This window comes from Corvus hawaiiensis, chromosome 6 (genome assembly GCF_020740725.1).
Source record: "Corvus hawaiiensis isolate bCorHaw1 chromosome 6, bCorHaw1.pri.cur, whole genome shotgun sequence".
In the NCBI taxonomy this organism is placed as follows: domain Eukaryota; kingdom Metazoa; phylum Chordata; class Aves; order Passeriformes; family Corvidae; genus Corvus; species Corvus hawaiiensis.
The window spans coordinates 12,500,019-12,780,710 of NC_063218.1; the positions used below are offsets into that span (position 1 = coordinate 12,500,019).

The window sequence follows — 280,692 nt, forward strand, 5'->3', positions numbered from 1 at the left end:
TGCCATATGGATATTTCCTGTATCTGATATGGCAGAGATAATGGACGGATTTGGGGAAAGTATTAGTGCTTTTTTCTATTCCTTATGCAACATGTGTCTGGTGGTTTGGTCTCTGCTGAATCTAAACCCAGGTTTTCACCTCAGAGTCTTTGTTTCAGATCTAGTTCAGTAACACTTACAAATACATACAAATAGATGCCATGTGACCTGTATCCAATGGCATCTTTATTAGCCTCTATGAGCTTGCTGCAGGTGGGAAACTGGCTTGTTCACAGCACTGTCCTCACAAGGGAACACCCACAGTTAGCCTTCTTCCCCCCATGCCTTTTCATCCAAGCATTCAGCATTCCCAGCTTTCCTATCTGTAAGCTCCAAGAGAAGATTTCCTGAATATCTCAACTAAAGATCCTCTCTGAGGCACAGCTTTGCCTGCACTGATGCTTCATGTGGCACGACTCCATCTCCTGGTAACCAGGGGGAAATAAAGCCATCTGCTGTTTGGGAGTTCCAGGATCATTCTTGGCTCTTTGCTGTTACATGGAGTGTGTGTGTCCCCTGGCTGTGCCAGAGACATCCTGGAGGTGTAAACGGAAGCTCACCACAGGGTCTGGATTCCTCCAGTGTGAGACCCTCCATGGTCAGGTGAACCTGATGTGGCCATTCTCTTTGTTGCAACTGCTGTACATGAATCAGGAGTATTTAGCCTGTAACCGTGCAGATCTCACGTTTGATGCTTTAGGGAGGGTTGACCCCACCCAGCAGTAAGCAGGTCGCCTGGATGCTGTAGATTGGGATTCAATTCCCTTATGATGAGGCCACGATGACCTAAAGGTGTTCATGATACCCGAAGCAGGAGGTTAGAGTACATAGCCTAATTCCACTGCTTAGTCTCTTCTTGCCCCTGTTTCCATCAATAAAAAGGGGAGACAGTTCTTTTCTGCTTCACAGTACTCTAATATTGTACCAGTGCAAGACATAAAAACACACAGAAGTTCTCTTTCCATCTTCTCAAATAAAGATTTTATTCATTTTGGACAAGAGCATCTTATAAGACTTTTAAAAAATATGTAATAGAAACAAATATTGATAATCATAAAAATAGAAGAACTGTAGAGAAGTGGTAACTTATGCGGCAGTTCACTACAACGATGTGAAAGGTTCCTAGAAATGGAAAAATTCCTCCTTCGCAGTGATGACTCTTGCCCTTTAAAAAACAGCCAGATGAGACTCTTTCTACCCACAGGGCTCTCCTGCAGTGACAGCTACATTAACCTTTGCTGACAAGCACTTCTCTTTGCTTGTAAAATCAGCTTAGTGAGTGCAAAATTCTTCCAGACTTTAAAACGGTTACTATCAAATGGAGATACGCTCCATGCAAAACAAAACGTGCTCGTGCCTTACAATTACTCCTATGTTTTTGTTGCTTTGAGATCACTGCGTGGGCTGACACAGGATGATGTCTGGGCATCTGTCTGCTTTGGCTAATAATGCAGAAGAGATGTGAATGTAGGAAAGAGCACTGAGGTTTTTGCTGCATTTCTCTCCCTGGGCATTTTTCCATGCTTATCACCACATTGTCTGGGCAATGAGCACCAAAGCAGAGGAGCAGTAATATATGCTTGGGCTGTTTGTCTGTTGCTATTAGAGAAATGCTTCAAAATTGCAGAAGAAGCCAGCACGCTCCCTCCTGCGCGCGGGCACTCGCACATGAACGCATGCTCCATCCCTGACATCCTATTTCCCCCTGTTGATTTCACATCCTTCTGGATTATACATCTGAGCTGTCCTTTATATGCGAGAAACTCCTCCCATGCAACGGGAATTCTTCTTGGCTTGGGCAAAAGGAGGGTCTGCCAGTCTCCTCCCACCCTGTGGCAGCACCAAGCCTTTGAAACTGGGTCACACGAGCTCTGCCACCTCACCAGGGTTAAGCTTTCATATCACCTGGGGCCATTTCAAAGACTTCATAGCCCCATGAATTGAATCTAAACCATGCAACATATACAGTTTTGATGCACTCAGCAGTTCTGGGATATTTCTATGCCATTTTTAATTGCTGACCAGAAATCTCCAGAACCAGGACTTTGGCATAAAACACAAGTCAGGCTCCAAATCTAGTGCCACCTTGTCACAAATATGTCATGTCCTGGACATCAGCAAGGCATGGGAACCCAGTACATCATTGAAAAGTTTAAAAAAGCTTGGAATGGAATAGAATAGAATAGAATAGAATAGAATGAAAATTAAATATATTAGAATAGAAATAGAAATAAAATATAAAGATACTAGAATGGATTAAAAATTTATAAAAATGCTTGAAATAATGATTTTTATATCTAGCTAATATTGCAGTGTAAACACAATATATTCTTACACTATCTTTCCTTTAAGTACCAACTTAAAGGAACACTGCCAACCCATGACATTTATTGCAAAACTCCTACTGAGCTCTAAGATGCAAACCTGGATTTCAAGCCCGCCTTTTTGCTGTATTTGGTGGGACTGGAATTGCCCAGGCCAAGTAACTGACTGTTAAAACCTTAAAGAAAAATATTACATTAAGTGTCAGAAGGATCAACCTTCTACTGCAAAAGCAGTTGGAAAGTACTTTGCTGCAAACCCAGATGAATATCAATTGAAGCTACTTTTATAAAACTCCCAAATTAAACCATTCTTATTATTTGCATTATTCTAGGATGTTGGACTCGAGATATCTTTGTAAAGATGCAAAATTAACTGGCAGATCAGACCAAGAATGCTGAATTTCTAAGAAGCTCATTGCATGTACTTGGTATTATCAAGTTAAATTTTGGAACTGACCTCATCTGCTACGTGATAAGATTTAATTGCATCATATGGCTCATTACGGAAGAGGTCCACGAACTCTTGCTGAAACTAAACTGAGTGCCTTTGTGGAGTATGTTTATGAAAATTTGTTTCCTGGCTTTTAGAGGGAAAATTATTTTCTGTCTCCCGTATACTCACTTGAAGGACTGCCAACATCTTGTTTAACACAGGTATAATTCCATTATTTTGACACTGAACAAGGAACAAAAGTCCAAAATAAATACAGCTGTGAGAAATCAGACCTGTTTTCTGCAGATCACAATCTTCAGCCATGTAAGTCAATAGCAGCACAGGCTCTGAGTTCACTTTCTTCAGGGTTTTAGCCAGGATGCTTTGTCATCCAAGCTTGCATGTGAGAAGTTTTAAAATAACCCACTAAGAAAAGAAAAGATCATGGATAATGCAGCCAGGGTGCATCACTCAAATGGAGTTTACAGACAGCTCATAAGCTGGAGCTCTAAAGCACAGCACAGTTGTTTGGACGGTGTGCTCCTTGGGACCGAAAGCAATTTTTGGCTTCCTTTTTCGGGGCACTGAGATGCTTCTATCATTGATGGACTACTTACAGATGGGAACCCAAATTACTCCAGTGAATGGAATTAGTGAGACATTAAACTTGTGCAAGTTTTTTTCCCACCATCTCTGCCCATTTAGCCACTAGCATTATGGCTGGTGGAGGTCAGCTACAGGCTCTAAGACTTATTCCGAGGCAGTGTATCCCTTTGCTAAGGAAAAGAGATAGTTTAAAAGGCATGTACCACCTGTGTGCCTCCTGGGTACCTGTCCACTTCCCTCAGTCTCAAGTGTTCTGCTGCCACAGGGTCCCAAACCTCCTGGCTGCTCTGTATCCATCTTTTTCAGACTTCTACACCTTCTTTATTTGCACCTAAATTATATAGTTATATATATATTATAATATATATTATATATATATTATTGTATTATATATTATTATAATTATTTAAATAATAAAAGAGCAGTTAAATTTCTCAGCTTTAACAGATACATCTGACTTCTGCTTTTGCTTCAGAGTTTTAGCTATGAATAAAACTAATCAAGGCACGTGAAGAAGCCACGGGGTCAGAACAGCTCAGAGCAGGGTCACTAATAATCTAAAACTGTGGTCAGAGTGTCTGGATTTTAAAGTCTGAAAGAGCCATGGGAGGGGAAGGCAACTTTTTTCTGCTCTTAAATTCACATGTAGAAATGTTTCCAGTTTAATTTCTACATCTCTTTTCACTTAAACTATCCACAGTTTCTGGAAATAGACTAACAAATCCTGAAATTGGTATTGGGGAAGTGGTGTGATTATTATTCCAGTCTGATCCAAGACCTAAAAGAATTTCTAATTTATCATACCAAGGTTTCCTGATGAGTTGCCATGAGGGAGATTTCAAAGGTCAGGAGAAATGAAATGCAGATTTAAATTCGAATTAATCAGAGGCAGATTCCAGACTGGCTTACACTTACATGGGTAAACATTCACCATGGTCTATATATCATTCCAAAACATGGAAATGTAATCTAGAATTGAATTTCAGAGCACTGAACAAAATGTAAGCCATAGGAAAAAAAGCTGTGGCTGAAGGTGAAAATCACACAGCAGAGACTGGGGAGCAACAGAGCAGGGAACTGGGGGCACATGACCCCTGAGTCTGCCTATCACACACTGGGGCAGAGGGAAAGCTGCTCTGATTGATAGTATTGCTAGCCTCAGGATGGTTTCCCATGGTCGGATCCCTGACTTGCTACTTTTTTGGGATTTGTCATTTTTTCAGAGTGGGAAGACGTCTTTAAGGACCTATTGCCACAGCTTTAGGAATGGCTGTGCTGTGGCACAGAGACCATAACGCTGACCAGGTCTGAGGTTTAGAGATTTTATATGACAGATGTAGAAAGTCCGAAAGATTTGGTCAAAAGTTTGTCAGGCATATAGAAGCTGTGGTAGATGTGTTTGCTTTATTTAATCCATATATTTGCCCTTTAAATAATTCAGAAGATGTTATATTAAACAGACTTCAGAGAAAAGTGATGGAAGTGCATTTGCTGAAGCAAGAGCTTGTATAATGAGATATTCCATAAAAGAAGCTGGACTTTTAAAGTCAGAATGGATTAAGGGCATGAATTCATGTGTCCCATGAGAACTTATTATAAACTCGAAGGACATTCAGAGACCTTCATCAAGAAGCAGATCTCACACTTGAGTTTAATTTTAGTACGATTGCAGTTGTAAATAAATTGTTTCTGTAATTGTTTCAGTGTGAGTAAGAATTTTATCTGATCACCCAATTAGCAGTATGGGGGTTTTGTAAAGAATGAGAAATGTATTAGGGATTATTTTGTGCACTTCTAAACACAAAAATACTGTATCTATAAAAATCATCCCCTTCTTTTAAGGCTACAAAAAAAAGAGAATTTAAATTATACCAAATGAACCACTTTGAAAAAAGCCAAGTAAGTTTTCCCTATCTGTGCCATTGTTGTAACACAATCAGCTTGGACACTGATAACGACCTCATCATATTCATGGCTGATTTCATATTCTCATACAGCAATAGTAGTATTATGACCACTGCGTTGCCAAGGCTGCAGGGAAACGATAACCTGCCTGAAAGTAGTACCTTCAGAAGAAGTAAAATAAAGAAACCCAAACTGGAAACTTTCCCATTAGTCCCCAGTTGCAGGTGAGGGTCTTTTTCCCCAAACCTGGCTGCAGACACAGCCAGAGCAGTGAGGATGAGGGAGATGGGATCTCCTTCTGCCAGCACCTCAGGCTCACCTATCTTTTAAAATTTCTTTTTCAGGTCCTATTTTGCAAAGCAAGCTTCAGTGTAACTCTCACCCTGACACCTCAGGTAACACAGACTCTCTTCTCATCCTGCTCTATTTCCCTTTTCTCCCTCATTCTCACAGATACTTCAGCTTTCTTTTGCCCATCCCAGTTACAGGGAAACCACCCTTCTTATTGGTGATTAAGCATAGTCAGTGACTTAAAAACAAGAGAACAAGAGTCCTGCATTTAACTTTCACTAAGAATTAAAAAAAGAAAAAGGGCTGTATAAATGGTCACTGTTTTCATTCCTCTTTCATTTTTCTGTACCAGATAAATAAGTTGTCTCCTCTATTTATTTTAAAAGTCCTTTTGAGCTGCTCAACGTTATTCCTGCTTTGGACATGAACTACCACTGTTGCAGGTGTGTGCATATTGCGATAGAATAGAATACTTCAGTTTGAAGGGACCTACAGTGATCACTTAGTCCACCTAGGCTGCTGCTATATGATGGACTGCTTTTGCTCAGCTCAGGGGCAGGAGATCTTAAGTCTCACTCATCAGCTGTGCCAGCTGCCAGGGAGACACTTTCCTGTGATTCTTCAGCAAGGTTTGACCTCTGGTATGTGACATGTGAAAGACAATGACTGATCTGAGGCCCGGATCTCATTTAGTGATTCTGCTAATGAAGTCGCATGTGGACAGGCAACAGCTTTCATTAGCTGTCCATTTTTTTCCTGCAGCAACTGCTGTGTTTTAGGGTCACAGCCATAGTTATGCAGGATTGTAGGACAGAGTCTGAGAAGAGGAAATATTAAGCTCTCTCAGGCACCAGGTCGCCCTCTCATCACAAGTTTAGTATTAAATAATGATGTAATTAGTTAACATAATGATTTTTATTTTAAAAATATCTGATATAATTTATCAACTGCAAACTAATTTCACCTTTTCTGTCCTATGAATTTAAGATTCATGTAAGACTGATCATGATGTAAATGAAAGCAAGTCCTATTTTTACTTAGCCAGAGGAGTATTTGCAGTGTGCTGAAGCTATAGTTGCCTTTCTTATGTTCCAAGCCTTTTGCATTTCAGTTGTCAAATGCAAATACAAATGTTGCACTTCTGAGATTTTTAAACTTCTGGTGTTGCATTGTGTTTCTTTTTTTTTTTTTTTAATGAAACTATTAGCCTAACATTTAAAGCACTTTAATGATACGATCAAAAAATTTCTCCTTAGTTTGTATTCTCTTTGTTTGTCTGCTGTAGATACAGATCTGCCACCTCTTGCCTTGTACAGGTCTCTGGAAGGGCAGGGACAATTTCCCTAAGATTTAGGAGACTTGAGTATTTTAGCACAATCACAGTAAAGAGCAGGAGTGTGTGAAGTTGTTGAAACGACAAGGCCCGGTATCCCCAAAAGCTTAACCCTTCTGTTTATCCCAGGGGCAGTGAAGGGGCAGTATAGCACGAGACATTTTTCCTCCATCAGCACCCCCCACTCCTGGCTGGGACCATATTTCCAGGCTCATACTGGTGACTTGGTAATTCGTGTCTCCCTGTATCTAGGGAGGGATGAGGCCCTGTCAGGGATGAGGCCAATAATTGGTCTCTCTTTGGGGTGCTGAGATGGGGACACCTGTTAATGAGAAAGTTGACCGAGGACACCAGCCCCGTTGACACCAACTATTTAGCAGTTGTCAGGCAGTAATGACTCCCAGTCTCTCCTACCTCGCCTGGGTTTGAACCAGTAAGTCAGAGACAAAGGCCTCGTATCTCATTACTGCCCTCCCTTGGGCCAGCCCACTCCCTCGCAGCAGATGTCTATTGCATTAGTGTCAAAATCATGTGTTTAAGGGAAGAAGTTTGCAAAGGTACATCTGTCCAGCACCTAAAAGCACCCTTCTGCACCCAGAAAGTTCTGTCTCAGGCTGCCAGCTGACAGGGAGGCACTGCAGGGTCTATCCCGTCGTGGGCTCCTGCACTGCCATATCCCTTTGCCTCCCAGTGCCCAGTGTACTTCCAAACTAAAAGTCTCTACTACATTATCATTAAAAGCACTATGTGTGGCCTTTTAAAATAGCTGGGGGACAAAGGAAGGGGCACCAAATTACAGACAGGTATAAAATCCATTCAAGTTAGCTGAGCTGCTCCCACTTACCCTAAGAGAGGATTCAGCTCATCCAGTGAAACTAAAATGAGTAGGCTTACCTGTCTAACATACCTGATAAGTACAAGGGCTGCAAAATAATCTTCCTTTAAGGACATACATGAAAATATCAGCAGCCAAACACATTTTGGCTTTACTTTATCAGGAGTCTGATCCAGATAGTATTCAGTAGTGAGCACTAGCCAAGCTGTGTTTACAAGCTCCAAAACAATAATGTTTCTGGGATAGAAATGGCAATAAAATGTTACCTGAAGACACTACATGCAAAAATAGTTCTTACATCTTCCTCTTTCTCTTCCCCCTGCCTTCAACCTGGCAATGCTGAGCTCTGCCTACGGAAATGAACAGCTCCTGCTCTGGTAGGGATGCTGCTTCCAGCAGGGCTGGTGCTCGATAGTGGGCAGGGTCCCCTCCCAAGCCCCACGGCAGCTTTTCCAGTCTGTCAGGTCAGGTAAGTGAAGTGAAGAACAAAAGCGTGGCTGGGTGCAGGAAGGGGAAGGGATGGCAGAAGTGACTTGTGGCTCCCACAGCCCACCCTGCCCCTGCCCCAGCCCCCAGCAGTGAGAAGAGACCTTTGCTCAAGAGTTAAAGCATAGGAAGCACCGCTGATGTTGGTGGTGAGGTGTAAGTAAGAAGAGAGTTGACATGTCTCTCAAATCCTCTGCATACTCTTACTACAATAATAATTATTATTATTGTTATTGTTATTACTATTATTATTATACAGTTCATACAACAGTCACTTCTGTGGTCCCCAGTTGCAGACTCCAGGCCATGCAGGGTAATAGTGACTGCAGAAAGGCTTCCTCTCTGATCAGAAAATCTCTCAAGGACACCAGACTTGCATCTAGGAACTATTTGCTTTGGATAATCTGTGCAAGAGCAGCAATAGCAATCCTTCTGTACAGTAAACCGTGCAAGATGGTGACATGTTCAGTGATCAAGGGGGTAGGAAAGGGAGATGCAGTTCTTTTGCCATCACAGATCTCACACAGATGTGGTTCTGGGAGCAGTGACGGCAGCAGACAGGCTTGAGGGGCTGAACAGATACGAGGTGGCCAAAGGGCCTGTCCTACGTGCAAGAGGATCAGGAGAGACTCTGACCCCGGCTCCCCAGGGAGCAGGCACTGTGATGGCTCCTGGGGGATATTTTTATTGCTCCCTGAGGAGTTAGGTCTAACCTAGACACATGTCCTGGTTAACCTGCCAAAGAAGTTTCCAGCTCTTTTTTTTTTTCTTTCTTTTCTTTTTCCCCAGTCCTCTCTCTCTTTTCATTACTTGCACAGGGTTTGCATGGAAATATGCCTCACAGTTCAGGTAGCATGAAAACTTCCTTTCTCCAGCCTCTCTCTTTCACTATTCTCTGCAGATGCCTCAGCTGCAAATGAAACAGAAGTACCATGTATAGCAGTAGCTACTCTTTTTCTTGGCACAGAGAAAGTCACTGCATGGGACCATTTCTAGTCCAAAGACAGACTTATTGAAACAAGCAGAGTTAAGGTAAAGCTTTGGAAGCTTTATTGGCAGACTGGACACAGCCTTCTGCTGGCGGCAATGTGTGATGCTCCCTTTTTGCACTACACCATTTGCCACCACCCTGCCATATTTTCTACTCTTGAGCCTCCAGCTGAAGGCCAGCCCAGGATCAGAGAGACAGTCCACAGGGCCCAGCTGGAAGCTCCAGGAGGGTTGTTCAGTCCACTGCACATTCTAACAGGCAGGCAACCAGACAAGAGTATCCTCATCAATAGGACTGGTCCTCGTGGGTGATGCTGTCGGTGATCCCAGCAATATGCCTGACCTAAAGGACAGGGGTTAAGCTGCAGGGAGCACATGGGCACAATAAATGTGCTTTGATTTGCTCTGTTCAGCAGGAACTTTGGTTTCCAGAGCTGTCAATGCTGGAAACTTTCCTGAGCATTACATTCACTTCTAAAGAAGGCAAAGCAGGGAGTACAACAAATAAACTCAAATGTGCAAGCAGAACTGATCAATTAAGCCTGGTACATCCTGCATGCTAGCAAAATCAATGTACATCATGGCTGAAAAGTATTATCTGCAAAACAAAGCTCGAGTGGTACCCAAAATGTAAACCCTCGAGTTTGTCTGCTCTGGAAATGAATGGACGAATACAAGATTATAAATATGGGGAACCTTGCTGCTCTGGCTGCTCGGTGCTAGAATGGCTCCTGCGTCTGACAGATTATCTCCGCGCCAGTAAAAATGTTCAGCGCCCTAAGGCAATTAATTCCTCACTTTCAGAGTTTTACTTCTGTGGCAACAATGTTTGCCATGGACAATAACGTGGGCCGCAGAAAGGGGCAGGTTTGGAGTGCAGGTAAACAACCCCCGGCAGATAATGAGCGGTGAGTACAAAGGTACGGCAACCTGATTGCTGGAGGGAAAAGCCCGAGCCAGACCAGCGTTTCTGTGACCCACTGAGCCGAGGGAAAGGCTTCATCACGCTGGTGAGGGGGTGCAGGAAATATAACAACAGCCAGTGCCATGCTGGGGAAAGTACCTCACCTCACATTGGCAATCTGATCACCCCACACCACCTGGACATCCCCCGGGCTCCTGTGGGTGGACAGTGGTGTCCTGCCTCCTCTTGATGTTCAGACGGCATCCCCGCTGGTAATGGTGACTCTGTCTGGCAGTGGCGGCAGATGTGGGCAGAATGCAGAGAGGCAACAGAGTCACCTGCCAGCAGGACCTGCTGCAGTCACCCAGGCCAGAAAGAGGATTTCAGCCACCCCAAAAGGTGTGTTGACTGAGATCACCTGTTAGGAGGTCTAAAATGACTCCACCTTCCTGCTTAGTTCACATTTGCAAAGCCCATCACATGGTCCCCAGTCCCCCACCACGGAGCTGGCAAGGTGTCAGTGTTCTCAGGGCATCCCCTGCCCAGCACCCAGCCTGAAATATCAGACCCAGCAAGGGTCACCAGTCCAAACTAAGGGCTGAGAAAAACAGAGTAGAAAACAGATCTGCAAACTCCAGAGGATTTTTTACTTTCACACACACAAGAAGAGACAAGCTGGAAGTGCTACTGTTACAGCAGAAGCGCAAGTGTGATTTCCTGGAGGGCTTTCCCTCACTCAACTCAGTGTGATGGTAAGGGCCCTTTGTAAAACATGAGTCTGGCTTCAATCCAAAACATCCTCAGTATTCCCAGATCCCTGATGAACCAGCAGCATAAACACCTAATCTCCAGCCTTTGCTTTGGACTTAATTGTTTTGAAAGGCAGTCACTATCACAAATAGAAAGTGACCCATAGCCCGGAGACCTGCGACAGCAACCTGGGTTCTGCAACATCTCTGCACTAGAATGAGCACAAGAGGGAAGGGTACTTTTTGTTGCCCCTTTTTCCAATCTGAGCCAAATTCAATTTCATTCCATTTCAAATACACACAAGGCAAAGGTAACGAGTAAAGTGTTGAAGCACAAGGAAATACCCATGTTTTTTGTACCATGATGGATTTTGTGGAAGAAAGAAATATGTGGAGTATTAATTTTTGTGCAGAATGTACTAAAACTGGGTGTTGTCACTTAAGCCACTGCTCCTTTAAGTTGTGCTGCTTGACACTATGAATTATTCAGATATCTCTATGATATATGGAAGTGGTATCAGCATTTTAGGGCATGACTCTCCTATCTTCTATAAAATCCCAGTGGCTTCATTGAGCTATAAAAGGCAAAATAAGGTCCTCAGGAGCACTGTTGTCTTGCAAGCAGAAAATACACTTTACCACTGAGTGAAGGGCACCAACAGGCCTTGCTTTTAGTATAAAACCAGATATTTTCTAAGTCCCTGGTGCATCAATACATCTAAAAGGTCATTTATTCATCTGGGAATGAGAAATCAGAGTGCAATGAAGATGGGGGATAGTGTAACATTGCCTACTTTCTCTATTGCAGAATTACTCAGGTTGCACCGACCTCATGCTGCTAATACCAATGGGCTCATCTGCTTGAATAGCGAGGTGTCTGTCCTGCAGCCAGCAGTGCTGAGCCTGAGCACAGAGCTGTGCCAGGGAAAAGGAGGGTGTATGTGGAGTGAAGGAGCCCAGAATAGCCCAGGGGCTGCTGCATCCCCCAGGACACAGACTGTTCAGGGGCAATCTGTCAAGCTCAGAGGCTGACTGGGCTACAACCACGTGCCATGAAACTGAACAGTCCCTGGGAATAGTGCTGATAATTTTTCTATCCTTGCATTGATTTTTTTCTCCTGTTTTTAAACCAATGATGTTAAAGATAATTCAGTTGAAACTGTTATAAATTCATTGTGGAGCATGGAAGAGCACTCAGTCTGCCTCCCCAAAACTGAGGGTTTGTTAGAGCTGTAAGAGAAACAAGGATAGAGGTGTCAAAAGAAAAAAAAAGCACGTGATGTGAATATACTCTTGGCAAAGCCACATTTTAAATCACCAGTGGCTTAAATGATAGAGGTCTTAATCCCTGGAGTTTCCTGTGCTTTGTGGGTGGGTGGGTGCTGCACATTCAAGAAAGATGCAACTATAAACCAGGGAGTGTTTTGTCTGGCAAAATAACCTCCTGCAAGTCCTTCAGCCTTCAGGAACCAAGTTCTGCCCCCACATATGCAGAGCCCCATCCCGCCATGAGCTCTGTGTGTAACTCAGGGCAGAATTTGTCCTCAGTGATGCACTCTGAAGTCAGGATAACTGAGGGCTGCAGTTTACTGATCCTAAGGCAGATGTAAACTCTTACCTTCCATTTTTCCCATCTATGTGTTGCAACACTTGTGTAGGTATTTACAAAAGGGGTATTTACAAAAGGCAAAGACATATCAAGCTATCTCTGGCCTTCTTCCCATGTTAGATAGGATAGTAAATATTTTTGGAAGGGATGTAAACCTTAATGCTTCTGGGAAGAAGCCAAGCAGTACCAGATGGCAGAGGAGGAAACTCACCCTATGAGCAGGTTTTTCACAGTATTCTCATCAGCATCTGGTATTTGCCTTTGGCAGAGACAATACAGGGGCCAGCACTCTGATCCTGTCTGTGTGTCTCTCTATTCCTGCTATTGACTTCTTACCTATTCAGAATAACTTTTGTAAAATTTTTTCTTGGCACACACTTGATTCCAAAGTCTCAGTATCTCTCCTCTTTTGGTGGATGATGGTGGAGCATGTGACAGCTCCCCAGGACATGGCCTCAGCTCACAGGCATGTGGCAATCCTGATGATTCAAATCTTGTAAGTGGAGTTCGGACATTTTTCTTAATACTTAAAAAAAAATTGCTCTGATATTGTGTATAGCCTTCTGAGTGCACAATGAAGTTGGATCCCCACTACACACTAAATTAGCAGTGAAATTTTTGCTCCAGTTATTATGTATGTGTTTGAGACATGCCAGTCATCTGCAGCTCCCAGGTAGGAGCAGCATTGCCTACTCCTTCTTAGGGTTTAGCTTCCAGTCCTTTACCAACATACAGATTAGGGATGAGGGAAAAAACCTCCACATCTGGAGTTGCACAAAATGGTTATAAACTTCCATGAAAATGAAGAGGTAGTTAACACTGTGGGTGAGGGGATTTTTATGGGCTTTTTCTTTTTGGCTCAAACATACTGTGTATGCCTACTCTGTAGCTGCCACTGCGACAAGAGATCTGACTTGGTATTGCTCCATCAGCCCTGTAAGGGTGCCTGCACCGAGCAGATCTACACCCAACACGTCAATGTGCACCTCTTGGGTGAATGCAGGACACTTCAAAACAGGACTGGAAAACAGCATTTGAGGCACATCTTGAGAACACACACCTCCCACGCCTTCCTTCAAGGAACAGCTCTTCATCTCCACTGGCCTCCAGTTTGGATGCTGCTCTTTGTAGCAATGTTTAGAGGCTACTACTTATGCCTTTTGGAGGACCTGTTTTTCTGGCAAGGCAAAGAGTTTGCTGGTTACAATCATAATAATTTTCTGAATATCCTGAAATTCTTAAAGCAAGTTGGTGCATTGTAGAATTTTACTAGCAGTTTCAGGGCACAAAATAAAAAGGCTTTGTGGACACAAGATGAAATCCTCCACTAAAACATACCATTTTCATAAGGAGAGAGAATGAACTGGATGGCCCAGTTATATTGCCAGAAGCCAGCATTAAGGAGTGCTGCATAATCTTCCAAGAGACTGCGTTTTCCTCATTGCTCAGCCAGATGGGCAAATGGAGGTATGAAATCTTTTCACAGGATGGTTCAGCTGATCTGGGAAAAGAAGGAAGAATGACACAAGATGGTTCTTCAGGTCGTTGCTACCTGGAAAAGTGTTCTGGCTGAAAATACTGCTTAATCAGGCTGGAAGTGAGGTGCCTATCTTGATAGCAGAGTTTGGAGCACTGCACATTTTTTGTTATCGCACAGCTTTGTCTCACAAAAGAGAGCTCCCATTGTTGCAATCTGGATGCTCCATTTCAAAACATTAATCAAGTATTAGGCCTTGGTGCTGATTTATGGGAAAACACCAGTGCCACAGATGATTTATACCCCATGTAAATGATTCACAGAGTATGTGTTCTATGAAATGGGTCCCTAGCACACATAAACTGGATCACAGTCTTGATGCACAGGCAGTGGCGTGTATTTCTTAGGCTGCCTCAGAACACCAGGGTCCGGGAGAGTCTCACTGGGATTAATCCTGCTCCTCTGCCCACTCCCACACCTCTGAGTGGGCTTTGGAAGAGCCACCCCTCTCCGGGGTAGGGAGGAAAGCGGCAGCACAGCTCTGAGCTGCGGTGTCTTCTGTAATACTGACGTATCCCTGTAGAGGGAATGCTTTGGTAAGACTTCGATGAAGCTGTGTATCGCTGTGTTCTATCAGGGACCAAATTCATTTTTTGCATCACCTGCTGAGTTCAGGAGTTAACATCAAGAGCATTTTTACCCAGTATGCTGCTGGTAGTTGTTTTGTTGGTTTTTTTTTCTAAAATTCTTATTTTGCTGCAATTCGCTTTAAAATTTCATCCTTGACTGAAGAGGGTGGAAGTGCCCATCTGATTCGATGCAAGGGATAGGCTTTGATGCTGTCTTACATGAGCATCAAAAGCTTAAGATAACATGCATATTAAAAGTTTTTCACTGGCAGCTTGCAGAAGGCCCCATGGCCAGATGTAACAAGAGGGAATCCATAGCGTGTTGTTTACCAACTGCTCCTACACTTCATCTAAATTGGCAGGAGGAAATCACAATGCCTTCTGAACAACACTGGGAAACAGGGTTTTTTCACTAAAACTGAAACTACAAACCCATCAAAAATACCCTAACATTATGTATTATTTGTGTTGATTAAAAATGTGCTTTGCAGCATTGGATTTGTTATTGATCATAAAACTGTGCACTGACCTATTCCTTTCCCTCCAAGCTATCAAAGCATTTAAAATCTTATCCCAACCCAGCCCTTGGTTCCACTGTGCCCATAGATCACCTGGGCCACAGACAGTTTTTGATACCCCTGCTCTAGCACTGCTGCCTTGTCTTTCAAAAATGAAGGGATTTTCCTCTACACTGCACTGCAAGGTCCACCTTGAAGAGAAGATTAAGGAGCAGTACAGGTCATGATGCATAGTGTCCACTTGATTCAGGTCACAGTCACTCACACCAGCTGCCATCTGCACACCTGGCAGCTTCAATGCCACCTCCTGGGCATACAGGCCTCTGGAAGCCCAAGCACAGCAGGTCACCATGCCTCAACAGCCCCCTGGGCACCAGAATGGCAGCATTGACAGCAAACCCCTTGTGGACAGCATCAGGGTGGATCTGTGGTGTTAACATTTCCAAAAGCACAGACATACTCACTGAGTACTGAAAGCAAGTCTTAATCATCACAGGGACATCCTCTGTGGATATTAATAATCTCCTCACTTCCTCTGAGGAGCCCCTGACTGCTGAGCTCAGTTTCTGCATCAATAATGCTCAAACTTTGACAGGTCTCACCTAGGAAAGACAGCTTTTCTTGGGAGAGTGGGGAAGCAAACATCATGCAAGCCCAGCAATAAACTGCCCAGGCCAGGCACTGCCACAGGGTAGCTTCACCTGTGTTTGTGACGCAGCCGCCAGAGGTTTCTCTCTCTTTTCGACTTTGGCCAGTGGCGAACGATTGCTCTGCAATATCCCCCTGCTCTGCTCCTCCTTCCCCCGGCCACTGGCCAGGGACCTGCTAGTCAGATCAGCGCTTGGGAGGGTCTGGGAGAAGCACTTTCCTCTTCCTGTGGGGAAGGATATGATTAAAACCTTGTAAATAAAAGGCTTGGCTCAAAAAACGCCTGGGTGCCTTCTAGGTACAATGCAGCCATGAGCTGTGGCTCAGGGTGGTGAGAAGCAGCAGATGGGACACAGCCTGATGCCATGCTATGCTGGGGTCCCAGACCCCAGGATCAGTGACCTCTTGGCATGGACACCTACCTGCTGGTTTCCATGTCCTAAGGGCTGACTCTGCTGCTGAGGTGGCAACCTCAGGAAAGCCTGACCTGCCACAGCCAGGACTGCACCTTCTGGAGAGCTGTCACCAAGGTGGAACCCAGGTCAGAGCACAGCTCTTGTCCTGCATGGCCCCTGGCTCCTTGAAAGGAGCAAACAGGCCTCACCACTGGGTGTACAACGGGATTCCCTCCTCTCTAGGGAACTACCCTGGTGTGGGTTTGTCCTAGGGGAGAGCTGTCCTCTTCACATCTTCACGTCTGTGCGGTGTGCTACCAAGAATCCACCTGCAAATCCCACATGAAGTGAACCAGTGCCTGTGCTCTGTCCTAAGCTCCTCTTACTCTTTTGATAATAACGGGATAAACAGCTTCCTCAGGAGAAAAGGGACAACAGCGCCCACGGAGGGGATGAACTCCTCCAGGAGCAGGGAGGGTCTGCTGTTTTGCTGTGGTAGGGAATAGGCAGTTGTCTAGTTTGCTGAGGGCATATCTGGGCTCAGAAACCCAGGATGATAGACTTGTGCAGAAAACCATGAAGAAACAGCAGCTTTACCGAGACTGAGAAAGATAACATCAAAAGGCAGAAGTTGCAATCCTCCATCCCTCTCTGTTCCGATGTTCCCTCCATGCACAGGCCATATGCTCTGCATCCCATGCTCTGGCATCAGATTTGATGTCTCTTTATAGCTAGAGGGTGTCTTGACCAGCTTTCCAGTGTGGTCAGAAACCTGACGTTGCACTGGATTAACCCTGGAGTCAAACCATTTACTCAGGTTCCTAAGGAACACAAAGCTGGGAATTCCCCACGGCTTTTTAAGGATGTTAGGTGTCCTGGTACACCTTTCATTTTTACAGTGTGATACTGGCCAAAAAGCATCCCACAGACAAATATCATAACCCAAGGAAAAGTGCATTAGACTGAAACACAGGGAATGCGATGCAAAGATACAAGAAATCTGCCCACATGTTGCCTAGGAAATTCACTTTATGAACTTTCCATATCCTTTGCTAGGTTCTGTCCGATGTACGCAGAAGTTGAGGCTGGCACGCCAGCCTCCGGGCAGTAAGGATGACCAGAACCTGGGAAGATTCTACCGAGGAATAAGCGTTATCTGAGACTTCGGGGCCGTTTCCTCCCGCGCCACTGAGGTCTAAAGGAATATGCCGTTCCCAGGAGCGGAGAGGTGGCAGGGATGCTGGAGGCAGCTCTTTCAACCTGCCGAGGCAGGAGGGACCGGGGACAAAGGCGGCCACCCCAGGGGCAGGGTGGGCAGCGGGGCAGGGAGGCGCGGGGCCGGGGCCAGGGCCGGTGACAAAGCCCTTGGCGACGGCGGCAACAGCGGAGATGCTCCGGGAGATCCCGCTCCGCTCCCGGCCCACGGCGGCCACCCGTGACTCCGGGTCCCTCCCCGCGTCTGGACAGAGCGGGACCGGGGCCGTTTCGGCGCCGCTTCCCCGGGCCGCCCGGCAGGCGCGTTTTCCTGCCTGTCCAACCCCACCCTTTCCCGGGATGGTGCTCTCTCCGGTAGCTTTTCTTTAGAAAAAGACGGGAAAACCTATTAAAAAAATAAAAAAAACAAAAAGAAAAGAAAAGAAAAAAAAAAATAGGCAAAAAGCGGGGTGGAAGCCCCGGGGGGGCAGCGGCGAGCCGGCACGGCCGCGGCAGGCAGGGCACGGCAGGGCACGGCGGGGCGGGCGGAGGGCGGGGGGAGGGAGGGAGCGGCCCCGTCCCTTTGTACCTGCCGTTCGAAGGCGCCAGGCGGCCCCGCATTGGCTGCGGCGGCCGCGGCTCCCGTAACCCGAGCCGGCGGCGGGCGCGGCGCACCGGGCCCGGCCAGCGCCCAGCCCGGCAGGCCAAGGGGCGGCGCAGCGCGGCTCGGCTCGGCTCGGCTCGGCGCGGCTCTCTCCACTCCGCCGCCAGCAGCCGGCTCTCCTTCCCCGCCGCTCGGCTCGGCTGGGGCAGGGCCGCGCCGCCCTGCCCGGCAGGAGGTGGGACCAAGCCGCGGCGCTGCCGCCCCCCTCCTCCCTCGCTCTCTCGCTCCCTCCCTCCCGAGGGCTGAGCCATTCCGGGAAGGCGCCGGCTCCCCCACCGCTCCTCGGCAGCGCCGCACCGGCATCGGCCGCCACCGCGCCGGGCTCGGCCCCACGTCGCCCCGGGGCTGCGGGCGAGCAGCGGCGGAGCGGGGCAGCGGCGGCGGTGCGCGGTCCCCGCGGCGGGCAGCGGCGGGCGGCGGGCGGGCGGGAGGACAAGTGGCCGGAGCGACCGGGAACGGTGGGGCGGCCGCCGCGTAGTTGTTTTGCCCGGGGTAAGTTGGCCGATCCCCGCAGAGGCTTCGCTTGGAGAGTGCAGCGCTTGGCTCCCGGCTCCCTGTCGCCCCCAGCCCCCGGGGCAGGGGGGGCGCCTTTTTTTAATTTCGTTTCCCCCTCCTCCTTTGGTTTGTGTTTTCTTTTTATTATTATGGGGTCTATGGGGGAGCAGAATTTCCAATCCGGCGTTGCTCTTCTTCCTTGTCCAACGCTTAACGGAGAACTATAATATTTCTTCCCCGAGATGCTGCAGTGAATTTTAGTTCTAGGAAATCAGGCGAACAATCATCCGAGCAACCCGAACCATTTGTTACCCTGTGAGAGCAAACGCAGCCTAGGCACAGATGATGGCAAAAAATTCCTTGGAAGGGTCTAAAGAAGACCTGAGCAAAATTTCGGAAGAGGAGATGCTGAGATGGAGCAAGGAAGAGCTAGTGAAAAGACTGAGGAAAGTGGAGAATGAAAAGATGAACTTAATGGTGGAACACGGCAACTTGATGAAAGACGTGAACCGGCGGCTGCAGCTCCACCTGCACGAGATCCGCGGGCTGAAGGAGGTGAACCAGAAGTTGCAGGACGACAACCAGGAGCTGCGGGAGCTCTGCTGCTTCTTGGACGACGACCGGCAAAAAGGCAAGAAGCTGTCAAGGGAATGGCAGCGCTTCGGGAGGCACACGGCCAGCGTGATGTGGAAGGAGGTGGGCATGTACCAGCAGAAGCTGAAGGACCTGGAGGCGAGGCAGGAGACCCTCCTGCGGGAGAATGTGGAGCTGAAGGAGATGGTGCTGATGCTGGACGAGGAGCGGAGCGGGCCCGGCTCGCGGAGCTCCATCGACAGTCAGGCCAGCCTGACCAACCTCAACGGCGGCTCGGCCACCAGGGACGTGGGGGACGGGAGCAGCACCTCCAGCACGGGCAGCGCGGGCAGCCCCGACCACCATCACCACCACCTCCACCACCACAAGGCCGGCGACAGCAAGGCCGGGGCCATGCGGAGGTCTATGGATGATCTGTCCGCGCCCCTCCACCACCGGAGCATCCCCAACGGCCTCAATGGTGAGCCCCTGCCCCCTCCCCTGCCCCCCGTCGCTGGCCCCCGCCACCTCCCCCGGCATGTCCGGTCCCTCTTGGCGCTGGGGTGAGGGACTCCGGGGGAGGGGGCTCCTGACCATTCCCAACCCTGTCCATCCTTGGTGACCTCTTTGGCAGTGCAGCCCCGGGGAGCCGGGGAGGGGCACCTGTGTGCGGGCTGTGTGTTATCTGTGTGTTGACTGTGTTATCAACGTCCTGGGCTGCGGGTTGGAGCCTCTTTTATTTCCAGCAGCGTTGGTGTTAGGCTTTGTTTGTTTGTTTGGGTTTCTTTTTTGACAAAAACCAGCCTGAGTTTTCAGGGTTAAATAAACACTGGTTGTGTTCCCACTCTTCCTCTTCTTTCTCTCCCCCTTTAAATATTTTGGTTTATGTTTGGCTTGTTTGTGTGCTAGTTTGATAAGATTGATAAGGATGGGATGAAATCTTGGAAGCATCTGATGAAAGTGCAGGTTTGTCCCACAGAGCATCACCTGTTAGCTCCACAGGACAGGCTGGCTGTGAAGTGCTCAGCAGTTTTTGAGAGGTGCAACTCGGCTTTTCCCTGTCTCTGCTTCAGAAAGAGGAGTTTTGTTTGTAGAGAAGAGATTGCTCTCGAAGGGACGCTGTACTCACAATTTTGTTCAGGCTAGTCATTGAAGTTAGAAACAAGCTCCACAATGAAATTGTGCCAAGCCTCCTCTGGCAGTTCATATTCAAGCAAAGTTTCTCCTGTTGTCTAATAGTGATCAGGCATTAAAATAATATTGGAATGTCTTTAAAATGGAGATTTTTCTTAATCTTTCAAAACCAACAAGACCAAATACGTTACTTCTAGAAGGAGTAGTGTGGTCAAGAGGGTTCAGTAGGAATCAAACCAGGCAGCAATCTAAAAAATTCTTGTATGTAAGACTACTTCTAGTGTTCTTAGTCCTCTTTTCCAACCAGAGAGGACTATTTTCTGATTGGAGTGCCCTTTTCCCTCTTCTAAGCACACAGAGGGGGATGGAGCCCCAGAGATTGGCTCTGATTGATGTCAGCAGTGAATGTCTGTACCTGATAACCATGCTTTCAGCTCCCAGAGCTTTTGGCAGTCCTTTTCTTTTTGGTGATTTGTGGCTAGTCTTTATGTCCCAAGAGACCTGAGGGCATGGAGGGTTGATCAACTCATTTCACAGGTGGTCATCCATGAATGTGCTGTTTGCAGTCCTGTTGCCTCAGCTGTGTGTCTCAACTCACAGCTGGAGAAGTTCTGGCCACCTTGCCCAGTAGTCAGGGATTGCTGGTTTCAAGGGTGATCCAGTCACCAGACAGTGCAGGGTACAGCAAACATCTTTACATATTTGGTGTGGAATTTTTTAGTCTCTCTCGTAGAGCTGTGTAAATCAGAAGTATCTGGTTTGTAAATCTGCAGATAGCTTCTTGATGTGACTTGACCTTATTTTCATAAAGCATTGCTCTCCACAGAGGCTTGGAGAGCACATGACAGATACTGAGCGTGCTGTTGTTGTTTTGGGACAGAAGGGCTTCACCGTTCTGGTTTGTGAACCTTAGACCATGTCCCTTTTAGGTATTGGTAACTGAATAGGACAAAGGCAGTTGAATTAATCTGTTAACTCAGGGCTCTTGAGTATACAAAACATCACCAATACCTTAGAGCTGTCCTTTAAATCCGGGGTGAAGGCACACTGGGATACTTCACCTGGGATTCAAAATCGTCCCTGTCAGCAGGAAGAGGAAAGTCTCTGCTTGCAGAGCTCGGTCCTCATTGCCCTCCTCAAGCGCTGTGTGTGGGACTGTGCCCAGCAGCGTCTTTTGGAGGGGACTGAGATCCAAGTCTCATGTCCTACCCTATGTAGGGTAAGAGTAGGGAAGGGTGGCAGAGCCGCTGCACACACGTGTTTCCATGTGTGCCTTTGCACCCCTTCTCATTTGCCGTATCGGAAGGAGGAGTATGGGCTCGAGCATTTCAGACGTGACCTTTAGGTTTTAGTGACTTCTGGTTCTGGGGTGCCTGTGGAAGGTGCTCTCTGTGGGAAGTATTGAAGCTCTTTCCTGTGAACCTGAGCGACTTCAATTCTGAGGGTGCAACGGATATAATTAGCACTTTTAAAGCTAATAATCCTGTAAAGATGTAGACAAGCCTGATCTCTCCACTTAGGTAGTGAAGCTGTAAAATGACTTGAATAGTTGTCATTCTCAGATAGCATCGGTATTCAGCAAGGCCATTTCCCTGACTGTGCCTTTGGAAATGCCGCTCAATACATATGCAAATGCAGGGCTTATCAGGCCCCTTCTTTGACTGACAGCAAGAAGTCTGGGAGGGGTGTTTGCCTGGGACCAAGCAACAATTCTGTTAAGCCTGTGACGGTGTAGAGGAGCAGGGCAGGAGCAGGTGAACATGAAAAACCACTTCAGTGAGTCAGGTGGATGGTGGAGCTGTCACGGAGCAGCCCCGCAGTGATCATCCTGCCGTGTCTCCTGCCCCTGTCCCTGCCTTCCGTGCGTGCAGCCGAGATCTCAGCCGCTTTGTACTCTTTTCTTGGTGAGTTGTTTTCCTCAGGGATAAAACAGAAGGAAGGCAGAGGAAAGAGAGTGCATGGCCCTTCATTGTTTGGTTGTAAGCTTGGGTCTGGTTTGCTGTTTGTCTCGTCTTTAAAGCACTGGAGAACTAACCAGTGGGTGAAACAGATACTGCCTGGCCAGCTGAGCTAATACTGAAATGAACAGCCCAGTGTGCTTTCATAGGGAGAGGAGGTGGCTGAAAGGGATGCAGTGCAGAATTTAGCATCTGTAGTAAGAACACAGCAGAAACCTTGGGCAGCTGGTGGGAGCAAGGTTGCTACTTGTGAGCTGCTTGCTAGAGCATTTTTTGCTTACGGAAAAGCTGGAAAGTCCTGAAATTGGGAGCTGGAAAATGCAAAACTATACCGCCCCTGCTAGTGGTATCTATTGAGCTTCACTTGTTAAGTGCTTTTCTAAAGGAGTCAGGAGTATGGTGGCTGTTAAAACACTCATCGGAAGGTAGATTCTTAATAGAATCTTAGCAGGCAAAAGTGGGTGAAATGTTTCTCATTTTCTCTTCAGCAATCCATGGAAGTGAGTTGTTGAACCAGGGCTTGATTTATTTGACCAGTGACCCACCCCAGTGTGAGGTGATGAACTCTAGATTTGTAAGGTGAATTCAGAATAAGTGGTGTAAGTATAAAAAACAACCTCAACCCAACTGGTGGTCCACCTTTGCTTCACTTTTCTGAAGTCTATTTACTTATGCAGGTTGTCTTTTGGAAGCTGATGATTATTCACTCATGGAAGATAAGATAATAAGTATAACATAGCGTGAAAATGGCTAATATTAGCTGACATGTAATCCTGCTTGTTCTGAAAGTAAGAGGTATGGCCATTCTCTGTGTGCACTGGGACTTGGGCTGTGGGACAGGGGCACCTCCAAGCTGTGTGATGGGAACTGGCCAGTTGCCTCTGTATTGATATGCCACAGTTCTAAGCCTACCCAGATCTAGGACAGAAATTGAGACTCAGCCACTGTGTGTGCTTGGGAGTGCTCTGGCTTTCCTTTTTGTGCATGGTGTGGATCTCTGTGTGCACACAGTCTTTCTGCCCATCCAGATTTAGACAGCCCTGTCGAAGTGGCTGCTTGGCTCCTGACAGAATTAGGTTTTAAAAAAGAGAATAACAAAAAAAAAAAAAAATAAAGGCAGGTGCATTTGGTGATGTTGATATTAACATGGCCTGGGGGAAGAAAAAACCCTCAGGTACCACAGGATATGTCCCTGGACTGTGAAGTATGTGGGAACATTGGGAGGAGTGACTCAAAGCTCCCTGAGGCCAGGGCAAGGGCTTCCACTGGTTTTAGCCTTATCTAGATCTGACTGGGACAACTGTTCATCCATCTGCAAGCCTGGAGGCATACAGACTCAGCTAGTGATGTGCCTGGGACAAAATCCTGTGCATACAGGCAAAGCTTTCAGGCTTTAGTTTTATTTCATGCCCATCAACTGAAGTTGTCATTAGAACTTCACCTTCCAGGTGAACCTTCTAGGTTCCCAAAATGGACTGAGTGGTTTCCAGTGTCTCTGACTTTGTTCCAGTTGGGTGAAGTGTTAATTATCTTTTTTTACCTTTTTTAAAAAATGTTTTGTTTTAATAAATTATTGAGAACATCAACAATTAAAAAGTGGTCAGAGAGGCCCAGAAAAAAGCTGTGGGTACAACAGAGAGCCTGTAGTAGCAGAGATGTTAATCTATGGCGTCTTGTTGCTGTCTTCTCCAGTGAAAGAAGAATGGTCTCTCTGGGTGAGGGGGTGGGAAGATCTCTAGTTCTATTGATTCCCGCTTGTAGATGTCCACATATTTACCTAGAGGGTACAATATATTGCAGTTAAAATGGTGGCAGAGAGAAATGGCTGTTCCCTGTGGGTTGGTATTGATTGGTAATGCAGCTACTCTCTACTTACTTCTCTTCTTTGCACGCCCTTTATGCCAAAATACTTTCTTTTATTAGTGTATTAATAATCAATATACTTAATATTTACTATGGCATATTAATGAGGCCTTTGAGATGAGAATATGCAGGGGCAGAAGCAAAAGATGAGGGTGATCCCATTTAATTTATCTCCGATATAGGCTGTAACAGCTGCATTCTCTTGGGCTTCCTTTATCCGTGTGGAGAAAGGCACTTTGGTGTCATGATTTACGTGAACTATGTCTGCTTCAAAGAGAGCAGAATTGTATGCTGGTTGTGCTCCTTCTCTCTGCTGGTGAGGAAGAAGCCTGGTCAGCTCGTTCATATGCAGCCATCTAAAGCCAGATGAGATCAGCCCTGTTCCAGGTGTTGTGATGACCACTGTCCACTTTTCCTGTGCACCTGTCCTAGATCTGGTGAAAGAGAGGAAACCAACTTTCTCAGCAGCACTCAGATGTCACCTCTTTATAGTCCCCATATGGCATGGGCAGCCCAGGTCAGAAAAAGTCCTGTTCTCTGTGCTGGAGGCCTCTCAGAGCTCAGTGGCTCTTGACAAGCTTAAGCACAGGTTTGGTTACTTGACCAATTATTTTCTTTCTTCTATCAAGAGCACTTTTCATCCTCTGAAAATGGCTTTAATGTTCTTTTTTTAATACTGCTGTTTTTAATGTGTTGGTATTTTTGGTGCTGTAGGCTGTTACATACAGACTCCTTGTGATTAAGACAGGAAATCAGCTCTGGGGTGGTACACTAGATAGATGTAAGACCTCTGGAGAAACACCGGTTTCCACCTCTGCTCTAAGTTCAATGAGTTCTGCTAATTGGCTTGTCAATGCTGAGGTAAGGTACAGCTTGAGTTTCTTGTAGCCAGTAGTCATTGGCCACTCATTTGAAGGACTGCCATGGAGTGTTTCATTTGAGGCATCTTTGTCATTGCCTACTCCTGCCTTCTTGCTGGGTCACTGTCTGTGTGCCAGCCTGCTTGGCTGCCAAACTTCAGGGTAGCTGGTGTCCCTGAAAACAAGCTTCAGGATGCTTAAATTAAAATTGGGCCATATCAGGAAATATATTCTCCATGGCAATGTGTTCTAATTTTGTTTTCCTCTCTCAATATTCTATAGACATATCTTATTCTCAGCTGTCCTGTTGAAGGAAAAAAAACTTGTATTGATTAAAAGACAATTTTCTATGGGCCGTTGATGGAATTATCCACTTAGTCTTGTTGAAAGCAATCAGAATAAGGGAAGTAAACTGTGTTGGTTACATGTAAATGATTTGGTCCTCTGGAGACATTTCGTCAAATAAAGCTGAGGATCGAATCAAATGGTGATCTAATGAAGTGGCAGGCATGAAAACCCAAAATGCAGCCCTGGTAGGTGTTACACTCTGTGTGTGTGGAGATGAGGGGTGTGAATACCAACACTGACAGAAGCATTGCATCTGAAAGATGAAGGGTTAATACTTTGTGGGGACAAGGGTGACTGCATCCATGTGACCTTGGGGATATTAGAGGCGTACCCTGGGAGGCATTGGGCTTTTTATCTGTCCCACGGCATGGCTGTGGCCTTGCTTGCATCTCACACAGACATATCCATGGCAGGGTCTGCTGATATTGTCCCAGCAGGCTGCCCTTGCTGCATCCTTCTGTACTGGGGCTGCCCTTCAGAGATGCTCTGGGAACAGAACGATGGACAATGGCTGATGGTAGGTGAGCTGGAGGTGAGGTGCTTAAACTGGCAAAAATGTCTAGTATACATCAGTGAGGCAAATGGAAAACATCTAAGCTCATTTAAAATACAGCTAAAACGCTTGAACCCGGAAGGCTGATGTTCTTTCCACACTCACACGCTGGCTTTAATGCATCCCACTGCAAAACACACAACATGGCTCGCCTGGAACAGGGAAGGTCTGGGGGCTGCACATCCAGTTTTTCTGCGAATTAGCTGCAGCTGGCTGGGTTTGCTTCTGCATTCTGTATTTTTAACCTGACTTTTTGTCTGCCAGCCAGAATTCATCCTGCCCTGTCGCCAAATGTCATCATCCCCTTGTGGTTAACTTGCTGCAATTCATGAAACACTTGGCTGCCATAAATAGTTATGTGCAGAGGTTCCTCTGCACGCGGAGCGGGCAGAAATGCGCAGGCAGCGCTGCTAGGCACTCGCACACGAACATGTCCACCAAGAGAAAGTTGACCCACTTCTGCAAATAGATAACTCCTGGCAGAAAAAGTAACACTGTCTCAGAGAATCTATCTTCCCCTTGCTTGCTGAATTGTGAAGCAAAAAGCAAGCCAGCTTCATCTTCTGAATTAGCAGTGATGTGAGCACAGTACTCCTCATTGAAACCAGGGTGTGTAAATCAGCCCTTGATCTGAGGAGGGCTTAAAATGGCCACAATTTGGTCATGATTTTTTTTTTCCAGCATAATGAAAGCTTTTGTTAGTGAATGAGGTGCATGGAGTTCAGGACTCAGCTGCTCTTCGGCATTAGGAAACATTTATCACCATGGCAATTGAAGGCTGCTGTGCAGGTTATTTCGAACACTTTTCTAGTGACTCATGTCTGGGTCAGGACCGTTTATGCCAGGTTACTTCAGCCCCTGAACATACAGGTATATATATTCTTCCTTCCCTTAAATTGTTTCTTGCCTTGCTATTTTGCCCCTCTCAGGGAACTCATTGCTTGTTCTGACTTATGTCTCCAAGGTGGTGGGTGGTGCCACGTGTTCACCTTGCTCGGAGACTCTTCTGTAAAGGGTCTTTGTGACCTCAAGTCCTTGTGAAGTAGGTTACAGGTTAGTTTTGACTGGGTTTGAGACTTCATGGATCTTGCAGTGAGATTGAAGCAGTCCTAAATCTGATGTGAGTTATCTCATTGTCTGCCTGGGCTCTCCTATGGGCTTGTAGGATGGGATGTCTCCTGTTTGCCTGGGGTGGCTGTGGTGGGAGGGCTGTCTGCAGTAGAGGGAGCACCGTCAGTGAGTGTCGGGCTTATGGCATCAGGGCTTTGGCCAGCTGCACACTGCAGTCACAGGGTGACACGCTAGCTGTCTTCTGTGGTTGTGTCAACGCTGGCTTGCTGGCAGAATTAGTTCAATCAAAGCTGGAGTGCTCTGAAAAGCCCTTCAGACTTTGCTGCATCCCCCGGCTCTGTGCAGTGACACTCAGGACTGCATGCTGCTGCCTTTTCCCCCATTTGATCCCAAATTCCTCTGCTGCTGGGGCTTCATTCATGTATGAGAAGGTCAGTGGCATCTGAATGTCTGTGGGAGATGAATGATGAAGTGTGAGGAACAAATGGGTGGAGTAGGGCTCAGAGTAGGAAGCAAGAGGAGATACTTAGCTGCTCTTTCAAACCATTTCCAGGACAGTAAGATCAAACCATCAAACCGTCTGTGTCTGGGAGTTTGACACCTGTCCCTGCATTCCCAGGACAATGAGAGCCCCCAGGTGTGATGGGGAAGGCTGCAGAGCAGCTGCTTCTCTGTCCTTATGCTGTAGAAGAGCCATGAAGAGGAAAGGAGTGGGCAAAAGGAATACTCAAAGCAGAGCAGCAAAACCAAACCATTGTTTTAAAAAGAAGAAAAAAGATTTACAGCATTTCCAGTCCCCAAAGCGTAATATTTCTATGGAAATAGCAGGAGGAGGCTTGCTGTCAGTCTCTGATCTGGTGGGACTTACTAGATTTTGTTTGTTCTTCTCCACATCTTCCATCCTGGATCATCTGAAGACAGGTTGCTGTGCATCACAAATGCAAGTTTCCTGGTTTCTGACTTTTGATTAAGTGCTAAGCAGTCTCTGGAGGGCTGGCATCTATCTTTCATCTGCAGTTTTTTACTTGCTAAGGTACATTTCTCTCACTCTGTGACACTTACTGATATTGCCTTGTCCTTTCAATGCCACTTCTGTGACACTGTGCTCCCATCATCAGGCTGTGCACTGTTCAGTGGTGTGGTCCATCTCAGTGACCAGTGAAGTTACTGTGGAACACTGTTGGACTTGAATGAAATTGAGACTTGGACTCTTTACACTTGCTTTGGTATTTTTTTCAAAGGAAATCCAGAGTGTCTTTAATCTCCAAGGGAAGTAATCTGTCCTGTTTAGGCAATGTTCTGCTTGATTTTTGTGTTGTCAGAGGACTACTGCTGGTTATATACATGCAGGAATTTACCATTTTCATGTTGATGTTTTCACTGTTCCACCCCCCCAGAATTCTTCTTTTTAGTAGGATCTAATAGAATAGGCTCCAGGACAATCTACTTAAAAGTCTACTGTTTTCTGCCAGAGTAACATCGTCAGATGCTAACAGAGTATCAGTAATTAAAAATAACTAATTTTGGTTGATGCTGAATCTTTTCCAGCTCCTAACAAAGGTGTTAAGAAAATCTTATTTTTATGTACAGCCATAAAGGGCTATTGTGATGCACAGTATTCTTTTGTCTTCTTGGTTTCCTTGTCTTATCTCCCTTACTGGGATTTGCAGTCTCATATTTATCTATTTCCCAGCAGCTGAATATAACTTTGATCTATGCTTTGGATCTATGGAGCTTTTAATCCCTTTCCACTGAGTTAAAAGCTTGTTTGCTGTTGAATGTGATACATAGTTATAGGTTATATGATCTTCACCAGCGGCTCATGCATTGCACAGTGATGGCACATTGTGAAAAACTCTGATAAAATGTTCCCTTGTTCATTTTCCTAATTGTAGCTGAAACCCAGCATGGGAGTGAGTCAGTCATTCACTCCTGGTCAAACTGCTGATACACCTGTCCTTTGCTGTTACAAATACCTCTGCATTTGCTTGCTTTATTTCAATTATTCATTCATTTCTCCGTGATGTTTATTTTTGAGGCTACAAACCAGTTGAGTATTTCAGTCAGTGCAGCAGCCTTTCCATATTTTGATTCTGATAACATTTAGAGTGTTTTCCTTTTTTGTCATTTAGCACCTTTTAAAAATAGGTATCCATTTTTTAAGCCTATGTGTTTATTCCTCTTTGATGTCCTGAAGCATGATATTTTATGCCTTGTTTGTGGAGATCTTCTCTTCTGGAGTGGCTGCAGTTTCCACCTCAGGAGCAATCATGATTTTTGCAGCTCTGTTTTCCAGGCCATGTGGATGCAGCTGCATGTGTGTGACTGTATTCAACCATCTTCTGAAAGTTGTTCTTCTCGAGGTTTTGGTGCAGCTGTTTGCTTCCTGGATTCTGAGCAGTTTATTTGGAAGTCTCCCATGCTTGTCTCCTGACCTCTTGTAACAAAATGCAGTCCTCTTTTTATGATGTCAGTTAAGGCTATATTGTTTTAGATGTAAGCTTTAAAATAACAAAAGGATGGATGGTTCTGCAAGTTAGAGCACTGAACTGGGACTCAGATTTGGAGTGCTGTCACATTGTTACATAGCTTTCTGATGTAGTCTTAGCTAAATTATGTGATTTGTGATTGTCCTTTTATGCAACCAGGATAATATATTTCCTTTGTCTTCTCCAAGTTTTTTGTGGTTTGTTGGGTCATTGATAACATGCTCATACAGTGCTCAACAGAATTAGACCCTTACCTCAAATGGGGCCTCTGACCATTGCTATGATACCAGTGATAACAAACAGGTTTTGAGTTATACTGAACTAGCAAGGAAGGAGAAGTCTTTATAGTAACTCCACACATTGCTAATTCCCAGTTTTGGAGTTGCTTCAAATCCTGTTTCAGCTTTACTGGGATAAAAGCACTTTACATGTTGGGTCGCTTCCCTCTGTATTGTATATACTTCTTGGAACCACAGGATGATGAAGTGTGGTCAGTCTCCAGCCAACTGTAATAAACCAGAAACTTGTCAAATAATAATTCTCCAAAATGAGAAGATGAGCAAAATTAGATAAAAAGCAGTGTTTGCCTCTCTACAGACACAGACAAGTGCAGAAAGAAGATGCTACTGCTGTGACAGCAACATGTTACCTTGATATCTTTCAGAGAGTGGGCACAGCATTTGTTATTTCAGCTCATCCCATCTATGTTGCCCAGTTGAGTATCATGTTATATATGTGTATTTAAAATGAAGTTTATTGTCAGCCTAGTGCAGTTTTGGCTGAGGTGAAGAATCACGGCTGTGAGGCAGAATGGTCCTTCTTGTCACGTTGCTCCCCGTGTCACTGCAAAGCAGTGGTGTCTTTGCTGTAATTGCTGAAGGCACCCTTCCTCTTTTCAGTTAAATTCTTACCTGATCCCTTGGTTGCTTTATTTCTGGTGCTGGTAATTCGGTAACTCCTAAGGAGTCCTGACTGAAAAGTCATCAAAGTCACTCTTGGGTGTGAACTCAGAGTTTCTTAACCACATGGGCTTTTATTTCCATTTGCGTGGTGGAATTGGGAGGGAGGATCTATTTGTCGGCGTATCACTGACACGTTAGGAGGGTGACAAGACCGCAGTAACTCTTCCTAGGCAATTATGTATGAAAGGTTGTCAGTGTCAGTAGTATGGGAAGTTAAAAGCCTTAATTTTCATTTGGAATTGAAGCCCTAATGACTTTCCACTCCCACAGCTCATAAAGACCATGTTTCAGCCTCAAGTTGACCAAGAAAAGAAGGGGAGGGGACCTCTTTTATTTCGGACTTTTTTGTGCGAATTTTTTATGAAAAAACAGATTTATGAGTCACTGTTCTTTGTATAAAGATAATTACTGGAGTATGAATCTCAAAAAAGTGACATTTTATGACTTTGCCACTAGCCATGCATCGTGAGCTTCTGCTTTCTCTCTTTTCAATTACTTAAGTTAAACAACGTCTCAGTTTGAAAGGACTAATTTTATTCCTGTTTGTTGTTTGCCTTATACACTAAATATTTTCTCAATGTAAAGCTAAACAGCAGAGAGGGGAAGAGAAAGGATCATCCCGAATGAATGCTCTCTAATCATTCAAAATGGTGGGTGCAGATCCTATGGGGTTAAGTGAAGTGTTGTATTCAGTCACACTCCTCACTTGCAGCGCAGTAAGGGAGAGAAACTGGATCACACAAATCCTTCTGTTAACCCTAGGAACATAATTAAGTTCCTCTGGAAATTTGTTCTTTTAAAATACCGCCCTCTGAACACCTATGTTGTTTAATCTGTGCTTAAAAGTAAAGCTATGTTTTTGTTCACTTTGGTGTGTTTTGTTGTTGTGAGTTTTTTTTTTCCCAAGAAATAAGGGAGCATTTTGTAACTCAGTAGCATCTGCTGCTTAACACAAGTGAGAGCTGAGGGCAGGAGTGTTGGTAGAGGTGGCATGTGCAGGTCAGAGTCCTGCTTTGGCTCTGTAGCAGCAGGTCAAGAGCTTGCACAGTGGCAAGTGATCCAGAGCATCTGTGTCTTTGTGGGTCCACCAGGGATACTGAAGGGCATCTTCTGTTCAAAGCACAGGTGCTCAGCATTTTCAGAGTATTAAATGTTCTGAGAGTGATGCAGGCTTCACTCTTGGAAATGGCTGAGGTGACTAGCTAATTTTCTTGGCCATGGGGCTGTGTTCTTGAGAAAGCATTGCTCCAGACTGTAAATGCCCTCTATCCATAACAGCATAGGTCCAACAAGTTTTCTGATCCCACATCTGTGGAGACAAGTCTGCTCAGAGACCTGCAAAAAGAGGAATGGATCATGTAAACAGCAGCTGATGCAGTTGTTGGAAAGGCTTCTATTTTTTCTTTCTTCTTGTTACAGCATTTTGGCAAGGTTGGACAGAGAAGGTTTCCAACGGAAGATCTGCTGTCCTGTGCTCCAATCTGTGTTATTTGGATAAAAATTACAGGACTGTCCTTTAAAATTTTTTTTTATTTGGCAGTTCAAAGTGAAGGAAACACAATATTTTTGGGAAAGCCTTGGAATTGCCCCTGTAAAAGGAATGTTGTCTAAAAAGTAAAACTCTCTGACTCTGTTATGTTCAAGGTTGGCGATATTTGAATTTGATCTTCTTTTTTTTTAAAGGAGAGGTTCCATATCTGGATTTAAACCAAAACTGTGTTATGCACAAAGGGACAGGTTTCTTCTGTTGAAAACAACATCTGTAGAGCTGGAGGGAAGGGCTGGGCAGCATGGAGTATGTGTCCTAGCGTGGGGAGCCATGGAGGTGCTGACTTCCTGGAGCTGCTTCAGGAAGGTAGGGAGCAAGGGGGCAGCTGGGGGGAGAACTTCTGTCGAGCTCAGATGAACCTCTAATGCAGCCCTTGGGCTGAGCTGGGGGGAGATGGTCTCAGTGTGTGAGGAGTGGGCAGCAAGAGCTGCCTGCCTAGCTCAAGATGGGGTTGAAGACCACTACAAAGGGATGTGGCAGCAGCCGAAGGAGGGAATGGAGTCAATCACTGCAAAGAGGTGGTTTGGGAGCTAGCTGTTATTTTTAACAGCTGATTTTGTTGAACTGGATTGAACTCCCTCCAGCTCAGCATTGATGATGGTGCCTGGAGCTATAAAGATTGTATTTTGATCAGCAAGTCAAAAGCAAGTGTACCACTAGTTATGAATACATTTTCAGAATTACAAGCAAAGGAGATCTCAGAATAATAATGGGCACAAAAAGTTGCCTGAAGGAACTGGTTTCCTTGATAAATGCTGGAAGAGGTGTAGACCCTAACTGTTGCACTCCTTCCCATATCAGCTTTTTAAAAATGTGCCAACAGATCTAGAATCTGAGTTTTGAACCTGTTAAAATCCTGACTAGACATGATGCAATATGGCAGGAAAACCAATAATGCTGAGGTTTTGAAAATGCAAATGGTTCAGTTGTAGATGTGTGATATGAGGAAAAAAGGGCATGTGTGTCCTGTGCTGTATGTTGTTGACCCAGTTGGTTATTCAATGATGAATTCTGATCTGTATGTTTTGAATGACAGATCTGGGTTCTGAAATGCTGATGATTAGATTAAGGCAGTGTAGTAAACCCTAATGGTGCATGAAGAGCTACTGCTGGATTTGCAGTAATACGTACTTTTCTGCCTTAGAACAGCATGAATAATACTTTATGGTTGTATAACTCCTTCCAGACAAGGAGTCTAGGAGTGCTTTGTAAACGCTAATGAGTTTGGCCTCATAGCATATTTATAAGCCTGAGAAGTAGCATTATTCCCCTTTTTTTATAGTTTGGATGTTGACTAGCCTAAGCATGCAAAGAGCAGGCAGCAGAGCTTTCATCTTCTGACCCTCAGTCCTGGGCCTTCTCTGCAGGACTCTGTAGGCTTCCTAAGTGTGTCTGAGGCATGCTCAGAAATTTACTGCAGATTCATTCCAGAAAAGGGGTTGGGTTATTTTGCAAACCTCTGGGTGTCCTTTGTAAAGCATAAAGCATTGTAATTATTTGGTGATAATTTCTTGCTTGCCTTTTTGTTCTACAGCAGCAGAGATTGAAACTAATCCTGTACTGGAATGAAATCAGATTGGGCATTATGATTCCTTGCCCAGAACAAAGAGACTTAGTTAATGTGAATTCAAAATTCTGTTATCTTTACATGGAAGTTGCAGGTGGGTAAGGAATGTGAGGTCAGAAGGATTGGGAGCAGATAATTGCCTGTGTCAAAGGGCAGTGAGAGTGATGCCTGTGAAAAATGCCTTGCAAAGTAGGTGGGATCAAACACTGCAATGGGCACACACAGATTTTTCCTTAGCAGCTTCTTCCGATGTTCATCCCAGAATGTCTGCATTATTTCTACATATTTATGTAGTAGGATGTTCTGCAACATGAGCACTGTGTGGATTGTAGATAAATGTTATAAATTTTTTGTGTGTGAGTTCAGTGTTCGGTGACACATGCTTTAAAGACAGCTCTAGAGGGATAAGTCCCTCTTTAGCTGTGGGATAAGTATATGCAAGCACACATTTCACATAATGCTTTCACACCCCTAACCTGAAAAAACTGCTCCCAAATCTCGCTGCTTTTTCATGGACTGGAGACCAGTGAGGATCCCAGCAAAGAGTCTGTAAAGTTCTAGATGTGGAGGTGGTGATCTTCATGATGTGTTTGCTAGAATTAGCAGCATTTCTGGTCTCATAGAATCATAGAATAGTCTGGGTTGGAAGGGACCTTTAGAGGTCATCTAATCCATCCCCTGCAATAAGCAGGGACAACTTCAATCACATCAGGTTGCTCAAAGCTCCATCCAAGCTGACATTTCTAGGGATGGGGCATCCACCACCTCTCTGGGCAACCCGTGGCAGTGTTTTACCACCCTCATTGTAAAAAATGTCTTCCTTAGATCTAACCTAAATCTACCCTCTTTTAATTTAAAACCATTACCATTATCCCTTGTTGTATCCAAAAAGGCCCTAATAAAAATTTTGTCCCGTCTGTCTTATAATCCCCCTTTAAATACTAAAGGCCACAATGAGGTCTCCCAGGAGCCTTTTCTTCTCCAGGCTAAACAACCTCAAGTCTCAGCTTTTCCTCTTGGAGAGATGTTTCAGCCCTCTGATCATTTCTGTGTCTCTCGTCTGCACCTGCTCCAACAGGTCCATGTCTTTCTTTTGTGAAATTGTGTTCAGTGTGTTGCTGCACTTCAGAGCTGAAATCAGTGTCACTGAATCAAGTGCCATTAAAGCAGTTGCCTGTTCCTTATGACCGGACTGTTTTCATCTGATTCTGGTGTATTAAATGCTTTATTGGCATGTGACTTCTTCCTTATCTGGCTACTTCTGGAGCGCAGCTTAGCCTTAGCTCTTCAGCACAGAACAAAGGCTTTCCTGAAACACTGTTTGCACATGGCTACAGATAGAAACCGCAGGTGATTAGCAAGAGGTTTTGGCAAGTCATGCAGATACATGGGGTATTTCAGCATGTGACGTGGCATCCTTGCAGAGCTGGGGGCAGGAGCATCCTGTAGAGAGGCTCTTAGTTGACTGTACAGTGCTTAATCTTTCTAATACACCCCGTAATGTGTAGTGGAAGATCTAGATAATGCAAGAAAACAGTTATTTATCTGGGATTAACCTACATAAAACATTTCCATTGAGGAGTAACTAGGCCAGAATACCATTCAGTCTGATGAGGAGTAGCTGAGGGACCTGGGGAAGAGGAGGCTCAGGGGAGACCTTATTGCTCTCTACAGCTACCTGAAAGGAGGTTGGAACAAGGTGGAGGCTGGTCACTTCTCCTAGACAACAAGGAATAGGACACGAGGAAATGGACTCAAGTTATACCAGAAGAGGTTGAGTTTGGATATTAGGAAAGATTTCTTCGGCAAAAGGGTTGTCAGGCGCTGGAACAGGCTGCCCAAGGAAGTGGTAAAGGTGGCATCCCTGGAGATACTTAAAAGACGTGTAGATGTGGCAGCTGGGAATAAGGTTTAGTGGTGGACTTGGCAGTGCTGGGTTAATGGTTGAGCTCAATGATATTTGAGGATCTTTTCCAACTTAAATTATTTAATAATTCTATGATCCTATGAATTGCAGTGTGGTACATCATGTAAAATCAAAGGAGCCTTTGTAGTTCCTTCAGTGAGTGGACATTGGCTCTGAATTTTGTCTTAGTACCGTTTTTTTTTTGGTTTGTACCCCTTGACTTCAGCTTAGTACTACGGTCTATGTGTATTGATGTTCTTGCATTTAAAAAAAAAATGAAGAAAAAAAATCAACTTTATCCTCCCAAGCACCCAAACAAACACACCAAATAAGGAGAGCACAATTAATATCTTTTTGACAAACTCTCAGGTTGGCTGGTTACCAGTACTCCTTATGAAGAATAGCCTGCCTGCTTTTCCAAATTCTTGCTCTGTTAGTGGTGCATAAGGCATTTTCCTGAAGATTTATTATGGTAGGAGCTACAGAGTAATCCTTGGTAAATAGATTTATACATGTGACACTCTACTGCATGGGAGATTTATACTTGGCTATTCCATTGCTGCTCATTACCATATGATGTTTCATTGAATGCAATTATATGTCTGCCTCTACTCTTTGTAGTCCAGAAAGGTTTCACAATATTACTATCTTCCTCTGCTCAGCAGAGCCTCACAAAGAGGCGCTTTGCCATCTGATGGATGGGGTTTGCGGGTGGCTTTGTCCCTGGCAGGCCTGGATGTGTGAGGGAAGGTGGATTTTGGCTGCTAGCAAGACTCATGGAGCTGTTGTGCTGAAGGTGTTTCAGAAGTTTTGCTTAACTTTGCCTGAACTCTGAGAGATTTGCATTGCACAACTGACCTGGTCTTGTATGTTGTTAGTTGTGAAGACCCTTGTAACTCCTACACCTCTTAAAGAGGTGTAGGTCTTTCCTCTTGATGAATTTAGTGTAGCATATTCATTACACCAGCTCAAGATCAGAATAGAGTATTTCCTCTGACACTAGAAGGATGATTTAGATTTTTATTAGCTGATATTTTCCACCTAGTTTCTTTGGCCCATATTTTACTGTTTACTGCCATTACCTGCTACATTTTTAATCAGAAAGCATTAAATCAAAATAATTTTTTTCCTGCTTTGGAAATCAACACAATGTAAAATCTTTTCAAAACTGTGCCCTAAAGCAATGGAATCTGCTAGGTATTTTATTAGTATAGATATTTTGGGAGACACCTTGACTACACTGAGGTCTGTGGCAAAACTTTCCTTGGCTTTGAAAGGACTGGGATTTTACTTCTTATTTTCTGTTTGCCCGTAACTTTTTGTCCCTGGCTATTGCATATTACATCTTTAATGATTTCTCTTCAATGTGGCTTTTATAAACCATGACCTTTTTTGTCCACGGTCAAGCCCTGTGTTGCTGCACCCCTGTGCTCGGAGACCTCATTCATAAACATCCCTCCAAACGCGGCTCTTTATCCCATGTCCAGGGATGCGAGAGAATCCCAAACAATAGCGAGGCTGAGACAAAAGCCAGCATTGTGGAGAGGGCGCCGGGGCGGGAGGGCTGAGGGGCCCGGGAGCCTTGCTGGGCTGGGACCATTGTGCCCGTAATTGGATTTCTGCTGGTGGTGGCCGGTCGGAGGGAGCGGGACCCACCGGGACCCACCGGGACCTGCTGCAGTAACCCCGGCAGGGATTGGAGGAGGCAGATGACCTTTAAAGTCCGTGTTGTTGAGCGAGACCTAATACAGTACAAATGCACCAGGTTGCAACTTTATTAGTGATTAGACACAGAGATAAGCCTCAGCACATTGCCTAATCTGCAGAGTCTAATTCCAGGCATTGAAGCCAGGGATGCTGATGCAGACCGAGCGCCTGTTCGGGCCGAGTGAGCTGGAGTGACTGCAGAGACAATGAGAGGGAGTTTCTGAGTGACCTGGGTCTGGGGCAGGTTCTGATCAGCCCCTGCTGTGGGGGATGCTGGGGCAGGGAGGCAGGCACTGAAAGTATGGAACTGGGGACAGAGTCATGCAACTGGTGACTTCAAACCCAGCTGAACATTTGGAATGGCTGGTCAAGAGTATTCATATTGAGTAAGGACTGCTCCTTTCTGACAAAAATAAAGGTGCAAGCTACAGCTCAAAGTGACTTGTGGAGTATTTAAGAGGGAAACAAGCTCTTCCACGTTTCATTTTTTCCATCTGAGGCTGTTCTGGCGCTATTCTGAATTTTTGTAGTCTTCTTTTAGATGTGGCCTCCCTTTCCTTTGATCCAGGATAGTGTCTTAGGTGGGTTTGGCCTGTGGTGATTGATCCATGGTGGGTGTATTAGTCTGTGAATCCTAGTAATGTGTCTGCATGAATGGTGGTGGAAAATGTCAGAGGTTGAAGACAAAGACGAATCACCATAGGCCAAGGGCTAAGACAGCACAGCAAGTATGATGCTGTGGTATGCTCTGTTTTTGGATTTCTTCCAAGGACTGCTCTTTGAGGAGCTTTGGCCTCATGGCATGCTGCAGAGACCTGCTGCTTGGTGCCATCCTGTAAGCACAATGTGGGAACCTCCAGTTGGATTGTACGCAGATCTTGGGCTGTGCTACAAATATATGCATTGAAGTGTTTGGCAGATTGACTCTGCAAATCCAGACAAGCCCATGCAACCTTAACTTTTAAATCCATGGCTTGGAAGTCTGCCTCTCAGAGCCACTGCAAACTCCCTTGTCCTGGACTCTCTTGGTTGGCATCTGTCTTGTCTTCAGACCCACCTAGACAAGTACACAAATAGGATCTGAGAAACCAGTTTGCTAATAGCCAAACCCTCAAAACTTTGTTGTTCAGAGGAGCTGGTTTTGACCTTTATTTGGGCAAACTGGTATTAAACTAATCCCACCCAATCTCTGTAGTGACAGGGTGACCTATTTCTTTTTAATCTTGTAAAATTATGTTGTTAAAGTTACTGCATCTCACTGCTTTTGCCCCTTGCCTCCAGGCAAAACCCATTTGGGATTCCTGCTTCTCTAGTTTTTCCCTTAGCCTTTCCTAACTGTGTTTTGACTTGTATTTTGGAACACCTGGCTCTGCATTTGGGACTGAAAAGGGGTGAGAATCTTCATTTGCTGTAAGGGAAGTATTACTGGGCTAACATTTACCCCCAGGCAGTGGCAGGCCACAGAAATTACCTAGGAGAAACCAAAACCTCATCTTTGCGATGTTAAATTTTTCAGTTTGTTATGGGGGAAGTCAGAGATGTTAAATTCTCTGATTCTCAGAATTGGGAAGTGACCTGGCCAAGGCCTAGCTGTAGGCGAGACCTTGGCAGGTCCCAGGTCAGTGCCCCTGTCCCTGGGAGAGCACTTTGTTGGGCTTCTGTGTCAACTTCCCTGCGGCTTTGCATTGTTTTCCCTTTTATCACCCAGCCAGGGCTTGTTGTCGGACTTTTGCCTCCGGAGTTTTAGAGAGGAGCCACTGACTTCCCCTTCTGTCCAAGGCAGCTCTGCATTAACTAGTCCTCTCCTCTGGCTAAAAAGGTGTAAATCAGGAGAAGTTTCTGTTGCTTTAAGTAAATGTTGGACTCAACCTCATTTTGTGAAGTCAAAATCTGTGAAGAGCAAACAATACAAACTGCATGTCTGGTGGCAGGTGGCCTGTCCAGGCCATTTGGGCATCTTCCCCTCAGGTGTAAAGTGGATATTGTTCCACCAACCTTGTGTTTCATGCATCACCTTCCCTCAGGACAGGATTACACTTTGTTCGGGAGGTGCTTGGAGAAGGTGAAGCAGGAGCTGAAGTGGAGAGAAGTTGTACAGCCCACAATTCATGGCTTGTCTGTGGTGGTTGATACGTGTGAAGGTTTCCTGGACTGATGCAAATTTTGGCTTTGTATATCTGTTTTTGTTTTCTGCTTGCACGCTTTGCTCCAGAGCAGTGTTACTGCTGCTGTAGACACCTCTATGCCATAGCTTCTGCTGGAGCTGATTAGAGCGGGATTGCACCTAAAGCCTTAAGAGAAGCCTAAAGCCTGCTGCCTCAGAAAAGGGGAACTTCTTGTTTGCTCTGTTGTCTTAGAAGGTGGTGGTGTGACTTCTTCCCACCCACTTCCTTGGTGGTAAGGACAGCAGAAGCGAAAGACACTTGAGATAACAACTTGTATTTTCCCTATGAGCAAGCATTCATGTCCTGGGAGGAGGTTCAGTGAGCAGCAGGCTCCTCACTGCCTGCTGGCAGCTCCTTTCTGGGATCCAGGGGTGCTGCATCCTCTGCTGTCAGCCCTCTGCCACCCGCGGCAGTGGGGGTTCCCCGGCACCGTGGGGTTGGGGGAATACTTTGTTCACTAATCTCCAGACAGTGTGGCCTTAGTTAGATAAATCCATGCTTATAGGCAGCTTTCTGGGGCTCATTATAATACTAATTCAGTTGAATTCCTAATCAGAGACCAGTGATTTCGTGTGGGTATTGGAAGTCGGTGTAACTTTCTTAGGGTGGAGGAATCATCCAGTGAAAGCTGCTTTGGGGGCAGAGGCTGAAATGAGATTGGAATCTAGAAAAGGATGTCTATAAAATAAAGCGTCCATTTTAAGTGTGTTGTATAGCTGGTGTATTACTTCAGATCAGCCAAGGTTTGGCATGATTATTTTAGTAGACTTTTTTGTGTGGAAAAATGTCCATAGGTGAGGAGATTTGTCTACTTTGAAATACTAGGAAGGACAGTTTTCAAGCCCAAATCCAGCCTTTCTCCTTTGGTGTAGGTGAGAGGGCTGCTTCAGATAATTGAATTATGATTAAATAAAAGCAGGTTTCAAGAGACAGAGAGAATCCAAAGCAAGCCTTGCCTGACCTCTCGATAACTGTGGGGAAATCCAAGCAATATCCCTCTTTGACCATTCACAGTTAGATATGTCCAGAACAAGCAGAACAATAATTAATTATAGCCCATGTATTTTAATTTTGTAAATGGGAAGAAGTGATCTGTCCACACTGTACCATGTCCTGGTTAGGTTTATAATCTCTTCTATTTATATTGCCTCTTATGTTTGAAAGGGCTGCGTTGGAAGGGCTTAGTTCAGGGAGTGTTTGTGCATGTGTTTTTATGTTGGTGTTGCACTCTATCATTGCTCTAATGGATCTCTGGGGAATGTGATACAATAGTTAATGCCAGGTATGCTGTTAAATAATAGCTCTTTCAGGAAGGAAGTGAAGAATAATTTATGTACAGGAAAACAGTGCAGGTATACAGAGAACAATAAAAACAGATAAGCTGTGATTTCATTACAACAGTTGAGCCAAAAGTTGCTTGGGCTCTATGATGCCTGCTGGTACCCTCCTGCATGCTTCCAGCAGTGACAGCTTCATGAGGATGCTCCATGGATGGCCATTGGCCAGGGCTCCAGGGGCTTGAACACTCAGGATGATGCAGTGGGGAGTGGGCCAAAGCCTGGAGTTGTTCAGCCAGTGCTGAACACCAGCAAAGACATGCATTCAGCAGCCCAAATGCAGTGTCCTTGCCCATGCACTTCCAAAATCCTGCGCCAGTAAGGGTTTCAGGAGGGAGAGGGTTTTACCCCTAAGTGCAATCCTGGTGTGGGGGGCACTGGTGGAGCTTGTTTATACAGAGAATGGATTATGGACTGTGACCTGCCTTTTGATTGTACCAGTATGCTCGCTCTTATCTAAATAGATTTGTGCATTAGCCTACTTAATTATCTGCTGGACACTCTCAACTTTTGTTTGGATAGCCTTCCTTTTGTATTTAAAGGTAAATAAATACTGATAGAGTAGATTGAGCTCCATGTGGGCTATGGGGCTGAACAGGAGTCTGTGCTGTGGCTGTGCTCCTGTGAGCTCCTCAAATAAACAGAGACCTTCTCAAGGGCTACTGGGAGAACTCCCCCACCACTAATTTAAAAAGTAACCTATAAATCAAAGCATATCACTCTCCTCTAGAATTTCATTTTTGAGGGAGGTTTACTTTTGCAGTGCACAGCTGAAATGGCAGCTTTTGATTAGTCCTTGCCTTTAGTCGCAGAGATGTATTATTTAAGTGTAAATACATTCACATGAGAAGTGGTATCCTGTGTCTGAGCTGTTAGGAAGTGATCACTGTTTATCTCGTCATAGACACTTCTTACCCTTTCTGCAGGCTTCACCTGACCACCCCCACCTCCCCTTCCCTGAGCCCCAGCCCCTCTCTCCCCATTTCATGTGTGTGGTGGCCTCTCAAGCAGAGAAGACATGAAAGCAAAGAAATCCCATTTGCATTCTTGTAAGGGAACAGACCACCTATGTGATGGGGCACCTGGGCACATAGGTGAGCAGTATATTTTGAGAATGTGGATTACCTGTGGTGGGGCTGCAGTTCACATTCCCATATGACAGGGGATGGGATAGTGCTATCTGGTACCTCTGGCTATAGCACCACTATCGCTTTTCTACTAAAGTTAAGATGGTAATTTTAAACCATGGGAAAATATTTTTTCTCTTTGAAGAGTATTGTTAGTCGCTTGAAGTCTCCTCCCTTGTTCCTTTGCTGAGTGCATCAGCCCTCGATCAGATTGTGTGGAGCCCAGGATTCCCCGGGTGGTGTGGGAGGGGACTGCCCACTGCTGGGGTGAATGCAGGGGGCACAGGGGACTGGCATCGCTTTTCTTCTGGGCTTGACTCATGTGAGTGTGCTGGTCTGTTTGTGAGGGCAGGAATGCGACAGACACTTTTGGAGTTATTCTTGGATCAAATTAACCAACATTTCAGAAAAGGACTTTTACAAATTCACAAATTACAGTTCGGTCAAGAAAATACTAATTGCCTGCAATTTTCCTTCTACCCTTTCTCACCTCCAAGCATATCTGTGTTCCCTCACTGAATAAAATTCCACCTCTCTGGAAACGTAGTCAAATGCCTGCATGAATTTCAATGGAAGTGTCATTACAGTAAAAATGCTTAGTGTGTTGTGTACTGCCAGGTGTTATTGGCACAGGGGGGAAATCTGCACTTTAACAGATCCTTGGCTTAATAAAGAAGTGAAAATGATGCCTGGTATCTTAGGGTTAGTTGGTTTTTTTTAAATGGAAAAGCTATCCCTGATCTCTTATGAACAATGCACAGTCACTATAAAGTACTTGCATTTCAATAGTACTGTTTTTTTTCTCTCAGTGCTGGGTTGAGGGAGATCTGATAGTGCAATCCAGGGTGGAAAACCTTGAAAACCTGAGCTGTGAAAATAAAACACAACGTACTGTGTTGTATTAAAAGATAAGGCTACAAAGGTGTGGTGCTTATTTTTGTGGGTTTTTCTTTTCTAGAGGCAAGAGGTGGGTTTGACAAAGTCAGAGCAGGGAGTGGGGTGGAGGCAAATTTGTTGCTGGTGGAATTGTGCTCATGATGAATGCGTGCTACCAGGCCGTAGATCCATTTTTAGATGTTAGAAATATTAGGTCTCTCCTAGAAGATAATGAATGACGGTAGGAAGCAACTTGTGAGATTAATACCTTTTTGAAGCTTTCTGCCTTTATTTCCTGAGCTGTTTCCACCGAATGCCTCTGCAGTCCCAGGGAGAGTGAGGAAATACCCGCCTGCAGCTGGGTGTGTGCCGGGCGTGATGTTGCCCTTACAGTAAAAACAAACCTCCAAAACCCCAACAAAACTAGAGCTTGTGCAGCTTCAAAGGAAAGGCAGGGCTGCAGGCAAGGGTATGCTGAGAATCTGACCCTGGGAGCGCAAAGCCAAAAGGGCAGCGGCGGGAGCGGGTTACGGCCATCCCGGCACAGCGGCTTTCAAGCTGTTTGTTCAGTTGCAGTTTAATTAAAAGCTGGGGTGGTTGCAGCCACATTGTTGTTTATTTATTTGTGCTGGTAGAAGCTCTTCCCTTTAGGAGAGTTTATGTTTCTGGAAGGCAAGTGGCTTGAGTGTTGAAGAAGTCTTTCTAAAGAATTACTTGTGGCATTGCCTGCTCTCCAAGGACCTCAGTCCCGTCTTCTTTGGTGGGCTTGGTCCAGTGATAATCTTGCAGCTACAAAACTGACACTAATGTTGTTTAGCTAGAATTAATTAGCATAGTATCATAGAATCATTTAGGTTGGAAAAGACCCTTAAGATGATTGAGACCAATCCTTAACCTAGCGCTGCCAAGTCCACCACTAACCCATGTCCCTAAGTGCCTCATCTACACCTCTGTTAAATACCTCCAGGGATGGTGACTCAATCACTTCCCTGGGCAGCCTGTTCCAATGCTTGACAGCCCTTTTGGTGAAGAAAGTTTTCCTAATAGCCAGACTAAACCTCCCTTGGAGCAACATGAGGCCATTTCTTCTTGTTCTTATTAGGACCATCTCCTTCTACTGGAAAATAGAGACCCAGAAAATGCCCTTTCTTGGTGAGGGATTATTGGTTGATTCAGTTTTCTTTCCCTGGTGCAGATGGCAGGTCAAAGCTCACCCTCTGCCATTTATGCCCCAGCCTTATTACTGCTGTTTCTGCTCCAGAAAGGTGATAGCACCAATCCAGATATCTGTGTGACCCAGTTAGATCTGGGCATGCACAAACATTTCCAAAGATGTGATAAACTGATAGAATTTTTTCAAAGGTATAGAGTGCTGTCAATCCATTCATACCAGAGGATTTTTAGATATATTTTGTTTCCATGAGCCAAGGCCTGTGATCTTGATGACATTCACGACTTTTTTGTGAGGTTTTCAATTAGAATATTGCATTAAAATTCAATGGCATTCTGCTGTCTTTAATGATACTCATGTGGAAAGTACAGGTAGGTAATTAAACATAATTTTCATGAGGTTTTTTCTGAAATAGACAACAATCTTCACATATACTAAGATGAATGACACAGAACAATCTTTTATCGAGTGTGCCTTAATTAATACAAATGTTAACTACTCTTACAAATAAGTCTCATTTAAATGTCAAACATTTGTTATTCATTGCCTGTGAGTAATTTTTCTTGCTTGCATATGTGTGAATGAAGCATATGTTTTGAAATCATTAAGTATCCGAGGTCACAACTAAAAATAGTGAGTGTACATTGTTTGCCATCAAGGGTAAAAGAAATTCTTGATTGCAGACACTTTCTTGCTGCGTGGTATTCAAGAGAGAGAGAGAAGAAGTGCTCTGAAGCATTTGTGTGGTGCTATGGGACCTTCCTGAATGCCGGAATTCGTAGGTTAGGGAAGAATTTTTTACTTTCCATTACAAATTTCCTTGTTTGTACAGTCTGCACCAGAACCATCACTGTATGGGTGTCATTCCCAGTGGCAGAGCTGTGAATCCAGATATACCACTTTAAAAAGGATGAGTGACAAGGCAGAGTCCTTCTGTTTGCTTTCCCTCTGTATTCACCAGTGTATTCATCCTATTGCAAAATGGTCAGCAAAGAGGTAGTTACAAGCCTTTGGTTTAAATAGTCTTTATGTGGAAATGAGTGGCAGCAGCTTGAACCCTGCAAGCCTCTGACGGCTTGAACTCTTTGTTTCCTGGTGGTGGTGCTCCTGTAGGCAGCACCAGTGTCACAGTGACCAGAGGAGCCTGCTCTGCTGCAGGCTGATACAGGGGGGCCCTTCTGCTGCTGGGGTGTTCAGTCTTAGGTAGGGCAGGCTCCTTGGTGGCCTGCTTCAGCCTGTCACTGCTGGTGGGAGCATTTGGAAGGGTCTCTGTTGGGGATACTTGGAAAAGTCCTTGTTGGGGATTGTCAGAGAAGTCCCCAGTAAGGACACTTGGAAAAGTCCTGTCGTAACCAATCCTTGAAGCTATTTATCTGGAATGGATGTTGGTTTTATTTCCTTCAGGAATCTCTCACGTGTAGCTTTTGCTGTTCTATGAGGTAGAAAGTGAGGTTTTAGTGTGGTGAAGGAGGTGAAAAGGGAAGCCTTTGTAGGAAGCCAAAAGGCAAGTGCCAAGATGCTGCTTTCCAGTAGTGCTTTAAGGCTTTGTGCAGCTGCTGCTGAGATGACTGGTTCATGAAAATGCTGCTGGAGCTGTAATTCTTTCAGAGCAGCCATCTCATAAGCTTGGACTTGGGACTGTAAAAGCACCTGAAGGAAAACCAAGCTTGTTTTGCTAGAAAGTCCATCCAACACAGAAAGTTGATTTGCGGAGCAAGCCAGGGAGTCGGATCTGCAGCATTTGGACCTACAAACCCCCTCATTGCTTCAAGCTCAGCAGAGCTGGCTCTTTCCTGAGCTGGCTTTCCAGGTCCTTTGTGGCCTGGCCATTGAAACTGCTGGATGAGACGGAGGTGCAGGAACCGAGTAAGTGTCACAGTTGGAAACTGGAAGTGATGCTCTGCATCTAGGAATGCTACAGGAAAAAAGTATCCAAATGTTGGCCTCTTCTGCAAAACTTCTCATATCCATTTATACTTCTTACCCATAGCATTTTCTAATTTTGTTCTCTTTGTGGAAGAAACTGAGACAGAATGAGGGAGAGGCTGCAAGGAACAGCAGTCTGTGGAGGAGTGCAGGGGTTTAAAGTATGAAGCAAGGCTGCCAGGAGCAAGAGGACTGGGGTAGTTGTTTTGGACCAGAACTGCTCCCCAGACAGCCTGGTCTGGGGGGAGACTGACCTGGCTAACCTCCTCCCCAGTGCCTGACCCTCTGCTTCCTCTGATGCTTGGTGTTGGGACCTGGGAAGAGGCCTCTGATTATTTTATTGCTGAGTTTAGGGCTACTTCTGTAGCTGTCTTGAGCACGATGCCTTTGAGGAGGGTTAGCATGTGCTTTGATTAGGCAATCTCTATATAATCTGAGCAATAAAGAGCCTTAATTCTTCACTGAGAGTCTTGAAAAGGAGACATGAGGGCTGGAAAAACAGATATTTTAGTCAAGGGGTCCGCCTTGGACTGCTCAGCTCCTTGGCACTGGGTAGGAAAGAAGAATTTCAGTGGTTCTAATCCCTTGCAATATCATGGCCTTAGGTGACAACAGAAATAAAAAAGATTTTTCTCCCCTGTAATGAAGGAAATGAGGAGTGACCCCTCAGACTGTCCATAACCTCCCAGCTTGTCAGTGATGCTCTTGCAGATTCCCCTGCCAGCCTGGGTTCCTGCCTTGAAACACATCTGATTTATCTAATCTCTGCTAAAGCATCCGAAGAGATAAGGGATGTTTTTATTTCTCCATTCCTCCTTGTGTTCTCTGGGAGGCTGCAGTATTTCATAAAAGCACAAAGCTGCCGTTTTAGGCAGCAGCAGGCTTGTAAGTTACTTGAGTCAGGTGCCCTGTCTTTCTCCATGTTTTGTGCAGGACTGATCCCACTGGCAGCAATATATAGCAGCAGTTCCCTGTTGTGCAGATGGAGATATTAAATGGTCCTTGCTTGGGGGTAGTGAGACAGCCCTGGGGGTTACCCACGGTTGGGTTTCCAATGGCTGCATTGAAATTTTTGGTGACATGGCCCTGTTTGTATCCCTCAGAGCTTGGTGTATATCAAGGGTGGCTGTCAAACTCTGAATTGCCATCCCTTGAGCTGGGATTGCAAACTGATCACTCTGTGGAGCTGCCAGAATGTGCCCGTGGCCTGCTCTGGGATGGACTTTAGTACCTGCCGGGCTCTGAAGTTGTACTTGTGGGGCCAAACTGGAGCTGCTCCCTCAGCCTGAGCCTTCCCTGGAGCCAAGCCAGCAAAACGGGTTCAAACAGGCTGCAGCTGCTAATCTGCTTAATGTCTCGACACGAAATAGCACACGAAGTAGCACATCGTCTGCTGCTGCTGGTGGGAAGCAGGGCTCTTATCAGTGCTGGTTTCAAGTGCCCGGTCATGCTGCTGAAACACATACAATTCAAGTCACAGAGCTGATCCAATCAAATTAAAATTAAAAATTGGGTGCATTTATTTATTTATTTATTTATTTATTTATTTATTTATTTTCTACTTAAAACAAGTCATAATTCCCTCAAAAGAGTTGAAATCCCCCCAAAAAGTCTCCAGCCAATCCTCACCCTTTAGCTGTGTCTCGTTTGATGCTTTTCGGTCTCTTCTTGTGGTGTGTCCCTCTGGTTCCTCTCTGAAAGGAGAGCTGGGAGTGAGTGAAATGCTGGGAAGGAGGAAGAGCACATGGTGCTAGTCCTGCTCTGTTCTCACATGCTTCCAGGACTGGGAGGTGGAGGAGTGGGAGCCTCCCAAGGTGTGTCATCGCTGCAGTACATACCCTGGTCTGTGGGTTTGGTGCCTGGTTCTGGTGTTTGTTTGCTCTCTCCTGTGTAGTTCCTTCTGTCTGAGGCGTAACTTCGCTGCAGGAACGTGCTGTGCATCACTGTTCTTGGTGGAAGGAGTGTGGTGGAGGTGGTGAACATGAGTATGTGCCGGCGTGATGGCATCAGAGCAAAGATGGAAGGGGCTGTTTCTTCCTTGACTGCACTGGCATTGTTGTGGTGATGTGACTTATGTGTGTTCAGAAAAGGCTTTGGGCAGAGAAGTGGCGTTTTTGGAGATGGTTCGCCTGGTGGAAGAAGTTGCTCTTCCCCATGGAGTGGGACCAGCTCATTAGTGTCTCCACTGATCTGCCAGTGGAGCACAGGTTGCCTGGATAAACTCTTCACCTTCCTTGGCCAGAGCCAGCAATCAACCTGCTGGGGCAGGAGTCTGTACTTTGTTATAAAGGGAGGAATAGGCATTTGTGATTTTGTTTAAGTATGTATTCTTGAAGTGAAAGTAAAGCATAAAACAGGAGCAAAAGAAGGCAGAGAAGCACCAAGAAATGAAGATGTGAAGGAGGAAGGACATCAGGAAATTATTCTAGAAGAGAGGAAAATGTAGACAGGATCTAAGAAATAGATGCAAGGCAAAGACATGGTCAGACATGGCTTTTTTTGAGCGCAGGGTGTGCAGACCCTCTCTCACAGGTAGCTGTCGCAGCCGTGCCTGCAGGTGCACTGCAGGATCCGTCTGCCTTGCGGGTAGCGGGTGATCTCCCAGGTCAGGGTCCAGCCTCCTAACTCCCCTTGCGTCAGCAGGGATGTAGTCTGAGAAAGGACCACTTGCTGAGTACTAGAAAAGAGACCAGCAATACAACTGTGATCTCTTCAGTGAAAGAGTAAAGACTTCAGTAGATCTTTTTTTATGCTTGCATTTGAAAAAAAATGGTGATGAGAAGCCTTTTCTGAAGCATCTTGGTCTTTTCAAAGCCTACGTAAGATTTATTTTTGCATGTTCCACCTATTTGAAAAGATGTGGGAAGATAGGTAGTGCTCTGCAGCACTCATCAATGTGTACTTGAGCTCCTGGTACAATAGCTAATGAGATTGCTATCAAAACCTAGTCAGTGATTTTTACGAGGGTGGCTGCTAGCATCAGGCCTATGGGAGTGCTCTGGGATTTGAATAAAAGTTTAAATTTTTATAGGAAATGACTCTCCAAGCCTTAATAAACAGCATTTCATTGTCAGAACTTAAGAATATCCAATTCCTTCATCTGAGGGCAGCATTTGAGCATATCACATCCTTATTTCTCTCTGATGTTCGCATTCACTGCCACTGTCCCACCGCGGGGTGAAAAACTTCAGTACAAAAGCCCAAGGGCCTTAAAAAAGAAATCTCTTGTCATAAAACTATATTGCTTTCACACAAATGTGGAACACAAAGCAAACTCTTCCTTAACAGCCACTTAGAACGAGTTTTTAATTGATCAGGGAATCACTTTATTTTCTTTTTATTTTTCTTTTCTTTGAGCAGAAACCATCCTCTCTTATTCAGCTGTGTGGGACGAGTTGTCATCTGCTGCTCTCAGGCTGAGTTAAAGGTTTTCTGGGAGCCACCTGAGGCTTTGGAGACCACTGTGGTTAATGTGTTTAATCTCACCTGTCTCTGTGTTTGGGAGCTGACCTTGGACTCCCTGCTTTTATGGTGCCTGGGGTAATGGGGCTGTAAGCGCTTTAGGAGTCTTTAAGCACTTCCACAGGAGAAATAACAATTAAGTGTTATGCAGGAGAACATAGGCAGATCCCTGGTATGTACATGGAGAAGGTGGGATGGATTATCACAGCCCCAGGTGGGGCTGCTCAACCACAGTGGGCACTGCTGCAGGATCTCATGTGCTTGGTGCAATTATTCTCTGGGCAGAAACAGGGAGGCAGCCCTTGCATGGCTCCCACAGTCCACTTGTGTGTCCCTGCTTTAGCTGTGATATCTCCAGTCACTTCGAGATGAAAAACTTGACTTTTTTTTTTTTTTTTGTCTGAACAGCAGCTCAGACAAGACTTGTTGTCTGTCTGTGACTAGGCTTATAATGCAAATAACAACTACATAATAATAATAATATTTAAGAAAAAGATTGCTAGCAGGATTAGGATTGCAATCTGGGTTTTTTTCCCAGTTTTTCCTGGGGTTTTGTTGTTAAGTTAAATGCTCATCGGCTCTGTCTGGCTGCTTGTCACGCAGCATTTACAGAGATGGAGTCTTATGCATTAGTAACATCTTTTTATAGAGGTTCGTGAGATGAAACTGTGTAGCTGTTTCACTTTAGAAATGCTCTTTTCAGTACTTCTGGGGTTTTGTTTCCTGCCATTTTTCCCTCCCTGTAGGATTGCCATTTAATATGAATTGGAGCTTCAAAACAAGCCCAAAGATGTCCCTTTCTTACAACCATGCAAGTGATTTTCAGTACTTTGGGATGGAAAGAGGGAGTTTGAACCTTTTAAACTCAACAGATCTATTAATTTATTTTGCTGAAGTCAGACTACCTGCCTCCTTCCAGAAGCAAGGTGCCAGATCTGGAACTGGATTTGAGGAGGGGGATAGGAGGGAGCCTAAGGACCATGGCATTCCCAGTCCCTAGCCATGTCCTTCAGCTGTGGAACAAGGCTTTCTTCTCTCACACACTTCTTTTGCTGAAGAGGTGGCCAAGGGGAGTTGGTGCTAAAGCTGCTCCAGGCCAGGCAAAGGTGAGGTTCTCCCGCTTGGGGAGCACAGTGGAGAGGCTGGTGGCTTATGTTGATGTGGTTTTAGTCCCTTTTGAGAGAATGGGAAAAGCAGAAGTTGCTGGATTCTGGTTGTGCTTCTGCCTTAGCTGAAATGGCCCTTTGTCCTGCTGCTTTCTGATGTTTTCTTACCCCTCTTGTGCAAGTGTGGAAGTACCACGATTCTCTTGACCCTTTCAAAAATGGAACAAACATTGTCTGACGCTTTAAACCTTTCCCCCTGCTGGGCAGTGTAGATGGGAAGCTGAACGTGTTTAGTTCTTGCAGAGCTAAGCTTTTAAATTGATAGTGCCTGTAGTTGCTTGCTACTCTTGCGAAGGAAGAGAAACATCTTAAATCTTTAAACCTCTCAAGCCCATCCTTTGGTGCCATGCTGTGAGAATGTGTAACTGTATCAGAAGAAATCCTACCGGAATGTAGCCATGCCAAGATGTGCTTGCAGATGGCAGCCTTCTCCTACAGGGCATGAACCAGTGCCTGCCACGGTCACTCGTGGGGGTCTTTTGAGGCTACTGAGGGCTGTTGTTAGTGCACCTGGCTTTTACAAGCATTGCACGTTTCAGAAAGCTATGGAGTGATGTTGTAGTTGCTCCATTCACACCATGGAGATCTCAAGGATTATTAGTTTCTGTGCTGAAATATTTTTTTCTAAAGTAACAGTGGATGGCATATATGTCTGACCAGATCTGTTTTGAGCTCTGGGATGAGTGTGCTTTGTGCTTTTATTTTATTCGGATTTGGTTTAACTAATGAGAAGCACAAGTAAATGTTCTTTGTCGCCTAGAGGGAGATCTTGAATGTGGATCATTAAGAAATGGGGTCAGATAAAGAAGAGAAAATACCGCTGTCCCCCAACTGGAACTTGCAAATCCATGCATTGTGCAACACCCCACGGAGCTGGAAATCTTCTGTCAATGCTCATATGACTGTGATGGTCTGCAGTGATGATAGCAGTGCCTGGCTCCAGGGTCTGTGCTATCCCTACTTGTCACAATCACTGTGTTTCAGAAGCCTGGATTGCATTTCCTCCCGGAGAGTTTGTCTGATTGATTGCCCACAGCACATAACAATTTGAAAATGAGTTTGTTTTTAGTAATGAACCTTTATGGCTCTTGCAAAGTGGGTCTTTGCAGACTGTTTGGGGAAGAACAGCTCCACCTGACCTCTGGTTTGGGAAGACTGCCAGCCTACAGGGAGGTAAGACAAGGTTATCAGGAAAAGGGGAAGTGCAAGGTTTTTCTTATACTTAACACTTACTGTGAGCTGAAAACTCACAGCTTGGCAAAGTATATGTTTCTCCAAAATTCTGAAAAAAATATTGAATTAATGTAGCTGTAAGTTATGTGAAATGAAATCCAAAGGAATTAATTAGAATTCTGAACCATATGGTCATGTGAATCTAGAGACCCACACAACTGCGTTTTCATATCCGATGTTGACACATTAAAATTCATCAGTTTGCAGGCAGAGTTGTCTTAGTTAATTTAACTAATACCATAACATTCCTGAGATGCATCTTTACACCTCATAATGTAAACATAAACCAGGATGATTAGTGGAGAACCACTCGCTTCAAAGAATTAATATAGCTGAAAAACTGCTTACGATTTAGAAGGATTAAAATAAGATGCTAAATATGTCTCCTTATGCCCCTTGTTAAAGCCAGACCTTTATCAGTTGACACAGTACCTGATTTCTGGTGGTGCGTGTAAACCAATGGCTTGTTTGGACTTGTTTCTGTGCCATCAAGGTGCTCGTGTGTTTGGGGCTGCTGTGCACATTCTGAAATGAGCTTTAAGGAAGAAGTTGTTCAGTTTGTTGAACTGGATTGGCCTTTTGGCTCCAAAAATGTATATTCCCCAATGCAAGCTGCCCCTTGCCATGCCTTGGAAGGAAGAAATGATGCTCTCAAGGAGGGGTACCTGGAAGGGAAGCCAGCATTTCAGCTGAAATGCTGACCAGTGGCTTGGCTGCACTGTGGTGGGGAGCAATGCCTGGCCCACCTCTGTTGTCTTTAACCAGGATCCAGGTCAGACCTTCTTGTTAGTATCTGGTTTTTGGCATAGGGAGGTGGAAGAGACTTGAGTCTCTTCTCATGCACAGGTTTAACTGGAGACTTTCTGCTCAGAGTTGAAACTAAGGCAGATGTGTGTCACAGGAGAGCTGGGTTCAGAAGGTTAATACATTCCTGATGTCTGCTTAGACACTGGGTTTTTTTCCCCCTGATGGTTACTTGTCATGTTGTGTGTCTTATGTATCTGTGGTGTATGCATGTACCAAGAGACAGAACACACTCCTTGTGATAACCAAAGTCAGCTTGCAGACTTCGGTTGCCGGCAGCAAAAATGTTCATGGGGATTTGAAAATTGTTTTCAAAACCTCTTCATTTGTGTGCACTGGTTGGGGCTGCATTGGTCACAGGCTGACCAAGGGCCACCAGTTCAGGAGAGCAGTGGCTGTGCTTCAGAGTTTTGTGTGATCCTCTGTCAGCTCCACCATCATTTGGAAATCTTGTCTTGTGAGCAAGACCAGCTACTCTGGACCTCCTCCACTGTGTGGAAAACACTGTGCAAAGCAGATATGCTCTTGTGGTTGCCTGCTTTGTTGGTAGGAGTCTGGGACCAGCCTTGTACAGAGCAGTGGTCCTGGGAGGACTGGGCTTAGCACAAAATAGGCAGACATCAATAACAGGCCTCAAATGAACCAATTGATTTGAAAATTGTGATATTGACTTGTGAAGCACTGTTACTAATTGATTAAGCAGCAACAGGATGTGAGTCTTCCAGGGGTCATTTAGCCCATCTCTCTGCCCTAAGGCAAGGCCACCTCATATCTAAATAGGTGTTTTTACAGCCTGGTCTTTAAAACCTCCACAAATGGCAATTCCATAACCTAAGTGGGCAATGGCTTCCAGTGTGGCACTGTCATTCCCAACTGGAAGGCTTTTTCTAACCTCTAACCTAAATCTTTATCACTGCAGTTTAGGTCTGGTTTTGCCATGTCCAGTCTGCTGTGGGAAAGAAGAACAGGTTATTCTTTCCACCTATTTGTCATGTATTTTAGATACAGTTATCATGTCTATCCTCAGTCTTCGCTAGACTAAACAACCTAGTTCCTTCAGTCATCCTTTGTAGGTCATGTTTTCTAGGCTGCAGAGAAGTCTTGTTCCCCAGTGGACTGTCAAATCAATGTGCTTCCTTTTTTGAAGCGTTATGCCCCAAACCAGCTGGCTGTGTGAGGGTGATGCTAAGCAGAAAGGGAGGAGCTGCTACAGGCCGTCTGCTGGTCACCAGGAGCTCAGTGTGTCCATCTCTGTGGGGAATAATAAACTCCTTGAGAAAGGTATCATACCAGCCTGCCTTCAGAGAGGGAGAAACCGCCTTGGCACAGGGGCTGCTGCCTTTGAGGTTCCACATGCCCAAGAGGGTTGTTGGAGCTCCAGCAGAGTTTGCAGCCTGGGCTGAGTTTCTTGGCAGGGCTACTGGGTCCCTGAAGTATCCATCAGCAGGTCCTTGCTTTTGTAGTCCTGACTTCTATTTAGATAGTTGCTATCTTCTGTATCAAGCAGAAATAAATGAAAAAGAGGAGGCTGAGGGAAGGGAGTGGAGTATTTTGTTTCGCCCCTTGGCTCATGCAGCGAGTTACCCAAATTTCCAGAGAGCCACTCAAGATTTGCCTCTTTAAAAACTTGGCAGATTGCCATTGCTTTAGGAATTATTTTTTTCTTTGCTCCTAGTGCTTCAGCTGATTTCATAAGAAACTGTTGGAGTGGGGGCAGGGGGAATACCTTGTGCAATGAAACCAAACCAAGGGACCATCCTTATTTTCTTAGTGTGACACCAGTTGAGGGACCTCCTCTGCCTTGGAATTGCAGTTTATGCTTGGGCTCAAAATAGACCTCACAGGGTGCCATGGAAGGGTCCAGCTACCCAGCACGTTTCCTTTGGTGGCAAAACTGGTTGCTTGCCAGCCTCTCCTTCCTTGCCATCATTCTGCTTGTCCTCGTCCAGGAATTCCAGCATCAAAGTCAAGCCAACTCTTACATTCACACTTAGAATAAAGGATAAAACAAAGCAAGCTTCCAAAACATGGCCAACAGGTACCTTGCAGCCAAGCTGCTTGCCCAAAGCCGGCATCAAGCCCGTGTCCCAACTGGCATTACCTGTGGCAAAGGAATGACTACAGGAGCCCTCCAGCCTTTTTCCCAGAGCTTAGGATCACACCCCTGTGCATTTTTCTCTCTGCTTGTTGATGGATGCCGCTTCCGTGCTTTCCCCTCCCTGAACCAGTGGGCCGGGTGCCAGCCCTGGAGTTGTGCAAGCGCTCAGCCTCGCGAGGCTGCCAGGCACGGCAATGGTGCAAGAGGACACAGGGCTCTTCTTGCAGCATTTGGAGGCGATAATCCTGATTTCCCATTTTTTTCCCCAGTTCTGGCAACAGTTGTAAAAGATGGAAGATAATTACTCTGTGAAACAGATTTGATTTCCTACCAGGTCTTTTGTCTCTGCCAGACACTCTTAAAATTTGAGGGTTTTGAAGGGAGAATTTCATAACACATGACTGATCATTCAGCAGTCCACGTGTGGATTCGACCTTGGAGTGTTTATACAGACTTGGTGGAGCTGCTGAATACAAATATTTTTCTTTTTCCTCTGTATTTGCAAAACATTTGGGTCTCGATCATCTGCTGTGCTGCCATTTGGAGCTGCACACGCTGACATGCAGAAGGCCGTTTGTGGCACTGCCACTCTGCAGGTTAAACAGTAACTCGGTTGGGACACTCATTACTTGCTGAAGCATCTCTTGGAGCTCGAAACCAAGGCTCTGCTGCTATACACAGCAAGATTTATGGCTTGGTAGATAAATTGGATTTAGCAGAGCTACAGCAGTAATAAAATGATTGTATCAGATTGCAGTGTGTGAATGTGGGGATGAGGGTCATATGTGACTCAAATACTTCCTGAAAATACTCACTTTTCTTGTATGTCCTCCCTCTCCTGTAAAACCTTGCTAAAGCACTGAGAAAAAACAAAGCAGATGGGTTTGGAAAGAATCACTTCTGACTGGCTGACTTCAGAAGAATGGGTAATTTTAAAACAACAGCATTTTTTCTTTGAGGTTGAACTGGCTCACAGCATTTCTTCTCCCCCTTCTCCCACCCTGAGGGAGAGATTTTATTTTTTTGCAAGTACAGGTCCAATCTGAGAAAAAAAAAAAAGGGTTTTTTTTCTTATTAAAGGTTTTGAGGGGAATTTTCATGGAGAATTCAACCTGTGTGCTAAAATCTTTGAGAAATGGTCTGTACTTTAGTGCATGTTTCTTTCTCTGCTCCTTCACTGTCCCTGCTTGAAACACCTGTTACCTGGAAGAGGGAGAAAGCAGTAAGAAAATTCTGGCAGTAGAAGGAAAGGAGGATGGAAGATCAACACAGTCTTCCTACTCTCTCCAGCATCCCACTGAGATCAATGTTTTGGCCTGTGATTGTTTGTTGGTTTTGGACAGAAGATGAGATGTTACGGATGAAGTGCTGGGTGAAGGCAGACCAAAGCTGTGGGGCAAGCTGGGCCAACAGTGTAGGCACAACTGTTGATGCATTTGGAAAGGACAGGCCTGTACCCAGCTTCAGAACTCGCTCTCAGGTTGTTGCTGTGCCTACCTGAGTATGCCTCTCACTGTCTAAGATGGCTTTTGATCTGTATTTTGGGTTTAACCACCCATTATTAGTGTGCTCTCCCTGGCTGAGCAGAGAAGACCAACACCATATCCATATGGGAAGCTGGTCCTATTTATTTCTGGATCTTCTCAACTCACAATTGATACAGAAAGCTTCTTAGACATGGTTGTGTTTTCCAGAGCTCCCTGGGAAGAGGATGAGAAACAGCCAACCACGCACTATAAAATCATTGGGATTAAGTGATCTCTTCCCCAGAAAAGAGGAAGGAGGAAGAGTAATGTGTTGAGGACATCATGATGAGGAGAGTTGTCTCTTCCCTTTTGGAGCAAAGCAGCTGCCCTTCCATGTACTTCAGAGCCCCACATGGCTTCCATGAGCCTCCAGCCACGCAGGCTAATATGGATTACATTTATATAGTCAATCCAAAGATTAATTTTGTAAAGGCTGCAAAGTGAACTAGATTGGGGGGGGCGGGTTAGCTTTCTGCCTTCAACTAGTTTTCATTAAAATGATTTGGAGGGTGTGCCTGTACCTTGTCATGGAGAGCAACCCAGGGATGGATGGATGCCTGTGGGAATGAAGGCTATAGCAGAGGATCCGGGTGTAATGTAACCTCCTCCAGGGATAGTGGTGTGTCAGGACTTGTTCACTTGGCTGCAGCACTATCCTGCTCTACTCGCTTGAGATCTGCCCAGCACTGCTCTTGGTTCTCCCTGCCACACCTTCTGCAGGCAGCAGATAAGCACTTTTTGGGGATGATGTAAGATTTTCCATGTATGAATGCTACAAAGTTGATTTTGGGGCAACACAGCTAAATTACATGCTACGTAATAATAAGGGGTGCTGCTAGCATAGATTTGACTGAGTTTCAGATTTTGTATAATCTAGAGAAACAGTTGCTGTTCCTGGGAAACAGGCGTTCCCAATACAAATGCAATGCTGAATGTGTTGACAGCTAGGGTGCACAGGAGTTTTTTTACATTATATACATATACATGTATATATAAATATTTACAGAGATAGTAATAGCAAATCAAGTAATAGCAATAGTGGTTGCAGCCTGAGAGAAGTGTGTCCGGACATTTTGTGGACAGACATTTTCTGGCATTGACGACTGTAGTTGGTAGAAGCCCTGCTCATTCCATTAAAAATAATGTTCGTAATTGGTCGGTTCAAAATTCACCAGTACAGATCATTGCTTTCCAGAAGCAGCATTTTATGATTTTCATTGGACATTGCTTACAGCATCAGTGGACAGTGCAAGGAGAAAATGGGCTCATTAGATATGAACCTAATTGAGAGTGACATGACTGGGTATTAATATTAGTCTTGCCGCAGGCTTTTCCTTTTTTTTTTTTTTTTTATGTTTATAGTCATGCTAGTAGATACTGAGCGTGTTATCCATTTACCAAATAACACAACAGTACCTTCAATAAAAGGCATATTTTCCTTTTTTGTTTCTAAATGGAGATGCAGCATCTGATGTCCATCTCCTCCAGATGCAGGAGCAGCAAAGCAGAAGGGCAGGGCTCTGCCTGGCTCCAAGCACAGGTCACACTTGCTACCGATGTGACCTTTTTGATGGTATTTCTGTTTGCAGGAATCCGCATTTGTGGTGGTTACAGTGGCTTATGGAATTTAACTTGGCATTTATTTTTCTCAGGAATGGTCTAGTGACAAGAAGCTTACACAGATTTCTTTGGGGTCCTGTCCTGGCGCACTCCTACCTGTTTCCTCTCCCCCCTTAAATATGCTTGGGAGAAGAAACAAATTATTAGATGAAATGGAGGGGTCCATTTTCATTGGCAACAGGAGAAAGCATGCAGGGAAGGCGGGTGAACGCGGGGCTCCGATTGGCGCGGAGGGAGGCGCTGGTTTTTATAAATAGCAGGATGCGCTCCTTTGTGCTGGAGAGGTTTCCCGTGTAAGGCAGAGCACAGATGCCGGGTGTGTTGCTGTCACGGCCAATCAACTCTTTTTGGTGCCTAAGCTGTTCTTTTAGGGCCCGGCTCTTTCCCCCAGCTTTCCGTGGCCCTGCGCAGACCGGCGCGGAAGGCAAGGCGCGGGTGCCCCTCGCAGGGTGCTTTGCGGCCGCTCGGTGCCTGGCTCCGTGCGCTCTCCTCCCGGCCAGGATGAACAATTACCGGTCTCACAAGTCAGTGCCACCTGTGCAGGGCGCCTTGTTTGCCGAACAAAAGGATTTGGAGGGGCTGAGGGGCTACGGCTTTAAAAAACCCCAGTTGAATGGAAGAAAGGATGCTGTCACCTGCTTCTAACTGCACGCGGGAGCATTGTTCCCTCCTGAAACGTTCAGCATCTCTTTTATTACCTGCAGCCATGCCAGTGCCTGGCAGTGCGGTTCTTTATTGGGGGATAGGGTAATCGATTCAGTCATTCTTCCTGCTACTGATATGTTTTGTTTTGTTTTGTTTATAGATATTTTACAGGGTTTGGTCTGACGGTTTTGTCTCCTGGGTAATTAAGCTGAATTATTGAAGGCCCTGAAATTAACACTATTGTTTTTAATAATTAAAATAAAATAAATCTCAGCCTGTTTCTCAAGCTGGGTTATTTCCTCTTTCAGATTTTGAAGGGGTTTGTGAACTTGTTTGGAGAATGTAACCACTCAGGTAGCTTGGTTTTAAAATTTTGTTTAACAAAAATATAGGGTAAAACCCTGGGTCTAGGTAAGGTCTCTTAAAACAGCCAAGCCTTAAAAGAAGAGAGCACTAGGTGGGGAAAGTTTGGAGTATGGTAAGCACTGCTGGTCAGAGTTTTTCCTGCCCAAATATTAGAGAATAAGATTTGAGAATAAGGTCTCTTGTAGATTATTCTGGAGTAGGGAAGGAGCTTTAGAAACATATTTTCATTTTTTTCATTTAGATTGTAACACTGGCAACAAATTTTTTTCTGGCCTGATTATATGTGTGTATGGTTTAAAATTTTTTTCTTCAAACATTCAAATTTCTTTTGTCATTACATCATTTTTTAGTATTTCTTTATTCAATATTGGAATTTCCTATTTGCTGTGGGTTTAGGAATCCTCCTCCTTTGCTGTCTGGGAAATCCTCAGTACTGGATTTCCAGGAGCCTGATTTGGTTAACTCCAGTGTTAACACCAAGGTTCTGGCTTTTGTTCCCTAGGTCTGGGTCAGCTGTATCCAGCTTCATGTCTATAAATCACTCAGGCTTCTTTCTCTTGGCAAGGATTTACAAAGTCTGGCTCTTATATTTCTGTACCAAGTTCTATCATTTCTTGAGGGACCAAGAGCTGTAAGCATGGATAGTGACATCCACATGTTTGTGGAGCTGCAGCAAAGAAAGGGGCTGCTCCCCATGGGGGTGGTCAAATGGGGACTGAGACACTCAGATCCCATGAGTGCAGCTGCCTGTTGGGAGTGAGCATTTTGTGCCAGTGAAGGAGCAATTGGAGTCAGAACAATGACCATCAACAGTCAGAGGGTAGTTCAGGCTGGAAAGGGCCTCAGGAAATCTTTTCTCCAAAATGCTGCTCGTAGCAGGGTTGTCCATGAGATCAGAGGAGGTTCTCTTGAGTCTGGAGACCATGCAGCCTCTCAGGTCAGCCTGCTGCAGTCCTGGACTGAAGGAATGAGGAAGCTCCTCAGGCCAGTCTTTCTGTGTCTCTGCTTGTGCGTGTGCTAATGTCTAAAGCCACAGAGGAGGTCACAGGTGGGTTAGGACAGCTGGAGAACAGGAGGAGTGGCTCCAGGCCCAGTGAATTGAACTGGTTTGTCTGTGCACACCCAGCACCTTTTACTGATAAGCAAACTGTTGTATTTCTTTGGCAACAGTGTTATGGCAACAGCTGACTTCCAGTTTGCAGACTGAAGGTAAAGGAGAGGAGGCGGTGGAGAGCCTGGCATTGGCCAGGGCAAGGGCTGGGGCCTAGGGGCTGTTTTTCCTAAGGGGAGAAATATGAGCCACAATCTCCAGTTGCTGCATGGGGCTTCAGTGCTGCTCTCAAAGCTGCTGGCTGCTGCAGGACGTGTGCCAAGGAAGGGCTCGAGGATGTGGCTTTGCCTTGCGAAACGTCAGCAGCTCTTCAGCTTCTGCCTGGTCACCACATAAAAGAGAGGAGCTGGTGTGTGCTTAAGGCAGTGTATTGGGCCTCATGGGACTGGGATTGGCCACAGACTTCTGGTATGACCTTAGGCAAGTCACTTAGCTTTGCTGTGCCTGGGTTGCCATTGGCAAAATGGAGCTAGCAAGGTTTCTTCCATCCAGCATGTCCAGCTGAATTATACACCCTTCAGACAGCGTCGGCTTTCCTGGGCACTGCAGAATAGGGCTTCAGGCTCTGCCCTGGGTTGTCTGGGTGCTGCTGTCACAGCCAGCTCCAAGGCTCAGGTAGACCATTGCTTTACAAACAAGGAATATTGCCTTAGGAGCCAGGAGGACACGGTTCCTGAAGATTGCCCCCCACGGGTGGGTTTGGGTGGGCTGAAGTGCAGGATGCCTGGTCCCTAGCACTCAACATGGTATGGGGAATGTTTCTCCTCTAGTCCTGCAGAAGGAGGCCCTGTTCCCTTACCTCTCTGCAGCTCTGCTGTTTGTGTTCTGAGTTCTCAGAGCCTCTGTCCCCCCTGCAGAAGCAGAAACACCAGCTTATCCCATTTGGGTTCCTGCACAGCAATGAGTGGCTCAGACCTGCCTGGAGGGGGTTTCAGCATCTCGCTTGGAGTTCTTTGTCTGACTTTGCCAAGCTCAGGGGAAAAAGGGGCTGGTAGAAGGCACTGGAGGTGCCCATCTCTGAGGCATTTGCAGGCTTCTGTGTCCTTGCTCCATCTTGCTTTTGTTTATTGCCCCTGAGCATTTACAGGAAAATAAGCGGTATTCTCAAATAATGCTGTTTTTAAAGCACATATTTTAAAGGTTTTAATCTTTGTCTTCCTTCTGGTCTACATTTCCTTTCATTCCCTCATAGAGGAATGGGTGAAATAGGGGATCACTTGGCCTGTGTGTGTTTCTGGGGAATATTCACTAGAGCATCTCCCAAATCACTTGCAAAGAAGCACTTTAGCATTCAGATGCCAAGCCGGTACTTCAGAAAGCTCCTTCAAATGAAGTATTTGGCAAATCCGTTTTCACATCTCTTAGAAGTGTGGGAAGATTTTTTTAATTGGAAATTCTGGTTTGGGCCCTTCCTAATTTTCAGGAAAGACTGATGGAGGGATTATGACCAACCCTAATTTTGCAAATGAGGTAAGGGAACAAAGCTAGTATAATAAAACAGGATAATGTGTCATCTTGTGCCCTTTTTTCACGCACTCGCTGAATACAGTTTACTTGTAATGATGTGTGAACTTTTCTTCAAGTGAATTCTGGAATATATTTTGCCAAAGGAAAGAAATCTCAGAAGTACCAGATCTCATGATATCTCCCTGCTGTTTGGGGCATGCAAATTATGGGCGAGTTTCTAATGTGTTAAGTTCCCACAAGCCTAAACCAAATCCTTAAGGAGAAGGCAATGGGAAAGACATTTCCCGAGACTGCAGAACCTTTTTTTCTTTTAGCGTTGCAAAGAGTCTTGGATTTGGTTTGTTGGGTTTTTTGTTGTTTTTTATTTTTAATGAGTGGCAATATTAGCTAAGATTCCTGCTCTTAAGAACACAAGGCATGAACTTTGCCATTGCTGTGTGGGCATGTTGTGTGAGCAAGGAGTGGTGGATTCAACTCACTGGGGCTCAGTGCTCCCGCTGTTTTCACATTGATGTCTTTGAACTGAATTTTGGATGCTGAACAGATGAAAGCCTGGGTGACCATGCAGGAGGGGGTGAGGAACTGCCCTGGAGTGAGTGGAGGGCAGTGAGGCTGGGCACAGGACTGATGTGCAGACAGGTGCTGCAAGAGCAGGTTTGGTGTCTCTCAGGGGCTGTGATGGCAGGGAAAAAGCCCTGCTCTGGCATCACACCTACCAGTGCTGGAGAAGCCTGACTATCTTGTCCTGCCTATCTCCCCAGTGCTTACTTTGAATTGGCCCTCCAATGTCTGTTGTCCTCCCAGAAGGCTGTTTTTCCAAACCGGTGATCCCCGGATCTGGCAGATATCCAGCGCTGTTGTTGTTTTCTTGGATTCCGAGGGCTGCATCCCTTTGCAGTCTGGAAACCAGGCACGAATTGTTTGCCCAATATCTTTTCCTCAGGTAAACATTGCTTTAGATGCTGCAGCTGCGTTATGCAACACAGATAGGTGGGATCTTTTCTTTCTGCCAGCTGTAGAAAGGGAAAGTTGTTTTGCTAAGATAAGCATGGGATGTTCTCCAATAGCTGGGTGCACAATATAACATCCCTTTCTCAACTTTGTTATCCTTGGCAACTAGAGGTGCCTGGAGCTCTGCTCCTGGGGGGCAGAGGTGGGTGAATCAGACAAGATTTTCAGACTGCAGCATTTTTGACCAGAGTTTTGTACAGATCCCTGTTGTCCAGGGGCAAGGCAGGGCACGAAGTGGGCTCTGCACATACCTGGGGCAGCATGCAGGGCTGCTCTGGGTGCTGGCTGTGCCTGTCCCCTCCAGCTGCAATCCTGCCCGTGCTTCTGGGCCAGCATTATGCTCCTTCTGCCAGTGCTCTCCCCGCGCCCATCAGCTCAAATGCCGCTCCCAGCTGTGTCCTCGTGCTGTTACCATCGGCGGATCTCACCAGGGGTTTGCTGTTGTTGGGGCTCTGCCACTGGCTGCCGGCTGCCTGCGTCTGCACGGCAGACCCCTTCCCCAGATGCCAGTAAGGCTGTTAGTGCTAAAATTAGAGCAGCGGGTTGTGTGTCCCCAAAGGCCGATGGTGGCGCGTCCATCGCCGTGGGGCTGCACGCTCCCCACTGCAGCAGTGCCACGGGCAGGGCTGCCTGCAGCCTGGAAGGGCCTGGCAGCTGCCTCTCCCCACAGCCTGGACTCTGCTGCCTCAGTGACACCCCGCACACCGGCGGTCTGAATGAAATAAAACCATCTGTGCCCTTGTGCAACAGACTCACTGGCAATCTGGGGGCCGAGAGGGAAGAGGACGAAGAGTTAAATTTTCTATCTGTTCTTTCTTGTCCTTGGTGATGTCCTTTATGGGCAAAACCATAGACAAGTACGATATGCGTGCATCATTTTAGCATCATTGTTTCTAATTCACAAAAGGTTTTAAAAAGTCAAGGATGACCCAGTAGCTGTGGTAAACTCCCTATGATAAACTTTCCAAGGGCCTTGTATAGTGAAGGCCTCATGGCTTTTCTGGTGATTGCAAATCCATTGAGTAAGTGTATAGTGCTTTAACAAGCTGCCAGTCATTTCATGGAAACATGAGAATATTTGTAAAATATTTGGTTTTTGTGTTTTTTAAGTTGTTGTCACTGATCCTGTGGTTCTGTTGTCCGTCTATTCAAATATTTAAAATAATACCAGTAAAAGCAAAAAAACCCAAAAAGTGGATTTCTACCCTTTGTCCACTGTCTAAATTAAAAGTAATTACTGAAAGCAAAAGTATTTGCACTTCATTGTATGAGGACTGACTTTTCCAATTGAGGAATCATGAGATTGTGAAGAAAATTCAGTTCAAGGATGAGCCCATCTTGGAGTCTGTTAAGTAGTGTCTGTCATCTTCCCTTCTTCAGTCAAGCTGTATTAATCTGTCTGAAACCTCATATTCCCAAGGGCCACCCAGCGCTTGCTATACTGTGGCAATGACCTGAAGGAAAGTGTGTTACTTGTGTTATTTTGAAGAAAAGCTGAAACTAAATTTTTTGCCTAAGCAAAAACATCACTGAAACCAGCAGTTGAGTGCTAGAGAATCCTAAGCCAAGAGGCACTTTTATCCATTTTCTCCATCCTGGACATGCCCATCTCTGTGTGTGATCACGCTTGTCCAAAAGAGCCGTTAGCCCTTTGTAGGTGCACAGCTCATCTGGTAATAATGAGACATGGGTATTCAAATTGGCCGGATTCATCCCTGAGGTCATTTCAGATGACTCCAGGAGAATTAAACCAGGACTGAATTTGCTCCTGAATCTTTGTGTTTGCAAATTAATTTCTGTGAAATCTATTTTTAATTATGCTGTACCTAATTATACCAGATTTACTATCACAAGGGAGAAATGTTCTAATGTCCAAACCACACAATATTTTCTAATATTCAAAGCACAGTGAGGATGGCCATCCCCTTAGATTAATCTTACACTGATGCTGTGTGTGACATGTGGTGATGGATATATGCAAAATGCACCAGTATTAGGACACAGGAGATCAGAAGGGACATTGGGGTTGGTGAATGTGGTCTTGTGCCATAGTGAGCACTCCCACTTGACACTGCCTGCCTTCTGAAATTTTTGCCCCTGTTGCTTATATTGCAAGGCGCATTATATTCCTGAATCTCACACCTTACTTTCTGTTGTAAATGTCTTCAAATTTAGTCTGTGTTCATATTTTCATCTCTTTCAGTTGCTGAACATTTTGCTTTTCCTGCCATATTATTGCCCAAGGCAAACGCTGCTGAGTCCTGGAGGAACACAAGTCTGTCGGTGTGAATCCTGGGTTCTGCTATCATGATGTCCCTTTCATCCTAATAGCAACATCTCACTTCATGATATATGCTGTGAATGTCATAGGCAGCCTTGCAAAGTGAGCCCTTCAGCTCCCACCTGGGAACCTGTGCTAATGCATTACTTTGGAAGAAGACCTATAGGAGCACAGTCAAGGGCACCTTAAAATTCCCAGTTGGTTGGTACATTTATAGAGAAATATATTTGGGGCAGCCTTGGCTCACAAAAAAGGTAATGTAGCTCCTGTGGCATGCAGCATGCTGCTGTGCCTGGCAGCTCTGTGCTCAGCACTTCTACCTGTGCTGGTGAGCAGGACATGGCCCTACCCTGTGGGCTGCACCAGGCAAGGGAGGAGTGGCAGGGAGAAGAAAACCTGCTGCCTAAGGTGTGGGGCTTGGGGGCAGGCGGGGAAGATGCTGCTCGTGGCTATGCTAGAGGCTTGTGATGCACAGGTCTGATCCAGAAAAGCATATGGAAGAATGACTGACTCAAGGCAATGGCTTTTTATCGTTCCTCAGGTTACTGAGCTGTACAGCCAGGGTTTAACACTTGCTTAGCTCTGCAGGAAGTTTTGCTTAGCTGGCATTAAATTTATTCCCATTTTTTGTCTTGATGGGGAGGTCCAGGTTAGAACTTGGGGTGGGGAAGTCGTACAGCACCACTGGAGCCTGGCAGTGCCAGGCTGGTACTCGTAACTTTATCAAGCTGTGTGGGAGGTGCTGTAAGTACTCTGAAGCATATTGTCAGTCCCAGATTTGTTAATGCTGCAGAGACAGCAGGTCTGCTACCCAGTGTGGCTGGGATGCTATCCTGACTGAATTGTGCTGTAGAACATCACAGTGCACTTTCCATTCTGCTCAGCCGAATCTCCTGCGCTGTGGAGGGGAAAGAGCAGTGGGGAGCCATTAGCTCCAGTTCGACGATGAAGCACCAGGCATGTGGTTTCACAGGCAGCTTCGGCTGACCTCGTGTTGGGCAGCTGCCAAAGGCTGGTGCTGGCTCCCCATGCCCAGCTGCATGTCCCCTCCTGCCTCGTGCCAGCCCCAGACAGGGATGCTCTGCATCACCAGGTCATCCCGGGATGTCACTGGGAAGCATCTCTCCTTTAGGCAGCTGCCTGTGGTTGGATGGGCACAAAAGCTGAAGTCTTGCCCATTGTTAGTGGAAAGCTTTTAAGCAGAATGTAGACTTTCCAGGTCCTAGGCTTTGGCTCCCTGCCTCCCCCACACTCCAGTTCTTGCCCTTTTTGCAATCACTGTTACAGGATTTCCCAGATCTGAGATCTCTAGCCAGCTCTGGTATCTTCTGTGGCCAAAACCAGCCCTTTCATGCATTGTGGAAGTGATTGCTTTTATTTTTGTGATACCTCTTAATGCATTTTGCTTGAGGAAGTGTTTGTTAAAAGGGTTGAGTAGGTTAGAGACGATAAATTTGAGTCTCTGGGCATACTGTGGCTTGATGGGCATGAACCTCTCTCTGTTTCTGCCTCTGTCAGAGACTTGCAGTGCCATCATGTCAAAGGCTGGCACCGGCTACTGCAGCACCATCAGGACTCGCGTTTCTCCTCCTTCTGGCAAGAAATTTGCTGGGAAACCATTTGTATTATTTAACTAATGATGAGTAATACTCAAGAGTGGGTATCTGAGCAATGTAGGAGTGTGCCTGTCTGAGGTCTCAGCACTTACCCTCTGGGTTTTGTACCTAAGAACACAGCCTTACCTAAAAAGATAAAAAAGCCAAAAAATATTTTGCAGGAATCCTTTCATTCCTCCTTTTTGAAAGTGAATCATCCTGAAAATGAGTTCTCTAAAAATTTTCATCTCAGTTTTTGTTGAGGCAAAACTGGGTGATAAGTAGTTTTGGGGGAGAAACAGACAAGTACTGGAGTGCCTTGGCTCTTCTGGGACATGGACTCTTTTGTGTGTGTGTGTGTTTTTTGTCCCAGCTCTGGGTGACAGCCAGCTCTCCAGCATGTTCCTCTTCAGTCCCTTGTGTGTAGATGCAAGTATAGGGTCTAAGGACATGTATCTCCCTGATTCTGAGGCTGTCAGAGGCAGGTCTTGGCTCTTGGCAGCAGCCAAGGATGCCTGGAGAACCCCTGGACTCTGAGGTTGAAGGGCAGACGGGCCTTTGCAAACACAACCCCATGCAGTCCTGTTCTGGTTGCTGCAAGGGGAGCAGTAGCCCACGGCCTGGATACCGTGCACTGGGCAAAGTCCAAACAGCTCCTTGGAGCCTCTCGTGCAGCTCAGGGTGATGGAGTAGCCTGACAAAGAAACCCAAAACGAATTCACTCTGGGACATGTGCAGCTGGTTGGGCTGAGCTCACCAGGAATGAAGCTTTTGCCTCATGCATGATATTTTTGAGTATCATGTTATGTCTTGTGTGCTGCTCTGCTTTGGCCTGAGTGTCCTGCTGTTGGGTACTCATGAAGCCTCCAAGATCTGAGAAGTCTCAGAGGTCTCTGCTTAATTTATTTATTTATTTTTAAAAAATTATTTACCCAGTTTACCTCTTTTCTCCACGTCACCTTTCAGGACAGCACCTGCTTCCCTCCTGAAGAAGCCATTAGCTTGCATGCTCCAAACCAAAATGTTAGCTCAGCTGTAACAGATGGATGGATATGGGCATCATGTAGCAACTTAATGAATAATATCGATCACCTAATTTCCCAAAAGTTGGCATGTAATGAGGCTGGTGTCATGATTATTACCTCTGTAAATCATGACTTTAAGATGATGACAATCTCTCTTGCCCCAAGGATACAGGACAGCCAGACAGTGATGTGCATTTAATTGATGTGTGAGAGAGGCGATGTGTTCAGAGCATGCCACTGCCTCTACATTATCTTCTGCAGCACAGACGTTGGAGGAGATTAGTGCAGATTGGAGGGGAGGGAGCTGCTGGGTGCATGTGTGTGTTTATTCCCTGCAGCCAGCTGGTGGAGGTGGTGTGAGCTGGCCAGTGTGGGGTGGAGGTGTGACTCCCAGGCTGGCCTTTTTGGTCTCTCCTCAGGACCAAAGAAGAAGGGGATGGAGAAGAGGTTGCTCACAACTGTGTAGAGATGCTTACTTTGTTTTTCTGATGAGTGTTTGTGGTGAATACATCTATGGACAGAGGACTTTGACCTCCCAAGCACAACCTTGGCTTCAAGGGTGAAAGCTGCCAAACCTCTGCCCAAACCTCCTCCCACTACAGGAAATCTCTGTCCCTGATTTCTTCCTACCACAAACCACATCTGGCCATAAAGCAGAGCCAGTGCCCATGTTGTGGGCTCTCAGCTTGCTCATGCAGCGGATTCCTAGCCAAGGGAGGCATCACTGCCTGCAGAGCCCTCTCAGACCTTCTCGTTCTTCATCAATTGATTGTAAAATTATTACTCTGGTGGGCTTTTAAGGTGTCTTTCATTAAATCCACTGCTACAACAGTTGATAGAGATGTGGATGAATGAGATATTGCAACTGACCCTTGGAAAGCAGCTACTGCCAGTCTGCCTGTACTGCTGATTAAAGCTGCTCTGTTTTGCTGTGTTACCCTCCCTGCTTGGGTACTTCTATGTGTTTGTTTAATTTCTCTTTTCCTTTTAATTCTGCCCCCATCTCATGGTGTGTGGGTCAGCGTGGTTATAGCTGGCTGAGTGTGGGGCAGAGCAATGGACATCCTGATGCTGTGGTCCTCTCCTCCACTGCAGTGCCTCTGAGCCATGTGATGAGCAGAGGTGAAAATGGCCTGAAAACTGACAATGGCTGCTTTGGGTCAGACTGAAGATTCCCATGGCCTGATGTCCTGTCTCTAGAAGGGCTGAGGGAATTAGAACTAGGGCAATGCAGTGACCACATACGATGATGTGTTTCCCTGCAGTACTCTCCCAGCCACCAGAGATTTGAGGCTCAAGGACTTCCCAAGCCAGGAATGGTACCTTTGGGTTTGGTGGTCCCTGTGCAGCCACCATTGGCAGTATCACAGCTGCTCCCAATTCCTGCAGCTCAAAGCTGAAACCCAGATGCTTGCCTGGCTTGTGGGGGGATGGCTGTAAAATCGGCAGTACTGTGAATGTCTGGATGATGTGAGCCATAGGTCGTTTCCAAAGCTACTGAGTGCTCTGAGCTGCATGGGATGGGACTGGTCAGCCATGTGCCAGTGTCTGTGTGTTTCAGGGGGAGCCAGTGAGGTGCTGGAAGAGGAGACCCACAGTGCTGATGGACCGTGTCTTGTGCAGAGGATGGTGTGCCTGAATTAGCCTCTGTTGGCTTGCACAGCGGTGACCAGTGTCACCCCAAATGGGTCAACTCCCACAGTGTTGGCCAGTGTGACCCTCATCTGACCCTGTCTTGCAGGGCTCTCAGCTAGAAGGTCGGGCAGGCTCTGCAGAAGGAAGGTGAGGGGCCCCCCCAGAGGGGGCACATGCAAATACCACAGCTCTGAGAGCAGATACTCTCAGGCCTTTACAGCCAAAAGATGCCCTGGAGCATTTCCTTGCTTTTCTTTCTTTCCCCAAGTAAGCAAACACCATCCTGCCAATGCTTTGTGGTGTCAGATGTTCCCATACCTGCTGGAAAGTTACTGTCTGTTAAAGCAATGCTGGCCATGCTGATTGATTTCCCAACATAGCACCAGTTTCTTCTCTTTAACTCTCAGCAGTGAATTGGCTGCAGTTGGCCTGAGTCTGTGTTGAGCCTTTTTGTCACTAAAGACATTGTAGTGCTTATGGCATTAGTGGTTACATAAGCTGGCTGTCTCCAAGGGGCTTTGCTCTGGCACGATGCTCCTTTAGGGTAAGGGAAGAGCCAGCCTCAGAACAGGGGGACGTGAAAAAAATACTCATACGTAGTCGACTTATTTGAACTTAACACACCCCGCAGGAAAACCCGGATTTTGGAGTTTTCATGTATTCTCTCTGGCTCCACAGATTAGAAGGGGACCGTGGGAAAGCTGCCAGGGCTTGGAGATCAATCCAGCCTTTGTAAATCCTTTCATCTGACTGGCGGCTTCATACAATTGAGTATTACCCACTTTATTATTGTTGGTTGATTAAATTCCTGTTGGTCAACACAAATAGTGTCGTGCAGGTTGTGCGTTCATGGGATGGAGATTGGCATTGCAAAGCTCTTCCTAGAGAAAGGCAGGGGCAACCTGTCATTTAAAACCACATTCAGAGAGTGTTTGGCAGTGATGGGGAGCAGGGGGAAGAACAAATCCTTCCATGCAAGCAGCTTCTCAGGAATTTCTCACATGCCTGTTGAGGTTCAGTTGGCAGTGAGGGAGTGTGAGGGTTGAGCCTCCACTTTTCTGGCAGTGGGAGCAAGCAGCCTTAGCAGGAATGCACTCACCAAGCCCCCATGTCTGCAAGGTGGGGGAGGCATGGTGTGGGGTGACTCCAGCCTGTATAACCAGGATTAATGGGATGAAATTAGGTGAAGGAGAAAGTTGTCAGGAAGTGTTTCCTCAAGGTGAAAGCTATTAGGCTGCAGCACAGTTTCTCAAGGGAAGCAATAGGCACTTACCTAGTTGGGCTGTGTTTAAATTACAGCATGAGAAAAATCTGGCTTTGGGGAGGAGATGGATGTTATTAGTGACTTCAGGGGCTTCAGGGAGATATGACTTCTCCCCAGGGACAGTGTGTTTCTGGGAGGGATGGAGGGGACTGCAGGGTCTTCAGCTGAGGTTCAAGCTCTGGGGAGCTGTGGGCGGCTGTCTTCCAAAGCATGATGTTACCAGTAAGCCAGCAGCTGGGACTTGTCCTAGTGTGAGTCAGGGCTCTGGTAGGTCCTGAAGCAGCACCCCCTAAATTTCTTGGCCTTTCAAAATGCTATTTCTATGTAATGTCTGACTTGTAAGAAGGAGGGAATAGAACATATTTCTCAAGAGTTGGAATAACTGGCAAACAAAACCATTTGGGAGCCTCCGTGCTAGATAACCTGAAACATCTTTATGCTTTTATGAATGGCATTACTTTGACCATCCGTGTATTTTACTTCACTATCCTTGTGCCTGAACAATGAAACACCCTTTATCTTTGGCTGAATGATTCGTTTCCCATATCTGTTCAGTGTGCACCCCTAGAAAATGAACCCACCTGATTATCTGGGGGGCTGATAGGGGATATCAGCAGCTTTAGGGCGCCTGTGCTTAGTAGTCTTTTTCTTCTTCTAAGGGTGCAACAAATAACTATTCTGTGGAAATAAGGCCATCTTCTCTCCCTCTATTAGTTCTCAGATAGTCCTGAGATGTGGACACAGGTGATCCCCAGGTGACCCTCTGCAGTGAGCAGACAGGAAATGCCTAGAGCACCAAGTGGTTGAGAAGGAAGATGTTCATCACAGGGTCCGTTTCCATGTTCCTTCCCTTTGCCCCAACTCTGCCGTGATGTGTAGCCAGAACCTGCTCACAAATGTGACAGGAGGGAGCGAGCAGGGGTTCACATTGCTGAGAGCCTGCCCTTCAAGCCTGAAACACAGAATATGCATTTGAAAGCCAGCATGCAGAGGTGGATCCTCTGGGCTCCTGTGTGCTGCTGGAGCCGTGAGGCTGAGAGTGAGCCATGAAGGCTGCTTTGTAGCCTGGAGAAGCACATGTCAACCTGCCTGGCAGGGAGCCGTCAGCAGCCAGTCCAAAGGGCTTGAGTGAGAGGTAATAAGCCAGTTAATAAATAACAGGGAAAGCTGGCTGTGTTGCATAGTTTTAGTTTCTGCATGTAACCTCAGAGAAACACGGCAAAGGTTTGCACAGCCCTTTGCAAAGCTGTGTGAGCACTTGTTTGGCTTGGGGGGATCAGAGTGTCTCCTCCAACTGCCTGCACTCTGAATCATTTTGGGATTGAATTTATCATCCCTGGGGGCTCTCCTTGGCTACCCCAAGCAAGGTGATGGTGCAGCTTCCTGCTTTGCTGTGATCGCCAGGGACTTTTCCTGTGGGGTGCTGCCAAGCCACCTTCCCTCACAGCGAGGGCTGCTCAGCGTCCCCTGTAAGGCGTCAGTTCTGCCACAGACCAGCTTTGTAGAGCGCTTCTCTAAAACTCCTGGCTCAGGGTGGTAGCATGGACAAGAGTGAATTACAGTTATTAGGGAAACTTATCTGAGGATGGACTTGCTATTTCTAAATGATATCTCCTATTGTAGTAGCACTGTACTATTAACTTGTTTTAAAACAGGTTTTGTTCCCTTGTGTCATTGTTTCAATCCAGCCCAGTGATTCACTGTAATCTGTGCCTCCACCTTGTTGCTACTCTCTTCAGACACTGTGCATTAGGAAATTCTTAGGTTTGTATTGTCTGGCCTTTCTTTCCAGGCATTAATTATACATTTGCTGTATTCAGATTCTTAAGCCATACCCTGTGTCACTTGTGTAGGTATCTGGAGTCCCTGTTCTGCTCAGTTCTGGGTTATAGCATATTTTTGGTTGGCCTACTACTGTTCCCAGCTGGTCCTGACAAAGCCCATGCTGGTTTGGCATAGCCAACACATTACACTTGACAGCCCTTCTCCTGTTTAATTTCCTCTCTCTGACTCCCACGGCAGGGCAGCGGGTGCGGGCAGGAAAGGGCTGCAGGTAGGAGCAGGGGCATTGCTGTTTTCCAAAACGAGGATTTCCCCCCACCCTCAGGTAGGAACATAGGCAACTGTCTCTGCTCTGTTTGTGTAATTTGATGGCATAAAGGGTCTCCTCTGTGACACAGTTGTTAATGGCTTTGTTGGTTGAATTTTTTCTCAGGTAAAAGCTGGCAGGGATTGGATCCATGCCATCTTCCAGCTTGACACTGAAGTACAGGGAGTTAAGTGCACATACTTTATCAATTTTTATGTGTGGCTGTTTATCCTGTTTCTACTGAGTCCCTAAAGATGTTTAGGAAGAAGCACACCTTCATCTCATGATCTCACACTGCCACTGGATTGTGTTTATCAAAAGCCAGTTAAATTAGTAGGCAACTGCAGCATGTAGTGTTTAACTACGGTCTGCAATAAGAGAGTGTGAGGCTGAGGAGTTTCTGCTGCTGGATGGAAAGGAGGAACTGGGCAGGGGAAGACAAAATAAATACCTCAGGAAGCCCTGAAATTACAAGGGAGCGGGTGGAGGGGAACAGGGTCTTCTGCTCTGGACTGCAGCAGAGCATTGCTTCCCAAAGCACTGGGTCTCTGGGAGAGTCCAGCACATTGAGCCAGCTAACTGCAAAACACACAGGATCCAAAACTGGACTGTAGGTGAACACTGGAGCCTTCACAGGTGCCCATCCTTGCTGGTAGGAATCACTCACTCTACAACTGCAGTTATTTTTGGCAAATAGGACCGGATGTGGGGTTTCTGCCTGCAGTTTAGCAAAGCTCCATATCCCTGGCCATAGAAATTTGACACATGCACATACAATCCCCAACTCCAGAAGAGCTTAGTGTGTAGGGATTTAGACATTTCCTGGTGATTGCCTTAAGCCATGGGCTCACAGCTATTTTAGGCTTTCTCCCCTTCTCTCTCTGAGGGTCTGACCAGAAATTTCATCCAAAGCTAAAAATTCCATGAAACTGAGTGTGTGGAATAAAAAAATGCTTTTTTGATAAAGCAGTGTTTTCCTACCAAAACCTGCTTTACCTAAAACTTCCCAACCAGCCCTCATCCCAAGCAGTGTGGCACTGTGAAATCAGGCATCTTCCTCGCCACTTGGCCAAGAGCCCTCCCCTGCCAGCCTCAGTGTGGGAATGAGGTTTGTTGCCATCCTGTGCATAAATGCTAGTTATAGCTGAGTAAATGCTTCTCTGGAAAAAGCATTAGCACCTTTGCTACCTTGCACTTTTTTAGGCCCAGGGAGAGATGGGGACAGACAGTGCAGAGGTTAAAGATGAGATGTAGGGCAGCCTGTGCAGTGTGTGGGGGGATAATGAATTCATGGGCACATGGAGACCATTCAGCAAGCTTTGGGCTCCTGTGGGCCTCTGGGTGGAAGGACTTTGATCTGACTCCAGCCTTTTCCCAACGAGGAATTGCCTTTGAATGCGTTCCTGCTCTTAGCCTTGCTGTGCGCAGCAGACAAAGACGAGGGGAGCAGGGAAGAAGAAGGGGGGCTGTTTACCCTCATCAGGAATGGTCGAGTGGGCCGAGTCAATACAGCCTATTTTTCATTAACTTAATCATTAGTTTTTTCTCACTGCCAATTAAATTTTTCCTGACAGTACTCAGAAGGGCATCATTTGCCTCTATGAGATATGTATTTTTTTTTTTAATAGGGAGCTTCCTAGACATTGTGGGGTTATTTGAGGAGTGGAAATGAAAGTTTAATTTCTCTCTGGATGGAAGAGGATTTTTGAGTTTTAATTATCACGCAGCTTGGATTCCTGACGGTTGAGGACCGCATTGGAAAGGCTCGTTTCCATTGTGTGGAGTGGATAATTATTCAGCCCTCTCCCAGGCTCACAGCATTTATTGTCCAGAAGAATCTTCCCAAGCAAAAAGGGGGAGCAGATTTAAAACCCAAAATGCATTTTTAGAGCCTGCAAAAGTTTCAACTTGATGTTTGCAGAGGAAGACTTCTGCAGCTATTTAGGATTCTGTCTACCCTTTTAACAAAAAAAAAAGCCCCATCAATTAATCTGGTAATCTGCCTTTCCCCTCACAGGTTGCTTAGGAAATAGTTTTGTAAACTCAAGAGAGCCCTTCTGCAGCTGGACTGCTTTGTGCTATCAGTTTCTAAGCAGAATTCCTTCAAAGGCAGTGGGAATTTCTGCATAAAATCTACTGGCCCATTTGTATGTGTACAGTGTCGAATAGAAGATTTACAGCCATCTGAAACTTGGCAGTGCTTCTTACCTAGGAGGTAATGTTAATCTATCCAGGAGAACGTGTTAAAGGATTCAAACAAACCTAAAATGTCAAAGCAAAGCTCAGTTACAACTGTTCTCTTTCACAAGCCTTTGGATTAACCTTGTGTCTTTCTCACTGGGTTTTGAACCATCGATGGTTAGAAACTGGCCATGAAAATGAAGACATTTCAGCAAAGTTCTTGTCAAATCTGATGAAGCTTTTGCAACTGCAACAATCCCACCAAATCCTTCAAGGATGGGATCAAATCTGCGTGTGTTTGGGTGGGTTCAGATTTGGGGACAAACAGCCTGTGCAACTTTGATTAGTGTGATGAGATGAAAGAGAAAAATGCTTATTGTGGATGCTCACTTTTTGTCTCCTTGCTGAGAAGTGGAGCAGCAACAGTGCAAACTGGGGACCAGGGAGGAGATTCTGGAAGCACTTGTGCTCATTTCAGTGGATTTGTAAGAGAGAATTTAGCAGGGCAGCTGTGCATGCAAACAGTTTGGATCAGCCTTATTTCCAGAGCTTTCTGACTGTGACAGGGTGGCAGAGGACTCTGAACCCAGCTTGACTTTCATTTGCAATTCTTTTTGGTTTAACTGGCATGAGTCCAAGAGCTTTTGGGCTTCTGATCGCTACCTTCCAGTCTCAGAAGACCATGTGGTTGTTTTGGGGAAATTAGTAACTTATGGGGGTTTCTGGACTATTAAAATAGGTTAAAACAGCCCAGTCTCTGTTCCCCCATCCTCAGTTTTCAAATCAACACTTTCACTTGTGCTGCCCAAAGACTCATAGACATGGACTCAGATGTCTCCGTGGCCTTCTCCAGCCCTTTCATCTGACACGGTGCCTACAAGCCTTGACCACAGTTGGACTGTCAGTGCTTCTGAGGCTGTTTCCTAACCCACGTGGTTTCCTGGCATTCTCCAGCTTGCCTACATACTCTGAGCATCCTCTTTTTTAAGCTCTTTCAGCTAGAGACCATATGTTGTTACTATAGTCATACCAAGCCTCGTGCGTGTTGGCCTTCTGTGATTTAGGACTGTGAATTTATGTGGAAAAGCTGGATAACTCTTAAAGATAAAAACTCTCTTTTTTTTTGTGAGGAAGTACTAACTTTTGAAATCTCTGTCTGTATTTTACAAAGCCATCTGTTTCTAATATAACCTTTTTATTGCAAACATCCCAGTAGTGTCAGAGAGCTCCACCTCAGCACTTGTTTTTCTCCCCACAGTCTTTCCAGCTCTGTATTCTTCTTTGCCAGCCACTCTGCAATTAGGTGAGACTTTCTGCAGGTGATGGGAAACCAAAAGGCATGGATGGTTTCAGGTTGCTGAATCTGACATGACAACAGAACTTGCTTAGTGATTTTATTTTTGCTTTCAAATAACTTGTGTTTGCTTTCTGGAATTAAAGGGAAACATCCACAGATTTTCTTCATGTGATACTGTACAGGGTAGACATGGAAAACAGGACTGAAGGACTCTCAGTGTCACCTAACCAATCCCTTTGCCCCAAGTCAGACTCAGCTCTACCCAAACTGCTCCTGACAGATACTTGTGTAACCTGCTTGTGAAAGTCATCATCAATGGCAATTCCACTGCCTCCCAAGGCAACCTCTTCTAGTCCTTAAATATTTCTGTTATGAGAGACCTTGTTCTTCCTGGATGGAGATGGAGAACAATTTATTCACTTTTTCTTTTTCTGACAATCATTTACATATTTGAATCCATTATTGCATCTATGTTTGGTCTTTTCTTCCCCAGGCTAAGCAAGCTGGATTCCTTCAGGCGCTCCTGCTAGAGTATACTTTCCACATTCTGATCCTCCTTATTTCTCTCCTGAAGTTTTTCCAACTAGCCCCCATGAGTCCTGAAGCGTGATGCCTAAAACTGGACGCAGATCCCTATTCAAGATCTTTAATAGCACTGGTGAAGGAGGATTATTTCCCCTGTTTACGTACAGATCTCTTGTTTCTGCATTATGATATGATCTTAGATATTGTTTTCAGTCTAACAGCTGGTTCATGCACAGTTTACAAATTGCAATAGTCTCCAAGATCCTTTTTCACAGGACTGCTGTATGCTGAATGAGGAATCAAAGGATGCTGCCACAAAAGTTTGGGTTGACCTTGGCAGAGGCTGTGAGCATCGCATGCGGGCAGTGGGACGGACTGAGCCTTTGGTTGATGCTGTAGAGACAGGAACAGCAGCTACCACAGCAGTATCCAAAGCCAGACAGGAAGGGTTGGGTTTTGTCAAAGGGAGAGAGGAATTAAGTAACCAGATTGATACAAATAGAAATGAGTACAGCCTGTCCCATCGGTTTCAGAGAATTTCCCCTGGGACCATACTCTCTTGCTGACCTCTAGATGCTGCAGTGTTCATCAGTGCCTCCAAAAGGAGGTTGTGGAGAAAAATGGGCCGCTTTTGCTGAAACATCCCCACTACCCCAAATGTTGAGTCCTTTGTAGCCGGTGGAAAGACACTAATCGGCTTTGGGGCTTTTTTTGACCTGGTCACGTGATCATGTTATCAAGATTAAAGCAGCACGAGGAAGGAAAAGAGGCTTAAACAGCTGAGGGTGCCTGGCAGGTCATTTTAACCTTTTCATAATCATTAAAGCTGCAGAATCCCATTAGCAGTGAGTGACTTGCTGCTTTGCTCCCCAAATGAGCGCTGGTGACACAACTTTCTGTTCACCTCTGTTTTCCCCAGCAGGAGAGTCCAACCCAGCTGGTTGCCAGGACCCAAACTTTGAGCAGAGCCTGGCCATTCCTTCGTGTGGATCAAGGAGCTTGAGTTCGTTGTACCAAGGAGAAACAATCCATGGGTCTATCAAAAGCAGAGGATTTATCTCTCCGTTTCTAAAATTAGACTCTCATGGAAGGTCCTGCTCAGGCCATACTGTGGTAGATCAGCCCTTGTCCATCTGTGGCAACAGTAGAGAAGTACAGGATAAGGAAGATTATGATGATCTCCTAAGTCACTGCTTTGGCAGTGGTCAGTGGGCTACGGCTTTACTCTGCTGGGATTGGCAACAGCAGAAGATTCTGCAGTGGTACAGTGCAGCTCTGACATGGGAAGCAAAGCTTTTTGAATGAAGCTGTGTTAACTAAGGCAGGAGGCCCTCAAAGAGCCTCCAGTTTGTTGGTGTTACTCATCTTTTCCTCTCTTACAAGTTTTCATGAGAGCAATATCACATCCAGTAGTCACTCTGATCTTCCCCGGTCTTTCCTCCAACTTCTATATCTTCTGTTGTCTCTCTTCATATCATCTAGTAGGCTCTGGTATAGAAATGCTTGTCCCACAGTGTCTGGAAGACACGATCACTCTGATCCACCTGAAATCTGAACATTGTCCTACTTTCTTTAGAATTGTCCTTTCTGCATTCATGCAGAAATCATTGAGTACATCTAGTGGTTGCACAGCAAATGGCTTCTTAAAGAGGCCAAGGAAACCCTGAATTTTGCCTGGTGTCACTGAGCTATGATGGGTGTTTCAGGTGTTGCAGCACCTGGGATTGATCTGGAGAGCACCTACTTCCTCAGACAGGGCAGTCTTCCATGTGCAGGGAGCAAGAGCACTGCAGGGGATGTAAATCAGCTTTTCTCTGTTACATGTACACCAGTCAAGACTGTCTGGCTATGTGTGTCTTGGACATTAATATTTCTATTGCTGTGTTTGCTTATTTAATCTAATTACAGTCTGTTCACTCTTGACTGAAAGCTTAGCCTGAGGCTGAACCATCAGAAACTCACACTGATTTTTCTCGGGGTGATGCCCAGAGCCAGGCATTAAACACAACTTGTAAAGCAAACGCATTTTTTTCCTTGGTTGTTTACCTTCGTAATTTCTGGGGGAATAGCAGGAAAGATCTCCTCAGTAAACCTGGACAGCCAGCAGTGACCAGTAACCAGTGCTGAGGCAGTCTGTCACACAGGCAGCACATCTGAGCAGCCTGGTGAAGGTGCTGTCCTCTCATGCAGGCTTAGAGGAGGGCTCTGGAGAGCCCTGGAGAGCCACAGCAGCACTGTGGTCCTTGCCCACTCCCATTCAGCAGAAGAGCAGCTACCGGTTGTCCCCCTAGGAGGGCAAAGTGTGGTTTCAGATGACAAGATTGGGAGATGTTTTACCACCTTCCTGCTGGGCAGGTTGCATGGGTTATGTGGGTTAGACATCCTCAGATGGAAATGTTCTCCAGTGGTGCCTGCTGTTCTGTGCTGTGATAGAGGGACAGCCACCACAAAGATTGTCATGTACACATCACCCAGGCAAGGAAGGGGAAACTGGTGGCCACTACGCTGCAGTACCTGGGTACACACACACTCCTCCTTCCCTATTAGCCACCTCCTAGTGAAATCCTCATATCAGGAGCTCCTGAACTGTTGACAGGCGTTGCGGGCAGATGTTTTGCTGTGCGTGGAGATGATGTCATGGATGGAAGTCACAGTAGTGAGCTGTAACCACCAGTGTCAGGAGAGACCTTACCAGACTCTTACAGACAGCTTGAGGCTGCTAAGCACCCAGACAGGTCTAATGAACTGAAACCGAGTCGGGAACAAACAGTCTTGCAAACCTTCAGAGCTCATAGTTAGAGGCTTGCTATGAAATGTTAATTAAATAGTTGCAGTGACATGTGTTCCATCCTGTCAGAGCAGCACGTTGCAGCAGCACAGCCGTGTTGCCAGTGCATAGCCACTGTCTTGTTAGAGTTAAAAATGTGTGTATTACTCTGAGCATATTTCTTTGTTATTTGTGATTGGACTGGCTACACACTTCTCTGTGTTTTGACTGGTATTTGAATACCTAAGCTATGCCTTAGCTTGTGACTTGAAAATGAGGCCTGATCCTCTACCAGTGTTATTCAGACAGATGTTATCATGGGTGGCTTTGGATGCTACAGATGGGCCTTTTATTTATTTAGTGTAGTCTAAGGCAGTGTCTGTTCAGTAGATGTGCTGCACTTCAGCACCTCAGCTATGGAAATATTTAAGATTTGGCCTTAGTTCTCTTTCTGTAAGTGCATTCCTGCTACCTCTTTAACACTGGCTGGCAGAGTGCAGAGGAAACTTCTCCCTATACAACCCACAGTGAATGAGGTGGTGGGACAAGAGATAGAGCAGGTTGGTATGGTCTGCTTGCTGGGTATCTTGCAGAGGTACAAAACACTGGGAGCTTCTATTTACCATAGACCTTATTGTTGCGTATTCTGTTATCACATCTCAAGGGAGACCCCAAATTTTGCCTAAGCTGCTACTGGAAAGGCCCGGGATTTGGGATTAGCAGAGTATGGTATTTTGGATCTCATGATCGTGAAGATGATCAGAGGGCTGGAACACCTCTTGTCTGAGGAAAAGCTGAGAGAGTTGTGGTTGTTCAGTGTGGACAAGAGAAGTCTCCAAGGAAACCTTAGAGCAGCTTTTCAGTACATAAAGGGGGCTACAAGAGAGCTGGGGAGAGTCTTTTTACAAGGGTATGTAGTGATAGGAGAGGGTTTAATGGCTTTGAACTGACAGAGGTTAGGCTTAGATTAGATATAAGGAAGGAAGTTTTTACGATGAGAGTGGTGAAACGCTGGCACAGGTTGCCCAGAGAGGTGGTAGATACCCCATCCCTGGAAACATTCAAGGACAGGTGGATGGGGCTCTGAGCCACCTGATCTAGTTGAAGATGTCCCTGCTTGCTGCAGGAGTTTGACTAGATGACTGTTGCAGATCCCTTCCACGTAGGTTATTCTGAGATTCTATGCCAGGGAAACCAAGGAGCGTTCATTATCTGAAAGCCCTGGTGGTGCCATAGCAGAGGGCAGCACCTGTGAAACTAAAGTAACTCAGCACTGGCTTTGTGGTGGCCCTGCTCATGTTTGAGCCATCCACTGACTTAAGCCTGTTGTGAAAACTTGCCTTGCATACCAGTCTGAAACAGGACATTGGGAATGGGGTTTGCTGGTAAGAGCAGAAAGATGGGGGCTGATTAGGAAAAAACAAGGATGGTGCATTTGTCCATCTCTTCCAGTAGTTTCCTTTAATGACAATATTTAATATATGTGAGTTTCATCTGCTTCCCAACTGCTCTGAAAGAGTGCTGTTGCTTTAATAAATCAACTTCTTTACAAGATATAACCACTGGCCATGTTTCAGCCTGCTGTCTGTGTCAAGATGCAAGACCAGTAGAGCAATACAAATCTGAAATATGGTGGTGAAGAGCAGAGATGTGATAATGAAACTGCCAACAAACAGCAAAGTGTTTTATTGAGCACAGGTGAAGGCCTTCTTTTGAGATGATCTTTGATGGAAGGAGAGGAAGAGAAAATGTCAGCATTCTATCATACAAACAAGGCAGCTGGCTGCCAGGTGCAAATCTGGCAGAGCATCATTCCTTCATGTGCCTTTCCTCCTTGGTTTGGGAGAATCCCTTTAGGGACGCTGCTTTTTATGAGGACAGGAAGAGCCTTGTTTGCAGGACATTGACAAAATATAGCTATGCTTTACTGTCTTAAATCATGCTTAGTTAAAGTAGCTTCCTAAGTAAAGGGCAGGTTTTTTCTCATATTCATTTAGGTGCTAACACCTCATTATGAAAAGGTCTTAAATAAAAATGTCTTGATCCCAACCTCGTAGCTGCCACACAAACCTCTGCTCTGCATGCTTGTGGTTGTAGAAGTGGCATACGAGGAAATAAACCCCTTTATTTTGCTACTGTCAAAACAAATGTGTAATTTATCATATTTACCCCTCTGACAGATTCCCCTGAAATCTCAGATGAGAATCAGAAAGGCTCCAAGTGTCTTTCCAAATTACACTGTTCTGTGCTCTGCAGGCTGCAAGATTGTTTTGTTTGTTAAAACAATTTCTAATTTATGTTTTTACAAAGCTTGAGGAGCCAGGCAGTTCCCTGCTCTCTGAGAGACCATTGAGTTAAAACAAGGTAGAGTGATTTGTCTTGCCTCCATTTAGCTGTAATGAGTATTAAGTGGTTTATCTACATGGAGAAAAGTTACTCAGCTAGATTAAATCCAAGCTGAATTACATCCCATTCCAGATGGAGTATGTTTTTTAGAACAGTAAATCTTGAGGAAGGTGGATGATAACAGCAATGCTCCTTTCTGAGCTGGAATGCAGCTCTTCTATCTCTCATGGAGATAATGTGGGGAGCTACATCCAATTAGTTTTTCCAAGGCTTTGTAAAGAAACAGGACTTCAGGTTTTACATCTCTGTGAACAATTTAGTTTGCAGCATTTACATTGTGCAAGTGAGCGATGGCTGATGGTGATTACAGTTTTCACCCATTTTGCTGTCGTGGGTAGCAGCCTGGCAGGGCACAGCGCTGCCTCTCTCCCTGACTTCCTCTTCTGTGTGATGGCTGCCACGAGGAGGGTGCCGAGTGGGATGTGAAATGTTTTGATGGGAAATTCCTTCCCTCTGGTGCCATCTGGTCCACTAAGGCATCCACTGCTTGTGCAGCTGGTGCTCGTGGCCCCAAGGGGTAACTAGAGGAGGACGTTGGCCCCAGTGGCATTCCAGGCATCACTGAGTGCCAGAGAAAGAAAGAATGCCAGAAAGCTTATCCTTGACCATGTGTCCTTGACCACCATACTTGTCTGGTCATCAGCAGGGCACTAGCATATCAGTGCACTCAAAATCAGTGCCATGAGGTGTGGCTGGGTGGGTGTGCCTGGGGTATGCCCCAATACCTGGGTCTGGGAGCTGCTCATGCCGCTGAGAGGAGTGCTTCTGAGCTGGTGAAGGTGGAGCATTGCTCACAGCTGGCAGCAGGCTTTGACACAGCAGTGAGGACCATTTGTTTGATTTCTAATGAAAAGGGATGAGGGGGTCTGATCAGTTAGTGATCCAGCTCTGGTGCCTCTCCTGGGTGGGTCAGTGGAGCTGTCCTTGTCTCCTGGCTCTGGGGGAGGCAGGAGAGGAGGGAAACTTGCTGATAAGAGGAAGGTCAGAGGCAGAAAAATGTTGGGAATGTGCTTCTTGATCTAACATGGGTGAGACCAAGCCTGGGGTTTCACTGCTTAGCCTGGCAGTGTTACTTCCCGCTGTTGTGAGATTTATGAGATTTTTCAAAACTGAGATCAAGATGCAAATGGCTCATCTGGCACCTGCCTCAACACAGGCAGGTCCAGATGATGGAGGTGATTCATCTCTGAGGGCACAGCAAGGACTGGGATGGCTCTGAGCACTGTTTCGCAGCCTTTGCCCAAGATGGAGCATCTTCTGCTGACAAACCAGCTCATTTGTTTTTTGTTTTTCTTTCTTTTCTTTCCTACATGTATTTTATGTTGCCATAGGGCATTTTCTGGCTGAGGTCAGACATCAAACATGGTTTGGGGTTGAACAGTGGTGTCCAAAGAATTCTAGCAGATCTCAGATCAGGCTTTCAGGACTGGTAGTAGTTGTGGTGGGCATTGGCTCCCGAGGATGCAGGGCTTGCCTTCCCATGGAGTACCCTTTTTTTGGTAAGGAGTATGAACCTGCAGAGAGGAAATAATTCTCTATTTCCTTTCCTTTGGCAGTCGTGCTCCATTCTTTTCATCAACCAGTCAGTCAGTCCTTGTAGCATTCAGGGTCTGAACAACAGCTTCTGTGTCACCATATATCCTCTTAACCTAAATTTCTTGTAGCTGCTGGCACAGTGAGGGTACTGGTGAAGCTGGAATGCAGGTGGGAAGGACACCTTATCTGACCAGGTCTACCAGTGGAAGCTGTTGTATTCAGCACACAGGTGGAAGTGGTGTAGTCTCTGTTCGTCTTCAGATAGAGATGGAGACTGGTTTTGGAACTGTTTAGCCAAATGGGTATTACTGTACTGAATTTAGGGGCAAGTTAACCAAGTGTGATGGCCTGGGGGGGGGTCAGACCAAAGGATCCATGGTCCGCCTGGCTTTATATTTAACAATCTCAAACTCCCCTTGCACCCTTACACCTCCCCTTAACACCCCAGACTCCCCTGCTGGAGGACAGGTTTGTTACTAATTCAGCAAGTTCTTCAAGCTGATCCTGAAATCTTGCTGACTTCAGCACCCATCTACTGCAGCATTCTACTCTCCCCCTTTAGGTATGCATGGCTAAAGTTGTGGTGCTGGTGGCATAAGGCCTTCACAGGGAAGGTGCTTTAGATTGATTCTATAACCTGCTTGGTTTGCTCTCTTCTCCTCTGACCTGGAGACTCCCCCCATGTTAGGGTGGTTGTTGGGCCGAGTTTGCTCAAGCCGATGTTGCTGTGAACCTTGTCACCACTTAAGCTGTTCACTGAACTTACACAGCTCCCTACAGTGTCTTCTTAACCTTTCTCATGAGGACTTGTTTGGATTTCCTGGGTTTTGACAAAGCATAATCCAGTCAAGAAACTGAGCATTTTTCCTCTGAGAGTGTGCTTTAGATGGGTACTTGACTCAGATCCATCCTGCTGTTCCTTTATGTGTGGTTTGGCACTGGTCTATGGTAGCACTTTTTTTAGCATATTCCAGTTTTTCCCTTGAGTGGCCAAAGCAGTCTCAGTGATTAGCTGTAGCTTCCCTGCTAGCTTTTCTGCTGAGCTGCCCCCAGAGTGGCCAGGAAGAGCATTCAGGCTTAGTGCTGAGTGCGTCTGGCAGCCACTGGCAAAAGCAGAGAGAAGCTGTTTAGCACAGAGCCAGCCTAAACCTCACACGGGTGAGTGGCTGAGTGTTCGTGTGCCAGAGCTGCAGCCAGAGGTGCCTGCTCACCTTGGGGGGCTGATCCCAAATGGGAAACCCCAAGAGGGGGCTGGCCACTGGCAGCACACACCCACCAGCACCAGGGCCCTTGTGCTGACACCCTGCTCCTCGCCAGTTCTTGCTTGGCAAGGAGTCCTGGGATTGAACAGTGACTTCTGCAGTCATGCCATAATAAATGAGAAGAGGGAAATTATAATTTTGCACTTTGCAGAGCCCTTTCAGAAGTGTGGAAAATGTTTGGGGTTTTTCATATACTTATGTCGCAAAACTTTTTCTCCTGCTGTAAAAGCTCATGGCCTCTGCTACTCAAATTACAAGTGGAGGAGAAATTTTGCAAAGATCCAAGTGTACAGGAGGAACTCACCAAGCTATAATGCAAATGGAGAAAAGGTTTTCCCAGGTTCTTTTATTTTCTTCCCTGTGAAATTTTTGAATGTGTTTCTTCAAAGCACAGTTCAAAACAAAAGCCAGATGCTTTGGACAGCAGTAAGCCACCCACAGAGCTCTCCAGCAACTTATCTTCTGTGCCAGGCCACCCTATCTGGTGCTGTTGTCTTACTGCAATGGTAAACCAGCCATTGCATTCCTTCAGGTTGAATATTACCATTTTATGTGAGGGTATTCTGTGTTTTATTGTCCTGGTATTTTTCTGGTTAGTGTCACGTGCTTCCACTAGAAAAAACAGATGTCCTGGGTAGGCACTTTGTGTACTTCAGGCTGTCTGCATGCTGCAGCTCTGTGGCCTTTCTGAATACACTTCTCCCCCTTTTACAGCACTGGGAGCTGTGGCACTGACCTCCTCTTAGAGCTGTGCCAACAGCTTAGTTTTGTGAACTTCTCAGTTGTTTTTGAAAGAAAAAGGCACGTGTGTAGAGGGGTTGTTCATTCAAACCTAAAAGAAAACATCTTGTTCTCTCATGGAGTATTTTGGTGCATTCTAGATGAATGAGAATAGCTTTCAAAACTAGGAAATTACTTTTATAAAAATACAAAACACAGTGTTTCAACCTCACTTTCCTTCTGTATCACCCACCCCTCAAACTGGCATTGATGCAGATTCACAAAAGATATTGCTGTTGCTGAGTCTCAGCTTTTTAGTGAAAAAACCTTTGACAGAGTCCCTCCTCACCCTATACACTTAGGGTTTTATTCATTAAGTCGTTCCCAAACTGGCCTTCCACAGAGTGGGGAAACTTATTGCTGTCTGACAATACTTGCCTGTAACACAAGAGGCTTAAATATGTTGGTTTTTTTTTTTCTCTTTTCTTAAAGATTCGTCTTCCAACTATATCAGGCAACTTGAAACAAAAGTGAAACTGCTGGAGGATGACAACAAGCTTCTTTCCCAGGTAGGTTTTTTTCTCTTAATAGATACTAGCATGGCTCAGTTCTCCTGTTTCCATACGGTTGTGTCTGACTGCCCCATTTGACGGCACAAGGGCTTTTGGTAAACCTCCCAGGAAGAACATAATTCATATTAATCCCACACAGGTAGAATTTGGTCTCCTTTTGTTAAAATAAAAAAAAAAAAAGGAAAAAAGTGAATCCTCTGTTAGTGTCTGTGTGTGTTCTGGAGATGCATTAATGCCTCCCTGCATAGCTCCTTGATCCACCTCTGCTCCGGGGATGCTGTGAGAGTCCAGCTCTGCCTGTGTCCTTGCTGTAGGAATTTGTCTTGCTTGCCCATTTAGATTGACTTTTATCTTGTTGAAAGAGGAGACTGTTGTCAAAGGACAGCCTTGGGAATAGTTTTGTGTGGTGCAGGCTCCCAGCTTTTATTTGAGATCTTACTTAAATCTGAACAGACTCTCTAAAGTGCCACTTTTTGCTTGCATCTCCCTTTCAAAGTCTACTCCACGTGCCACTGTGCTTTTGATCACTCATGATGCTTACCTGTCTTTATATAGCAATGTCAAGCAGTGGGAAGAAAACAGCCATTCTGTCTGGTATGTCCTCTGGATCCCCTGTAAAACACACCAGTTGGTGTAAACAGGGGCAGCTCTGCTGCGTTCAATAAGGCACTGTCTATTTAGACCATCAGAAAAGTTACCCTTTGTTTCCTGTTCTTTGCATCCTTTCTCTGTTTTATGTTCTACCTTCATAGCATTTTAAAAGCTTTTTTTCCATACTTTGCTTCTTACTTCAAGCACTACGTTTCACAGTCATTTTATTCCAGATTCTTCCCAGTTATAAGGACTGGAAATAAAAAAGCCCTTGTAACGTTTTTTTAAAATGCCTTTTTTGCCAGTTTATGTTGTGCTGTTCTTTGCATTTCACCAGATTGGAGAATAGACTGTTCCAAGATCACATTTCTAAAATTCTCATTTAAAATTAACAAAAATAATAAAGAGCTCTATGCTTACTGAAATTTCAATAAAATAATTTTGACAAATGTTATTTTTTTCTGAAATACACATTTTGACCTGTCTGTGAGCTTTTTAAAAGATTACTCCTTTTTCCCAGCATGCTCATTGGCATTACTAGCCATGAAACAAAACTCATAGGGCACCAAAGGGTTAAAGCCCAAAAGGGTGCTCAATTCAACAGCTTTGGAGTTGCTTCATGTATTAATTGATTGCTAATTTAATTTTACCTCCCTCTGTCTTTCTCCCAAACTGAGACTGAGCTGGTGGCGGTCGAAGCCCCGAGACTGTTTAATTGGAGTTATTGATAGGCAGATGGTCTGCATGGGGACAGTTGGGATGTGCATGGATTCGGGGATGGGCTCAATGTGCCCTTGGCCTAGCTTTGTCCTGCCACAGCCAAGCACATCACTCTGTCAGATCTGCCTTAGGAGGTCAAAAAAAAGTTGGTAATTATTGGTGATAATGAGTAGGGGCTGAATAGCTGCATGGGCTTATTGCATTGGGAGGATAAAACCCAGTTAGTTTTGGGGTGTGCAGGGCTGCGTCAGGCTCATGCATCAACCCTTCACCTATGTGCTGCCCTGGGTGTGCAGGCTGGGCCTTTTCCTCCACTGTCCTCAGGTGTCATCACCTTTTGGGCTGTGTTAGTATAAATATTTGAATCCAGGAGGGAGGGAAATTACCTTAAAATAGCTCTGTGTTCTAGAGAAGGCCAGCCACCTCCCCAGCAGCAGCAGGCACTGATGCCAGCCTGGCTGTGATGTGCTGTGCAGCCCCTGTGTGATGTCTCAATGGTCCTCCAAAAAGACCAGGATCCAACCTCTTTTAGATCACATTCAGGAAATAACTTTATTTATTATAAGCAGGGAGTCAGCTTTCCTTATGGCAACAGGAGTGTTGAAGCTACCATGGGCTGGGTGAACTCCCTGGGAATACTGAGCTGCATCACCTCCAGTCTGTCATGCTAACACACCTAGATTTGAATTTTTTTCTCTTTTAATGAGAAAGGTTAGGAAAATCTGTATAGATACAAACTCACATGCATATGTACATATAGCTCCCAGCACCTTCCCAAAAAGTATAATCCACTTACTGTATTTTTACTTGCTTTGTCTGATTGGAAAGTGTTTAGCTGTTACCATGCAGATCTTGGGATAAGACTCTAGTCAAAATGATCCTGGCAAACTTTCTCCTGTTTTGAAAGTTGCCAGGTGATCCTGGCTGTTTGAACTCTGCAGTGCCAAACTGGCTTGTCAACACCAAGGTCACATTTTAACTCTGCTTGGCTTTCTCCCTGTGAGTATTGACTTTGCAATAATATTTGCAGCCTGGTGTCAAGAAGTTCTATCAGCAGTGTGCTGAGGAGCGATGAAACCTGACGGCCTAAGTAACAAACAGTGCCTGTGCATTAAGGGATTAACAAATCAGGGGTGGTTATGGAAGTCTTCCTGGCTTCCTTCCAAATGCTAAACACAGAGCTGAAATAGTGCTTCATCCAGAGAAACCCGAGAAGGCTGGTGCTGCAAAGGATATTTGCAAGCTTTGTGGCAGGATTTATATTCCAGTGGCCAGTGACACAATACCCCTTTGCTGGCTGGTGCATCCTGAGTGAGATTTGTTGCTTTATCTTCTTCAGCATCTCTGGAGTGAAGGTATGCTGAGAGGTGGTGTCTTTGTAGCCCCTTCTGGAATCAAGTTGTTGCAGGGGATCCCAAGCCTGCAGTTTTTCTCCTGCTTCCTGACATATCCTTTCTCTATAAGCACTTTAGAAGAAAGCCTCAGTGGGACAGGCAAAAGCTCCCCAGCCCATGCCTGGCAGCTGCTCTGTACTGTGCATGTCACCTGCAGCACAAGTGTGCTGGGATTCACACTTTGAACAGGTTAATGGAGAGAGACCTTTTCTTACTCTTGCAGATCAAGAAATACCATCTCACAAGGCATACTTTGCTGTAGGAGGAAAGTAAATGGAAATAAGGGTGTTATTATGATAACCATGTATTTGGGTTTTTTTGTTGGTGTTTTGACTTCTTTTGCTTTCTAGGGAAGGAGATGTGTATTTCCAGTTGGGAAATTACATGCTTCTGACTTTGCTAACTCATCAATAATCATCACTCTCCCCATTTTCTTTCTCTGAGGGGGAACTACTCCATCTTTTACTTTTTTGACTCAGTTTATGCTGTGATGGTTTGTTGGAATGGCCATGTCAGCTAGATGGTCATGCTCTTGCGATGGCATTGCTGTGCTGGCAAAATCTCTGGCAGCAGTTCTGGCAACCCACAACTTTTGTTAACCTGGTTTCTATTGTTTGGGGAGAGGTTGTAGCAAATGCCACTACCAGAAAAGACCCCTCAATCCTGCTCTCCAGTGCTGGTAGGTGTCTGTGGTGTAGCCACAGTGGCAAAGATCCCACAGAGCTGGGTGGAGATGGTGTGAGCGTTTCTCACAAGTGTAGCTGGCTTCTGGAAGTTTCAGTTGTAGTGTAAAGAAGATGAATGTAAGCTGTGAGGAATGTTGGGTGTTGGTTTCAGGGAGCTTCATGGGCATCACTTTGTTGTCTCACATTCTCCAGGGAAGAAGTGCACTGAGTTCTGCTGTGTGCATGCGTTTGGTCTGTGCAACATCACATGGGTGAAGTCTTGATTTTCCTCTGTGACACTGTGGGAAATGCCCAGGAGAGCTGGTGTTAACCTTTCCTTAGTGGAGTCTGGCTGACTAGGCGAGGGTACCCTCCATATTGCTGAGATATAGTCCCTGAAGTGGGAGACCATATTTGCTTTCCGTTCCTCTGAACTGGAAGTGTCCAAGCACAGATAGACCCCTTAAGCCTTCTTATGCTGCCTCTTGAACAAAAAGGAATTTTTAATTACACACTTTCCCATTAAGGTTCGAGAGACTGGTATTTACAACATTTAGGAGCTCCAAAGGTCAGTTCTGGATATTTTCATAACTAAAGCATACATTTAGAGATAATACCAGTAACAAACTTCTGGCCATCCTTTCACATTATTTTGCATTTGCAGCTCATTCTGTACACTCATAAGGATTGAGCACTTTTAACTAAAACTGAAGTTTATAGGCTGTGTGGACTCATCACTCTTCTCTCTCCTTGTAACTAAGTACTGTGCACCATGGGCTGGCTGTCAGGACTCCTTTTGGTTTATAGTCCCTGCTGAGCTATGTCTACCTTTTCCCTTGAGAGTAGGAATGCCAGAGGCATTTTTCTGTTCGAGATGCCCAGGGCATGTTACACACCTTTGTTTCAAAAAGCCCAGCTTTTAACAAAGCAGATGCATTGGGCAGGTGAGGCTCTAAGTAACTGGATATTTGACAATGAAGCCCTGGTGTCTCTTTCACAGAAAATTTCAAGTCCTCTGGTGCAGAGCAGAAACAAAAAAAATTCTTCTCTAGGGAGTGACAGCCCTTGAGATTTATGAGGAACTTAAGAGTATTTAATTAAAATTGCCAAATAGATTTCAGTAGCACCAGCACTTCACGGCGGTTCAGCCTGCTAGTTGCCTGGGGTTTAGAATATCCTTGGAAGATCTTTAGAGCATCCCTAGAAGTTCTTGAAAACTGTTATTAGTCTTACTTTTAAGAAACTCCATGCTTTTCCTGAATTAAAAGAAGGCTGCAAGCTCTAGGGTTAATAAAATGATAGTAGGGAATGCCTGTAGACACTGCTGTTAAGACAGCTGAGGTGTTTGAGCAAGGAACTTCCATGGTCACAGCATCTGCAGGCTGCCACATTTCTTAGGCAAATGGGATCTTGGCACAACCATGCACTCAGCAGGCAGTTTCTAGCATATTGTTCTCAAAACAAGGGGGAAAATCTGGACCCCAGAGTCAAAAAGAGCCTGACGATCGTTAGTACTGCAAAGAACAAAGATGTAAATGCCATTCAGTGGAGAGCCTGATCTCTTCCCAAGGAGGAGAAAAAGAAATTGCCCACAATGTGCTGGCTGGCTCCAGGAGAGTCAGAGTGCAATTTCCTCTGTTGTTTTATTATCAGTCACTTCTGTGCCAAGTCTGCCATTAACAGTTCCTGCTTGTAGAGTTTCCTCTCGGCTCTCAGAGTTGCTGTAAGGTCTTAGCATTTGGGCCTCTCCGTGAATTGGCTCTGGAGGTTTGTCTGAGGCCATGGCTTGTGCCAGGAGCACTGCACACGCTCACCATGACAGGAACAAAATTACAAACCTGTCTAATTTCCCCAAAGTGTACCTATTGTTTGTGCGTGAGGAGGATAAGTATAATTGCTTTAATTTAAGGTCTCACAAGGGAAATTGGATTTTTTTTTTGTAATACAGAGCAACTCAGACATGAAAGCTTTCCAGGCAGTTGGTCTCCATTTAAATTCAGAATACTGAAGGGGATGTGCCCTCAGTTACTCTATTACCAATTTAAGACAGTGTTTAAATGTTTAGCTGCATATTAATTTTAAGTAATAAAAAAGGAGATTCGTATTTGGGGTCACATCCAAATATTCCTTTCAAGTCAATGGTGAGAATTCCTACAGGACTCCATGCATTTTGGAGTATAGCTCTTGAAGAACCGGATTTTCATGAGACCTGCTCTCTTGAGACCAAAACTTTGATATAGCTTTGAGAGAGTGCACTGCATTGCTTACATGTGTAAATGCAAAAGATGGTAACAGAATCCCTCAAATGTTTCTTCCTTAGCTGTGGCAGCAGAATCTTCAAAAAAACCATAGCATGCAAAACCAATCAATGTCCAAGTGTGTTCCGTTTCACCTCCTTCTTTTATGAATTACAGTGACAAGACTGATCTGACCAATTTGCTATCCAATAAGTTGACTTGAGATGTAAGTAAACAGTATGTACTGATTGAATAAAGTGTTTTTCCTCCCCAAATAAAAAATGTACAGTTTCATAGGAGCAGTTCAAAATACCTTCCAGCCCTTTAAGACAGTGGTGTTCCTTCTGTTTACTTTGGACATCAGGGGCTTGGGCTGCCTCCTACCAAAATAAATATTCTCTCGCATTCATGCACATCTAAAATGCATGATCAGTGACAGAACTGAGCTTTTGCAACTTGTAATGAAATCTGGGTGGTGTACTGTGTGTTCTGGGGGTTGTCACCTGTGGTATCCAGGGATTTTACAAGAATGTAAATAGAGTTCCCTAAAAACCTAGGAAATATAATTCAAAATATCTGGATCCAGAAGTCGACTAACAGATAGAGAGAGACATACTGGGGTAATTGAGTCTTAGAAATTTGAGACCATCATATAATTTCTTGCAACTTAAAATTTTGGAAGGGCTGGAGCTGAATTTCAGTGTTCAAGTGTGTGTGAGAGAGATGCACACACGCAAAGCTCTGCCATGCCCCATTTGTTTCTGTTGTGGGTAAGCAAGAACATTGGGTTTAATGAGGCTCAGTTTAACCTCCAGCTGTGAAATACAGGATTAGTCATATCCTGTACTTAACCAGCTTTGTAATAATTTCACTAGATTCTACTATTTTTCTCTGTATGAGGACAGGGCCAGGGAAAAAGCTCTTAATTGCAGTTAGATCAGGCTACGAAGAAGCAGCTTTTTGTGTCTTTGAAACATGTGGAGTGGTTCAAAGTACACAGAGTCTCAGTGATCGGTCCATCTGAGAAGTACTGAAAAATGCCTTGAGGGGAAACTAAGCAATAACTGCAGAGGCTTAAAAACAGATTTCTGCAATGAGTAAAATGCCAAATTCAAGCCCAGATCAAGAAAAATTCAAAGTCTGATATCTAAAAACAACTTGGGCAAGAACGGGAAGGATGCTGATCATTCATTGCTTTGAAAAAAAAAAAGCCTCTGTAAGTTTATGACAAGATTTTCAGTTTTGTTTTGTTTTTCATGAAGCCAAAGATGCAAATCTAAATCTTTCAAGAGAGTTCTAAAGAATATTCAGATTATCTCACTAAATTTGAGACTGGCTATAATTGATTCTCCCTGACTGTTTGAGTCCTGGCTCAGCAGAGAGCTTGGAACATCCGAGCGGTCCTCCAGAGGAGAGGGACTTGACTGCTCAGTAGTGCCTCAGTCAGCTGGTACCCAGCACAAGCTAAATTCTGCAAGGGATCTTTTCTGACTTATCAGGAGAGGTTTCAGGTCTTTATTTTTCTCATTCCCAGCAACTCTGTTGTTCTATTGGATGTGGGGAATGCCTTGAAGGTAGCCCAGCAATGTTGCTGTGGCTGAGATTTTGGGAGGAGGTGCGGTGGTTCCCTTTGGCCTCCTTGCCTGGCGTGCAGTTGACAGGAGAAAATGAAACGTGACTCCAGGGGATGGTCCAGACCTGTGCTTGACACTACATCCATATCTACAACTACTTGCCTGAGGAAACTGGGTCAGCATTCCTTAACTTCTCCACTGGCACCCCCAGTAAAGACACTGATTTTGGTTCTAATGAGCCACGATGGGCTCTATTAGTCTGTGACTCTGAAACTCATGGCATGCAAGCCACAGACCAGACTTGGGCTACACCAAAGGCCAGTGGCTAAAGCTCCATTTGGCTTTGTTAACTATTGAGCTGCATTTCTATTTGGGTTATAGGCTGTGATACTTCAATCTCTCAGCCGTGCCAGCTCATATTTCCTCTTGAGCAAAGCCTGCCAGTTGTGTGATTATAATTATATACTGCAATTTGGTTTGAGCTGATTATCTGAGTCTCCTGTGAGTTATGGGCTTGATCTTTCTCTGCAGATCTAAAACAAGAGGACAAAAATACAGACATTCTTGAATATTAACAGTGTACTAAAGTTCCCTACCTCAGTTGCTACAGAGAATGGAGAGGTTTGAAATTTACCCTGCTTTTATTCCCTGTACCTCACTAAGATACTAATAAAAGTCTTTTTCCAAGACTGATTTTACATGGTCAAATCTGCTAAGCCTCCTACTGACTGTCTCCTGCCTTTCCCAAAGTTGTTAGCTCCCCCAACAACAGAGAATTCCGGCTGTCACCAATGCAACCAGGTGAAATCTGGTTGCCCCTCCAGCTTCTATGAAAACAGATCATGATGTGAGGGGGAAGTCAGAGCAAAGGCAGAAGTGGGGATCCTCATCCCTGTGTTACGTTTGTGAATGGCTGAGATCCAGCCATGGCACCATGCCCAAATGCATTTCCAATTCCACATGAACCACTAAAAATGGATTTACTGATGGAACTGGCTGAGGCTGTGCTTGTGACCTCCTGGCTGAATACTGAAGAGGGAATCAGTATCTTGAACAGACCATTATCCTCTCAAGTCTTTGTCACCAATTCAGGAGCGATCTCCAGATGTGCTGCATGTACAACAGGGATATGAACCAGTGTAAAGGAATTTAATCTCTCCTGTTCCAAAAAGCTCATGTTATTGCTTGACATGGAAGATGCTAAATAGTTTTAATCTCATCCCTTAATTTTTTTTCCTTATTTGCAGAGTTCTTTCAAAATCAAATACGTTGATTTTTTTTGTTGCACTCTTATATGTGTAATTTCCAACTTGCCTGATAAATGCTGTTGAAGCTAATGGGACTCTTCACATATACTTAAAGTCAGATATGTGCTTTGCTGAGCTTATTTTTGCTTTGATATGTCTTGTAGTGATAACTGCAATTACTGAACCTTAATTCAATTATTTGCTAGCTTCACACAGTGAAATTGCCCATCCCTCAAATTCCTGGTGCATGAGACAGTAAAACATGGATTAATGAGATAAGGGGGAAATGTTTGTGCAAGGTCATGTCGTAGGGGATGTTCTCTGGGGCACAAGGCTGCCTAACAGGGCCACTCACTTGTGGTGCTGAGGTCATGAGAAACAGGGGCCATTGCCCTGATGCCCATGTGAGAGCTGTGCAGGGCAGGTGCTTTGCACCACCTCCTGCACGTTATTTGAGATGTGTTTCTGCTTTGCTTTAGCTCAGCAAAATATCACTGCTCTGCTGTGATACCTAAGGCTAACTTGGGCCAGGTTGTTCTTACAGAGCTGTGTGCTCTGATAGTGCCATTGACCTCTGCAGGTGTGGTAAAATGCCTGTGGCTCTGAAGGTGATCAGGCTTTATCAGCTGTTTGGGGGGGGATACCATGCTCTGAATCTGGATAGTAAGATGTTAATGTTTGTGCAGATAATAATGGGTTCTGCAAGATTTCATTCATGAATATAGGAAAAGGGGTTGAAGTTCAAATAATAATATTTTCTTATCAAATGCTGCATATAAGACCATTTGGTCATCTGTGGTAAAGATACAAGTTTTTTTCAAGATGATAAAATAACTTTTTTTCTGCTAAGTTTCCACATGTATAAGGTTCTTCTGTTCCCTTTTAGCTGGTTGACTGCAATGGCTTGCCATGAAATTTCAGTAAGGTAGAGAGAGCTAATGCATCCACGGCAGCTTCTTGGATCTGGGGCTGCCCCTTAATACTGCTGCTGGTTGTTTAGGGCTCTGATTGCTTATTCTTTCACTTGCTAATGTTGGTGATTTCCATTTTTTAATCATCTGAATGTATTAAATATGCCACTAATTTATTTTCATTTCCCTCCTGTACTTGTGCAAAAGACGTTGGTTAGTAATATCTGTGTTTTGGCCAAGTTCAAATCAATGCCGTTTGCCTACATGAAGAGAAGTGGGCACTTTCAGCTAAATTGCTGCAGAATAACAGGAAAAGATTTTGATCTAAACCTTTCATTTAATTACTCAGTTGCGAACAATGGATTGTTGAGTGTCAAAATTGAGGCAGTTTCAATTACTGGAACAATTATGGTTTAGAGGATTGTTGCTGGTAGGTTTAAGAATTTATATTACAGCGACAGGCAAGTAATCCAGGTAATGGGCAGTGCAAGAGTCCATAAAGATGAAGGCAGCCAGACAGAGTGGGCTGAAATAAAACCTTCTGTGTTTTTATTTTTCCTCTTCACAAATGTGTATAATCAAAAAGCCAAGGTCTCAACAGAGTTTTCCATCTAATGTCCAAGATTTATGGGATGAAACTATAATCTGAAGTAAGAATGATTTTTTTTTTTTTTAAATGTACACTTTTTTTTTCTCCATATAGAGAATTACCCAAATCATAAACCCAAATCCTTATGATCTTATATGGTCAGGCTGTGATGCCCTTGCCCTATTGCTAAGGACCAGGTTTATTCTGATGTTTAAATGATGGCTGAAGGAAGTCCTGTGCTTTGTAAAAGGAGAGGTAGCCACTAAAAAATGGAAATTTCTTGTCTGTCAGCAGGCTGGGTGATGGTGTGGCATAATAATTTGTCCAAAGAAAACCTTTTGAACTGGTATCAATAAGGGTATGTTCTCTTGTCAGCCTCGAGTTCCTTGCAGTATTCCTTTCCATCTAGTTGCATTTCATGCTGTTACATAATTTCTTCTAAAGTTATGTTGAAAGCAGATACAATATTAATACATTTAAGTGGTGCCCTGGGTAATCTGCTGTCTCTCGAGCTTAGTGCAAGTGGGTCTGCGTTGTAGGAAAAAGGAGGTGATTATTATAAATCCTCGGAAATGACAGCCCTTTGGGAAGTCTGCTGTCAGTGACTCATGTACGCTTGATTCTCTGTGTTCTGGTCACATTCTGCCATCCCTTTATAAAGGTACTCCCCAGAAGTAAACAAAAAGGGGCTTTGTAGGACTCCTCACCTTCAAACTGGTGCTTTGTTGTGTGTTTTTTAAAACGACTTGTGGACCAGGAGAGAAAGCTTTCACCATGCAGGAGGTTAGAAGTGAGTTACAAAGGGGTGAAGAGAGCAGCGCCTCAGGTGCTGAGCCGTAGTCCTCGGGTGTCTCCAGGTCCGTCCCTCCTTGCTCCTGCTGTGCAGCAGAAGGATGCAGGTCTCGAGCAGCTCTTTATCCCATCTACCAAGGCTCCACGGGTGCCTTGGATACGCTCAGGCACAGGATGCCCATGTTTAGACACCCAAATTGCTCCCAAATGACCCCATAGCCCATGACGAGAAGGGAAGCTGTGACCCTTTGGGAAGGCTTTAATATTTCCACAGGGCACAGGGTCAAACTGATCATTTATGATAAAATACTTTTTTTAACCTCTTTTCAGCCTTCATCTGTTACAACTTATGCGAAAGGAGAAAAAAGTGTTTTCAATTAAAGGCTACTTATGTAACAACCCTGTTTTGAATGCTAATTCATGAATTACTGGGAGCTGACAGCGCTGCTTTTTAATTTTCCTCGGTCACTTCAGCACATAATTCTAATTGAAATCGTTTTTTGCTAATCTCTTTCATAAATGCTGAGAACTTTCTGTCAAGTAAATTTCTGCCTTTCTGTATTTAATTTATGTTAAGAACAGTCCATTTTGTTGCATCAAAGTATTTCAAAATTAAATATTTGTCTCCTTTTTTCTCCCTTCTAGCAGAAGTACCACTGAAGGGTAACAGAAAAGATAATTTGTCTAACTTGTCTCTAAGTTTTCAACACTTTATCTTCACAGTTGGTACAACATGGCCACAGCACTGATCTGACTTTACTGGATAGAAACGGAGAGGAAAATAAATGTTTCTTTGTAGTACTTTGACCTTAAAATACCACAAACACCATCCATCTTCTTGTGTTATTTGTGTTATTTTTCAATTGAATCACTCAGCACAGAGGGTCAAAAAGTCAGAGGCCACCATTTCTTCTCTTTGCTAGCAGGATAGAAAGCTTTGATAGGAGCAAGTGTTTGCTGTTTTTTCATTGTTTTGTTTTGGGGTTTGTTTTTTTTTTTTTTAATGTAATTTTAGTCTTTGGTAAGCACCAAGACTTTAGTTTCTATCTCAAGCGTTTAAAATTATACATTATTTGTTACAGAAAATACCACTTTCCACCCATCAAATTGCTTCTGTAATCAAATTGCTTCTGTTTTCTACACAGAAAAAAAGTCGGGTTTGCAGTCTATTTTTACTAAAAAACTTGATTTGCTGGCCCTATTTTTTTCTCATTGGTAGGAGTAGGCCAAACTCCCCTCCCTGGTGGGAGGGGCATGCCTGTGCCCATTTGCTTCATAGCAGGCTGACAAAGGTCTTGGGCTCTGGTCCAAGAACGGTACCTTCTGGGGTCACTCTTGAGCTCTGCCTAGCTGAAAAATGTATCAGCAGATGTTATGTTGTTATTTCCGAGTATTGAAGAGCGGTTGTGTCGGAATGACCACTGTGGGGTGGCAGTGCTGGCAGTGTGTGGCACAGGTTTGTGCTGTGGGCAAAGGTGTTGGCTCTGCAGGCTTGTCCCCGTGCTCATGAGCTGGGAAGGTGAGAAGTGCTGAGTTAGACCGAGGGCAGGTCTTGTGCTTCTGTAATGCTGTGAAGGTCAGGACAGGCTTTTTTTTGTTTTGTTTTTAGCTATGGATGAAACTAGGGTTTGAAAAACATTTATAGTAAGAGAGCAAGAGCCACTGTGGAGTAGTCAATGGCCAGTTGTTGGTGTTTGCTGGGGACAAGTGTGTGAGTCTCCTGAGGTCTCACTTGGTCTCCTTTGATGTGTCCCTCCTTCTGTCTCTGCTCCTCAGCTTAGGAAACATCTCCAATAAAAGTTCAATTGAGACTGCATGCTCCCACGGAGTTTTAGTTCAGATGAAAGTGATTGTGCTGATAAATTCCTTGAAACTCCAGAAATGTAAAGTGATTTTACCTGAAGGATAATTTATTATAGCTATGTTGCCCATTAGTTGAGATAATCTCCAGCAATGATGATGAACAGAGATGATCAGGGATTCTACTTTTAAAATGTCTTTCTGACTAGAAAAGCAATTTGGGATCCACTTACATCTCAGTAATGAAAATTGGGTAAGGTAATAAGAGATTTCATTTTGTGAGTGAATTGACAATGCAAATATCAGGATTTTTAATTTAGGTTTAAGTGGAGTAATGGCTACTCATTCTGATGCATCATTAGTTATATTGCTTTTTAATGAGGGATTCACTTTTTTTTCCCTGGTTAGCTCTAACACTGATAGCAAAGCCCAAGGAATGTGCAAATGTTTAGGGAGGTCTGTTGAATATGTGTCACTGCACCATTTCAATTTTAAAAGAGAAGGAAAAGCAGTTTTCTTTCTATGGTGAAAAAATACACATTTGCTATTAGTGCAAGGAAGATAAATAATGCAGAGATGTGATTGGTAGCCTGTTGTAAAAAAAACCCCAGGCTATTAGAGTAAGATACATTTCCAAATAACTTCTAGAAAATATAGAAGGAAAATTGCATTGAGTGGAGTGCTCATGAAAGGGGCTGGCTTTATGACAGGCAGTGGGAGGAAAAAGTTTACTCTGCCCATTCCTGACAGGGATGAATATAAATAATGGCAGGTGAAGACTCTTTTTGCCCTAGCAAACCCACTCTCTGCTCCAAACACCTCATTTCTCCTCTGGATAGATCTCTGCTCAGCATTTTTATTTCTTAGATGTCTTTTCTTTTTCTTGTCCTATTTTTTCCTCTCTTTTTCCTTTCTGTTCTTTAATTAAGAGCTTGTTTTGATGTTGATTGAACTCAGTGGGAATCTTTCCATCAAATTGAATGCATTAGGTCAGATTCATAATCAGCAGTCACTGAAACAATCTAACAATAGTTTTGTCACACACTAGTGCAGTCTTAAATGGGATTTGCTTTAAAAAAGCAAGAGAACTAATCCATTATAAACACTTGTTAGAGCAGAGTTTTGACTGTATCTGTGTATTTACCAACACAATTTCAACCAATTTAAGCCAAATTGAAATTAATGCAGACTTTTGCTCCAGGCAGGAGCACAGGGCAGTTAATTAAATCAATTTAAACTAGCGTATTTTTAGCGACAGCAGTGTGATACTGGGTGTCGTCTGGACTTGGGTTTGGTTGTCTCCCTTCCTTAGGTGGGAAAGCATTTTGGCTTTCTGTGAGGACAAGCTGTAATGTAATGAAACACATGGGGAATCCTATGTAGACCAACCCATTCAGATTTGGGGGCAAGAGAGCAAGTTTCTGGGATGCAAACGTTCACCAAATCTCTCTTTCTCAGGCATGTTTCTAGACTTCTGGTGTCCCACAATCATGTGGCATCTTGCAGGTCTCAGTGTGGTTTGCAAAAGTCTGAGTAATCCATGGCCTCTAAACTGCTGAGGCAACAAACACGCTTCTGGAGCAGAGACTTCAAGGAGATCTGCAACCTCTGGGGTCTCCAGCACAAAGATATAACCTCACATTTTGGCTCTGCTGTTTTATTCTACTTTTCCCTTGGCCATGCAAGTGCCCCTCATCACGGATGCCAGGGAAGAGTGCCTGAGCTCCTGAGCTGACAGCCTAAAGGAGTGAGTGGCAGAGTGTCAGGACCCCTCCAGGAGGTTGCCGTGTCCCCACGCACGCACAAGAGTGAAGAAGAGGTTGCACACAGCAGGGCGGTGGAAGCATAACCAGCCAAGGTGAAATCCTTTCAGGATAACCACCAAGAGACATCACATGCCTGGGACACTGCCAGTAAGCTAAGAATCCTCTCATCATCTTCCTTTGTGACCTGCTAGCCTTTCTTTGAAATTATATACCTCCCAGGAATAGTGGTGGAAACTCAGTTTTGCAGCAGTCACTTTTCAGCTTCAGAAGGAGTTATCTCCTTCAGATCTCTCTCTCTCTCTGACTCTGTGTTGTGAAATGAAAAAGAAATATAGGCCACATCTTCTCTCTTCGAAAATTCAGGGGAATCCCAGACATCTGATATGCTGAACTCATTCTGTGTCACTTGGATCCATGTGAGACACAACAGTTCCCAGCAGATTGGGTCATATAGGACGAGCATCCATTTCTCATGATGGCTTTCTTCTGAACTGCCCTTCTCTTCATAGCTTGTAAAATGAAAGCTGATAGGGTGAGGGCTCCAGAATGGTTGTTAAAGCACTGGGTCACTATAGAAATTTTAACCTAAGAAAACAACATTTTGAAATAAAACCAAAGCTGAATGTCAACTAAAACAGGCCATGTAGCTACAAGAAAATGTTTTTTGACTGATAGAAAATGATGTATCCACTCAGAGTGCACCAATTCTTCTCTTTGAGCAGGAGATCGAAATGAACTTTCAATATTTCCAGAGATCTGTGCGCGGCAACAGTACCCAAAGTCTCTGTTATGTTCAGGCCTTTGGGTTACTGTGGGGTTTTATATACAATTGAGCCAATTTATGAGATTTCCTGTTAAATTTTATCGCTCCAATGACTTTTCTTTGGTTCTTTTGAAGTAGAAAACATCATTTCTGTAGCAAATGCAAGTTGAAAGTCATAATGGAGCATAAAAATATGAAAGGTCGTGATTTTTTAGCTTTAAAATAGAGGACGGTGCACTGCTTGATACTCTCAAAAATATGAAAAGTTAATGAGGACATTTATTGGTGATAAAGATAGAATCTTTTCCCAGACCTTTGATTTTGGCTGCTTGTGTATTGGCTTTCTGTGGGTGTACTTTTATAAATGAGAAACACTTCTCATTCTTTGCATTTCAAGATCACAGAGAGCTAATAACACAAGGCAGAAACTTTGTCCCAGGGAGATTATTCGGTACTCCTAACACGCCGTGCTGCTTCTCCCTTTGAGTGCAGACTATTGGTTGCATTTATCTGGTTTTTAGGGTCATATAGACTACCTTCATTTATTTGACTATGTTTAAGACCTGTGGGTGCAAGCAAATTTGTAACCAAATAAGAAACTGTTCCTGTCAACACACGTTTTGCAAGCTTAGGTGAATCATAGTAGCACTGTTCACAGACCCTTAATCTAGAAAATGTCTCCTGGTGTGGGTTTTTTTGGTGGTTTTTTGTTTGTTTGTTTTGTTTGTTTGCTTTGGATTTGTGGGGTTTTTGCTAATTTTGATTTAATCTGAAGTCTTAAAAATATTTTTTATGTGCATCTTATAAAATGATTTACTGAGCATGTAGGAACTTAAGTAAGACAAAAATGCCTTCCTGCTGTATCACTTTATGTAGCAGACGTTGAACAGTTCACCTCCAACTGCTTGCAGGTGTTTTCTCTAGGACTGGACATGTAAAAAATATTTTATTACAATGTTCGCCGTCACTGTTGGTGCAGGGAAAAGTAATGAGAACAGGTCAGGGGACAGATATGGTCATGGGAAAAGCCAGGACAGCAGAAGGGGCACAGCTTTCTTTCTCTTCATTAATATGGACTGTCCTGTTTTCTGTTGTCTTTGCAGCAGTCCAGCACAGGGGACCTGAGGACTCTGAGGAAAGGATTGTCCCCGTACCACTCTGAGTCACAGCTCTCATCACTGCCACAGTACCAAGATGCCCTGCAAAATGTAAGAGACGTTTCCTTACCCGTACAGACAGAGCCATGGGTTCCCCTAAAAGTGAGCATGGCTGGAGGAGGCAGGTGAAGATTACAGGGGAGCTCTCCCAAGTGAGTGTTCCCCCTGAAACTGGTGTTGGAAACATGCAGCTAAAACCTTTAGCTGTTGAGAGGATGGGGAGCCCCTGGAACATTGATCTTTACCTGAATTTAGTTCATCAACTTCCCAGCATGGGTTTTCAGTCAACTGACAGTCACTGTTGTGCATCTTTTAAAGCTAGGGTGAGTCTTGTTACACCTGCAGCTCCTTCTTGGTAAATGCCCTGTGCCTGCAGTAAAAAAGCTGGTTGTGGATGAAGCTTGCCAGGTGTCTGGCAGCACATGGATAGGGTTGTTTAGTGGGTAAGGTCTTAGGTTTTTCTGTATCACAAATGAGGTTTGTGTTTCCTAAGATTTGCCTGCATTGCTTCTCAAACAACAGAACAATCTTGACTAAAGCCTCTTCCAAAGGATGGATACTGTGCTGCTGTGCCAGGACTCCTCTTGCACCCATGTGCCAGGCATGGCTGAGGATCCTGAGCCCTGCCAGGTGATTGCCTTCCAGATGTTTCCCTCACTGCTTGGGCCTCTACGTTTGCTTGGTGATACTGTTTTCCAGATTACAGGAAGAGTCTAGAAGTAGTCAGAAAGTCCTGCTAGGAGTGGGCTGCGAGTGCTATGAATGTGAGCAAAATCCTGATGGCATCACAGCTGGAGAACCTCCCTGCTCCATGTCTGGGACACTGGTCAGCAGAGCTGTAGGTCCTGTAGGACCAGTCATACACTGGCTGCTTGATTGGGAAAAAGTCATTCTGTAGATTTAGTGTACCTCTTACAGTTGTAAAGAAGAGCACAATAATACTTTAATAATAATTTAATAAAGTTTGTATAAATAAACTCCACCTATGGAAGCAGATCCCCTTTTTGTCCCTGCTGAATGGCAGGATGGACGGAGATGCTTCAGGCAAAAAAAAAGGGGGATAAAAGTGTCCAAGTGAATATTCACTTTTCTAGTTTTGTGCCCCCATGTATAAAGACAGGAGACTTTATAGGGAGTGCAGAGAGACTTGAACGTGGAGATGTTTGTCTGGCTGTGCTAGCCTTACAGTTTTGGAGATTTTGCTTTGCTTCCTTGGTGCTTAGGCTTTTGATCCCCAGCTTTGTTCCAGGTGGGCGATGCTCACTCAGTCTGTGCTGGTTGCCCCAAGGAGTGCTGCTATTCATGATTTTACATTTATCTTGTCAGTCAGGCTGGGATACATCCAGCAGCTCTCTGCAGAGGAGCTGTGGTGGGATAGGAGCTGGCAGGAGAGTTTTGTGCTTGAGCATTGACCCTCACAGCTCACTGGGGCTGTGTGAGGGCTGGCGGCAGATGGTCCTGCCTGCTGGAGCCCTTCCTGCCCACTTGTCCCTATTTTCTCTCCTTCCTAAAGGAAGAGATGGCACCTGGCATTTATGGAGAGGCCTGGGTGCTGTGTGACATTCACTTTCATCTGTCACCCTAGCTGTGTTCTGCCTTCTTTGCAGGAAGTTGATAGAGAAAAAACAAAACCAGCTTTGGATCCAAATCCACGTCATCTCAGATACTTACGTAGCCATTTATTTACTTACTCCTGCCAAATCCCTTTGGTTTGTGGCTTGACATGATATACTGTTTTTGTGACAAAGGATAATGATCACAAATTCATGCAAATGTCTTTGAATGTCTTGAGCATGCCCAGAAGTGGACATTTAGATGTACCTGAGTTTCTCTGCGGCTTTTTTTTATAGACAGCAGGCATGTGTTTGTGAGAAATCATTTCTCTTTGTGCTGGCACATGCTTCATGTGAGTGAGTGATGGACAATTGGTGTCAGCTTCAAAGCTGTCACATCTGTTCAGGGTTTCATCATCGGCACTGCCTGTGCAACTCTTTGAGGAAGTCCCTCAGCACATCCCTCACTGTCACACAGGTTACAAGCAGGCATCACTCCAGCTCTCCAGGGCCCTGAGGTACCCCAGTTAATGACACAGCTGGGTGTTTCTAATGGGCTCTGGATCAGGGACACAAGTGCACACTCAAGATGCAGAAGCAAAAGACACTCACAGTTGCAGTCTGTGCATTGTGCATCATGCACATGGGGAATTACAGATTGGCTCTGTAGTCTGCGTTGGTTACCAAATATCCAGCGGTCCTGCGGGTCGGTCTGGCCTACAAGACCCTGGCCTTTGCAAGGGAAGGTGTGATATGTATGTTAGCTTGAACTGAGAGCAGGTCAATCTCCTCAGCTCTGGGAACTGCCCAGAGTCATTTCATGGTGTACCAGAGGCTCCCTGTGTTCTTTGGGAGGTGAGAGTGATTTCCTCTGCATCCTCTGCATGAGAGGAGGCAGCAACAAGCTCCTGATGGGACCTGCCATTTCCCTGGGATGAGACTAAGCTAGATAGGCTGGCTCCATTTTTCTCGTTGCCAACAGCCTCATGTAAGCTCCCATTGCTCAGTCTCATGTAAGTTGATGTCCCAGGCACAAGAGCTGTTTTTGGGGTACCTGTAAGCTGAGGTAACTCTGTGGCCTGCCTGGTATCTGGGTGTCATGGTTTAACTGCAGTTGGCAACTAAACCCCACACAGCTGCTTGCTCACTCCACCCACATCCAGGTGGACATCCAAGAGCCCTGCAGCACAGCTGAGGATGAATGTGGGGGCTGAGGCACGGCCCAGAGCTTTCACCTCTCTCTTTTCTTTGGCCTCTTCATGGGTGCTCTGGCTGCCATGTGGACACATGTTCCTGCAGACCTGTACCTGCCCGCTGCCCTGTGGCTGTGCCACAGGCCCATCTCAGTGCCCAGGCATGAGTAGGTGACCTGAGGGCTGCTTATGTTCCTATGGCTGAAGGTACCATCACCTTGAGAACCTCATAAACCAGCTGCCTGCAGGAACCATTTATCCACAGTGTTGGGGTCCCTCCCCTGCCGTGTAGCCCTGGGAGAGGGGCCCTGAGGGCACAGACACGGGGCTACCCTGTCCCTGCTCAGCCTCGTTCCCATTGGTTGGTTTGTGTTCCCTGCGCGGGGAGAAGGACCCTTGGTCCCGTGACTGGAACAGTTCCTGAGCAGAGCTCCGGCCATGCGGCTGGAGAAATAAACATCTCTCTGAAACAGCTATCAAGAATCTGTCTGTCCGTATATATTTCCTTTCCACGGGACTCCTGGTTTGATATATGCGTGTTGCAGGATCCCCACTGCAACAAATGGTGGAGATTTGTGAGCAGAACGATCCCCGATCCCTAAGCGACTGATTTGTGTGAGTAAACCCTGGAAACTTTGGATTCCTCTTCTTGGTTTTGCTTTGCTATTCCATATCTAAACTATGGAGGAACCGTGGGAAGACTCTTGGCTCTCAGAGCCGCATATGGACATTTATCTTAAACTTAAAATGATTCTTGAACAACGATTTGTAAATTTTAGCTTGATTCAAGCTCAAAAAGAACTGAAACACTTCCTGGCATGGTTGTTTAAGAACTTTTTCTATGTTTCTTGGGATTTAATTCTTACCAAGGGCTTTTGGAAAACCGTTTGGACACAGTTAATATTGGAGTCAAAATATATGCCGATGGAAGAATATTTTCGTGAATATTATTTAGTTACCGAGACTGTTGAGCAATGTCAGCTGTGTCCTGGTGAAGGGAAGCGTGGCGCAGGGACCGTGCGGCCCAGGCCACGTGCACCGAGCGCTCTGCGAGCAGCAGCGAGGCAGTTCCCGCGCGCGGGCGGAGCCACGCGAGCCGCAGTGTCGGTGGCGGAGCGAGGCGCGGCGGGAGCGGCGGGACCCGGCGGTGCCTGCCCGGTCCTGTGCAGTGCGTGGTGGAGCGAGCCCCGTGAACGCCCGACTGAGAGGGGCGGCACGCGGGCGGCGGCTGGCGGCAGTGGCGGTGGAACGGAGCCGCGCCCAGCCGAGACGCGCGCTGGAGCAGGGCACGGGGGGGTCGTCGCTCAGGGGCCCGGCCGAGACGTGGGTACAGCGCCCGGCAGCGGCAGCGAAGCTGCGACCAGAGGAGGCGACGCACGGAGAACTGAGCGGCGTGGCCCGGCCCGGCCCGCGCAGCCCCGAACGCGACCCCGGGAAGAGCGCGCAGGCACCAGCAGCCCCGACAATTCCAACACGGGAGCGACCGAAGGAGAGAGCAAAGACGCAGCGAGACAGAAAACAGCAGCCACTCGAAAAAAGGAAAAGATCATAGCAACTAAGACCTTAGGGATAGTAAAATGGTATAATGTTAAGCAAAATTATGGTTTTATAACAAGGTGTGACAACCAGCAAGACATATTCGTGCATAGAACTGCTATTAAAAAGAATAACCCTGAAAAATGGATCCCAAGCTTGGGAGATGGAGAGGTGGTGGAATTTAATATTGTACTAGGGAGAAAAGGGTTACAAGCATCGCAGGTCACTGGGCCTGATGGTGTTCCTGTAAAAGGCAGTATATATGCAAAAAATCGTAGTCATGTTAGACAGTATCTCTATTGTAAGCCCCCCCTACAGTTTCCCTTTCCTAATCCCACCTTTCCCTTTTACCCTATGTCCTATTACCCCCAGTGTATTCCCAATCCGTTTTTTCATCCATGGTTTCCCTCACAAAACCATGCTTTTGCCAATTGTTTCCCCAAAAATCCCTTTCCAATGCCGAGTGGGGGATGAAAAGGGGGAGGGAAGAAGTTAAACCCTCTCCTGCCTCAGTTTCCCCACAAAGCATGCTCAGAGAATTCTGTCTCCCTTCTGTCAGCCCTAAGATGTTCCAGAGAATCTGTTTGGACATTTAAAGACTCAGGAGGGTGGCTTGTTTTGTTTTGAAACTGTTCTTGTTATGTTTATCCAGTTGTTTTCATTCTCCTTTTATTAAAATAAAACGGGTGAGGTGTTGGGGTCCCTCCCCTGCCGTGTAGCCCTGGGAGAGGGGCCCTGAGGGCACAGACACGGGGCTACCCTGTCCCTGCTCAGCCTCGTTCCCATTGGTTGGTTTGTGTTCCCTGCGCGGGGAGAAGGACCCTTGGTCCCGTGACTGGAACAGTTCCTGAGCAGAGCTCCGGCCATGCGGCTGGAGAAATAAACATCTCTCTGAAACAGCTATCAAGAATCTGTCTGTCCGTATATATTTCCTTTCCACGGGACTCCTGGTTTGATATATGCGTGTTGCAGGATCCCCACTGCAACACCACAGTGTTTAAGAACACAAACCAGCTTGTTACTAGCTGTCACAGCTAGCCTGGATGGACTAGACTTAAAATCTGTGAGCAGTGTTCATGTGATTTATAATGGGAATCCTGCCTTTGGTGGGAGTAACTTCAGAGATTTGTAATGGAAATACTAAGGCTAGTGTGGATGGAGTGGGGGTGGAAAAGTGTGTGTGAAAACACCAGCAGGAATTCTAGAGGAAGGGGTGCTCTGGCCTGTGCTGGTGGCCAAAGACATGACTGGCAGCAAACAAATGGGTAAACACCACAGGATGTGTGGTTTGCGTCAGGACTGGGAGGTCTGTGCTGTGATAAGGCCACAGCACAGATGGCTCATCAGCAGAGGACTTGTTCCCTGATAACGGGAGCAATGTCGCACCATGATTTTTCTTCCTGTGGTTCCAAGAGGAAGGATTAGATAAGGTGACCAAAATGATGTAAAGGAGGCAACAGGCAGCAGCTTTCCTAGGGGTTTTTGGAGGGTAAGCAAGATGCTGAGATAAAGATCAGCCTGTAATAACTACTGACTCCTAAGGCATGTGAAAAATGTGTCCCAGAGCCCAGTTCTTTGCTGTCAATGAGGAGGGATGCCAGGGCTGTCATTAGGACTTGCTAGTGGGTGTCCCTTGTCCTCTGTGCCACACACGGTAACCCTGACCACCTTTTGGTGAACATGTCAGTGTGTGTTTGTAGGTGCATGGGTGTGAGTGACATGTTAGGTTAAAATAATCATCACCTTCCCCTTCCTTAAGGTTCTGTACCGAGTTTGTAGCATTCCCTTGCTGAGGAGCAGGAGCTCCTAGAGGTTCCCCATCTGGGTGCAGGAGGATGTGTCTGCTGGTGCCGTGGGTGGTGACTGGAGAAAGGGACTTGTGCTCATCCAGGGTCTGGAACTGGGAATCCCTAGGGAAAGTACCTGCAGATAAACTCTGTGAGAGCTAAGACAAGCTCTCTCTTTTTGAGAAGACAATGCTGATGATGCCAATACTCAGCTTTTATATATTCTCCTGAGGACTACAGTAAGTATCTCCAGAAAAAAGTGATACTTCTGTTAGAGTGTTCAAAACTACTTCTCTCAGGAGTCTGTATAGACTACAGACTAGGCTGGGGAGACACAATTTCTTTTTCACCTCTAAATCTATTCCAAAAGCAACAAGGTCCATAGGAAAATGCAAAGAAGTAGTAGTGTGGTTACGCAGTGGAGAGCACTCAGCTTAGAGAGCTGCTGAGTCTCTGGCTTCCTGACACTGTCTCTGACTGTATTTTCTCCAGTGTCCACTTCTTGCAGGATGCAAAGCCTGGGAGATACCTCTGGCTGCAGCACCAGCCCCTTCCCTCGAATCCCACCATGCTGTCACAATGAGTCACATTTTGTACCTCTGCCTTGCAGAGGCACTCGGGGGAAGTGTATTTCATTTTGCCATATGGCACACGTGCTATTACAAAAACAAGCCCAAATGTTTGTGGTCTGTAGGTGTAAAGAGAAGCCATTAGATGGAGTGGGAAGGGATGATGAGTCCTTGGCTGAAGCGCTGGCTATCTGCTGAGCCTGTGAGTGTGGTGGTGAGGAGAGGTGATGTGAGGGCCCATAGTAGCTAAACCCCAGCCCCAGTGACAGTCCTGTCTCTGCCTTTTGGCCAGAAAGACTGTGGTCTCCATCCTGATCTGTACAAGGGCTAAGGCAGAAGAAAAGCGAGAAGGTAACTCTATATCTCTCCCTCAGCTCCCTGCAGGGGAAGGACCAAGCTGGCCCCTGAACCAACCTGGTGTAGGCAAGGACATGTAGCTGTAGCCCAAGCCTGGTCTTGGGTCTCAGTGGGGAACCCAGAGCAAGTCTTGCAGTTCCTCTTGTGGTCCCTTCTCAGCCTGCATTGGAGGAAATCTGTTCCTCTCAGGGAGAAGAACTGGATCAGCATCTTAAAGCCAACCTGATTTTTAAAATCAAGCTTGAAATAGCAAAAGATCACCACACTGTTCTCATTGTGGTGTCCTGAAGATGTTCCCCTGTCTCCTCTGCACCCAAAGGAGTCAGGGACACTGATGTCCCTGCAGACTCACCTGGTGCACTGGGGACCTTAGCAGGGCCCCAAGGTGTCCCAGCACAGCAACCCCTCCACTGCCAGCAAGGAGCTCCCAGCCCCTCATAGTGCTGCATGAAGTCCCTGGGCAGCGGGATCCCTGGCTGCCTGGTGCCAGTGCCCAGATGCATTTTCAGCATCTCATGGCCTCTCAAAATGCCTTCAGCCCCTTGTGTTGCTCCAGAAGGCCATCCTGTGCAGTGCCCTGATGGTCCCCTGCCTTCTCCTATCCCTGCACCCCATCCCCAGTAGCTGTCAGGTGAGCTGAGCGCAGCTGGTGTTTGTCAGAGGATGACTCTAGGCTGGTTTCTCACCTTCCCACATCAGTGATGGCCATGGTGCCTTTTTAGGCAGGGGGAAGCAATGATTGAGAGAAGCGTGAGAAGCGTGGCAGAAGGCAGCTTCTTCCCACTGGCTTCACCGATACCACCAGGACGTTATTGAGCAGACAAAAAGAGAAGTTCAAGGCAGCTGATATGCTGCTGCAGCTACAGTAGCTGTAGAAGAGAAAGTAAAATGAAAGGTTTGTTGGGATTTATGGCCCTGAGAGTGCTATGATGAAGCTTCAGGGTGTGTTACCAGCAGCTGAGAACAAACCAATCCATTTTTGAAGGCAGCTGCCCTTCATCTGCTGCTATTGCAGAGGCTCTGAGCAGTGGGTGGCTTTTTTCCCCATGGCAGCCAACCAGCACAAAGTTTGGCAATGACTAAGTTTGGGGATTTGATGAGCAAAAGAGGCACTGACAGGCCGTGCCCATAATCTGTCCTTACAGGTAACCACAGGAGGCAAGAAAAATTCATCTGCTTTGAGGATCTGCTGTAGGTTCTCATGCTCATTTTTCATGTACCTTTGTGTCGGGCTGGCAATGGGTTGGGGGAGAGGCAGAGGCACAACAGAGCCTTGCTGTGTCTCAGGACTGGGGGGGCAGCCAGGCTGAAATGGAGACCTGAGGGGCAATACAGATGTGCACAGGTATCCTCCATGCCTGCATGCATCATCTACCCACACAGAGGCTTTCACCTGCATCATCCCCAAATCAGATTTGCTTCAAAATCATGAAAGTCTTAAAAATGCCCACCGTTTCCTTCTGAAAACAAATGTGCTTGATGTTCCTTTATCAAAAGTAGTAGCACCTCTCAAAATCCTTACGCTGACAGTGCCCCTGTGAGTCAGTCAGAGTTAGTGCACTTGTCTGCTGGTACAACGTGGACTTGCTCTGTCCAGACAGACTTGTTCTGTTTGCTTGTGTCAGGTGGCTGTGGGCTGAAACTCTGCATATGTCATGTTGGTATGGGTTTCACAGTCCGAGGGGGCAGCTGAAGCTGTCGCTGGTGCTTTTTACCAGGGTGCAGCCGTCCCAGCTGCCCAGCGCTGTTACCAACCCATAGAGTGATCACTCCCCTCTCCCCCACCGCTGCTGGAGGAGGCTGACTCGCCGGCTGTGCATGCTTCAAGGAGTCTCCCGAGTCTGGAGCTGCGATCAGCTCAGTGCTGAGAAAAGACACCCTTCCTGTTTGTAATGACATCCAGTTGCAAACAATGTCCTGACTTTGTTTTTCTGTTTGGGGCAGTCCCTGAAATCTTCCCTTCCCTTCAGTGCCCCAACACAACCCGTACAGCCAGTGCTGTGTCATGCCGGCCGGGGAGAGAAGCTGTTCTTTTGTTGGGTGTCTGTGATGTTTGCTGAGAAAGCAATGAAACAGTTAAATTGTTTCTTTATTAATCATAAAGTGCCATGTAAGTCCTTTTTATTACTTAAGTAGACATCCATGCATGCTGGGAACATCATGAAGATGCAGGAGGAGGTGGCTGAGACACACAGACAAGCTCCTGTGTGGACCCAGAAGTTAATTCATGGATTTGAATGTTTACATGACCAGCTGCTCTCTATGATTAAAGGCAGCAAATTAAGTAATGCCAAAGGAGATTATCATCTGCAATAAAGTCCCTTGATTTGATAAGGAAGATGCTAATACAGAGTCCTGATGGCTCTGCCCTCACTCCCTGTCAGTGGCCAGGACCTGTGCTGTGCTGGAGAGCCGTGTCTATCTGAGGAATCTTCTGCAGGTTCCTTCTCCTGTGCCTGGTGGCAGGGTGTCAAGCGCTTGCAGCTGTGGGGCAGTTCACATGTGTCTTTGGGAACGTAGGACTGTGCAGCCATTTAAGTGCCCAAGAAGGGAGCTGGTGGTTCAATTTGAGCTGGATGCTGGCAGGCTTTGTGCACGGTAGGCATGGAATAACAACAGCCAAGCACCATCACTGCTCTGGATCGGATGATGATGGAAGCCAGGCAGACAGGACACATAAGGGTGCTCCCTGGCCCTAGTGAGGGTGTCCCATGCTCAGATGTCAGAGGTCTGGCATCATCTGTATCAGGGTGGCAAAAAGGCTGTGCGTTACATGGTGTGGTTCGCAGAGGAGCCGGCACTGGTCGCTTCTTTGTGCCTCCAGGAAATCTTATTGTAGCCAGCAGGGAACCCCTGGGGCTGCTACCAGAGTGCCACCAGGTAGCCTTGTCCCTGCGGGGCCATGAGAGGAGCTGGGCTCCCTTAGGAGCATGAGAAGATGCAGCAGGGAGGGAAGGGACTTGGAAGGAAGGGAGGGTGAAATGTCAGCCTGGAGTCATGTCACGATTCAGCACTGCGTGGCACCGGCGCTTTGTTTCAGCCATTAACCCCTCTGCAGCTGCGGGGCAGTGGAGCGCGGGAAATGTGGCCTGGGATGCAAAACAATGAGGGGAGCCAGGGAATTTCTCAGGCTGGTGATAACAGGGGTTTTTTTTTGTGTGTGTGATCACCCAGGAATGCCACTCATCTTTGTGTGAAGGGAGGTTTCTCATTCTGAATGGACCATGAGTCCATGTGAGCCCAGTGCTTGCCCTTGGTGTTGCCTGTGCTACTCTTCTGATGGGGACACCATGCTTCAGGGTTTTGGTGCTTTCCCTGCCTTCCCTTCTCCCATGCCAGAGTGTCCTTGTGCTCTCAGTCCTTGGTTTTCCTGCTGGTTTTCCCCATCTGCCCCCAGCATTGCCTCTCTGGAGCTGCTCCAGGCACTTCCTTAAACTTCTAGCCACCAGTGCCATTCACAAAACCAGTATGTGCTGGGCCCCCTGTTCTGTCAATGTGCCAGGACTGGGGTGCCAGGCACAGCACCTTTCCATGGTACTACCTGGCTCTGCCACCCACTTTCCATGAACTGTGGGCACATTACTGCCTCCTGCTTGTCTCTTAACAGTTCCTAATTTGCAGAGTGGCATTGACACCTTTATTTATTTAAAACACCTGGATGGTGACAGGTACTAAGGAAGGGTCCAAGCATAATTCAAACCTGGGTAAGGAGGCTGCAAACAAAACCACTGTGAGATAAATAGATGTGCCTGGGAATTTTATTGTGAGCTGTCTGACAGTGCCTGATGTAATGTAATTTTCTGTGTTCTGTCTCGACAATAAAAACTTCACAGTGTCTGATATGACTCCATTTAGCTTTAATGTTGTCTGAGGTATGCCATTAGAAAAGTGTGTCTTATTTAATCAGGTTTGAATTCTAAATGCTTGTTTTTTGAAATGGTAGACAAAAATTACTAAAAGGTAAGGGAAGAAGTGAGGTTCAGAAGCATTAATATTTGCTCATATGTTCCGTGTTGATCTGAAGCATCCTCAGTGCCTAGGCTGTGCCTGCTGGCTGAGGTAAAAACAGCATAATGTTCTCCTCTGGGTTTTGAAACTTAGTCTTTTGCAGTCTTTCTGCAGATCAGGAATAACTCTCTTGGAGGTGAGGTAGGAAAGGGTGTCATTAAAAGACAGAGTATAATTGAGCAAAAAGAGATTGAAAACTTGGAAGGACCAAGGTCTTATGTCTTTTCAGATCCCTGGAGGAATCAAGGAGAAATTGTTTATCACAATTTCTTTGTCATTTTTTTGAAATTTCTGATCCAAAACCTCTAAAAGAGCAGACACCTGTTGTGCCCAGTTAGGCTCTTTTCTTCTTGGGTTCCAAAGCATTCCCACTGTTATTAAGAGATGTTCGTATTTTAAGCCTTACTTTACCTCTGTGGAGGTGTGTCATTATCAGGATTTCACAGTGTGCTCTATTGCAGAGAGTCTTCTTAATTTTGGTCCTCCAAACACACAGGAATGGAGTATCCGTGGCAGTGGTTGTCAGCATCTGTGTGGGACCACATGCCATGCAGCCAGATAGAGCCAGCAAAGACTCATTAGGCAACTTGGTCTTAGGCACTGGTAATGACATCGTGGCATGACACAGAGCAGCAGATGTTTGCCAGCAGCTGCAAGTTGAGGCCTCTGCTCTTCATTTTTCTGGTGTGAGATTGGAAAGGATCACTGGCAGTATTGTGAGTATTCTCACATTAGCACTATTGCTTTACTGATGGTTTTTGGGTTCTTGGCTGGGGCAGTGAATGAGGCTACTTTGATTTGCTTTGTTTTCTGCTTTGGATTGGAGGGTGTCAGTGTGTCAAGTATCATTTTAGCAACAGACAACTGGGGAACTTATCCCCTGTGTGTAGCATATTGCTTCAAGGATGCTCTGGCACTAGAGACTGCAGAGTTTCTCTCTCTTCTCTTAGTCAATTATACAGCTGGACTGTGAATCTCCATACAGACTTGGAGACAAGCCCTGCAGGCTCCAGAGAGAGGTTTCTGGGAGGGTCTCAGGTAGAATTGAGCTTCTCTGGGGGATTTGTGGTTTGGGCGTGCATGACGTGGGGTGGGTGAGATGGGGAGGGGACTGATGCCATGTGGGAACAGTAAGCTCTGAGAAGTGCATTGGTCCCATCACTGATACCAGCAAATATTCAGCACTGATCTGCTTGAAATGGAGGAGCAGGTGAGGGCTGAAAGGGAAATGTGTCCCTTGGTGCTTCAGTACTGCTGTCTGCACAGAGGAAGCAGAGAAATAGCTCTTGTTGTGGTTTTCCCAGTGGAAAAGCGCCTGGGTAGGGGGGTACTTGGCACTGTCCTCCCTTGAGGGATGCAAAGAGCTTCACCAGGACCCTCTCAGGATACTGCAGTCCCAGAACCATCCTGGCAGCAGAGATATGGCTGTTCTTTCCAGGGCTGAACTCGTTAGATATCCATGCCACAGAGATCTCGAATATTCTGAGCAGCCGCAGTGGTTTGGAGAGAAGCAAAAGCACCAACTTGCTGAGCAAGCATAGGATGGGTCACACACATCTCCACTGCCTCTGGTTTCCTGGGACTTCTGCTTCTTAAGGATGTATCTTGGAGAGCTGTCTTTGGGTCTCAGAGGTGCAGTGGTCAATAGACCCTGTGCACAGGGAGGAAAGGTGCTTCTTGCAAGCACCTGGGAACTCAGAGACATAACCTAGACCCCCTCTCCTTAATTAGACTGGTAATCTCACTGCTGGGCAGCTCTTCCTTTTGGTGGGGTGACTGCGGCTGTGGATGAAGCCTAAAGTGGTATGCTATTTCTCAACATCTTTACTATAAATTTTAAAGGCATTTTTGGTGACTTCTGAGCTGTCTTGTAACACCATTCATTCATATAATTATGTGATGCCTCAGCTACATATCTGAGGATGAAGAGTGAACCACCTCTGAGCTACCAAACACTTTGAAAACCTAGCAAGTGGAAAAGCCATATGTCCATTTAATACAAAGACTGCATGCTCAACAAAACCAGACAGGGAGAGGAAACTGAGAGTGATGCATGCCTCAAAACACACCATACTGCTTTTTGCCTATATGGACAATTTCTGCTTCTTAGGATGTATCCAGATTAACCTTGCTATTATTGTCTGCCAGGGTGCTGAGTCAGTTGTGTTCCTATGTCTGTGAAAATGTCAGCTATAGAGAACAGGAAGGGCATGGGTTTCTGCAGTGGTGGAGGTCCTCAGATTAGCTGAGTTAGAGTGCTGGGGTGCAGTTCTGGGAATTCTTGCTTACAGTTTCCGAATGCATCTGTTCTAGGCATGAGGAGTCTCCTCCATCTGTGCAATTTTACTTACTACTTTGACACTGACTACGTGAGATTTTCCCTGCCCTCCTGCCCTCCTTCCAATCTCCTATCTCCAGTCTCTGTTTCCCTCTCCCCTGCATTTCACCTCGATGGGTTTCCTGCTTGGTAAAATACACATCCTCCTCTTCCTTCCCATTCCCTCCCTTCTCCCACTGTTGGCAGTTTTCCAATATAGCAACCTTGACCTTATCTCCAATTCCTTCCATTTCCTCCCCTTCAGCTAACAGTATCTGTGAACTCTGCCCATTTTCCTCTCCTCCATCCTCCAAAGGCTGGCCATGCATCCTGCTGGATATGTTGTCACTTCTTTCCTTGCTGACTGCAGTCATCTCCATTCTGGCCTCCTTTATGTGTGCCTCTGTGCAGGAAGCTGATAGGAGTTTGGCTGAAGCTTTTCTCTTTTGTTGTGAACTGCACTGAAATCAGTGGGTTCACAACAAAAGCGCTGAAATGAAGCACCAACCCCTCTATAGAACGCCGGCTCGGTGTGTGACTGGAAAGAGCCTTCCCTGAGGGTGCAGCTGCCCAAGAAGCACTGAGTGCAGTAATGAATACTGAGCCACCCTTAGCCGTGTGTGTAGTTTACTGGTTGCATCCCATAGCTGCAAAGAGCGGGGGTGTTGGTGAGATCCTTGCTTGCTTCCCTACTTTCTTCACATCTGTGTTTGACCTTTTGTAGCACCAGCCTGGCATGGTGGGGAGGTCTCTGTGGCTTGGGGCAGTGGGCCAGTGGCGTGGCCGTGTGGTGCACTCACCATTGCTGATGATGGCACTCAGCAATTTGGACATCTCTTTCTGTTGGCTGGGGCTTTTGGCTTCCAAGCTAAGGATCAAGGATCATGCCTATTTTAGAAATGAAGTAATCTGTCACTTAGACTCTGACTGGAAGTTTTGGGTTTACCTCTTTTGCTGCATTTCTCATTCTTTAAAATTATTTTTCCCTTCTTCAGTCAAATTCTCTACCCGTGTTCAGGGGCCACTCAGTTGATTGCCCTTGTTTGAGAAGGAAGGTGATCCTTTCAATGTTTTTTGTGTGATGTGATATGATATATCCAGTATATCACTGTGTTTGCAAGAATGCTTTTATCTTGTCAGTATGGTGATTGGTTAAGTATGATCAAGCTCTTTAGAAAACATTTCTCTCTAATCATTTTTGTTTCATTTGTATTCTGTAATAATTTTGAGAGTGATTGTGATCGTGGAAGTGCTTTGTAGCTCATTAGTGACTTCAGTTATGTGAGGAGAAGCTGCTGCTGTCTTTCATACAGGAGACCTCGTGATCTACTCTAGTTTGGCCAGGAAACTGTATTTAAAATGTTGTCTGCAGCACCATCCAGCAGAATTCTTTTTAACTTTGTCATATTACTCTCAACTCTAAAAAAATATTGGATGTTAGACCTTTGCTTGGCATTTCCCGTGTTAGTTCTGAAGACGGCCATGGGAGAAGATCCATATCAAGTATGACCAAAAACTCCTAAATATTCTTCTTTCGGTTGTCATGGTCCTGGTCATTTATAGAAAGAAAGCATCTTTCATTATGAAGCCTCAGTAATTATGCATGCATTGGTGTCTCTGACCTCTGTGGGAAGCTGATCCTGGAAGGACTCTGTTGCATTTACCAGCCCTGTGAGAAATTTGTAACCCCTTTTGCAGTCGTAAGTTGCAGCTGCATACTGGCTGGATCCAGTCCCTAGTGCTCCCTCCCCAGCCTCTGTCTTTTCTGTCTGACATTATGGACGGGGTGGCTGAGGACATGTCCCCAGGTGGCCACAGCTCCAACAAGCTGTAACCCTCTGCCACTAGGTCCAGAACCATGCCCAGCCTGTGAGTGCCTCTGCTTTCTCAGTCTGTTAAATAACCTTGGAGAATTATTGCAGGGTTAGCAAGTCTAACTTTCCTTTTTCTGAGATGCCACCCCCTCTCCAAAGGAAATTTGTGTATCACCTGCAACTCAGTTCATGAAGGTTGCTATTATGGGTAAATGGCTGTTGGTCATGACGTGGGTTTGGCACAGATCAGTGGCCAGGGCTTGAAAGGCTCCATGCCTTTTTGTCTGTAGCCTAATAGATGAGCCCATCTTTTCCTTTAATACAAGCACATGAACACTTTTATTAATAAAAAGGCCCCTACAACTTAAAACATTTGCAAGAATGAGAGCTGAGAAAGTGCCCCTCCATTGGTTCTCCTTTACTGTAAAAGTTGTGAGGCACTGGCACAGGTTGCCCAGAGAAGCTGTGGATGCTCCATCCCTGGAAGCGTTCAAGGCCAGGTTGCATGGAGCTTTAAGCAACCTATCTAGTGGAAGGTTCCCTGCCCATGGCAGGGGGTTGGAACTAGAGGATCTTTAGGGTCCCTTCCAACCCAAACCATTCTGTGTTTCTATTATTCTATGATTATTCTGGCACAACTAGCTTGCTGGCCTTGGCAAGGAAGGCAAAGTGATGAGACAAAGCATAAAACATGCTGTGTTTTTAAACGCAGAAAAGACGTGGATGGAGTGCCTCGTGTGTTGTGTGTGAAAGCATTCCTGTGATGGTGCTACATGCAGCTCTGCCATCCTAATTTGCTTTCAGAGGCCCCCAAGTATAATAATTCTTTGTGTTTCCTAAAGGATGTGAAGACTAAATACAAAGTTTGGTCAATGATTTCATTGTTGATTTCTCCTGGAGTTAAAAAGCAATGCAAAAATATTAGGGACAGGCAGGGTGCAACTTGCTGAATAAAGATATTGTGTCTCTCATAATTCAGGCTGGATGCCTGTAGAAAAAGGAAAGCCCTATGCTATGAAAAATGCTTACAAGGCTGGGTGGACAGTAGAAATCTTTTGCAAAATGTCATTTTGGCATCTTTCCCAATGGAATCCTTCGTGCAGGAGGACTGGCCAGCATTTTGGAAACGAACCCAGCCAACATTAGGTTTGGACATCTGCTTGTTTTAAGGTTGCTTTCACAATTTTCTCTGTAGCTGAAGATCGGTACTTGATGTCTATGTGAAAATGCTGCCAGAGAAGCAATGAAGTTATGCCAACTATTTCTTTCATGAACACAGCTTCTTAGAAATGACCGTTTTATGCTGGAAAATCATCTTGTTTGCATTGCTCCCATGTCTAGAAGGATGAGTACTGTTTGATCTTGTCCTTGTACAAAGTTATCCTAAATGAACAAAAAATATTTCTTGAATCAATTTAGCTTTAAACCAGGGTGCTCTTCTGCCTGAATGCATCTAGACTGAGTGATGGTACATTTAAATGGTGTCAAATGAAGTGACTTGTGAGGAAGAGGTAGTGGTGGCTTTTGTCTTTGTAGGTGGCTAAGGGGATTGAATTTGAGACAAGCTAGTGGTCAAATTTTCTGGATATTTTCTTCCTCCTTGCTTAAATCACCCAAAGGGCAATTAACACATATCTTCTCTTATTTCCCCAGGGACCAGCTCGCATGACATCTGATCTTGCATCTTCTCCTGCAGCGGGGTATGTCCCTGTGGGTCAGAAGCCAGAGGCTGTGGTGCATGCTATGAAGGTAAGGCTGTGTGGGGCACTCAGGTGTCCTGTGTTGCACCTGAGTGGCAGAGCTGGGCATTGGCTCTTCTTGTGGAAACAACTGAACACAGAAAGTTAATACTCAGGCAGGATGTTGGTAACCAACACCTGTATCATGATGAATAAGCATTGCTTAAAATAGTTGCAGAGCTAAGCAAGATTATGCACAGCTATTTTTTGGGGGTGGGAAACATCCAGTAAAAGCTGCTGATGCTGAAGGTGTTGGCTACCCTTTGTGTTCACCAGTCCTGCGTAAGCTGGGTCTCAGGGGTGACAGTGGTGACTGAAATGCTGTTTTAAAAAGGGACACAAAACCTGCAGTTCCTACATGTATTTTGTTGTTGAAAATCCTGCAGCAGCCTTCAAAGGACAAAGATTTTATTTTATGAGGATATACAGCACACAGTGACATCCTACCCACACAGGATGTGCATCATCAGTAGGGATTAAAGTCAGGACTGTTGACAATGGGACCATGGGAGACTGGTAGCTGAGTTAAAGGAGAAAACTTGCACCATGATTTCACAGCACCTCTCAGGTTCTAGTGACGACCCATTAGCAGAAAAAGTGTAATTCCCCAGTGCTACATGTTTAAGTAGTTAAGCAAGAGACTTCTGAGTATCTAAGAGACACAGAAGCACAAATCCTTTACAAGGTGCCATAGGGATGGCTGGAAAGTCTCTTAACTAAATTAGTCTTTGGTTGAAATATAATGATTTATAGATTCGGATTTGCTGAAGCTGAAAAATTTTGTACAGGGTTAAAAAGCTTTCATCACCTCAAAGGAGGATTCCTGGGTGGCTGCTCTGGAGCTCAGATCCCTATGGTCATAGCTGGAAAAAAGGTCCAGCAGTGGCTTCACTAGCTTGGATGATCTTAGACCTGGAGAGAGATGCTTACAAAGCTCTTTGCTTTGTACCTTTCCACATCTGACAGGTAGATAAATGGCACAGATGTTGCTCATAGTTTTGATCTACAAATTCCCTAAATTTTCTAATTTTTAGTGTTTCTAGCTTAGTATATCGTGCCTGTCAAGGGTCTCTTGGCTCCAGGACAGATTTTGTGATGGTGGTGGTGATGGTGGTAAAACCAACAAATGTCAGAAGAAGCAGTAGTGTGGCTGGCAAGGATGTTGGTTCAACTGAGCAGTTCCAAGATCCTAGGAGGATATTGAGTGCCACTATTTCTGAAGTAGTTATTAAAGGCAGAGAAGTTTGGTTTGATTTAGGTCTAATTTGAATTTAAATTATAAATGATCCTTCAAATTGAAAATCTTGATTTTTCAGCTTTCTTGAGACTTTATACATCCGGATTGTATAACTCCTATTGATTGATTGTATAACTACCTAAGACAAGGATGTCCAGCATGGTCAAGGATTAAGAAATACCTTTAGTACAGCTTTTGCTTGTTCCCAAAGGAGCTGACCACACAAGTGGCAGTTCACTTGCTGACATGTATTTGTCCTGTGTTTTTCAACAAGTTTCTTCTTTGCATATTGTGAATGGCTCTGTGCTATCAGAAAGCTCCATCCTGTACTATGCTGCAATGTGCTTGTGGGTGACATTTCTCCTGTATGTATATATATATGTATATATACAGATGGATCTGCTAAATGTTGCCTTGCAGAATGTTGCAAACTCATGTGAACCTTTGTTTTTCTGTCACTTTGTACTGACTTGGCTTTGATTGCAATTAATCATCCAAGCCCTGATGCAGTCCAGACTACTGCTGCTGGCTTTTTCTTCCCAAACAGTGGGGTTCATACCTTTCTGCTCCTGCTCTTCATTGCATTTGGCGAGGTGGTGGTGAGGGATAGTATTAAGCAGAGCTGGTAGCATTTTTAAATTACAAGATCAAATACTTATGAATTGATTATGATCATATTCTGGGGAGTAATTAGTTTCCTATTTGCTTTAGGAATTACAGGACTGAATTTTTTACTAAAGGCAAGAAACATAAATGGTTTTAAGATGTGGTTTGATAAGCTTATGAAAAGGATTGAAAATTAATGAGGAAGATTCTTGGAAACTGGAATTAAGTTTGGAAGGTCTGGCGCAATGATTCATTTAAAGGAATTGAAAGGAAGTTGGATGACTGGTTGTTTGCACATATTAGTAATCCTTCTGCTTCAGAGCTTTGTGGATTCCTAGAAAGGGCTAGAAGAAATTCAGAAGAAATTCTCCTCTGTGATTTCATAGTTTGGCTGGTGAGGTGCACTTCTCTGTCTCCAAAACCGTGGAAAGTGTCACGGCTTGAGTGAGGAAGCAGGTGACATAGCAGTCACATCTCATGGGGCGTAAATGATCTCACGTGATGCGTCCTGCTCACTTGCTTGAGGTTAAAAATATTCTCACATTTGAAGTGAGGAGGAAATTCTCCTGTAGGTCAGTGTGGCAGGGAGAGATGAGAAGGTGTTTATTTTTCCATGCTGTGGCCCATTTCCAAGGATCATCGGGAAATTGAAAGATTGAAGAAACTGGTCATGATCTCAATCTCTCCTCCTCTCTTGTGGCACAGTGAAATAGTGGCTATTGGTCTCCAGCCGCAGATGTTTTTTTGGCCACATCATGCTGTAGCATATGGAGTGGGTCTTATTTGCACCCTGCAGAGCTGGGTAGCTTTTCCAGTGCCAGCCCCTGCATGTGGGAAGCTGGATGCAGCTGCTGCCTTAGACCCTCACCTCCTGTGATACACATCATGACTCTCTTGAGAAGAGAGCAGCCTACAAATGGGACTTTGACTATACCACAGCAGATATTGGAAAAAGCCCTTCTTGGTTGAGAAAGGAAGTTCTTATGGCTCTAGCAGGCCAGCTCCTTACTGCAAGGAAAGGCAAGGAGAGATGGAAGGGCCATGAAGATGATCAAGGGGGTGGAGCACCTCTCCTATGAAGAAAGGCTGAGGGTGCTGGGGCTGTTCAGCCTGGAGAAGAGAACGCTCCAGAGGCACCTTATAGCACCTTCCAGTCCTATAAAGGGGGCTTACAAATAAGAGGAAGAGGGACTTTTATGTCACGTAGTGACAGGGCAAGAGGCAATGGTTTCAACTGAAAGAGGGCAGGTTTAGATTAGGTGTTGGGAAGGAATTCCTTACTGTGAGAGTGCTGAGGCGCTGAAACAAGTTGCCCAGAGAAGCTGTGGATGCTCTTTCCCTGGAAGTGTTCAAGGCCAGGCTGGATGGGGCCCTGAGCAACCTGATCCAATGGATGGCATCCATGCCAAACCATTCTATTATTCTATGATTCTGTGCAGTTGGCTCCACTTGTGGAATGCTTGCATGCAAATCTGTGCATCACAAGTGATAAGGCTGCAAGGATGCATCTCTGTGCCCAAGCAAAAGTCACTGAGGGGCTGTCCACTTCATGTGGATCTGCAGGACTTCTGGACTGCCTCTATCTGCACCCACATACGTAATATCCCCCAGGCTTTTTCCTTGGGATTTTTCTGCCAGCTAAATTCTATCTATGTGGCTGAAGTGCTGCCTGCAATTTAGAGTAAGTTCTTCCTTGAGTGCATTTAGGATTTTCTTTATTTTTCCTTCTCAAATAGTTTTGTTTGCTTGCACCTACTAAATAAGGAGCAAGATGACAGGTTGGCACTCCTAACAGCTGTTTTTGCTAACAAGAATAAAAGGTACATATGCTACAGCTCAGTATCTCACTGAACATCAAAGCACTTTTCTTAGGAACTGAACAAACCTGCTAAAGACCTGGGAAGGTGATGGGGAGACAAATGTAAGAGAATGACATTTAGCCTATAACCCAGCTGCCCCCACAGCAGGAGCCTGGACCTCTTCCATGCACATAGAGCTATCAAGCAGGTGATCATCACTCCCACTAATTGTGGATAAGACAGGATTTGGCTTTCCAAAACTAGGGAAAAATTCTAGCAGGGCATATGGACTGTTTCCTTGCTGAAGCAGGATGCTGTGTTTCCCAGTGCTGTGTCCAGTTGACTTATGAAGCAACAAAATTAGTGAGGTTTCCACAACTTGGAAAGCATCCCTCAAGCCCACAGTGCTTTGTGTTACAGGAAGGAATACCTCAACTTTCAGCTTCCCTTCCAAAGCTTTACTATTGTCATTCAGACTCTTTAGTGATGTTTTTTTGATTGAATACTTGTTGTTTCTAAAATATATTTATATCTTGGCCATATGGGGTCAGTACAGCAAGTCAGAAGGGAGGTGGATGTGGTGGACTGGATGGCTTTGTGGTGACACTGCCTTGCTTACAGACATCAGTGCGGTCTCAAAGAACCCTGGAGGTGTTCCCCAGTTTACTTATCAGTAGGGAGAAAGCCAGACAAGCCAGCAAGCCCACTGAGAGCAAGGTGAAAATTGTTTTCAGGAAGTGGCATCCCTATGCAGAAGAGCAGCATTTCCCAGTCTAGCCCCATCCTCCTGCATGTGGAACAGCCCCATGCCCGAGTGGAGCAGGCTGCTCTCACTGGCTGGCATTTTACCCAGGGAGATAACAAAGGGCTGCTGTGTCAATGGAGGACCAAGTACTGTCAGTGCAGCTTGATGAAAAGCAAAAAGGAGGGGATGGCATGAGCCACTTTGAGCCTGGGGTACATTTGTCTGTTTTCTTTAGGCTCCTGGGTTGGGAGGTGGCAGAAATCACAGAAGGACATACCCCAGTTTCTTAGACCTACACTGAATGCAGTCCTTGAACTTTAGCTGATCCATAGATAGCTGATGTGAAGGCATGTCCCAGTGGTGTAACTGGAGGAACATTAACCTGGTTCTTCTAAATGGCTGAGGAGGTGTCTGGCAGTATCTGAGAATAGCTGGGCCTGGGTCAGCACTAAGAAAAGGCCTTCCTGTCTTGCTTCAAGAGGTTATTTAACTCTTCAGAGTGTATTTTCTTCCAACATGCCTTTCCTGGATAGGCTGTTGCATTTTATCACTATGAATCCCATTTTCCCATGCCCAAGATGCTAACGCATCTTTACAAAGTGCTTAGCCAGACACGGGTTGAGCCTGGGAAGCAGGATGGTTTCCAGAGTAAATGAGATTCAGAAATTAAATACAAACATAACTTCCATCTGATCATCTTTCTGCTCCAGCTCTGCCTGGTTAACTCTATTAAAAGACATTTCCACTGAAAGAAATATGCTGTGACACCTTTTCACACCTCCTGGACTAAGGAATGTGGGTTTAATTTAAGCACAAGTTGCAGAAAAACAGTTTATTTTAGTCCACTGAGAGTCTTGTGCCTGCAAGATGGATGGCTGTTGAAAGCAGAGGCTGGGGCTGATGTGATCTTTAACTAATCTCCCCCATGGTTGTCCTTGACACTTGCCCTGTGGACACAGCCATTGTTTAGCTGCCAGCCAGGCAGCCCTGGTGTTCCACGCCAGGATGTGATCCTGCAGGCTGCTGGCTTTGCAGCCAGCATCGGAAGCACACGGGCTCCAGACAAGCAAGTTCAATGTATGAGTCCAGCTGGATCAATAATTAATTCCCTCCTCTTTAGCAGAAAATAGAAGCTCTCTTTGTCAGCATGTACATGCTTTTTGCATCCCTCTTGCCCTTCCTGTCGTCTTAGAATGGATGTGGATAATTCCTATTGGTGCAAAGACTGGTCCCAAGTAGGCTGTGGGCCCTAGGAGAATGACCTATTTTTGTTTGTAACACAGTTTGAATACAGCAGGATTGCTGTGCTGAAGCAGACCTGGGGATAATCTTCTCTGGTATCCCATTTCGTGGAGCAGCCAGTGCTGTATATACCTCAGCAAAGGCTGGAAGCCATCCTAGCACTGCATCTGGCTCTGTATCTCCCTAGGATGTATGGGAATATTTATTCCTACAACTATGCTTGTACTCCTTCATATGTGTGTGGATGCATCGTGGTGAATGAGACCATGTGCTGTTTGACGGTGTTGGGTGGTTGCAGGAGCTCTGACCCTGCACACTGAGCTGACCACCTGACTTATCAGTGGTGAAGCCCTGGGTGAGGTGTGTGAATCAGCACAGAGGCAAGAGTAAAACCTGGAGGCTCCTGTGCTGTGATATGCCCACCTTGTGTGAGATGCCTGTCTGGAGGAACTGTTGGAATGCATGTGGACGTGACAGAGGGGTATCCTTCAAGTCAGTGTTTCCAGCTGGAAGTGAAGGCTGCCTTTACCCCAGGCAGTCTGCTTTCTGTGGGCAAGGGACCACCTGGCCACAGCTGGGCACTGCCTCCCTGAAGGAGCTCTGTGGGGGTGGCCAGGGCAGTGGGATGTGGCAGGCTAGGGCTGGCTCCCACTTGAGCTGCTCTAGAGGTTTGGGGTGTGGGCAGCACATTGGTGAGGCACAACATCATGCTTGTTGGGGTGCTGCCTGGAAGGTAGGGCTATCAGCAGCCTTCCTGGAAGAGATGCACTTGTGGGCACAAGCAACTTGCTGCCAATGGTCCCCAGGACTGTGGCAGCAGCCACACCATGCAGGTGGTGGGACAGAGGCAGGACATGGCTGGGGAAACAGGGAGGACAGAGGTACCCAGCTTGATGTCATGCTTGTCTGCTTGTCTTGAGGCTTTGTGAATCCTGCCAGTTTAAATACTTGTTAATGAATTTTTTAGAGACACAAATAATTATTTGAGGATCATAATGGTTTTGTAATATTGGTTTTTTTTTGTAGGTCCTTGAGGTCCATGAAAATTTGGACAGGCAAATGCAAGACAACTATGAAGAAGACTTAAGTGAAAAGGAGAAGGCAATTGTTCGTGAAATGTGCAATGTAAGAACTCCTCCCAGCAACTCTCGGGGTTCCTTTTGTGGTCTTTTTTTAGAAGTATGAGGGAGCAGGGATCTGCTGTGTGTAAGCCTTGTGAGGTGCACAGGCACAAGGGAAGAGTGCTGACCACTGTTCTGGGTAATCTAAGTGCCTTGTTCACTGCACAGAGCAGCCTTTGCTCAGTTGACAATTCCCACTTCACTGCCTTTCAGGCTGTGGAGTAGCTAGTCTAGCTGAACAGACTAGCTGGACTAGCTGGACTGAGCAAGAGGCTCTCCCTGTCTAGGAGAGTCCTGTTAGCAATTGTCTCCACCTGTACCCTTAAGGACTTGGTTTGGGCTAAGCAGCAATTGGTTGCCATCTTTAAAGCTGTACAGCTTGAATGGGTTTGAGCCTAAGCCACATGGTAATGTCAGAGGGAGAATCTTGTCTGGAGTCATTGAACAGCATCATGATCTGTGAGGTGCTATTAACACTGCTGTCATTTTGGGCAACCACAGTGTTAACTGAGCTGGCCACATCCTGTACAGCGAGTGCTCGTAGCCAGCCTCTGCTCTGCCGTGTCTGCTGTCATTGCACTGCCTCCAGCCTCCAAGCACCTTGGCCATGCTCTGGCTTTGAACAAGCTTTGGGATTTCTGCTGGAACACAGCCCGAGCTGCCCGTCACCTGCAGTTGGAGATGTGCTGTTCAATTGCCCAAAGCAGGGAGGAGGATGCTTGTGAGCCTTCTTTTTTCGAAGCCCACATAAGAGGACAGCCCAGGTGGCATCATTTAGTGCCTTCCAGCAGTTGAGAGAGGCCTAATGCTCTGTTTAAATTCCGAAACCCACCTCAACCCTAAAAACAAGGCGTAAAGAACACAAGTGCACCTTGCTGAGCTAAATCACTGTGAGCATCCTTGGCAAGGGCTGAAGCACTTCACTTTGATTGCTGGATCCCTATAAGCAAAGGCAAGACCAGAGTAAACGAGGGCCTGCTTTTTAGGATATTTTGTCTGCTCAAAGTCCCAGTCCCTTGTAGCTATGCTGGGGGAAAGGTAAAATACTGTAACTTTACCCTCCCAAACTGACTCATCTCTATTTGTCTATCATCAGCTGTTTTCTCTTTAAATATTAATTTCATGTAGATTCAAGGCAGCTATAAAGTTTTTTTCAGTTTATTTTTTATTTAAATAGTGGCCCTAGAGTGATAAAATGTATGTTTTTAGAAAGTAATGTATATATAATTTTAATCATTATCTTTTTCATTATCTTTTCTGTTCATGGTAGCATCTTTCCTGTAAGCATGGCAGGGTTGACCTACCATTGAACTTAAGTTCTGAATCTAGTGTATTTGTTTTATACTATTACCCCAGGCAAAAACGGTTCTAATTTCAAGAGAGACTAATTAGAAAAATGCATCAATGGTTTTTTTCCCTTGGAAACTGGTGCACAGATGCCATCCAGTGTCCTTGCTGAGAACTGCAGCCCAGCTCTAGGAAAGGGCTGGTTTTGTCTTTCAGACTGCAATTAAAAAAATATTACCATTCCTCAGTGGCTTTGTTGTTTGGATTTTTTTAAATTCCTGTCTTTCTCTCCCCCAACCCTTTATTTTTTCTTACAGGTTGTCTGGCGAAAGCTGGGTGATGCTGCGAGCTCCAAACCCTCCATCAGGCAACATCTGTCAGGAAACCAGTTCAAGGGGCCCTTGTAGGAACACTGTCCTGGTGACTGGAAGTGATGGATTCTGTGAACACTAAAGAGGCAGAACTCAGTGTTTCTGGCTGCCTGTTCTTTGGGAGTTGGGGTTGAGTTTTTTCAGGGTTTCCTTTTTTCTTTTTTTTTTCAACTTTTTTTTTTTTTGGTAACAATAGTGTAAATATGGCAGCTAAAGGCCTGATTTCCAGGCTGTGGTGCTCTGGAACTACTGTTCACTGGGTAACCATCCAATAATGCCAGACTTGCATAATTTGTATTGTAGTTCAAACCTGCTTTGTTGTAATGGTCTGTTTGTAGAATTAACTAACTCAAGAGAATTTCTAAGAGGAACAAGAAGAACCCTTAACCTGCGGAGAAGTCACCATTTGTATTGCTCCTGTCCACCCGCTTGTCAGTGATTCATAGCTGGGTTAGTGGCTCCAGGCAGCCAAGGAAAACACAATTCCAATTCATTGGCTTACTGCCTGCCAAATTCATGAGCTGCTAACTCTCTTTTTGGAGGTCCTTATTTTGAAGAATGACATGAAACTGTTTTCACAAGGCTCTGTGTAAAATACTGAGTGGCAAGCTAAAAACACTTTACTGCCCTACATTGTATGGTGGTACTCATCACACAAGTGTACATAAAGGTTCAAGACTCTGTATCAGGTGTTAATGAACAATTTTTCATGATCAAATGACACAAGATTTCTGCAGTCATGATGTGAATGAAGTCACTTAGCCACACACCAGTATTCCCTACAAATGCGGCAACACTTTTCCTGTAAAGCTTTCACTATGAAATAATTCAGCAGAAACTGCTATCCTGACAATGCTTATGGCTTTCACAGGATCTTCAAGAGCAGCTCATCGTTCACATAAGGAAGATTTGGGTGGGTTTTTAAAATGTTCTTGCTGGATCCCTCACCTATACTGGTTCCTGTGTAAGGTAACCAAACAACAACCTTGCAGAGCTGAATAAAATACTCCATGAACACGGGCTGTCGGGTGAGACTACTTCCTGCTATTCAAGCTTTATTTTTGTCAATGAACCAAAACAAGTGGGTTTTTCCTTCTTCAAATGGTTGTATATAAAACAATGGGACTTATATTTTGCTATTGTGGAGTAGCTGCCTGTGTAGTTGTAAGAATTTGACTCCCTCCTTTTCCAAGTTGTCACAGCAGCTGTCCCTGTATTTCATTAGATGTTCTTTCCCAATAGTCCAAGGAAGCGGGGCTTCATTATTAGAACTCATTGGTGTAAAATAATTTTAAAGACAGACATGTGAAAAGCTCAAAGCCTCCTCTTCAAAAGTTGCATCGATTTTAGTGATTAGTTGGAGGATGTAATGACCTCAAACACCATTACTTTCTTTTTGTTCTCTGCAAGAATCAGTCACAGATACAGACAACTGTATTAGCTCGACAGGTTCTTCCTCTAAATTAGTTTGTTCTACCAGTTGAGTTCTTGACTTGTGGTATTGTATTAACACAGAGCACTGATACAATACCAAGGAGCCCATGTGGCAACTTATGAAAGGTAATTGGTCCCGTGGTGTACAATAAACTATAGCTGCCTGGCTGAAGAATTTGCAGTGTCAGAGCCGAAACCTGTAACCAGTAAAAAAATAGAGAAGGAATACAACCAAAATACACCGTAACCACTAGGAGTAAGTAAGTATTCATTCAGTATTCATTGCAGAAATGTAAATTTAACAGTTGAGTTGGTTATTTAAAAATAACCAACCAAGAACCACCCCCAAAACACAAGTGCATACTCTCACTCACACACCCACCAATAGATTGTTTCTTACTACTGCTCAGTCAGTGAACACTGGGCTAGATAGCTCTCAGTCTAATAGTATTTCCATTCCTTGGAGTCTGGAAAAATCCATTCTAGAGTCTGACTGTCTCCTTTAAGATACAGCATCTTTAGAGGACTCTGGATTTCCTCCTCTTTGCTCTTTAACCTCCAGTTTCTAGTCACCATTGGTGATTACTTGTCTTTCTTCTGTACAATTTATACCTTGAGATTCTGTACCAGAAAAGGTGATGTAAAGCAGAGCATCATTATTCCTTAACATTTAATGTCACACAGAGGGTTACTTTAATCTATCTGCTTAGCCCGTTTTAACTTTGGTGGCATCTGATTGCTGGATTAAGCAGAGTTCAAGTATATTTGGAACAAAGTTGATTTATGCCAGTGAATTTTAACTAAAGCAACACAAATGTTCCCAGCACTTGGAGAGAGTTAACTGTGTTCATGACATGCTTACTATTTAAGGGGTATATGAGGCTATTAGCAGGTCTTCTAGATAAGATAAGATAAGATAACTTAGATATCAAGATAAGAGCTATACTAATCAGATTACTAGTCTCACCACTATGTGATTCCCATTCAAATATTCCCTGCTATCAAATCTCTCTCAAAATCTATTCAATGACTTCAAGCAAAGCTTGTTTTGTTCCACCTGCACATCTCACCTACAAGGGAAGCAACTGCAGTTGAAATTAGCCCTGCAAACCCTGAAGAGCCAGTTTACAGGGTAGGCAGCAGTTCAGCTGAACAACCTTCATACTCGTAGGGTACTGCCCTTTTTAAAATTTTATTTGGCAGCATCATTTTCAATGTAAGACATGCATCACTGATTTTGCAGAAGAACATGACAGTGCTGTACCTTGGGGTGTTACTGTTCAGGGGTTTTTAGGCTTGCTGTTCTTCATACTTAGCTCCATTTGAGCTATAAAATGTCTTCCTGGGGTAAAATGATGCTCAGTGACTTTACAGGATGACTTGGGTGCTGAATTTTCAGCTGTCTAAAAAGATGTTTTATACACATATTTAAATTCACTTACCTATGCGCTCAGTATTCAGTGAAAACTACCTGAGGAGCTTTGTACATTAAGTTGGAGGGGAGCATCCCTTGAAATAGTGGCCATTAAGTTAATATATTTGGGGCAATAGCCCAAGATAATTTCCTCAAGATTGAAGCCCTGGGTTCTGCAATCCTCTGGCAAAGAAAGCATCTACTGTTTACAAATGGACTTTGCTTGCTTAAGGAAAGTAAAATCACATCCTTGGCTTTTGTTGGAGTGACTGGAGTAAGCAGCATTTCCCTAACAGCTCCTGAAATGCTGCTGTGTAAGCAGCTTCAGTTGGCTCTTTGCACCTTGATAAAGACTGCTGAGCACAACCTTGTTTGAGAATGGCACATTTTTATCCAAATATTAGATATTAAATGAAATCAGTGTTAAAGTGACCTTTTATCTTTCTAGAAACTGGGGGGGAAGAGTACTACTGATCTTTTTCAAAGTGCATGACTGTAAAGTGATAAAATTGTATATTTTTCATAATGTGGGGAAAGTCTATTTGTGCTGCTTTAGAAATCAGTTTAAAGTTTGATTTCTGTTAAACCTGTGATCTTACAGCCCTGCTATATTTTCTGTATATGATTTACAAAGAACTGGAAAAGTTAGCACCTGCTGTTGTGTATATAGCAAAATTCTTTAGACCTTAGCACGCGTTTTTACCTATTATTGAACCACTCTGGCTTTTTTGGGGAAGGAAAGTAATAGTACAGTTTTTTTTGATAATGTGTGTAAAACATTAATTTGAAATATTTTAGTAAAAATGAAGTAAGAGATTGATTGTGATAGTGTATACTTCTAGCTGATAAAATAAAATACATTCTTTTTAAATAAACTGATGAATAAGATTTGGGAGACCACTGCTGAACTATCTTGGAGTAAGTATCTTGGAGTAACTATAGTTATGAACTCTGAACTAATATGAAAAACCTGGAAATCCACTAAATTCAGAATCAATTTTATTTGGGTAGAGTGAACAAAGTAGTCCCATTTATAACTATGATGTACACCACAGTAGGCTGTTACATTCAGACTTTCACACTTAGAAAATATATATATTATGTACAGGAATTTGCAAATAGGTGTAAACATACAATATTTTAAGATACCAGTACATTCCAAACCAAAACTATCAGCAAGGCAAACACCTCAAAATTATTCCAGTCAGCTAGCATTCAGAATCTCTCTTAAATAAAGCAGCTTTTATGCTTGACATCGTGTTGTTTTACTTACTATTAAAAATGAAGTTTCTTATTATAGATCAAATATCATAGTATCTGGCTATTTTGATACTCAAAAATAGGCACTGATTTCTAGAAGGAAATTTTCTTCTTACTGATATAATTGAGCCAATATGGCTGGTTTTGCTAGTACAAAGTAATCCAGTGCTGGAATAAGTCAAGACAATTTAAACTTAAGTCAAATGTATAAAGTTAGAATAGATACTGCAAAGCTGATTAAAATCTAGAAGCCTATATAACTCACCATAAACCATACTGCAAACAGATCAGCTAAATTTTCATTTAATCTCATTTCTTCATCTAAATTATACAGATTGCCCTCCTCTTCATCTTTACAATGTAGGTTTTGGCTGTCTACTCCTGCCTAGTCAACAGAAAGGTATATCGTGCAAATTACCTCATGCTATCTCATCCATGTAGCACGTCCAAGTCCTGCTACAGGTGGCATACCAGGTGGTGGAATTGGAGGTGGTACAGGTGGCTGTCCACCTGGGGGAACAGTAGGAGGGGGATAACTAGCTGGTGGCATTCCCAGCCCTGGAGGTGGATGAGGTGGTACTGCATGAGTTGGAGGCAGTCTTGGAGGTGGGAAATTAGGGTTGTATGTAGGTGGAGGAGGATATCCAGGAGTAGGAGGTGGAATATTGGGTGGGGGGAAAGAAGCAGGGGGTGGAGGTGGAACTGGTGGTGGAGGGTTGGGAGGGTAGACATGAGGATGATATGGTAGATGAGCTGGTGGTCCATAGGCCGGTGGTAAAGCTCCGTATGTTGGTCCTTCTGTTTTCATCATCGACTGGAGACTTTGATAACCCTCCCCTGACATGTAAGAATTTGTAGTAGACATCCCTGTAATATAACTGGTGGGGGGTGGGGGCGGGGGACGGTGTGGCAGAGGTGGAGGTTGATGTACTGGGGCAGGATGAGCAGGGGGAGGAATCTGGACCTTTGGCATATCTACTGAGTCCACAGTAGTAGATTGCTCTGGCTCTCCCATTGAAACTGCCGTTGTCAAAGGAGGCTTGCGCTCTGGAAAAGAAAATTTTGTTTATTTTTTTGAAGGATAGTGGCAAGAACAGCTTCTGAATACTTCGTATTTTTCTTCCAGTTAAATTAGCAAAAGACAACTCAATTCTCTTAAGTCTCTGAATGCCATATGGGATCCAGTCAGACCTCCTCAGGTCACTAAAAACTGACTAAGCTGCCTACCAAAGCTTCAAGGTCAGCTTTTCCCATTCTTAAAGTCATCTTTCCTATTACTATTTCTTTATAATTTAAATATTGTTGTACAATCAGCAGAATTAATAGACTGAATGGATGGAGTCAGAACTAGTGGATTTAAAGTCATGAGATTCATGATACCAAAAATCTTTAGATCAGTGCTTCCATCTTCTTTAGTCCAGGCCTCATTTCTACCTCTTTGGTAATCCAGAAGGTGTCCTGGGATTACCCTCTGCACTTTACCTGCCTCCCAGATTGGGAAATATTATTTGAGAACACAGGCCAAAGTCTCAAGTCTTTAACACTCAGTTCTAAACCTGTTTACCAAAGAAAGAAAAGAAGAAAACCGGAAGGTAAGGAAGAAGGGCATGAAATATGATCAGCTTTGTCCCACTGATTAATTTCAGTGAACTCAGTACCTGACACTCTGGAGAAGTTCATAAAAAGGTCAGCATTTTACAGAATTATACCTAGCCACTTCTGGAAAGAACATGCTTTAAGCTGTCTTCTCTTTAAATAAGAATAGGTTTTTTTTCCCTCTTAATGCAGACATTATGAAGTAAGTAATACCACTATGATGACTAATCTTAATAGCAACCTCTCTGTATGGTCAGAGAGATTATTAAAACAACCAACAAAAAAGACATCTTGACATTCATCTTGCTTGTATATATAAGCATCTAAAACATTGTTAAGAAAGAAAAGCTCCTAAGTTAAGTAAGAGAAAGCTCATACAGGGCAGTCTTTTCTAGTGGCATACTACACTGCCACTGTTAAACAGACTTTGAGATAAATCCTCCTCCTGGGTCACTTGGTCAATATGCATGCTGTTTTCACCTGGTTTTTCCACAGAGCTGCTATTTATTTTGATAAGGTTGCAGTGCTTATACAATTACATCCTTATATAAACAAACTCCAAAGGAAAATTTCAGGTAACAGGGGAAATAAATCCATTACCTGCCTAAGCAGGATTTTAACAGTGAAACTGTGCCCTAGGAAAGCCACATAATTAAATCACACAAGGTGTGCATGCTGGCTGTGGTACCCATGATTTCAGTGACTTCTAGCTCCAAAATTGTAGCAGGCAGTAACTTCCTCATTTGTTCATTTTCAGAACCATTCTGGATGCAAGATGTGCATTCAAGATCTAACAACTGAAGGAATAATGAGCATGGTATTTAGAAAAACTTCGTTCTTAATTAGATTTTAACAAATGAGAAAAACTGTCCTACTATATTTCAGGGCATTGCTTTTCTCTCTCCTAGTTCCCTGTTAGAAGCTGTCATCTTACAGTTACATTATGGACCATGGTCTGTGAAATATTTATGTCATATTTAAGGGTCACTGGAAGGACAGCTAATGCACCAAGGCGCTGGGAAGCACATTTTTACAACAGTACAGTGTATTTTGCAAACGTAAGGCATGTGTGCAGTATTAATGTTCTCTGGCAGAAAAAAAAGTCCTCTTTTGAGGTACAGCAATGAAAGCATCCCCCTTACTGTTTGGAAGTTGCACACCTGCAGAATTCCTGTACTAGAGATACAACTTCTACAGGACAGCTGAAAGCTGCTCTAGTAATCTAATATGGCATTTACCACCCTTTTGAGATCATGAAGTCCCTTTTAGCCTGCTATTAACAATTAGTTTTAGTCTTTTAGACCTTTAACAGTTGCAACTTTGTTTTGCCTTTATCCACCTAGTATAGTCTTGTTTCCATCCTAAGTTTTTACTTCTGTCTGGAAAGCCTGTGCTACTATGATGAAATTCCCTCTAGAGCTTATCAACCTTTTATTTTTACCTGCCAAGCTGATTAATCAAGGCAACAAACCCCTGCCCCCACACCATTACTACCGCCTGAATGAAAAGCAAGTAAGTTAACAAAAATAAATGTGTTTAAGAAAATAAAAGCTTACCTGGAGGTGGATGTGCAGGAGGTATTGGTGGATGTGAAGTTTCAATTTTAGGAATTTTAGATGGTGGCGGTGGTTCTAAAAAACATTTGTCAGTTTGTGATTGGTTATTGCTCTGCAATATTTTCCAAATTCCAACTCTGGTCTCATGCAAATGATTATCACCTCACATTACACTATGCCAAAGTACCATGGAAATCCTATTTACTAGGTATGTTTAATAAAGAAAACTAAAATCAACACCTTTGTATAAATAAAGTGGCATCAAGTATCACATCCAAGTCTTCCAAAAGGACGTATGCCTACAAGTTCAAGTGATTTTGTAACTAGAGACAAACTGTCCCAGTAACAGTATGTAAGTGAAGATGAGCAAGTATATGTTTTCTAGCCCAAAACTTGTAATTAGTTGAAACAGCTCTCAAAAGAAGCTGACCTATGCTCTGCTAGGGAAATGTGTGTCAGAAACCAAACAAAATAGCAGCTGGACAGGAGAGAGGAGGGAGAAGAGACAGCTCACTGGAATACATCTGCAGAGCTACAGGGGAAGAAGTGCCAGACTTCCTTAGGAAGTACATCCTAGCTATCCTGAACTACTTTGTTCCAAAACAGCAAAATGAAGAAAAACCCCCATACAAACAAAAGAACCAGATACGGTCACTGCAGTGAGCCTGCATTTCTTAAGATACACTATGTATTGACACAAAATGGCTTTTAGTGGAAGCCATGCCAACAACCAATTACAAACACTGCTGATTACAAATTACAAACACCAACATGCTTACTGTTAGTGCAGCTATTTAATGACATGGTACCTTCAGTCACTTCAAGGCCTCACAGCTGGCTGAGGAACTACTCCCAAATGATGCATGGAGTTATACACTGAGAGATGACTAGTTTAGCAAGACTTCTACTGAACAGACTCTATTAAGGGACTCTTTGGGCACAGTTATACTCAATTTTTTTCAAGTTTTGCAGTTAGGAACATTGTAAAAACAGTTATAGTGTATCTTTAAGGTGCATTATCACAATCAAAATAGTTTTAGAGCTGCCAAGCCTGTAAGCAAACAAAGTGCACGTCAGCAACTTACTTATTCTGGTTTAAGCAGTAAAATAGAAGCATCGTGAATAGAATATTAATATTTACCTGCTGCCTTTGTTTCTTCTTTTGGAGATACAGCCTGTTTGAAAAAAAGAAAAAGAAGATAAAAGTAAGACCACTGCAGTCAGTCTCTTCTCCCAGGTAGCGACAGGACAAGAAGAAATGGCCTCAACTTGTGCCAAGGGAGGTTTAGATTGGGTATCAGGTAAAATTTCTTCACGGAAAGAGTGGTCAGGCATTGGAACAGGCTGCCCGTGGAAGTGGTTCAATCACCATCCCTGCAGGTATTCAAAAGATGTGTAGATGTGGCAGTTGGGGACATGGTTTAGTGGTGGACTTGACTGTGCTGCATTAACGGTTGGAGATGATGATCTTAAAGCTCTTTTCCAACCTAAATACTTCTACAGTCTCTTAACAACAAATGCAAGACAAACACTGAACAAAGTCAAATCACACTGGGAAAGCCCAGCTTAACTGGCAGAATGAAAAGACTGGAAAAATAGCAGGTATTTTATATGCAGCATTTCCTGCTGTTCCCACTGTTGAGTATTACATCTCATTTAATGTATTTATCATCCACTGCTCATATGTCATGGTCCAGTACACTGCTCACTGAGCTGAAACAAGAGGCTTGGCCTCTGTTCCTGATTCTTCTTTGACCTGTCACTCAACCTTTGCCAAAATCCCTTCAGGCTCTTATGCTTTATTTACCAGGACAGGAGGGCAGTGAAAGTGTTGCACAGCATAAAACATTTCAGAAGCCTTCAGATGGAAAGCATTGTATAAAATCTAAATGTTACGCCAGAAAAAAAATGTATGCACACTGAACAAAGCCCACAAACCCTCACATCATCCTTCCAGTCACAAGTTTTTGGCTGGGTTTTTTCTTGTTTTGTTGGTTGTTGTTTTGTTGTAGTCCTTTTAAATAATCACAGATAAGGGAATAAGAAAAATCTTCCCAGATTACACAGTCCCACTGAGATGACTATTCGATGGTTTCTGAGAAAAGCAGAGAATTTAACTGAAATTTAAGTACAACTATATTTAAAATGAATGATGAAGGTTAGAGGGGTACAGTACATAGCTCCTCTGTCTTTTCAGTGAAAAGGTTTTAAGGGACTGTTTTATCTCCAGCGGCTTTACCTTCACAAAATGTTCCTCTGTTTCCTTCACTTTCCACAGCAAGAATGGACACACAGTTCAATCCAACTTGAACAATAACTTTTCCTTAATTCTGATGGATAGTCTCAAAAATTTTGCTGTGTAATTTCTGCCTGCTTGAGGCAACCTCATTCTTATATTCCTTTGACAGTCATTTCAATTTTCCAGACACCTTCCAACTGCTTTCCTGATTTTTAAGGACAATCTTTATCTTCCCATTTCAAACACACACACTCTTTCTTTGTGCCTCACGGACTCATCTGCTGCCTTCATTTTACTTGGGTGGTCTTTTCTTGACTTTCTAGCACTACATTCCATGCCTGTAAAACTGCATCAATTCTCCCTGCACTTTCAAACAGAAGCAAATAACTACATGTTGGATCTTTTCCAAAAATCACTCATTTTGTGAAGTCAGTTGATTACTTCAGGTGACAAGCAATTCAGTTATTATGCACTTGTTAATATGGAACAATGTCCAAAAAACAACAACAAGGTACATCATTACAACAGAACAAGAAACTGGAGCAAAATAACTCATGACAGAAAAAACAAACATCAATTAAAACTGCATTTATGCTAAAGAAAAAAAAGAATCAAGCAGTAACAATTCTCTAAGAATGGCAGCTGCTAAAATAGAGACGAACATTTATTTGGTCATTCTACTGCACTGTAGTTTGCCCTAGCCAGAACACCCACGGGTCATAATAAATAATAATAAATAATCAACATTATTTATTGGCACACTGATGGGTATTTAATACTTTCAGCTGAATCAACACAATGGAACTGTTCCTTTACTGCTGTTCCTGTGAGCAATGAAATTGTTCCCCCTAACAATTTCTAGTTTAATCCAACTGAAAATACTACTTACATCTAATGATTCACCAGTATATTTTTAGTGAAATCAACTGAAAATTCAAGTGCTCTTCACAACTAGAGATGCAGAGGATGTGCAGATGCTTTAGACATCTGGTATGGGTCTGTAAGTCATGGGCCAATGCCTCAGCTGCTTGAAAGCATCTTGGCTCAGTAGAAGGTAATGGAGTTATAAGAGTTCATGTAAATTGAAAATCTGGCCTCCAGGAACAAAGTGTATTTCTGTTCTGCACAAACCAAAGGAGAAGTCATGCAAAGCCCTATTTATAGAAGCAGGAAAGATCTTAAGTAAGGTTTATGGTACATCTAACTCCAGAACATTTTAGAAGCACCAAGTAAATCTTTCAAACACCACACATCTTGTTCTCCCAGACTGCTTTTTAGAAAAGGAACAATTTCAGATCACCACATTTACTTTTCTCAATTTCATGCTGCTTGTGCTGTATTCCTACAAAACTCCTTTGAGTCACCCTTTGCTTTTTATTTGTTGTGGCTGCCTACAGTGTATCTGTACTATTTATTTTCTTGATTATTAGGTGATGGACCTCAAACTAATTTCAAGAAAAGGTAAGTTTCACTGATGGCTTGGCCAGAGGTGACCATTCACGATCAACAGATACCAGTCAAGCAAAAGCATCATTTTTTTCCACAAGGTACTTCATTAATATATGGGATGGGGCAAAATCAGTAGTAAAGTAGATCCTTCACGTGAATGAGCAAGCATTCATAACATATTTATTGACAGCACAGAACCACGAATACTGAGAGCATGAACAGCTCATGTTGACTTAAAAGCCTCTCCATGGCTTTTGGCTCAAGTGGAGTAAGAATGTCATATGCCAGAACTGTAAAGGCTCTTCTGCATCAACAAAGTTGCCACATAACCAAATCTACTACATAAAATTAATTACAAGGCTCATTCTTAAAGCAAACACAAGTCTGCTGCACATTGTGGCCTTTAAATCAGATCAGCCTGAAAATAAATTGCAAGTTAAAGTTCAACTTACTGCTGGTCTTTTAATCTGTCTAGGAGGACTTGACTGGGGAGAGGGCTTTTTAGATTGCTGTGCTTGTGTTTGCTGCTGCTGCTGCTGTTGTTGTGCTGACGATTGCGACTCTTTTTGCTGCTGTGTCTGGGATTGCTCTGAACTCTGGGATTGCTGTGACTGCTGTACCGTAGGTGCCTGGGGTGTAGACTGAAGAGATGGTGGCTGCTGCAACTGATGAGGAGTATGATGAGGCATTTGCTGTTTTCCCTGTGAGTATAGATCCAGGATCTGATGACAGATATCTTAATGACAAAGAAAGGAAAATCTGAAGTATTATAACCATACAATGTACAAGTGTATATTTAACACACTTATCTGATTTTTACTGAACATCAACTTTGGAAAAATTCATTGCAAATATCACTCACCATTATAGTGACCTAAATAACTTTTTAAAAACAGACTAATTTTCAACTTATGCTTGCACTTCTGAGTTTCTTCTGCCTATGCTGAGCAATATGTACATGCATATGCACACCTTTCAGAAGAAGAGCACAGTGTCTTGGTAATAACACACTGTATGTCATTACTGTGTGCCTGGAGAGCCAGGTAACCACGATCACAGGACAGTAAAACAGCAAGAAAGCAAGTAGAAGACGATTATATGTTAAAACATACATGTTGAGTTAAGCCAGTCAAAGAAGTTTTAGGAACTAAGTAAAAGACTAGTACTAAATTCTTCTTCCAACACATTAGGAGCTAAAGGTCCCCTGTAATCTGTCCATCATTCATGGTACATCACAAAAACCCCTCTATCCTAGCATAATTTGGTCAAAAAGATCAATTATTAATGGGAAAACTACTAGAAATTGGGCTCCATTAGTTCCTGCGTTTGTAGAACCACTTATTTAAAATGAGGAGTAGGGTAATCATTAAAAAAATAGAAAACACACCATGACAATTCAGGCTAATTAGATGTGTTATAAACTAAACAAGTTGTAAAGCAAACATTGAACAAAAGACTAATCATGATGATTAAATATGCCTCTAAGATAAGCCAGTTCAATTTAACACCTGATTAAGGGATAGCACATACGACCTGAGTTACGTATTTGACACAAGATTATTTTGACTAAAACCTAGATAGAAAGCTATATGCATTTACTTATAACCTAGGCCACACAATTAAAAGAAATTTTGTGGTAAACCGTTTTCATACCTTCCAAAACATCAACAGGAACATCTTGAACAAACTGCTCCCACCATCGTCTGTACATTGGTTTTGATGTCCATTCCTGTATTTCAAACTTACACAAACGGCCTGCTAAGTACATAACTGCAACAGCTATGATCTCAGGCTCCCACTGCAGGGACAGTGTAGTGCAGAGGCTGCAATAGGAAATAAACCAAAACAAAACACAACCCTGGGGATTACCTGATTGTCCAAGAGCACTTTAATGTACAGCAGCTGTAATTAACAGGGCATAAAATCCCACCACACTTCTAACTTCTCCGGCAATTTTAATTAAGAGCCTTGTTAAACAAAAGAATTTACAAAACTAAACTATTTCTGGACTACCACTGTCATGAAATAAGGTCCCAAATCAGATTTTAGAGCTTCCCAATGTTTGTCAGTAAAATGTAAACAAATACTAAAAAAAACCCTGAAAGCCCCACAGAGCAGCCAACATGAACTTGTAAAGCAACTTGTCAAGCACAAGACAAGTTTTAGATCAAGATATAAAAGGTTATCTCTTGAACAGCCTTTGTTAAAGCTGATGCTAAAATAATTGATATTATAGGTATTATTGACATTAACTTTCTGTCATACTTAAAGTTACTATTTCCTGATATCAATTTTAAATTATGAAATATTTTTCTCTGTTTTCTCCACAGATTCTGTAACAATAATCTGCTTACAGAATGTTAGATCCAGCCAGCCAGCTGAATTTCCGTGAATTCACTGTGGCTGTATAAGAACAGAATGCCCTATTCTAAAGGCCTGCAGTGCAAAGTACAGAATTATTTTGCCAGGATCCTAAAAAAAAAAAGTAAATTTCTAATATGGTGCTTATTAAGGAAGCACAATACAGCCTCTTCAGAACAGAGATAACTATTACGCATGATTTAAAACAAACTCTCCAACTTCATACAAGTGTTTTCCTGAAGTGCATTTTAAGCGTTAGGTTTTTTAAAATACTAAATGCTATCTAATTTCAAGTACAATAGTGTCCAAACTTTGATGGATAAATTACAGTAGTTTAACAAACTTAACAGCGACGGTCATGCCATAATTTTGTTCTACCTGCAAGACTGACAGCAGCTGAAGTAAACATCTCTTGAGATCCACATTAATTTTGCTCAAATTAATTTGGAGAGTTTAGGTGGTATCTACAGAATCTGAACCCACACAGGACTAATTCAAATCAGGCATGTGATTAAAAATGCACCTCCTTTTTTATGATGTTCTACTGCTGTAGGCATGACTGAAAGCAATGTATTCACAACTTCTGGACAGTCAGGCCACTTACACATTTTCTTAAGGGTTTGCTATGGAAATAGAAAGTAATATTTAAGTCCTCAGTGAATTAAGGTGCCCAGCTCTGTAGAATCCTCCTGAAGAAGGCTAAAGTGTGTCAAGTTGATTTGATTGAGATTTTCAATACCACATGAGAAATCCTTCTACACACACTCCTGTTAATTGATGTGATTCTTACAAGTTCGTTACTCAAGAAGTTGTAAATCTAGTGCTAAAAACTATATTCCTCAGTGAATTTAATGGCTACTTCACTATTACCAAAATATCACATTAAAAATACATTGATGAACGCGATGAAATTAAGAAATGACTTTTTTTTTTCAGAATGAGCCACATATCACAGATTTGGCAAGAAGCCAGCTTGTATCCTGGAGATCTAGAATTTGGTTTGGTCCTTTCAAACAGTAACTTTCTTTTTAGTGCAGCACTATCAGTACCACAACATTGGAGAGGTCTTACTGATCTACTTCCATACCCAATCCAGATTCCATGCTCAATGGAACTATCATGGTAATGATGGACAGAAAAACTGAGGAACACAACCAAGAAAACATGTAACAAGCAGGGGAAAAAAAAAAATCAAAAATTTGCCAAAGAAATATCCAACCCCAGAACAAAGTAAGCAACAGTAACTATTTCACTTTCAAAATGTTTCCTAGGTGTATCTTACCTGTCATTGACAAATGTCCATGCCATTTGAACCAGTTTTTGAATTTTATTTTTGTCTCCTGAAAAACAATCAGAAAAAAAACCAAAAAGACATAAAATTAGGAGGGACAAACAGTTGGAAATAGAATATTCCTGCACTGATAATATATATTAACTTCTGGAAATCAATAACAGGCATTACTTGCTCACTCTGCAATATTTTACCTTTGAGTTGTTTGGCATACTTGAGAAGAAATTGGTATGGATGTTCTACTTGCAAATCAAACTTTATTGTTTGTAGTAAGATTCTTTCAAGCACCATCACTTCTTCCTATAGAGAGTTATAAAGCAACCACAGTATTATTCCTTCTTTCACTCAAAAATATTTTATGCTAGTATAGAGCATGACTACATAGCACTTCCAGGCAGCCATGTTTGTCTCCAAGGGGAACAGAAATCTCTCCAACTTGTAACACTATTTTAAACTCAGTTACCTTTTCTTCATATTTATTTTGCTGAGGACAGGGGATGTGGCATTTAAAATCCCTTTTTGTCCACAGAGGAATGAACTGAACCAGACACTGCATGAAAATGCCAGATATACAAAATCACAACAAAAATACAAGTTCTACCATGTTTCTCTCAGAAGTTTCAGGTCCTTCTGCTATTTAAAATAAGGAAATTTTAAGAGAAGCTACTTTTACTAAGCCAATACTGTAAACAAGAAACTTCTCAATACTTTTGATACTTAGTTCTCTTATTTAAGATTTACTATTAATTACTTCCTAAAATCCCATTCAGATGATTTATGTCTTGGTAACATTTCTTGCTCTGGCTGAAATTACTAAAATTTACTTTAATTTGCAAAATAATATCAGAATTTACACAAGATAAAATGCAAACTTTTTATAAAAACTATTGCTCCGGTAAGCTCCCAAAGCTACTTTTATTAGGAAGAATTACTTTCATAGCTACCTATCACATTACCTGAAAGAGCCATAGATGCATGCTGAACATCTAATTTAATTTAGAGCAACTGAAAATCAGTCAATGCTCTATTGAATGTATGTCACTTTACTACAGTACAACAGGATGAAATCAATTTCAGCATGAATATTTTTACCTTTGGGTCATCTCCAAATTGCCCAAACTGTACATCATTTAGCAAGCTACGAGCTGTTTTAATTATATCTTTACATTTCTTAGGTGTTTCTTCAACCTTTCCTGCTAGGAAGAGACAGCAGGCTCCTGTCACCTAAAAAAAACAAAGTACTTTCAAAAAATGGTCTGCATGTAGATATGCAATACAGTGTAGCATTATAAAAACACTGTCAGTTTCCATTAACAGTTTGGTAGAAGTCTCCCAGGAATTACTTAATGAACATATTAATTTCTAATTTTAATACAGTGTTAAACTTTTATTTTCTCAGAGGAAAAATCCAGATTTTGGAGGACTGTCCATTTTATACAACTTTGTGTCAAGGCCAGAAACCCAAAGCACAATTTGTCCTGGTTCAATGTTGTCTGTCAAGCAGTTTTAAGACTGTATTACACTTCTTTTTTCCTTTTAGCTAATACAGAAGTGCCAGCACTACAGCTGCTACTCTTTCTAAAAAACAGTATCAGCAAGATAGAACTGCAATGTCAATATATTTCCAAGCATAAACATAAATGTGTAAACACGCAAGAATAATGAATTTTAAGCTGTAATAATTAAAAGACAAAAGGCTAATTTTCCATCTTTCCGTAGTGAACAACAGTAGTACCCAAGTGACTAATCACCATTCTAAATAGTCCATGCCCAGTGCAATCATTAAATTAAGTCATCAATATTCTAAATACTTACATATCTTGGGAACTGTTTGAAGGAATGAAACATATAAAACCGATGGAAATAAATTATTCCGGTTGCTAGAGTGTCATAATGTCTGTGGTGCAGATTAAGGACTTTCAAGCAGCATATAAAACACATTTAAAACCAAACATGCACTACGGATTCTGCTTTATCAAGTTCCTCAAGTCATTGGCTGTTCAGTGACCAGTTAAAAAACACTGCAAGTAAAGCAGGAGCTTCAGAAAAAAAAAGCCACAAAAGCCCTTAAAGCTGTGTAAATACTATGATCAGGCCCAGATGCAGATGATACCTAAAGCATTTGTTGTAAGTGTGCAAAGTCCTGATCGTATTTACAGAAAGATGCACGTAAGGTCATCCCTGTGTTGCACCATACCTGCTTCAGAGAAGGTCAAAATCAGCAGTAGGGACACGAAGGAACAGAACAATTATCACTTCACATTCAAGTGCTGGTGTGGAGGAAAGGTACTATTCACACCTACAAATGCAAATAAAATCTGAACATGCTCCCTACTCTTCACTTTAAGAAAAGTAAAAATTTTGGCTTCACCATGCTTTATTAAAAAAAGACCTAAGGAGATTAAAGGAAGCACAGGAATATAGGAAACAGAAAATTTAAGTGGCTGTCTATGGAAGAATGGGACAGTTGTAAATCCCAAACCAATGAAACAAAAAAACAGCCACCAAAGACCAAGACTGGGGAGGGCAGAGGTTGAAAGCCTCAAAGGCACAATCTAGAAAACTGAGGGAAAAATTCAAAATTTGAGAAGTCATATAGCGAAACACTGAGTTTCATAACTCACAGGAGTTACTCTTAATTGGAAAGTTTGTATCATCTTAGCTCCCTATCACCGAATTGGAACCTTGTTAATCCAATGAATGGATAGAACTGTGTAAAAACACATTACATCCAAAGGCATGTAAACACAAAGTAGTTTTGATTAATGACTAAGAAACATTTGAACAGCTGAGCACGTGACATTTCTTGTACATTTTATTTTGAAAACTCACTATTCATAAAGACATTTCAAACCAACAGGAGTTTAAAGGATACAGCCCTAAACGTGTTCCCACATCGAATATGAATCTGGCCCCTTCCCTGCGGTATCGTGCCTCTGTAGCTGGATCAAGCCCTTCAAGCTGTGACGGTGTATGTGCCAAATCTTTCTTATCCCAGTACCAGCATGGCTTTGTATGGTCCAGGTTTGCCAAGTTTACAGAAGGGCTGGAATTTTCTTTATTCTCCTTCATTTATTAAAACAGAATTGTCCTTGCTTTTTAAATTTTCAAATACGAAGTCTTCAGAGAGTCACTTCAGGACCTTGAAGAAAAGGCAAAAGGAATTTAAAAATAGAGAACTGCCCCCCTCTAGTTCCTGCTCAAAGAGGAGTAAAGAGGAATAGTGTTTAGCCTGGCCTGTTGGAAAGAACTTTTTCCTATGCTCAAAGACAAGTAATAAAGAATTTTCCTTTATCCTCCCCATATATTGCAAATACAATCAAAGAAAAAGCCACCTGTTATCCTTGCTATTACCTGTTTAGTAATAAAACTTCAAGAATACAACTCCAACAATATCTGCTCTTTCTTAGTAGAACAACTTCCATCTACTTTGTCCATAAAAGTAGGAAAAAACAATTCAGAGATGGCTGCAGAAAGATTTGAAAAATTAGGGGGATTAGCTGACTATTGGTAACTAGGAAAGCCATTGGTGAGATGAGCCTAAATGGCCACTTAAATACCTGCCTGCTCTTCGGATACCCGAGCAGCAACCACTTGGCAGAAGCTTTGTAAAGTGATCCGTACTTGTACTACTTAAAGAAAAAATGTAACAAAAGCAGTGTTCTTTCACATACCAAGATTAAGTCAACCGATGTGAGCTTGTAAAGTAAGGTAGCATCTAAAATCATACCCAAAACAAGGCAATTGAATACACTCCAAGAATCTCCTACTTGCCTGTGTTTACCAGCACTTTCTGTACATCGATGCAAATCACAAAGCTCTGCAGGCACCTTTCTGGTGTTTGAATCACGACAGATGCTCAGCCATGCCTCAACTTAAAGAATGAAGACTCACTGCCTTTATTTTTCAGGCACAAAACTACCCTTACTGTAATTCAACTAACTACAGATACCATGCACAGATTACTGCAGTCACCTGCAGAGGTTTGCATAACAAACAGTGATTGATATGCTGCAATATATTCGCTCTAAGCAAGCCAGTCACAGCAAGACCCAAAACTTAAAACACTTAAATTTGGCTATTACTTTTCGAGACGTTTCCCTTCCGAAAACGGAAGGAAGATCACGTGAACGGCCAGGAAAACAGCCAGAAAAACAGTCAGCACCTCGCTCACCTTCAAAAAGCTTCTCTTTTTCAGAATAAAGGAAACTGTCTTTGCCTCACGGTGGTTTTGGAATCACCTTCAGAACTCGTGGTATCGGTCAGACAGATCTAAACTCTGTCACAAAAAAAAGTAAACGGCTACTAAAAACTATTTCCAGAATCAAAAAAAGCGCGCCAAGCCACGACCACACATTCCCTTCGTATTTACTAGAAACGTGCTATTTTTTATAACTGTTATGATTCTTCTTCCTTACAAGCTATTTTGCTTCCTAACTTCTAAGTAGCTTAAAAACTAATTAACACTAAAAGCGCCTGAAGCGACGAGATCTGCTTCTATAAAGGAGCGAAAGCATTTCCGAATACGGAACCAGGAACGAAAATCATCACCCGCAAATATCCTAAATGAACCATCTCAAACGTCCCAATCCAGACCGCAACGCCCGGAAATAACAACGAAAGTTTTCCCTGCCTTTTTACGCACCCAGTAATCCGGCGGAGAGTTCCAGAGCTCGATCCCGGCTTTTTTACACCTTACCTGAGACGAACCCGTCGACCGCGACCGCAGCTCCGCCCCTGCAGCCCCAACCCGGCCGGGGATGCTCAACTCCTCTCAGACCCGCCCGCCTGCCCGCCGTAGACGGGGCTGCCGGTGCCCGGGGAGGCGCTCGCTCCCGGCCTCCCCGCTCCCTTCCCCCCTTCCCCAGACGGCGGCTGTCGCCGGCGGGGGGCCCGGGCGGGCTCCGCGCACTCACAGGGCTCGCGGGGAGCGGGAGCCGCACCGGAGCGCGGGGCGTCTCAGCGACAGCGCGGCCTCCGTGCCCTGTGCGCCGCCATCTTGGGAGCCAGGCCAGGCCGCGCGCTGCGTCATCACGTCGGAAAGGCGCAGCGCGCGAGGACCGAGGCTCCCGCCAATGAGAAGCGGCGCTCCCCCGCCCCCAGCCCAGTCCCCGCTCCGTCAGAGGCTGCCGAGCCCAGGCAGGCGGGCGACGCGCAGCCGTGCCCTGCGAGCGGACCAATCGAAACGCCGAGAGAGAAGATTGCAAGCCTCGGACGCCAATAGAAGCCTGAAGGGGCCAGCAGGGGCTGAATGACAGCCAACGGGAGCGCTGCCGTGCCCTGCTCCGAGGCCGGCCGCGAAGGCGAGCGGGTGGTCATTGGGGATTGGCCGCCACGCGCGCGGGAGGGGCGGGGCCTTCCGGCGGGCGGCAGCTCGGCCAATGGCGGCGGGGGGCGCAGAGAGGGCGGGGCCGGGCGGAGCCGCCGCCTCCCCACCGCGGGCAGTGGCGTCCGGCACGGGCTCGGGTGCGCCGCTCCCTCGGGCGAGGCAGGAGCGGCCGCTGGCGGGAGGTAAGGCGGGGCCTGCCCGGGCCCCCTCCCCTGCCTCAGCCCCCTCGCCCCGGCGCGGCACGGGCCCTTCCCCTCAACCCTCCGGGCGGCGTCGCCTTGCCGCGCTCCGCTGCCTTCTGCCCCGCGGGAGGCGCCGCTCTTTCCGGACACCCCCTCCCGCCACCCCGGGGTGCGCTCCGCGGGCCTGGCCTTCTTCTGCGTGGCCGGTCCGGGCCTCCTTCCCCCGGGAGCTTCAGCCTGCGTTCCGGCTCGCCCTGGCCTTTCCCGCTGCCCGGCCGGAGGGGCCGGCGCGTCCCCCGGGTCCGCCGTGGGCGGGCCGGGTTCGTTCCAGCCCGGCCTGCGCGGGTTTCAAGTGAGCCAGGCGGCGGCATTGGCGTTTTCTCTTGCCTCATTCCTCCTCGAGAGGTTGATAGAAACGATAGTAAAGAAGATGGCTTAAAACTATTTTCCCCATGATGTAATTTTTTTTTTTTTTTTAAATATGTGACACGGTTTGAATACGCCCTACTGCTACTTCAGCTTCCCGGAGAGCCTCCCATGCCTCCAGCTCTCGGGGTCTGGCTCAGGGGCGTCTTTGCGGGTGTGTGGCTACTCAGAGTCCTCCTCTGGCTGTCGAGAAGAGTGCTCTGGTTTCTTTCCTTTCTTATCCCGTCTGCAGCCTGCTTTAGTAAAGGGGTGAAACCTTTGGAGAAAGAAAGGGGGAGGGGTTAAAATTAGAATAAATCGTAAGCTGGTTATCGACAGGGGTGTTACTCCTGAAACAGCCTCGGTGTTTCAGCCTTCCCCTATTGCTACAGCAGCTGCCTGTCCCATGATCCTTTCCTCTTCTTCCTTACCCAGCAACACTTGATTAGAGTTGCTTAAGCTGAGGCTGTGCTTTGCCTTTAGTTCTTAGCAAATTCCTAAATTTTGAATTTGGCATAGAGTTTCTTACCCTACATTTATCTATCAGGACAAGCTCGGTTCTTCCTTTTGGAAGTTGTCCCTCACGGCTCAAAGATGTTCTTGCCCTAAGCTTGGCATCTGCTCTTCTGGATGGACTTGTCCTTGGAACCTAAGCTTGCTCCTGAGATCAGGCTGAAAGTAGATTGTCTTTGTTCCTTCTAAGAGTATGTAATGTAAGCACCTGTCTATTCAAGTGACAGCTTTGTTCTCTGAAAATTGCTACAACGTTAGTTTAATGTCTCTCAGGTGTTTTCTGCTTTCAGTTGTTGTAAGCTCATAACTGTCATGTGAAACAAGTATTTTGTAGGTGAGTAAACAACTGTGGCATTCTGTATGTCCACTATCAGGTTCCTGGTATAAAATAGTAAGCCAGTGTACAAGTTGTTGGAGGGAAAGGCATGATGGGCTCAAAGGTGGGGGTGGCTTCCTGATATTTTTGCTCAATTAAGTAACTTAATATGGTAGAGACTCAAGTATTCTGACTTGTGCCTTAATAAAGTTTTCAAGTTATGTTTAGCAGGGATTGAAGTATATATTGCAGTATGGTTGAAAACACATTCTTGGCATTGTGTGCCGAGAAATAGATTTAGGGTGTTGGGAGAAGAAATGCCACAAACCCCAAAATTGTTTGTAATCTGCATATCACTGTTTCCAGAGATGGCCTGATCTGTTGCTGAAATCAGATGTGCCTTGAAATAGAATTCTGGTTTCAGTATGGTACAGAAATTAAAAATAAACCATGTTATGGCTCTCTGCATGGAAAAGTGTATATCTTGATGATGTTTTCATTTTAATAAATCTATCTAGACATGTCTACTGTATCTATGTAATACTTCATCATAGTGGTGCTGATTCTATAGTTAATCTGATAAATTGGGTTGTTCTCAGCAAGTGAGTATTTCAGTGGTTTCTCTTTGAAAATAAAATAGATGCTTTAAGGGTATTGGAAGTCTTGAGGGATCTGTATCTTTTCTACTAGGCTGTCATAGTGCTTGGTGCATGAGACCTCATGATGCCTGTGGCGTAAGCTTTTGGAAGCCTGGGTGGTTCTGTTAAATCTGCCCATGCTGATGGCTGAAGGCAGGGTGGCTTGCTTTTATTCTCAATTAGGAGCTGTATTTTATAAAGTGAGGTTAATATTTTCTAAGTTAAAAACATTATTTAGGAACATGCAGGTAAAGAGAGTACCTAAAGGTTTTTAATTAATTATGCTCTAAAGGAATTAGGAAAAAAGAGTTTGTGGGAGTCTTCAGGAGGAGCAAAATTCAAGCAAAGAAATAAATTTACAAAAGTGGGTTGGCAAATTGGTAGAGTTTATCAGCTTATTTTCTTCAAAGTGTAAGTATTTTTTCTGATCAAATAGCTGTCTGAGGATCTGATTCAAGAGAGAGGCAAGGGAGTTAAGAGCTTGTTTCCTGTGGATAGTTAGTAAATTATCTTCCCTAGAAAGATCAGTAAGGTGTTGATAGTAAGAAGCACTCCATCTGCTTAAGAAAGCTTTAATGGGAGGTGAAGGGGTATAAGGACAAACCCATAGTAAATAATGTAATAGTTCTGAATTAGCAAGCTGATAAAAGTGAATTAAGAAACACATAGGGGTTTTTTGAGCTGTTCTCTTGGATATGGACCTTTTTTTTTGCCCTTCAGCATTTTGTGCTACCTTCAAATTAATTAATAATTTCTTACCAGAAGTTTATATTTAATTCATGAGGCAGTCTTGTGCCTAATATCTAGCTAGGTTCAACTGGGTGTGGGGGGAGATAATGTCAAAATGACAGTACTTACTTTTTTTAGTAGATTAGTACTATGTGAAGCATCTGAAATCAGAATACTGGCAGACAGTTTTCTTTGATTCTAATTCTAAGAATAAATGTCTTTTGGAATTTGATTCCTAACAATTAGCTAAATTTGTTGTTGTTTATTGTAGGTGTATCAAACAAATATTTAGCTAATTTTAGTAGCTTCTTTTGATATTATTTTGTAGATTGGCTTCTTCCCAGTATCACAGTAGTATTTATATACTGTCATTCTTTCCTTAACCTTACACTAAAATGGGATTAGCAAAGTTTTTTCTTTGCAGGGTAGATGTATGCAGTGCATACAGCAGTGGTTCAGTCTTTCTCTTTTCCAGATGCTTTAGGCTTGTGCTCAAGTTGGCAAACCTGTGGTGGTACAGCTTTTTTAGTAAAGCGGATTATTTGATTCTGACCATCCTTTGTCAGATAATTTTATAGAGACACTTCAGCTTCCTAGGTTTGGTTTTAGATGTCTAATAATGTTTTTAACCTAGACTATTACGTAAAATATGAGAAAGGGCCTCTCAAAGTGAAAAGTACAGCAGGAGTTCTTCATTGCTCCATAAAAATGCCCCATTAGCGTTGTCTGGCCTTAGTCTTGTGTATTTGGAGCTAGACTTTGTAGAGGCTTGTGTTTGTACAAATTAAGAGGTGAGTTCATGCCCAAGTGTGTTTTAACATTGCATTTTTGGTCTTGCCCTTCCTCTGCTTTAACCTTCTTTGCTCCCTTTTTCTGTTTTTAGCTGCTCTGCCCTACATTGCCTCTTGCTTGCATCTCTTCTAACAAATTACTATTCCAATTGCTCCATCTATCCATGTCCTTCCTTTACTACTTCCCATATTGTTCAGGTAGTCAGCTAATCCTTCTTTCTTTGAAATAAGGAAGAATTAGAGCTGTATTCTTTCATTTCAGTTCTGGGTTCTGTGGCCAGGCCAGAGCAGCAGACCTGTCACTGCAGGGAGGATTCCGCCTGTATGTCTAGCCTGGGCTGAATCATGTACAGATGTGAATGACTCTGCTTGAGATCAGTTTTGTCTCCAGTACTGGTGTTTACAGGCTCTTGTTGGCCAGATGTAGGTAATACATAAAGCAGAAATGCAGGGAAAGACATGTTTCTGAGAATGTAGCTGCTAATATCCTATTAGGAATTAAAATACAATATAACTTGTAACTTGAGAGATCTTTTTAGTCTTCAGAAGGATTTTCTGAGCCCAGTGTTAGTCTGTTATAAACTGGGGAATGACAGATTAGTATCCACTTCCTGGCTTATTTTATTCTTGGGTATATTCCCAATATCTCTGAAGGAGTTGGCTGCCCTGTCCTGGAAGTGCCTACAGCAGTGTTTGAACATGCTGTTTTCAACTAGTGTTTTAATGTAGGCCAAAATTGTTTTTGTAATTAAAGATGGACTGTAAACTCTGTCAGTTCTATTTAGTTGCTTTTTGATTGTTTCTGTTAAGAGTGTGATAACCTGCACTGAAGGGAGGGGAGTCCATCTCTGGGGCTCTTATGTTAGCTGTCTGATTGTAGCCTTTTGCATGCAGATCAGTTTGCAGGTTGTGCTTTTTATATGTTTGTATATATTTTAGAATATGATAAATAGTGATGAAATTCTCTCAATAAAACTGTCTCTTACGTTGCAAATGCTGCCTGTGTTTCTCAGTTAATATTGCTTTGTCTTTAATGCTTTATAGCACTAGTGCCTAAAGTTTTCAAGTAGTGTTTCAGCAGAGTAGGAAGAGAATGTGATGTGTGGATTTCTCCTTCCATGGAACCTATGTTACCGGTCCAGAGCTTCACGTGTGCTGGGTCTTGCCTAGTATGCCCATTCTCATGCTAAGTTAAGGGAATATGAGTTACTTTGTGAGAAGGGGTTGGTGCCAACCAAGCACGAGGTGCAGGCTGTTTCCTGCCCTTGACAGGTCCTGTGGGGGTTGTCTTTGTGGCCTCTCTTAGAGGTGCTTGGTTATCTTCATTTGATGACTGTTTGTTTGTAGATGTAGCCACATAATAACTTCAAGAACTGAGAGAAGGAGATTTTGCATTTAAGAACTTTTTTATTGAAATATTTCTGACAAATACTTCTGAAAGACCTCTTTTTACAGGTTTGCCTCTAGGTAATTCAAATGAACAATGCCTTAGTGTCTGCAATTATATAGTTTGTGGAACTGTATGTCTACTTTGTCCCACTGCTCAAGTCATCAGTGAGGATGATAATCAGTGTTAGTCCCAGTACTAATCCTTGGGGTATGCTGGTGTGACCAGCCTCCAGCTGAACTTTGTGCACCACATCCTCTTGAATCCAGCAGTGCAGCCAGTTTTCAGTCCACCTCACTGTCCACTAATTTAGTTGGTAGTTCATTAGCTTGTCTGAGTATGTGATGGTAGATGTTGTTAAAAGCCTTACTGATGTAGAGATGAACAGCATCCCCTGCTCTCCCATCAAGGTTACTTGCTTCCACGGCTTCCCTCCACTCAGCGCTGGTGAGGCCACATCTGGAGTGTAGTGTCCAGTTCCGAGCTGCCCAGTGTGAGAGGTGGAGTTACTGAAGAGAGGCCAGTGGAGAGCCGCTAAGCTGATTAAGGGACTTTCCTCATATGAAGAAAGGCTGGGAGAGCCGAGACTGTTTGGCCTAGAGAAAAGAAGGCTCAACAGGATCTTCTCAGTGTGTACAAATACCTGAAGGGGAGGGTGCAAAGAAGGCAGAGCCAGGTTTTTTCGGGGGTACACAGTGACAAGAAGTAACAGGCACAAACTGCAGCAGCAGATGTTCTCTCTGAGCATCAGGAAATACTTTTTTACTGTGAAAGTGACTGAGCACTGTTTGGAGACTGAGTCTCCATTCTTTGAAATATTTAAAAGCTGTCTGGACATGGTTCTGGGCGGCTGGCTCTAGGTGACACTGCCTGAGCAGGGGGGTTGAACAAGTCAGTCTCCAATGGTCCCTTTCAGTGTGAGATTTTTTTTTAAAGTTTGTTTAAATGTTTGTATTCCTGATCCTATTTCACTAAAGGTAAGCCTTCCTTACATCAGATCTCAGGGCCTGGGATTCCTGAAGTCAAGTCTTGTCATTGAAGAAGACATGCAGTAGCAGTCTTCTTTTCTGTGTCCTTTGTCACCCGGTTCCCTGTCTCCATTCAGCATCAGGCTCACACCTTGCCTTGTCTTCTCTTCCTTTAGCTCCCAATGCACGCGTAGAAGCCATTCTTACTGTCCTTCTTTTACTTTGTCCCTCGCCGGATTCAACTCAAGTGGGCTTTAGCTTTCCTGTCCCCACCCTTGCATGCTCAAACAGTGCTTTGATTTCTCCTGAGTAACCTGGCCGTGCTTCCACCTCTTCTGTTTGTTTGAGTTTTGTCAGGAGTGTCTTTTCCATTCATGCAGACTTCTGGCCACCTTCGCTCAGGAGCATCTTGTCTGCTGATGCAGACCTGCCACCTTCACTTAACATTCTGCAAAAAGGGATGGAGCATTCCTGAGCTTGGAAGAAGTTATCATTGGAAGTCTTACCTCTTAAGATCTTAAAAATGATGGAGTAGTAGCGGAATGGCTTTATTTCCATCCTTCAGTTTTCAATTGTGTAGTCTTAGAAGAAGTGAAAGTAGTAAGCCACTAGAGTGTATTTTGTGAAACTATGCCTGAGACCAGATGCCTGCATTAACAAACACCAAGTTACCCTTGTGCATCAAATCTCTAGTTCCAGACAGTTATATGAGATTTGTTTTAGCATTTGATGTTACTTTTTTTCCCCCTAAATACAACAGAATATGATTTATCATTTTCAAAATTTATCATCCAAAAGTAGAAGGTGTTAGGCATATAGGTGATTTTGTTACGTTTTTGATACCTGTACAGACAGCATTTTAGAGTTTGTCAAAATGGTTCCATTTTACTACTTTGATAGTCACTACACCTTATTCTGGTTTTAACACTGGTTTTTCCAGACTTTTACTGGGATATGATAAATTGTCACCAATATGTGCTTCCATTCTTTTGATATGTATTAGTTTTCTCAGTTCTTCGAAACCAGTGATAAAATGTTCAGATCTTCCAGTCTTAGCTGGTTCCCTGCACCTATTTACAGGTTTATTTATTCAGTTTTGTCAATTGAACCCTTGGTACAAAAGCATTTCTTTAATGCATCTGCATAGTTTCTTTCTTGTTGAATATGTTACTCAGAAATAGCTACTGGCCTGTATCTAAAAGCCTGTGACCCATTTGTCCAGGGCTTAGTTTTTTACATAAACAAAACTGACTTTTCAAAATAGACTCAGAACCTTCTGGATCTGTCTCCACTGCCTTGCACAGGCTGTGGTGTCTGGGTGGTCTGTGAGCTTCCAGGTGGCATGGTTAGAGCTGCTGGTTTAGGGAAACTGGTGATGGACACATTTCAACAGTCTTGTTGTCGTACTCCATCTCTAACCTCTGTAAACCAGCAGCCATTCTATAATTCTATAACTACTGTTTCTCACTTTGGAGGGTAACTGCCTGTGTCTGGATATTCCTGGAATGTCTTGATGTTTGGATACTGTCATGGAGATACATATATATATATAGATAGATAGATATATTTAGATGTATCTTGCAACTGGACAATCTTTTCTTTGGAAACTGCCTTTTTCAAATGAAGTGGATCTTAACAGGAAGCTGAGCTGTGTGTGGATGAATTTCTTTGCTTCAGGAACTTTGTGTGCTGGGATAGTATTTTTAGACTTGTAGAAGGTAGTAAGGGTTGGCTGGTGAAGAAAGAAATGGCTGGTTACTTTGGATGACCACTTAGCGTTTCATTTTCCCCTTTGCTAACCAGAGTTGCATCAATAGCATATTAATGTATTAACTCTCCTTAAAATAGAGAAGCATCCAGTCCCTCTGGAGTATGCTGCACCTGATTCTGTCAGTCAGGAGCAAGTAGAATGGATGTTGTCAGACCAATTTGAGAAGCTCTGTGTGCTGATGCGGTGAGTACGCTGATAGAACTGTAAAACTTAGAGTTGCAGAAAATGACTGTTGGGTTTTTGTGTGGTTGTCAGATTCAGATTGTATCTGTTCTCTGCCCTTATTTCCAAAAGTCAGCATTCAAGCAGTTTTTTGTTCCCAGCTGATGCTTGGGAACAGTGAGCTCTGTAAGGGCTCATGAAATAACAATTTTTGCATTTGTCAATGCCCTATTAGAAAATAGAATTCCTGTTTTCAAGACAATGACAGATAATTATGATTTTCTTCTGTCACTGTAGGATACCTGGCTTCTACAACCTGCTTCTCTGACTTACCAAGTCTTTGAGTCCATGCCTGAATATAAAAAACTGGCCTGTTGCACTTTGAGTTTGGGCACTTAGAAAAAAAAAATGAATAGACTAATACGAAAATTGCTTGCTCTGTTCTGTGATGTCTGAGAGTTGGTCTCTAAGTGTTTTGAAGGTATAGTGTAGAGTTTCATATAATGAGATGAACAGCCAAAAACTTTGCAAACTCTAGTAAACAGTGATCTTAGTCTTAAAGGCATGGTTTATGCCTAGTTTGATAGTGGGAAGTTAGTGTAATGATGCTGGTTTTATTTGTTGTGCTGTGGTTTTACTGTAGCACTCCAAGACAGCGAAATTCTGTGCAACTTTGAGGAATATTTTACTGTTTTTGAGGAATATTTTACTGTCTCTAAAGATAAAGTTTTATCTTTCCCAGAAAACTCTTTAACAGCAGATCAGGTTAATAACAAAAAGCTGGTTTGAGCACATTTTTTCAGAATTCTGTCCTGACAGTGTATGGCATGTTGGCCTAAGGCCTAGGACACGAGCGGTCTAGTTTTGGAGAGTACTGCTGCTCCCAGAATGCATTTTTCTCTGGTGGATAGAGATTTAGCAGTATGACCTGCAGCAAGATACCAGGAGGAGCTACAATAGCCACGTGTTTGTATTCTGTTCTCTCAGGAAGAATTACTTGGTCTGAGTGGAAGTCATCTCTATCTATCTACAAATTTGTCAGACTAGTAGATAATGGTTCTATTTGTGGTAGCAGGAAACTTAGCTACAAGAACTGGGAATCATAGTAACACTAACAGCCAGTCTTGTCTGGAGTCATGCTGCTGCTTTTTCCCTCATTTGACATTATATTCAGTAGGAGCAAATTTTCTTTTTGGGCTGATGTATATAAGCTTCATCTTGCAAGTGTTGCAGGTGTGACTTGTTGGTTAATGCAAAGTTCAGTTTCGTGGTCCTTTATGGCCGAAGGAGACCTGGCGGTGTTGCTGGTGAGGGACATGGGGCTCTCACTGTGGCAGCAGCACCTGAGGCTGCTGCTTGAACTGGATCCTTGCTGCAGTACAGGAAACCATGCAGGTCTTGGATGAGATGGAAGGTGTTGGGTCTCCAGGGGCCTGGGACTGTTGAAAGTCCAAGCTGCTGGAATCTGTGCAAGTGGATTATTTTTGCTGGCTGTGCAGGAATGAGATAAGCCCAGGAAACTAGGAATGAAGGTACTTAGAAATAAGAACATTGAAATCTCAGTTTGGAGGGATCCGAGGCAAGACAAGCTCAGGCTTCCTAGAGTTTCATAGGGAGACTATAGAAATCTTTGCAGCTCTTTATCTGAACATTTTGAAATACTGCTTCTAGGGTCTGGTCAGCTCTACTCTGTGATTCAGTGCATGGCTGGGGGTCAGAGGGATAGGTTGGTGACACGACTAGGGGTGTGCACCAAATTAGGGCAGGAAAACAGATTCTCAGCAGGCATGTTAACAGTTTATTAGTATACTAGAGACGGTTACCTTGTGAAAACATGCTGGTCAATCTTTCTGCCTTAATACAGAGAGGAGAGCTTTGTTCAGAAAGTTATATGGCCTTCCTAGGTGTTTTGGAACTGGAGTGGGCAATGTGCTTACTCTGTAATGTGTGTGCTAAAATAAACGTTTAAAATATTTCTGCTTTGGTCTGTGTTGTCACCTGCAAGCATACCAAAAAAAAAGTGCTGCCTAACAGTTCTCCCATCATTCTTCTGAATTGTGATGATTAAAATTGTGAGAAGCTGATGACAGTTTCAGTACTTTATGGTCTGCATACATTTTGTTTATTACTTTATCAAACATCTGAAAGCTCAGGGATGAAGCCAAGTTACACTTAATACTGCTGTGTCTTTCTTGTTCCTTAGAGCCCAGTAAATGTGTATGTTAAAAGCTTCTTTATTTCAAACCACTGCAGTGTTTGAGTAAACATGGAGGAGACTGTAAGGTCTCAAGTTGCCAACTATGAATGCCTGATATAAAGGGGCTTGAAAGAATATGCTACTTCATTTTCAAGGTCTAGAATAAAAACATCAGAAAACTGCCAGTTTTTCACCTGAAACTTCTAGACACCTTCTAAAATAATCACCATTTTAACCACTAGGTAGGGAGTGGGCTTAAGGGAAGTGGGTTTGGAAGACTTTCTGACAGTTGTTAAGCCCTCAATTACATCACTTATCAGGCATTGACTGCAGAAATTTTTTTTTTCAATGTTCATAGCTCTTAAATTTTGTCAGAGGTTCCTTGCCCAACTGTCAAAATAGTACTCTTTTGGGATTTAGAAATGTGGAGTGCTTGGTCTGCCCCGGGTGGTTTCTGAGGACACTAAAATTGCAGTGAATTGAAGTGTAATCTTAACTGGGCTTGAGGGCTGTGATCCCTTCTGTAAGGGTTTGCAAGCAAAAGAAACAGTTCTGTAATAAATGTATTGGTAAAATGTTTCTTTTAAGCTATTAAGGAGCATCCCCAGAGTATTTCTTATCAATTGCATTGCTATAAATCTGTGCACTGCTACGATTTATACATTGGCAGCCATTGTACAACCTTGCTATATAACAAAGCACTCAACTCTCCTGAAATTTCACATGGGTATATATGGAATGAATGACAGTAATGCTCATTCATTATTTCCATGAATGGCCAGCGATAGACTTTTATATATATGTTTACAATGAGTTGATGTCACTCTGCACCCAGAGCAGGAAGGCAGGCAGGTGTACCCTCTGTGTGGGTAAAGAACAGCATGTTCTCATGGAGGTGCAGTGCCACTCCAAACTTTTTGCCTCCATACAACTATGATTCTATTTCAATATGTGCTGTCAGGTGTCCTTCAGAAGTGTACAAGGTGCACTGTATAATTTAACAGCAAGCCCATTAACTATTCCCACATCTTGGAAAGGTTAAGAAAAGGTACACAAATACCCCCTGGAATTCTCCAAACTTGTCTTTCCCTTGTTCACACTAGTTTGTTCTGTGGTTCTTGGCTGCAGCCTGGAAGCCCTGGGCATTCAATAAATACTTCTGGACCATGTTTTGTTTGTTGTGGTTAGATAGTGATCCTAAGCTCTCCTGGTCAGGGTGAAGTGCCACCAGTACCACCTCTGACTACATCTTTAAGGAATTCATCGGCTGCAGAAGCTTAATGGAACAGCTGTGCTTCATACTCTTAGCTAGAAAAAAATGCAGCAATTACTTAGAAACTGCTTAGATTCCCTTCTTTAAGGACAGGGTATTCCAGGAAGCAACATGAAACTGTAGCTGCATTCAGATATTTATAATTTCAAGCACAATTTAATTGTGCACACTGGGTAGTGTCAATTCAGTGTCCAAATATAGACACTTAAGTGGTTTTTTGTTTCCAGCAGTGGTATTGAAACACTCAGCCAATTTAGGTTGGTACAAGACATGAATGTATAATAAAACTTTTTGAGGGCAAGAATTGTGCATGTTGCCACATAGCCTAGAACAAGTCTTAAAGCTTGTAGAAACTTGTTTTCTGCACCGGATATCATCTTTCCTCCCTCCTTTTCATTAGCGTGATTTGCAAGAGGTTTTTTGTAATTTTGTGTACATATTGCAAGGACTCTGTGGGTAGTAAGCTCTTTCAGTGAAAGGTATGTGATGTATCTGATGTATGGTTACATCTGCATCACCTGGCTGCTTGGAGGAGTAACTTCAGCATGTGAATTAGTTACATTGGAAGGGCCCAAGGACTGTGGCTGTCCCTTTATAGGACGTGCTGCCTATGCTGAGACTGGAGATGTGGTTTGTCAGTATGATGGCCCTACATAATTATCTAATTGGAAGGCAGCAGTGTAGGAGGCAATAGTAAATCATATTGGAGTTGCTGTATGTGTGGAAAGCAGAGGGTAGGCAAAGGTGTTAAGGCAAAAACTAAGCTGAACTCAGAGGAGAATTTTTCAGTGCATAGCAATAATTGTGGGCCCAATTGCTACTAGGTTGCTTGAGCATTCCACTTAGGTGGAATTATTGTTGCAATTAAACAGTAGTCCTTGGCATTAAATGTCCTCATCTTTAAATCTCTTCCTTTGAGACAATTCAGTTAATTGGAATATATGTTATTGCCTAGTTATGTGTTACTTACACTATTGACTATAATGCAATTAAAAAAGAACTTTAAGAAGTCTACATAATGATACCCAAGAATTTTTTTTTGCTATTCAGCCAGGCTTTGTTCCTTCTGCTCTAGCTGTTATGTGAAGCAGCTCACAGTAAATATATAGTGATATATATCAATATGCATCCATCTTTTCTGTGCATTCTAGAGAATTTGAAAAAAAAAATGGGTGGTACACATGCACTTTTTTTTTTCAGTAACACAAATGGAGGAATGGGTTAAATTTTTATTATCTTTCCCCTATTTAAAGAGGTGCTGCCTCTTTTTTGGTGGTTAAAATTACTGTGATTCTTGCTGACCAAGACACAGCCATGTGAAATGTACATTTTGGGTTAAAAAACAACTCCCATGGAAATAAATGCTTGGATAGCATAATCCTAAAGTCCTAATTGCATGCAAGGCCTTGCCAAAATCTCAAAGCGTGTTAGCTGTCTTGAACATGGACAGAACTTCTGCTCTTAGCTGTTCACTCTGGAGCAATGTATTGAGTGTTGCAGTGTTCTGTTGCACCTCTGTTAATGTAGTGTTGTTTAATTTTAACTCATGCCTTCATAGTCATCAGCGGTGACTAATTTTTTTTTACTTCTGTTACTTAGTCTGACTAAGCAAAATACAGGTGATGGAAGGTCCTAGTTTTTGATCTTGTTAGTCATCACTGATGTTGAGATTTCCATGAAGACACTTGGTAAATGTGCCAGCATGGGCAAGGAGTTGCAGTCTGAAATGATATGCTGAAGTGATTTTGAGCCTTGTTGGCACATTGCAATGGCAAGTAGAACAGGTTGTGTTAAGCCATCACAGGACCTATTTTTGAAATTTGTGGAATATTTAGATCCTTACAAAGCTGCTTAAATACAGCAAAGGTAACACATAATTACTAGTTCTTGTCTTAGCATACGAACGCTTTTACTTAAGCATTGTGTAGTATGTATGTGCACAGGATTACAGGTAAAATCAAAGTAGCTTTTTAACTGTAAGTCTTGTGTAACTATGACATACTGGCTAATAAATATTTTGGGCCATATTAACATTTCTGTATTTGTGGTTTTACCATTTGGGAAGTTTTCTTATGTGAGCATAAGATCTTGACAACAACTAATCTTATTTGTTTTGTAGACTAAACTTTTTCAAAGTTTCTTCTATATGTTGAGGGTGTTTCTTCTGGGATTACACTGTCATAGCAAACAGCTATTCCAGGATGAAACATGTAAGTAGTGTTCTCACAGGCAATCAAAATGTATTTTACATCTGGATTTGTTGAAGCACTTGTCAATCATGTGACTGTCTTGTGCCTTAGTAAACAGCCCAGATGTAGAATTAAGTAAAAAGATGGTCTAGCTGAAAAACAGATGCGTTGCAAGAACTGGATTTTTCTGAATAAGTAAAAAAGCAAAAATGTTATCTGACAATATATATTTTTAATTCACTTAGTTGATGTTAACTGTTTTTAAAGCAATGCCATGCATATACTGTAATTGTACTCAAACCCATCCTGTAGGAAGAGAAAGCATTCATTTGGAGGCATTAAGAATATAGACATACATTTCTAAGGATTTTTTTGCCACTAAGTTCTTTTCATTAGTGAAGACATTTTCTGTATCAGTCTTTATTTTTTTTCCCCGTTGGGGGAAAAGTTTATTCCTAATCAGTTATATTTATTTAGATGATTGTACTTTTCATATGGTACTGTGTCTGCTTTAAAGAACAGCAAAGCTTACAACCTCTGGTGTGGTAGATTCCTTGAAGAAAATAGATGCATGTTGGAAGCAAGTATCCCAGAGAGGGGAGACAGAGGTAAATGGTACCTACCTCCTGAAGGGAATAAAATCCATTGGCTAAGTGATTGTGAAAGATGGGAAAAGGTGTGGGAATGAATTAACTGAATCAAAAGACAGGAGGCTTTCAAAGACTTTTTCTCAGGAAGACTGTTCTTGTTAAGAAGTGATGGTGACAACTTATTTAATTTGCTTTACTTGAGAGAGGAAATGTTCAGAGTCCTATTGCAAATAGATCATGTGGTTAAATCAGGGCTTTGAAAAGAAAATAAAACTGAGTTTGTGTTTGAAGTAGGCGAAGCTGCCCTGGGTGATTTCACAGGCCTCCTGAAGAAGGGAAGCATACTACCCTGCAGCTTGGGCCGCAAGAAGCAGCATGGACATATTGGAGAAAATCCCTCTGTCCTGCTTTTCCTGTAGGTCTCTAAGTAGCGTTCTCTTGGTTGCTGTCACTGTTACTTTTCCTCTGGTAAATGACAGGCTGAGGAGAGAAGAGAAATAAAGCCTGTGGTAAGGATGAAAACTGTAGGCTTTACAAAGAAACAGAGCAGAGCAACTTCTTACTATTAATCCAGGAGATGGTGGGTGCTGTTCAGTGCAGTTCTTTATAGATGGGAAGATACAAGGGAATGGAGTAAGTGTTTTTTAATCAAGATGATTGTGGAGGAAGACCTGTGACTTTGGGGGGTCTTGAATCCAGGAAGCAGACACTAGAAAAGGAGAGGGCAATGGTAAGCAGAACCTCATAAGAGGGAACTGGAAAAACCCTGCAGTGTGTAACCAATATATGTGTGTTCTAGGATCTCCCTCTTCCTGCAGAACATGCGTATCTGCAGCTGTGGGTTGCTACTGGAGATGGCTTTCTTGACTTGATGTTCAAGTGAAAAGAGAGTATACAGATTAACTAGCAAGAAGGGACTGCATTTGAGGGGTGCAAATTGTTTTGGGAGAGCAGAAGATCCTAGGGCACTCCGTGTTAGTTGTGCTGTGCATTGGACTCTTTCTGAGTACAGCGTCTTGCCACAAGGAGCATGTGTATCAAAGCTAGCTCTTCAGGGAAATTGTGTGGGTTATGGCTAAGGGAAACATAAATTCATATTGTATTTTAAGTGGAATGCAATCATAAGTGGAAAAAATATGGGCTTTTATATTATTAGTCTTATTAATGCTTTCTTTAGGTCATTTTTGTCAACATTGTCATCAGTGTTACAGAAATACTTCAGATCCTGTTTAAAAAAATAGGCTGGCTTGTTATTATTACTCTATATAATCACAGAAGGTCCAACTTCCAAAAGAGCTTGCAACTTAAACAGAAGAACAGAGACATGCTGGAGAAAGAAAATACACAAAGACAGTGAACTGCAATGACATTTGTGTTTAGAATAGCTTTTGGGACAAGTTTGTAGAAGAAGTGGAAGAAAAAGGAAAAGGCAGTCATAGGAGAAGAGAATGAATAGTAAGAAGAGGAGGGGTGGAGTACATCAAAGGTGAGAGAGCTGGGGGGAAAGGGATTGAATCAGTAACTAATTAGTCATTTATTTAGTGGGTACATTTAGATTAATACCTTAGGAGTGATGAGAATGTTAATGTGGTTTCCAAGTGACATGATGTAGGTGGTTTACACAAGAAAACATAGCATTCATTGTAAATGTATAAGCTGAATTTTTCTTAAAGATCACAGATCTCTTCCTCCACCCACACTGTTCTTACACTTCTTGATTTCATCTATTTGCTATAAAATGTATTTATCTTTTTAGCCACAGTCATAAGATTCAAGTTTAGGAGAAAAAGCGGAACTTGATCAGTGGAAGCAAAAGATCACATTCTGCATAAAAGTGGTCATAGCAAATGTAAAATTGTGTTCTCTTACATACAGATTGGAGAACTCCTGTCAGTTTCTTAGAAGCATTAGGCTTGCTTGGCCTTTAAGACCCTGGCTTCTTAACATATGTTGATATAAAAGATGATACACTTCCCTCTCTGAAGCGGAGGGGAAAAGGACTTAGGCTAGGCAATCAAACTAGAAAAAGAAATTACAAGCCTCATTTGTGTGCATCCCACTCATCTGTCCCCCCTTTTGATGCAGCCAAGGAACATATCCCACGGCCACCTACTATACTCACCTCTCCTTGCTCTTTGCATGGCTTGAGAATTCCCTTGTGTTCTTGTCTGCTCTTGTTTACCCGTATGTGTCCTCCTAATACAGATTCTAGATCTGCACCCCTCTGCCATCTGTGCCCATATGTGCCAAGTAGATGCATGGAGTGGTAACTATTATGTAATAATGAGAACATAATATAATTAGCATCTACAAGGATCTGAATTAAAGAAGATACAATGTTAAGATATTGCACTGAAATGTACTGAGTCCTTGAAGCAAAGTTAAACTTGAAGAGGTAACTCTTACTGTGGGAATTCCTAACTTGGTTGGTATTATGAAGGCCTGGCAAATTTTTGGGTAGCTGGTTTAGTACTCTGTAAACTAAAAGGTAATAGCTGAAGCAAATAAGGCTTGTCAGTTCTCACTGCAGCTCAGTTCATCCTGCTTCACCCATCACCTTATTGGGTGTTTTCATCAGCTTTGATGGAGGGGGAGTATTCTAACAGAACCTGACCTGCTCACTAGAGGAAAAGCTATGTTGAGAATAGTTCACCTTCTTGGCCTGTTGGTTAGTTAGTGACCACGTGTGCTAGTGGTTTTGCCCAACATGCACAGTTATATTGAAATCTGCAAAAGAAGATGCTGCCTGGCTCGTGTGGTCGTGTCGGGAGGGAACAGAAAGCAATGTGGAGTCCTGAAAGAGATGAGGAGGGTGACAGAGCTCTGCAGGGGTTTTGAGGCTATTGGGAAAGAAAGCGAGATACTCATCCAGAAGAAATCAGACTCCGTGTAGTCTGCATCATGTTGGATAATTTTTTTAAAACCAGCACAGTTAAAAATTAACATAGTGTTTGCTTAGCGCAGTGATCATTTTCACGGTTTTGTGACAAAGGCTGCAAACTTGTATTTTCACCCAGTCAGAGAGAAGGAGAGGTAGGTGTCTCTACAGTACTTAAGGATAGATTTTACAATTTTTTTTCCTATCAAACCTGACTGCAGCTCTGTGTAGCACTGCAGTGAACTTCTTGGTTGTCATGTGAATGTGAAAAGCTGGGGGGGTTTGTTAATGATTAAATGGATTTTTTTTTTCTGACCTATTATTTGGCAAGATCTATATTTTATCATGCTAGCTTGGCATTGCATCCATAAGGAAATGTGGTCCTGTGATGAAGTCAAATTCTCTAATACCATAAGTACTTGGTTTCTTAAATAAAATGCTAAAGCAATCATGGGGTTTTTTCTAATAAAACAACAAAAATGCTTTCGCTTGTTGGCAGTTCTTTAGTACTTCTGGGGTTTTGTGCAGACTTCTCATGGTTACCTTCTAAAGCTGTGAACATGCTCACTTCTTAAAGATGTAAGTAAAGAGGAGGCATATTTTACAGCTCATTAAAATATTATTTTTGTGTGTGATGTGGAAACCAGTTCAAAGTCTGACCCCACACAACTGCTCTTTGATAGCAGTATTGGAGAGGGGAGATGGATCATTTACACCCCTCACTGCCAGTTTTGGCATGATTCTTTTTGTCAGCCAGCTGATACACTATATTTGGAAATGTGGCTGTGTTCTGTATTACTAAGGTTATTCATCATTGCTGTCAGTGTACTCGCTCTTTGGAGAATGCTTTCAGGAATTTTCAACAGCGTTCATATGAAAGAAAACATGGCATAGTACTTAAAAGCTATTCACCACAATACAGCCAGAAAACCAAACACAAAAAAAACCACCTGAATCACTTTTCCACTGAAATGTGTGCTGCTTCTTCAGATGTTCATAAAGTTTGTGGTTCATCTGAAGGATTTTTTGTTTCTCTCCACTTAGTGCAGCTATATTTTTTATACATATATATATATATACACACACATATATATATTTTTATATGTATTTATTGCTGGTTCTGTTGTCATGCAGGTACTGGAAAACACCTATTTTTTTCATTGCTATGTCAAAAAGAGGGTTCATACTTTATTTCTTTCTGAACAATAGTTTTAGTCACTTGCAAAAAAAAGATACTTTTTATCTGAAATTTTATTTCAAATGGAAAATATACTGGGTTTTTTTCCTGATGTTACAAATATTTCTTGGAATTCTGGGATTTTTTTTTGAATTGAAATTTAACTCTAAAATCTATTTCATGAACTGAATTACAAAAGGTAGTTTCACAAAGGAAACACTTCCTCCATATTGGGTCTCCTGCTATCGTTACAATTCATCATTTGCTGGTTAAATACAGCAGAGCACTGCTCAACTAAACTGTCTCTTTTTCCAAATGTGAAATTGGATTAAGTTTTCTGTTAGATTTCAAAAGTTTTGAAAAACTTTTCATAAGCTATTTTTATATTATATATTTTATGAAATATAGTGTGTGATTTTTTTAATGGTACAAAGACTTCACTGTGCTGGTATTTGGAATACATTTTCTAGACAGCTATGTATAGCAGCAAATCCTTTCAAATTATGACTTACTAAACAATACAGCTGTCAGATGCATTAGGTTTTAAATAGTTATATATGTTTCATGTAACTGAGCAGTGAATGAAGCTAAGTATGTAGGAAGTAGAAACATGGTTTTTTGATTAGGAATTGGATCAAAAAAGTACAATTTTGTTCAAGGTAGATGATTCCTTAAAAGGAAATACTTCCTTAACCAGATATCTCAAGATATCAGTCTGACGGTTTTGCTTTTTTTGTGAGTGAGAGAGACTTGCTGATTTAATCATGCATGCAGAATATTTTCTCTGTAGAAATTGTGATGACTAAGAAGCAATAGTTAGACAGGATGCATGTATCAAAGGAGAGAGCAGAGATACTTAGCTTATTTCATATTCATATGCTGGTAGCAGTGTACTGAAAAAATGCATTTCTGATTATGGTGCCATCAATCTTAGAGTTGTGTTCAATGAACTTGGTTTTTTTCTATGGTATGTTTGCTGTGCGTTATTTGAACATTAGTAGTAGCTGAGACAGATCTTGTATTAGCCTTGAATTTCTTACTTGTGTAGGCCAGATTTCAGCTAGATTTTTGGGTTTGGCCTCTGAAACAATATTCACCCGGGATAGTAATACAAATACAAAGCATTGTTCAAATTTTCCTTTTCATTGTATTTGGGAAGCTGAAGTTCACATCCTCTGAAATCAGCTTTATCTTTAGACATAATTCTTGGCAATACTTTCATTGGAATAATGGATTCTTGCTACTAACATGTTTCATAGAAGGAAAAATTCAAAAATTAGTGCTGACTGTGTACCATATTTGAGCACCTTCATGTATTGCTGTATTGTTCTGAATCCATGGTGGCACTTTTCATGTCTCCATGTATAATATGTGCACAGGTTTTTTTTTTTGGTTTTTTTCTCATAAATTTACTGATGGATGTTTATATTTCAAGCAGATTCTTCCTCTCAATACAACTTACGAAAAAAGTAATGGAAAGAAAAAAGCCTGCAGTATATTAGCAGTTGTTTATACAGAGCATCTGCTAAGATTGTTTTTCCCCAATTTATTGATTGATTAGCTTGCTTCATTCTTGGAAATGAGAAACCAAAATCCTTCAAAATATTTTCATTTGTTCAACCTACATATCTTAATACTTATGAGCATCTTGCTATAAACTATAGGTTATAATTTATAACTTTTATCATGAAATACATACTGTGTGAGTGCTTTTTCTGATGATTCTAAAGATGCAAGGAATTGTGCTTAGAGGGAATGTAGAAAACATTTGTATGAATCAACACAGAACTGTGTTGTTCTTGCTCTTAAGATTTTGGACTCCATCTCCAAACCTGCTGTTAGATCCGTTACTGACCCATCTGACTTGATTTTTCTTAAGAGCGGAAGAGTCTAAAATAAATGTACCAGGATGGCTGTGGGGGAGGGAAACACTCAAGTGAATAGGTGATGTGCAGATAAAGTCTTTGTGAAGGATATGTACCATGAGAAAACTACTGAGGGGTAAAGAAAAGCACAAACCAGAAGGAAAGACTGTATAATGGGAAGACCATGAAAATAAACTCTTAAGTTCCTTTTTTGTTGGTATTGTTATTTTTTATCTTTGTCTCACACTGCATTATGGCAGGTTGACCTTTTATATTGATCCTGTTTCCAATTTGTATTATTATAAATTCAGCATGGATTTCATAATGAGCATTACTGCCTCCTTCATCTGAGCTGAAAAATATTAAGAAATCTCATATCGAATGTAACTGTTTGTGGTAGAACAACACCTTTCAAGAGGATGTCCAGTGTTCATTCACAAACATCAAGAGATGTGATCAGACAGTGATTCTCACATTGAATCTGTGGGATTTCTCCTTACCAGCTGCATGTGTGGGCTTTTCATGGTAGAAATTGTATTGGGAAAGTAAATTTTGCAACTCGAGGGGAACTCATAAAATTAAGCAGCACAGGTGGGTTGTTTGAGCCTCTGACATCTATCTGTCAGAGACTGCTAAAATCAGGGGCTGTGGATATGCCCCAGGACTTCCCAGTTTCTGGATACTCAGAGCTAGTCTTGTGCTGTGTTTAATGTCAGAAGATGAAAGACTCAGTTTCTTTGCCTTCCCTTTGGAAAAAACCTTATAGTTTTGCCTTACCTTTTTTCCCTTGTTTTATAAGGTATTGTTTTTCAGTCAGTTTTGAGCTCCTTTAATTTTGAGTTAATAAGTTAGCTATGTTAACTTAGCTTGCTTCCTGATCATTCAAAGTTACTACTTAAAATAAACCTTGGGTTTGGTAGTTTCTTGTTCTCTCTAATCTTAACGGAAAAGGAAAGCAGCCAGATTATGTACCTTTCCCACTAGAATTTTCAGCAGCAATACAGCATTGCAGTATTAATACCAGTTGCCAAAAACTTTTTGGTAGCATTTGAGAGGAAACATTTAATTTTGGGCCAGCTAGCTACACTGGCCAAGGATAAAATGGTTCCTTTTATATATACAGAATCCTCAGAACATTTTTTGTTTGAACATTTTATGGATTTTATTGTGCAATGTGCTGTAACTTAAAGCTGCTATGGCTGTGGTGATCTTGATGACTTAGGCAGATGTTTGAAATCTTTCAGATGTCCAAAGCTGTGGACATGACTGTCCCACTCCCATCTCACTGCAAAGTAACTGGACATAGAATCTTCTATGCTGTACAGGAAGATATTATTTACTGTATAGACTACGTATAGATATGGAAACTTCAGTTGCAATAACATGTGAAATTGTAGGAAAAAAAGTAGATCTGGAGATTGAGAGGCTCCATTTTCTGCTTTAGCTTCAAAGTTAAATCAGGTTGCTTAGGGCCTTGCCAAGTCAAATTTTTTAATTCTCCAAGGTTGCTTGGAGATGCTGTTAAATCTTCATCCTATTCAGTGCTCAACCATCCTCATGGTGAGGAGTTCCTTATGTCTATGGGGAATTTCCTTTGAGGCATTGTGTGTCTGTTGTCTGTTGAGTTTTTGCTGTGTTTTCCAAGAAGAATCTGCCTCCACTTGTTGTGTAATTCCCTGTCACATAGGTGAGGGCAGTAGTGGACTCCTTTTCATCTCCAGACTGAACAAATGATGTCTTTCATCTCACATGTTAGCCTTTTTAGTGGTCTTCCTCTGGATGTGCTCCAGTTAGCCAGTACCTCCTGTGCTGTGTGGCCCAAAGCTGCAGTACTGGAAATGTGGCCTCACCAGTGCAAGCAGAGGGGAATAATTGCTTCCCTTGACCTGCTGTTTATGCTCTTGCTTATGTAGCTCAAACTGCAGTTAGTTTTGACTGGTTTAGGGGTGCACTGCTGGCTTTTGTTGAACTTGCTGTCTCCTAGAGTCTCCAAATCCTGTTCTGCAGAGCTGCTGCTGGTCCAGTCTACATGATGCTGTATATGATCTTTTCCTTCCTAAATGCAAGATACTTTACCTTTGTCTTTGTATAACTTAACAAGGTCACTTCTGGCTTCTTCTTCCAGTTGGTTGAGATCCTTCTGAATGCTGGTCCTGCCCTCCAGCATGTTGACTGCTTTTCCCATTTTATATCATCTGTAAATGTGCTGAGGATCCTTTCTGTCCTAGCATCCAAATCTGGTGGTGTTGGCCAGTATCGACTACTGAGAAATACTGTACCTAATCAGTTAGCATTAAGGATTGTGGACCAGAACTCTTTGAACTTCATGATTCAAGGATTTTTTTTGCCTGCCTGTTCAGTCCATGTCTCCTCAGTTTGACAGCTGGGGTGCTATGGAAGATAGTGTTAAAAACCTTGCATAAGTCAAAGCACTGGCCCATGAAGCCACTTACCCTTCTGCTTAAGGCAGTGCATGGTTTGCCTTTAGAAGTCTGTTTTCTGATCCCAATCACATTTATGTCTGTCATGCATGGAAATAACTTCCTTTTAGAACTCTACGTTTTGTACAGGAAATGAGGTGAGACTCACTACTTCCTAGTTCCCTGCATCCGTTATTCTCTCCTGCCTCCACCTTGCCTTTCAGTTGGATTTTGTTTGATTTTAAGTTACTGGTTTCTTGTCATCAGCAATTGCCATGGCTCTTCAAAGATGGTAGCCAGCAGCCTTCCAGAGACATCAACTAGCTTTTTCAGTACTTTGGATGTTTTCCATCTGGTCCTATGTACTTGTGTAGGTCCAACTTACCTAGATAGTCTTTTGACTTGATAGCTCCTCTCCCTCAAACTTTGCTGCTAGATGCAGAAACAAGGTAAACCTGGTAGTAGCCCTTGCCAGTAAAGCCCGTGCCCAAAGTGTTGGGTACCTCAACTTTTTCTGTACCTTTCATCACTAGGCTGCTTCCTGATTTAGCTGCTGAATTCCACTTTCCCCAGTATGTCTTCCACTCATGTTAAAAGCTTTTCTTCTTGCCCTTCACATCCATCTTCAATATCAGCTCCAAACAAGCTTTGGCCTCCCTCCTTCAGTCTCTGCTTGCCCAGACAGTGCATCTATATTCTCCTGCAGATGCCTGTCCCCACTTCCACTTTACATATGTTTCTGTTTCATTTGAGCTCTGTCAGTGAGAAGTCCTGTGTACAGTCAGCTGGCCTCCTGCTGTGCCTTCTGTTTTTCTTTCATGTTGGGAAGGCTTGTTTTGTGCTCAGAGAAGAGAGTTCAGGAAGATGACTGGCTGTCATGGACCCCTTTGTAGCTTCCAGGTCATTCTGCTTACCATTCCCTGATCAAGCCCCAGCTCTGTCTATTGTAGTGAGTCCAGAGTCTTTAGTCTGCTTTTTCCCTTCCTTTCTTTTTTCAAGACTTAGACTACGATTTCACAATTACTGCATCCAAGGCAGTTGGCTGTCTCATGCATGAGCAGTTCTTCCTTATTCATGAGTACCGTATCCTGCACAGCCGCTCCCCTAGAAGCCTGTTCAGTGCCAGCATCAGAAATTGCTCCCAGTGCATGTGAGAAATTCCCTGGATATTTCACACCTTACTACACTGCTCTTCCAGGGGGCGTTGTGTGATTTAAGTCCTCCATGAGAACAAAGGGCACTGAATATTGGAATACCAGCCTAAGATGATGTTCCATTTACTTTGGGAACTGAAAATAAATTTTCTTTAACTAGTTGTCTTGAATCACAAGAAGCTGCAGCAAAGATATACAGATGGTATTTTGATTTTATTTTGAAATGGAATACTTAATTTTCGATTCATTTTGAATTACTATGTAACATGCAGTCAATACTAATTCAGCTGCTGTTGGCCATGCAGCTGATGAGATAAAATAACCTGGTTTTCTATAGCATGAATACTTTGGAATCCATAATATTTGTTCACAACTAATGAATTTGCACGTGATTCGAATCATTTTTCTTTTTGTCTCTAAGATTTCTAGTTTCTAATTACCCTGAAGTAATTAATGTGCAACTATGTGAAATACTGCTTCTATGCTACTATGTGAAATGCTGTATGGCTCTTATGTTCAGGCTATGTAAATAATACTTGCATGTATATATGTCCAATAAATAATTTCTCATACTTTTCTTTTTGACGTGACTACTAAAAGAAGATCTTGCTCATTCATGCCTATCATATTTTGTTTCATAGTAATTGGTGACAGTGTGCTTCTTACTCTGTTTTAGGTGGAAGATGGGGAAGAAGAGCCGAGTAAAAACTCAGAAGTCAGGTACAGGAGCCACAGCGACAGTATCTCCAAAGGAAATGTTTAATCTAATTAGTGAATTATTGCAAAGTAAGTTTCGTTTTTTGACTGACTGGGAAAAGGGGTGGTGTGCAAACCACTCAAACATTTTTTTGCTGAAGCCAGTGAGTTATATTTTTTCTGTTAAGTGGCCAAGCTTGCTATTTCAGAGTGCTCAAGATAGATACTCTGAGATACATACTAAACTACCTCTGTTAATATATGCCATCACTGGCTTATTTAAATGTGTATTTATTGGCCAGACCACATTTGTGGCAGCATTTGGCTTTTCATCTGAATACAAGCATAAATGCTGGGTGAGATTAGACTTTTAAACAACTAGATAACTTGACACTGAAGCTTTGTCAAAAATGTTTTTCTTGTAAACTTGAAGAATTACACTGTTTCCATTTATCACTTGAACAGTACTTTGAACTGATACCAGAGTAGAGGAATTAAACAACTCAGTTCAACTTCACAGATATTTTTGTTGCTTAGATAAGTTTTTTATTGTTTTTGCTGTTTGAAAACTTTTCATAGTGCTTAGATCTTGTGTATAGACCAGAGATTGCTTCACTTGTTGAGGAACTTGGAACTCATCCATTATTTCTAGTAAATATGAAAAGCAGAGCATAATTTCATACAATGATGCTAAAATACTATTGACGCTTTCTACTGTCGTTAGTAACTCTGCTGTGATATAGTTATTTTTAAAACACAAGTCCAGATTTTCATATTCTGGACACATCTAAATGTTGGCTTCGAAAAATCAAAATTTTTCTTAGCATTGCTCATGAAGAGGAGACAAGGAGTTGGCTAAGCAGTTTGATGCTTATGCTACAATTGGCCTCTGCTTTGCTACCAGAAATAAAATGTAGATATAATTTGCTAAGCAAAGACAAGTATCAGCTGTTCTTTTTGTCAAGCTTCCATATTTTATTCAATGCTAAGATTTTTCAAATCAGTTGAGCAAGGTAATCTTCAGCTGTCCACTTGGATTTACATGGCTTAGATCAAGAAATCCACACACTGACATTTAGAATATTGGCAGAGACACTGTGGATGTAATCTAAAGCTAAAGCATGTCTTTGTGTTCCTTTGCTTGTCCCTCCACTACTCGTGCATTTATGAAAACAGTATTGACTAGGCAGGTCAAATGTATGTACCAGCAAATTTCTCAATTAATTAAGGTATGCTCTGTACTATTATTATCTGCTTTCATTACAGCAAGAATAGCAAGCAGACTAATGTAAACAGAGTACTTTGCTTGAGTTATCGAAAACAGACACTTTTTTTGTTGTTTGTCTTATCTGAGATACTGTTTACTTAATGGCCTTGCTGTTTACCTTTTTTTCTTCCAAGCTTTTTAGACATCTGCTATTTCTTATATCTGAAAGAATATTAAAAATAAAATAAGTTATATGATGAAGATTTCAAAAGTCTAAATTAATTACCTGTCATATCATGGGATGTTTATAATAGTGGAGATTGTTTCGTTTGCCATGTAAACATATTTGAAGGACAAGTAGTATTGGGGTTCAGTTAAGTTACTGTGAAGCCATAATTCTGGGGTTAAAATATATATATATATGTGTGTGTGTGCATATGTATATTATATACTTTATTAAAGAAAACATTTTTATTTCCAGAATGCAGCAGTCCTCCCCCAGGTCCTGGTAAGGAATGGGAAGAATATGTACAGATCCGTTCGCTTGTGGAGAAAATTCGCAAAAAGCAAAAAGGTAAATGTGAAATGCTTGCAAGTGTTTCTGAAATGTTCAGGTGGGCTTCACCACTGGCATTAACCATTTTAATACTCAGAATTCTGAATGATTATCACAGACAGATCCTGTGAGAATTCTGTCTGATAAGTAGAAAAAGGAGCTTGAAATTGTCTTCTCATCACAATCTGAAGGACTAGAAGTAAAAATCCTTAGAGAATAATAGGCTGCCTTGGTTCCTGATTGCATGGTCTACTGCTCTGCCTCTATAAATCTGGACATTCTGAGTTTAAATTTGTAACTGTTTCACATCAAGACTTTACTGGATGTTGAAACGGTTTCAGCAATACAACATCAGGACATCAAGTGATGACGAAAATATATAAATGCACAAAATAAATCCATCAGCTAATGAGTCTATATGCTCTAAATGAAGCACATAATCAAGATAAAGAAATGCTTATTATATAACAGTTAATGAGGAATTTTATTGCCAATTTTCCAAAGTTCAAGGTATGTTTATTTTTCATACTAGACCAGTTTTCTTCTATTATGGTCTGTAACATCTTGCTGTTGATGACACTTTTTTAATATTAATTTTGTTTATATTTGGAGGCATGCTCTAAAAAATGCTTTTCATATAATTTTAATAAAATTAACCTCTTTTATGACTGATGTGTTTTAATGACTGAGAAATAACTTTTTAACTTTGCAATGAGTAGATTTGGGCTGGACATACCTGAAAAAGTCTTAAACAATTTTTTCTTCTCTGGTATTTTTATACCAAGAAAGCCAGACTACATAAAAATGGAGCTTGACTAGTTCATGGCATTACTTGATAAAGCAAATACTTAAGAGGCTTGAAATTTCCCTTTCACACCTGTTTTTAATATCTTTTGACTGATTCATAAAAATCTTACTTCATGAAAGGACTTAACAAACCTCTGAACATCAGTTTTTTGGCTGAGGGTATAGGGAAGAATAAATGCTGCTGTTTGAGTGACTTCATTCTGTAGTGATGTAGACATGAACTTGGTTCATTTTTTAACTGTGCCATGACTTCTGTAAACTTATTGTACATGTCCAGGTTTTTATGATGCAATATATGTGTTAAGGTAAGTCATAATTCAGGTTGATAAGAGCAGAGTTAGCACTGGGGTTGGCCTCTTCGCTGTATCTTTCTTCTGCACCAGAAAGGTCAAACTGTCCACGGGGAAGATGCCGCTGGCAGAGATGGTAGAATTAGTGTGACAGTATTATGTTAATAGAGCATATTGTTTTTCTTTGGAAGATACAAAACCTACTAACCACACTCCTATTGATATACAATTGTCTTTTAATGTAACATTTTTGTGTACATAGTGAGTGGGAATAGTATGGCATATTTCAAGATTATTTTTAATGGAACATAGTAGTTAATACTACACAGTTTGCTAACTTAATAAAGGCTTTAGACAGTTAGCAGAGGAAGTTCCTGTTGGGAGCTCTGAGATGTATAAATTAATATATATTGCCAAAAGTGTTACAGTTTGTGCTTTTCTTGACTAGAACACTGGGTTGCAGAATGTGAACTAGAATGGTCTTCAGTATAGAAAACTCTTAATTTGATAACTGAATATTTTTAATTTCTAAAATTGTCCTCATTTGACTCATTAGCAAAATCTTAAAGCTAATTTTAAATATAGATTTCATCAGTACAGCTATATTTTGTTCCATATAGAAACAATTTATTCACCAATGGTGCTTATCATTTAAAGGAGCTGGTCTTCTCTTTAATTTGGAAAAGTTTGGGAAGTATTGGACCACAATGTATATGAGGAACAGAAGTAGAATTTCAGAGATGCTTACTTGTCCCAAGTACAAGCTGGATGTTAAAAGCTTCCAGTAGCCTTATAGAGTAGAAAAAGTTGGAAATCAAAAGGGCAAAGTCTTGGACAGTATAAACACCTACCAAGTTCTGTAGAAACTATGCAACTAGTCTTAATAGGTTTGTGAGGTCATTATATTCCAAAAAATACTTTGTAAATACTTAATAAATTTTTATACTGCATCATCAAAAATGATAGTTCTAAATGATACTTGCACTTTTAAGTTAATTATGGATTTGATTGGTTCTGGGTCTTGAAATGCAAAATTTGGAGGCAGGAGTGGGATATTTCAAATAAACTAATGCTACTTCCCTAAAATCATTTTAATCTCAAAAGATATTTTATTCCCTCTGCTTAACCAAATGAGGCTTGTGATTTCACTGGTGGACAACATGCTGTTGGAGAAGCAAAGTGTAAACATTTGGATGAGCTCTGTGATGTCAGGAGGATGATCCTTAGATATTTCAGATCTATCCTTAGATATTTTATTAGATCCGTATGCTACAGGAAAAGGCTAACTGCCTTGTATGTGAAAGAAGGAGCTTGAGATCTGCTTGTCATCAGTTGCAGTGCTGAATTAATGAAATTACAGCTTGCCTCTCAAATTCTTCCTTGTCTGTATCAACATGTTGTAGTGACTGCATTTATCACTGATACTAAGATTGGAAATATTTTGGCTTTTATTAAAAGGGGAAGGAGAGGAGAGTTTCATATTTCATTACTGCTCAGTTTGGGCAGTTGCATTTTTAAGATGACTGGTGAGCCACTTTGGCACAATATTGAATTTGATGAAAATTGGGTTATGACATTTGTATAGTATTGAGTAACACTTAACAGAGACCAGTTCTGACTCAGCTACTTCAAAGTAGCACTGCTGTGAGGTAGTCGATAGCTTTTTACATGGGCTTTTATATTGAACTCCTTTGTCTTTCTGGATCCTCTTATTTCTGCATTTGTTTTTCAATAAATTGTATATATAGGTTTGTCTGTTGTCTTTGATGGAAAAAGAGATGACTATTTCCCTGAATTGATAAAGTGGGCAACTGAAAATGGAGCATCCACAGAGGGTTTTGAAATAGCTAACTTTGAAGAGGAGGGATTTGGTTTGAAAGCAACAAGAGAGATAAAGGTGAGCATATGAACATGTGACTTAGATTAGAAAATCGTGTTTGGAATGTATCTACAGAGCTCTGACATGCTCACCCTTTTCCCCTTTTTAACTGCTTATGCTGTTCTGAAACATTATCAACTTTGTGTACTTGAGAATAACATTATTGATAAAATTGAGTGTTATTTCTGATGACTACTGATAGTACTGTGAATTTTTAATCAGTCTTTTTTCCTCTGTGTTGCCTATACTCTTTACCTAATTACTAGAGTACTCTACCCCACTGATATATCCCTTTCTTCCATGTATTCTAACTATTTAGTTTCTTCTCTTCTTTCATGTCCCTTTTAAAGAACTGGGTTTTCTGCCTCAAAAAGAGGTATTTGCAATACCTATTTAGTCTCTTCTCCTCTTCATTCATGTCCCTTCTTTTAAAGAATTGGTCTTTTTGTCTCAGAAAGAGGTATTTGCAATACCTATTTTTCAGTGAAAATGAAAAACTCCCCAAACTATGATAATTGTAAAGGATTTTTTTTTTAATCATCAGATAAGGAGTATAGACACACACAGTTAGCTAACTGTTAAAAGGTAAGCATTTGTGTCTTCCCATTCCCATTTTGTAGGTGGGAAAAGCATTGAAGACCAATCAGCTGTTGTAGAAAAACTCTTGGAAAATGAGTGTAGTTTAATCATTTTAGAGCTTCATTAGCACACAGTTAATGCATTGATAGAAATCCTGAACAGTTCTTCTAGAATAAAACCAGCCAATATTAAAAAACTCTACTGTGAGAAAATACACGATCATGTAATTATTAGCAATATAATGTATCTGGTAGCTTTAAAGTTGTGTTGTACATATTAGCAGCTCCAAAATGGAAGGGCTTTAATTTGTGTCTGTCTGTGTTTAAAGCCTTGTGTAATGGAAATTGGAACATTTGGTTACCACAATATGAAACACAGGTTGTTTGTTGAACTTACAGTGGAAGAGAAGGAAGAATTTTGATTCAGAATGATTTTGATTTTAAAAAAAAAAGTAAACCGCTTGTAATTTAAAGTTGGTGTGTATTTGAGACACTTGGCAGATCATATAATTGATCTGTGCATTTCTTTCTTTTCTATAGGCTGAAGAATTGTTTCTGTGGGTTCCTAGAAAACTGTTGATGACGGTTGAGTCAGCTAAAAATTCAGTCTTAGGTAAGAGCTTAAGGAAGTTCTTAAGCAAGAAATGAATATTTATGGAATCATTCAGTAGGAGACTTTCTTTTTTTAGTTGATCTTCTTTATTACAGGGCTTGCTTATCGTGCCAGCCGTCAGGTTTGGAATACTTAGAAACTTGAAGTGTCAGTGGAAAGAATTTAATTTCCCTGTTAGTTTCTGGCTGAGTGTACTGGATATCTTCCACAAGTGTGTGTTATTTTGAACACATATCATGTAGCTTGTATAATGCTTGGAGATAAAATGTTCTGAGGTATTGAGAATATTGTTCTAGTTTCATCATGCAGTTGTACACAAGGCATTTGCTGTGTCAAAAAACTTGCAGTATTGCAGTGTAGGCAGCTAAATATTTTAGAAACCCAAAAAGCTTTTTTTTTTGGTTAAATGCTTACATATTATTTAATCATGTTAATTTAAAGTAAATCTAGGATGAGATTTTCCATGGACAATTAATGCAGTTCCTCACTTTTCTTGGTTAATTTAGGATCTCTGTATTCTCAAGATCGAATTCTGCAAGCCATGGGCAATATAACACTGGCATTCCATCTCCTTTGTGAGAGAGCCAACCCCAACTCTTTCTGGCTGCCCTACATCCAGACTCTCCCCAGTGAATATGATACTCCTCTCTATTTTGAAGAAGATGAAGTACAGTATCTTCAATCAACTCAGGCCATACATGATGTCTTTAGCCAATATAAAAATACAGCTCGACAGTATGCCTATTTCTACAAAGTTATTCAGGTAAGAATCTCAAATATAGTATGTACATGTTGTTCTCGTGATCTTTATTGTGGAAGATGTGAACACAGTGATGCTGAATAATAGCACAAGTATATTGCCCTTAAAAGTGTGAATCATTAAAGCAATTTCCTGCTGTTTTTTTGAACCACTGTTGAAATTTTGCGGTTCAGTAGGCTTATGGATATATAAAAATTTATTGGTTATATTTATATTTAGTTGGTTGAGAGAAGTGATTGCTGCCCTTTGTTTAAAAATGGGTGAGGCTTTATCTGCAATACTGTACAATTTTGGGCCCACCAGTGCAAAAGACGTGTTGACAAACTGGAAACTTGTTGACAAACTGGAATGAGATCAGAGGAGAGCTATTAAGATGTAATTGGCTTCAGCCCTTTATCCATATGGGAGACTAAGGGAGCTGAATTGCTTTGTTCTGGGGAAAAGGAGATAAGGGATGATCCAGTCATTGCTTTCATCTTGCTACTGTTAGCCAGTCTCTAGAATTTTGCTGGGTGGAAGTTTTGCTACATAACCTGCAGACATCTACAACCTATGCCTCTATGATTCTTTGAAAAATGTGTAGTTTGCACTTAACAAAATAAAATGAATAATTGTTAATTGACAGAATAAAACCATTGCATATGTTGTATTTCCAATGAACATGGATTAACTGTTGTTTTCTGTTCTTTTTAGCGTAATTATTTTGATTGCTTTCAAATACAAAGATAAACCCATCTGGTAACAGGGTATGGAGAGGCTTGAGATGGGTGAACTTTTCATTGTCTTCTGAAGTAATGATTTAAACCGAGTTTCTAACAGAACTCTGTTATTCTGACTGATACCTTGATATCATGTTGTAAGTGAATGTTGATGTGCTGTTCTCAAGGTAGTGCTCAATATCCAAACATCCAAAGCTTTTTTTGTGGCACAATCTGTGTAAAAAACGTATGGCTCTATGTACTGAATCTCCCCAAATGTGTGATCTAGAGACATTTTGTTTGGCCGTGGGAGAGGTCAGAATACACAAGGCAGTTCTATTCTGCTTTAGTATTATCCAAACTCTTCTATTAACTGTTTTAATTCAACAAAAGTTACATAATTTTGTGTAGCTGTTTGGTGTTTCAAGAACTGAATGTGTTTCAAACACAATGTCAGTTTATGGAGTATAAGGAGCCAGAGGGATACATTTTGAAAACTGAAGTAATTGAAAATGATGGGTGAAAACCAAATCAGATGCGCAAGGAATAGGCTGGAAACAATGGCTTTGATATCAGAAGGGAACTGAATTCTTCCTTCTAGGTGTCACAATTCAGGAAACTATAGTTCATCCAACTCTTTTTTTCTTGCCATGTGCTATCCTAGGCTGCCAGTCCACACTTGGCCTTCCAGCCTTCACTTTGTTTCTCAAAGTATACTGCCTGCGCAAGCAGAACTTCTAAATTTTTGTCTTTAGAACATCTTTTTCACCCTAAAAAAGTCTACTGTTTTTAATGAGTTATTAGCAGAATATTGTGGAACATTATCCAATTCTTCTAGCTGCTGTTCCTGCTCCTGCAGTAGTTAATCAGAACTGAGTCATCTGAATCAGCTGAACTATCACTATGACCAGTTCCATCATTTTCCCTGACTAATCCTGCACTAGTAGTATTACGTGAGAGGTTATGTGACCACAACATCGATTAAGAAAACCTCTGAAATGCAGAATGGTCAGAAAACTAGATCAGTTTTTTTTTTTTAATTATCTTTTTTATTTATTGCTTGTCTTGTGTTCTTGTTATATATCTTGTTCTATAGCTGTTGTTTCACATTGTTGAACATGAGCATGAAGGTAGATCAGGTAGGGTTCATTTGCTTTATTTACTTTCCTTTGTAGAATGAGAGGTAATAAATATTAGTTAAATTTTAGGTGGGTTCTGGTTGTTTGGTGCCTTACTTCAGCACTGCCATTTAACCACAATTTCAGCTGAATGTTTCTTTACTCCTATTTGGCAAATACTACTATTCACATTAGAAAGTTAAATAAATTCAGTTGGCTCCAGGAATGCCAACTGTATGTATTGGGTACCTATTATTAATGTTTTTGATGAAAACTTATGGAAAAGTTTACATTTTTGCCTTCTGCTTCTGCTCTCAAAAAATAAGAGCTTGTAATTTATGAAATGGTGGAGGAAAAAAGTTCATAGAGAAAAAATAAAAGTCTCTTTCTTCCCTAAAACAAAGTACCATTTTTCCTTATTCATAGAAGCTGAAATTAATTTTAGTATCAGCTTGCATGTGCTCATATCATTTTGTGAACAAAATTGACCCACAAAATACTAATGCTAAGGGTAATTCATGAGCAGATGGAAAAGGGAAGAAACGGCCAAAGAGAAATTTGTCATATAAATGAAAAAAGCAAAGCAAACCCACTTATCTGTGAAAGGCAGTGTACTCTGCAAGCTCAATGAAATAAGTGTTAGATTTTTGTATACCATAATTTCATTCAGTACTACTACTACTTTAGTAAAAGTGTTTTAATGAAAGCTGTCCTGTGTGACCAGGATTTTGATAATGCTTTCAGTATGCAGACTAATTTTTTTTTAAGTACAAGTACCTTTTGAAGTATATTTTAAGTACAAATACATTCTTTGTAATACAAAAATCTTAAAACTATGTTTACTTTATTGATAGTTGTTCTACTGAAGGAAGTAATGCTAGCAGCATCTCGAAATAAAAGTCGTTTTTTTGCTATTTGAAGCTACTAAAAAAGGGACTACTTTGTGCAGGCAAAATATTTTAATTGCAACATTTTTAGTCTACAAAATATTTCTAATGGCAGGGGGAATAAAAGAGTTAACAAGTCGTTTCTTCAAATGCTTCTTTTTCTTTTCCAAATAGGATTGCTAGACTGCTTTTAAAGTAATTTGGCTTCTGATAGGTGTGCAGTTTCAAACATGGTTTGAGAGGTGCTGCTCTGTTTCTCTAGCTTATCCATAGTGGTGACTGCTGGAGTTCTGACTCTTTCTCCAAGTGCTTAGTCTGGCTACATATGAAGAATGGACAGATTTATGAATTTCACAGCTGTTGCAAGCTAAACTGTAGTCTGGTTTGATAAGCAGAAACAGGTGGGATGTTGAGCAGGCAAAAATAAACCCTTGAGCATGTTAGCCAGGCTGTATAAACCGCACTGACACCTCTCTAAACATATGTAATTTGATAACTAAAAAATAGTTAAAAGTTCTTACAGATGTACTTTAACGATGCATTTGGCCTCTGCATTGGTATCAAAATACAGGAATGGTCAAAAGACTACTTTCATTGCAGCAGACTTGTAGTTTGCAAGATTTTTTTTTTATAGTTTGTACCAAACAGAAATTCTGTAATATGCAGGGTTTTCTCTTCTCGGGAAGAGAAAGGAAGGTATGTCTGTAACTTCCTTATGAGCATTTATGAGCATTGCATGCCTGCTGAAGGATGAACAAAGCCCAAATATTTATGGCTTAATGTTAAAATTTTTTTGTCCACTGAAATGTGGTATAATAGACACAAGAGGGAGCCATATAGTTTACAGTCAAGTCAAAGTGAGATTATGTTCCTAAAGAAAATATAGCCAAGTTTGAAGCTTTTTAAAAAGAATATGCAGTGGTCTTTGTGTTTGATTTTCAGGTGCATCTGTATGCCTGTTTGTAGTCAGCTACAGAGAAGTTTTTGTGAATCAAAACAAGATGTGAAGACAAGGAGTGCACTTAGAGAAGGTGGAAGTGCCCAAACTATTTACATTTTGAACACGATGGGTTTGAAGCAGTGTTGTATCTTTTCCCCAGTTGTAGTAAAGGCTGTTACTCCCTACCTAAATAAAAGACAACTTTATGATAACTTTAGTTGACTTCTAAAATCTTTGAAGTGGTAAGTCCGAAACCAGCAGAGCCCATTATCTAGCCATAGCTTTTGCTGTGGCTGTATGCATTCAGTGGCACTCTGTAAGTAGTATCTGTATGTAGCTGCCTCTCGTGTCCTGGATAAAACACCAGTTTTGCAGGACTGTCCAGGATGGCAGTTTGGCATTGATTTACATAGTGTTTTCAGCTTGTAGTCTTTGGACCACTGAAGGACCACATTTTTTTTCTGAAGAGCACCAGCAAGCTGTCTGGAAAAAAAAAAAACCAACCAACCAAAAAAACCTGAACCTATACCAATATGGTCGACATTGTAGTGGACCTCTGCTATTAGGCTGCGTGATCAGGAGACAAGAAGAAGTGGGTGAGGCCTTCTACAGATAGCTAAAAATAGCTTCACATTTGCAGGGCCTGGTCCTCATGGGGGACTTCACCCCAGTATCTGTTAAAGGAACAACACAGCAGGGCATAAGCAGTCCAGAAGGTTTGTGGAGAGCTTCCTTACCCAAACAATAGAGGGGCCAATGAGGAGAGGTGCTATTTGCATTCACAGACCTCATACATACAAGCAAGGAAGGGTTTGTTGGGATGTAAAGGTTGAAGACAGCCTTGGCTGTAGTGACCATGAGGTGGTAGATTTCAGGATCCTGAGAGGAGGAAGCAGAGCAAACAGCAAAGTCACAGTGCTGGACTTCAGGAGAGCAGTAGTGGCTGCTTCATGGATCTGCTTGGAAGAGTGCTATGGCATATGGCTTTGGAGAGAAGAAGAATCCAAAAAAGAAAACATGGTTAGTATTGATAGATCACTTCCTCTAACTTCAGGAACAGTTAATCCCAAAAGCAGGAAGTCAGGCAAAAGTGCCAGAAGGCATTCATGAATCAACAAGGAGCTCCTGGCAAAAACTCAGACACTAAAAGGAAGCCTAGAAAAGATGAAAGCAGGGACACGTGACCTGGAAGGAATATGGAGATATTGTCCAATCATCCAGGGATGTGGTTAGGAAAGGTAAAGCCCAGCAGTAATTGCATCTTGCAAGGGATATCAAAGGTGACCAAAAGGGTTTCTATATGTACATACACGACAAAAGGAAGACTAGGGGAAATGTGGGCCTGCTGCTGGATAGACAGGGGACATGGTGACACAGAACATGTAAAAGTCTGGGGTACCAAATACCTTTCTTGTCTTAGTCTTTACTAGTAAGACTGGCCTTCAGGAGTCCCAGGTACCAGGATGCCATCCAGAGGTGCCTGGGCATGCTTGAGAAGTGGGCCTTTGCAAACCTCGTGAAGTTCAACAGGGCAAAGTGCAAGGTGCTGCACCTGCATTGGGGCAACCCATCCTATCAATATGGCTGTGGGTTGAAGGAATTGAGAAGAGCTCTGCAGAGATGGACTTTGGGGGTGCTGGTGGATGAGAAGCTCAGCATGAGCTAGCAACGTGTGCTTGCAGTTCAGAAAGCTAGTTGTACCCTGGGTTGCATCAAAAGCAGCATGGCCAGCAGGTTGAGAGAGCGGATTCAATCCTTCTGCTCTAGTGAGACCCCACCTGGAATACAGCACCCACCTCTGGGGTCCCCAGCACAGGAAGGACATGGACCTATTGGACTGATTCCAGAGGATGGCCACAGAAATAATCAGAGGGCTGAAGCTCCTCTCCTGTGAGAAAATGCTGAGAGAGCTGGCCTTGTTCATCCTGGAGAAGGCTCCAGGGAGGCCTTATGTCAGCCTTTTCATAGTTAAAAGGGGGTGAGAAAGATGGGGACCAACTTTTTATCAGGGCTTGTTGCAAGAGGGCAAGAGATAGTGGTTTTAAACTAAGAGAGGGTTGATTTAGACTAAGGAAGGCATTTTTTACAGTAAGAGTGGTGAAACACTGGCATGGGTTGCCCAGAGAGGTTGTAGATGCCCTGTTCCTGGAAACATTCAAGGACAGGTTGGAAGGGGCTCTGAGCAACCTGATCTAGTTGAAGATGTTCCTGTTCATCACAGTTGGACTAGGTGACCCTTAAAGGTCTTTTCCAATGCAGACTCTGACTCTCAGTGATCTTTGAGTGATCGTGATGATTGGGAGGCATTCCTGAGGACTGGAGGAAAGCAAATGCCACTCCTATCCTCAGGTTAGAAAGATGACTCAGGGAACTACAAACCTGTCAGCCTCACTTCAGTTTCTGGGAAGGTGCCATCCAGTGGGAGTTTGACAGGCTGGAGAAATGGGCTGCCAGTTGATGTTTAGCAAGAAGTGCAAAGTCCTGCACTTGGAGTGAAATAATCCCATTATTATGTTGGGGTACAAACTGAACATGAGCCAGCAATGTGTCCTTGCAGAAAAAAGGGCTAATGGCATCCTGGCTACATTAGGATTGTTGGCAGTATTTTGAGAGCTGATCCTTCTCCTCTATTGAGCACTGGTAAGGCCACACCCAGAGTACTGTGTCCAGCGCTGGGCTCCCCAGTACAAGAGAGATCAGTGTAACTCTAAAATTGTTACTGAATGGGGAAAGCGAAGTCACCTATTTAAGTAACATTTTAGCAAGTAAACTTATTTTCTTTGACTCAGTTTTATGTTTCTTTGCAAAGTTAATGAGCAAATACTTGCTAGTGCTTTCTTTGCCTTCTGTCAAGCTACTCTTACTCAAGAAGGCAGAAACTGCCCCGTGAGTCACACTCCTTTTAATTTTTTTTAATAGAATCTCTTCAGTAGAAGTTGTTAATAATTTTTAGGTATTATCTGTAGTCTGGTTTATTTCCGGCATTTCACAGGAGCACTGTCATACAGTTTTTTGACTAGTGTTTATTGACATCTGGACACTGTTTGTGAAAGTGTTGTTGTAGTCCCACTGTGAATACAAGCTTTGCAGTAATCTGTCTAAAGATGTTTTGATCTGTTTGTGTGCAGTACTGGACAGAGAACTTAATTTCCTGGAAGCTGTAATCCCTTTTGATCAGATACTAAATTTCATATATTATTCATATAAAATTTGACTAATTGATTTAGCGTGAATGAAATTCTAAAATCCAGTCATTCACTGTTGGGGACTGGAATATCATTTTAGTTAGGATGTTTAACACATCAAGTTCTAGATTTCAAAATAATATTATAGCATCTTTAAAATCTGGTATCATGTGTGACTCTTCAATATTGGGTATATTCGGTGAGATTTCACATCTCTAGCATAATTTTTACACCAATTTTTGAAGTTGTGATGGTGCTTTCAATATGACTTATGTTGCTCTTACATTATTTTTCTGTGTTGTTTTTAATCTATCCTATTCCAATAAGCATATGATTTTCCAGGTCAGCGTGAAGTACATCATCTGGTGTCTCTGTTCTTGGCTTGAAGACACTGCCATTTAACTTTTGTGTGCTAAATGATATTTGAGTTGAATGCAGACAACTATACTGTCTTTTAAAACATCCTATTCAAATATTCAGAAAGTGTTTATTATTTTTAGGTTGATATAATAGGGAATATTTCAATGCATCTGAAGATTTCAACCAATATGCAGTCAAAAGCAAATGTATTTGAAACAGAATTCAGTTTTGTTTCTGTACAAGGTAGGTCTTTAGGATTCTCAGTTTTCCTCCCTGCTTGATTTATACTCATTGGCATGCCAGTCAAATAGCTTTTTTTCAGAAATTATGTCAGCAACACTGTGAAAAATGGGTGGAAGAAAGATGGCACAGTTGTAAACCCTGTAAAATATTTCCCTTTTGTTTACTTGTCTACTATTCATGTCACCTTAAGGAGAGATTTAAAATTGCGTTGTGTGGGCAGTTGCAAAGGTAAAAATAGTGTTGCTATTTAATTTGCTTTGTGTGGATTTCAATGCCCAAGTTCTTCTTGACCAATAAGAAGTCAATAGGCAGTTAATAGTGAAATATATTTATGCTTTTCTGTGTTTTTCCTCTGTGTGAAGGCCAAAATATTGTATTAATCTGTTTTGCTGGCAGCAGATTCAAGATTGACAGTATGCTTGTACTGTACCACTTAGTGTATCTACTGTAAGGTGGTTTAGACTTTGCAAACATGTGCCAAATTCCTGATTTTTATGTCACTTCTGGTATATCCCACCCCCAGCTTTGATGACAGTAGCAGCAGATCCTGGGGCTTTGTTGGGCCATTCCTGTGGCTGCCCCTCTCCATGGCAGAAGCAGCTCCAGGATTTGCTGGGTTGCGTCTGTCCGAGTCAGGCAGATGAAGAGCTTAAGTCCTTGCGTGGGTGGGAGGTTCTGCTGCCTTCTTCTCCCATTCCTTCCTTGCCTTCCACAGGAACACGGCGACAGCTCTGGGCTTTGAGCCAGCCGGACACAGGAGGAGGTGTTTGGCTGTTCAGGCAGCGTTTGCTCCTCAAACAGCTGTTCCCTATCTCCTCCAAGGAAAAGGTGGCAGGCCATATGGAGGCATCCTGTGGTCCAGATTCAGACGATGGGCACCAGTTGGACCGTGCTGGCCTAGATGGAAGTACAGGCACGTCCTACTTGGTGTCTGCTATTTCTTACAGTCAAAATGATTCAAAGTTGGAGGACAGACAAGATAAAACATATCTTTCATTTTGGATATAGATGTTATCTTTCATCGTACAGACTTTGTTAACATCTCCTAATCAGCAGGTTTTAATTTATTTTATATTCTGAATGGATTGGATTCGGCTACAGTAGCCTAAACGCCTGCTTTCCTCTAGAGAAGCAGAGATGTACTTCAAAGCGTATATGCCAGCGCAAAACAAAATTTGTTTCTGCACAGTTTAAACCACATTTGGGAGGAATAATACATTCTCTTGTTAGTAGTATGGGCTTTTAAGACATTTTTTTGAAGATGGGGTTCTCAACCACTCTCCTGGTTGAGAATGCAGATAAGCATCTCTTTTTACAGCCAATAGAGTGGAGACAGTTTTTTGTTTGCTTTTCTGTTAGTTGCCTTTATTTTTATTTTTTAACTGAGTTGCACTTTCTGGGACATTTGAGTCTATCCCCAGAGATGTTGTCTGTGTCTTTTGTGGAAGTCAGTGCCTCAGCAGACATCAGGAGATCATCATGGACTTACAAGTATACTTTCTCATATAAAGTTTGTACTTACTGTGCAGATTTAATATTTTTCCTGATATAACAGCAGTTACAAATGTTCCATAAATTTAAAATATTATAACAAGCTGATGTTTCTTAGAGCGGAATACTCAAAGGATGTATTCTTTAAGCACTGCAAAATTATACAGGGTACTTATCTTTGTTAAAATTAGTAATTTAACTAAATTACAAAGTGGATTATCCTCTTCAGTCAGACCCAATGCTAATACTCCACACAGTAGGACATTGATACGTTGCTAAGTAAACCAAAGTTTATTTTCTTGTACTATTGTTTGAATGAGAGTTGAAGAGGAAATGATAAGTTTTTAGTTTTGGATGCATGTGCCCCTGCAGCCCCAGTACCTCTAGTTACCATGGCCTGTGAAAGCTTGGTTATGAGGTGATCATGATCCAAGCTTCCATCTAAGTGGCTTCTGATATGATTTATTGGGTAACTTAAGTAGTTGATTCACAGGTAACAAAACTTTGGCCATACTGCATTATATTAATGCTTGTTAGCAAACTCTTTGATTGAGGAGTGAGTGGTTTTGAATAGGAAATACTGTTGCTGTCCTTTCAAAGCAGTTTTTTTCAGGGTTTCCATCACGGCATTTTATCTGTGGCTTGTGATTCACCTAATAGTGGAGTTCACTAATAGTAGAGTTGTGGGATGAGTTTGTGCATAAACATAGTGCCTGTGTGTTGCACTAAACAGAATCATAGAGTATCCAGAGTAGGAAGGGACCCACAAAGGTCATCAAAGTCCAGCTCCTGAAATTAACAAGGTAAAATGTTTCCTGAAATGAAAAATGCTCAAGGTAAACTTTGTACCTCTGGAAGAGCCTCTCTGGAAGAGAGTAAATGATATGTTCTGGTATGCAGACATGGACTCTTGCAAGGAAGCTGGCTTTTGTAGCTATCTTACTGTACCTGTGTGAATGAAACACTGCAGACTGAACCTATAAATCTAAGGCTCAACATGAACAATAAACTATTGTTTCGCAAGGAGATTTACCACAGGAGATAATGGAGCTCGTGTGCCTTCTGTTATGTGAACTGCTTCAGGAGGGCCTCTGGAGGCTGTCTCATTGCAAAACACATCTAATCTCAGCCCAGCTTCTCCCACTTCAGCCCTTAATGGGGCTGCACTCAGCTCTAAGTGATTTTGTGAAAGGACAAGAAATGGTATAGAAAACTTGGTCACTTATTTAAATGCTGTATCTGAGTGTCTTCTGTTTTGGGAAAGATAATGTTTCAGAATTGTGTATGTATGCATACACATATACAGAGTAAGTAGTATTCTGAAATGGAGCAATCAAGAAGTGGATGTTAAGGAGTTCCTGGCTGTCTTGCCTCTATTAAAAAAAGGAGATGGCACAGGATTGGAGGCAGGGTACTCAGCTGCAGTCAGTTCAGAGTTGTTTCTGTGTACTCAGTCTGCCAAACAGTACTGTCCATGTTGTATGTGAAGTGGGTTGTCAGTCCTTCAGACCCCCTTGAGTTAATAGTTAATGGTTTGAGTTGTCTGTTGTGCCTCTGCTGTCTCATTAACGAAGAACAATTTTTGCAGGTAGAAGGTACAGAAAAAGGGACCGCACAGTTAAATTCCATTGCACCAGAAGGAGTCATTCCACTTTGCTTCCGCTGCATGAATCCCCTAATAGTCTGGAACAGTGCTTTCTTGTGTATATTGGCAGAAAGTAAATAAAAATTGCTGACATAAAGAATTAAGCAAGAATATTACTTAGATTTATTAAGTTTCAATCCTGTAGTACCTTTTTTTAATATTAAGATTCATTCTATTAGATTTTGCAAAGTAGAATTATCTTTCTGTTAGAGAGGTCATATAACAACACAGGTTTGTGGACATTATTCCTAGTGCTTCATGAATTGGGCTGTTTGAATATTCCAGAGCATGCCTCTGTAGTTATAAACTGTTGTTACAAAGTAAAATAATCTTTGGCTTTGTCTCCTGTCCTGTACAGTGAACTGGCTTCCCTCATTAGGTTAGGCAGCATATGTCCAATGGAAAAAGTGAATTCTTGTTTCCCTGTAGATCACTAGGATCCTCCATTCTGAATTCTTTATTTTACTTAGCTTTAGGGCAGTTAAAGCCTCAGCAGCTCCACAGAGAGGAGTTTCTCTTCAAGGCTGCTGCTTCAAAGGATTTCCAGAGCTGGGAAAGGGACAGTAACCAGCAAATGCTGACAGATCTTCGTGCTTCTGGCCCTGAATGTATGTGTGTTTGTGTTTTTGTACACCTACACATTGGCCTGAAACCATCAAGTAGCATCCACTAAGGCTCATAACGAAATCTCCCCATGTTAATGAGTACATTGGAAAGAGGGAAGAATCTGCAAAGAAGAGGAGGAAAAAATTGTTTGGTCAAAAGCAACTAACCCTTGGGGTTTATGTTCAAAGGAATGAAAGTTAACAAGGTGGAAGCTTGAAGTGGTTTTGGCTTTAACTGTTTCAAGCACCCTTAGTGTTTTTGGGGGCTGTGAGGGGAGTGGAGCGATGGCCTCAATATAATCTGAACACTAGGGTATGATGGTTTCCTGGGGTAGAAGCGGAGCTGTCTCCACTTCAATGGGAATATAAGAGGTTTCTGAGAATACTGAAATCTGATTTAGTGATATTGATGCAGTGATTGCCCATAACTTTGCCTTGGACTTGTGAGTACTTGAAATAGTCTTCACAGAAGTCCAACCATTTCTTTGTCTACAAATTCAGGAAACCAACAAAAACAAGGATTTTTTTTAAAAAACATTTTTTTAGCTATGAATTACAGTGGAATAGTGGATGGATGTGATGATCAGTGTATCTCAGCTTGGAGGTGGTGTCTTTTTAAAAAAAAACCTAACTTTGATCCCATCCAGTGATTAAAGTAATTTTTTCTTTCTTGGATTATACAAGGGTTAATAGCACAAAGGAATATACTGGTCAATATGACTTCACATAAAAATACATCAGCTCTTTTCAAGGCATCTAGTAGTGTAGATGTGAACACAAATTTAAGACCATGTAAACTTTAATTTTTCCTTCTACTCAGACATTGTGTTGTGTGTTACAGTAATTGGACTTGTTCTTTGCATCGCTTGGTAAACAAGCAAATATTAAGCCAATTTTAATGGAAATTCACCATCAAGATTAGGAGCTCTGATAAATGAGCTTTAGCTTTTTGTGATTGAATAGGGAAAAGGGTTACTGTCTCCAGAAGTCTGGCCACTCTTTGATGGGAGGTGAATGCCCCTAGGCTGGAAAGCAGAAGTGAAGGTTGTGATGGCTTTTTAGCTGGAAGGGCACCCACCTATTTTACACTGCAGCCTTCGTGCCATTCAAATGAAACAAACCCTCAAAAATGGGAGTCCTTTAGCATCTACTTTCTGGGACTTGAGAATCATTACCTTGTGATATCCATCTAAAAGTGTGATGGGGAAATTAATAACGCAGAGGCCCCTATGGCACATCAGGAGTGTTGCTTGTTTGTGAGGCATTAAACATGAGACATGAACCCCTGGATATTTTACTGCTTCACTGAAAGAGTGTTTGGAAGTGTCCTTTTATTTTTTAAATTTTTTTTCTTTTTCTTCTCCCCCCCACCCCCCCTTCCTGTGATTGCCATACTGAGTAACTGTCTTCTAGTCTGATAGTGTTTTAGGTGACTAGAATAACAGTCTGTCTCTTTCCACAGTGGCTGCAGACAATCTGGCAGCAATCACTGTTACTTTTTAATATTTCTGGTTATTTTGAGATATCCTCCAACTGTCTCAAAGAAGGCTTGGAACACTGAAGGGGAAAAAACCGTTTCTTTATTCATTTTTTTTTTTTAGGAATAGCAGCATCAGGAGGAAAATGAAATTCAGCATGCCACTATTTGTTTTTGCAGTGGTCATCACCCTGATTGCCAGCTCTGACAATATTTTCACAGAAAGGGTAACGAAATAGATGGTATTTGTTCTTTATAATAACTCTTTCAGTAGAATGTCAGGACCTGCATCTAAATGAATATATTCACATTTTCATGTTCCCATTTTTTATTTAAAGCTTCCCCTCCCAACTTTCTGAAACTACTTCATACAGACTTGGTAAGTTAAAATTAGGGTTCATGTAGTGGATAATGTCACATTTGAAAGCTAATCTGTAGAGACCTAGCTGCGTGAACCTGTAAAAGCTAGATCTGATTTTTTTTACGTATTAAGTGTTTGTTTAGTTTAAATATGTCTGTATCTTTTTTGAGCCGTCTGAGCAATTTGCATGCTACACAGCAGTCATCTTCTATACTTTATTAAATATCTGTCAATTATAAATATCAAGGTTTTACATTAATGTCAAGATAGTACATCAAAAATTCATGGAATATGTGACTTTTTTCAAGGGTATTTAATACTTAATGCATTTGTGTCATTTTTCTTTCTAGATATATTGACAGGTTTTATTAAGTGTTTGTTAGGGAGATTTCATTTTTACCAAGGGACTATAAAGAGAAGCTGCATACTAAATCAAATTTTTAATCAGAATATTGTTCTTTTTTGTGTGTCTTCAGATTCTTGTAATCTATAGGGTTTTTAAGTTACATAGTGAGATAGACCAAGTCAGAAATCTAACATGATCGAATATACTGACGTATCTTAACTTTAAAAGAGCTACTAGAATATTGTACCATGGAATGTTATAAATATGGTAATTACATATGCTGGGATTTTATTCTGCCCTGTGTCTTTTAAAGACCATGTATTTTGTCCCTTACTGTAATTTACTATTGGTTTTATGGGAATTACGTCTGGATGGTGTCCGCATAGGGGCAATCCCGAAGTTTCACAGATTTACAAATGGGGAGGGTGACAGAGCGTTTGGTGGCATCCAGGATCTTTTCCCCATGGGGTGCGTGTTCAAGTTGGCTATTACAGGGGGACTGCTTGTGTGAAATGAGCCATTGATCTCCCTGCAATTCATTGATCTAATACACGTTTCCTACAGAGAGGACAATGACAACGTGTATATATCTTGCATCCTGTGGTTATTTGCTCCAAGTTCGGGTCGAGGCTGTTGGCTGGTGCTCCCGGAATGGAGTGTGGGCTGGAACTGGGTGCAGCGGCTGTAGCAGTCGCTTTTTGTCTGTTGAGCCCCTGCAATGCATGCGATGCCTGTTTACTTCCAGTGCATTTTGACCATGGTCATTATTACCCTTGGAAAAACAGCATGTTCCGCTAAAAGCTGCTTGCTGTTTGAGGGGCAGGAGGAAAGCAGAAGAGAGCAGAGGCGACAGACAGGGGTGTTAACGTTCCCGGGGCCTTCCTCCTGCGATGAGCAGGTCGGACCGCCCTGGGCCGGGGGCGCTTGCTCACCCTGCAGGTGCGCTGTCCCGCACGGGGTTTGGGGCCGCTGCAGGCGGTCGGTTTCGTGCGCCTGCCCCGCGGGCCGGGCGGGAGGAGCGCGGAGCGGGCGCGGCGCTGGCGGCGGAGCGGAGCAGTGCGCGGCGGCGCCGGCAGGGGGCAGTGCTGGCCCGCGCGGCCCGCGGTGTGGGGGCCCGGCCCGGGCTGGAGCGGGGCCGGGAACGGCGGGGTTGGAGCGGGGCTGAGCGCCCGGGCACGGGCATGGGCCGCGGGGAGCGGCACCCACAGGGTCCGGGGGGTAAATGCGAAACGCCGGCTGTAAACTTGAGGCGCACAGTGAGACCCGACTCCTCACACCGATCGCCACGGGCCGGAGGGAAACGCGGTCGTGCTGTAAAGGGAAACGGAGGGGCTGATACTCGCAGTGTTGGTGTTGTCTTTCCCTGCTTAATTATCGAGCTTCTGCAAAATAGATTAATAATAGGAGTAATAAGAGTTGAAATTAGAGTGTCATAAATGAAAACTATAGGGAGGTTTTTGTTCGTAATAATTATTTCCAGCTGAAGGCTGAGTTTCTGCATTCATTTCTGGACTCGGGTCTGGACTGTCCTGCAGGGAAGGTGCCTCCTGAAATGTCTTGGCTCGGGTCTCAGTCCTGGGTTTGTGCTGAATGTTTTTGTGAGAAGAAACAGCTGTACAATGTGTTGCTACAATTAAATTCGAAGGGATTTGTTATACAATGACTGTGTCATCGATGTGAGTGAAAATCATATGGAAACGTAGAGTGCTGTAAAAAAGAAAAAAAAAATTAAAAGTGAGGGGAGGGGCAGGAGCCACTGGAATTGTTAACTTCAGTCGTGTTCCGGAGAAAGCCCATCGCAAGGGTTAACCGGAGGGGCTGAGGCAGAGCAGCCACCTGGGACCTCACACCCAATTGGCAGTCTTTTGTAATATATAATTTGCCTAAAATTGCGCGCTGAGCACAAGCTTTTGTTTTCTAATTGATTTACGGTTTGAGCCACTTTTACCTCATCCCCTACTGTCCTGCACACAGTGCCAGCAAGTACATTACAGTGAGAAATGATAAATTACCACGCACTTGTGATGCTAATGCATCAAGAGTAAAAAACTGCGTACTACATGGAGCTTCATGCATTAAGAGCGTCGCAAAGATAGAGCTATGCAAAAAATCATTTGTATCTTCGGAAATAACCGTTTGATCATTTGCTTCAATTCATCTCAGAGACCTAATCGAACCAGAAGATTAAAATTTATGCTGCTATGGCTTTCCATTTGTGAATTGGAACAAAGTTCTAAAGAAAACGTATGAATGTGGGTTTAAAGCTACCTGTATTTTCAAGACTTTAAATAAGTTAATTAATCAGAAAAATAACTGTTATCAGAGCTTCTTAAAGCCTTTAGAAATTAAATGTTTGCTTGTTAATGAGAACTGCAGTATGCATTCACAAATGACACGGCTCCACTTTTAGATAGGAGAGTGTGTAGATGGGCTAACGTAGATACTGTCTAATTGGTGTTTGTCACCGAAGCCATTTAAATATTTTATAATCTGTTTTTGTTTCAGAGGTGTAGTGCAACTTTACTGAATAACACTGTTACAGGTAACAAGGAAGAACTGAAAATCTTGTATAATATTCCTTGCATTTGTGAAATATCTCACTGATATCTCAGAGGAGAGGAAAATATGGAAGTTGGTGAAAGCTAATGTATGCTTATTGTCTGATTTCTTTCCCCCACTGTGCATTGAGGGCTGGATTGTGTTTTACCTTCACATACTCAGTCCACCTTAAATTTTATTTTTTTTTTTGTACAATGTCTGTGGGTTCCAGTCTTGAAATATGAAGAAACAGATTTATGGCGGCTGCTGGGCACAACAAATTAAGTTGACAGTGATGTATGAGAGCATAATAGCATGATGATCCCTCTGTAGCGCGGCTGGACGCCTCCTGCTTCATTTGGCTCTTGTTAGGATCTGTTAGGCAGCTAAATAATGAAATTCTGCTGACTGATTTCTGATTTCTCTTTTCTTCCTCTTTTCACCTTTTTATGCAACTTATATTTTGCAGACCCATCCTAATGCCAGCAAACTGCCCTTAAAGGATTCTTTCACTTATGACGACTACAGGTTGGTCTGTCTTTAAATTTTTTTTTTCTTTGTTTCTTTTCTTTTTTTACTATGGTAAACTGTGGGGCCCTGGAATTCTTCATTGTTGGGAAAGCCTTATCGTTACTGAAATGCTAATTGTAAGATTTGATACTAATACACTTTCTTAATGAAGAAGAAAGAGAAATAAATATGCAGATTTTAATTGTTACAAAGAAATAGTCATTCATTATAAGCAGTTAGTTTAGCCAACTGGCACACATAGTCAGATTACTAAGGTAATTTCTTGTTTCTTAAGAAAATAATTCAGTTGATGTGGCAGGACTTTTAGGGTTTGGGGAAATTTTTTTCATTTCTTTTTTTTTTTTCATAAAAGGCTCTACCAGCACATACTAGTAAAAGTTAGTATCTAGAGCTGCTGCTGAACAGGAGAGCTGGAGAATGGAAGTTGCACACATGAAACATGAGTGTCACTTGGAGGTGCTATAAGGGGTGACAGAATTAAGATAAAAAGAATAACAATTAAGATAATGAGAGCTTTAATTCTGTTACATGGTTAAAATAGCACAAATAAAAGACATTCATGAGGGATTTTTTAGCCTAGTTGTACTTGTGGGTAAGTCTATGAAAGTGGGATTTCCAAAGCATACCTCCTTCATTTAAAGGGTCACTGGGGAGCACACCAACTTACATGTGAAGTGGTCCAAAATTTTAAAGACAAATTACAACAATTAACAAGAAGCATATTGTTACTCTGTTTCAAGCAGTGTTTGTATGTCAGAATTATCCACAATTTAACTTTTTTTTAGAAATTAGGTAGATTTCAGTTTGCCACTGTCTTTGTTAGCAGTCTAGTCCTTCTGAAGAAATCCTTCAGAAAGTCTAATTCTGTATACTAAATGCATGTTAGTAGTAGAGTCTGTGGGAATTCAAATTATTTTGACCTTCTCCTAGTGGCATCATTTTTTCTCCTCAAAAAACTCCACAACACATATATGTATTAAAGCCAGAATATAATGAAACTAAGATTCTTTTTTCCACTGGTGTTTAGTATTAATTTTTGTCAGGTATAAAATAAAAAATGAAGTTCTAGAGACTACTGAAATTCTAAGCTTTTCTAAAGATTTTTATGTCTGAAAGGGTAGCTTGCATTTCATTTACTTATCCTGACTTAGAAGGGTTTTGAATGATGTCCACGTGCAAAAGAACTATGTGATACTCTCTTCATGGTTTTTACCTGGATATCTGTTTGGAATGTTGTGGCTTTTTTTTCCCCCCTCTCAATTCTATTAAGCAGAAAATTTAGCAATACTGGCCTAAGCCAAAAGCTTGCAGATTGATGAGAAACACTTACCAAAAGATCATGCATGTGTCAGGTGGTTGCACTGGTTTCCAGTTCATGCAGGACATAAGCTTTTTAGAGAGTGAGAGGGAAAATACATCCTGGGTCTTACAAGAGTTTGCATGAGAGCTCCTGCTGCCCAGCAGGAAAACCTGCAGGAGCAGGTGACCCTGGGTTTGGGATGTGTAGTGTGAGATACATATGCAGGGAAGGGCTGGGGAAGCAGAAGGTTACATAGGGAGTGGATCCTGCTTGAGGAATGGAGCCAATGGACAGTGTGAAGATTCTCTTGCAAAGAGAGGAGGGATCTCAATCCTGGTTTGAGATTTGTTCTGTGTGCATGTCCCGGAAACCTGGGAGCTGCTGCTTCTCCTGGAAGTGGTATTGCCTTCTGCTGTTCCTATAGTCAGTGTGATCTTTAAGGAAACTATGTTTGGAAACTCCCAGTCTAAATGATTGCTTCAGGTGGGACTATGGCCTATCATACTTTAATGCTTTGAACATTGACCATCTTGTGTTTTTAACTTTTGCAGATGGGCAGTTTCCTCTGTTATGACACGGCAGAACCAGATTCCAACAGAAGATGGTTCCAGAGTTACACTGGCTCTAATACCTTTATGGGACATGTGTAATCATACTAATGGATTGGTAAGGATTTATTCAGTGTTGGTGAAAGACTTTAGGGCTTAAGTATTACACCTTTCAACTACTGTGGAACAGTTTAGTAACACTTTCCATTATGCTACTTAACACAGGTATGTTATCTTCCCAAGAGACCCTAAAAAATTAATATGTGAAAGAAAGGTTTGTCAGTTTCTCAAATATCTTATGATAGCTTTTCAGGGAGAGCTTTCTTCATCTAGAGAACACTTTACAAGTGATTGGATACTTGTGTAAAGTTATGTCTTATGTGCATATAATGTACTTTTAAAAGTTTTCATTTACATGAAATGTTTTGTCCAGACAAGTCTGAATAGTCTCCTGACATGGAGCTTTGTTTCTCATGGGCTGAAAAAGATGCACAGCACTGGACAGATTTGTTCTGAGAACAGAAAGCGGGCACTGGTGGAGGTTGCCTCTTGTAGCTACCACTAGGGAAAGTGGTTAGAGATTTGCAACTAAGAAATACTGCCTGCTCTCCTAACCGTGCCCAAAGAGCCTTGTTATAGAGACAGCAACAACAAGAACAAAGCCTAGTTCAACAAAAACAGTACATCTGTTACTACATCAAAGAAACAAAATGCAAAAATACTACTTTAGGGCATATTAAACATTTAAAAGGTGACATATGTATATAGAAAGTCAGACCTGCTGACACTTTGGCTTACGTGCGCTCGTTCAGGGGATGATTTCTGATTTCATTAACAGACTAGTTAATGCTGAGATGAGGAAATGGAAACCCAGAGAGGCTGGTTTATCAGTGTTACTTAGTCATACTCATGTATGCTTCAAAAGTCATACCCCTTACTTGTGTTTCCAGTAGATAATATTATTTATTGTCAGCACTGGATATGACCATACTATTCAAGTGATCTGATTCTTTTGTGGGAGGGTTGACCTGAGTGTTAGGACAGCAGTATGTGTTAGTGCTGTTGGTATAAAAAAAGTCTATTTTAAATGAACAAACTGTAAAGCAAGTTGTTTTTCACTTGACATTTAGCTAATTTAGTGTTACTATGACTGTATCAATTACAGCACGGTAGGCTAGGCTACGAAGTTGCAAGTGTTTGGGGTTTATTATTTATTTATTTTTCCTTATTTCAAGGTGATTACGTGTTGTTCTTTAACAGTGATTCTTGCCTTTCCCTATTTGTTATGCAATCTCACAGCTTTGATTTAGCAATAAAGTTCATATGAGAGTCTTCAGTATAAAGAAAATTGCTTAAAATTCAGAAATGTGTATTTTTGTAATATAAGTCATAGCTGCAAGCGTCAGTACTTCCTGTACCCTTTTCCTGCTGGGCATCTCTTTCAGATGCTTTCGCAGAGACTTGTCTGTATTCATTAGACAACTCTTAATGAATGCCTTCAAAGTTGGGATTAGAGTAAAGAGGAAGAGAATCAAGGTTCTGTGAGGGGAAAATTTAAGTAGCGTATATTAAAAGAGCAGCTATTTATGTTGTTTTACTCATTCAAACTTCTATTTAAATTGATAAAGTAATTTTTATTTTTATTATGCTGTTTAGCAATGGGTTTGATATGGAGCCAACCTCTGGAGCCAAACCTCCTAATGCAGTAGTATATCAGGATTGGAAACACTTTTTTATGCTGAAGTATATCCTAAAGGGCAAAGGCGGTTGTGCTGAACTTAAATATTTTGTATATATGTAAAGGTTTCGGTCATTTATTTCATATTTCTACAGAAAGTAATTTAAATGGATATAAATTCAGGAAGGATAGAAAACTGTAATATTCGTAATGGGCTAAGAAAAGCTACTATAAAGCTATTTCTGTTGTGTGCTAGTTGCCTTGTACTATTAGAAATGGAGGGGGGGTGACTGCTAAGATAACTGTAAGCTGCCTGTACTGTAGTTTGTATTATTGTAGAGTGAGATCAGGGTGGGTTCTGCTCTAATCATAGCACAATCCCTTTAAAATACATGAAGGGAATTGTTACTCATTGCAGGAAAGTAAGAAACAAAAGATGGCATTGAGTGCACCCCTGTCTAGTTTATTCCAAATGTAGTGCTAAAATACTTCTCAAGTCAGTCAGCTACCATATATATCCCTGTTCTTGCTTTATTCCACAGGACCCCTTTCCATGAGCTAGATAATAAAATGCTCTTTGGATTTTAACTGGAGCTAGGTCCATCCAGCTTTTTCTTGCTTCTGACACTATTAATTAGATCAACCTGCCTCTAAAAACTATTTCAAAATGGTTGTCTTCATGCATTTCTCATTGTTATTCTTTAGTGGGATTGTATTTTGACAGTCAGAGGTTGATTACCAGTTCTGACAGAGCTTTGAATAAGCTACATTCTGCCTGTTGGGCTGGGTCCATCCTTAATCACTGACCAAGCAGTCTATTGCATGCTTTATACACAACTTGAAATTCATGTATCAGTCTGCTTCAGAAATAAAACTGAAGGGATGCAATTTGTCAGCTATCATGTGGGAAGAGAAGTAAACACCCTGTTAATTCTCTTATGTGACTGCTATTAAAAGAAAGAGGAAATAGGAGTCTAGCACTCCATTATGCTTTATAGAAAAGTCTTTCAGAAGTGCTGCTCAGTTTTGTGTGTTGTTTTGGGGGTTTTTTTTAAGCAAAAATAAAAAATTAAAAGAAGGATCAGTACTCTAGTGAGGCATGCTTAAGCTGACAGAATCCTCCTCTTAAAATACTGGAATTTCCTCAGTCTGTGAAACCATCCTGTTCCACCAGCTTTTCTAGGGATTGGTGTGGACTTTTCACATCCAGAACTATTTCATTGAGTTTACACACTAAGAAAATTTCAGGACAGGTCAAGAGTTCCTTTTTTTTGGATGAAAGGTACAATTTTTTAGAAGATGACTCTATTTGAACTAGGAAGGTAGATTTGTCATCCACCAGCATTCAGGGTAGGATAACTTTCTAAACCCAAGATCTTAATTTAAATTGTGTGGTTCACGTTAGAGAATGCAGAGGAATTTCCGTGTTCGAGTACTGCAGCCTGTGTTTCTCAGTAGGCTGTGTTGCATGGCTCTCGTGTTCTTTACTGATCTCTACATGCCACAAACCCGTTAATAGACCTGCAGTGGTGGCATCTGCACAGGGAGGTTTCTGCAAGTGTCTACAGGGCCAGGCTGCCTGTTCTTGGGGCTGACATTTTGGATTTGCTCCATTTGAAAGCACTGTTTCAGCTGTTTTCAACAAATGCACATTTAATGATGCAAGCAGTGCAAAACTATTAATGTATAAGCCGTCAACCAAGCTTTTGAAATAATCTGAGGAATTCTGTCTTTGGACAAGCCGCATCCAAGATGAGAATCAGGGTATACTGCAACTCATGTCAGTCAGCTTACAAAAAAATGTTTTCATTTTCAAAGGCTGAGAGAGAATCTTTGGCTTCTTTTAGGTTTTTCCTTAGGCCCAGAACATGTTTTTCCATAAGTTACCTCTGTCAGTACTGAACTCAGACTACCTCCCATAAAAGTTGCTTTCTGATTTTTCAGCAGCTTATGTTCCATCCTGTGGCTGCATCTCTGGTAATACTATTCAAGAACATGCTGTTTGTCACTTGGTAAAAATATTACATTTTTAGGATAGCTTTACTTGTTAGTGTGAGCCTGTTACAGTTCAGTAATTGTTTTTGGGGAAGTACAGGTTTGTCAAGAGAGTTTATCATCTTCCATTGCCTGCTACCATCACAAAAATCCTTTTAGCATTTTAAGAGTATTACTTAACTTTTAGATAAGGGGATTATTTTCAAGTAAATTATAATTCTCTGAAGATTGTATCCCCTAAAGATCCACAGTTATCTAATCCTTTTTCATTGAGAAATCAAAAATGTGTTGGCAGTTGAAGGATAAAGCACAGCATATAGAGCTGTCAGTGCTGTGCTCCCTTGGGCCTCATGGGAGTGACTGAAAGCTCTAGAACTTTATAACAAACCGCTGGCTTTAGCATGGCACTTTGTCTGTTGTCTATGGAAGGTACTTTTCTCAGAGCCTTCTGTTCCCTTCAGGTAGGTTATTTCCTCTGTTAGATTTCTTTATTGTAAAAATTTTTTTAAAAAGAGATTGCTCAGGAATTGGAGAGCGATCACTATCAGCTATATTCTATTGTGCTGAGAAAGAAATATATGCAATTCCTATTGTTAATGTTTATTTCCAATAGGAAAATTTGTCAGTGGTGGGAGAGAGAAATATAAAATGCTAAAGGTGCTTTTGTCACTCTTTTCCTGGATAGATCACTACAGGCTACAATTTAGAAGATGACCGGTGTGAATGTGTAGCACTTCAAGATTTCAAGGCTGGAGAACAGGTAGTGTGAAGAGTTATCTACATTATTGTTGTTTCATAAAGTTCTGTGGACTCTTGGTGACTCGCTAGAAAATTTTAATAACAGTGGTGTGGATTAAACCCTGCTACATTTGAATTTTATTACGCTGAGCTAATTTTGAGTGAAAATGCTACCAAACTAAATACATGTACATTTTTCAGAATATTTTCTATCACTTGGTAGACCTCAACTGGAGGAGAGTTTTATTCCTCATATTTTAGAGAACTAGTTGAAATATTTAATCATTGGTAAGTGTCCATACACAGTCACCAAGTTTGGTATTTTGGAAGAGCTTAGTAAAAGGCTATACCCAAAGGACCAAAGATAAATATTTTTTAGTTATGTCTACAGTAGTAGATTGTAGAGTCTTTTTTAACAGTGGTGTTTGTTGGCTTATGTTTCTTGTTAGTCTTCATTCATATAAAAGAGGTGAAATACAGTACAGTTGCCAGTCATTTTAACCCATGCTGCTGTCATTGCAATGTTTAGTGGAAATGAGAAAGGCCCTAAAAACATACTCCCTCCCTTTCACACAGGCATGCATGCTTTTACTTCTTCATCCTGAGACTGCAGGAGAGTCTTGCAAAGATGCATGGAACAGTTCAGAATCCAGTATTTTGATCAGAACTGCTCAAAACCAAAACGGAGTGTCCAAACTAGTGATGCATTGAAGGCAGTGCTTCCAGGAGTGTAGGAATCCCCTGTGCTGTGTCAGCAGCCAGCCTAAACCCTCAAGTGGAGCAGCACTCCTTTACTGACTACTGCCTGTGGAAGTGCAGTCAGCATGGCCAGACAAAGCCTTTGTCTAGGAAACATCCTGAAATGTTTTGTAACTCAGCCTCTGAGTTATTACTTTTACTGTATTATTTTGCCAGTCTTACAATTGATAATATTTTGATTTTAATTTTTCTTACGTATCGTTATCTTTTTTTAACGAAGAAGCGTCTGAAATTTTTTCTTTTTTGAGTACATCTTTCCAGAAGTGTATTTATCCTCATTGCTATGCTGGGGTTTACAGTGATTGTATATTTTTGCTCTCAGAATTTGTTATGGTAGTCAAATATTTTCTGTTTTTTCCAATAGTGGTGTGATGAGTTAAAAGGGGTCCACAGTTTTTCCAGAAGTGATCCAATTTATAATTTTCCACAGCTGGCAATGGATGTGTCATATAGCTGTTCTGGTTGCTCTCTCCATTTCAATTATAGAGGGTTCCTATATTTCAATTTTATTTTAGTAGTTTCACTTTGTCTGCTATTTATCAGGATTTTTAAAAATTTCTGTGCAAACTTTAACTGTTAGTGACATCTTTAAAGCACTGTAATTATATAATGCTTCAGTCCTTTAATATACCATGCAGATGTTATTTCTTACAGTTTCAGCAGGAAGAGTGTATGATCCATGCTTTTACTACTAAAAAGTGTGAGGCAGTGGAAGTCCACAGAGTCTGTCAAACACTGGCCTGAAATAAAGCAATTCTCATTCTGTTTAATTGGATTTTTTGTGGAGCAGTCTTGGGGTGTAAGAGCATACTGTGTAATGTACACATGATATGTGACTTTTAGTTTATGAGATCTATCACAGTAGTTTTAAAACTTGAGAGGGTGAGCAACTCTCTTCTTACCCACTGCCTTAATATATGTAGGCAGGTCACCTGTTCATCATGGGAGTGTGATATAGTATGATGTTTGCTATAATTCAATATCATACTTAAGCATTTAGTGCTTAGGATAAATAGTCCTAATATAAAATTGAAAACAAAGAAAGTAAATGGCATCATTGCTGTTACTGAGCCCTTTAGAGAGCACTGTGTCTGTCAGCTAGAGAGGAATGGAAGCTTGCAGGCATCCAGAGCACGGCTGTACACTGAGGTTCTGAAGGGAATTCTGTAACTGCTGGAACTTTTTTTTCTGATTGACAATTCTGTTATCAAACACAAATGGGAAAATATCCTCTTGATGTGGGAGAATACAATTGCTACTCTGACCTCTAGTCCCATGCATTTCATACAGCCGAGCCCTGAATTAAATACATTCCGCAGGTTATATTTAGGAACTTCTTTTGAAATGTGAATTAAAGTAACTATATGCTTTATATAAAAGAGTTCAGAGTAAAACAAAAATAAATACTGGCTCAATACAGCTCAGATCTCTCTGTATGATGTACTGTAGTATATCCATATCTTAAGATAACATTAAAATGAAAGCAAAGTTGATCTATCAGCAGTATAGTTTTGAGTGGACATTTGGTTGGGAAAAATGACTCCAGAAACACAATTTCTTTTAATGGGCCCTCCTTGTCTCTATTTTTTTTAGCCTTTAAAAAGCCTTTGAAAGCTTATTTCCATATGCTGGTACTTTATGACAGTGTGAGAAACCAAAATGTTTTTATTTTAAAGTACAGAACAAGAATTTCTTCTCGCCTTTCAAAGTCTCTGTTACATGGATACATTTACATCTACCTCTAAAGTGTAATTGCCACGTTATATACAGCATTTGAGTCAATACCAGAAAACAAAGCATGTTTTTTCATATAACTAAATATACCTTGTACTCAGAATAGTAATTCTTTCGGAAAATAACTTTCAAATTATGTCAGTTTTTTGAGCTGATCTTAAGCTTTTTTCCTGTCCCTTCACTTCTCTTTTCATCCTTCTAGATTTACATTTTTTATGGCACTCGGTCAAACGCTGAATTTGTGATCCACAGTGGTTTTTTCTTTGATAATAATTCACATGACAGAGTGAAAATAAAGCTTGGCGTGAGTAAAAGTGACAGGCTGTATGCTATGAAGGCAGAGGTCTTAGCTCGTGCTGGTATCCCAACGTAAGTAAAACACAATGCCGTGGGTTTTTAAAAATATTTCCAAAGTATACAGTGTCCAGTAGAGCATATATGAAGCTCTTCTGTGATAGTTTTCTAGGTGTAATATTGCTCCTGTTTGTATAGCAAATTAAAGTTATTGTAATAATATTTACAGAAGTTCTCTGAGCTATATTATCATCTAATTTGAACCATATATAAGGAAAAAAGCCTTTGCTTTAATAACCATTTGAACAAAAACAGAGCAAGGATTAATTTGAAGCAATCTGTGGGTTTTCTTTCTTTCCTATCCCTTGCAGACATACTACAATGCTCAGTATGTGAATCACAGCATTTTCCTTTAGTCTTTTCAGTCCAGAGGGTACTATTAGGAGCAGAAGACATGAAATATTGCATTTTCATGAATTTATTATGAAAGCTGTATAAAATAATTTTAAGTGTAAAATTGTACAGATAATTGTTCTTTTCAGATACAGGTTAGGGAAGCTTTTCAGTTTGAGCTAATATTACTTAAGTATTTTAAAGTTACTTTTGTAGCAGTACACTTTTATGTTGAAATAAGTTCAAAGATACAACAATTGCATTTGAACTTGCATTTTACTTTTGTTTGATTGTCTCTTTTATTAGTTCAAGTGTTTTTGCCTTGCACTCCACTGAGCCTGCAATCTCTGCCCAGCTCTTGGCTTTCCTTCGAGTGTTTTGTATGAGTGAAGGTAGGATGTTTTATGAAGATGACCTAATTTATGATTGTCTTGTTGTGGGGATTTTTGATTGGTTTTCTTGTTAATGCAGGAATGTGATAGACATTTTATATAAACATTAAGATAGAAGATCAGAAAAGTTGAGGAATTTAAGTTAAAAAGGAATCTGTAAGCTACTGAGAACCCGAATCTTTGGCCATGTCATCTGAGGGAATATTTCAGTAACTCTTGAGAGCATGAGATGATGCAATTTTTTATTTCTTTTAATCTCCCAGACTCTTGTGAGTGAGTGAGCTTTGGAGTTTGACCTGTGGTTCTTAGGTTTCAAAATAGTTTGCAGAACAAGATCATGTAAGACCTGGGGGTTTACATGCTTAAAATCACAGCATTTTAGCTGTCACTGTGGAATTGTTTAAGTATGAAATTGGAATATTCTGTACTGTATACAGAGGAAATATGGAAGAGACATTTCAAAGTTAAGTGTTTTCATTATTTTGGTAATTGGTAATCTAAAAGTTCTGTATTTGCAGACTGTCTTTCTAGTGTTTCTCTTCTGTTATTTTTTTTTTGTGGGGCAAAATACCTGTGCATTTAATAAATATTCACCTTATTTGTGCATCTGAAACTTCTCATTAAATGTTCATAATAGCTTCTTGCTGGTTAGATGCAGTTTTGAAGGTTATGGATGTGGCAGTTTGTCATAACAGTGAGAGAATTCCCTTACAGTTAGGAATACTGTGCAGACAATGTGGATTTTTTGTGCCAGTAGGAACACAGAAGTAGTTGAGTTTTTGCATGTGGTCTATTTGCTTTCTTTAATAAAAACAGTGTAACTTAGTGTCATGCCTTCACTTCCTCCTGTCATCCATCTTTTAGCACTTACTAAGAAGTTAGAACATACCAGAATAGTTCAGTTGGAGTGGACCTACAACTACCATCTATTCCAACTGCTTGATACTTCTGGGAAGTAAATTCAAGGGAAGAAAATTTTAGGATGCTGATGAGGGAGTTAATTTTGGCTTGGAGAGGAAAATAGAGCTAGTGAATGTTTTAATTGCACATATCTGGTATATGATTGTGCTCAGTTTATTTATGTCTTAAATACTGTTTAAGAAAACTTTTTTGAGAAACCACATGGAAGCTCTTAGTGAAATTTGTGATAACTGCTTTGCCGTAGTCAAATTTATTAATTAAAAGTTTAACAAAAAAAATTACGTAATATCAAGGAGCTGATTAAATGCTTTCTGCTCTGTTTCTGCTCAAACTCTGTTTGAGTTTTGATGGATGTCTTTTCTGACCACCTGTAGGAAGTTTCTGCTACTGAAAAAGATTACCAAAACAATAGGAAAAATAATTCCACTGCTATTTGCACACTCTCTGGCCTATTCCTTTTTTTCTCAAAAAGTTCACTGAACTCTTTAAAAATTTACTCCCTTTTGTTTATGAATGATTTTACAAAGCATTCTGTTTCACCGTCACAGATTTACGCTGTGTATGAGAGGCTGTGATATCTAAAGTATCTTTATTTCCAAGTGGTGAGAAGGCCCATTTTCTGCTGACCTCAAGACTTCCAGTTGTCTCTTTCAGGCAAATCCTAGAAATAAGCAGCATACCTGATAATTCTTATTTGAGGAGAGGGTTATTTTTTGCTAGCTGCTCAAAGATATACGATTGAAAAGAAATCTTTCTGCAGTTTGTCAACTGACAAAGTGAATGATGAGATTGTTTTTTAACAGATTGGTTTTATACTTATTGCAGAAGAGCTGAAGGAGCACTTGATAGGTGAGCATGCGATTGACAAAATTTTCACTCTGGGGAACACTGAATTTCCTGTTAGCTGGGACAATGAAGTTAAACTTTGGACATTCCTGGAAGCCAGAGCATCCCTTCTTTTGAAAACCTATAAAACAACTGTGGAGGTAATATTATCATTATGTGTAATTTAAATGTCTGAATTCTTCTGTGTGTTGTGATGGTAGCAAAAGATACTTTGTCCTTCATCTTGTCTTTGCAAACTTCAATCTGAATGTTAGTACATAATTCATTCTGTACTTTTTAAGTGCAGAAACAGTTCTGCATTGTCTAAGGAAAATCAAATAAGATTTCAAAAAAGAAAATTTTGTTAATGTAATTTTGTTAATGTGTTTTTCCTTTGATTCTCCAAGTAGAGACTACCTGCTTTTTTCTCTGCAAATAAAACGGGGAATCAGTTTCAACTTGTTGTCTATTAGTTGCATTCTCCAGACTGCAAAGAAATGTGCTCCTATTGCAAATGTATAAGTGAACCTACATGCTGCATATATTTGTGAAATAACCTGACTTTGCTTGTCATGCAGACTGATTTATGTGCAGAAATGCTGGGCTTTTTTATGATTTCATGACAAATTTCACTGGGACTCCTTGCAGACACCCTCATGTCCATAGTGTTGGGTGTTACTAACAGACTTGCTTTTTCTTTTCTAACAGGTTGATAAGTCCTTCTTGGAGACTCATGACCTCACTCCACATGCGGTCATGGCCATCAAATTGCGCTTAGGTGAAAAAGAGATCCTGGAGAAGGCAGTGAAGAGCGCAGCTGCCAGCAGAGAGTATTATACCAAACAAATAGCAGATGGAGCTCCGCTTCCGAAGTACGAAGAGAACAATATTGCCTTGTTGGAGAACACTGTGGCAGACTCTAAACTCCCTATTGTCTTGAGAAACCTAGAAGATGTGGAAGAGCAAGGGGACTTAAAGATTGATGAAGCCATTGATGCTGAAGTCACAGAGAATGGGTTTGTAAATGGTGAAAACTCTTTATTTAATGGGACCAAATCAGAAAGTGAAAATCTTAGTAAAGAGAAAAGCAACAGAGGGACTGAAGATGCCAAAGAATCTTCTTCAGAAAGTACTGATGAGGTTAAAGAATAGTCCTAAAATTTTACTTTCTTGTGAAACTAAACTAGCTGAAGTTTATGAAGAGTGCATTTATGTTGGTGTGTTTCTTTGTTAACATTTCTCTTTCTGCAGAGAAAAATGGTTTTGCTGCTTTATATAAAAATGAATTTTTAAGTTATTTAAAAGATTTAGCATCCCTTTTCAATTAAGATTGCCATCTTGCTTTCAGGCAAAAACTGGGGAAAGAGGTGCCTTTGGAAGATTTTGCAGCCCTTTGTTGAACCAAATGTATTTTCTTCCTGAGGAAGAATTAAGCTCTTCTATCTGCTGTGCGTTTGTTGTTCTGTCACTCTGACTACCGAAATTAAAAGCTTGCTCTGCCTCCTGCCAAGAAAAGCAGAAGGCAGGATTGACTCGGTATTCAGCATGAAGGTAGGGGAGCAGTACAGCAGAAAACTGAATGAGAGGATAAGAAACTTGGGAGACTGGAGGAAAACCCGTTTAAAATCAGGTGTGCCAGTCCAGAAAAAGGTAAGGTGGCAACCTTATGATTGGTAGTTTTAAATGTCAATGAGAATCCAAATTGTATACACTTAAAGTGATCTCTGAAGATTTCAGTTTACTGTCTTTTGTTTACTGTATAAAATATCTTTCTTCTTCAGTCAGAGTTAGGCTGCTACAATACAACGTTCACGAACTTTTAAAGGCTGACTACTTTTTATGTCCAGGCAGTAGTTTTTATTTACAAGATTGGCAGAGCTACTGGAGATTTTGAAAGCAGATAGGCCAAGCCACAACTTTAAACTGATCAAAGTGAGGTTGCTTCCCAGCTTTTTCAGGTTTTCACAACTAGCTAGAGATTTTCAAAGCTACACTTTTGACTAAATCATTATTAAAAGGAAAATATTATTAATATTCCTGTCTGCTACTCCTTCATTTCTGTGTTGTTGAATGTAACATTGAATGTCACATGGTTACCTGATCTTACTCAACTTTGTCTTTTGGTTAAGATATTAATTGATCCTGCTTCGTCAAAGGAAGTGGCAAGCAGGCTTATGTATTCTTGGCCCAAGTCCAAACCACAGCCAAGTCTGCAGTACTTTTTGCCATTTAGATTGTGTCTTCATCTGATGCACATTTCTTGGGGTACCTCCACAAGTTAAGCAGGTCTACTGTCACCAGCAGTTTTGGTCACCCTCATAGTACGTGTTTTAACTTCTAGGTGGAAACAATACAATCCTAGCACTGTGCAATATCAGAGTAAGGGTAATTCCATGGCTTGACCTTGAAATTACCGGGGTATTAGGAGGAGAGGAGGACAGGATATTTTTATTTTGTGGATCAATTGAGAGGAGTATAAAGTGATTTAATTCTGTTCTCAGTATTAAGGACTTTGTCTTTTACTTTTGTATCCTTAAGTTCATGATAATGGATAGAATGGAAAGCTTGGACAGTTGTTTAAAGCTCAGTAGAGGTTGCAAACTGCTCATATAAGATCAGTTGCAGTAAAATGTCTTTTGGCACATTCATAGTTTTATTAGACTTTGCTTCTTTTATACTGCAACCTGGAAAATGTGTTTTTGCTTCAATCTTTGGTGCAATACACATTTAAGTAGTGACTTTCAGGTTGTTGTAGAATTCTGGTGTTCAGCTAGTATCAGTGTGGGGAAAATAGAAAAAATAGTTTTTTAAAGAATATTTCACTAAGAATGGCATGTTGCCATTGCACCTTGGATATTGCTTCATCACTAACAAGATGCTGGACCAGTATTTTTGTAACTATATGCTGCCTTTGGTAGAATGTTATGAATTGTTGTCTTGACTATTTAAATGTCATACAAGAGTCATTACATTTTGGGTTTTATTAGGACCAATACTCTATTTCTGTTTCTGCCACTTACATTGCACAACATTGTACTAGATACTATGATGCAATTCTGAAACTAGCCTTCCCTGAAAATTATAACTGTAATTCAGAATTTAAATGCTTGGATTCAATCTGATACACTGTATTTTGTTCCAGTGTTTGCTAATATCTATGGCTTAGCAAAGCCTGTGGTCACCACAGGACAGAATGTGTGGGTTTTCTTGAATAAAATATAGTTCTACCATGTCTTCACTAGTGAGTGTATTATACAAACAAAACCTCTACCTGCTACTGACTGCTGTATCTTTTGGGGTCTGTGGGGAGAGGAATATCTGTCCAGGTGTACAGAAAAAGATCAAAGGACAAATAGCTGGGGAAAAAAAAAAAAGGATTCTAGTAAAAGAAAGGGAAAGTGTTCTATTGAGTGCATGGTCAAATTCTTACTCTTCATCTGTTAGTGTTATTTAGAAAAATATGTTACACACAATAAAAATAGTGAGTAATCTAATTTTGTAATTTGCATTTTTCCTCTGTGCATGTAATAGTCCCTTCAGAAGCACTAACCTAAAACTTAAGCTTTTGAAAACTGAGGTGGAAACAAAAAAAATTGGCACTGATGAGCCCTTATTACCATCTGTCATGAAAACAGACCTTTCAAAGCATTTTAAAGTTAACTTTCTTCATAATGTTTGGTTAAGAGGCTGTTCACACTAATCCCAGGCTAAATGCCAAATCTTGCTTCTGTTTAGCTATCTAAAGTATTCCTGTAAGAAAGACATCAGTTGCATTTCTCGGACTATTCTCCAAAAGCAAAACGGGGGAAAAAAAGCCTTTTGAATTTTACATGAACCTACCTACTGATGAATCATTTCCCTAACAACCTGTAACTAGTTTGGGTCTGTGCCATGAGGTGATGTCCATATTTCCTTGTTGATAAAGTCAAATATACAAAATTGAGCAACAACCACCAGCCTGAGAAATGTTTTTAAAGTGTAAATGCAACAGTAGCTTAAGTGCTGTCATGAGTGAAGGAGAAATGAGAGCCTTCTGACTGGGGAGGGTGAGATGGTTTTTGTTCTTGGCTAGAATAAGTATTCTTTGCCTCATACATCATTATAAGGTGATATGTACAGAAAATCTGTGCAACTCAACAGTAACTGCCTTCTTAAGGCTGATTTGCCTTTAGAGAGGAATGATCATCATGGAGTTATGAAACTCATATGATTCAAAAGTATTCTGGGAGATTTAGGTTACAAAATCTTCTCTAGTTCACATGTTTAAAAACAGTATGTAGTATCTACTGCTGTCCCTTCTATCTCCCTTGTTTTATAGAAAGGCGTGTGAAGTAATTATGAAACATCATTTGAAGTATTTCAGTCAGACAAGCGAAAGGTGCTCCCAAAATCTGCTCCTCTTTCCTGATTTTATGGACTGAAAGTCAGTCCAGCTATTGCTTGTACTCTGTTCCAAACAGGAATCTTCAGTAAAAAACATTGCCCTACCAAATTTATCTGATGAAGCAATACCCATCCCTCTTCCTCTAGAAGATTTTTAACTGATCCTTGTTGAAGTCAGATATGACCACATGATTTTCACGTAATTACCATCTATATTTAATATTCTATTGTGTTTCCTTCTTTGCATGCACTGCATGCTGTGCATAAATTGGTGACTCACGGTTAGAAGAGCTTTCTTAGCATTTTACGGGTTCTACGTCTATTTCCTAACAAATGCCGCAAGTTTGGAAACCATGTGGAGGATTTTTCAGTTAAAATTAAAAAAAAAACCCCTCAGTCCATAATTAAGAAAAAAGAAAACCACAAATGGTCCTGGTTTCTGGAGCTGGTGTCATTTTTAATCTTGGAAGATTAAGTTAGATTGGAGCTGGGCAAGTGAACAACAGTTAAGTTTGTCTGGGAGGCAAGGGTTGCTGTTATGAAGAATAGGAAGTTCAGGAATTATTTCAGTGAGTGTTCAAAATCATCTCCAATTAGTTCTGTAATTACTGTGAAATTTTAGAATTAGTCTAGGGCTTCACTATCCCTAGGAACAGGTGAACACAAAGAGATCACAGCCTGTTGTAATGTGTTGAACCGGCAGCGAAGAGCAGATAGATGTAAGTGGCTGCTGCCTTGTTGTTGGTGCAGTGCTGGGGTAACCTCAGGGAGCCTGGGTTGGAGTCACAATTGTCCATTAACTGCTCCTCTGCCACTGTGGGGCACCTGCTCAGTACTAGGGATTAAGGAAATGCTTTACAAATCCAGCATGGAAGGACTGGATAAAGCCACAGAGAGCCGTATGGGGATAGGAGAAAATGTTGTATTCAGATCGGTCACCTGAAACAATGTGTCTAGAATTAGGGACCTGCATCCACATGATTTTTTTGTCTATAGGAGTATTTTATTATTTAGTGTTGATCAAGCACAGAAGAAGCTTTTGAACCTGAGTCTTGTGTCTTCCCAATCTGGAGAAACCAGACAATCATTTTCCGATTAAATCCAATTCAGACATGGCAAAATAGCTGATGCTGACCACCACATCTTGTGCCTTTGAGCACCTTAATGTGAATTAGAGTGAAACAGATCTGTAGCCCTTTGAGACTTGACCTTGCTTTTTCAGAAAGGTGCTTAAAATCTGCATGAGTATAGGGAATAGAATCTTGCACATGTGAGTAATGTTGATTTCCCAACTGAATCACCATTACTTAAGCACAGATTCAAATGCCAGTGGAACTAGATAATTGAACTTAAACAGTGGTATTTTATTTAAGTTTACTGTTTTTAAAAATGGGCCAACTTGCCAGCTCTGAACACACAAATCATTTGTCCTTTGAATAGGATTAACAGGGGCAAAAAGCAAGTTTCCCTGTAACATCCCATGCATGGCAAACACCAAGAGTAACTTCATTCCAGCTTGCAGCCTTGTTTCACTTGCACACGTTACTGACCAGGCACCCTCTTGCTTTGTGTTCAGCTGGGGCAACCTACCTGTTCCCTAGATGCATTTCTATCCATGGAGAAGTGTGGGCTGTCCTGTTGGCCAATTCTTCAGTGTTTGACATGGTGCTGTGGGAGTCAGTAGATTTCACATTGTACTGCTACCTTGGACCCATGCAAATGGAGTATTTCTTTCTTTCTTTTAGCTTTCTTTTTGCAAATGCTGTTTGATTTAAATATGCTGTGGTTCGTTGTGTTCACAGAAGTTGCCTGTTCCTCCTATGTAAGGCTGAAATTTGGAAACTGTGTAGGTGTCCTTCATCCAGCAACTGCTTTATGATATGGGTTAAGGGAAATTCCATTCCCTTTGCTTTATTCCACACTGGTTCACCGCTGTCAGTAATGTTAATACCTCAGCCAAGGCTCCTAATTTCAGCACTAGTAAGTGGGCTTGTATACAGATTTGTGGTCCAAAGGTATGAATAATGTGCCTTAAAACTGAATCTCCACGCTGAAGCAAGCATGCACAAACAGCCTCCGATGAACTGCAAAGGAATTTTTAGATTGCCTTGAATATCTGCAAGTCCCACTGCCTTGCAGCAATTAATTCAAGTGATTGGATGCTAGGAATGGTTTATTATAATTGCACACAGGTAGTAATTTATTAGGGTGGCTGTTTCTTTTGGCATATGTCAAGAAGGTCAGAGTTTAGGCTTTTTTGGACATTAACCTAGTCTTCTGAAACTCTGAAGTTCCACTTTTTGGTCATTAATTTTGTACATGCTGAGATTGTGACAATTAACCCACTTAATAAAGGTCAAGTTTCAATTTTTTCCAATTTCTGGAACACTTAACTTTATTCCTTCTTGAAAATGGGCAGATACAGAATGATAAATAGTTATTAAATGAGAGCGAAGATGTAGTTCTGCTGTCAAGATACTATTGAATGGTTAGTAACAAAAGGATCAGAACTGCTATGGATTTGAAATAAGAGGAGTAGCATAGATCAGACTACAGGTAAATTAAATAGAAAAGTGTGCATCACAGTAAGTTGTTTAAAGTAATTTTCACCTATGTCCCTGTTAACTTACTCTACCTAAGGTTCTAAATTAGGTAAATCCAGTATTTGTCCCTTTAATTTTTTTCATGTACAAATGTCATTTTTCCCACAGCTGTAAAGCAGCATCAAACCACAGCTGAAAGGCATAAACAAGCAAAGTGAGTAAGGAAATGGTGGTGGTGTTTTCAGATGACCAAAACCTAGTTATACTGCATTCCTTAATAATACCTGGATTTAATGAGCCACAAGTTAGGTAAAAATAAACCCTTGTTTCTGTGTAGTGGCATCCTGAAGGCTACATTGGCATGTTGTGTCTCTTAAGCTATCACTTAAAAATTACGTTAACATTTTTGAAATCTCTGAAAAGTATCTGCCAAAAAGCATATTTATTAATTTAAATTGTATCATTCATTGAAGAAGTGTCTGCAGATGAATCAGAAGTAGTCATTTGTTGTGTTAATAAAATCATTGTACCTTTAGCATTATGCCAGCACTGAGTTATGTTTGAAAACCTATTTTGCACATTCATTTTTGAAGTTTTTAGGTATTGACTAAGTGAGTCCTTTTGGAATATTACAGCAGCAGTTTACAGGTCGGTGCTGAACACTTCAATGCAGGAATGACACACAAATCTTTCAAATGACAAGAAGCTGTGGAATGAAAATAATAGTGTTTCCTATATAATTTTTTCATTAAGTAGTACAAGTACTGCTACCCAAACCTAAGAAATGGTGGTATCATTTTCACAAATTCTCAGTCCTGTGCTGCTGAACAGGCTCACTTCAAGTACAAGGGTACAAACTGTCCAGCACTATTAACATGTGCACCAATGTAATTGCACAACATTCATATTCAAATATCATCGCTCAGGATTAGATGAAATTATTTCCCCCTGGAAAAAACGTGTGGCTTTTGAGTTTAAAATGCAACACAGTTTGGCATGATGTGGCTTATTTTTCACAGGAGAGATCTAGCTGTTGCTTTAAGAACCCTTGCCTCATCTCCAGAGGTTTTTACGCGCACACGCACACTCTTGAGGTACTCCCTGCCCTTTCTCCCTTTGAGAGGAGTTATTAACCTGTGCTAATGCTGGCTAAACGCTCACTAGCTGGTAGCAATACTTGTGGGACAGACGATTTAGAGCCACTTGATTCAAAATATTCTCAGTTAAATCTAAGTAATCATTTCAAGTGATCAAATATCATCTGCTGCGAGAAGCAAATACACAGCACAATGATAGTTATCAAGCTTACTCTCAGCAAAGCATATTAATCTTCTCTTCGGATTTTACTTTTGGGAGTAGTAATATCCTCTGACAGAAAAATTCAGTTATCTTAAGCTGAGTTTCAAGAAGCAGCAGCATTTTTCCTCAGCAAAATGAGGTTCGACAGGTAGAATTTCAGCCTAAAATGATGTGCAGTCTTGAGGTGGACCTCATGCCTTTGCATCAGGAGAAATTAGCTAGTATTTTCTTTCTCTTTATTAAGAAAGCTATTTTTGTCATCCATATTGGGCAACTGTATAAAAATAGGCAAGTTTTGTATCTTGGCAGGATTAAATGAGAAGTAATGTGTGGTTTTTTTTCATATCCTTGAATATCAAAGCAAGACAAGCCTATTTAGGAAGTAGAATTTTATTGCTTAACATATATTTGCATCCCGCAGTGAAGACATTCACTTTCATGGCACGTTTTCTCCCAATGGTTTCTAAATGCCTTGCAGCACTCACAAAGCTGAATTTTTGCAGTATTTTTCTGAGATGAAGAAGCATTATTATGTTTTCTGGCATGAAGAAGGGGCTGCAAGAGGGTGGCAGAGCCTGAATCTGTAGTTGTGGTCACAAGACATGGTTACATTTTTAAGTTCATCTGAAATAGTTTTGTGAACAAACTACAAGATTGTTTCTAGAAAGAGGAAAAGAGATGGGCCTGGTACTTGTTTAGAACAAATGTTTACTAAAATAAGCACTTCCTCTTTAGGAATAGAAGATCATTAAGCACTGGGATTTTTTCTTCCTAGCTATGGATTGAGGGGAGAAAGTATTGCTGTAACAGCAGTGCTAAGCCTCCTCCAAGGACAGACTGGGATCCACTGGGTGTAATTGTACCTGCTCTGATCTGGCATCTTCCCTGAGCTTGCTCAGTGGTGGCAAATGCAAATAAAGTGTTAACTTGGAAAATACTGAGAAACATCCCATTTCCAAGAAGATGTAAAGAGTCAAATACAGACAATGAAGTCCAGGCGGAACTTCTATATGAGAGAGCCTTTAATGACTCTTTAAGGTAATGAGTAGTTGTGATACAGATATATGAAATAAGAAAAGATGTTTAGGGAAAGGCATAGCTGGTTTACTGACAAAAATGTTCTCTCATGGGTGTGTTAGTCTAAACTTCACAAATCTGCAGGAAAGGGTGAGATTTAGCATATCTTCCTCATGTACAAAACTGAAAACATTTGATCTGTCAAAACATCCTATTTTGATGTTTCAAGGCTGATTTGTTAATGAAAAAACCCATGATCTCTGCATTTCCCTACATGTTGTGTAAGCATTTCATATGTTACTTAAGTGTCAGGTGTTAAGAATTTGCTGGTCATCTTCAAATCTGGCAAAATTATGGAAAGCTCAGAGATTGCTGAGTCCCATTAAAATCACCAGCCAGGTAGTGCCCTGCTTTAGGGACAGACCTGCTTCATGTGCTCTTATGTTGCCAATAGAAAATCCATATAGAGACAGCCCTAATCACAGTTCATGGTTAGTCGTGAGAGTCAGGAGAAATCTATGCCTTGTTCATAAAAGCAACTTAAATTTAAAACCTCTGCTATGGGTTTGAAATTACCTTTTAAGACTATAAGCTTGTATGATTCTATGACTTCAACCCTTTTCTTTGAAATGTTGAAGTCAAAGATTTGAAGAGATCAGTATCTTAATAGCTTTTTGTCCTCTGCTACAAATGGTCAAGAATGAATTTTGTTGCAAATTGAAGAACAAACTTGAAGCTGAATTTGAAAGTTGCTGTTTGGTCCAGCTGCTGTCCCATTCATCCTCCTTTACATAGGAGGACCAAAGGGACTCTGAAAGGCAGAGAGCCCCCAACTGACCCAATGAAACGTAGTTGACCACTGGCACTTCATGCTATGGCAAACAAAACAAGAAACCCACCACTCAGGAGGAGTCTAAAAAGGCTAAGCATTGGTCTCAGTGCTTCAGATTTCTGTTAAAGGAAATAGACTAAGGTGACAATTAGCCCTCAGTCCTAAGATTACAAGCATATTTAGATTGAGGGGGGAAGGTAGAAACTTATTCCATGGGCAAATAATTATGTGGTTGTCTAAGGAGCAAGATTTTTGCATTGCTTTTGATGCTTTTTCTATGCATGACAGAATGAAAGTTCAGTGGTCTGGGCTGGATTTCCTACATTCCTCAAAAGACCAGTCAGACCAAGTCTTTGATAACAGACTCATCAGTTTGGCAATATGGAGCTTGAGGAAATGTGCATAAGTTTCCCTCCTATTTTATTTTATTTGACAACCTTTTCTTGAAGATCAGAGAATACTTACAATTTTTATAGAACTCCTAAATCATTTAGCTTACCACATATGCTTATAAATGCTTTTTGTAGTCTGTTCAGTTTTTTCATATGCTGGGTTTATGTCAGGTAAACTGGAATAAATGCAGGCTCCTGACTCCCACCTGATTATTAATATCCCCATGAACACTTGCTGGCAAACTGAGTTAACTCTCTACGATTTGAAGTAGCCACTAAATAAAATCCACTTACTTTTCAGCTTTTGGACCTTTTTGATCTAGTTTCAAGTCAAATGTAAGTGATATATCAGCCTTGGTAGAGGTTGATATGGCTGTCTGTCATCTTCAGCCTTCTTGGGCTCCTAGAGAGTACAGCTGCTTTGGTCAGCTGGAGTTTGGCTATAGGATCTCATCAGTTAAAAAATGAAGGAGGACATGCCTGGAGCAGGTGCCACCAAGATGTTTGAAAGGTTGCTAGGAAATAATACAGACAGAACAATAGTAATGAGTCAGTTAAAACCTCAAACATAGAAATGTTAAACCTAATAAGCCTAAAAATCTGAAGTGTGTCAATTTTCCTGGTTTTTATGTTTGTTGGTTTTTTTAAACATCTTTCGTATTTGCAAGATCTCTAAAGACACCCGTGCCCTTTCTGGTAATGGGATAAATACGGTGCTTACTGGAATGAGATCTCATTTTGTTCCATTTCAAACCAAGTAAGTGTGCTGTAGAGATCATGGAAGTCTGTAAAGGGATTTGCCTCCAAAGCTAATGAGCCAGCCAAGGAACAAAGGGAGAATAGCCCTAGTTTGAAGTCAGCAGTTACCAAAATGCAGTGTGTTAGCACTCTGAGTGTCAGTTTTGCCTTTTGTAAAGCATGCTGCAGCATTCTGGAGCAAGTGCCTCATGCTGTGGTGCAGGATCTCTACCTTTGCTCCTCCTTTTTCTCCATTAATTGACATTCAGAGAAAATGGACAACATGGGCAGTCTTGGCTGCATCATTCTCCATAGCTGCATACAAGCATTTTCAAATGTTGTGCTGTATCTGTCTGGTTCAGATGGGTCACAGGAGAACATTATTTCATTAGTAAATGCAAGAACTGCAGAAGGACTTGGTGTTAGCTAAATATCAGGCCGGAACCTTGGACTTGGGCTCCAGATTATCCACTGAGCCCACAGCAGGGAGCAGCGGACCAACTGTGTCTCCAGAAGTGCCTCACTTCAGACATGACCCAGCCAGGCTCACACAGAGAATGTGCATCCCCAATTTCAGCACAAGTACTGTCACCCTTTGTTAAAAAAAAGGACCTGGCCATTTCCTGTGCTCTCTGAGGGATCTGGGAAAAAAACCAAAAAAGCCCAGCAAAACATAACACCCTAATTCACAAAATGTTCTGTTGTGTTTCTGCCTGAATCTCATCAGGCACTAGCTAGTGCCACTTTCAGAGCACTATTTCTTAATTCTCTCTTCTTCACTTCATACTTATCTCACTTTAGAGAGTGTGAAATTTTTCAGTTCATTATGTTCTGAACTGTTATTTAATTGAAGCCCCTAATGTTCAGTCAGTACACACTGCACACAGTCATTTAAAATATTCCAGCAGTGCACATTTTTTATAAGTGGTTCAATTGGAAGTGATCAACGTTTGAGACTTCCAGCCTATAAAGGCTTCTGCTGTGGAAATGTGAAGTGCTACTCTCAATAATTTCAAACTGCTTCCTAAGCAGGCCTTCTGTTCCGACTCCCTTAAACTGCAGCATAATTTCTCAGCACGGTTTATGCCCAGAACCTTCATTTAATGGCTTGCACAGAGAGGAGCAAGTTGCAGGATTTGATGGAGACCACTAGCAGTGGAGCGTGGTGGGAAGCCCTGCTCTCTGAACAGAGAAGCTGGGTGGGAGATTTTTGTTTCACTCACCCCATCTTGTCCAGAACTGCTGGAACAGAGTGACTGCCCCCACTGCCCTTTTTTCTGTATGGTGTATGCCATACTTGCAGCTTTGTCCTCAGCTCCATGGGACCTGGTGTGACTGAAGTGTGAGCACAAAGACTGTCTCTAAATGGATTTTTTTCCAGTAGCACACTCTGAAACTCCAATGTTGTAAGGTGGACAGCACCTAGAAGAAACTAGAATGAACCATGGCATCGAGGAGGGCAGATCACAGCCAGCTGCAGTCTCACTGTCCCGGAGTGAAGCTGTGGTGCAAGGAAGGTACTGCCCAAGGATAATGTGCAGTTGTGCAGCTCCTTAAAGTTTTCTCTGCCTATATTTCAGACATGGCTGCTGCCTGTGACTACACAGACTGAAAGCTCACTTTTCTTCCCTTTTCCACAACCTGTGTGTTGACGATAAAAGGCATTGTGCTAGGGATGGTTGTCTTCAGTCTTCCCAAGCCTGATTCTGTGCAGCAAAGGAAATGCTCTGCTTGTGAGAGACAAAATGAAGCTCAGCACCTTCCTGCTCCTGCTGCTCAGAGCAAATGATAAACAGGGGTCACCAGCTGTCTGCTATGGTGGGACTGGCTAGTGGCAGTGGTAGAGGAAGAGTCTCCACTACTTTTCATTGTTCAAATTTAAGGCTGAAGAGGAGTCAGAGATTCCAGTTTTATTGAAAATGCTTGGTAATCTCTAGTAATGACCTAGTCTAACTAAAGAACAAGCACTTGTTAAAGGTCATTTTCCAAGTGCTGTCATCTTCTACTCTAATTAATATCAGCCCTGTATGATGTTGGCAGTGGCTTCAAATATTTTAGCATGGGAAGACTGGACTTCCAGTGACAATTTTAATGAAAAAATGTAAATCATCTCTCATGAATGCCACAATCAAGGTATTCATTAGCTAACCCTGGACTGCAGAGGAAGACCTACAGAAACAAGCTGTGAATCTTGGATAATATTGTAGGAGTGAGAAGTCTTCCAGACATAACCCAGTAAGCTGCTATCAGCTAGGGACATGTCTAAAGAAGTAGCCAAAAAGACCATGAAAAAGACAAATTAAGCAAGAGGAGGCAGGGTCTACACTACTGATACTTAATGAAAATATAGAACAAGTAGCTCAGGAACCTGCAGATTTAGGAAACTCTTTCCTTGAAGATCCTTATCCTGATCCTTTAAAAAGACTGATGAAAGCCCTGAAGCATGAGCAGATACTATTATATCCTTTCCAGAATGCACTAGGAATAGCCACACTGACTCTAGATTTATACCTTGAGGTAGGAAGAGTTCACTAGAACACTGACCCTGAATCCTGTTACCTGGTATAAGTCTGTAATGTGAATTTGTCCAAGACAAAGGCATCTGATGTTGATACAAAGGGGAAATGGTGATTCTGTTGCTATTCTTGGCAGCTTGTTTCAATATTTGATGACTCTCACTTTCAAAAACAAAATTTTCCTATTGCTTCAGGTCCTAATGGTAGATTTTGTACTGCTTTGTTTTGTTGGATGCAAAAACGCTCTCTCTAATCCCTGGAAATTTCCCTCTGTGAATATACTTGTATGGAATAGTCAAGTTTACCTCCCAGCTTCTTCTTTTGATGAGAGAGGCACAGAAGGCCTCTTGCTGTAAGTTTCTTCCAGCCTGAAATTCATTTTAGGGTCTCCCTCTGTGTTCCTCTAATTTTTCAGTACTCCTCAAAGATTCCTCCACTGGAATATATATGGTTGCTCATAACACCAAGGCTGTTTATGGTGGTATTTCTGTCTTTGATTGCCATTTTGCCTGGTCAAATATCAAAGTCCTTTAGTACTCCTTTTTGTCTTAATGTTCCTTGGCACCCCCACTGAGTTCCATGCTTATAGTTTCAATCACTACTGTTGATGATACAGTTTCCACAGTTCACAGGTGGAGCTTGTATTCTGGTTTCTAGACATCTGGCTTTGAGTTCAGGTGCATTAAAAAGTTCTCAGGTTTCATGATCCCATTTAACAAGTATTTTGGACAAGAATGTAAGAGCTTCATGATTGCCTTAACTTATAGTGCCTGCAATTGTTATGTCTTCTTCAATTCTTTTTTCTTTTAAAATGAATTTTCTTATTTTCATAAGTCCGGTGTTGCTTTTTTCTAAAATGTTCTTAAGTTCATGTTCTGCATGCCCTGTTTGTACAAGAAATTCTATAGTCAAGTTTAATGTCTCCTGGAATATTTTTACTTACATAGATAAAAATAGGGACATGTTCTCCAGTACATTTTCTTGGAACAGAGATTGCTAAACTCCACACTTTTCACATTTAGTCATAATTTCAGAAAAACAACAGTACATAACTCCTTGCAAAGTTTGTGAAGTTCAGCTCCAAATTCAGTTTTCCCAATAGTAGGTTGAATCAAAAATTGTCTCTCCAGGTACTTTCTCTTTTTGCTCTACAGGACAAGAACTGCACAGAATGAGTGTTTGTGGCTCTTGTTAAATGTCTTCATGCTCAGGAGGTAGTTTGTACAGCCATTCAGTAAAGAAAAACAGGCATCATCTGCATTAGGCGGTTCTTGAGGTAGGCATCTCCTAAGAATGGTCTGAAAGAAGTACCTCTGCTCAGGCCGTGTCAGGCCAGTGATGTTCACAAACTGTGTCAGAGCTGTAGAGTTCCTTACCAGGGTCTGTCAGAGGCCTTCACAATCATAGAATCATAGAATGGTTTGGGTTGGAAGGGACCTTAAAGATCATCTTGTTCCGACCAGCTGCCCAGGGCAGGGACACCTTCCAGTAGACCAGGTTGCTCAAAGACAGACCCATCCAACCTGGCCTTGAACACTTCCTGGGATGGGGCAGCCACAGCTTCTCTGGGTAACCTGTACCAGCGCCTTCCCACCCTCACAGTAAAGAATTTCTTCCTAATATCCAATCTAAACATCCCCTTTTTCAGTCTGAAGCCATTCCCCCTTGTCCTTGTAAGCAGTCTTTCTACAGGTGTCTTGTACCCCTTCAGGTACTGAGTGGCCTCAATAAGGTTTCCCTGGTGTTTTCTCTTCTCCAGGCTCAATGTCCCAATTCTCTCATTCTTTCCTCACCAAGGAGGGACTCCATCTCTCCAATCGTCTCCACAGACCTCCTCTGAATTAATTCCAACAGGTCCACAACCTTCCTATATTGTGGCCCCCAAAGCTGGATGCAGCTCTCCAGGTGGGGTCCCACGAGAGCAGAGTCAAGGAGAGTCACATCCCTCCACCTGCTGGTCGTGCTGGTTTTGTTGCAGCCCAGGACTGGTTGGCTCTGTGTGCTGTGTATTGAAGTTCACTTGCAGAAAAGACCACGGCCACTAGTGACCTGAAGTCATGCAAGAAAGAGCAGGATCTGATCTGAGTGATACTGCCAAATGACACACACGAGGAGCAGAGGTGCAGCCCTGCCACCTCTCTCCATCCTGAGCCAAGATTTTCATGTTCTCTGTAGCTCAGACGATTTCTCTCAATTCCTCCTGCATTTTCATCCAGCCACCCCACTGTGTACCTGCCCTCACAGAAGCCGTAGTCTCTGTCCTTCGCATATGTCCTTCACACATATCCCACACAGAATCCAAACACAAACCCAAGAACTTAGGTGATTCAAAAGTGTGAAGTATTTCCCAGTTTTCATAGACATGTGATACACGTTTTGGTGTGCACACACAGATGCCAGCTTGTAGCAGCTTCTTGCGATGTTGAAAACACATACTGGTAAGTTTTGCAAACAGGTGGGAAAAGAAAATGTAGCACTGGTTGTTTTTATTGCCTGTTGCTGGAGGCCATGGCAAACTGGCAACCAGTCACACTAGAATCAAATTCCAAAGAGCTCATAGCCTGTCAATACTTTGTGTGAACACTGCATTCCACTGTTCCAAACCCCAATGGCAAGTTGGCTAGTGAGAGGTGTAAAACTCTGGAAGAGAAGATTTCTAAATGAAAGATCACAACTCTTTCCAGTGTATTTACCCCATTAATACCCAAAACCTCTGGTTCATGCTATAAACATAATGAGCTAATAATCTCCATTTCACCATAAGGATGTATTTGTATCAGAAACTTGAGGTATTTCTCTCAATGACAGATTTATTATACAGCATTTAAAAAATATATTGGAAGCGGTTTGATCCTTATTTGGTTAGGATCATACAGAATCAATATTGGCACTGTGAGATTAAAATTTCTCCTTATTTTCCTCCAAAGCATAAAAATGACTGGAGTCCATTGTAACTATCTTGTGTCTGAATCATGGAAACCTTCCTATGCAGTTACCTTGGAACAGCTACCCTAATTCCCAAGATGGATGGCATGCTTACTGTACCAGGAACCTCTGGATGAGTAAATCTCTAAAGATTGCTTTTCATATTTATTTATAATCCCATTCATAAACTCATAACCTTGCAGTTTAAAGTCTGCTATGTTTCTTGACCCCACCACCTGTACTCAGGACTTGCTTCCCAAAACCCTGTTGATGTGGATGTGAACAGTCAACTTCTTCTGCTGTTGAAAATGGGGGTCTTTTCCAAAACACCGAGAATGTTTTGAGAGACATCTCTGTCTTGCATGCAACACGTTAAGCCTGAGGCTGGTTTCATAGCAAGAAGGGAAAATATGGTCAAAATGCAGTGAATGAATGCATATATCAGCACACTGTACTTACAGGTGGAATTAAAGGAGAAATGCTCTGTGAATTGTGCCATACCCACACTGCCTTCACTTAAACTCCTTCTGCTTTCACACTGCTTTGAGCATCAGCATTTGAGCTGATTTGTGTGGAGAGAATTCCACTAAAATATACATTTTTACAATGTGACAAGCTTGGGTACTCTTCCCTAGTAGAGACATGCAAAATCCAGTTGAAAGCTGTATTAGGTGGACAGCCCTGTTTGGTATTTTTTAACATGCAGATTTTGGTAGACCTTTTTGGTCATACAACCTTGGGAAGTTTTAACATCTGTAAATGCCTGAACTGTCCAGGAGCCAAGTGAGCTTGGGAGGTGGTGAGTGATGCTGAAACAGTATTTTGCAGTGGCTCAGCTGATGAAATTACCATGGTGTGTGGAGGTGGTGCTGGCTGAGGGCAGGACCCATAGTGATAACTGAGTTTCTCAGCTCTTCCACTGATCTACCCTGTGACCTTAAAAAAGGTGCTCTGTTTTTCTGTGCTGGCTTCTCCACCTATAAAATGACATTTTGACCTTAATGCTTGGAGAGTGACAGATACTGTCCAAACTGTCCTGGAAGAACTGAGCTAATTTGGTGCCTAGGATGTAGTAGAGTCAAGCCCTGTTTGGTAGTATGGTGGTAGGTCAGCACTGGTAATACTGGGAAAGAAACACTCTTCAAATCTCTGCAGTTTCTCCTTGCGACTGGTGAGTCTTGGCTTAAGGCTACAGTGCCCGTTCATGGAATGAGTAAGAAATGCGTCTGTTGAGATATGGCCTAAACTCCCTCCCACAGGAAAATGGGCAACGATGTTTGTAGCCACTTGTGAGTCATGGTACCGTGTACCACAACAAATCACAGAACCACTGACAGACTGGCACAACACTGCTCTGTGCAGAGAAGGCACTGTGGACCTGCATTTCAGGAGTGCTGTCCACTTACACTGCCAGCCCAGTCATGAAGAGCTGTGGGTATTTGAAAACCTTGGTTAAAACCAGGGGTAGAAATGTTGGAACCAGTCACTGTGGGCAGGATATCTTCTGAGGAGCCCTGGTAGACCTCCAGCCCCAGTAACATCCCAACGAGGGGATGCAAACAAAACTAGTGCTTCTAATCTCAACACTTGCTTTTATCTGAAAATAATTAGCTGAAGATAAATAAAACTCCTTCTGTCCTTGCAAAACTGCGAGGGAAGGGAAGTGCATCTAAGATTGCTTCAAATGAAACAGTGAGGCTCAGAGGAACCAGAGACCTCTGCTTGTATGCTGCATTCCTTACTCTTGAGACAAGTTTATGAAGGAATGGAGGGTCTTTAATCATTTAATTTGGCTAATTTAAAACTACATATGCATAATTTATTTACAGAGAGGTAAAACCCTCTAATTCCTGCATTTATTATTGTAACACACAGTATTAGAGTGATCATTTTTTTTTTGCTATTGCAATCTGCACACTGCCTGAGAGTGTTAGTGTGCTACACATCATGCCTGAGTGAGTGTGTTTGAGGGGGTTTGAGACTCCAATTCACGTATACCACCCCCCATAAATTATGTACTTAACTTCCATTTATATACAAAGGCGTTGCAGAAATTATAATATAAATTAATTTACAGGGCTTTCATTCCCAGCCATTGTTTTATGCCCTTTGTTTTAAAGGAAAAACAACAAAACCAAAAGAGGGTCTTCCCTTTCCCACTCCAGGGGGGGTTCAGTTTTGGTAACAGTGCAGTAGTGCCTTATGATAAAGGTGCATTTGGCTCATTCACAGCAAAACCCAGGGAACCAGCCTTGTTGAAACTACCTCCAAATACAATTTATGCAATCTATTCATGTAAGTGGGACACCTTTTCTAATTCCAGCTCATGGGAATTTAATTGCCAAGTTTGAGCCTTTGTCAGGATATCTATCACTTTTCAAGGACTTCATGGATGGAAAAAGAATTCAGTGAGGTCCAGCTCTTTTACAAGGCTTGACAACTATTCTGACCTTCTCAGAGTGTAAGATGTGAGAGCCCCAAAAGACCTGGCTGTGGCAAAGAGAGAGAATTGATTCCAGAGCTGCCTCATTCACAGGTACCTTTAAATTATATTCCAGCCTGACCCAGAAGGTTTCTGCCATGCAAGTATCACCCCACTCACCTTTAGATAGGTGAATTTCCCCTCATTCCTTTGCTGACCTGGGCTGTACTTTGTGCAGCCAGCTTCACTGAAGGCATTGTGTGTCCACCATAATGCCTCTCATCACTAATTCACAGTCCCTTGGCATGTATGAAAGCTTAAATTATTTCCTGCAGTGTGCATTAACTTGCACATGTCTACACTGAATTTCATCTTCCATCATGCTGTCTGGTCAAGTCTTTCTGGAACGTGTTGTAGTTCCCCATAGTCTTGAGTAACCTAAAAAATTCTGTGTCATCCGGACATTTTGCTAATTCACTATTTACATACCTACTCCCAGGTCACTAAGAAACATCTCTTACTACAAACTTTGGGCTGACAGGCATAAATTCTTAATGCGTATTGAAACCATGAGCCAATCTAGGGCTATTTCTTAGTTTGATATATTTGAAGTAGCTTTTAATGGCTTATCAGTAGGTGTTGAAGGAAGTGAAATCTGTGATAGCATTGCAGGTTGTGTTTTCTTCAGCTGGGATTGCCATCAGAGGCACTGGGGCTGACATTCTGCTCCCCTGGACAAGAAACTACCTCTTTTCTAAATCTGCATGGAATTTGAGTCTCTTGCCTTCACTGTATTTTTCCTGTGCAGGAAGGATGACAACTCCCATAGGCAGCAGCAGCTACTCAAGGTGCAGAAGGAGAAATATATGCCTCTGTTCTAGCAAATTGGGTTGACCTATTCCCCTGGAGCTTGCTGGCACATGAGGAAGAACCAGGAGCTGACAGAGACCAAGACCATGCACAGGGGCAGGAGAAAAGATGTGGGCCAGTGCTGGCTGTTGTTGAGCCTCCCACCAAAGTTATCTGCCCCAGCTCTGCTTGCGTGGTTACTGATGTGCCCCTCAGAGTGGTTCCCTGTCTGCTCTCCCTAGAAATGCTAACGGCAATATATGGTGATGGGGCTCTTTTTCCCAAAAATGGGTGATAGGCCATGTTGAACATAGCAGGTACAGTGTCTGACAGTGTCCCTTTGCAAGAAAGTATGGCATGGCCTCATCCTTTTAATGTGAGGTGCACCTCAAGAGAGTAATTTAACCCACCTGGTTCCTTACTTGCTATTTTACTTTGCAAATATTTTCTGTTTCTTCCTAAGCTATAGGAATATAGGACAGTACTCGTAGTGACAAAGAGGGAGGTGCTGTGGGCTACAGGTTGCTTTGGAGGAGAGGGCAGGATCTTGACAAAGAAGGTGATGTAGAGGGAAATGCCGGATTTTGAAATTTTAATAAGTAAATTTTACAGAGAAGGAGGAGGAATCTCCTTTTTTCTCTCCCTTCAAAATAATCTCAAATGATATAAAATACTTGAGGGTTGTTAGCTCTCCTGACAATGCCAGCACCACCCTGAAAATGTTACCACCAGTGCCCAACGTTATGTCCAGCAGCAGCAAAGCGAAAACCTGAGCTGAGCACTCAAACAATGAATGGTTGCCACTAGCAATGATGCTTTGTTGACAGCAATAGAATGGTATCTATTTCTCAGAGGTATTTGTCATTCCAGGGTATATGCAGGCTCAGGTATATGAGACTGATTTGGATTATGGTCGGCAACACTTAGAAGATTATCTTTGTAATCAGAAGAAAACTTTTAATTACAAGCGGAAGACTTTTAATTACAAGCTCAGTAATATATCAAGCTGGGGCTTAATCCTGTACTACTGCTCTGGAGTTCTGCCTGGTTTGGATACTTGTCCTCAGCTGTTTCCTCATGAAATCACTTCCTGGACTGGATGTTTTTGGTAGAATCGTTTTTGCAATAAAATGATGGAGGGCAGAGAAATATTTGACTCTCATGCTGAGCACACTTGGGAAACCACTGCTCTGCCACAGCCCCTACATGAACACAGGGAGAAGGTCACAGAGCTGTGCAGGTGCCTTTGTAAACCATTGCTTGTTCCTACCATGGTAAGGGACCAGGGTCCCTCAGCCACCGGCTCAGACCTCTGGTCTGCTGGGGAAGCCAGCAGCATAATCCCCTCCTGCTGCCCCAGCAGCACACCAGCTATAGAAGGAGATAAAATCTCTGTTTTCAGCTTGTCAACGCTCCTGTATGAAGCAATGCTTGTGTGATCTCCTTCCTGTGGTGCCCAGCTTTCCACACGTGGGTTGCACCGATCCCGAGTGCTTTGGCAGGGAGCTGGTAGGTGCTGTGATCCCTGGGTGGGGGCTGTGCTGCAGGTGCAGTGAAGGCACCTGCTTCCCCAGAACATCTTCAGTCACTTGGTTCCCAGCCTGGAGGCTTTGGGCAGCTCTGCCTTAGATTACATCTCCCACATCATCTCATACCTCATTACTCTCTCCACCCTCCTCCTTGTCCTCCAGCCTTTCCTCTCCCCTCCTGCCCTCAGCCACCCTCCAGCTTCCTCCCTGCCCCTCCAGTCATGCCTGTCTGCATTCCTCTTGTCTGCTCTGTTTGCCTCCCACCACAGCATCCCACAGGCTGTGTGCCTTTCTGCAGATGGACTGGGCCAGTCACCCATGGCTCTCCATGGGCCACTGGCTCCCAGCAGGCATCAAGGGCCCTTTTCCTCCTGCTCTCTTTGAGGTGACTTGCAGCTCCTGGGGGTTCCATGAGCACTGGAGCAGTCTTCGGGAGTTGGAGTTCAGCAGTGCATCCCTCCAGCAAGATTTTTTTGGGGGGGGCTAGGCAGACAGGGTAGACAGTCTGGGGGTTGCCTTATTAAAAAGGGGTCTTTGGGGTTTGTGGCGGTGCATGAGGCAGTGGGAAGGGGAACAAGGGACAGGAACCCTGTGGAACAGGATGCACACGAGGCTCGAGGCTGTTTGGGAGCTGTGGTTTCAGGTATGAGCTGAGCCATTAAGCAAAGCTGCCTCCAGCACTGCTCTGTCAGAGCATGGAAATGGGGCCAGCCCCTGCTCAAAGGCAGCATAAAGTCCCTTTTCTTCACATGGTGCCCTGGCCAGGCCTGCCCTTACTTGCTTCACAGAGGGCTGCGAGCCCCGGGAGGAGCCCAACCCTGGGGGCTGTGCCATCGCACCAGCCAGGAGCTCTGCTCATCCCCTCTGCCCCTCGGAGCCCGTGAAACCTGGCCGGCTCCCCCAGGCCCCGGAGAGCCCACGGAGTGGTGGGTGCTTGCCTGGAGCTGGGGATTGTTAGGGGAGGAGGAGTTTCTCCCTTGACATTTTCACAGCTCAGGAAGGAACAGGAGGGATTGATGACTCTCAGCCCAGGAAAGACAAAGAGGTGATACTGCCCTACTGGGCTTTGATAAACCCAGGCAATCAGCCACCACTTGTTCTTACAATCCCTCACTCCCACATATGCATGAGAAACGCTATTGTGGGGCTTTTTCAACATTACTGCATACTTATTAACTGACGTGCCTTTGTTTTCTATCAAAAATCTTGTTTCTAAACCTCTCCTTATAACTCACCACACAGACACATGCACATACTAATTTTTCTGTCAAAGAAATCAGTACTGTAACATTTGAAGGGGAAAGTAAAAGACCATTTTAAACTGTTTTTTTTTTTTTTCTTTTCACCATTTTCTTTCACCAAATGACTCTTCAGCTCTTAATTTCACAGACATTGTGCTCAGTTTCAGTAGCCTGGAGAGGTCTGTGGGGGTGTGATTGGGCAAGCTTTTGCTAACAAAAGCCTCTTCATTTTTTTCTCATAAGCAGAGTGCTTGCACCTTGCAAACCTGACACTCATACTGAGGCACAGATTAGTAAAGGTATTTTGGCATCTCCCTCCCAGCAAGTCAGACTTGGAGATTTGGCTTTTCCAGTATGATAGTTTGCTCTTTTATTGGTTGAATTTTCCTCCTGTTGAAGGAACGGCAAATCTGATTTGACTTCTCTGGGGGTAAAATCACAGGACCACAAGGCAAAATCTTTTAAAAATATCACTTGATTAATTCTCTCAGATACCCATCAGGAAAAACAGGCACTTTAACTCATTTTCTCCCCACAAAGCAACTGGCTCAGAATATGAGAACCCACTTCTAATTCAGGGTGATGGCTACCTGGCTGGATGCAGCAACATGCAGATGTATTGAAGAAAATGTGGCACAGCAGCTTCCTAGCAGGACTTCACAGCTTCCAACCCCTGAGTGCTTTTTAAGCACTAACTCAGTAATTATGCATCATGGACAGGCCTACTTTTTCACCATCACTTCTACATTTCACTGCAACTTTGCAAAATGATCAAATGATTGCGATCTGGAAGGTTCATGCTCTCTGTCCTGCATTCAGGCTATTGCACGACACTATTGTGCCACTGAGGCACTTAGTGAAACTAATTGTCTCTGCTGCTGTCCTGCCTAGGGGGCCACAGGGAACAGGACCCCGTTGTGCTAATTTCTGGATAAGCACATGATGTGAGTCCCCACACTGATGAATATATTACATAAATGGAAAAAGAGCTCCAGAGAGAGCAGAGACACACAAAGGAGTGAACAATACAGGAGCAGAGAGTGCCAGGTTGTATCAGTGGGCATATCAGCTACAGGATGTACTGCTCCCACTTGAGGCCAATGATTGGAATACCTTTCACAGGGGTGGAAGTCTGTTGGATGCACAAGCCACAGCTGAGACTGCAGCTCAGCATCGATGTGTATCTGAAGGGATTGTCAGGCTGGAGGTGCTCTGCTCGCTGTGTTCTGTAGGATGCTGCATCTGAATAGCATCTTTTGTGCCGAGCATCTCCATGATGGAACCTGAGACATTATAATTCCAAAACACCCACCAGACCCCAGAAAACTGCTGAAATGCATTTGAAATGGCAGAATTTTGATGTGGTCAATTAACCCCCTGCTATGTAGAACCCTGATATCTCTGTATAAATAAAATAAAAGGCAATAGTGGTGGATTGATAGCATAGCTGAGGAAGAAAGCAGCGATACCATGAGATAGTTCCTTATGAATTATTGATTGGGCGCTGTGATCAGAGCTCTGTTTAGCTTCTGTCCTGCTCTAGGTCATCACAAGCATACACCCCATGCCCTAACTCAGAGCATTAAGCAACCATGCCAAAGACAGGATCTTTGCATGACTGCCTCCAGATCCCAACACATACCCGTGTAGCCCCTATAATGGACAAGCACATGTATTATTAAGCAGCAGAAAGCACTTGTACAAGGCTGACGGCACACATGACTTATTTACACTGACCTAAAATAGCAGCACTTTAAATGATACAAACACAGAAGACTTTAAAGTGCTCCATGGAGATTTGTGAATACAGAAGGACCCTTTGGCTAATCCTGAAACATTGTTTTCTTAAAAAGTCATCTGATTCTTTTTTATGAACCTGCCATTACTTTCCCTACCTAGCAGTGACTTCCTTTGGTTTTCCCTATATATTGGATTATTAGCAGCTCAGTTATTAACAATCCTCCCACTTTTGCTGGCAGATACAGCTTTTCAGAGCTGACAGCTCCTAAGGGCTTAGGAATACTCTCCTGCAGGCTTGCAGAGTGGAGGATTCATGGGGTTTTCCCTTCTTTTAGCTGAGATTCCTGATGGAAAGTGGCTTTAAATGGCCTCGCTTCAGCTATGCCCACTGGCCAGGCTTGGCACATTTTGTCCCCACTATCGCTCCGTGTCTGTTCAGGGACAGGGGCTGTGTGTGCAGATGAGGAGGGAGGTCATTGCCAGAGTGGCTGGGAAAAGCTCCTGGGGGTGTGCCAGGATCATGTGGTGAAGGCCAGAACCAGTGAAACCTTAAAATGTATATATGTGTGGGGGGGGGTGGGGGGGAACCTTAAAGATTATTTAACAAAAAAAAACCCCTCAGAGTCTGACTTATATGAAATTTAATTTAATTTATTTTTACACCAGCAGCTGTCAGTTCAAAGAACAAAAACAAAGTAGCCATCTGTGCTTAATTTCATAAATCTACTGTAGATTGTCACATGATAGTGGAACTTGGACAAAAACATGTCATGTGATTGGGTCCAGTCCCTTTAAAGTCAGGCTTTCATATATAGTCAGATGTAGTTGCAGCTATAGGCGTGAGGCCCAACCAAGCAGGCAGTGACATGTCATGAACTGAAAGGGGTCAATCTGACAGAAATCCTGATTTCTAGGACTTGTGACATATTCCCTTCTTTTTGTGGCAGAAGGGTTTTGGTCCTTTTTTCATTACATTATGTTTTTAATTATCAATATTGGAGCAAAACTATGAGCTTATTAGATAAAAGCAATGCCTGCAACATGAAATGCAACATGAAATAACTCCCCTCCCATGAGAGCTGCAATGGCATGGAAAAAGCAGAGTGCCAGGGAGCTGTGAAGGACGAAGGGTGCTTGCAGAGTCAAGCAGTCTCACCTTCCATCAGAACCCTTCCCTGATTCTTTACATGTGACAAAAAAGCATTTTCTCTAAACCTCCACCGAACAGAGGTAAATCAGAGAAACATAAGGAAATTAGATTTCTTTATCCATTTTGAGAGGCAGGGCTAATAGAGAAAGTCAGAGTGTGTTTACTCTCCAAAATCGTATTACTAAGAAAGTGCAAGGGAGAGAGATCAGAGGGGGTGTAATTAAAATACAGATCAAAAAGTCACATTTTTCAATTTGCCATGTGAAAAAAAAATAACAATCAGCTTGTCATATTCTCATTAAATACCAGATGGTTGAGCATGAGTAATAGATCTTTGGCTGACAGAAATCTGCAAACTCTTTTCTTTTGAGAGTTTTTAACTTCAGCAATCCTACCATATCGAATAGTCGATAGCACTATCAAGGTGAAAGGATTTATTTAGTATTTACGTGCATGTATTTGTCTGTGCGTGCCTGAGCGTACGTGTGTGTGGGGTGGAAACCAGAGCTGGGCCCCAGAGAAAGTAAAATTGATTCTTAGCAGGTAAGTTTATCTGCCTAACACACTTTTACTCTCACACACACAGACACAAGGGTTTCCCAAGGTTTAATGCTTTCCACCTTCTCATGGATAATTAACTGATGACCACAGCCAGGCTGAAAGGAAAAGGCCACAGCTCCTTTATCTAATGCAGCCACATAACTATAAATCAGGTTGTTGCTCTTGCTCTGAGCCCCGCAGATCAATCTCTTTCTTGCACCACTGCTGTTCCCTCCAGTGGAGATCCAGCAGCTGCAGGCAGCCCTGTCCCACTGCCTTTTCTGGGGCCAGGTCACCCCCAGACTAACTCCAGCAAAAGTTTTACCATCTTCAAATTATTTCTCTGGTTTGTTGTCACTAGTGCTGTAGTACAGTGACAGTGACAGGATCTGGCCATAGATCACCACGGATGACAAATGCAGAGAGAATGAACAAGATGCTTCTTTTCTTCCCCACATGATTTGTTCTCTCAGGGTGCAACAAGATGCAGCACAAGGACGCGGTTGGGTGGGGAAGCTCAGATCTATCAGAGGGTGCTCATGGAGGCAGCACTGTCAGCATTGCTGGTCTGCTGGAGCCAAACCTCCCTGTAGCCAGGCTCCTGTCTTGATCCCAAGTACAAAGATGCATCTGATTACTCCCTCGCTGGACTTCAGCCGTTTGCAGGGCTTGATATCAGTGCAGCCAAATGACTGGGAGCCCTGAAAGGCTGATGTAATAAAGGAAACATTTAAGACTGCCAGCAACATGTGGAATTTTGAAGAAATCCTGCATGTGTGCAGAGGGGGCAGCCATGCTCCTCTTGCCTGCTCCAGCCTGTCGTGAAGGTGAACACACACTAGTCTCTCTTAGAGACCTTGCATTTTATTTTAATCCCATCAACACCACCCCCTCCCCCCTTCCTCTTCTTGTTGCTGTTTTCCCTTAACCTAAAAGAAGTAATTTTGAATTAAAGTAGATTATCTGGTCCTTGTATATGGAAAAACATCAATTACTGTCAAAGAACAACAGTTTTTGTGGTAGGAGTGTGGTAACTTTATTCTACAAGTTTGGGCTGGACTGATACTTAGAGTAATAGTTAATGCCAGAAGAGAGCTTGTGAGGTTTCTTGGCCTATTCTTTTTTCCAGTAAGAGATATTTCCCTACAGGATATTGTAACCGAGCTTTAATTAAAAAAATTAGAAGGCATTAAAGCAGCACAAAGTAATAGCCTCCTTCGGTGTACCTCATATTACCAACCAACCTGTTAGTCTCAAACCTTCTTCATTCAACCTACTGACACATCTGTGCTCTTGGCAGATCCAGATCTCACAACACTGTGTTGTTCAGGGATACCTAGAAGTGGTATAGCTACATGAGCACAATAAATTAGCATGGGTAGAGAACCATGCTAATAAGTCTGGATTGCTTCTCATCCTCAAGCTAGTTCTTTTAGACCTACCCTCATTTAGCACTACAATGTGCAGTGCAGATCTATCCACACACTACACAAGTCTTTGGGAACAATGCTGTTATGTGGAGTTCAGAAAATCCATGGGTGGTGGGAAGAGTGGTGAAGCTGAAAAGCTCAGGTTCTCCCCACTCAAACCTTCTAGTTGGTTGATAGAATGGTGCTTTCTTTTCCTACAACAAGGTCTTGGTGCCACTGAGATCTGTAGAAGTTTTGATACCAGCTACAGCTGTTCCAAAACTTTATCCTCTGCATATTTTTCTAGTCAGAGTAAAAAGGTTTTCCCAGTGATAATACCTTAATCTCTCAAAACTGTTGATTTTGTCTTAAATTTCGTTCAGGTTTGCCAGTTTCACAACATTTTCCTTATGCACTTTTAATGTTTTTAGTTAATACCAGCATATATTACTGCCTGAATCACCTTTTTTTGGGAATTGCCATCTTATCACACCAGCCTCATTTTTCAGCTGTTACTTTTTCAGGAGTTCACCCCCCATCTCCTCTTTTTCTCTTGGATTGACAAGGCTGACAGAGGCACCTGTAAGCACTTGCTTTCTTGATCCTGGCTTTAATGATTAGCTAAGGAGTCTCATATGCTCCTGTCAAGCCTATTGCTACCTCTGTCAACTTTCTTTTCAACACAGCAGACTTTGATTGCGCTTAGAGACAAGGTCTGCAGCACCTGCTTGCAAAGGAAATGGAAAGGTAGATATTCTGCTCATGAAGATTGACTTAGTAATGGAGCCAAGGTTAACAAATTCACCTGGAGATTTCCTATGGCTCTTGAGTCTGTGCTTCTCTAGTCTGGAAGGATGTACTGATGATAAGATAACAGTATCCTCACCTGCAGACACTGGCAGTGGTTTTTGGCACCTCCACGCTGTTTGGCTTCTCTTTGAGATCTGTTCACTCTCTGTTTAGCAGACCATGCCTTGCTTGCCTGCCTTCTGTCTACAGGTAAGGTTTTGGAGGGCTGCTGATGAGACTCTTTCATTGGTTTGCCTATACTGCTTTAATCAAGACAACACGTCCAGCCACTGATACTCCAAGAGACACCTAACATGGCACGAACCTGGAGGAAGTTTCCATGTGGATTTAGCCCACCTGACAGCTGTTTCATCTCTCAGGTCCTCACAACCAAGGTCAGAGACTTGGGCAGAGTTGCTATTTGCTCATCAGAACAAAGGAAGTCTTCAAGCTGGTTTTACCACCCTGTCAAACCTCTGTGGGCGAGGCAGGAGAGAACAAACTAGTTTTCAGGACCACAGAGGTATACAAATCTGAGGGTAAGCAGATATACATATAGGTGTCTGATGACTCGTCTGATATACCTGATTAGTGAGAAAGGGTGCTTTTGAGGTTAAGACACTGGAGAGGATTCAGGAAATCTGGATTTTGTTCCCAGCCCCACCACAGATTGCCCGTGGCATCTTGAGTAAGTGTGTTTGCTTGTACCTCAGCTGTCTGTGTGTGTAAAGGGGGCACAGGGCTATTTACCTCCTTGCTTTTCATCCAGAAAGACAGAACAAGCACATGGGTAAGTGTCCCTAACCCACGTGGGCTCTCATCTCACTGGGATCTCTTGATATCATCAGCATGTGAATTACAGTGCTCAAGGGAGGAGAGCCACGTATACTTAGCACATGTATGTACAAAGGATGAACGGTTCCCAAAGTATCAGAGAAGTATCAGAAGCTGGCCACTTCTAGGAGCAGTAATCATCTTCTGGCATCTGTCTCTGGCAATCTCAAACTGTTAACGAAAATTTGCATCAAACTGGGACTGAGTATTTTATTTCATGGTTCAACAGGCAGTAAAGTATTTAAACACCTCAATTTACCTTCCTTCATGACAATGCATATCCAGGTCCTGTCTGAAGAACAACGGAATTGAAACAAATGCAGAGCAAGACAAAACTACTAGGACAACACTGAAATTGTGGTCAGCAACACTATTTCTCTTTGTTCATTGGTCATATCAATTACATTTGTTACATGGTCATATCAGTCATATGGGTCACATAACATTAATTTTTTGATGGGCCTCAGGAGGTGGCACTGAACACCAGAAAAGTCTGGTAAAATAATTTGTCCATCCTCCTCTGATCATCCTCCTAGAATTTGATAGGTTCAAATCCTATCTTTGCTGGCTGAATTACAAATACGATCAAACCCAGTCATTCAGGCCTCCACACTCTCCTGCAACCAATAAGCATTGTTATTGTTATTTGCAATAGCAGTAACACTAATGAGTGAGAATCTCCAGAGATGGCCTATTATGTGTTCTTTTGATTGATTCAGTGGTCTTTCTACCCTTTTAACCCATTCTAGGTTATTATTCAGAGATCCTGCTTTGAGGTCCTGTCTTGCAATATCTTGCTTTAAGTCTGTTGTAAGGCACTCTTTTGAGAGTCCCTTTCTTGGCAAACTCTTGTAGCAGCAGGCTTTGTAGGCAGACTTCTTTCATTACATAACCTTTTCCTCTTGATAGGGCATCTGTAGTACCGGAGGGAGGAGGATGCCTGATGCAGACAGGTTTTATCCTCCCACCTTATTTTCACGTCCATGCATTTTCTTGTCTTTAAGAGAACTCTAATACTTCCCCTTGCTACTGAAAGTAGGTGGAAGAACAGTCAGTTTTTCCTATCCTTGGCAAAATGTTTTCCTGGCACTGTTGCATATTGTGGAGCAAGGAGCACAAGCACCCTCACTGTTGCAGTGATGCAGGAGGAGGAACAGTGCTCCAGCTAGGTTACCTGGGCAGGCATCAGACCTCCACTGACAGCATCAATTGAACTAGTGACATGAGCACCTGTGTTAGATTCTGCAGGTACAGCTGATACTAGAGTGGTGCAGGAAGACACATGGGATCACCTCCTGGCACAATCTGAACATGCACAGTGGAGTGGGAAATGCCATAAGGTCTTCTGGGAAACAATCCTTTCAAACCTCATAGCTGTCTGAGCCCACCCCCTTGGGAGCATAGATTTAAACTTGAGTCTCTCACATTCTGGGGGTATATCCTCATCCTTTAGCCTTACAGAGAAAGGTGAGAGAGTCAGGTTTGGTTTATAATTGAATGCAGGTGTTTAATTAGCTATGACAAAGTAGATCAGATTCAGCAGGGTATATTAAGAAAGTCCTGTTCCCAAATACCTGAGAAGGTGGTGATGAGGATACTCTCCTCAATGGGAGACCAAGGTTTGAATCTGCCTTCTAATCAGATGTGTGCGTGAGGAGAGAGGAGGAAGACTTGAAAGCGATTTCCTACCTCTTATGTGGCTGAGGGAAAAATATAGGGGAGATAACTGTTAGTTGTTTTTTAGTATTTTTTCTTATCTCTGGGAAAGGATTTACAGCCAGGACTCCCAGAGGAGATAGGTGCCACCTTCTCTCCCAGTGGTAGCTGTAACTGCCTCTGCTTAATTGCTTCCCCACTAAATACTTCACACCACATGGCCTCTTGTAGACATTTCTTATCCGTCAGCTTGGGCAGCTTCTTTTCCTACTCTCCAGCTTCTCTAATCCCATCCTGAGGCATCAGATTTACTTTCTCCCTTACAACAGACCTGGCACCTTGGGATGCCAGTGTCTCTAACCCAGGGCTGAGGATTCCAGTATGCAGTGGGGTAGGTGGAAGTTAGGTATTAAACCAGTGTGGTTTTCCTCTTTTGGTGTGAAATCTCCTTTCACCTCAACTATCAATGTGTTGGACGTGGAGGAAAGCAGTACTTCTGGCTGAAGCATGCATACAGTTAATCAAGCCTTGTGATCATTCTTTGTCTCAAATCTTCAGTAATGAATTCCCTCTGGCTAAAATGACATGTTTAAGGTCCTTGTGCTGTTATACTCAGCCTGCTTTATACTTTCTGCTGTGTGTGTGGCACTTGCAGGGAACTGGTAAGATACAATGCTTATACTCCTACTGGTCCATGACTCTGGCTTTATAGATCAAAAAGGATTTCAGATATCAGCCAGGAAAAAATAAATATATTTCTTGAAGGTTTTTTCTTCTAAAGGAACAAGTTTTGTTTGTATGGGATGTTTCTCAAATTCTTTGTTTTGCCATTTATATTCTGCCTACTTACACTTAAATTACATTTACTTCAGTGGAAAATGTCCCCATTCCCACACATTTTAACCTCCACTAACTTTCCTATGAGAAAAAGTAGAAGCACGGAGGAATAAAGCAGTGAAAAATAACAGGGTTAGCTTGTTTTTTAGACCTGTGATTCTGACACCAGAGCCTATCGGACAAATAGAATTAGTCACATTTTGTAACATTTTATTTCACTGCTTTTACTACTCTGGTCACTTTTCCTCTAGCCTTGACATCTCAGGAAGAAGAAAGAGGAGAAGGAAAGTGTTAGTCTTTGTTTCAGGATAGAGTCACCCTTTTCCCTTAGCCAACTCAAAAGTTAAAGCAACATGTTCCTGTCACAGATCACCCTATAAATACCCCAGGCGCATCCTTGCTGGCCCCACTGAAGATTCCCCCTTCAGAAGGATGCTAATTTTCATTGATGATTGAACAAGTCTTCAGATTCAAAGTTCTCGGTGTTGCTCCCCACATGCTGATGTCCCTGGACCTGGCACACACAGCATTACATGTGTGCATTTTCTTTGTTTGCTTCCATAGCAAGGTCAGGTTTTCCATCTCTTGCAAAACGTGGAAAAAAGTGATCCATAAGTCTTGTCACATTCTGGTTGGCTTGGCACCATTTTCTGCCACGCTGATCTACGGCTCTATATCATCCACCAAGTAACCTTTTAAGTGACACACTTCTACACTCTCTCCTGGATCCAGTAGCTGGTGTTAGGAAGCTCACCAGAGCTTTACTTCTTGGGTTCCTGTTCTGCAGGTCTGCAGGTTAACGTTTCTAGCTTTAATCAAAAAAGATTATGTCAACAGGAATCATACTGTAGGCTTTCCCAGTGCTAATTGTAACCTTTATTGGTGGTTAATTGATAAAAGTGCTAAAAGTCTGTTTCAGAATTTCTGTTTCATAAAAATGTCTCCTTTGTTGAAGTATCAATTAACCATCTTGGTTCAAAGTTTATTTCTCTTGTGTGGAGCCATGTATTCTGTAATAATTGTCTAGATTCTGACCTTAAATACTGTAATTTCTCCTGCTGCATTTAAAACCACTTCCAAAGGCTTCTAAGTTTTATTTCCTTCCCATTTTCTACATAAGTAGCTGGAGTTTGTTCATGCTTGGGAAGATTAATAAAACTATAGAATAGATTGTGAAATTCATCCCAAACCAAAATACAACGACCTCCATTCGAAGACCTCCTGCAGGCTCCATTTCTTTAATTAAATATATGCCAAAATTCCTCTCCATGAAGTAAATATATAAGACTGCATATTTGAGAGCAATTATAAGCTACTGTATTTTGACATTTCTTCACTGCAAATCTTTTAACCTTTATTAAGGGAATTCTGGTTGAATGGATTTCTACTTGAGATATATATAGCAAGAAAGCTTAATGTCTGTGTGAAATTATGGACAAACTAAAGAGAAATCATAGGAAATGTGAATAAATGAAACCCTGATTTTGGTCCTGCCAAAGGCTGTGGCCAGGAAATGTTCATTGTTAGCAAGAGCTACATGATTGTACTGAAAGCAGAGAAGGGTATTTTTGCTGGGGAATCTTCACCTTTCTCCATTCACAGTCTGGCTTTGCTGGTGCACAGAACAATGTGTTAGCAAGCCTTGTGGCAGTGGTGTCATAGGAAAGAGATAGGGGTGGTTACAAATGGGGCAGTGTAGTGGCTTGATGCTGACTGGATGCCAGACACCCACCAAAGCCTTGGTATCACTCCCTGCTGCAGCTCGACAGGGGAGACAAAATATAACAAAGAGTTCATGAGTTGAGATAGGGACAGAGAGAGATTACTCACCAAATACCATCACGAGCAAAACAGACTCAAATTGGAGATATTAATTGAATTTATTATGAACAAAATCAGAGCAGGATAATGAGAAGTAAAAAAAAACCTTAAAAACACCTTCTCCCCATTCCTCCCTCCTTCCCAGCTCTACCTCCTCCCCTCTGGCAGCTCAGGGAGACAGGGAATGGAGGTCAGTTCACTCAGTTACAGTCAGTTCACCACATGTGGTTTCTCCTGCTGCTCAGGGAGAGTTGTCCTTCCCCTGCTTCGTTCTTCTCTGGCCGCAATTACAACTGTGCAATGTCTTTAATTTTTTTCTTCTTCAATATGTTATCACAGAGGTGTTACCACCATTTGGAATTGGCCCAGCCTTGACCAGCAGCACATCCATCTTTGGACCTGACAGGGTTTGGCTCTGCTGGACGTGGAGGAAGCTTCTGGCAGCTTGTCACAGAAGCCACCTGGGTAGCACCCCCACTACCAAGGCTTGGCCATGCAAACCCAATACAGGCAGATGCTGTGTGTATGAGCCCAGTCAGCCAAGACAAAAGCCCTCTGCTCCTGCACTGTTTTGTTTGAATGGGAGCAGACATCAGTTTCCTCTTTCGATTTGGTCAATCTTTCAGTAGATTCTTCTGACAGTGGGTGGTGTGAAGTGTGAGATACGGGTGTGAGAGGGACCCTGGACAAATAAGCAGGGCAGGATGGCCTGGAAAGAAGAGCACTGAATGGGGAAGCATTGCTCCAAGAGAGGGATATTTGCAGGTGTGTTGACACTAAAGTGGAGGACACAGGAAATTCCAGGAGTGTATGGACCTTCTGCCCTCAGGAGTAGGGGGCTGATGTGCTGTCAATGGCCACATTGTGAGTGGGATGGCCAAGGCAGAAGAGGGGGCAATGGATGTGCAGGAGAGCCATCAAAGTCCTGGACTGCATCCAGATTTCCACTCCTGGAGGAGGCCAGAGTCCTGCTGATCCTTGTATCTTCATCTCAGATCATCAGGCATAGCAGGTATTCTCCCAAAACATCTCCGGATGTCAGGGAAAAGGGATAGAAAACTTTTCTAGGGAGGACACAAGAGAGATGAAAGCAGAAGGCATAGGTAGGGTTCTGTTTCAGACGAGGCCTAGAGCAGCAGAAGCTCCTGCAGCCACCACTGCAGACACTGGCATGTCGGTTCATTCGTGTGGGAAACCCCTGTGATGTGGGAAACTTCCTGGCAAAGAAACTGCAACTCCTGCTCGAGCCAGGAGACAGCAGCATGCCCACAGTTTGGGTATCATTTTGAGCAAACCAGCAGTTTTTGGGAGCTGCTTGGAGGCTAGTGGTTCTTCACAAACTCCACATTTTTCTGCCTTGGGTACAACCTTGAACTTTGCTTAAACTGGGGTTCTGTCCTGGAAACACAGACCAACACATGCAGCACTTTATGTACTATTAGATCTGAGCCCACTCAAACCTGCTGACTTGACAGCAGGCTACTAGATGAAAGCAGGCTTAGTTCACTTGTAATCCAGAAACAGAGAGCTCCAGATGAATTTTCTTACACGGCGTAGTTTTCAGCTTTTTTTTACTGGTAATCATCCTGCCATAGGGAAGAAAGGCAGCAGAATAAAACTTGAGCTTGCCATTCTTAGCTGGTCAAAACAGAAGTTGTCTCTCCAAAACTCCAAATTTCCCTTCCAATACATGTGTTGAAACTTTGCCATGGATATTTTTCTGCCTCTTAAGAAAAAACATTAGATGATCTATCTATAAGAGGATCTCTGACATCAATTGGTAATGGATACTGCACTTTAAAAAGATTCATTCTGAACAGCTCCTGCCCCACACAAACCCTAAGCCTGTTTGGCCTGACCTTCTGTGGCTTTTCTTGCCTGCAGAATAACTCATGAAATTTTTAGCATTCCTACAATCATAACATCTGGGCCTCATTGTTCTATACCTTGGGAAAAAGGGGGGCAGTGACAAACACACTTTGAATTCACATCCTCTTTCATCTGGTTTTCTACAAGGTTTGAATCCAGATGCTCAAGCATAAATTTCTGCTGGTCATTTCTGGCTGCCCTCCTGAGGAGCAGGCAACAGAGTGAAAGAGGGAGATGAGCCAGCAGAGTGATCCTGTGCATACAGAACTGGGGTTCTTCTTTGTGTTGGGCAAGTAAACAGAGTCACTTATTCAAAATATTCTGTGTATTGGGGTTTGTGTGGCAAGCTTTTGGTAGCAAGGATGGCTATAGGGGTGACTTCTCTGAGAAGCTGCTGGAAGCTTCCCCTGTCTAAAGTGGAGACAATGCCAGTCAGCTCCAAGAGGGATCCGATGCTGGCCAAGGCCGAACCCATCTGCTACAGTGGTAATGCCTCTGGGGTAACGTATTTAAGAGAAGGGGAAAAATTGCAGCACTGGAACAATTGCAGCTGAAGAAAGGACTAAGAATGTGTGAGAGGAAAAACTCTGCAGGCACCAAAGTCAGTGCAGAAGGAGGGGGAGGAGGTATTCCAGGCATCAGAGCTGAGAACCTCTACAGTCCATGATAGAGTCCACAGTGAAGCAACTGTGCCCCTGCAGCGCATGGCAGTCCAGAGTGGACCAGAGAATCACCTGCAGCCCCCAGAGGACTCAGTGTCAGAGCAGGAGGATGCCCAAAGGAGGCTGTGACTCCGTGGAAAGCCTGTACTGGAGCAGGACTTACAGACCCGTGGAGAGAGGAGTCCATGCTGCAGCAGGTTTGCTGTTAGGACTTGTGACCCATGTAGGAGACCCATGCTGGAGAAGTCTGTTCCTGAAGGACTGTGCCCTGTGGTGGTGATCCACACTGGAGCAGTTCATGAAGAGAGGCCTTGGGAAGTACTCAGATTGGAGAATTTTGTCTCCTGTGGCAGGACATTGTGGAAACAAGGGAAGGAGTCCTCCCTGTGAGGAGGAAGGAATGGCAGAGGCAGAGCGTGGTGAACTGACCACTGCCCCCATTCCCCAGTGCTATTGGTGGGGAGGAACGAGAGGATCTGGGAAGAAGGGAGGTGTGGAGAGGAGGTTTTTTTTAAGATTTGGTTTTATTTCTCGTTGTCTTACTCTGACTTTATTAGTGACAAAATAAATTATTTTTTTCAAGTCAAATCTGTTCTGCCCATGACCTCTTCCTGTCCTTGTCTCTACCCACGAACCTTCCCTTGTATTTTCTATCCCCTGTCCAGATGAGAAAGGAAGTGACAGAGGGGCTTTGGTGGGCACCTGACATCCAGCCAGGGTTAAGCCACCACATGCTGGAAGATTTTTTGCAACCTATTAAAAATGCCAAATTAGTGCTGGTATGTGAATTGTATTTCCTCTAGTCCCTTTCACAGACCTGCAGGAGTTTCTCTCTTGCACATCACTAAACTTTGAGCTGTGCACATTAAGAGGTCTTCGGTGATTTGAAGAAAATCATCTTCCTGTACTTGTTGCAAAGAGAAGTTGCATAGTTTTTAAAAAAAAAAATTATGACCCTTAGTATTTTACTCTTCTCTAATAATTTACTTTTGCATCAGCTGCACTTTGTGGTGTTACACAGTGTGTAGGAAATGTCATCAATAACCTGTAACCTTCCAAAGGTCTGGAGTCACAATGTCCATTCTGATGGGCTAAAGCATTATAGAAGCAGTGCATGCGTTTGGAGCTGGAAAGGGTAAGATTTTGGTGCAGCTGTAGGCTCATTAACTATAGGAATACAGTGTTGCTTTGTTGTTATGATTTGATAGAATGCTTGGAAACAAGCAAAAGATCAGTTTGTTTGGGAAGGAATAATTCAGCTTCATGTGGATGCCTTTTATTTTTAGAGAAATGTGTCTCCCTTAGACCCTTGTAAAAATAAATTGTGTGGAGCAGAGGGACATTGCCTGCATGCAGAATCAACTATTTGCCAAATGTTTTCTTTGTTTAAAATATGCACTTGCTAGACTGAAGCCCAAACTGCAAAGTTCAAACCAACACTCAAATTCTAAACAGTGCAGACTTTAAAGTCACTGAAGTCCAACTGGGAATCATGGCACTATAAGCTGTCCTGGAGTTAAATTTTTACAGCAGCCTTTGCTTACAAAATATCAGAAGAGGTGCAAGTGCTACCACCTGTTTCCTTCGTCACCACTCCCAGCTTTTGCAACAGCTCAGTGGTTACTGTGCTCCGCCAGGATGGGAATGCCCCAAGTTCGGTTTTGGGAGAGATGGGAAAGCTTTTGAGCCCATGGACTCTCAGGGGGTGCTCAAGAGGGTCTCCTTCAGACAGTCCTGCAAAAGGACACTGTTTTCATCCAATGCTACATTAAAAACAAAAGAATTTGAGCATGACTATTTTTTATCGCAGGCAATATTACCTGGAAGAGAGAGACAAGGGTAGCAAGCCTTGCTCCAGCAAAAACTTCTCTGGGGCAGAATACTGGAGCAAAGGTTGAAGCTAAGAGCTGGAACCAATTTTTTTTTTTTCCCTAAGTGAACACCTTCATCCTCACTAAGTTGGTGTCAAGGACGTGCTTTGTGTGCCTGTCTGGCTCCCTTAGCACACAGGAGTACTGTGGGCCGGGCAGGGCAGGACAATAACTGATAGCCTGGATTTGGGAGGGGGTGATGGCGTGGGGGAGCAGGGAAGGGATGTCTCAGCGCGGGAGGGGCCACCCTTTCACATCCCTAGGGAAGTACATCAAGCCATGGGACAGAAGTGCAGGGCAATCAATGGCCTGATATTCCTTACCCACCCCAGTCAGGTACGCACAATACTAGATACATTGTTGATTGGGGACCAAAATCAATGACAGCCTTTGGGGGAATTTTAGGTGACTAGTAACACATTATTAGATCATTTACTTTAATAACCTGCGAATAACTTTGCAGATGAGGAGTTATTTGGTAAAGCGGAGGCTTTTTCTTTAAATCTAATTTTTATTTTTAGTGAAATATAACACAGGACAACAACTAGTGATAATAGCTCCAGTATATGAAAACAGGAGGTTTATCATTCAACATATCACAGTGCATGGCTTGAACCTTCAGAGCTGCTTCTTAGCAATTTTAAGATGATACCTGTGGGTGTGGGGCACTTGGATGCTTCTAGATCCTTGGCTCAAAGTGTTTCTTCACAAGGCTATTCTGTGAACCAGGTTCAAAGCTTTCAGTGGGGAAATCTCCCGTGAAAGGCTCGTGCTTCCTCTGTGATCCCTGGTAATCTTTCCCTAAGAGAAAAATCTGCATTACTGTGGCCTGATTTAAATATGCAAGCAGAGTTTGACTTCTTCCCTTACTCTGTAATTAATGTATAAAGTACCCATCTCTCGGCAGTATCTCTGGGTGGTGTGTAGCACAGGAGCACTCAGCCCACCTGGGCTGCAGAGCTGGGGTTTGCTCCTGCCACCAAAGCGGACACTACTGCGCAAGGAAAAAGCAAACTGAAGGAAGGCTGCCGTGCTCAGTGACGAGGTGACCTGAAGAGAAAGGCCTGATGTGCCCAGCTGGGATGACAGCCACCGAGAGACCTCAGTGGACATCCTGGGGGAAGAAGCTCCATAGATGGAGTCCCTGCCGAGAGGGTTCAAACAGCAAACCCAAGCGCAGCAAAACTGTACAGCCAAAAAAAAGAAAGAAAAAAAGATAGTTTTCATGTTCCATAAGGCTATGATTATGTGATATACATATTTTTATTCAAGATCAAAGCGTTGTTTTTAATAGTTAAATATTCACATATGCAAATGAGATTTGATTTGCATAAAGTGATAATTATGTTATTCATTAGGACTTGGTAAATGTTGTGTTCAAATTCCATGATCATTTTGCTTTAGGGTTACTGAGAAACAAGTTTATGAGTTTGAGGGAAAACCTATTGTGAAAGTAAATGGCGGAGTTTACTTCCACCAGGCCGGGATGATTTCCCTACCTCCTACGTTCCCAGGGTGGCATGTCCAGTCTAGCCCATTATATCAGCTAATGTCTGTGGGGAGGCCCAGGGCTGCTGTCCCTGCAAGGTCATCTGTCAATGCCAGCCGGGGAGGGGGAGCTGTCAGTCTCCCCGTGTCACTGTCCCTTCCCAGCTGCCCCGCCGCGCTCTGCCCGGCCGGCTCGGGGCTGCGGGAGCGCTCCCGCTTCCCTCTCCGCTTCCCTCCCCTCTCACACGCGCCTTCCCCTGGGTCAGGAGGAACAATGGAGCAAGCAGGACAGGGCAAGCCTGTGCCGAGCTGCAGACACTTGATAAATGGGTGGGCAGGCGGCAAGTGACAATATGCAGACAAGTGATATCATTTGCAAATGGATCCGGCAAGGGAAGCAAGAATACAGAGAGGGGGAAAGACAGAGTCAGGGGCACGGAAAAGGTTTCTCGTTAACCCTTGCAGGAGGATGGGAAATGTGCTAGCTTGGATCTCTGGGAAATAAAAGGTTGGGAATACTGCTTTTTGGTCCCTCGCCTGCCACCTCTGCGGTAGCAGAACACCCCACAAGCAAGGCATATGACATTCATTGCTTTCTTAAAAATGCATTTTTAGTATCTTTTGGCTTCTCTCCTGATGCATAGAGATGGAACCTTGGGAATTACCTGGGATTTACCTTCCTTTACTCCTTCTTTGGAGAGATTCCCATCTCCTTGTTCACAAGCGGAGATCAGTGCCTCAGAATAAGGCCCAGTGCTTGGGCTACAGTGACCTCACCCTTCAGTCACCCCAGTGTCAGCATTACCCCATCACCCTGGTGAGTCAGCATCCCAGGAAGACCCCACATCCCACTGGCAGGCCAGCAGAAACAGGAAGGGATCAGGACAGCTGTGTGTGCAAATGGCTCTTCAGGAGTGGTTTACCAAGCCAGACAAATTAGCAAATAGGAGAGTTGTTATGCATGTTTTAAATATTTGTGTATGTAAATACTTTGTAAAAGTCAGTCATGAGATTAAATCCCCTCCTTTCCCCCAAACCCTTTCTAAACACTGGAATGAGAAGCAATCATCATCCAGTAGATTGAATGCAAAAAGGACTGGACAGTCTACTTAGGCTGTAGGAATAATTTTTTTCATTACATAACTGTTATTTGTCTCTCCTAGTGGCCAACAATCTCCACCTTTCTTTCATGTGTGTATTTTTTCTGGCACCAGTCACACAAGAAGTTTTATATCCATGCTATTTGCTTCCAATGGACATAGGCTGTGTTCACACACCATGGGATTTGCCTTCCTGTCTCATAAGCCCAGCTGTGCCACTGGAGTTGATCCTGCCCTGCTGTGCTCAGGCTGTCATGGTGCATGCCAAGGAAGTCAGACCATCTGCTTGGAGAACGTGATCAGGGATGGCTGCTGGGACAGAGCACTTTGGTATCATGGAGTTACTATAAATCTGCTTGTGGCAGCATCACCTCTGCAAATGAGCCTCATGCAGAATTTTCAAGACCATCGGGATAGGGAGTGTGTCTACAAAAGCTGGGTCACCTACAGTCACAGACTGTGTGTTGAGGCAATGCTGTGGCCAAGGTTTGGTTTTATGTTTTGTTCTTTGTACGGAAGAGGTTTCTGACATGAGCTGAACAGATCTGTAGGATGCTCTCTAGTCGTCACAAATTCTTCTCTGCTTATGATAGAACCACTGTCATGGAGGTTTGAGGAGGTTTCCAGCACAGAGACCACAACTCATCTAAGTGAAAACAACCATCAGCCCCCTGTTTCATGACAAGTAGCATTGGCTTGGAGTGAACACTGGCAAAATAACTAGATCAGGATATAATTCTTCCATGGTGAGATTTGCAACCAGGGTTTTGGGGTGACAGAGGTTCTCAGATTGCAGTATTTTGTGTGATACAACCTCTCCACCATCTTTCCTGCCACTCTTAAACATAGTGTAAACTTTGAAGTAATGCTTCCAGCCCTTTTCCCTGCAAAGACATGTCATATTCCTTTTTCTCTCTCTCTCTTTACTTACTGGATATCAGCTGTAGTTAACATATTTTAGTCATTCTATTTAAATGCACTAAAAATACAGGTCAAATAGCTGGATCATCCATCGACTGCCTCATTATCCTATTGAATGAGGACTCTTTTTGACTTTTACTGTGGACATGGACAGGATATTAAAACTTGTCTGTCATTAATAACTTCACGCACACCCATCTAAATGGCCAATTAATGTTCACATCTGCCTTAAAGTTATTTATTAACTTGTGTAACCTGTAACAGCCACTAATACTTTTGGAACTTATTTCTCTTCATTCCTGTCTTTTCTTCTGTTCTTTGGCCCCACATTAATACTATATTTCTTTCAGAACCTCTCTCACTGTAAGAGGATGGACAAGATGACCTGATAGCCTTTCGCATCTCTAATTTCTATATGCACACTTCCCTCATTAGGACACTCCTGCACAATAAAAGGCAGAATACCAGACTTAATATCTGAAAAAAATGTTCTTCTTTTCCCCAGCTGTCTTGCTGTGCTGTCAGGCCTGATTTAGCCTTACCAGCTGCGCATCTGTTGCTCTTCAGGGCACTGAGAGCCCGAAGATGGGAGGAGGTCATTAAGGGTCGTACAGACTCCATCATTAGAAACAAAACTGCACATCTCCTTTCTTATCCGTTGCTAGCTTTTTCCTTTTTTTTTTAGAAGACTTTCACATTGGTCAGAGAAACAAAATGTATGGGTTTTACTCTTCTTAGACCAAGCACTGTTTTTCTGGCCATCAACAGCAGTCTTTCCCTTAACTGGTGCTGTACCAGATCACTCAATTGCCCATGGAAATCCTCACTTTGTGTGCACGTGGCTTCAGTGCTGAGGGCATGCATTTTTAGGGTTGCTGCTTCTACATGTCAGTGACTGCAACAGTAAAAAAAAAAAAAAAAAAAAAGAGGAGGTTGGTCTCACAGTGCAGTTTTTTGAATTATATTTCAAATAATTGGTTTTCCGTTGCTGTTTTGTGTGATAGGGGAAAAAAATTGAAGATTCCTCTCTGCCTCATTTTCCTCATCTGACAATGTAGATGGCAAATTTTATGGAATTAAATACCTTTATCTTTGTGAGATATGTGAAAATCACACTTGGCTGCTCCCTGTTTCATATTATCTGCATTAGGGGATGAATTTGGGCTTACTCTGAACCACCCTGGAAATCCTTGTTATGACAGTTTTGCTTGATCTTCAATGTGACTGGCCTTTCATTTCACCTGAGGTGACTGAAAAGAAACTGAAGAGTGGCTGAACAAACAAAAAACTTTGCTGTAGTCTGAGCAAGTCTCAAAATGTGATATTTGGGAAAATGATAAGTAATAGTAAATTCCTGTTCAGGCTATTTCTTTCTGTACCAACCCTTTGGAGAAACTCCTGGGCTCAGAGGGGCAATGGACACCTTTTTTGGGTGTCACTGAGGACCTGAACTACAAGCCACTAAGCAGTCTTGTACACAGCTCTAGATGTGATCTAGATCTAGATCTAGATCTTGTACACACCTAGAGATGGTTCTAGGTGTTGGTCCAGGGCCCTATTTTGAGGCTTGTCAAGTCCTTTCAATGGGATGACTTTCAGTTACTCTAAAGCCACTTTGAACATAAGGGAAATGTTAAGGTAAGTGCAAAGGAGACTGGTTTTATTGCAATCCAAATTTAACAGCATAGTTACTCAATTTCAAGACAGGTGGATAGAAATAGAAAAACATAATTATAACTATCTGTATGTTAGATCACCCAAGAGGTGTCTCTCTCTCTGTTTCATCCAGCTAGCAAGCTGTCAGATGCTTATGCAATGGCTTGGCATAGCCCTTCCTTACATAGAAGTGTAGTCTCAGGCTGAGCTTTCAGATTTAGGAACAGGTTTATCTTTACAACCTCCAAACTTCCCTGAGGACCCATTCTGAATCTGATATCTATGCAGGAGAAATGCTCCCTTCTGCCTTGCAGAGCAGGGGATCAACCCTCAGAATATGCCTTCTTTATACACGGAGACCGACATTTCCTTTAACCACCTATACTTTATTCAGCCTCACTTCTACAAAGAGAGAAATGAGAATAGTGTGCATAGTGTTTTCCAATTTCTCATCAAGATCAGACATGATGATAAGTAACCACCTTGGAGTGATAGCACGTGTTAGCTGGGGTGAATCAACCTTGGGCTGGGCTCTGAGGCATTCTGGGGCAAGGAATTCCAGTGCTATGGATATTACTGACTAGTGATAAAGAAGCTTACATTCCTGAATCATCTTTTTATTTTGTATCCGTTTAATTTTAATCCTAATTTATTATAAACAGGAGAAAAAAAGCATATTCAAACCTCTACAAAGGCAGAAGATTCTGGTTTTAATATTAAAATATGTCATTTGCAACAACCTTTATGGCTTTGTCATATACTCTCAATAAATGACTTCTAAGATTGATTAAAGACCTTAGCTTCGCTTCACGTGTTAATCAATCTCACCAGCCAATTAGAGCTTTGGTGCTAGAGAGCAGCAGAGATCATCTCTCTGGCAGCATTTATTGTGCAAGCCAAACGTTTATGACCTAATACTGGTAGGAAAACCCATGGCAGTTTATGGAAAAAGAACAGCAAAGAATTGAAATGTTATTCATGCTGATACTTCACAAATAGATATTTAGAAGTTGTATTTCAGAAGTGGTAAAAGTTAATGCAGAATTGGCTTTTCTGGACTGAAGCAGAATTGGTGCTTTAGAACAGCAGACTCCTAAGCTACCCATGCTCTTCCTTCTTTTTATGACTCAGAATATGTCAATTAAATTTGCTTCAATTTCGCTACCTGTAAAAATGGAATAAAACGACCTGGTTTTCCATCTGGATGAGCTGAGGATGAATTAGCTCATGCTGGAAGTAAATGAAAAGCAAGACACCCGTTCCAGCGATTCTACAGTTTCCCACCTGAACAATTTAACTGAAAATGAATTTGGAGCAACAAGAGCAGAACTACATCAAGCTTGCAGGTCACTGCTTCCTGGTCCTGACTGCACTGAGCATGGCAGGCTGTGGGAAATGAGCAGAAGGGGCTACAGTCCATTTTCTGCCTGTCTCCACAGCTGACCTGCTTAGTAGCTTTTATAACAGTGAGGCCACAAGCTAGACAAGGAAAATCAACACTTGTTGTGTCAGTTCAGCTCAGTGCTGAGGCACACTGATGTGCCTGAGTTATACATGAATAAACAGACGATTTCAACCACCAGGGCTACAAGTCCCTGCATTTTTCAGAGGATTTTTAACTCACTCTAAACATAAAGAGAAATTCTGCACTGTGTAGGATGTAGTGATTAAATGGCCAAGCAAGAACTGCCTTTTTAAGTGTATGTGCCCTGGACCTTTTACAATGGGTTGCTGTGCCCTATTGGAATCTCTGAGTATAATGTAATTTAAATAAAAACGAGTGATAATATATAAAGACATACAGTAAAAATAAAAATTGAAAATAACTGCAAATGTCACAAAAAGTCTTTTGTATTTTCCATGGTGAATATTTTTTACAAAATTCTTTGTATTGTGAGCTATTGCAAAATGCTTTATTTCACAGAATATACATTTGAGAGTGTTGAAAGATCAAATTCCTAGAATTCATCTATTCTTGAGGTGGATGCTAACAACATGTTAGGACTAGACTGAGGGCATTATCTGAGTTCCATGTATAGCCTGAATTCCAGACGAGACTGAAGCCAATTTTATTTATGTTTCATCTTGGTATAATATCTTCCCGTCATTCAATTGTCTCGGTCTAAACACTGCAGGAAAGTTACTTTCAAATGAATGTCTGGGTGTCAGGGGCTAGCAAGCTAATAGTCTAATTACTTTTGTAGTCTTTATTAGTTGAAATGTTTATTAGAAAGGCTACTTTTTATCCAATGAAAGATGACAATCTGGGTTTGATTGAGCTCTGTTTGTTGTTTTAATATTGTTAGCTGTGTGAATGGGTTAACACACTTCTCATCTTCCAGAAGCTGAAGGCTATGAGAAATCCCAGGGGTAGCCACTCCTCAGCCCACATTTGCTGCCTTTGCCGAGGAAAGATCCCATAAGATTTCCCCCCCTCCATCACTTAAGGGTTGTGATGATTTTTAATGTCACTGCCTAGATGGCCTGGAGATTTTTATCTATTGCACTTACAGGTCACCTTAATATTATCTCACTCAGAGAGGGGAAAAAGTTTCTAGTGGGATAATATTAAGTTATACAGCATGACACAAGGTCAGACTGTGAGAGACAGGAATATATGAATAAAGCCAGTGGCCATGAGAGTCACCAGTGTGAAAAAAACCCCAAACAGGAAAAAAAAAGAAAGAAGAGAAAGGAACAAAGACGAAGAGGGGAAAAGTGCTGGTGGAGGAGAGAAGTGAGGAGGGGGCAAAGAAGAAAGATTAAAGGAGAAAAAGAAAAGATCAGGGTCAGAGTGGGTAATGTAATGTCATCCTTCTTATCCCAATCAGCTGCAGAGTGTGCTCTCAGTGGCCATGTTCATACTGAATTAGCTCCAGACTGTTTCTTTTCTCTGGGACTCCATCTTTTTGAAAATACATCACCAGTACAACTCCATCCTGAAGGCATATTACACTAATGCATCATTATTGCGCTGGCTGACTGATGATGCTCCCGTGTCATACATCACCAGAGCTGCGCCTTGCTCTGATGAAATGTTGGTGTGATACATAATCAGGGAGAGGCACACAGGTCCCGTTTCTAACAACTCCAGAGATGTAAACCATCCAGAATTAAAGCTAAAGCCTTGGAGAAGGGGAGCCAGGAAAAGCAAGCATCCCTAAGAGTCTGGCAGCAACCTGAAACTCCTGAGAAAACCTGCAGTAACTTTGAGTTACATTAGTGGAAGTGCCTGGAAGGCTGCCAAAATCCAGCTGCTGGGCTTGGACGAAAGTCACAAAAACCTTAGCAGCATGGCAGCAATGAGAGGCAGCTACCAGAAGCTGGAAAGGGCATACAGCAACATCCCACTCCAGCCCTGCCTGAGAAGGCAAAATCATGGCTTGACTGATAAGCAGATACACAGGAAGGGAAGGGAAGGAATGGGGAAGGTGAGGACACCTGTCATGGGTGGCTGGCCTTGGTTGCCTTCCAGATAAGCATCTCTCCTCTCCTCCCTAAAACACAGTCATGCTGCCTCTATGGCTTCCTGTGGAAGCCAGTGGCTGCTGTGATGGATGGGCTTGCAGAATCCAGCCCTGGCCAGTGGGAAGTTGCAACACCCTCTTGTTAATCTGTTTTGGGAGAAGGGTGGAAGATGAATGGAAACTTGGCTTAATGGCAGCCTGAAACTTGGCATGAAGCAATAATTTCTTGATCCACACACACATACACTCTTCCTGTCCTGCAAAGGGTTTGCCCAATACCAGGTAAAAGCCCAACCTTGTTTTGTACACACCTACCTTTACCTCAGTGCTTCCTCCCAATACAGCCCATTCACCTGTCTCCAACTCCCAACCAGAGTCAGTTCTCCCTCTGCTTGTGGCCTCCCAGTGCCCTGCAGCAATTTCTGTCTCTGTGCCCCAGTTCCCCAGCAGCCAGAGTGGGACCTGTGGATAAACCTCTGCAAGACACAGCACTGTACTTCTCTGAGCAAGGTCTCTGTTTCAGATTGTTTCCTACAAAACGAGCCTGAAATAAGGCTCTTTCTTCTCATAGGATATGTCCCTTGCTTCACCAGTTGTAATTCCCCTGGAGATAAACATATGTAATGGTCAAGCCATTGGTAATCATAATTCCATGAGCTGGATTCCTGTCAGTCTTTTTTCATCATGTCACCTATGTAACAGTGGAACTTGAGCACATCTGAAGTATCTCTGCTGTTCAGAATGGAATTACTCCAAATTTACACCCACATTGCTGAGAGTTGAATTTGCTCCAATGGTGCTAACCAAAAAGGATTTTTACCAGATAGGTTGGAAATGTAAACTGTCGAAAATTAGAAAAGGCCTCAACTCAGCATAGCAAGACATCATTTTCTCCCTTAGTCTTATAAAACTACTGTATAGCTGCCATACTCCACATATCTTTTAATGGACTTGATATTCTGCTGTTTCACAAGGGAAATAATCCCATCACAAGGCTGCAACTATATTAAGGAGCATTGGTTTGCAGTGTTCATCATGTTAATACCAAATTTGGCTGCATGCATGGAGTATGATATTTAAGAATGAATGTGCTGCAGGAAGAAGATCTGAGACTTTGCAAGAATGAATGAATTTTAGCACCATTAAACAATAGTTTTGCTTTTAAAGCACGATCCCTTGCAAGCCACTGCTGGCTGTAAGTTCTTGTAATGTATTCCTTTGTAAATTCTCCTCTAATACAGAAGGTCCCAGAGCAGGTCTCTGAAAGATTAATTTCAGATCTTTGAGAGATTCATTGACAACTGGGGTTCATCATCTGTAGGAATGACAGGCAAGGAAAGCCTTCACAGCAAAATCAGAAGTGTGTGTGCAAACACATACTTGGAGAGCTGTCTCTTTGCAAAATAATCATTGTCTCTGAGTCTCCAACCCCTAATTTACAGTTTCTGTATGGCTATAACCAGGAGCCAGAGTTGCTGTCAGCGGGTCAGTGGTAACAGGACTAACAAATAACTGCCACAGGATACCTTGAGGCAAGTCAGTCCCTGACAGGTTCATCCCTTCTGTGGAAGGTTGGAAGACAGACTGGGCCAACAGCTATGTCCCTGCCTTCCCTTCCTAGACCTGACAAAGTTCTGTTCAAAGCTAATGATAAGCCTGAAATAAAATAATGACAGTTCAGTTCAGGTAAGCACTGTGAAACACAGATGGCTATGTGGGCTGTCCAAGTAGCTTTGGCCTGCAACAACAGGGACTGCAAAATTAATCTGAAAATATCCACTTTTTCTACTTTTTGTGTTGTCAGAAGCCCTGTTGTTTCTCAGGTGATTTTCCAGCACTGAGACTCACTCAGTTTATAGCTCTGCCCCTCCAGTGCTGGTCAAGATCAGGAGAGAGACTCTGAGAACAATAGTTAGAAGACAGTTGAAGAATGCCAGGAAAGGAGCGGTGATGCCCTCAGGGAGAGACAAAGTAGGTGGCAGAAGATGGGGCAGACAGGAAAGAGCTGAAAATGTTGATAGTGCACTGCTACATTGGCTTGAATTCAATTCTGATTTTAGACAGTGGTTTGTGTTGCCTGAACACCTGGAGCCATTTGCCTGAGCACCTGGAGCTCCACAACTTTTTGATATTTACTTCATAGCTTGTGTCTGTGTCCAGCCATATAAGAAGACAACACAGAAGTTAGCCTGAAGTTAGCCTCTGAAGAGGTCACAGACTTGTACTGCCTTTGCATCAACCAGAAGCATCTCCAGGGAAATCAGTAATGCAACTTCTTTCCTTTGGATTTAATTAAAGAAACATTTCAGACTACAATTTGAAAGCAAACAAAACCCCCCCACCTTAACCATTGGCTTTCTCTTACAGCTACTCTCTTCCCTGTGCACTGAAAAGTGAGGGAGAGGAATCATTCAATGATAACACGTAGAGGGTAATTTCTAATGTCTTAATTATTTTCCATGTGCATAAAGCATTGTAGTCCTATTGTTTCTGTTCACAATCTGTTTGGGATCATTGGTAAGTAGATCACTTTGCCCACCCAGAGGACTGTGAAACTCTAGGAAAAGCTAGAGAATCGCATGTAAATTGGCAGGTCCAAGGCTATCACTTCTGTTGTTTATAGTATCCCCCCATGTCCTTTGAAAAATCAATTTATAATATACATCTTCAGTGTAGTTAAGTACCAGTCAGGACAACACAGTTGGTATAAGACCCTACAGCAGTGCACAGATTATCAAAAATACACTGTCTTCCATGATCTTTAGTTTTCTGCTGGACAAACATTGAGGAAAATGTCAAGCCTCAGCTATTTTCTCAAGAAACTGCTCCTCAAAAAATCCAGATTATTATTTCAACCTCCTAGATAAAGAATGGCTGACAGCTCTGAGCCTTGGGCTCCCTGGCTTTTGCTGTTCTAAGACTGAAACTAGGCTGAAAAGAGGCTGACATGGAAGACAGTGTCAAGGCCACCAAGAGCAAGATGATCCTCTCCTGCCAGGGCACCACGCAACTCTTTGCTGTCTTCTTACCAGCATTACAGAGGAAGAAATCCTTGAGTTAAAAAGATGGTTCAATTTATTCTAGAACAAAATGTCCATGAGAAATACTAGTCAGAACTTTAATACTTCTGCTTTCTTCCATGGAAAGTAAGAGTGGGTAAAGCCTGAATTTCTCTGGATTTTAAAGGCAAGAATTAAATTTGACTCAACACACTTCTAACACCAACGCTGTACCATGTAGGTTCAAGCCAGTTCTAGTCAAGTACTTTGTGCTTGAGAGTGTGGAATTCCTTTCTACTTTCCACAGAATTTAATACTCTAATTGAGTTGTAGTCACCAAACCCAAATAATTACAACTAACATTCAGTCTGTTTCTGCTGGACAAGTTATGTTTGAATTTATTTTGAATGTACATTTATTCCAAATGGAGGTAAATAAATGAGTGACACTATGGTGTAGGTGGGATCTGTGAAAAGAGACATCAACTGTGGAATATCTTCTGGAAAAAGAAACACATATTCATCTTTGAGGTCTTTATTTATAGCATATACACACACATATATATATATATATACACACATGCATCACCCAGGGTTATTCAATCACATGTAAGTTAACCTCCCTTTCAGTAAAGGACTTTCTCAGGGAACACAGTAAGCAATTGAACATTTTAAAAATTTCCTGCTGTGCTGTGCAATGTCTCCTCATTTTCCAGTTTTACTACTTTGGCAATTCTGAATTAGCATTTATTCATAGCGATCCCTAAAGTGTCACCAAATGAATTCTGCACTAAAAGTATATGCTCTGTCTGTGTTGCCTCCCACCTCTATGTGCAAACACAATGGGGCAAAGAGCTTTCTCTCAGTGAAACTTCTGTCAGTCTGGAGCTGGGTCAGAGAGTTTGTGCAATGGCGCAGCTGTCCCACCCTTCTCATTCTCACTCTTCACTAACAGGACCCTGAGCACCCAGAACAGTCTGAGCACTAAAGTTCAGGACAAGCAGCTTGTAGATAGATGTGGCAGTGACTCTACTGTGTTTGGAAAGCAGCTGCCTCGGGTTAAAGATTAAAGACCAGCCATTTTCCATTCTGAGCAGAGAAAGTAGAAATTTAATTTTTTTTCCTCTGGGTGAACAGGAATGGGAGTTTGATAAGAAGGCACAACAGATGAAGTTGAGAGCTATTTCAATTTTGTTTCCTTCAGTGGGGGAAACAATTTGTCCTTGTATCAGAATTACTCTTGGAGATGAGAACAAGGAAAGCGAAGCTGGGACTTGTAATTGTTAGACATGTCACTGCACTCTCCTTGGCAGCATCTGCTTCTCAACAGCCCCAGTAAGCATGGAAGCTTTTAACACAGGAGGTTGTACACCTATTCTTTACTCTTTACAGGCCAGAGTCTGCATGTTCACAAACAAGGGCTGCAAATCACCAGAAGGTCTTGCCAGCTTTCTTTAGGAAGGCTCAATACATTAATGCAATGGGTGTGATTCAAAACATTTTGCAGGGAGAAGGAACAGTTATGAGGTCGGGAAAAAACCTCCAACTTTTAGCATATTTTCCATCTATATTTTTATTTCTTTCACAGGCAGTGAGGTATCATAAAGGGTAAATTTCTTGGGCAAGCGGAGACAAATTTTCTTGGGGGTCTTAGGGAAATTTAAACTTTCCTCATCAAGCAAGAAGACACTTTCTCAAGCTGTGGAGATGACTGCAGCTGTGCATGATCCTGGGGAGAATGACAAAAATTTGGATATTCAGTTTAATAGCACAAGAGGAGTAGAGGAATGGGGGAATGGAAAACTGTCACTTTCATCCTTTAGCAGTATCATCTAATAATGCAAAAGTCTCCTCAAGGATTCCTGGGGTTAGGATTTATAACATCATGGAAACATCTTTCCTAACTGAAGGTAGTTTGGAAACCTGTTACAGTATTTGGAAGGTTTTTTTCCAAACAGCTAAGCTGCACAGAAAATCTGCAGACATCCCTAAGACATAAATATATGTCCTGATAGACCTGATATCCCTCCTGGGTACAGGTGTTTCAGGCAGAACTGCCAGTAGTTTAACACAGTAAGCTTAAGACACTAATTTCTTTCGGAACATATAGAAAGGATATGAATTTACAAAGTATATTTACCCAACCTACAATTTAGCCAGGGGTAAGGAGAGAGTATTTTTGGCAGCCAGGTGTGGTCAATATTCCAGCCTTATCCCTCTTCCAGGTTGGTGGTGTCTCTGAATGGGTTCTCCTCTCCCTCATCATGTTCTTCCAAGATGAAGTGCTCTCCGCATGGCTTAGCCACGTACGGAGCGCACACATCTCCCATCCCAGCAGCTCCTAGCACACCTGTGCAGCCTGAGGTGACTACATAAAAGAAACTCATAAAGCAGCTCTTACATTTCATTCATTTCATTCACCAGCTCGAGATTTTAGGAATGGAATGGAGCACAGCTGGCCTTTGGATGTCGGATATACTTCATAAGCCAACACTGGTTCAGCACACAGGCAGAAGCCTTCTCGTCTTGTGGCTCTCCACAAGCAATAGAAAGGAAGCATGTTGGCAGTCTCACAGCTGGCAGTGGGGCTGGCACAGGAGAGCTGTAAATACTGTGTAGGCATGAAGGTGCAGGCTGCCAGGGTGAGAGAAGGTCACCAAGCCTCCAGGGGCTCCCAGCCACCCACTCAAAGGCACCGTGGAGGGTGCTTTGCTCTTCTTTAACTGAAGGGCAGAGGGTATGGTGGGTAACAGACACGTTGGACCAGGTCTGGTCTGATGGGGACAGATGCTGCTGGGAGTGGAGATTCATGTCAGGAGGCTTTGGGGCTTTGATATGTCACTGGAGTGAGGAGCTGCTTCTGCTCGTGACGATGGAAAGCTCCACACTCAGAGGAACTCTCTGGCCTAGGGTTTCTCCCTACCCTGACAGAAGCAGCCTTGAGTACCTGCTGTCCTGTACCTCTGGATCCTGGTCTGCCTATCTATTCACATGGCAAAGGGAATCTTCGCTGTCTACCCATCTCACCTGAGAATATGCACCAGGATGGGTATGAGAGTACCACTGAAAGCCATGCTTTCACACATCTCTGTGTGATTTGGGCAGCTGCTGGAGCAGAAAGGAGCACAGGGGAGAGAGATGTGTTATATCCTTTGACTCTTTCTTATTGATTTGCAGATCAGAACATACTTTGTCAACTTGTTCTTTTCCCTCAGAGCCAGGGCAATTAAAGAGGACAGCGGTATGTCCAACAGAGGGAATTAAAGGAAAGATCCCTGACTAGGCAATGTTTGTATCTATGGTTCTTGATGTGTAATATGCTCCTTAGGACTATGGGCAGAGCCCCAGTGAATTTCTGGGTTTATTAAATTATCCACAGCATTTCCCTTCTGGATGTGTGTTGAGCTCCAGGGGAACATCCTTCAGACGGCTCTTTCCTAGAGCAGAATGACTGCTCGCGGAATGTGCTCACCCTGGCTGGGTGCCTCCACTGTCAGGGTGTGATGATGTGATGGTGGAGGCTGTCTGATGGAGCTTCACTTTGTCAGGTACCAAAATCAGTGTACAGATACCCAGACCTATGGGCTGAGTGCAGAAACCTCTCAAAAATAGACTGTAAACATTCAGAATGCCTGGTGCTGAGCACAAGTGAGAGGTAGGAGACAAAAGTGACCTGTCTTGGACTTAAAGTTTCTTTCTCAAACCTGTTTTCTCCCCAGACATATCCACATATTTCTTCCTGAAACATGTGAATAGCCAGTCTTCAGACTCAGCACAAAGCCCCTCTTCAGGCAATGCTACCTGAGTAGCGTCCATAAGGAAGGAGAAGGCAATCCAGAAGAAATTTATATGCCAGGCAGTAGTCACAGTTCACTTAAAGTAGCCCATAATGTCTTTATTTCTCACAATAAACTTAAAAGAATTTCCCTGAATTTCCCTGAGGCTGATAAATGAATAGGATTATATATCCAGCCTCTATGAGCAAACACTGCATCAAGAAAACCTCAAAACAATAACAGCAGAAAGAGCACTGATATTCAAAAGGACTCGAAGTGCAGAATATGACTCCTCATTTCAAATGTCCCCAAGGCTGTGGATGCTCACAACTGAGATTCCGTGTCATGTGAAAAAATCGAAACTGAATTGCTTAAATTCAAGGCTTTTCTCAGCCATACACCTTCTTTTTTTTAGAAAGGGTAAACTATGAGCCTTCCCTTAGAGCTTGCATTGTCAAATAGCATGCTGATCTCAGTATCACCTTCAGCTCGTTAAGTCAAGTCGTGTTTTCACGCCATTTACACATGGACAATGCCCAGCGGTTTAGTAGAGTTGTCCATATTGCTGTAAAGAAGCAAATTAGGGTCTAACTTTGTGAGAAAGAGCATTTTTCAGGCCAAGTGTTTTCATTTGCTTCTCTTCATGGTAATCCACCAATGTATCCAAACTCAAATTTTAGTCTTTCTTTATATGCTTGTTACCTGAAGCAATTAATCATATTTAAAATTTATCAAAGAAGCTCTGGGAGCCTCCAAGTTGTAACACTGCAAGTATTTTCCCCAGGACACTTGATTAGAGTAGAAATTTTTTTTTTTAGTTTGCAGAACTCAGAAAAGTCAGAAGATGGCAGCAGCTCATTCATGCATTAAACAATCCCTAAATCTCATGAACAGAACAGCTCTTCCTTAAAGTTATCTGAATTATGCAACCACATAAGAATAGAGATTGATAATTTACTAAGCACAATAATTCTGCTTATCCAGGCTCTGCAGTCATCAAAGCTATTATTTCTCGTATTCTTTTTTTTTTCATTGTCATGAGTGCAGTGGAGAAATTTACAAGGGTGAGGGAAAGCACATTGTTGAGAAAGAGTTGTTAGATGGATACTCCTAATTCCAGACATACGTTTCCAGGATCCCTAAACTTTCTTCCTTATTTTTTTTGTTCTATTTTGCAAATATCATATTACAAAAAAAAGAAATAAGATTATTTTGCTATTTCCAAATAACATGAGATGTGAAGAGGAATTGTTGTTTTTCCCCTGCTTTTACAGTTGAATGTTTTTATCTTACTCTGTGCTAATCTACATACCTCATCATTTTCTCACTGCCAGCAGTGGGATCTCTTCCCTCCAAAGATTTAATAGCGTTAATGTTGCAGTAATGACCTATATTACTAAATTTTCTCTACCTTGAGAAAATATATCATAGCACATTTAAAGTATGGCACAAAGGGTTAGCATAAATAATTAAACTAAATTACAGCAATCAAAAACACAAGGCAGGCCAGATCCAAGCCGCCTCAGAAGAAATCTAGTATAACTCCATTGCTGTCAGTGGGATTATTCCCAAATGACATTGGCTAAAGGGATGCGGCATCGTAGCTTTTGTAACACAACCTCCTTGTCATTGTGTGTTCACTTATTCACTTAATTCATAAAATTCAATCAATCGCAATGGGCCACCCAGCCACTGGAGTGAAGAAAAGAAAATCCATTGTAAATGATATTTCTTTGATCAACTACGTCTGAAAGTGCATTTCCCCCTCCCACCCCCCAGCAAAAGAATGCATCAGAGACCGGGGCTGACACTGTGGTGCAGGGAGCTGGTATTTCCCTCCAGCCTCATTTGTATTGCTTTATTGACATGTTAATGACAAAATACATCCCCAGGTCCTATGAAGTACAGAACAAGTCAGAGAAATTAGAATAATACCTAGACCTAATTAGAAGCCAGGTATCTGCCTGACATGCTCTCTTGTTGTATTTAGCTTCAGATACTGGTATGTAGATTGATTGCCTGGTTGTTTGATTGATTGATAGAGAGGCTTCACCAAGCTCAAAGACACACACATGAAGGAAGCTTTTGATGTCAGTATGAACAAAGGTAATGATAGACTTACAAACAATGCCAAATGCTAAGTCTGTGTATTAGGCTTAATGCAAACAGAAAATGTGCCCGCCACTGTTCTAAGAGCAGTGAGACTAGAAGGAAGACGTGTTGTGTATGATTGAACCTCATAGCTACAGGCAAAATTGTACTGTCAGGAAGATTTGCAGGTGATGTTTCTGATTGCCTGAAGATCTCTGCACATAAGCAGGGCAACAGAAATTAATCCAAATCCTTCCTTTGTAGCATCACAAACAATGTTTTAGAAGTGGGCTTCTAGAGCTGGTCTGCTCCAGCAGGCAAGGGCTTCTGGAAAGGAATAAGACTGATTTTCTGTATATGAAGATCACAAATGTAGTTCTATGTGGGTGCTAAGGCATTAATGACAAGGCTCAGTGTGCTACAGGCAGAAATGCTCAGCAGCACACAGAACTAGAGGGCTGCAGAGCTCTCTGTGCATCTCCCCCCTCATATGTCCCCAAATAAAAATATTTAACAACAAATAGGAAACCAGAAAAACTTTAAGGGGCACCTTGATCCTCGAATGCTGCTGAGCCCATCTTTCTCTGATGCCTTTGATCTGTACTCCCCTCCTCTGTTCTGCACAGTGACAAATGCACTGCACACAGGGCACAGAGTGCAGCACAGCAGGACAGATCCTTTTAGCTAGAGCTGTGCAAAATGTTCATAGCAGAGCCCCAAATCACAAGAAACTTGCCTGGCTTCAGGTTTCATTGCAAGCTTGGAACTCAGACCACGTTTGTCAAAAGGTTGCTGAGATTTGCTAGCCCTTTGAGAAATTTCTCTTTTTCCCCCTTGTGCTCTCCTTTTCTCTCTTTCCCTCTCTAATCTGCCTGAATTTCTAAAACTATTTCCACACTGTTTAGGAGCTAGGAGGACTCACATGTTTGGACTAAAAAACCTGCCAAAAGTACTGTCTCATGATGTCAATTTAAAACCAGGTGAAAGTAGACATTTCTTTCCAAGAAATACCCAGATCCCAACAACTCAAACCAAAAACACCCCCCCAAAAAACCCCCCAAAATCCCCTGAAACAACCAAACAATAACAACAAAAAAAATTCCAGCAGCCAACACACATTCTCTCCCTTCCCGCAAATTTGGGAGCCACAGACTTGGCTCATCAAAGGTTTTGAATATCTTCAGAAGTGTCTCAGCAATCCTACTGATTGTCTGTATTGGGGCTAACACTGGATTTTTTTGAGCCCCAAAAGTCAAACCAAAACAAGGTTGTGTAATTCCTTTGCAGACCAAATTGAAATGAGCCTTTGTGAAATGAAATCGTGTTTTCGCATACCTCCATTTTTTCATTATTCAGTTAATCAGAGATTAACAAAAGTGTGCATCACCTGGCTCTTACACGATCACTCACTCAAAGGTCTCACATCACTTTGCAAAGATTATCTGAGCAATTAATTGACATGTGGTCAAACAGGAAGTCAGTGCTGAGGTTTGAGCCCAGGTCTCCTTAGAGCCTTTAACTGAAGCTCATCTGCCTTGCTGGCAGAGTGCCGTCTAATTCAGTTTGTGCCAATGACATTTCATGATTCCGCTTGCATATTTAAAGAATAGGTGAGTGATCTCTCTCTGGACATACCTTATGTGCTCTGGTGCACATAATATCAAGTGGCATATGAATTCAGTACAGTGATATGCACTTTTTCAGAGCTTTTTGCACAGTATCTGGAGTATCTACCCTTTCAATACCTAACAATGAGGCTGGAATTTAGCACAGACTTAATGAACATCTTCAGTTCAAATCAGACTTTTAAGCAATGTGTGAAGTTATCACACGGTGGTAGGGGATGCTTTGGGTTTTGACTGGCCAAGACCCATGAATTTCAGAGAACCTAACACTTCCCCAGATGCTTCATGGATGAGATCACCATGAAGCTAACAAATCTTTTGTCCTGATACAGATGTCAAGCTGGCTTTATAATCTTGGAAGGACATTTAAAACAAAAGAAGAGAAAATAGAGTCTTAGGCTAGTGCAGGTTCAGTTGAGTCATTATGTTTTAATGCCCAACCTTTGTTTGCTTTCTATTTCTCTTTGGAGATCTTTTGCCATGGAAGGTTAAAGATTACTGAGATAACTAACAATAAATGTGTCTGGCGTTGTGACTTTTGACCAATAATTATAACTTGGATTGACTGAAACAAATCTGTACCCAATTTTATTTTACATTCTATTGCAACAAAATTGACAAGGCTGTGAATTAAAACCTTAGCCCTGGTGATTAACATAAAAGTGAGGCTGGACATTTCTCCGAGCTTTGACAACCTGAGCCCTTGTCTTTTATCAGCAGTGTGGACTGCACTGTGCAGTAATTGCTTAACTGCTCCTTTGCCCGTTAGGACTCAAATTGGCTTTGGAGTGGACTTGAGAAATGACTCAGAGTTTCAACAGACACACCCAGTTACTGGCTTTGTACTACACTAAATGCTTTCCAATAGAACATATTTTTTAAAAGAAAGGCTGTATATTGCTCTCTGTAGACCTGAGGGCATATATTCAGTCACAACCTAGGTGCAGGTTGAACTATGTCTGTGCAAACTGGTGTCTTGCACCCTGCCAGACTGCTTCAATCCTGCTCCGAAAGGGTGTCTGGTGTGGGGAGAAGCCCTGTGTAAGCCCCACATGACTGCTGCAGCTACCAGAGTTAGCAGCAGGGATGGCTTACGAAGGAGGCAGTGCCCTCATGCCCCGTGTAGGGTAGAGGCTGGAGCTGCAGGTGGCCATCAGCACATGTCCTGGTGCAGAGACCAAGGTTAGGTGAGATTTGCATAGGTGGTCAGTCATTAACAGTTGTGGCTTTGATGGTGTACTCTGAAAAGAAGCACCTTACAGCCATTCCAGTTTGTGGAGCTTTAGCTTAAACCAAGCCCAGCGGTGGTCATATCCGAGGCGGCAACTGGCTTATGGAGAGCAACTGTCACAGGTGGGTGGTTACAAACCAGGGCTATGTTGGAACCAGGCACTGAAGCAAAAAACATCAGAAATTCTCATCACCAAAGCATCCTGTTGCCCAAACCACACAATCTTCACTATCCAGCCCAGGAGCCAACACTCTGGTCCTGGTCAGAGGCACACAGCAAAAATAAACATAAATTCTTCAATATGTGCTTTCTCCTATTCACAAATATTGAGTCAAAAGAGCTTGAAAAAATAAATGAACCTATTTTCCAAAGTTCTTCTTGTCTTTTTTTTTTTAAATACAAATTAAGTGATTCGTCAACCAGAAAAGGTCTAGAAGCTCTGTCTTCCACAATCAAACATGTTTATTAAACAGATTATTATCTTTCCTGCTTTAAGTAGTTTCTAGCATTTTGGTGCCACAGAGGAAGAACAGCAGCAGGTTTAGTTATTAATAATGTGTTGTCATGACAATTTTTCTTGCAATGTTGGAAAAATACTCTCAATAACATTGTAGGTACAGCCAACTTTCAAACTAGTTGCAAAGGCTGATTTCTTTGGGGAAGGGTGGTAAGGGGTAGGACTTGCCCTCTGTCAAAGTTTGAAAGATTTTTTAGGAGACAAACTCTGATCTTCTTGCTTAAATTTGTAATCGTCCACTCATGCAAGTGGTCATGTGAGAATTTCAAAGATTATTGGATAGGAAGGAGAACACAGAATTTATGATACAGTGAATTTTCTGTTTATTTTCAAGATCACAAATGCCACGCAATTTCAGAATGATCTTTGAGTACTTCTAAAATTTTCTTCAGTCTTTTACTCAAGAATTCAATGAAAGAAATTCTCAAACAAAACTCTTGAATTCCCCACAAAGAGGTTTGTGTCAGGAAAGAGGCACCATCTAAGCCAAGAGAGATAAGGAGGTGGTTTTGGCTTTGGGATTTCATCATCCCTAGGCTCCATGCCATTTTTAAGGAAAAAAATTTGATAGACACTGTGACTCCGTCAAGGGAGTAAACTTTACATCAAAGGAAGTCCTTTCAGAGTTACATTTTAAACTATTAGATGCCCTCTGTATTTGGGTTAAGAAGGCTGCTGAGCCATAGAGGCATCTTATTTTACCCCATGGCAACCACACAATTTAAAATGGAAAGCAGAGACCACCCTTCAAACTCTTTGCCTGCTTGCTGCATGTCATTTCAGCACAGTGCACTGGCCCCAGGTAATCAGATACTCTGGTTTTCCAGTTAGTCTACTTTATATGAAAAATAAATATCCATTGAAGTGAAGGAGGAGAGCACCCGCGCGTGATGAGGGGGAGAGAGACTTACTCTGCTGCCAGCGATTAGCACACTAATGTGAAATAAGGAAGAGAGGTCCAAATCTCTGGGCAAATAAATATTTTATTATCTACAACAAGTGGAAGGGCTTCCGCAAGAGAAGTCTTGCTGGTGGAAACGGAGTACGGTGGATTGTGCCTCTTCTCAGGGGAAACCTGGCCTTGAGCTCAGGCAGGATGGTAAAGAGGAATGCAAGCCTCCCCTTCTGTGTTGCATCTCTATCCAGGGGATATGGGAGGAGACTTTTTCTTCTTTCCACATAGTTTTTATGAGAGAATGATGACCTGCTTTAGGCTTCTAAAGCAGCCCCTAGTTTCAAATGGAGATAGATCCTTATCTGCTTTTGTGAGGCAGGACTTAGATCTATTTTCTCTTCCCAGCAGAAATACCTCTGATTTCAGCAAAAATAACTCACCACATCATAAATCACTTCTGGCAACAAAGAGCTGGGTGTGGATGTGGCAAAAAACAGTGGGGGAACCCTCCCGCAGCAAAACTGACCCCAACAGTCAGCTTGTGTCCCCACTGCCCAGACAGGGATTCGCAGAAATAGGGGCAGGATCAAGAGGCACTTTTGTGCTTGCTCGGCCACACTCTCATGACAAAACATCTCAAGGCTTACTTGTCCCAACCATCAGCCCATCCAGCCTTTATAGGTATCTGACTACAGCAAGGTACCACAACAGGACACCCTGGGCACACTGAGTTGTTTTTGTTGTCGTCCAGATTGGTATTGAATTTATTTCTAAGTGGAACTGGCAGGTTTAATGTGATCTAAGTGAAGAGCTGATATTAAATGTACATTCAGTATAAACTGTGTGCCACCTCCTTACATCTGAGGACCTTGGAAGGTCCCTTAGGTATCTTAATTTCTCTGTTTGTGTGGGTGGGTACCCCCAGGAGGGACAGCACTGGGCTGCAGCTTCCCTTGAGCCTGAGGGAGACACAGGATCTCTAGGTAGGGGAGAAATACAGTGCCAAACTGCAGCAAAAGGGTTCTGATAACCCACTCAGGGAGGTTTGGTAATGGGTTTAACAGTGGCCTCCATTACACGGCACTGACATGTGACATTGGCAGAAAAGGGCCCTTAGCCCTCTGATAATCTCAAAGATGAAGCAGGGAAAGTTCTTAGCATGGGACTTGAAAAAATGTTTCTTTTGGAGAGATAAAAATCTTTTTCTTTATCTTCAGGATGTTTGTGGGGAGAAGAGAATAGGCTCTGTTTGAGGGATGGTTTTTGTATTTTACAGCAGGCCCCTGTGTGTTTGTCCTTTCTGGCTACATGGGAAGGGGAGACAGAAGTCTTGCTTCTATCCTTCATACCAGGAGAACAATGCTCCACTGTCCTGGCAGAAGGGAGGACTACTGTTAAATCTGTGAGCGTAGGGTTTATGAGTACTGATAAGGTAGCCCAATTTACCCTGAGTAGCCTCAAGGTGCTGTATGTTAAGACTCTTTCAGTTTTAGCCTTGAGCTGTATATCTGCAGATGGCCATGAACATTTCCTGGCACCCCAGGATACCAGGCTCATTGTGGCAGCACTGCCCAGATATGCCGAGATGGATAGACTGTCTTACAAAGTCCTTGGACTAGCCCTGAATAATCTGTTTTACAGGAGTTTGAGGACCTCAGCACCCAGCTGTAGTCACACAACCCATGGCAGCAACAGTATTCACACTGGGATTCCTGGGGCTGCTTTGGAAGGAGAAGGTGATGGCCTTTTCCTGCCAAAAAAATTCTAAGCTGCGAAAAAATTTGTAGACCATAGTTGTAATCCTGGCACGTGTCAGAAGGGCTAGATCTCTCCATCTAGGAAAACCTTGACAAAGACATGCATCCCGTGTCTTTGCCTCTCAAGCCCTGGGAGGAGGAGCATCAACAACGAGGATGCTTTCACATGCAGGTAGCAGATGCCTGAGTAAGGGATGGCTGAGAGAACACGTGGTGGATGGGTGCTATAACACAATGAAATCAGATGTCATATGAGGCACATAAAGCTGTGCTGAGGAGTCCCAGTCTGTGTAGGACACTGTGGGACAGACATTACAACAAGGGGTACTGCAGCTGGGATGTGGTTGCAGGTTCCAGTAGTATCTGGAAACCTAGAACGCCCATGGGGAATGCAGCCCAGGGAGTCTCTCACCTGATTTTTCTGCGGCGATGGTTTCAGGATGGTGGAGGTCCTGTCTGCAGTACTGACAGGCATTTCTGGGGGGAGGATCAGGTTACAGCACTGCCACAGCTGATGAACACAGAAGGTGGTTGAGGTCAGCCTGTGTTCCCATAACATATGGTTGGGCCATGACGGATTGCAAATGCCATCTCTACTGCACAGAGCAACTGGAGGCATTTAAGCCACTGCTGAGCTTTTATGGCACTATGTTTTACTGTTTTCCTGAGCCATGCTAGCACCAGGTATGTTTGGCAATTAAAGCATACCTTGGGTACCTGAAAACTACCCATTGTCTTGTGGCTACAGAGTGGAGACATGTCCAGGACATAAGGTTAATATTACTCACAAATAACACTTCAGGCTCTAACACCTATCTGTGCAGTGGCTAAGCATGCATCAGGTGTCATGAGGTTTGCAAGGATGAATTATGTTTTAACTAGGAATGTGGCAGACTTGTATAGAAATGGACAACGTCCCAAGCCCAGGCTCCTCCTTCCTCCAGGCTGAAATGAGAGCAACAAACAATAAACATATCCCCCAAATCCCACCATTTCCTCTAATGAAAGGTTTTAGCTCTCCCTGCACAGCTTTCCCTTCTTATATATTAATCAGGGATACAAAACTCAAAAATCCAGTTTGGTGGTGCCATGGTGTAATGGGACTGCCTTGCAAACACACCAGTAACCCCAAGCAGGAGGTGTTGGTATGTCCCCAAACACACCACTCCTGGTGTCCTCACGGGCAGAGCTTCCTCAGAGAGGCTGTCCATCGCTGAAAGAGTTAAGAACATCTTGTCAAGGATATGCAGTTATCTGGAACTTTTGTTTATACAGAGAGGCAATAAAACATTCAGCGCCTTAGACCAGTGTAAGAAGGGTCAATACAAGCTCCAGCAGTTGTATATAAATTAACCTTTTAAGTATGGCCTAATCCATAATGATTCATTGACAGGAATTATTCCGGGAGGCTGAGCTGCAACAAATTGTAGCAGTTGTAGCCGACTACAGTATCTCACAGCTGCTGAAAGCTCAGCTGCCTCTTAAGATGAGGTATCTAAGGGAACATTTTAAAAGTCTTTGACAATGTATTTCCACAATACTTGTTAGAACTAGGACGTCTCTAATGATCTTATGTTCCTAAAGTGGAACAAAAGTATGAGGAATCTGAATATACACATGAAGGATGTTTTGAAAGATTTTTGCTTTTGCTCTAGCGCTGACAGAATATGAAAAGGATGCTTCACTCCTACACACTGGAGTGGTCACCCAAGAGAGCTCATTTCTTCTCAGTAGGGTTTAGCCAGGATAGTGCACTGAGCGTATGAGCTGAGAAGCCTGCAGCGTATTTGCAATTGTCAGAATTAAAAGTGAAGGAAGACAAAACAACCTCTCCCCTCCCACCCTCTGTCAAACATGCCTAATGAATAGCTCTACATGCACTGTATCAGAAACCCCAAACGTTGACGGCGATGCGAGGCACTAATTTGTTAGTTATCATATCTGACAAATTGTCATCATGGTTCCACTCCTTCAGAGGGTGTTGTGCGTGTGACCCGGGGAAGGGCTCTCAGGCTTGAGCTAATGGGTGTGCGACTTGGAACAGGAGATGATGTGCCAAGATGGGAACCACAGAGTGGGCTGCCAAAAAAGAACAGTATAATTATCTGTGCATAATTCACGGCCGGAGAATAAGCTTTCCTCCAAAGTTGTCTGCAGTAGAGCTGTACCAGATTCATGGCTTTTTCAGTGAGTATTCACAAAGTAGTGACAATCTGTGCAGAAATGTGCACTTCTCCAAACTTTTTTTTTTTTAATTGGACTAAAATAGACATTTCCATAGCACTCTTTGCTCTCAGGACTGGTCTGTTAAGATAAGTGATGACTCACAGATGTATATTCTTACTTTCTTGGGTAGTTATCTCTCCCCTCACCCCACCTAATCCCTTCACCAATGGGCTTTGAAGGAAAAAAAACCTCTTCAAGGAAAAGCACTATAAATACGAACTATTACATGAGTATTGGCTCATTGAATCTTCAGAGTTGCTGCTGTACTGTGAAAACAGTGGCCCTAGTTCTCAGATTCTCAGGACAAATAGTTGGACAACATGAGCCAAAGGAAAATTTCCTTTAATTTTTAGCACTTTTAGGCAAGATGGCTTGCCAGTTCAGGTTCTGTTCAACAGATGGCAAGATATGAATGCATTGGTGAGAGTGTACGTATATAGCCCACTGCTCTTTCAGTTATTATTGGACTGGATGAGGGTTATTTGGTTTCTTTTGCCCTAATCACAGCAACCACCTCTTCATCCGTATCGTAGAAGATGGCTATTTCTTCTCAGGAATAAGTAAAAACTCATTTTACAAAACGTGTTCATTTTCTAGAAGGAGATTCAGTTTCCCAAAGAGAAAGCTTGGGAAATTCCTTAGCTAGTAAGTCTGCCTGGAGGAGATCAGGGTGAAGGACTGAAAGTCCTATAAAGTGAATTCTGAATGGGAGGGAGAAGGTTCTTAGAGAAATGCAAAGGAGATGGAAAATGTTCCTGCAATTGCTGGCAAGGAAGATGCAGAGTTTGCTTGGGCACATTTCTTTTTGAAAGCTGATCCTGTTTTGTAAGGGCAGACAAGGAAGAGTTGCCAGATTCGTAGGACAACGAAGTTTGGAAAGTGCTGGCAAAATATGTGGAATTGGATTAAATTTGACAAAATGTCATATGGCTTTAAGGCTCCTCAGGGTGTCCTGAAACAGTTTTGCTCCACGTAGCGCAGATTTCCTGTAAAGCTTTGGCACCACCACCTCCATCCTGAGCTGCTCAAAAATGTTGCCGTGGCCGTGCTGAAGCTGCAGGGATTCCATATCACCGGAATTTTCCCAAAGAATAGGTGCTGATCTCCCCGTGGTCTATGTGTAGGTAACCCCTCAAGGGAAGTTCTGAGGTTGCAGGGAGCTTGTGGTCATGTGCATGGGAGCTGTGCCATCCAGGAGTGCTTGGGCAAGGCTGACTGGGCCCAGCTGGAGGCCAAGGGGGACAGTTCTAAGTGGACATGAAGGTTTGGATCTGGAAGTAACATAAAGCACAAATGTGCTTTCCAGGCCCCAGCTACCTGTCTCAGGGGCTGGTTGTGTGGGATGATGCTTGTGCACTTGTGCTGCAGCCTACCCTGTGTCACTGCCTTGTCTTCATTTACTTTGATAATTTATAATCACAAAATGAAAAGCCGGGACAGGAGAAAGATGTCCTGCTTCTCACAGAGTGCTTCAGTCACAGGGATAGTTTGTAATTTTAAGCACATGCATAATGGCTTTGCTGGATCAGGGTCCAACTTTCTTGGTAGATACTGCAAGAATTTCTGGGAACACTCCTGGAAGGAAGAAACAAAAATATTTCCTCTATAAATGTTTGTGGAAAATGAATAAAAATGAGTATGCAATGAAAATGAATTCCCACTTCTTTATAGAGAAACCCAACGTAGCAATGAGGATCTAAGCTTTTATGAACAGTGAGGAATGAGCTCTGCAGCCTATTAAGCTGAGTAGGAAAACCTTGGGGTACAGACATGTCCTGCAGTTTGCACTCATGTAAGTAACTTTGTCAGACTGACCAGCTGACCAGAGGGCAGCAGACTGCTGCTACCTGGGGGGTGTCTCCTAGAAAGTCTTCAGGAACTGGATGATGCCACACCAGAGTGTGCTCTGATGATAACCAGATGACTTCAGTTTCCAGAGACCTCAACCTGAGAGCTTTCATCAGCATTGCATTCACTGAATTGAAATTAAAAGGAAAAAAAAAAAGTACTGGAAAATCAGGTGCATACACGTAACCAGCCCCAGCATTGATCTAACATAAATGATGGCACTTATGAGGCAAATAATCCAGCTTCTCATTGATCTTGGCAGTACTAGTAGGGGGCAATATTTACATTTGATTGAATTGCTCTTGGACAAATTTTCTCCACAGTACTAAATACAAAGAAGACTTCCATTAACACCAGGAGAGCAGAGCTTTTCATTCATCTATTTTTTTCATCTATTTCTAAAAAAAATACACGTTCTAGTTCTCTGTTCTCTTGCTTATACTTATACTGGGTCTTATACTGGGATAGCTGCACTGAGTAAAGTAGCCACTACATCAAAGCAGAGAAGATTTGGATCCTGAACATTTGCTGCAAACAGCAAGTTCTCTCCTTTTCTAAGTACAAAAGAACAAGGAATTATTATCCTTCTCCCAGCAAAACAAAGCAAAATCAATATTCTTCCCTGGGTCATTTCTCTGAGCTTCCTTCTTTCTTAAAACTTTCTCCTCATATTTTCTCCATTTTGGAGATAGCCTGCTCTTTTGATGAAAAAAGGAGGGAAATAAACATTTTATGATTTTTTTTCCTTGTGGAGTAATTCTTTGCATGCATTTTAGGCTAGGTTGAATTGTGCCAGGTCTGTTTCTTTCCATGTGTGATAGAGCTCAAGGCCTACATAGGTGTGTGTGGGACTGCACAAGTCCTGCTCATTGCACATAGTCTCACCACGTCTGTCCAGTTGTATCCTTCTGGCTGCTAGAGGCCTGGACACCTTACTGTGCTCAAGAAGGGACTAAAAGAGCAAATGAGTTGCTGTCCCTGCATATCCCATCTCACCAGGGATGTACACCAGCAGCAGCTCAGGGTACTGTGATGGATGATGGCTGGACACTTCTAGCCTACCCCTGGGAACAGGACAGGGAGATGAGAATTGCAGGACAGAAGCATTTATCAGCACCAGGAAGCAGTGTCTGTGGAATATCAGCATAAACAAAGAAATTGTCTTAACAGAGAGCCACACCTAGAAGTACTACAATCCTCTCATGGGATCACACAGCATGTGGCACATGAACCCAGGTAGTCGACTCAGAGCAAGCAAGGAAAAGCAAGTTTATAGGGCACAGACAGAAAGAACAAACAAGTAATGTGAAGGTAGACAAAAACCCCCAACCCTGTATAGTAGAAGGGAAGCCAGAACCAAGTCTGTATGCAGAGCTGACCATGAAAGATAAAGATGAGAAAATGAAGGTAAAGATTTTTACTGTCTCACTGGGAATTAAAGGACAAGAAGCAAGTGAGATGCTGTTGCCAGGAATAATGCCTGAAACACTGGAATAGCTGATAAAGGTGTTTGATTAGAATCATGACCCTGCAGACAGAATGAGACTCTGGAGAAATACTGTATTTTTTACCCCACCTCAAGAAGCAGGATCTGAGATAGACACCTGCCTTAGAGAGCTGCAAAATCCATAACTCTGGAGATGTTAAACACTCCCTAAATGGAACCAAGATCATCTGTAGGACATGAGTCCCTCTTACAGAAATGTATAAAAAGAGGAGATCTAGCCCTAGAGAAACACCTCCAGATATCAAGGGAACAGCTAGCTATCCCAGGAAAAGGTCAAACCAATACAGCAAAGGAAGGCAGCAAGCAGGAGGGAACAGCCTACCAGTAACAGAGGCAGTGGGGGCCAGTGTGGGAGCTCTCTAGTGAAACAACAAGAGAGGCTGGAAAAAAACTGCCTGGCAAGGGCAAAGATGCAAGAGAGGTAAAGAAACAAAACATTTGCTTCAATCCTGCAGCTCCCTAAGGAATTAAAAAGCGGAATAGCCTTTTAGACACCCACAGCATGGCTTCGGCAGCAAGAGGGACTTTGGGGGTCCACACAGCTGACAGAGCACAGCCACCAATCTTCAGGCCCCACATCTGTCCTTACATCAACAGGCAGGCCAGAGACAGCTGGGTCATGAAGCTGTGATGTCGTTGAAAGAAGCGATAAGCAGCAATTCATTCTAACCTGGAGATATGTGACCACAGCATGGTGATGTACAATAAAACCACCTCGAGGTCAATGGGCAACACAGGCTGTTGATAATAAATCTGTGAAACAAGAGATGTTATTGCTCAGAGTTTATAACAGTTGACATTCAAGATCACCACCCAGGGCAGAGCACGGGGCAGTGCGCAGCTTTGCTCCGGTCACAGTACAAACCCTCCATACCCTCTGCTTGTTCAAGGAGACAGACAGGCTCTGTGGGCCACGTCCAGGGCTCGAACAGGACTAAAGGGCATAGCTCTGTTGCCTGTGCCATGTCACAAGAGATAACATTGCCCAGAGAATCTGGCCCAGACACAGTCTGCGCTGTGATCAGAGACCTCCTGACTGCATGTTTCTGCACATCGTGTGTAAAGGGCAAAGGGTGGATAAAATATTTTGCCCTGAGCTGGTTGCTTTGGGCACTCATTTTTGGACATGCCTGAATGCCTACACAAGGTACCAGACAGAAATGGATCAGGTCCACAACTTCTAAGCTCCTGTTTCCGAAAGTGCATTATACACTTTACAATAGATCTTATGCCGCTAATTTATATAATCATCAAAAATTATTTCTTCAGCCTGTATTTTTAAGAGCTAGCTAAATTTGTGGTTTGCCTACTGTGCCAAGAACCTGGCATGTGGCCATATGCTTTCACACATCTCCTTGCAGACTATGGGCTTGAAATCTAAAACCACTGGTGCCATCCTACAGCTGAAGTACTTCCATCCACATGAGCTCAAATGCATTCACAGTGGGACCAACTGCCTCTTTGTTTGGCATCAGGATGTATAAATATCTGACACTTCCTATGCAGGTACCTATATATTTCAAAGCAACTGACAGGCTAGAATTATCTATAAAAGAAAAATAACTTACACAATAATCATCACTTGCTGACAGCTGAAATTTCAGAGGAATCAGCCGTGCCCTTCTTTTAATGAAAATGAGTAACAAAACCTTACCTATGTGAAGCTCGTCTCTCACTATCAAAATAAATCAGCTGACCTGTGTTAAAGACTGTGTGAGAATTTTGGGGAATAACAAGAGAGGAATAGGCAGAGATTTTAAGCTAGACATTGTATCCAGTAAATATAAGACAGCACCGATGACCGAGCTTTAAAACGTGGGCTCATTGAACATCTGCATTTTTATTCCAATACATAGTAGGTAAAGCATAAAACATGTATTTAAACATGTATCTCTTTTGTAATTTTTGAAGTACAACTTGAGATAAGACATCTGTGCAACAACTGTAGATAAAAATACAGTTGCCTTAATTCTCTTTGAAAACTTATGCTTCACAATATTGTGCGATGGGCAACCGCAGATTTTTTGTGCTGGTAAGGGAGAAGTAAGATCCAAGAAGACAATCCAGTGCAGAAAGTGCTTACACAGCACAAACCAGCTTCTTGTGTACTAGAGACATTACTGCATTCTGTTCTAAGCAATATTTAATCTAGAATCTAAGGGGGGAAAAAAAAGATAAGTTTGTTAAAATGAGTACTGACATCGATAGTGGTTGTTACTAAGTGCATCTGCCTCTCGTGAGTCCCAGCCTCATGCTCTGGCCAGCAGGATTTTGAAAGGTATATGCGTCTCTTAAAAATGTAATTAATACCTCCGAGGAGTCTTCAAAGCACAGAAGTTCCTGGTTGATATCTGTTTCGATGAAAACAGAAAAATACTGGGCATCTCTGGTTTGAAATGGAATGGAGATGACAACCAAAGGAGAGGGAGGACACGGGTAAATATAGTGAAACCAGCAGGATGGGAGACAGCAGTGCTAAGGATGTGAGCGCTCTGCAGAGATGTGGCAATTCCTTTAGCCTGTGGCAGGAATATCTCTCACTGATTAAAACTAATTAGGGAGGAAGAGGTTGAGCCTTTTTATCCCCCTCAGTAAACCTGCCTTTGATGCAGACTGGTTATAGCACAGCTCTGGTTCTGCAATGGATTTTGAAAGCCTTTCCTTCACTGGTCCCTTTAAACAAATACAACAAGCTCTCTAGGTTTCTTATGCACAATAAATCTATTTTGGTTCCTGATGACTGATCTCTTTGGCTCTGCAAGCGAGGTGAGAACACCAGCTTTGTTTCTTTTTAGCACTGTAAAGGAAGTCTTGTGTAATTTTCCGAGAGCTGGGAAAGGCTTAGAAAAGAGGTAAGGAGGTGATTTGGATTCTGAATTCTGCACCTTTTATTGAGGCACCACAACTGATTTGTTGATGACAAAGTTCAGGAATTTTGTGACCAGAAATTGGGAATGATGAGTATTGGGAAAAGGGTTCAGTTCTCTGTCCTAGCACAGATCAGTGGGTTGGAAGATGAAACTGGACAAATTCAGGTTGGCAATAGTTGCATTGGTTTTTAATAAGGGAAGCAATACCTCATTGAAACAATTCACTTAGGGTTGTTTTGGACTTTTCCTTAAGACAGGGTGGCTTTCTACAATTCAGATGGGAGCTGTGGGTTTGGTTGCTGGAAAGCCTGAGTGAGGTTCTGGTACCTGCATTATGCAAGTGGCCTCTAGCCTTCAAGCCAACTAATCCAAGCACTCAAGAGCAACGGGCAGAGTTGAAAGGTTTGAATTGCACATGTCCCAGAGATATGCAATTTGAATACTAAATGTCCCAAATGGCCGTAAAATGAGCCTCTTGGGGAATCCAAACATTTCAACATATTCATCATAAAAATTAAGACCTCAAGCACACAGGAATATGCCTGTGGTGATGTGTGATTACATCCAAGCAGTAGCCAGCAGCACACAAGCACATGTACTCTGTATCAGGGAGCAGCAGACATTTTACACAGCACCAGGCAGCGCAAGTGGCCAGGGAAGCCAAAGCAAGGTCAATGCTGGCCTGAGCCAAGCCAGCATTGGGCCTCCCACCTGGTTGCCTGCATGGAACCTCACCCACTGACCTCTCAAAGGTGAGACAAGCATGGCTGAAGCTTTACCTCTCACACAACCCATAAGACTTTTGCTGTGATCAGAATTGCTGTGCCCCAGAACGTGAGATTTTGGTCAGCCAGAGACCCCCAGCTCTGCAAATTTATGCCTTGGGTTCTGGCCAACTGGGAATGATTTCAGGGTTCATGCTCTCAAAAGCAGATGAAGCCCAAACTGATAGAGAAGAGCAAGATGGTAACCACAGGCACTCTGGATTCATGAGGTAAGACTGAGTGCCGTGCCTGTGACTGAAGAAACATTTGCTGGTTTAGCTCCTTTTATTGTGTTTAGCCAACTGTCCTTTTTTTTCTTCTGGAATGCTGAGCCTTTTGGTTGGCACAGTTTGGGGTTTTGGATCATTTAAATTTTCTTTTATTTTTTTCCCCACTGCCGTTAGAAAAAACTCTTTTTTTTACTGTAAACTTTTTTCACAAAAAAAAAATCTAAATCTTAATAAAATCTGAAGGTGGCAGCAACGAAACAGTAGCGAGGCTGTGACTACAACTTCTAGGGCAAGTTTGCATCACACAGTGAAGAGATCCCCAACCCCCTGCTATGCCGAGTTTGTAAGGTCTCACGTTTCGGCAGTTTGTGTCAGGAAGGGTGTGTGGCTGAGCTGGCAAGCCCTGCATCTCTAGCAGGACTGTCCAACCTTGAGACAGGAAGAACAGTGCTTGCCTACCACGGATGCCAACAGGCAGAAGCTGCATATGCAGAGCCCACAGACATGCCCAGCCTTCCTCAGTGGATTTGAAAGCCCTTCTGCAAACACCACAAAGGTGTGTATGCAGGCATGAGCGTATCTGCAGGTTTTGTCTGTAGAAAGCTGATGTGCACAGAGGCTTTTAGGTCCAATGGTTTTGCTGTGTTCATTTTTTATATCCTTATAATATCATCAGAATATATTATGCTGGAACTGTAAATTGATTTGCATGGGTTGGTCACCTCAGAACAATCTCCAGCCTGCAGCAACAGATATGCTGTACTTTGGTACAGAGATAAGGCTTGGTTTGTCAGTGGTAAAAGTATTGTCACGGGTGCTGCTGGCCTGTACCTGTAGTCCAGAGCATCCCATCTCCCCTCCTGCCAGTCCCATGGCTCCTCCTCTGACTTTCCCTGTGGTCAAAGGGAAGTGTGGACAAGTTCAGCAAAGTACATCGACCCCCACTAGGAATTGCCTGAGCTATGTGGCTCTGATAGAGAATGATAAAGCAACACCCATGGCTATGAGTGACCAGCTCAGGGTTAACCACAGTGAAACAAGCCCTGAAAAGTCAGTCTGTGAGGTTTCATCCTGAAAAAGGCACAGAACAGTTCAATATTGCAGTGAACTGCTTCGAAGGACAGGGGATAGCAGGTCCAAGTGCCTCATGGAGCCTGTTTTGAGATTCCAGATTTCCTGAAGTATTGCAGGTGTGGCAGCAACAACCACCTTGTTGGGGGCTTCGAGTGGACAGAACATCTCTCAGCTGCCTGACACTTGTGTCCTTGAGTGCAGTGGGTCCAGAAGGTGCCTGTGTGACCTGGCTGGGTGCTAGTGCCTGTCTCCCCCAGGTAGTTGTGTGATGTCGGGTGGGGCAGGAGGCTGAGGGGGTGAGCAGGTCTTCCTAGAGGGCACAGTGGGGCATGATTAGGCAGGGACTGGCAGTGTGCTCCTGCTGCTGCTACTGCTACCGTGCAGTGCTTCATGGAGGGGATGCAGAGGCGTAGCAGGCAAGCAGCAGGAGAGTAGGATGCCACATGGCGAGGAGGAGGAAAAGAAAGAGGTGGAGGAGTAGGCAGAAGGGAGATTCAGTTTAACATGGCATGCCAGGCCTCCACTGCTGCTTCCCTCCCTCAGGCCTGCTCATCATGAATTTAATTTGCGCATGGGGTGAGGGGGATTTTGTTGGCATAGTTTTATTCTTATTCGATGTGCTCCTTTGCATGGCAAACACTGGTAGTGTGCTCATCGCAGTGCATTCAGGCAAACACGGCCTTGGGTGTACTTAAGTCTAAGGCCCTGGTTCTGCAAACACATGAATAATCTGAAAAGCAAGACGACTTACTTACATGCTTAAAATGACACCTGCTTTTATCTTCATCTCTTTCCTTTCCCCTATCAGTATACTTCTGTTTCTGGATAGCTACTTTGAGCTCAGTGTCTCAACTAAAATTTGAATACAGAAAAAAGAGTGATTCTTTTTTTTATCTCAATTGAGAGGCTGATCTCATCTACATATATTCAGTAAAATAAATAAAATCCACTTGTGCCCTGTCCTAGCTAAGATTCAATATATGACACCTTGTCTATCAGGAATGGCTCAGGAGGGGTCATGCTTCCAATGGCAATTGATATGCAAGGGTTTTGCCATTTGGAAAGATTTGCCTTAACCTGACTCAGAAGAATTCAGATATGTACTTTGGTAGATGATTGTTTGCTTTGCTTATAGGCATTAATATACTCTCTTAAAAAATATTCCTTGGGAAAGTATCTATTGAATTCTTGAGTGGAAGGCAGTGCAATTATCTGTCATTCTGAAGGGGGATCAGAAAATTCACAAAAGATAGAATGAGCATATGTATGTATGTATATATATATATATATATATATGTTTGAAAAATAGATTTCAAAAAACATTCCTGGGCTCTGGTGTGGAGGCTCCGAGCAGCAGCAGAGCTCCCTCTTCTCAGTAGCTGCAACATCATTACACAAAGATACAGAGACACAGGAGCCCCTATTCAAATGCAGCCCCTCAACTTTGTGACCAAAAGTGGGTTCTATTTTGGTCCTTGCTTTTGAGGCTGCTTTTGATGAAGGGATCAGAGTTTTTTAGCTCCCTGCCACTACATGTTGCTGTTGACCTCTACCTGCTTCTAGTTTTTAGAACTTTGTTTCCATTTCCATTTCTTTAGTGTGAAGGTTGGGGATGGGATTTGTATTTTTAATACCTTGGTGCCAACTGCTGTGCGCTGTCGTACGGTGGCTCACTTTTACTTCCCTTACATTTCCTCTTGTGTTTCTAGATCTAAATTGTCCAAATTATCTGCTGGAGTATGGCCTCTGGACCTACATCTTCTGGTGACCTGGGACATAAAGTGTTGTATGACAAATCCTGACTTGATGAAATTGGCAATAGTCTCAAGAATTATTTGCTTACCTAATGACCATTGGTTTCAGTATCAGGCAAGCCCAAATTGAGAATCTGTGCGTTGTTTTTCTGTGGTTTGATGTGCCCCTTCAAAATCAGAGTCTTTTCTAGACTTTTCTAGCCTTTTTCCTTCCTCGCCTCTGAGCAGACAATAGTTTTGGTTACCCAGCACTGCTGTTGTAATATCTCCAGACAACATTTCCAGTGGGCTGTCATAAACCTTCAGTCCTCTTGCATTCCATATTATCTTCAGGCAGCCTTCAGGCAGGGTTACAGCACAGGCCATGGGTAAGGAGCACTCACCCAGCAAATTCAAGGGTGTGCAGGTGCAAACCTTGAGTGCCACCCCTGTATGACATTGGGGGAACTTATTCAAACTGATCCTCTTCTTGTACAGCTCAACTGTAATCACATGACATTTTAATGTTGCTGTTGTTTAAAAAGAGAGATAGAGATGCTATTGGGAGGTGGGTTTTTAGCAGTTAAGAGAACTGTTTTTCAGCCTGGCAATCTTGCATTTTTGCTTCAGTCCCACAGCTAGGCTGGGTGACCTTGCAAGATTATAGGAACACCTTTTATGTCTCCTTTTGCTTATTATAAGGACAAGCATTTCAATCATTACACACCTTTTTAAACTACCTGGAGATGCATGGGAGACATAAATGCAAAAGTAACATTACTGGTATAGTATTATTATTTTTCCTAAGCAATTCACTGTTTTCCTCAAATCCAAGCACATGATTTCTTGTTTATTGTGTAATAACAGCCTTGTGTTGCAATGGTAAGTAGGACACAGATACAGCTTTTCAGTGATGTACAGTACTCTTTCTTATCTTTAATTAAATGCTATTCCCTTGTATTGGAACACATTCTGTGATTACACATGTTTACAGTCTCTAAGTAACTTACCTCCAAATACACTAATGAAAATCAGTGCCCCAAAGCAACTTGTGCCTTTTGTCCTGTACCATACCCCACCTCTCTCATATTCTTTTTTTAAAAATTTTATTATTACTTCCAGTTTCCATTTTAAAAATTAAGGGGTTGAATTAAGCACTTTTGTATGAATTTCCCCCAACCATCTCTGCTTTTGATCTAGGGACATGTATCTATCTAGCTCTCTGCCCCTCCCCAGAACAGTAACCCCTGGGGATACCATAGAGCATAGAGATTATAAAATTTAATAAAGTCACAATAAAATATCCAAGGCCTTT

General features: G+C 42.8%; 3 protein-coding genes across 10 annotated transcripts; 2 read left to right on the forward strand and 1 right to left on the reverse strand.

The window, feature by feature from the left end:
* Positions 1–18,442: 18,442 nt before the first annotated feature.
* On the forward strand, positions 18,443–130,553 carry CCDC85C (coiled-coil domain containing 85C). The gene is made up of 6 exons (XM_048307599.1): positions 18,443–19,578; positions 85,251–85,327; positions 101,483–101,587; positions 118,324–118,419; positions 125,065–125,163; positions 126,764–130,553. Exons 1-6 carry the CDS (start codon positions 18,867–18,869, stop codon positions 126,851–126,853), a joined length of 1,179 nt encoding a protein of 392 aa, XP_048163556.1. The 5' UTR covers positions 18,443–18,866; the 3' UTR covers positions 126,854–130,553.
* Positions 127,840–146,425, reverse strand: CCNK (cyclin K). Of its 7 annotated transcripts, none has more exons than XM_048307598.1 (12): positions 146,334–146,425; positions 144,293–144,559; positions 143,233–143,314; positions 142,510–142,641; positions 141,612–141,717; positions 141,409–141,466; positions 139,419–139,588; positions 138,218–138,501; positions 135,219–135,252; positions 134,078–134,152; positions 131,344–131,972; positions 127,840–128,448 (listed from the first exon to the last, which is right to left on the reverse strand). In XM_048307598.1, exons 2-11 carry the CDS (start codon positions 144,487–144,489, stop codon positions 131,350–131,352), a joined length of 1,761 nt encoding a protein of 586 aa, XP_048163555.1. In that variant the 5' UTR covers positions 144,490–144,559; positions 146,334–146,425; the 3' UTR covers positions 127,840–128,448; positions 131,344–131,349. The 7 variants fall into 7 exon arrangements, with proteins under 7 accessions (XP_048163555.1, XP_048163550.1, XP_048163551.1 ...); XM_048307593.1 differs by lacking the exon at positions 127,840–128,448 and adding an exon at positions 145,592–145,696 and having other exon boundaries at positions 130,648–131,972; positions 146,334–146,422; XM_048307594.1 differs by lacking the exons at positions 127,840–128,448; positions 146,334–146,425 and adding exons at positions 145,592–145,696; positions 146,117–146,216 and having other exon boundaries at positions 130,648–131,972.
* A 405-nt stretch (positions 146,426–146,830) lies between these two features.
* Positions 146,831–208,973, forward strand: SETD3 (SET domain containing 3, actin histidine methyltransferase). 2 transcript variants are annotated; one of them, XM_048307590.1, is made up of 13 exons: positions 146,831–146,928; positions 171,028–171,137; positions 172,736–172,828; positions 175,656–175,804; positions 176,905–176,977; positions 177,484–177,740; positions 194,101–194,159; positions 196,014–196,128; positions 200,369–200,443; positions 203,117–203,283; positions 203,908–203,993; positions 205,740–205,900; positions 206,448–208,973. In XM_048307590.1, the coding sequence occupies exons 2-13, from the start codon at positions 171,035–171,037 to the stop codon at positions 206,889–206,891; spliced, it is 1,782 nt and encodes a 593-aa protein (XP_048163547.1). In that variant the 5' UTR covers positions 146,831–146,928; positions 171,028–171,034; the 3' UTR covers positions 206,892–208,973. The 2 variants fall into 2 exon arrangements, with proteins under 2 accessions (XP_048163547.1, XP_048163546.1); XM_048307589.1 differs by lacking the exon at positions 146,831–146,928 and adding an exon at positions 154,524–154,629.
* The last annotated feature ends 71,719 nt before the right edge of the window (positions 208,974–280,692 follow it).

Excerpts from the sequence above, each read along its gene's own strand:
- SETD3 (XM_048307589.1), top strand. The coding sequence starts at position 154,589 with ATGTTGTCAGACCAATTTGAGAAGCTCTGTGTGCTGATGCG. Across the intron at positions 171,138-172,735 it reads AATTAGTGAATTATTGCAAA|AATGCAGCAGTCCTCCCCCA; the intron begins GTAAGTTTCGTT and ends TTTTATTTCCAG. Across the intron at positions 177,741-194,100 it reads ATTTCTACAAAGTTATTCAG|ACCCATCCTAATGCCAGCAA; the intron begins GTAAGAATCTCA and ends TATATTTTGCAG.
- CCDC85C (XM_048307599.1), top strand. The coding sequence starts at position 18,867 with ATGATGGCAAAAAATTCCTTGGAAGGGTCTAAAGAAGACCTGAGCAAA. Across the intron at positions 118,420-125,064 it reads CTGTGGTGCATGCTATGAAG|GTCCTTGAGGTCCATGAAAA; the intron begins GTAAGGCTGTGT and ends TTTTTTTTGTAG. Across the intron at positions 125,164-126,763 it reads TTGTTCGTGAAATGTGCAAT|GTTGTCTGGCGAAAGCTGGG; the intron begins GTAAGAACTCCT and ends TTTTTCTTACAG.
- CCNK (XM_048307598.1), bottom strand. The coding sequence starts at position 144,489 with ATGAAGGAGAATAAAGAAAATTCCAGCCCTTCTGTAAACTTGGCAAAC. Across the intron at positions 141,718-142,509 it reads AATTTGGAGATGACCCAAAG|GAAGAAGTGATGGTGCTTGA; the intron begins GTAAAAATATTC and ends AACTCTCTATAG. Across the intron at positions 138,502-139,418 it reads TCCTGTTGATGTTTTGGAAG|ATATCTGTCATCAGATCCTG; the intron begins GTATGAAAACGG and ends TTTGTCATTAAG.